This window comes from Pezoporus occidentalis, unplaced genomic scaffold, assembly GCF_034315485.1.
Source record: "Pezoporus occidentalis ecotype Australia unplaced genomic scaffold, CSIRO_AGI_Poc_V1 ctg155, whole genome shotgun sequence".
NCBI classification, from domain to species: Eukaryota; Metazoa; Chordata; class Aves; order Psittaciformes; family Psittacidae; genus Pezoporus; species Pezoporus occidentalis.
Window position 1 is genome coordinate 1,285,720 of NW_026913372.1, and position 253,856 is coordinate 1,539,575.

Sequence of the window (253,856 nt, forward strand, 5' to 3'; positions counted from 1 at the left end):
GTGTCAGTGCATGTGTGCCCTCTGGGCTAACAACAGGCACAAACCTACACATACAGGAGAGGAGGAGTAAATATCAGTCTTGATTCAGAGAAATCATACTCTAAGCAGAGCGGAGAGGGAGAGATGGATGCTCTTGGGGCTGCCAACTTTCCCCCTTTGGCTGCAAAAGGAGCCAAGGGAAACTTGCTCCAATGTAGATGTCTAGGTTTCCAATACCTAACATTAGATGAGAGAAATATATCACTGTGGGGTATAGTCCAATCATCGTAATCGCTGTTATGACCATTGAAACCAAAGTCACCTTCCCCCTGTATTACCATGCCTTGCTAAAAACAAGGCAACATTCTGCTATCCCCAGATGCACTCACCAAAGGCTCAGCCATTCGGTTTGTTACCCTCCACCACTTCCCCTATTAGCAGGGGATTAGCTCAGAAACTGAGTGAACATTTTACCTTAGGTAGGATCCCTTAGCAAATAGCTGTTAACTCTTGGGGCTTGGGGTAGGCGGACACCACCTTATTGATTCTGTCAATTTTGAGGAAAGACAGACAGTACAAGAAAGACAAAGCTGAAAATCACAACCTGATATCTTGGCTCTGTCCCCTCTGCACTCACTCTTTCAGCTGCTCACTTTCTGTTTTATGGTTGATTAATTCATATCTTAAGAAAAAGCTCCAATAATGCTATTGATACAATGGAGGGGTTCAGGCTCTGTTATTGCCATGCAGGTTCCCCAGTGTCCAGTACCAGAGCTCGGCTGATATTGCTGCCTTCCCCTTAGCGCTGGGACCGTCTGCTTTCATAGCGCTGGTGATAACAGTATGTCTAACACTTCTGATCCTCTGCCGAGCCGGTTGCAATTACCCACCTCCTTCCGTCATGACTGGGTCTGACTGGCGAACAGCAGATGGCGTGATTGCCTTAGGATATTAACCCAAACTCCATCCCCAAATGGAAAGACGATGTGTAAGTGAATTTATGGTTTATTATTTGCATTAGCTGTCATTTACAAAAGACAAACTATGTAAGTAAACAGGTATCTTTACAAAAGGGAGAAGAAAGTATGTACATTGTATGCAACAAATGCAGATTGTACTGGAATATGTACGGCACACAAATTAAAATAGAAACCTTACTAAAGCATTGACACAAAGGTGTAAAGCTTCAACATAAGGCACAGGGAATTCATCAGACTCCTCTTGGAAAATGATGGGATGACACTTTAAATATGGTGCCACATTTACCATTGTAACAACCATCCAGTCCAAGACAAGTTCATTACCTCCCACCTGTTTTTCTAATCCCTCCTTCGGTTTTGCAAGAGTCCATTTCCTAAATTAACTTTGTCCTGGAATCTCCCATCTGTATTCTCATAATGATGTAGTAAATAACCTAAGGTATTTAAATAGCAACATACAGCTCGTGCGTAGCAGTTTTCATCATAATGAAAAACATCACTTCTGAATAAGATGAGCAGTATTTCTGTATCTGATAAATGGATACTCATTGATTAAACATACAAACTCTCCATTTTTTACAAGAAGGTGGAGCAAAGCTTTAAGGATGCTATAATTAAGCAGCAGTTTCCTTTTACAAAACTGAACTTGATTTAGTACTGAGCAGTGATTCAGGGAGTTATTTAAATTTCCCCTAGTTCCAAGTACAGATGTGGTTTCATTGCAGCTACTGGATTAGGTAATGGACACAAGAAACAGGTATCCAAGGCACAGCTTTTGTTCTGCATTAAAGTTCATAAGCTATTTTTCATTCATAGAGATGGAAATAATTCAACCGAATCCCTTTCTTTGTACATGTTAAGTGTTTAATCCTTTAATGTCTTCTCAACTGTTATCACATATATCACTTGCTAAAAACTTGATGGTGGAAAAAGATTAGTAGAGAAAAGCAAAGTAATTACAGTATTTTAGTTGTTATGATCAGAAACACTTTATGGAACAGCTGTCTCTGGTTTTCTACAATATTGACAGAAATGGTCAACATGGAATTCAGATTTTCCAGGATTAAAAGACAAAGCAAATCAATGTTATCACATTAGCAAGGAAAAAGTGGAAAAGAAAAAGCAAATGCTCATTTTAGCTGAAGAAACTCCTACTGAGGTTAAAAAGATTATGGGAAAGAACAGCCCTTTCTTCTCTTCATTCTAGCAATTGTTTAGTGTGGAATTTTCTTGAAGGCCAAAAAATTCCAAGTAGCTAAACTCTACCAAAAGAAGTCAAAATAATGTCTTAGAATTAATACAATGACAGGAATAATTACTGGTAACACAAAAAGTATATTACAGCACTTACATTAATGAATGCTAAATAGCATTGGATATTTAATATACAGGCTAAAAAGTTCAATATAAAAAAAGTGTAAAAAGTGTATTCAGATTTAAATGACTCAAACAATCACTGTATGTAAGAGATATGCAGAAACAATGCCCTGACAAGATCTACTCACGACTCATCACTTCACTACAGGTATATTAAATATTGTACATTCTATGCCACCAAAGGGGGAAAAGTAGTAAAATATCTTGTAAAAGTCAAGGAAACCAGATATGTAACAAGAATAAATTGCTTCAGAAATCCTTCTCCTGCAGTGATGAGGCCATTCATGTTTGACTGATGTTGGCTGATGAACAGATCTTTGACAGAAAGTGTCCCTGTATCAGAGAATTTGGTGTCCAAATTCTATAAAGATGAGAAACAGGGGCAGTGCCAATGACTCAAGCATTCCAGGAGTGGGGAAAGTACACAAGGGAAGCAGTTTTCTGTGCTCTGAGGACTCCAAATGCTAACGGGGTGTCTTGGCACCCCACAGCTTTCTTGGTAGGGCTAACTCACAAGCGTGGACAACATTCTGCTCCCACCCACTTGGCAAGACAGGCTTCCACATGGCACAGCATGGTTCAGAGCACGTTGCAGGCTGTAGCCTTGCATGTTGTGTTGGCACCAAGTTCCAAATCAGAGCTGTACCTTCAAAGCAAATCTCTAGATCGTGTCCACATGTTGTGCTTTGGATCACAGCACAAAACAGCCTCTGAATACACCAAATGTATTCCCACTAGACAAAACAGAAGCAGAAGGTGAGCTCCAGTAGCACACATCCTATGTCCCAACCACTAATGGGAGTGATTAGTGGTTCGCTAACCCCTAAGCCAGACTAGGGCAGTCAAAAATTAAGTCTCCTGAAACCAGACAGTTCCTTGGTGGGGACATGTTGTGCTCTTTAGACCTACTATTCTCATACTGCACCAATTAGTAACATAGATATAGCCCGGAGATCTGGCACTGTGAGTTGTACCTTTGAAGAGCCCATGATATCTGCAGGCTTTCCCCATAAATCAAAAACTCCCTCCCATTACTGTGCTGTTCAACATCTGGAGTTGATTTTGCATCATGAAGAACTATGAGACTGTTGTGGAGTCAGGCCATTACGCCCTGCATGAAGGGGATGCTCCCAGTTCTCCTTTTATCAGGGCAGGAGGAAACACGACAAGGACAACATTCTGCCCCAATTTACCCGACATTTAAATTTAAACGGCGAGGGACAAGAAGGAATAGCAGAGTAATCCTGTTTGGTTAAAGTGGAAAGAATGATTTAGTGTTAAGTGCATGCGGCAGCTGAGAAGCATCCTAGATTGGGCCACTGGAGGCCTCTCCTGTGGTGCCTTGCCTGCTGCTTCTGCTCCACCTCCCTTCTTCATGCTCCCTTGCCATTAGTGCAGTCACAGACTGCTGGTCCATGCGCACTTCTGTGGCCACGCTGGCGTAAGCTTTCCTTTTTGCTTTCTCACTTTTGGTGCTCTGTTGTTTTGAGGGGCTGGTTTTTAAGGTAGGTCAGTTCTTGGCAGGGTCATTCGGCGACCACACAGACAGCTCTGCTGGCACAGTGAAGGGAGAGGTAATGGAGGAGGTAACAAGCAAATAGCTATGAGCCAGGCAAGCGAATAGCTAGGAGCCAGGCTCAGAGAAGGATTCTGCTTATGGTGACCTACCCAGTCTTGCTGCCAAATGTCTATTTCTCCTTTTCACTGGCAAAATACCACTGCAGAAACAGCTGTGGAATTTCAGGAGCTAGCACAGTCCCTTGAAAGACTCCCAAAAAGGGTGAAACTGCTTGGTCTGTGGCACTGCTGGTGGTGTGCAACACGAGAGTAAAAGCAAATCTTTGCAGGAGAGTAGAAGGGAAGATTTACTGAAGCAATATTTTGAAACATTGATGTGAAAAAACAATGGAATTATCATAAAATGGAATTTCACACTCCCAGCACACCCCTGCCACAGACAATGGACTGACAAACAGCGTGCAATGGGAAGCAAGAATGCTAGTTCAAACCCATAAGTTTCACAACCAGTCCTCTCATACCTATCCTTAACATGTCTGACCTACTAAACCTTGTGACAGCAGGTCAACAAAGTCATGTTTTGCAGCAAAAAGAAGTGTTAGCAGTTTTTTCTGTAAAAGAAAAAATCTGCAGTATTTTGAGTAATTCTGAGTCTGCTTAAAAAAAAAACAACAAATTTATTAAATAACTTCAACAAGCAAAGTCATAAGAAATCTGCAAAGCTAAACTGGTCTGCCTACCTAGCATTTTAAACAGTAGAACCTTTGCAGTCAACTCCAAAAAACACCTCCAAACATCCACAGGTTTAATGCATGTTTTGCCCTGATGTTTTCATCAGATCAAAATGTTCGACAACGAAGGGGTACACAAGAAAGGAGGAAGTACAGCAGGAAAGGTAGATAATAAAAGCAGGTGGGAAAGTGATCCAAATGTGACCAACAGGTCTTCTGAAAATGCAGGAAAGAAAGTAGCTCTTTTGTCTGGGACAAAGATCTGGAAGCAACAGGGACAAAAGCAGGGAAAATAAACACAACACCCTTAATGTAAAAGCAACCCAAACCCCAAAAAGTGTACAAGGAAACCCTCATCCAGCAAAGCATTTGAATGTAGGCTCAGTGTGAAGCAAAGCCTAAAGGTAATGGGGGTGCATTGCTGGATTTAGAGGAGGGGAAAACAACAGGGGGAAACAACACCATTTTCATAGGTACCTACCAAGAGCTTGCCATTCTCAAGGAAAAATGTTTCCTTTAGTTGCTCTTCCAGAGCTCTGTAGCTAAGCCTGGGAGCTCAGGCTGCAGAATGCTGCTGAAGAGGACACCGCGACTCTTGCCAGACTAACTGCTTCCTGACAGACCACCTAAGATTGGAGGAGACCACTTGCAACGGAGTGGTCCCTCCCATAGCCCTTTTCAGTTCAGTAAATGTAAAAGTGTTTTGGAGACACCATTTTGTCTGGGAGAAGTCGCTGGTACCTGGTCCCTGGGGGCGGCCTGCGTGGATGGATTGTCACCACTGAAAACTGGTTCGCCTCTAGAAAGCACCGTTTTGCTACTGAACTCAGGGAGACAAAACACAGTAGGAATGTCCTTAGGACATTTTGGGTGAGGAATTTTTACACGCTTATTCCAAAAGCCCATTAAAAATATACCTAGAAGAAAACACTGAAGAGCAAACAAATCGCACCCCCCCCCCCAGTCATTAATAAAAAGTAAAAGTCACATTATCAAACTATAGATCTAATTGTTTTCATTAAAAAAAAGAAGGAAAAAGCGCACCTACCGCCTGCAGTTCTGGTCAGGTTCTCCCTCCTCCCCCCACAAAATAAAAGTAAAAATAAAAATACAAGTAAAATAACTTCACCCTTTCCTCAGCCTGGTTCCTAACTGAAACAGTTCCATGCCCCAATACTCTACTTGCTGAATACCTCTGTTAGAAGTCTTAAAGAACTGCAGTTCTTCAGATGAACTGAAAGTAGAACTTCCTTGTAATCCTGGAATTATTTTAACAGTAGACCTTCCCCTCACCAATGAGAAGAGATAGGTGCCAGCTACAGCTGTCCTTATCAGAAGGTCAGGATTATTCCAGCTGAGCTGACAAAGGGTGGCTGAAGGAAGGCTATTGCTTTCTGGACTTGCTCTGATTTAAAAGACATCACTTTTAACTTGAAGTCAGCACTTTCTCTCTGAACTGTAATGTGAATTGCGTATCATTTAGTTCTGCTTAATGATTTAGATAATATCATTCATTAACTCCAATAATAATGGCCCCAGTTCACCAGAATACTTAAATTATGCAGATAGCATCAGTTAGGCCAAAAGGAATCACACGTTCAAAGTTAAATATGTGGTTTAGTGCTTGGGCAACTAGGATTCCCAATGCACTCAGCGAGCAAGACATGCTACGAGTCATGTTCATAAGATATGCACTTAATAATTAATTTTAGCATTTTTTAAGATAAATTGCAAGAGCTGTGGTGGGAAGACCCCATAGCTTACATGTGAACAGTATTTAACCTTCAGCAATGGGAGCCGAATAAGGGATGCCAGATTTGTGCAGCAGTTGGTATGAAGTATCCCGAGTTGTATATTCTGCCCTTCAGGCAGCTGGGAAACGTCCTCTGCACCCCTCAGCACTTTGTCAAATCTTTATTTTTCTTCACTGTATGTATGAAACAGACTTCAACAATCCTCATTTTCCATCTGGAAGTACATCTGCTTAGAAGTACCCACAAAAGGGCCTTAATGGGCCAGCAAAATAACATTTCTGAAGGGCTCCAGACAAAATGCATCCAGTGTGCGTGGTGGAAACCAAAGCAGAAGTACAGGAAGCAAAGGAATTATTCAGTGAAACCAGTTTTTTTTCCACACTCCACATTCTCCTCCTCTGACAAAGTATTTCATGCCTTCAAAATCCAGTGTGCTTTTTTCCCTTTTTGGCAAAAAAACACCCATCACTTTTTTTTATAATTAACAGGAGAAGGAAGTTTGTGATGAAAAGGTTAAAGACGGAATCATCAATGATGTAGGTGAAAGTCTGCGATCAGAACGGTAGCAAAAAGTTTTTCCATGTCCTCTCTGAGCAGCACTCTGAACTAACGTGGGGGTTCACCGACTTTTCTGAAGTTAATTGTTCAAGAAGGATTTCTTTCTTGCATCAAAGGATCCCCCCCTGAAATATTGTCCATGTCTTGCACTCATTTATACAGCAGCTGCTGGAAAATGAGCCCAATTCTTCATCGGAAGAGTCTGACCACAATAATAGAAAGAAGTGAAAATGACCAAAGAAAAGGAATATAAATGGTGTCATTTTCAAACCCTGCCTCTGGCCTCTGGGAGAGTACAGAAAGCAAAACAGAAAGTGTTGGCACCCCAAGCTCCTGCAGCCCCAGCAGGCAGCATCTGGCACAGATTCCTGGTGTGCAGTTGAAGAACTCTTCCCAAGCTCCAGGGAAGGAACTTGCAAAACATCTCCAGCAAATCTTCAGGAAGGTTCTTCTTCTCCTTCCATTGTGCTGTCATTTCCCAAGCTTCTGCACCCTCAGATTTGTCTCACTTTTTGGCTATCAGCCAAGGAGTTTGACCCTTGAAATAGCAGACAAATGGGTTCACATGAAAGCGGCCAGGCAGAATTAACAGCAATAATCATCAGTTACAGCAACCTAGTTACAGGTTTTGGTAGAGATGGATCCTGAAACTGAGCTGTCACATTCAGGGTGGTGCAAGCCCAGCTTTTACCTTTCAGGTTCTTCTTGAAATGCAAATTGCTTATGTTTGGAAAGAGCAGCTGATCAGTGAAATTTCACTGATTCACAACCTCTGGTTCATCACCAGTGGCCAATGAGATTATACTGGTATCAGGGGCTGTAGGAACAGCCATCTGAAATGGTTATCTAATACAGTGAAAAAAAACCATGTTGTGATCTGCAGCAGCCCCAGGGAACGTTTGTCACCATTTTCTGACCCTTATGATAGGTGAGCAGGTATCTTACATACAGTTTTTCCCCAGCAGTAGATCAGTTATCTTTCACCTTCTAAACAAATGCTGCAGATAATCTCAGGTCCTTTCCCTCTCCCTCTGCATATGCTGCCTGAATTGCTGAGTTCTCTTGGTAGTCAGCTGTATGAGACACTCACAACTTGATGCCCAACAGAGGCAAAACTTAGAGAGGCACTGTGGGACTGGTGAAATACCCGTACACACTGGGTAGCACCTATCAGCATTTAGTGTCAGAGGCCGAATTCATAGAAGCATTTTGGTGTACAACTCCCACTTAGATACCTGCTTCCTAAAGAAACCAGTGTGAATCAGCTACCTCAGCGCCCTTGAGAATTAGCTCCAAGAGCCGAGTTTTCTTTACAGCTGGAGCCTAACAATTCCTTTTGCCAAGATGGAAAAGGGGCTGCTGGTTTTCAAAGGAAAGTAAAAATGAAACAGTTTTTCAAGTTGGCAGACTCTCCTCCAAACGATCATATTCAGAAAGGTCTAAAAATGCTTTTTGCTGAATTATGTTCAGCTTTTTCAGGGTGTGCCAAAAGAAGCATTAAACAAGTCTCGGAAGGTCATGGATTCTGCTGCCCACATAAAGCATCTTTAGAGTCCAGCAGCTAATTTGAAACCAACCAATGATATGGACAGAATGATCCAAGATCATGAAGAAGAAAAAAGACATGAGGATAACAGCATGTGTTGACGCTCTGTGCATGTCTGCATTTGCTGACAGAAAGTAGGTAAGTGCTATAGAAGCTGTGGCACCAAAGCCTCTTGTGGCTTGTAAGTCAGGAGCATCTCCACTGGTAACAGAAGAGTTACACTGGGGCAAAGCTGGAAGCACATAAAAATCAAACTTATTTTGCTCAACCTATCCCTCCTTCCCTGCCTCTTTGCTAGCACAGCTCAGCTACTTTCAGGAGTTCTGGCAATTGCATTTCAAGGTCCCCTGTGCCTCAGGTAAAAGCTTTCTCACCAATATATCAGCCAAAAAACAGCCCAAGAAATAAACCAGATACAATATCATCTTAAGACTCCTTTACCTTTCAGTAGCAGTATCAAGACAACATAACAGATGTACAGTCTGTTTGCTTTTAGCTCAGGCAAACCCAAGCAAAGGCAATCCCATGCAATGCAATCACAAGTAAGTTACAAACCAAAAATACACTACCAACATCAAAGGGAACAGGAAATACTGACAGGTTCTGTGAGGGAGCTGTAAGTTTTTGAGGATTAAAGAGAGCCAGCATTTTAAGAAGGAGCTAAAACATCCAAACCACCTACCTTGTGGGCTGAGCACTACAAGACTGGGGTAGAAATTCACTGCTGCTACTACCATAACCTTCCAAAACAAGGCACCACTAGGCTGCCTGTTTGGGTCTTTAGTAACTGTTTTGTAGTTAACAGGTGTGCAATTAAAACACCACACTTGTGTGGCATTCATTTAAAGAAGTGCTGTTCCAATTAGCTTCACAGCTGCAAAGACTTATAACAGGGAGCTGGGTCTTACATTAATGAGATACATTACTGAAAAACCAAACATGAATCTCTCATGGCTCTGCAGTTCTTTCTGTGCCATTTCAGCTTCTCCAATCATCTCATGAGAACATCATGCATGGAAAAGTTTCATCCAAAGGACAATGTTGGCATGAGAAGAAATGGTTGTGAATACCATGAATTAGTTTAGGTTGAAAGTTGCAAGGAGTTTCCAAACTGAGAGCAATCTGAGTCAGGAATAGCCTGTGGGAAGGGGAGGCCAGTGACACAGCATGGTAGAAACCTCGCTGTTGTTTAGATAAAGTCCAATGGATTTCTGAAAGGGCAAAATGACAAATGGATTGGAACAGTCAGGGGCCGGGCTCGTTTCCACGGGCAGTCCCCGCAGGCTGTTGTGCACAAGGGAAGCACATCTCTCCCTCTATCATACTCTGGTGGTGCTAAAAGGTTGCGTGGAATCAGTTGGAAAAAAGTAACAGTTTATAAACAGATGAATAGCAGAGTGCAGGACGTGGTTGTGGTGGTGACCACCTCAGCTGACACAGCTGCAGCCAGGGGAAGCCGTTGTGCGCAGCCTGTGATCCGTATGTACAGCGCTGCAGGAACTCTGGTGGTAAAAGCTATATAGTGGTGCTGTGGGAGAGGGTGCTTAGCTCCTTTTATAGTGGCTGTGTTAAGAGCAGGACCTTAGTGTCTCAGTCTAACTAATGAATTACTGCTTGTGGGTAACTGATCTCTGCAGAGATCTTTAAATACCGACACTTCTCTCTATCACCCAGAAACTTCTGGGTTGCAAACTGTCTTTCCCCCTTACTTGAAGGGTCAAGGAAAGGGGACATGTTTCAGGGAACAGATTTAGCCTTCCACTCCTTTGCCCATTTTCTAAGAAAAGTATATTGTGATGTTCACTTTGGTCTAATAGTATAAATTTTCTTGATGAGTAGTTCAGACTTGAGGCATTAACAAAGGGAGGTCAGGAGGGATAATTAAGATGCACAGATGCAAATCATTACTGACACTGCAAATCTGCATGCGACCTTTGGTCAACATTTCTAAAAAGCCATGTGGACTGATTTCTGCAATAAACACCCATTAGGATATCACTGGGGTATTCTGCCATAGGCTTTAGTGCAGCTACTTGCAAGCCTGCAATTTAGAAAGATTTTAGAATTTCTTGCTGACCAGGGCTCATTGTCCTGAGAGTTATTCCTGCCCATGGGAAGTGCTCCATTTTAGCCAGAGACAAGAGACTAGGAGATTCTCTTTGTACAAGGTAACTCCACAGCTCCTGGAGAAGGTGTTACCATTCCCGCATGCCCAAGGAGCAGCCTCTTGAGGAGCTGGCAGGGGGCTGTGCTTGATGCTCTGAATCTGATCGAGAAACAGTCCTTGTTTGATAGTTATTAATCATGGAATCTCTACATTCCCAGTGTACAGTGGCTACTGGGAGGTTTTCAGCAACGCCTTAATTTAGTCCCAACTAAATTGTTACTTTTTTGCTTTAATAAAAAATACATAAGATTTTGAAATATTCATGAATGATTCCAGCTTGGAAAATGAAAATGACCCTTAAATCTATACAGGGCAGTTCCTTCGGGCACTTTTAATGCAATAATTTATTAAGTTCCTATATTCATCATGTGTGCACAAATATCATGTAAATATTACAGCTGTACTCCATGACAAAACAAGCATAAAGCAGACATAGAATTATACAGAGAACTGACAAATGGGGAAGAAGGGAGATCTAGTATTTTCTGTACAAAAAATACGCGGCTTTTTGATAATTTGTAAAAATGCATAACTTTCGGCATGTCAGAGAAGAACACTGTATAAAAATAAATATTCTATGTACAGTAACACACACAGGCCAGTCCAGGGTTAGAATCATCACTGCAAAAGAAAATGTAAATGAGTGTTAGTGACAATTCACCAACAATTGTTAGTGACAGCTCAGCAGGGGGAAGGACTGCTTCATGGGATGGAAGGACAGTGTTAGGGAAGCTGGCTCTGGGGTTTCCAGGAGGAAAAGAAATGGTGCTGGATCTCAGCAGAGATCCTTTCCACTGCCCTGGGCAGTGGGGATGTGAAGTTCAATTCAGGCTGACTGTCTACCTCCACTTCCTTCCTACCACTGTGGCTTGACTTTGGGCATTAATGCACACAGCAGGTACTGAAGGTGGGCTAGACCCTGAGGAGTGACACCTCAGAAGGAGACTCCTGAGGTAGATGAACCATCAGAAACAAAGGGAGAGTGGAGGGGACAGGTATTACACCCCCTCTCAGTGCTAGCCCAGAATTGAGCTAAGCAGCCCTAAGTCCTGTGCTACCAGGACACCCCTCAGCAGGAGCTCAGGGGAATCTGGTGCTGAAAGCCCCATGGGGGCTCTGCTGAAACAAGTGTGAACGTCTGTCCTGCTCCCATCAGCCTCCCGTGGCACCCAGGTTACCTAGGGTATGCCAGCTCCCAACCTTTAGTAATAAGAGTTGACTAGGTGGAAACCAAATCTTTTTGCAAGTATTGGAGCACTTCAAGGCCAGGCAGCTTAAAGGCTACAAATACAATTCTCTCTTTTTAGTCCATAAAGCTAAACTGCAGTATACAAACAAGGAAAAGTTTTGCTTGTTGCTTTCAGGGGTGTGGTCCTGGAAGTCTCATGCATGCCTCCACACCTCTTTTGATCTTAGCCAGACTCGTTGCAAAACATCAGCAGGACCTGTAGCACTGCCAGGTCAGCCCAGTCACAACACTTCCAGGATTTACCTTATTCCAGCAGCCTTGAACTGGAAGGCCGTCTTCCCCCTGCAAAAAAAGATGGATGAAATAGCAGTTTAGGACACAGAAAATAGCACTAAGATTGAGGAAAGAAGGCATGGGTTAACTATTACAGCTGCAACAAACAGTCTGAAGCAGGGCTGGAGGAATAGCCTGAAAGATATTCCTCACCCTTCTGGAATGACCCAGACTTCTGGCTAACATAACCAGTGTAGCTTGAAGAGAGGGTTGGGGCTGAAGAGGGGGGTTGCCTGCGGGTGATGCAAGGACTTATGTTCATAGGGTCTGTAGGCTCATTCTCATTCTTCACTGAGGAAGGTATTTTTCTAGGCTCCCCTGAAGGTAGGGGGGAACACAGGAGGTCCCATTCAGCTAGAAAAGTACTACAGGAAGTTGGCAGTGGAAAGCGCGAGATGGCTGATCTGTGTCATCGGGCTTGACTCTGTAATGCTGAGGTTATAGCAAACAGGCAGCACTGACCTTGGGTCCCAAGGGGAGTCTGGAGAAAAATTCCATTTCTTTTCTGCCCTGTTAAAAGGTTTGCTTTATCATGTGAGAGACTGCCCAGCTGCCCCCTCTTGCTTCTGAGAAGATCTTGCTCCAGTGAAATTAGGAAGGCAAGCAGCAGGGCAGACCGGGTGCTGGCTGAAGAGGTCTCAGCTGACTCCCTGAGAGGGGCTTTTGCCTCAGTCAGGTCAGTGAGATTTCTGCAAAACTCCACTGGCACTTCTGCAACCCTGAAGTCTTGGACTACACATCCCAAAGTGGGGATGTGACTGTTTCGTTTTAATGCTGAAGAGGGTTGAATACTTTAAAGGCTGTGGCTTCTAAAAGACTGAGACTGTTTTGCTGGGAAATGCTTTTGTGAATTACTGCCATTAATTTCATCTCAGCGAAGCCTAAATTGATGTGAGAAAAGGAGGAATTATGTCAGTGACGCTTAATCTCCTGCTTTTGAGCAGGAGGGAGAGTCAGATGTAAGGAGATACACCTCTGACATGAGAAGCCCAAAAATTCTGTTCTGTGTGTTGGATTCGTGGGCTGTTTCTATTCCCCAAGAAAACTCAGGAGCAGGGAGTGAACTTGTACAGCGCACAATGCAGGCACATTTCTTTATTGAAATGACTTAGTTGTCACTTCTTCAAGTACTGTGTGAGAGATCTGAAGTGCGTATCATGCCATTTGTGAAGGTGAGAGGGGAAAAAACACCAAACAGAAAAGCAAATGCATGGTACTGTATCAAGAAAACTTGATAAACTATTTAAAGGAGATGCACTTTCAAGGGACTGATGAACTGACCGTTGCCATGATGCTACAATCATACTGCTTTTCAAATGCATTTTCTGGACTGTGCCCTCCTTGTGCTACTTCCTCCCCCACCCTCCCACACTGTGGAAATACTGAATTACAGGTAAATTGTGGTGTTCCCATTGGTACTTTGGTGGTGGTGAGAATGACTGTGTAGTGCATTGCAGGAGGAGATGGGAAGTTAGGTGTATGAAGGATGGGAGGCCAGGGCGTTATATCTTAGGGATCAAAGGAAGACCAGGGTCACAAGGAAGTGTTTGTTGTAGGCGATTTTGCCAAGAATGGAAATGCAACATGCTTATTAGTACCAAGTATCTCTTTCCACATATCTCAGATGTGTAAAGCATTAGGTCACGGCCTCCACAAGTTACACACGTGGATGTGTCAGCTGTATGCTAAGCTTTTAACTGGGTTGGATCTAAACCCATGCTTATTCACATTCCCAAGCTAACTTGCATGCCAGAACACTATCTATATATATAAAACAATGGCATCTCTATTTCACCAAATTTTTTTGTTGAGTCTCCACTAATAAAAAGAGGTATGAAAAGAAGTATACATTCTAATATAGCCATGTGGGGTGAATCCTAACTGAGAGCAGAGACATTAAAGAGAAAGGTAGTCTACCAAAGAGACAACAGCACTCTCAAAAAGGATGGAATGCTGGAAGGAAGACTAATGCTAGATCTTCACAAAGGTCAAACAACAAAGACTTTTAATTTCAGGGGTAGTTTCCTCAGGAAACCAAGAAAACCTTCCCACCTGAATGGGGCTTTTTTCATCTGGGACATATTTTTCCAGCTAGTTGAACTAACTGCTATCCCATCCCTTGCAAATGGCATCAAACCCTTTTAAGTGAGCATAAAGCTTGGAACAGCCACCCTCAAGCAAACATAGTCATGCCAAACAAGGTCCTGAAGGGCATGAGAGTACAAGTTCCAATGTATTACGGGAACAGGCAATTCCAAATTCAAGTTTCTTGGATGATATGGGACCATTTGGACTTCTGGGGAGAGTCACAAATAGGAATTATCTAGCAGAAATCAAGGGAGATATGTGTCCAGTTAGTATGTTTAAGAGGATAACTTTTTTTTCAGTCATATTAACGCATAGGCTGATTAATACTGAGCAGTGTCAGGCTGTGCTAGCCATGTACAAGCATTCAAAAATAGAGTTACTGAAGGACATCAGCATGGCAGCTCCTTGCTAGAAAGCCAAGCCAGTGCAGAGGCAGTTCTTTGTATGTTAGTCTACTGAAAGATGCTGAAGCAAAGACAAAGAAAGAATTGAGGCAGTTGTAAATAAGTTCACATTTCTGTTATGTTTTTCCTCATGCCACAAGGTAATGCTGACAGCAGCTGTGAATCATAGCACGAAGGGAAGGGGCTGTTTTTGACAACAGCAGTGTGATGCAGCTTGGGTGGGGATAGGTAAAGAAGGAATTGCCAGATGTTTCTATGGCATGCACCTGTTCAGAGGTATTAGAAAGTGACAACCAAGATACAAAAAGCAAACAGGCATGTAGGAAAGGGAAGGTACACCATACCAATGGGCATGGGGCATCCAGGCCGTCCAGCCCAGGTAACCCCGGCTCACCCTTCTCGCCTTTAAAACCTCGGAGACCCTGTTTATGAAATCAACCACTATCGTTATTTCAGTTAATGCCAGTCACCTCCATGTCATGGGAGGAGAGGCCAGGTCCCCCACTGGGACTGTCACAGGGCACTCTGCTGCATACCCGTAACACAGATGGCCCATGTTTGCAGTTTTAGTTGTGTTTGTGTAGCCAGTAGTAGTGGCTTCCTTATTGTTTTTTTCTGTAATCTACAAGTCAGGAGATACTTCTCCGAGTTAAATCTGAGAGGATGGGAATGGTTTTTCACCTATTCTGAAATGATCCATTCTCCCTATCCTCACCAGGAAACCCAGCAGCTGGATTTCTAGATGCATGATTCACAAGTACTTCTAGGATTTTTGGCAGTGTTTGCTGCAGCATTTGAGTTTAGATGGAAATGTATACATATTCTTATATTTATTAATTTGCCTAGATTTATAGACAATCTATTTTGACAGAAACATATCCCATTAAAAATAACTGATATTTATTTTCCCTCTGGGTAATGCAGCTCAAGTGCCCTGTATCACTCCCAGGCAACCACATCAGCTGGCCATTATTCCAAGGCAAGAAAAACAGCATTCAGGTTTTGCCATTACATAGACACGATGACATTAAACATCTCCAGAGAAGAGCCAGCAAAGGAGACACAGGGCTCTATCCACAAAGGAGAAAGCCCTGGGCTCCCAGCACACACATGGGACACCCCCATGTATTCCAAACCTTTGTGAGCTCTGGAAGAGGAAGGAATATAACTATGGTCACTCAACAGCCTGGTTGCCCAGAGGATCAGTGGTTTCCCACTGAAGAAAGCAGCTTTGTCACAGATTACAGTGGGAACCAGGCTGGGCCTTATCTGAGTGTTGTACTTTTGCAAGACCATTATTTGTGTTATGATTTCCTTCTTTCTTCCCCATCAACAAATCTTAAAACAATACATTTGATGAAACAGAACATACCAACGGACAGGGTGCATCTAATCCAGGCGCTCCTTGGTCTCCCTTATCCCCTTTAGACCCTCTAGAGCCTTTCTTGCCCCTCTCCCCCTGTAAATAATAGTTTGGTCCAAGAAAAAAAGAATACACAAAAGCTTTAGGATCATCCATTTCAAACAAATGTCAGTGATAGTTTAAAAAAAAGATAAACATGTAGGAAGCATTTTAAAGGAAGAGAAATCTCCCTTTGAGATGTTAAGTGAAAAACAACGTATGGATCTACTAATTGTTACTTAGCTGCATAAACACATTGGTCATTGCTAAAAGCCCACACTGATAGACCATAAGGGCTCTGCATCAAAGGGATTAAAAGTGTGTCTGAACTTTAAGGCAGGCCTATAGTCAGCCAGGGGAGCACAACTCCTCCTCCACCAGTACCGTCATTATGAGACTGCTTCTCTAGGCTGCCTATATGTTCAGCACAGTATACATTCAGAGAGAGGTACCTTCTGGGAACTGGCTGACCCTAGGCACACAGCCTGAGAAAAAGACTCCTGGCCACCAGTGTGCCACCTCATCTCAGTCTCCATCTAGGTGGGAGGGTTCCTCCAATGCCACAGGGGCAATGCCTAGTGCCTCAGACAACAAGGCCTGCAGCAGACCCCAAGCAGGCTCTCCTACTGCAGTAAGAAGGCTCTGCTGCCATAGATGCCCTGTGTTGACTGTACTTTTCTTACTGCTCTGAATTGTCATTCGTAATGTAAACGAGTGTTTAGCAGCTTTCCCTTAAACTGTTTAATTAAACTCTTTGCCAGCAGGGGTTGCTAGCTCTTCCCTAAAAGCTGACATGGTTTGTTTTCTGTTTTGGGGGTGGGTTCTACGGGGGAGGGAAGGTTGGGAGTTTTAGTTTTAATTTTTTTTAAGATTTAAAATTACTTCTATATCCCAGAGCAGCAAAGCTTTAACTTGAATGGGTGTGCTTGCCCGAGTCTTACAGTGGTTTGTGCGCTGGGGTGCATCAGCATTGCTAAATAAAAAAAAAAGCCTGAGAATGCAGGAAGGAAGTACTCAGCCCTCCCAGTCTGCATCTGCACAGCCTGGTTGTCCTTTGGGATGCTCTGAGTAGTTGCTCCCAAAAAAAACCTGCTAGACAAAGGGCTGGTCCTCAGCAGTACAACCACATGGTAGCAACTGGTCCCTGGCCCTCTTGTTTGGCAGCACTGACATACCACCAGGAAGGTGCTATTCTTACAATGGTCTGATATCACAATTTCTCTGCAGGCTCCAAGTTGAGTTACACCAGAGCCAGGACAGGGAGGAAACAATTAATCACAGCCAAAGAGGAGATTTGCTCTCTTGTGGAGGGGCAGCATTAAGGCAATGAAAGCCAGCCACAAAAGGGGCTGAGGGAATGCCCAGATGCCCTGTTGCCCCTCCTCACCAAAGGAGGATACATCCCACCCGCAGCAGGTCAGCCAAGGCAGGGTGTTGTGCAGGTATTTGTCAGTTATACCTATACCAAATCTTTATGTGTAACAGAAGAAATTCTTAAAGCTGCTGAGCATAAAATGGGAAGGAGCTGCAGCACAGGGAACTGAATTTAGGATCCTTGTGGGCAGGGTTAAAGGAATTAAGGGATAAAATCAGACAGCACAGGTTGCTTTTTCTTCTTCAAAAAAAAATAAAAGTGTTAAACCCAAAGCTGGCAAGAGAAATGGATGGGAGAGGAGAGGAAATGAGGAGAAGTCACCCAGAACCAAGCACTGGAACACAGAGGATAATCCAGGAAAATGTGGCATGGGTTGCTCTGCAGGAAGGAGGAAGGAACCGGAAGAATGGCAGAAGAGGAGGAAGGGATAAAGGGGACAAAGGTGGACCTGTAGGAGCGAGGAAGACGCACATACACACAAGAAAAAACACGGGCATTAAAATAACAGTGAAGATACCAGCTTGGTAGCACAAGTTCAGGGTTTACACTTTTTCAGCTGGGTTACTTGAAAGGCTATCTGCTCCCATTGCTACCTAGTGCCACGATACTGCCTCTGCGTGTCCTCAGGCACAGCTATGCTCATCTCTCACTGAACAAAGGGCAGCAGGAGCATTTCTGGGACTTAGAAAGAGCTGCTCTGCCTAAAGTAACAGAGAATTTTGGCAAACTATTTGGGAGCTTAACAAAGTGGATCCTCATTTTTAATGTCCTCAACACTGAAAATCTTTAAAGTGCTACGCATACTGCTGCTGTCAAAAACAAAGGGAGGCATTTCAGATGAACACATCTCCCATTTCCAAAGAGGCCAGTGTTATACCCTAGCCCCCTATGGAACAAGTCAGTAGTGGCTGAACTGCCACCAGTTTTACCAGTATCTGGGAGAGACTGCTCCATGCTCTTGAGGAGGTTCTGATGCAGAAGCCATGTGTCCCACTGTAGGGGAGACCTGGAGCTCAGCTGGGGATACCAGACTGCAGAGCCAATCCTAGGGAACTGGCACTGTGTCCAGTTCTGCTAAATGGTACTTGTCAGATGTCTCTAATGACTTCAAAGGGATAGTGGTATGCTGACAAAACAGCTGTATAAAGGGGACTCAGCAAAACTGCTGTTTAACTCCTGTGACAAGCAGTGGCCTGTTCACAACTTTTGAAGAGGGGCAGGAGTGAGGGGAAGCTCCTGTACAAAGACTAAGTGGGAAAAGTGGTATTTTCTAGGCTCAACTGGCATAGATATTGCACTTGCCCATTTACAGTCTCAAGTTTCTCATATTTTTTTGTTTCAAAATATTTGTTGCAGTGAGGCGAAGTGCATGTGTGCTTCAAGGGGCCAGCAAAGCTTCCCACTCATGCTTTCCAAATCACCCTCTATAAGGAGATGCAGTTTCTCCAGTTTTTATCTGAGAGCTCAAATAAATCCTATCTACAGCTAATAAACAAGATACCCAGTTTAAAAACCAACTGAAAAAGTCTAGGAGTTCTGTTAAAGTTACGTTTTGTTTAGAAGCCACATGAACAAAACAAAATGCATCTTAGTGAAGAGGAAGTTAAGAAGCAAAGCCAGAAATACAATGATTAAAATAGGGGAGAACTTCTGAGCTCCCATGAAACTTGTATCTTTCTCCCCTAGTTTAAGATGCCAATTGGCTACTGCTTTCCAAAATTGCCCATTCTGTGCAGAGTCAGGTCATAAATATATTGCAGATAAAGGACAGAGAACACCCATGATGTATCAAAAGCAAATTCATATAATGAAATCACCACACGGGCACATGCACTGTGAAACTTTACATTTTCAGATAGACTTAGGTGATACCAGATTCTTATGAAGAGAAGGTGCATTTATATGTATGACTATATGCATAAAGACATATACATGTGTGCTACATTGAACTGCTTGACATATTTATAAAATTGTAATCTTACAAAGACTCTAATCCAGAAGTCATTTATATTTCTAAATATAAATCATATTCAACTATAGCTTTAAATGTTTTTTATCAAAAAGATTCTGAGCCTTAACAGCTAAAAAGTTCCTTGGGAAAACCTGATGAAAAAGCTATGAGTTTCTCAATATGCACTTTTTAGAAGTGTGTATTTTTCTACAACACAGGTGGTATGACAGAAAAGCAACCATTCATGTTATTGGTTTTGACCCAACTCTTCACAGGACAATGCCTGAGGAGACTTCATGTCTGATTCTTTAATGTAGACAAATTTAATGCATGCTTTCCAAATTTCCATCTTCCAAATTCTCTGGAGGATCATTTGCTAGAGAGCAACCTTCTTTTTCATGCTTCAGGAGGAATTTAAAAGTAACACAGTAAGATTTAATGGCTTTACCTCAATTCTCATGGGAATCCCTACACACATCAGTAAATAGATAAGCAGCATTTCCCAAAGTAAGCCATGTTGCCCTAGCTCTACTACACATGAAGTCCCATGCTTCAGTGAGAATAGAGCTATGACAACAATGAGCATGTTAGAAAACCCCTACCCTATAGCTTTCAGACAGATGTACTGCAATCTTCCAGGTGATTATATGAGCTATAGGTATCACCTTCTAAAAACAAGTTTGTAAAGTTACTTATATGAAGGCTTAGCAGACAGAATTGCATGCTGGCTACCTGAGGCCGCTCAGGTGTTAACCAGTCTATTATTGCGTGAAGATGTTAGTAACTACATACAAAAAATTTGGCTGGTAACTTACCCGGATTCCTTTGTCCCCAGGTAGACCTTGTAAACCCTGAAATGCGTTAACACAAAAAAAAAATATTTACATTAACACAAAAAGAAGGATGTGTGACCAGGAGTTTGTTTTTTCCATTTGTACCAATTGCTCTATGGTAAAAAAAAAACAAACAACACTTTTCCAGCAGACAATCTCCTCTTCTCCCCCATTAGACCATCCAGCTTGTAATACCATTACTACTACTACTACTGTATGGGTTCTTCAGATAAAACCCAAGTAGTTTAGATAATGCAGTTCTATAAACTTTTTTTAAGTTTCTCTTGAAAGTTTTCACACGCAGCACTTTTAAAGCTGCATTAAGTGCTGTGTGTAAAAAGTTTCTCTTAAACTTTTTTCACTCCCTGAAAAAAACAGCAAACTTCCTTTTTTGTGTTAATCAATGAAGTAGCTCCAATTACACAAAACTAGAGCTCCGGCACTAGCCCCATTTTGCAAAAAGTAATTCCAGAGAGTGTAATTAATCTCATTGAAGGCAACTTTTGTCACTGCAATGACAAGACATTGCCCTCTGAGACAGGTAGAAGGCAGGCACCCAAGCTGTGCAAAGATAAACGGGGCAGATATGTTCAAAAGCAGCATACATATCCTGGAAGTCCCATGCAGCTTCTTTTGGTAGTTCAAGAACCAAAGTGAATTAACAGTTTCTTCTGTTCGGCTTGATCTGCCTCATTCTGAATCATTGCTCAGAAGCTACTGGGCAATTTCTGTTGCTCCCATAGGGTACCCAGGCTTGTAGCTTTAGTTCTTTAACAACTAACCTAGCTGAAATTGCAAATTCTGTATTGTATCTTAAGCTATCAACCACAGCAAGGAAATGGGCACTTTAGATAACAAATCCCTGGTACTCTATTACTCACGGGAAGCCCTGCTGGCCCCATTGGTCCTACAACTCCAGGATCTCCTTTACTACCCTGAAATGAAGACAAAAGAGTAGAAATTATTACATTCCTATTCAGTACAAACAGGCAGCATAGCAGTGGCTACAGCAGCAGAAGAAATGCATTTCAAAGCACCTAAACACCCCACAAGAATGAGATACTCAAAAATCGAGGAGGCCCAGATGATGGTCTAATACGCACAAGGAATGAGCATTTCCAGCTCTAGAAAAACCTAGAGGTTCTCTATCCCAGAGACATGTGGTATCTTCAAAGAAATTACAGAGCCTATGCTCTGTAACTATCATAGAATAGTTAGGGTTGGAAAGGACCTTAAGATCATCTAGTTCCAACCCCCCTGCCATGGGCAGGGACACCTCACACTAAACCATGTCACCCAAGGCTTCGTCCAGCCTGGCCTTGAACACTGACAGGGGTGGAGCATTCACAAGCTCCCTAGGCAACCCATTCCAGTGCCTCACCACCCTTACAGGAAAGAATTTCCTCCTTATATCCAATCTAAACTTCCCCTGTTTAAGTTTTAACTCGTTACCCCTTGTCCTATCGCTACAGTCTCTAATGAAGAGTCCCTCCCCAGCATCCCTATAGGCCCCCTTCAGATACTGGAAGGCTGCTATGAGGTCTCCACACAGCCTTCTCTTCTCCAAGCTGACCAGCCCCAACTTTCCCAGCCTATCTTCATATGGGAGGTGCTCCAGTCCCCTGATCGTCCTCATGGCCCTCCTCTGGACCTGTTCCAACAGTTCCATGTCCTTTTTATGTTGAGGACACATTTCTGATGCAAACTCACCCTTTCTCCTTTTGGTCCTGCTGGTCCTGAAACCCCAATTGGTCCTGGAGTACCCTGTAGTTGTAGGAAGGAAAACATATAAGGACATTTTTATTTCAGGGCCTCATTAAAGCCAGGAGACACTGCTGCTCTTTTAGGAAAAAGCACATCTGGGAAGCAGTCTGGTGACAGAAGACATCTAGCACCACTACAGCTTTCAGTATTGGTGGTGATGGGTTTGAAGCAGTTGTAACAGCCAATTTGAAGAACATGAGAACTGCTATGTTAAGATCACACCAGCACCATTTTACAGAGCTTTATTTTTAATTTTGAAGCTATCTCTTGACAACTGTTACAGCAGGCATTTCTACCAGTTCTACAGGAGGGATTTTTTTCTCTCTAGTTTGTATCAGACAAGGTTGAAAGCTGTAGCAGAATAAAGAGCATTTAGACACATAATAAGCAATTTTCTTTTTCTTTATTTCCTTACCTTCTTTCCCCCCCTAGAGACAGTTGAGTTGAACAAAAGCGAAAGAATTTAGTTACTTGGTGGCAGGCAGCCAGTCAGTTATGCAAGTTGAAAGACACCATGCTGCAGAGCTGAATGCAGGTGCATATATATGCAGATGCATTGTATGAGGAGTATCATTCAGTCCCAGTCCCTCTGTTCCCTTTTTGCCGTTTATGTCGCTCCACCAGGCTCTCAATTGTGCTAATGGGAAAAGCTAGTCTTTTTGCTAACCCTTTGACACAGGGGCCACCTCCCACAAGCATACCAAACTTACTTCCTAGTGCTGCTGAGAATTGCTTTGGCTTTGGGAAATCAGCCCAGTCAAAGCTTATCTTTAATATGGGTGATATAGCAGTTAGGCTATAGTCCTGGATAAGAAAAAGATTCAGGCACTTTCAACTCTCTATAGACTCCTTAAACTTGTTGTGAAATACTCCCCATTGGAGGGTCTCTTACAACTCTCCCAGACTACATTCTGCAATCTAGATAAAGTATAGCTTTTAAACTTGCAGTGTGCAGTGCACCCACCTAGCTACATAGTATAGGTGTTTGCCTTCCTTACCCTACATCACATATTTTTAAACTGGCAAGAACTTTGTTAAACATTTCAGTATTGGTCTACAATTCCTTCAGAGACCCTTGGTAACGGGATATTTCTGGGGCCAATTACCTGCCATCTAGGAAGAGCAAAGGAGGAAGCTTCTGGAACAGGGAAGTCTTACAGCTTTAAAAGAGAAAGGTCTTGCATGTTTTAATGTAAGCTTGGAATCCTTAGTCACCAAAGTAACCCCTCCAATGAGAGCAAGATGACTCATGGATCAGGAGAGCTTTTCAGAAAAGTTAAGATCTGCAGAATAGAAGTAGCTCATGCAACCACACAACTTCAACATAGTGAAGGAAGAGAAAAAAATCAGACCCTCCTTAGGTTCATGCACATCATTGAAATCTTAATTGCCTGCACATACCCATCATTTTAAGATCATTTAGTGCCATGAAATACATCAAGATCTCGCCTGCAAAAAAATTTGCAATTTCCCAAAACAAGTTGGTGTATAAACTGCCATTCAGATTCAGAAGTTAGAGCAGCTGAATTGTTTCCAGTTACGCTGAGGAGGAGAAATTGCTTTTTCTTTTTAAATAGCAAAATGGATTGTACATAGGTGATGCGTGACTTCCCAAGAGGGATTAAAAATATTTGGCTCCTTTTAACAGGTGTTATCCAAGAATATCAGAATGGTTTGCAGAACCAGGTTGGCATTACTTGTCTCAGAATGAGTTTGACAGACTGAGAAGCTTAGGCACAAGGAGTTTATTTCCTTCACATCTCACAGTCAGTTAGTAACAAGAGGTGGGAATCCTGCATCTTCCTGCTCCACTGTTAGGTGTCACTACCCCTCAGATGTCTGTACTAGATCAGAACACACTCCACCATGCACTCCCAGGTATGCGGGACTAAAGAAAGTATGGGCAGAGTCGCTGAAGTTGCACGGCATTCTGCTGCCAAGAGGTGAAGGGCTAGTCCTGCTTGCAGAAGGTCTTTTGGATGCAAATTCTCCTCGTGGCAAGATGCTTACCAGGTTATGGATAGATACCTGTAAGCATACATGCAACTCAGGGCAATGCAGCCTGAAGTGCTATGTGTGAAAACAACGCACAAAGCTTTTTGCTGACAGGACAAAAACACAACAGTATTATTATACCTTAGACAAAACTGAAGAGCTACTGCATGAAAAGGTGGCAAGCAAGATTACTGTGGAGAAAGACAGAACGGAAACCCCCAACAATAAAGAGGACAGGAGAACAGAGCATCATGGAACCATGCAGATGTTTCATTCATCTTGTTATTGAGATAAAGTGGAACAAGTAGACTGATCCCAGAATCAAGGCAGACTCATAGCATCAAAAAAGACAAGTATATGACATCAGTTCTCAGTCTAAGTTTAGCCCCACCTCCCAAGCCTGCTTTGGAGAAAAGAAGGTTATTCCTGGTGTAAACAAGACTCTGGTGGAAGAGACGAGACAAATCATGATACTGGGGAGGAGGAACATAGGGTAATGGAGAAATGGAACTCACCGGTGGTCCAGGCCTGCCGTCTAAACCTGAAGCACCCTGAACAGATGGGGGAGGGTTAACAAAAACAAGGCAGGAGGAGAGGGGAGGAGGGTGAAGGGGAAATGAGAGGGGAGAGGTGAGTGAAGCAGTGACTTGAGACAAACATATGCTTGCAATAAACAAAAATTAAGATCTCAAGGACAGGTGATGGTACTTAACAAGCAAACCAACAAAAACATAAAAACACTGAATACATATAATGTTGACCTGGAGCTTGCAACCTGTAACCTACTACCTTCAGATCCCCTTAAGAATGTATTTCTAAGAGGACACTTCTGAGCCAGTCTTGGCCCCTCCACAGCTCAGGAAAAGTTATGTAAAAAGCCAAGGGACCCTGGTTTCTCATGGGGCTCACTGCTGTAAGAGAACCAGGTAGTACATTCCCTGCCACACTGATAAACTTGTCAGGATAATTTCTGGGGCATCTTCTGTTCAGCATGTCAAAAGGAGCTCCTTCCTATATCCTGATACCACACAGGCTTGAGGGAATAACTGTTTACACAGAAAGTCTCCATTTGCATTTCTCAGGGAAAAATGGGAAATATGTTTTTACTTCTCACTCTTTCACAGAGGCACAATCCTTTGCATTCGAGCCTTCCAAAAGCACCCCTTTCTCCCCACTGGCTCTGCATGGAGCCACACTGAATACACTTGTGATAACCTCAGCTGAGTGCCTAGAGGTAGATGAGATGCATCCAGGCCCTAGAAGGTAACTGCTAAATAGCACAACTGAAAGAGGAAAACATTTTACAAACAAAGATATGCACAATTCAGCCAATGTCAGGGAAAAGGGATCTGGGTGATTGAACACAGGCTGACAAAGTCGCACAGTACACAAGATGCGCTTTGTGGTGCTTATTTCCAGGCAGCACATTCAGGAAAGGGAGATGGTGTGCTCTGCCAGCAGTGTTTTTTACGAGGAGAGAACTTGGGTGCTGGCAGAGCAACTGGGTGGGACTGAGTTACCACTAATTCATTATCAGCTGTTGGCTCAGACAGTGGGTGAAGAGGTTTTTAGCAGATGTGAGCTAAGAGCTTCAGAAAGTCTTCCAGTTTGTATCTAAAGCTGCTGTTCCTTGCTAAGCTAATCAGCGCACCAACACTAGTCTCATGTGACTGAGTTCACATAGAACAGGGAACACAGCTTCCTTCTACTCTGTTGAAGAAAACATCAATTTAATTGCAGAAGTAATGGGAAAGTACTGGCTAGTGAAGAAGCTGGATGCATTCAGAGCCTCCAAGCTTCTGTACAAAGCTAAGCCCAGGTGGCAAATGGCAGGGAAGGTGTTTAATTTTCCATGTCTTTTTGACTTCTCTTTCTGGTCTTGCCCCATTGGCTTGAAGTGCAAAGAACCCACAGCAAATCTACTGCTTGTTTTTCCAGTTCCTGCCAGAAGCAGGAAGAATTAAAGTGATCACTGATCTATTTAACAGATTAAAAGATGAAGGTTCTGTGAAGAAATGGAGGCTTTAAATTTAAAAAGCAAAGGCACAGTTATTTATAGCTCAACTTTTTCTTTGACTTTACATATCAAATCGCTGTGTGCATCTCCTATTGAGGGATCTTTTTTCAGCTGATATGAGTTTGGCTTATAAGGTACTGCTTGCTTCCTGGATACTTACGGGTAATCCCAGTGGCCCTCTGTCTCCTTTTTCACCCTGGGCACCCTTCTCTCCTTTCATTCCATCAATCCCTGCTTCCCCCTAAAGGAAGGATGGAGCAGAAAATAAACCCACCGTAACACCACTTATATAACAAACATTCTTCCCTTCAGGGAGTGCTGAAGCAACAGACAGAATACAAGAGGCAGCAGGGCAATGCTTTAGCCTGATTCTCTGCCCAATCCGAAGAAAGCCAGTATCAGTCAAATGACCTCTGTGTAAGCATGTGTTTTAGGTCCATGTCAGTAGAAGGAGATTCAAGCCCAGTGGGTAAAGATGCTCAAAAGGCAACTGAGCCCACTTCTGTGTTGCTCTCTCTGCTGCTGCAGGGAGTGTCAGATAAAAATAAGTAACCAGAAGTTATCTGATAGGGTGGGTTTACATTTTAAGATGTGGGTTCATTGGAAATGAATGACAGGGGTCTATAAACTTTGAAGAAAAATCATACTGAAATAATTTTTGGAAAGACTTTTGTAAATGCAAAGACATCAGTTTCAACATTTGGGGAAAAATAATTTCATCATTCCTTTTCCAACTCTGTTTGTAAAATTCTGTATAATAAATTACAAAGCAGGTTTTGTTTTATATATTACCATCTATATAATACATAAAGTATTAAACAAAATACTCCTTTTTTCATAAATTCAAAATGCAACCCAAAGCTTTTTCCCCCCATTCCTGTTCATAAAACATTTTAAAACATTCTCTTGGTTGTCTTTTGAAACAGCAGTGTTAGAAGAACCAAGTTTGCACAGAAACAGTAAGCCTGCTTGTTGTACTCTTCTACAGTTCTAAGATACCACATTGCTGGCTCACTCTACCAGGACTCCATGTTTCCATTCAGCCATGCGTCACTGCCCTGGAGCATTGTTTGGCTTGATCACATACCTGGAAGAGTTGCTTGTTTCTGACATGTCTGCAAAGGGTATAAAATGCTCCTCCTCCCCACTACTGAAAGACTCACTACAAAAAGACTTATTACAGATCACAGAGATGAGACAAAAACTTCCACACACAGGACTCTCCTTGCACCTGTTAATCAAGCCTACATGGATCCTCTGTTCAAGGAGAAACTGGTGCAGTACTTCCTCTGCCTATAATCCAGCTCGTGCTGTGCCAGACTTTCACCTGTATTTCTTTGGCCCATACCCCAAAGACGACTGCATCCTACGGAAGCTTCCCAGACACTTGATAGCAGTAGCTAGTGAGTTACAGATAAGCAGGACAGATAACTCTATCTGTAACCAACACTTGGAGAAAAGATGCATCAGGCTAAATATACCACCCCTTAGCACCCAGATAGCACTGGTAGCCAAATACTAAGCATAACAAGAGGAACTAAGACACTTTCCACATTTTCTAATCTTTTTCAAGAGTGTCAGGGGAAAACCGTAGCTCTCCTTGAGCATTTCCACCCAAATATTTTTTCATCTAGGTATCATTTTACAGCAGGCAAACCAATGGTGCAGGCTCAGCGTGAACATACCTAGATGGAGATGAAAAAGCTTCTCATCAATGAGAACAGTGGAGTTCTTGGGTGGTTTAACAGCAGAATTTACAGGGTGTAGAACTTGGCTAATTTTAAGTTAGAGCTCAGTTACTTAGGATTATATGACAGGCTGTTCATCCCGCTGTACAGTCCTTCACTCTTCAGCAACAATTTCAACTATGTTCTCATGGGAAGATTTCCAAGGGCCAGTGACTTCCCAGTTCTCTGGGTGAAAACTACAAATGACCAGTTTTCTGGGTCCTAAAGTGAGAGCTGCTAATCCATTTCCTTCAAGAAAGTATCCAAAAGGACTTGTCCTCTTACCAAGGTGAAAGAAAAGTAACATTTGAAAGCTGGGAAGTGATTACTGAAGGGAATTCTTGCAGCTGGGACAATTCTAGTAAAATTTCAGAATATAATGTTTTGCAGCCTTACCTTCGGTCCTGGGAGACCCTGAAGACCCTGTATTTGGGATGAGAGACAAGATATGAGTAATGTCCAATAAAATCCAGGTATCACAGTTCAGTCTGCAACATAGAGCTTTTGCTTTCTGTCACAGTGAGGGCACAAATGGTTAGCCTGAAGGCCTCTTGATTTGTGTAAAGGGCACTTCATGTACTGTTCTCTGGTAATGAGGAAGCTCTCGCCAAGAACAACTTGACATTGGGCCAGGCTTGCTCTTAAAACCATTTCTATAGTTGATCCCTTTAATCCCATCCATCCCGTCTTGCTACTGTCTTCCCTTTCATCTCAGATTAACATAACCTTCTCTCTTAACCTACCCAGCTCATCATAACTCTGACCTACCCCGGGGGGGTGGTTTTGGAAGTGATACTAAGCACGTTCCTGTTTCAAGGCTGCAGTGCTCCTGGCTGTTTTCTCCACTCAGAATCCTCCCCAGAGAGTTCCTGCTTTATCCTCATTCCCCCAGTGCCTTGCACCTCAGGTGAATCACTCAGAACTTACAGGAGGTCCTGGCGGGCCTTGGGGTCCAGGGGGTCCAGATATCTAGAAAGCAATGCAAGAGAAGTCACTGTCATAATCTGCTGCCCTCAGAGGTGAAAGGGAACTGCTCAAAGGGGTAGCTGGGCACAGGGTGGCCTGTGAAGCAGAGCTCTACCAGGCTTGAAAACCTGGACTCTCTCTAAGTACTGCATTAGGAAGTGGCAGCAACCCAGGACAGAATGGCTGAGAAGCAGCAGCAGGACGCTGGGGAGGGTTATGCAGCAGTTGCAGATATTTAGGAGGAGGGAAAGCAGTGATTTTTTTTCCAGATAAAGGTCCACTTCCACTACTCTACCAGTGTTCCTGCAAGGAAGCACAAGGTCAACAGCTAGCAGCTGTTTCAAAACAGAGGAAAGAAGGTGGCTGGTTCCACACATGTGGAAGAGTGTATTGATATCCTGTGGGATTCCTTGCTGCAGGATGCTCCAAAAGCTAGGGGTGAGCTTTGAGAGGAGGACAGACAAGTTCAAGAGCCCAAAATACATATATATGCAGACACACGTAAGTGTTGTTCAGGAAATCCCTTAACTGCAAATGCTGAGGAAAGTGTTTGCTATGCTTTCCATGATCCTCTGTTCTTCCCTAGGCATTCATTATTGATTGCTTGTCATGAGCAAGACTGTTCTTGTGTAAGGGAAAATTAGGGCATCAGGAGCTAGTTGTAGCTGGCAATTCAGACCCACAAGATGAAGCTTGCCGTCCTCAGCGAAGGGTGTACCATAAGAGGGTGGGATGTGCTGGTTTTCAGTAGCACTGCTGCCAAATCAGCGCTCCCCTACTGCTGAGATTGCAGAAGGAAAAATGAGAAAGATGACCTACCGATTCTCCTGGATTTCCTTTGTCTCCACGCTGCCCAGGCTCACCCTTCTCTCCCTGCACACAACAACAGATCCTGTCACCACCAGCTGCCCTCTGGAGTCTCACTCCATCGGAAGCCATCTGTGAACCACCCATGTGCTAGCAAAGGAGGAGTAGGAACATACCACGCATTTCATAAACAGCCTCCCTGCAACTCTCCTGCACCTCTGCTTCCAGAGCAGACACCCTACAAAAAGGGAGGGCTCTAGGAATGGTACCTTGTGGCTGTGCAAGGAGAGTGCTACAGGACTTTGCTTGCCTTTCAGCAACAGTGCCTTGACGCTTCTCTGCTGGACTACCACCTCCAAGGAAGGGACGGCATGGCAAGCAGGTCAGCAACAGTGTCATGCTGCCAGCAAACTAGGTGTCTCAGCTGACTTAGCCACAGAGGCTCTGGTAGCTGTCAGAGCCAACACCTCTAAACAGCAATGGGGGCAGATGCCCACCTAGCCCTCTGCCTGCTGCTGGAGACTGCAGACATTCAATGACACCTAAGCACCTAACCAAGGGGTAGTAGTCTGAGGCTCCTGAGATACTCAGCACTTTGGGAAATGAACCCTTCTGTATTGCTCTATGTTGTTTTCTGCTTGTCAAGCAGGAAAGAGTAGCCTGTCTTTTTCGCTCTTACTGTCAATCCTGGAAGTCCAGTGGGACCTGGCAATCCTGATGGTCCTGGCATCCCTTGATAACCCCGCTCGCCTTTCTCCCCAGTGGAGCCATCAAGACCCTACAGATCAAGAAAGATATGTGGATTTTTTGCAAGACTAAGTCAGAGAGACATAAGAGACATCACTTCAAGAGCCCAGGCTGGCTCTGGTCATCCCAAGAACATGCCAAAACCCCAGGGAAGTGCAGGACTTCACTAGTATTGAAATTGGATGTCCAAATGATTGAACACCCTCCTGTCATTGTGGAAGTGCCAGTTCCCACTGTGGGGATGAGGTACTGCTTTCCTGCCTCCATGTTCTGCTCACAGTTATGCAGTTTGCTGGAGTCCATGCTTGAAGTGAGTCTCCAATAGCCAGCTGTTGTGACAGCAAGAGTTTTACCTTAGTTATCTTTTAGAGAGGCAGAAACTCGTTGCATAAAACCCTCATGACTAGTGTTGAAGACACAGAAACTGGGACAGACTGAAGCTGTAAGACTGGGCACTCTCCCCCAGTTAGTGGCAGGGAGGTAAGGAGTTAATCCATGCAGTTGCCTTTCTAGGAGGCTGTGTGTACTGGCACCTCAGCTGTCTTGCTGACAGTCAGGCCTTCTTGCTTATAGTCACATTTCAGTTTAGGTAATACACCAGGCGGCAAGCTAGGGAAGTGACAACAGTGCCCAAAGAGCAGGGTAGGCAGCTGGGGACAGCCACTCCAGTAAGATGCACAACACATCTGCCAGGGAGCTATGACCTCCCTTCTGTATTGGCACACTTCATACAGTAACAATAAGGTGCCTCTAGCACCCACCTCAGAGGGGCTCTGAGGTATCTGAGAAGTTCCAGGGCCTGCCCCATAACCTTGGATAGCCAACAATACTTCAAGAAGCTTCAATTTACTCACTGGTGAGCCAGCTTGTCCTGGCTCTCCTTTGTCGCCCTTTTCTCCCATGACCCCAGTATGGCCTGGCTCTCCCTTTATTCCAGGGGGTCCATCCTTTCCTGGCAGTCCATGAGGGCCAGGGGGGCCCATTTCTCCAGGCTTGCCCCGTGGTCCCTAAAAGAAATCCACACAACACAAAGTGAAACATTTACAGATAAAGGTTACTCCTGCAGAGTGATTCCTCTTTCACTGCTCATCCTCTCACTCACAGTAATGTCCTTTGAGGAGCCATGGGCAGCACAAAGTAGACTTGCCATGCTATCACAGCCACTCCTTATAAGTTAGGACTTTGATAAATAAGTGCTCATTTTTGTCAATCAAACTAATTTGTTCCCCTGCCTGTGGGAAAAACAACTGTGCAATATCAGTGACAGAGACAGAACGTACTCACTCCAGGTAAGACCACTGAAGAAAAGCAGTCCACAGAGGCATCACGCCTTACCTTTTCTCCGTCATGGCCTGGGGGACCTGGCAAGCCGATTTCACCCTGAAACACAGAATAGTTACTTTTGCAGTTTGAAAGCAGCTATTCTTACTCCTTCTGCACAGCACTATGATGATGAAGGGTGGCCATTACAGAAATGATCTGCAGGAACTCTGGTAACTAATATTCATAGGGAGAAAAAACAACACAGAAACCCCTGTTGAAACAACACATTGTGTGACTGCCTACAAATTATACCAGCCTTGTTTTTCTTGACAGTTCACAGCACCAGTGCTATAACATAGTCCCCAGCCAACACAACCCCTGCACAGAGATCAGTTACCACAGTTTCTTCCTAAATGGAAGGGCAAGTAGAAACGATCTTTCATCTTCCACATCTTTCACATCATTACTATTATGAGAAAAAGAGATCTTCAGGATACTGTGCATGAGGGGGAGTGGAGAGGCCAGCAGGACAGTCTGATAGTGCTGGACAGGGGAAACAGGAATACTGGGGGGGGCTGGGATGGGGGATTGTGCCTGGACCAGTCCCGTGTTTCCCTTAGCTCTAAGAGTACTGAACTGAGCAAATACCTTCTGTCCTGGAGGCCCTGGAGGCCCAGCCACACCTGGAAGTCCTGGGGGTCCCTAGATAAAGAAAAACTCATTTTCAGATTATCAGCAGGGCTTTCATTTTCATGTTTTGAAACCAAACAGCTCTTCTGAGTTTAAGGGGAAACTTCAGGGGAATTTTCCAAGGGACTCCTAAAACAGTATTTGCTTGGGAAGCCAAGCAATGGAGAGTCCTGAGTGAGCAGCAGGCCAGTCCAAAGTGAGTTGTTGATATGTATGTATTTCTTTACATGTCCATTGAAAAAAATGAAAACGACCACAGCTGTCTGCTCCTGAAACCAAGATGAACTGAACAAGGTTTTTCCCTTCCTATCTATAAAGGTATATTTTTTAAAAAAATATCATAGGAAACACTACTACTTAGATGTCAAGCACAGTTTAAGCAGAGCTAGATGGCCTAGTATTTTGAACAGATTTCCTGATCCTTCTTGGCAGTTACCACTTTCAGGAGACCTAGGGAACAGTTTGGCCTAGAAAGTGATGCTACTTACATCTGTATTACCTTGTCATACTGCCTTTTAGAAATACATCTTTTTTTCCTAACCAGCTTTCTTGTCCTGAGAAGCAAAACACAGGGACACTTTTTATCTTATTTCGGCCCAAATAACTACTTTGTCTCTCTTTGTCTTCAAACGGCTTGTAGTCACTGCTGTTTTAAATTATCACTTTTGTACAGGACTGTTACGTCAAATTATTCTTATCAACTGAAAACATGTCCTCCCATCCCACCACAGAAAATGTCCACTACAGATTGCTCATATAAGCTTTCTTTCAAGGTACCCAAAGCCTCTTTTTAATCTGTTTAAGTCAGCCCCACTTTGCTTTTCCCTTCTCCTTCTGGGCACTCCCTGTTCTGAGCACCATGTATTGCCTCATAAAGCAGACAAATTAAGGGCCTGATTAGAACTCAAGTGCCAAGACCAGAAGGCAAGATGAGCTCTTCCTTCAGCTGTCACCTGCCCCAACTTTAGCTCCCAAAAGCAAGAGCCAAATGTTTTAGCTGCACCTAAATTGTCAGGCCATCTGCTTAGGATGGACATATGGCTACTTGTTTAAAACCACACAGCAAAGCTCAGAACTCACCATCAAGGCCAAAGTTCGTATTTCCTAAGGGAAGAAAAAGAAAATCAGAATGGAAAACAGCCATTGGAAAGCTAAGCTTTTTCACAGATGCAGTTTGTTCTCCACTAACGTAACCCTGGCCCAAATGAGCAAGGAGCCTACAGAGTGAACAAAAGCAAAACCACAAGCTCTGAGCCCCATGGAGCTGCTATACTATGAGTTCACCTTTTTCCAAGTAGAAGTCAGGCTAATCCAGAACTGGGCACAGGCTCGCTCGCCACACATCATCAGTGCACATTTCTGAGGAAGCTTTGCAGTCCTTTTATTCACCATCTACCTCATGTCATGGGCCCACTCTTGAGGGGATTCACATGACCTCTGCATCCACCAGTGTTAATGTATCAGCCAAGTAAGGTGAACAAGTATTTACCAGAACACTATATGCAGTGAGCTGTGGGATAAAGAGGACTATGGAACAGCCAAGTACTTCCCTTTGCTGCTACTGCCAAGGAAGCAAATCCACATTGTTCCTAGTTGTCTGCATCCCCTGGGAAACAGTAAAGCACCCAGCAGACACCTAATGGCACAGAAGGGCAGTTGCTCACCTGGAGAGCTTCACTGATGTTACCATCATAGTCCATCATTTCATCCTTCCCAGGCTCTCCTTTGGGGCCCTGCAAAATACCAGCTCTTTAGTCAAGGCCTGGGGATTGCCCTTCCCATGGGGTACTCAGAGCTGGTTCACTCTGAAAAAGGGGTTCTTACAAAGGCCTGTTTCATGAGCCTTCAGTTTTTAATTCATTAAACAAAGCTCTTAAAATCACATTTCATAGGGGAAATACTACGGAAGTGTGGCTACATAAGCCTAGATCACCACCATGCCATGATCACCAAATCTGGTAGAGGCCAGAATCCAGGAACTGGATTGTCAGACGTGGGCATGCACCAAACACCCTCCTGCTGCCCTTTCCTGGTATGCCAAGGGCCTGAGTTCATACTGGGATGTCCAAATCCATACCCTTCTACAAATCAGCAGAGCAGTCACCTTGAAGTGGCTCAGAAGACTTTTATCTGCTAAGGTGGGGGTGTCTTCTGATGAGGGCATGTAGTGGAGAAATGTCCTGTCTCAAACTTAGACAATGCCCAGCTACAAGAACATTTAGTGACACTGGGAACACCTGTGAAGGAGGCAGAAGCTCAGTCTAGACTGTCAGTGTGGCTTCACTGTCCTTAGACCCCTTTGAAGGGCCAAAACTCTTGAAGAGTATTCTTGCAGGGACACCTACCCTTGGGCCCATGGGTCCCTGATCTCCCGGTGAACCAGGTTCCCCCTGTAACAAGAAAAACATGCTGTTAGCAAAGCCTATCCCTTCACTTGCTTGAACTCCAGGAATGGTTGTTCTCTGCCAGTTCTCTGAAGCACTCTGGGACTAGACAGATAAATTTTTAAATGTCCCTTTTCAGCTAAGTTTTGTACACATAGGAACAAATTTGTAGATCCTGAACCTGGAGCTGTTTTGTGCAGAAGCACTCTGTACCTTTTGCCCCTGTGACCCTGCAGTACCGGGCCGGCCAATGTCACCAGCTTCTCCCTGAGAGAAAGAGAAAAGGAAAGGGATGGAATTGTATTGTGTAGACAGGGTGTGATTCCACTGCTGGCTTTGCATTTCCAGGAGGAAGAACTGCCTCAGCTAAGTCTCCCTGCTGTGTGTCCCTTTCTCCTCGGTAATCCAAATCTCCTGCCATGACTTCACACTAGGTGCCATTCTCTTCTACCCAGTACAGAAGGAGTATCCAGCGTAAAGGAAAGCACCCAATTCAGAACCACATAAGTGGACAGGAGAGCTGTTCCAAGTACATCTGAGACTGGAAGTTCTGGGCATCCTTTGCCAAGGAGCAGGATTTAACTGCTGCTGCTCCTTGAGGAGATAGAAGAGGAAGGGGAGAGGAGACTTGGAGGGCCTCTGTCCTGCCTCCCTGTGTCCATCCTGCCTCAAGTGACACAGGGACTAGAGCCTGTCATTGATTCTGAGCAACTGGTTTCTCACAGAGCCTAGAGGGGAGTTATTTGAGTACAAGGAGAGTATTTTCCGCACAGAAAGAGAGTTCACAAATTCTCTCACCTTCAGCATTTAGAACAACAGAACCAAAACACTGCAGAACCTGATATCCCTTCAGAAGGTAATCAGAGGTAATCACAGATTAATGCAACCTTTGCCCCTTCCTATACGCCTTGTGTTCAGCACAGTCCCTCACAACACACAACTCACTGGAAGAAAAAAAAAACCACTCACCTTTGGTCCAGGAGGCCCAGGCAGACCTGGAGGGCCAGGTTCTCCTTTACCTCCCACCAAGGCATTCTCAGCATTTCCTTTCTCTCCCTGTTTCCAAGGAAGACCAAGCCATGTGTCACTTCTGCCTCTCCATCTCCATAATTTCACTTGCCAAACTGTTGGCTTACACAGACAGGGCCCAAGACAAGGTCCATCAGACCAGAAACATCACTTGCCCCAGAGCCACCAGCTCTCCAGGAACCAGGGCAATACTGTTCTGCCTGGGGCCTCCACCTAAGAGCCCTGCCAGCAGCCACAGCTATCATCATCCCTTTGGCTGCAGTGCTGTTTATTGGTCCTTATTCCCTAGGGCCATATAAAGCTGCCTATGGATAGACCTCATCCCCGAGCCTCCAGTCTGAACACAACTTTTTTCTTCTCCTGTTGAAATTGAGCTGATAAAACCACCTGATAATGGGGTTTTTGGCACATCTCCCTCTGAAGTCCCTCAACCCCCATCCCTCCTGAAATAAATAATCAGAGAAGATACAAACCTTGGTGCCAGGGAGTCCCGGCAGCCCAGGGTCACCGGCTCGTCCTTTCTCACCCTGTTGGCAAAACAGACGTTGTTGGGTCTGACTGCAAGGCTCTCCATCCTGGAGGAGCAGCCAAAGGCTGAGCTGCTTCTGCTTTCAAACCCTCTTTCTCTTCCCCAGGGGATTTTATTTTAGGCATAGATAAGGCATCCTGCAGCAATACCTGCTTAGCATGGGGAATGTTTTCTCCTGCCTTTTTGACTATCTCTGCACATCATTGCCATTTTTCTCCAAAGGAAAGTGAGTGGAAAAGGGGTCCAGGATCCCTCACTGTGCATCTTCCTTATCACTCTGGTTTGCTAAATCCTTTTCCCTGTCAGTCCTTCAGCACAGGCTCTCCCCATTCCATATAACCAGACATATTGTTGCCCAGGGTGAATTCTAGTTGGAGGGTAGGACTTTTTCCATGCCCTGAGTTCAGCTCTTTAAACAGGAACTGTTCACTGCTTGAGACCATCCGTTTTCACCCCTCCTTATACCCCTGTGAATTACACTGCTTTGGTTTGGCTAAGATCTCACAATCAACATTTCCACACCTCTTCCAAGGGGCATTTCCCGCTCCTGTTCCCTAACTCCAAATCCCAGTCTCATCATACTCTTAAGAAAAAGCAGCCAAACTCAGTGACACATACCAGTTGTGAAAAGCAGTGAAAACTGGAGTGGCAAAAATGGCAAAGACAGGAGATGACAGTGTAAAACAATGCCTGGAGAGCAAGGCCTGCAGGCTGAGCTGCATGAGGCACTATGGAGTATGGAGGATGCCATTGGGCAGGAGCAATGGAGGCCATCTAGCATTCACTTGGTGAAGTGACTTTGCATAGTTTGCCATAACATCTGGGTCATCTTTTGAACATTTGAGCTTAATTGGGCTGAAGTTAAATTCTATCCATCCCATTACATCAAGCTGCTAAACCCATGGTTTTCAGCTACAGTGTCCTGTTTGGGAGCCTGCATTTTGCCAGGACAGAGTGCTATCAGAGGTTTCTGCTACCATGAACAGCAAATGGATAATTGGAAACAGGTGTGCTCTTACCTGCAATCCTCACACCTCTAAGACTTAAAAACTTGTACAGATTACATAGAACAATTCAAACCTCTTTCCCTCAGAAGGTGCCTAGCTGTCTCTACAACAGCAGCACAATGGATCAGCAGGTTAGCAAAGAGTTCCTCCCATTGTCTGCAGAGGCTGGTGCTGCACACCAGTCTCATCAGAACTCAAGGGCACACATCTGACATGCAGGGGACTTGCATCAATGATCCACAAATAGATACGCACTGGTGGCTGCATGGAAAATAATTAACTAGCAGCAATCTTATTTTTTCAGGCAATTCTAGAGTGCAGTGACCCATTTCTTTAAGGTAATTTGGCCTCCAGCCACCTGTAAGACCCCTACTCAGCTTTCCTCCCCTACCACAGCATGCACACTGCTACCATAAATTAATGCTTTTCTCCTTGGAAAGAAGGAAACCATTTGCAGGACCTCATACCCAAAGAAAAGGGTTTGCCTTTGGTGTTTTTGTAAGGATATAGTCTCTAATCCTGTCTTGGGCCTCTGTGGGTCCTTGATCCTGCCTTACTCTGCTTTTGATATCCTACTTTTCATTCAAGGACTAGTTTTCCATACACATGTCCATACTGGTTACTGAAAATAGTGTAAAGAAGCTGATTTCTTGAAGAGGGAGGCCAGATTACTGAATCCCTGTTTAGGCTGTTATTTCTGGAGTTAAAAGATGCAGCACTGTCCTTAATCATTCCCAGAGCAAGACTACATCCCAGGCATCTCATGCTGCCCTGCCTGCCACCAGCACCCCTACCTCCTGCAAGCAGGAACACGCAAACACACTTCACCAAGGGGGCAAGATCCATAAAAGGACACATAATCCCCTTCAAGCACAACAATGCCACACAAAGCAGGCTCCCGCCAGCTCCTGCTCACAGGGAACACAGCACAGCACTGCCAGGACATCAAGCCCAAACACACAATGTCCTACCCGCTGCCCCTTCTTCCCTGGCAAACCTGGGGGGCCCATCCTCCCTGGGACTCCAGGATCTCCCTTTGTGGGGAAGAAAAGAGACAGAAAATGTGTCTGTTATATGGCTGTCGCATGCTGTAACATAACCCAGTGAGCCTCAAACAAGAGGTACCAGCTGTTCAGAAGCCAAGCTGGCTGCTTAGTGATGGAGAGTGATGGGGTATTTTTGTACCATGCCCACCACAGGAACTCAAACCAGGTCACGCTAAACTGAGACGGGGGGCTGTGCAGGGCAGTTCATATGGTATATTGACAGATAAACAGCCCCCCTGTTTGGGAAGACTCCTGGTGGACACAGAAGTACTGGGAGGCAGAAGGGGACAAAGGAAGGAGGAACATACTTACTAAGCAAAGTGTGCTGTGCATATTTTGTGGAGTAGCGAGGAAAGGAAGAAATCAGCTGGAGAGTATTCCCATAAAGACAGACAGGGGCAGGAGGAAGGTAATCTGTTTGCAGTATTGCCCCCCTCTCACTTGACATCACTGTATGCTACTGCCATTTTCCCTACACTGGCAGGTATCATTACGACCTGGATTTGGGCACTGGGAAGTACAGAGCCATTGCTCAGCTACCTCAGCTGCTCTGGGAGGGTAAAAAAAAAAACACAAACCAAGCAGAAGTGCAGGCTCAAAGCAAAACCTTCTCTGAGTACCTTTTCTCCTGGAGTCCCGGGCTCACCCTGGTGAGGAAGAAACAGGAAAATAAAGTGAAAAAAATGGAGGAGAGGGTAAAAATCCTGCTAGAACTATCAGAGTGGAGGAAAGAACATTCATCTATGGAGGCCTTGGGTTTTAAATAAAAGCATGAGGATACTCTAAATGCATACTAGTATTTATACCTGGAGCTTAGTTTATCTTCATTAGCCAGCTGTAAGAAACTGCTGTAAGAAACCAGCAAGGCTCAGACAAGTGGCTTTTATAAAACCAAGTAACCATCTTGCAGTATTTTCAGAGAAGGTTTACCAGGTACAAGAGAGCATAGTAAGACAAGACCCACCTCCAGCATTAAGGAATTTGCCTACTCGTAGCTCTGTGTGCACAGGAGCAGAGCAAAGCTGTGGTTGCAGCTGGGGTTAGGGGGAGACTGTGTTGATACGGGATCAATGTGGCATGAAGGAGGAAAACCCTCCCCACCAGCCCTGGAAATAACTTCTTTGTTTCTGTCTTTTTTTTCCCCAGCAGCTGGAAGAAATCTGGACACCAGGTCGTTGTCTTGTTGCACATCTTGGATCCCCAGACAACTCCTAGCCCCACGAGTCTGCACCTGGCCCTTTGCTCTGTTGCCATCCTGACACTGCTGCGGAGTACCTACCACGAGCTCACCAGTCTCTCTGCTTAGAGAGTTACGGGGTATCTGAGGTGCTGCGGGAGACCGGTCTAGGATCTCCGCCAAACACAACAGCAGTTCTGATACTCCCCTTTAGTGGGAGCTGTCCGATCATTTTCCTGTGCCTTACGATCCCCTAATTCCAACCCTTGCTTTTAAGCGTGCCCTACTTAAGCCATTGCAGAGGAGTGTAAAACTCACCTTCATCCCTGCGGTGGCCACCCCAGGAGCACCCTGGCAGAGAGAGAAAAGACAGGAACACCTTGTTTGAAATTAATCGGACACAAGCTTTTAAAAACAAAACAGTATCAGCCAAGTGGAAGTAAAAAGGAGAAACCCACATCTTTTCCTTTCCAAAACTCAGCAGTAACGCTGTAACACCACACAGCACGCATCCTCCTTCCCTGTGTAAGTCGTTCACCTATGATATTGGCTCTGCTTTCAAAAGTGCTCTTCCAAATGCAGACATCATGAGCATAACCCAGTTAAGACAACCAGATTTCCACCACCGCCACCACCACCACCCCCCCCCCCCCCATTTTAGTCCTGCAAGTGAAGCAAAGGCCAACTAGCAGAACAGTGTCAAATAATTGAAGAATGCAAAGACAGAGGCCCAGACAACTAGTTCAGCACTTGATCCCAGACACATCTGTTCAAGCACCCTGAGAAAGGCTAGTTTGTACCCCAGAGCATTGCTCTTGCTATTTCCCCTCATTCTGTTTTAAACAAACCCTGCAGTAAAATATTTTCAGCAAAGCTCTGAAGGGGAAAAAAAAAAGACTTCCAATCACTGCAATTGAGGTGTCATTCTGCAGTGCAGAGCAAGCCACCACCACGAAACCAGAGTCCAGCAATCTGAGAACCCTTAGGAGGCAGCTGCTCCCACAGGGACAGTCACATTTCCCTCGACAGCATTGATGCAAAAAACAGGTCTTCCCTATCAGCCCTTTGCTCTGAAATCTCTGTATGCCCTGTGTTAGTATTAGTTAGATCCTGGTGAAAGGTCCAGTTATAAAAGCAAATATGAGGGATAACAAAAGTCTAAGAAGAGGAGAGGAGGTGAAATAGTGTTAGAAGTTGGGAAATGAGAGCGCTTGGGATGTAGCACATGAGGCAGAGGGGAGGACTGGAAGCCAAGTTCATAGTGAAAAGAGCTTGGAAAAGTTCAAACAAGGAGGAGTGGGGAGCCAGAGAGCAGCAGGATCATACCTCTCAGCTTTCTGAAACAGAAATCAGGGACAAAGCTAAAAAACACAAGGACAGAAGATGGAAATCAGGGATTCTATGCAATAAACAGGGGGAAAAAAGCATTCCAGATTCTCTCAGGGGTCAGTAGGTTTTTAGTGAATACAGGCTAGTGTCATGAAAGGAATTACGTGCAGCATTTGGCTTAGGTTAAGCTTTCACAGTGCATTTGGGATGCCTGTTCCTCACTCTTTGGCCTTTAAATGGCAGTGAATGTGGATGATGTTATTCTCTAGTATTTATCTTGAAACTGCAGTGCACACACATGCAGGCTTGCCCACACACTGACCCTGATTCATTGCTGCATTAGTCCAGGTTCACACTTGTATAACCCTACCGATGGCAGTGAGCTAACACAAGCTGCTGAAGGCTGTAGCAGTTGCTTGGGACCCTCAATTTACAAAACACCAATCCCCTAGAAACATCAGCAATTGGCTGCTCTCACTAGCATAAAGCATTAAGAGCCTGATGTTGCAAGACATCATCAGACTGGGCATGCCATTTGCTTTGTAAAACAGTTCCCCCAACATCTCCTTTGTAAATTAGCCCCCCTATTTTGCAATTTTGAAGCAGAAAGATTTCAGCTGAGGATAGTAATTGACTAACAGACACACACACAAATCCAGATGATGCTTGTGCATCAGGGACAGTCAATTGGTATAGGTGAGAACAGGCAGACAAGCATCACTCCACTGTTTACAAGGTACCTTAGTGCCATGTCTTCCTGGCAGCCCTGGCATGCCTCTCTCCCCCTGGAAGCAGAGCAAGAAACACATAGAAAGAGAGAAAGAGAAAGGAGATGAGTCCCCCCATGGCTCTGTGAGGAGTGCCCAGGGCATAGGTGATGAGAAAGCCTCCTGGGTGAGATAAGGCACAGCCCGTTTCCCCACCTGACTCTCAGCAAGCTGACTGCTCTGGCCAACACCATTTCCTATCACTGGTACCTCTCAAACCTGTTGTATACAGCAGGACTGACCCTGCTGGAGTGCCACAGCAACAGTGCTGGGTACAAACTGCCTCTGTATCCTCCTACCACATACCATGCCATGGTATTCTACAGAGGATGGAGTCACTCAGTCTGCAGTGACTATAGGACAAACAAACTCATCTGGAGAAAGGGTTGCCTTGTATTGTTAGCCTGAATTTTATCTGGTGATAACTGAAAATTAAATATCTTCAGACAATCTGCATACTGCTGTTACTTTGCTCTTGGTGTTTAGTCCTTGCTTGGAAGGGCTGTTCAGCAGGAACATATGTACATGCTTTTTAAAAAGCACGTTTTTTTTTTGCAATTGTGTCACACTGCAAACTGCATTTTGTAAAATACTGTCTAACACCACAATATACACGACTTAGGCAGTGTGGGCACCTCCTACCCTATGCAGCATACTTAACTATGGTATGCTTATCTGTGAGAAAAATAAAACTATGATTATGAATGCTTTGTACCAGAGAAGTGGGAACCCTCCCTCCTTCCCAATTGTGTTCCCTGATTTGTTTTGGTGTTTTTTGGTTTTGTTTTTGTTTTTTTCTGTTGTTATTTTACTTTTCTCTCAAGTGAGACCAAGCAAGGAAAATCAGTGCTTTCTGCTGGGAGGCACCCCCACTGCTTGCAGAGGCTGGCCCCATAGAGCAGCCCCGCATGTGAAAGTAATTCCCCATCCCAGAAACTTGCCTGGAAGAAATTGCCTGCCTGAAGAGCTGTTTAATTATTTAGCCCTGCAAAAGCAAAGCCACCTCAGAGAGAGGTAGCCCCTTACAAGGAGCAAGTTACAGAGCAACCACCCTACTCTGCATTTTCTGATGATGGCTTCAGCTCGCTTGCACAGCCCCCACTGGCACGGCAGGATCACACAGAGCTAATTAGAGAGCAGGACCAACAAACATGACACTGTACCATTAAAGAGCAGAAAGAAAACCTCAGAGGCAAACCCAGAGATTAAGCAGGAAAAACAACTCTCCAGAACCATTTTAAACCCTTGCACATTTGAAAACTGTTGTAATAGAGTAAGTAGCTACTGGTCTGATCCTTCTGGGGTCCCCCATTGCCCTTTGGGCTGCACAGAGTGCCACAGACATGCAGCAGCAGCTCACCAAAACCAACACTGGAGTGGTGTAACCAAGCCAGAATCTGGGAAACACCACCAAAGGTAGATATGAAAGGCAAAACTCCCAGCACAGGTCCCCACTGGGCTCCAGGAAGGCATTCAGCAGCACTGCCCTGCCCTCCTGAGCTTTAGGCTGATTTAGGAAATACAACTCAGTCTATCCGCGAGAGTTAGGCTGAACCCTTCCCATCCAACACAGAAAGCCCTCATACTTTCTTCCTTTACACCTGATGTGTGCAGCTTTATATCCACTGGGTGCCAATCATAACAGAGCATGCCCCATGCTGATCAGTTCACTAGCAACGCTGGCTATGGGTTGCCAGTTATAACAGACCCTTTCGGTTTTGCTCCTTGCTGTAAAAGGCATATTATAATGGGGCATATTATAATGGGCAGTTTCTTTACTGTTCTTTTCTCAGAGCATGAGAAAAAGCCTCATCCTAAGGACCTCTAAAAAAAAAAAAAAAAAAAAATGGAAAGAAAAGAAAACATCAGCAAAGCTGAATGTGATGTCTGGGCTGGGTGGCAGCGAGTCAAACACTTCTTCCAATTACCCAAGTGATCACATACACTGGTTGTCTTATGGGACACAGACATAGATCTCAATACGACCAAAGTACAGAATAAAATAGCTAAGAGAGAAACTATGTTGTGTTGCATCTGACACTAGGTGGGGAGACGCTATTAAAGAACAAAGGGTCTGTGTGAAACTAGCAAGCTTCTTCAGGCTTGAAATGTTCTTCACTGCCAGCAAAAGCAGTGATACACTACGCAAAATTGGTCACTACAGCTAAATTACGAATCATAGTATTTGGGGCTCCTCAGAGAAGGCAGAATCTAGCCCAGGTAATTGGATCCAAAGGTGGAAGCATTAAGAGCCTTCCAGAATCCCAAGCAATCCTCCTAGGTGGCAGGATAACAGAAAGCAATTTCCAAAGACAACAAATCCATGCATTGTCAGATGCCCAGGAGCAGCTACTGGGTGATGTCTGGCTTCTGATTTAAGGGTACCTCTGCACTTCCCTTTCAATTCCTCTGAGTGGAGAAAGGAAGTCGAGAAAAGTGATACTGACAATAACAAATGAAAGTGTGTGAAAGAACAGGCTACTTTGGCACTGGGGAGGTGCCACTTTGGAGCTGATTCAGTATCACAAAAGGCATGGCAGGTTTCATCTCCACTATTTGTGAAGTAGGATAGTAAGGGCCCAAGCAGCGAGAGCATGTGCCCAGGGTCACCTTAAGTTGTTACTCTCTACATAGAACAGGGAAGGCTCTCACCTGTGGATGACCCTGAGACCTCACTGGAAGACTTGGGAAACTTCCCCTTTGCCCAAATGAAGTGTTGATTATCCCTTGTGTATGCTAGCAGTGGAAAAAGATAGTACAAGCAAGCAGGGTGGAATACAGCTTCTCCTTCCAGCCTTTTCTCCCTCCCAAGCCATGCTCTAAATTCAGTCTTCTATCCAGTTCAGCTTAATGTGAGAGCACTTGGCTGCTGAGGCAGCAGCAAATTCTGTCTCAAAACACATGCGTTCTGGGTGCAATTCTGCTTTCGCTTACACTGGCACAAACTGGAAGCAACACCTTTGTGCTCAATGGAATTACACTGATATGAAGATGGACGTGTGGAAACCTTCAGACCTTACATGCACCAGAGTATTTCTGAGGAGATATTGTTTTCTTGTTGGAAGACAATCGCTGCTGTTCTATTCAACCCAGAGCCTGCATTTCAAAACATTTCTTTAAACTTGATGTAACACATCCATGTTAAGTTCGGAAGAGACCTTTTCTGCCTTCAAATAGTCCACCCAGATGGAAAAAATATAGAAACTGTATATGCTGCATGATAAATGAGGTGTATGCCACGTACTAAATGCTTGAAATGTATGTGTCAGTGTTAATGCCTTTCAAAATATTACAGGACCAGTCTTTCTTCTTTAAAATGTATGGCATGACACAGTATGCTCTGACTGTCATGAACACTTGCCAGTGTTGTAATGTTTTAAGTACAGACTACATTGAGTAATATACTTTAAATATACGGGTACAGTAAATTTCAGTCAAATAGATAACATCTGGGCATAGTCCATATGAGACTGTAAAAAGTGTCCAGAAACAGATAGAAAAGCCTGGTGCCAAGCCTCAGCTTGAGTTGCAGAGTTTGAGTGGATTTGATGCGTCAGCTAACCAGATTTTATGAGGAAACCCCAACCTAGCCCATCAAATGGAGAGATGTAACAAATCATTAGCAAGCTTCATAGTCAGAGAAATGCCTTTGGTAAGAATCAAATTCCACCAAATGGATAAAGGCTGCCTTTATTGCCTGAGCTTGGAGTGTCTGTCTGTGGTTAATCAGAGCACAGATGTGTACTCCATTAAATACCCCACAGGGCTGCCTTAGATCCAACTTCCTCTTACAATTCATCAGCCCAAGGAGCAGTATCTCCCAGATGATCTACCATGTTAGAAAACTGTATTTCTCATGCCTACCTTTATGCCAGTGTCCCCCTTTTCACCCTGCCCCGCAAAGGAGAGAGAGAGAAGAAACAAGAGAGAAGGATGGTGAGCATAAAGAGAAATTGAGCAAGCTGTACAATTGTTACAAAAGCAGAAGAGAAAGTAGCTGAAAGCTGAAGTGTGCGACAAACACAACCCAGGCCTCCAGAGAGAACTGGCTCCTGATAATAACATGGTACCAGCCTGAACACTAGCTGCAGCCCACCCCTCCCTGGGAATGCAAGGCAATTTACATTGTTGGATGCTAGAGGTCACCCATACTAATGCTTTCCTACATGTTTTGTGTTGTAGACAAACTGTCAAACCATTTCATGGACCAGAGTATCTTCATTCTCCCAGCCTTAATGCAAAGCCCCTAAAGGCTGGGTTAGTCTTATCCTTTAATGGGGGCCTGTGCAGGGCTGAACCTGACCCTGGTTCCGGACAGCAGGCAATCACTCTGGCCAAAATTGCCCACGCTTTTTACATAAGAGTGAGTTTTTCTCTTTATGTGGCTCATACCAGGCTCTAGAGAACTGCCTCCAGCCCCTGAACTTCTTTATTCCCTTCGCATGTCTCTAAGCTTGTGTGCCACTTATGTGTTCTTGGGAGATGGCCCAAATGACTCTGAGTTTAAGGGTTACCTTGGGGCCAGTAGCTCCAGGGAGGCCATGTGCACCAGGCAGGCCTGACTCACCCACCTCACCCTGAGGAAGAGAAGAAAGAAAAGGAGGAAGAAGCAAATGCAGTGAGCAGCAAGAAGACCATGGGTTGCCTGAAAGGTCAGAAAAGATGTCCCGCGCAGGGGCACCCACCACACACCAACCTACCATGTGGGTCTCTCTGGGAGAGGAGCACCATTCTGCATCAAGATATTTAGGGTGAGAAATGAATAGATTGAAGGGAGTGGTCCCACAATCCTGTATATCACCTTTGCTCAACTTTACCCTCTTTTCCCTTTCCCCTGACCTACTCGCCAGGGAAGATCTTCTCCGCTATTTTCATCCATTCCTTCCACCTTTCCCAGAGAAAGGTCACAACCTCAGGCTCATTCCTCTGGGATCAGTGCAGGCTCTTTACTTGGTAAGTAAATTAGCCAGACAAGTTGTTTCATGTAAGAGGAGCTAATATGAGAGGCCCTCACTGCGAGGTCATCACAGGGATCCCCTCACTGCTCCTGTGTGCTGAGAGCTGCCCCCCCAGCACACACACAGGACAGGATGGGCTCTTAATGGGAAAACCAACGGTTCACTGGAAGAAGAGGCAATAAATCGTGTCTGTCTGCAGGAGTGGGCTGTGGTCTGTGAGGGCTGTAATTTCCACTTCCTGACATAACAAAAACTTCTCAGTTTATACAGAACTAATTAAAAAGCTCTCAGGTCTTGCCTTTTGCTCACAGAGCGCCCGTAAAGCAATGTGGAGGTAACACGGGACATAGGACTCCTGCCTGCCGGGAGCATTCACCTTTCCCTTCTCCAGCTGACATCTCTTTAGTAGTATCTCTCCATTCTCTCTCTCCCCTTTGATCTTTCTTTGTGTCCTTTTGCTGTCTCTCTTTCTATCTTTTCATTCCACCCTCTGGACTTGACAACCCTGCTGTTAGTTAGCTGCTGCTGAAGATATTTGGGCACTGCCAGCTTCTGCCTTTTAACCTAGAGCAGGATTGACTCTTTTCTTATTTATTCCAGAGAGCAGCACATAGCCAGGGATTTGGCCCTTTCCAGTCTCTTGTTCAGGTCTGGATTCACAAGAGCCTTCAGCCTGGAAGTGGGTTTAAAGAGCACACAGATGGGGAGATGCCTGTCCCATAGCTACTAGGAAGCTAAAGGTATCACTGGGTCCAGCCTCTCCTAATGTGGGCAACAGCAGGGGATCTCTTTACCAGTTACAGCCCTATGTCCAGCAGAAAGAGAGCTCAGAAGAATGCTCCAGAGGAGTCCACAGATTTGCATTTGTGACCCCACAAGGCATCAGTGCAGCTTAAATCATTAGACAATATTGCAGCTCCCCTCTTACCTTTCGGCCAGGGTATCCCTGAATCCCAGGGTCCCCCTACAAAAGGCAAAAAGACAAAATAAAGTGAGGCTTAGCCTGAGATGGACAAATCCCTGCCCTTTTCCCTGGGTGATGCTGGAATGGAAGGGGATTCCATGGGGAAAATTCACCTTTTGCTCAGAGTGACTCCACGATGTTCCTGACCCTTCAGACCTGTGGGTCACTGTTACCTGCACTGGACTGAGCCCTAGCAGGAAAGGCACAACAAGCACTGGCAGCTGAACAACAGTGCCAGCTCTGTGCCTCAGCTGTGTGTTTCCCATCTCCTCACCCTGGCTACATACCTCAAATAAAAACAAATGGGGGTGGGTGGCGGCAGCTGAAAAACAACAACAACCACCCCCTCTTTCGCATTTTGGCAAGTGAATAAATGGGAAACTGTGGTGGAGTTAACAATAGCATTGCAAAATCAGTTCCTGAAGCGCTGGTAAACGCTTTGAGAATGGAAGAAGCCAATAAAGCTGTGTGTGGCAAACAATTTTGCAAGAGGGGCTGATGAGGCGTGCCTTGCTCAGTCAAGATGCGACTCAGACGTGTCGCCTGGATAAAACCCATGAGTCAGCAACGGGCCAGGCCCCAAAGGCAATACTGAGATGGGTTAGAAATCTTTCTCAGCTATTTGATGTAACCTCCTTCCCCCTCCTCCTCCCAACAAAATGTACGCATATCATGTTGCCAGGAGCGTCCACCTCTGTTTAGTATTTTTCTACCTCCAAGTGAGGCGCGATGTCTCACCTTTGGTCCAGGAGGCCCAGGTAAGCCCTGCAGATAAAATCGCAACAAACACTGGAGTTGGAAAATGTAGACAACATTATATGGGCTGCAGGGTGGTGGGAGATGATGACTGCTTTGGTTTGAAATGCCTCTTTCTAGAGATGATTTGCACTGGTGAGCACAAACATCCCCCATCTGTTCTTCATGAATACTGTCTTAACCCATATATACAAGTAAGTTCATGCCCATAGTGCTCCATCCACCCAGGCCTGGTCTTGATGAATCCAAAGACCAAAAAGCTGCTTTGCCTTATTCATTGTACTCTAGAATCTTTTCTATTTCTTTGCATTTACTTGGGAAACTTGTTCCAAGCCCACTGTGCAGCTCTGGAGTAGCAAAGGTGTTTGCAGCTTTCTCTGACAAGCTAAATGAAGAGAACATATTAACAAACCACTTGTGTCTTTAAATCAGAAATAACTGAACAATTTACCTGATATGTACCACAAAGCATACCAGATACATGTGTATGTAAATGTAAATAAACACAATATCCATCCAGGAGCTGCCTTCTTGATGTGAACAGATAGGAGAAAACCACTCTATACCACCCTTGATGTCATCTGCTTATAGTAATTAAAATGTTTAGTAATCACATCTTTGACTCCTCAGAGCTCAAAGAGAGTTGAAGGTGCTTACAGAATACCTGACCCCTATATTCTGTGTGGAGAGGTGCTTTTGGGGACAAGACTTGCTTGTCCCGCTAGCAGGCCTCGAAAACTCTGAGATGGAAAATTCTTTCATGTTGCAGCAACTGTGGGGCCAGCATGTCATGTTTCTCCCTGCAGCTCCCAGGAACGGTTTCTGGTACCCACCTTTCCATCTCTGCCAGGCTTCCCAGGTTCTCCAGCTATGCCCTGTCGGAAGAGAGAGGTACCTTAGCAAGATTTTCTGCTGTACCCTGCCATTCAGCAATGGTATTGTCTTAAACAGTACTTCTGGTCTTGCCCTCCTTGGCTGCTTGTTACCAGCCTGAGAACAGGACAGAGGCAGAGCTTCAAAGGAGTCACAGGGATGCTTATCAGCCAGGTTTCTGCTGTGAGCAGGACAATTACATCCTTCATGCTACTTCCTCCCTGTGTCCCTTTGCAGAGCCTGAGGAGGAGGAAATGAGCCTTGGTGTCACCCACTCACACATGTGTGTCCAGATAGCAACAATGCTGGCTGCACACCTCCGCTCTCCCTCACACTCCCTGTCCTTCCTGAGAACTTCGTCCTCCACACACATTCACATCCCCTACAAATCTCCTGTCTGAGGCTATCTTGGCTTCAGAAGAGGCAACAAAGGGCAGAGAAAATCGTGCCCTAGGGAAAGAGGAAGCAGAAGGCTTTTTTGTAATTGTACTTACAGGTGGTCCAATTGGCCCTGGCTGCCCTGGGATTCCTTCAGGTCCAGCCGGTCCAGCCGGCCCTGGTGGACCAGGGGGGCCCGGGGGACCTTGGATTCCTGCTTGTCCTTGTTCACCCTGTGGTTTGTTAAAACAACGGGTTATGAGCAGGCAGAGCAAACCTTTCACACCAGCACCCCAGAGGCCCAAAGCAGATCAGCCTGGCTGAAGCAGAAGAGGTAGAACAAGTCCCAGGTTAGTGCTAGAAGAGGTTTCCAAGAGTGAGGGAGAGACCTTCTGAGGATGGCCAGGCTGCCTGGGCAGCAGGAGCCACCACCCTACAGTTTGCAAAGACATCTGAGGCCACCTTGTTAGACCTCTCTTTAAAAGGGATCTACAGATGACTGAGCAGTTCGAAGAGATCTTTTTCTCCATTCAGTCAAGTACAATTTATAAGTCATGGACCAACATCTCTTGAGCTTCTCAGGAGGCTTTCCAAAGCACTTGACAGTCATATGTGAAGCAAAGCCTCCCGTGACCACCCTGGCACTTCCAGGCAGAACCACAGTGTCTTACCTCAGCCTATTTTTTTCCCTATGCTATATTTGTTGGACAAATATATCCCTCTGTTTTGCCAAGGACCAAAAGTAGAAATGCCACAAAACCAAAAGAAAATAACACGATCATCACGGCATTTCTGGAGCCTGCCCAGAACATGCCTATGTGCACCAGGAAGAGCCTGGTTTTGTAAGATTTAACAAGCTAGTGCCTGCAGAGCCACCTGCCATTTTAAGCTCCCTGAAATAAAGCTGTTTCAGCCGGTTCCTCCCCAGACCCTTCAGTAGCCATTTGGTGGCTGTGGCTCATGCCTCAGCAATGTCATCTGGCCCAAAGGACCTCGACTTGGGATCAAGCGGTGCTGAAGGAGACAGTGGGTTGGAAGTGCCACGTTTGAATACCAGACTGCTGATCACAGTATCACAGTATGCTAGAGATTGGAAGGGACCTCAAAAGATCATCTAGTCCAAACCCCCTGCTGGAGCAGGAACACCTAGATAACGTTACACAGGAATGTGTCCAGGCGGGTTTTGAATGTCTCCATTGTGGAGACTCCACAACCTCCCTGGGCAGTCTGTTCCAGTGTTCTGTCACCCTCACTGAGAAGAAGTTTCTTCTCAAGTTTAAGTGGAACCTCTTGTGTTCCAGTTTGTACCCATTACCCCTTGTCCTATCATTGTTTGCCACTGAGTAGAGCCTGGCTCCATCTTCGTATATTTATATACACTAATAAGGTCACCCCTCAGTCTCCTCTTCTCTAAACTATAGAGACCCAGCTCCCTCAGTCTTTCCTCATAAGTGAGATGCTCCACTCCCTTCGTTGCCCTGCGCTGGACTCTCTCCAGCAGGTCCCTGTCCTTCTTGAACTGAGGGGCCCAGAACTGGACACAATATTCCAGATGGGGTCTCACCAGGGCAGAGTAGAGGGGAAGGAGGACCTCTCTCGACCTACTAACCACCCCCCTTCTAATACACCCCAGGATGCCATTGGCCTTCTTAGCCACAAGGGCACAGTGTTGGCTCATGGTCATCCTGTCGTCCACTAGGACCCCCAGGTCCCTCTCCCCTACACTGCTCTCTAACAGGTCGTTTCCCAACCTATACTGGAACCTGGGGTTGTTCCTGCCCAGATGCAGGACTCTACACTTTCCCTTGTTTTACTTCATCAAGTTATTCCCTGCCCAACTCTCCAGCCTGTCCAGGTCTCGCTGGATGGCAGCACAGCCTTCTAGAGTGTCAGCCACTCCTCCCAGCTTAGTGTCATCAGCAAACTTGCTGATAGTACACTCAATTCCCTCATCTAAATCATTGATGAATATATTAAATAATACTGGTCCCAGTACTGACCCTTGAGGCACTCCACTAGATACAGGCCTCCAACTAGACTCAGCCCCATAGACTACAACTCTCTGGCTTCTCTCCTTCAGCCAGTTCACAGTCCACCTCACTACCTGATCATCCAGACCACACTTCCTCAGTTTAGCTGTGAGGATGCTGTGGGAGACTGTGTCAAATGCTTTGCTGAAGTCAAGGTAGACCACATCCACCGCTCTGCCATCATCCATCCACCGTGTAATTTCCTCATAAAAGGCTAAGAGATTGGTCAAGCATGATTTCCCCTTGGTGAAGCCATGTTGACTGCCCCTCATAACCCTCTTATCCTTGATATGCCTTAAGATGGCACCAAGGATAAGGCGTTCCATCACTTACCCAGGGATGGAGGTGAAGCTGACCGGTCTATAGTTACCCGGGTCCTCCTTCTTGCCCTTTTTGAAGACCGGGGTGACATTTGCTTTCCTCCAGTCCTCAGGCACCTCTCCCGTTTCCCAAGACTTGGTAAAGATGATGGAGAGCGGTCTAGCAATGACTTCCGCCAGTTCCCTCAGCACCCGCGGGTGCATCCCATCTGGACCCATGGATTTATGGATGTCCAGATTGCTCAACTGGTCTCTAACCCGTTCCTCATCGACTAAGGCAAACCGCTCCGTCGACCTGACTTCATCTAAGGTCTCAGGGATAAAGGACTCTTCAGGACTGCCTGCAGCAGAGTAGACAGAGACAAAGAAGGCATTCGGTAACTCTGCCATCTCTGTATCTTCTGTCACCAGGGCACCCATCCCGTTCATCAGTGGGCCTACATTCCTCTGGTGTTAGTTTTATCTGCCATCTGATCTATAATTGATGAATCCAGCACAATCCTAAGGCACTGTGGCATCCACACTAAGCTGTTAGTCTTGTGGTCTCCACTCCCATTCCCCCTCCCTAGATAAAATACCATGACACCCTACTGGTGGAGACCCAATTTAAATTTGAAAACCTCTCCTTGGTGGATCCACGGGAAGCTGGAAGTCAAACATGGTTGTTTCTCAATTATAAATCAGTGGGTGTGCAGTTGGGTCTCTGCTGCATTTATCCTCTCTACAGCCTTATACACTACTACTGGGTAAAACTAAGTCTGCTCTCATGCATTTGTGTGTGCAGGAGAATGCATGAAATCTGTCCCGTGTGTGTTCCTACCAAGTATGCTCTTTATCCTGGCTGCTTTTGGTAAAACACACAGATACAGGGATGTTTGCCCTATTTATAATGATAAATGAAAGTAATAAGCTGCAAATTTCATCCCTTCTGCCATGAGTTCTATTTAAAATTTCCAAAACACAGGCTAGGCTCACAGGAAGTTCAGTCATGTGGAGCAACAGCCCTTCTCCGTGGGAGAGACACTGCCTTGCCGACAACTCACAGCCTGTGCTGGGAAGCCTGCTGGGCCAGGCAGGAAAGGTGCCCTCTGTTTTCCCTGTTTTGTAAGTGGATCCTGGCTCACCCTGTGGCACATGCAAGGGGACACAGGATCCTTCCTGAGCTTCCCTATCCTCCATGCTCTGTGCTATTTAACTGTCCTGTAAATGGTCTCACTGCTTTTAAATTTGTGAGGGAATTTGCATCCAATGAAGACAAGACGTTTGGAGGGCACTGGAGTATTTTTCTAGATTTCTTCTTGCCCTGACCTTGCAGCCCAGCTTCAGAGATTTCACTCCCATTGCATCTTACATCACTCCCACCATGGGTGCACTAAAGAGTACATGCATATTACAGCACCCCTACCATGGGAAGACAAAGGATCTTTTCCTGTCTCCCATTGATTCTCCCTCCTCTATTCCCATCTCAGCTACTCTCTGTCAGCCCAGTCCATGCTTCAGATTTAGGACATTATAACGCAGCACGGGGCTGTGAGGGGGTGCTGGCACCCTGGCAGGGTACAGGGAGATGTGGAGAGCAGGAGCCCTGCCCCAGCACAGGGAGCAGCTGGAAGGAGCTCACCCAAACTCCCATTTGCATTGCCTTCACTTTGCTGCCTTGAACAGAGTGTGCTTTGTCTAAGTGAGCGCCTGTCCATGCAGATCCCTAAACATGCAAAATATTATTATCACATCATTATACTCTTATTAATGTATTCAGCACAAAAGGACCACCACAGGTCTAACCGGATGGTAAATGGATACAGTAAATTGGAGATCAGGTGTCATTCTCATCAGGTGTCTCCAGGCTGAGAGAGCTGAGCTTGTTCAGCCTGAAGACAAAAAGGCTCTGGGGAGACCTTAGAGCAGATTCTGGTGCCTAAGGAGACCTACACGAAATCTGGAGAAGGACTTTTTATAAGGACATGTAGTGACAGGACAAGGAGGAATGACTTTAAACTGAGAGGGTAGGTTTAGATTAGATATCAGGAAAAAAATATTCACTATGGGGGTGCTGAGGCACTGGAACAGGTTGCCAAGAGAAGCTGTGACTGCCCCATCCCTGGAAATGTTTGCGGACAGGCTGGATTGGGCTTTGAACAACCTGCTCTAGCGTAAGTGACCAGTGACCATGGCAGGAAGGCTGGAACTAGATGATCTTTAAGGTCCCTTCCAACCCAAACCATTCTATGACTCTATGATTCTATACGATTAGCTATTAACTGGAGCTATTTTTCAGTTCTTTTAAACACCATTTAGCAACCCTGCTTCGGGCCCAGCAATCCAATGCTTGTTCAGCCTCCTAACACAGGTCTACACTCAGCCCATGTCTCTGCTAAGCCTAAGCCTTTGGGCAAAGCCCTCTTGCTGATGTGCTCAGAGGCAGCAGCAGGATTTTCCCCTCTCAGGCACGGTGCTAATGTTTATTTTTCAGCCTCACATATTTTCTTAGTATTCATATGTTAAGCTCCTGGAATTGCCAGGTGCTGGCAGATCTGTAGGAGTGGATTACACTTTGTTACACTTAGAGAATGAATACAGTAACAGCAAAACCAATCATGGCAAAATTCTTCAGTGAAGTTACCCTCTGGGGACAGAGGGAATTTGCAGCCCTGGCTGACAACAGGACTCAGGGCAGCTATTCAAGTTTCCCACTTCATCCTGGATACGAACATCAGCTTTCAAAGCCTTCCCAAGAGGTCAGTCCTTGGCCTGGCTCTCCAGACTGTCACTTTGAAGGCTGACCAGAGCAATCCATGGGGCTTTGTGTGTTGCAAACACTGAATCGATAGAAACTGAATTGAGACCGGAGGCTCAAGTGATAACGTCAGGACTTTGCCAGCACTGGGCAAGGACTAGGCACCTCGTGGTAAGGGCCTGTAGTGCAGACAGCGGTTCCCTGCTAGCATCTGACAGTCTAGACAGGCAGCAGGGTGACAAAACCAAGCCACTTAATAGAGGGTGCCCAGCACACTTCAGCGGGGTAATTACAGCGGTTTGTCCACACGGGAAAGTTAATCCCAATTGATGAACAAGGGAGCTCAAAGTGGGCTCATTAAAAGCCACATGAACTCTGACTATGGACACTCTTATTCACTCTTCATATGTCTGTAATTCATCTTATGAATTCATTCCCAAAATAAACTAAACTAAACATGAATTATGGCCCTGGAAACCAAAATAAATGTGTTTACACAAAGATTTAATGCAACTTAATGAAACCATTATAACAGCTTATTTAAACACATTTTCCCAAGTGTCTCAGACTAGACTAGCCCATAGAAGAAGCATTTGCCTATTCATTCATCTCAGTTAAGTTTCACAGACATTAGCTGCATTTCAGCAAGAGGTTTCTGACCTCTTCTGAAGATTGAATATGCAGGAACTGACTCCATAATGTAGGAGGCTGCTTGTTGACAGTCCTGAGAACAGTTTCATGGCCCGCTTCTTTTAGTTTAGAAAACTGGCTTCACTGGATTTCTTTTTATCCACATTATCACATCAAAGATTTTCCCTGCTTCAAAGAAAGCCCCTCAGCTCTGCCTGAACCTCTTGGAAAGCCCATGTAGGGTAAGAAAGACAGGTAACAAGCTAATTAATTTAAAGCATTGGGGTAAGCTTAGAAACAGGCAACAAGGAGAAGTCTACCTGGAAAGTGCGTCTCTTTATGACCGGAGGCGGAGCCAGCCGCACTGAATTGAGGAGAGGCAACAGCTGAAGAAGATCAAACCAGAAGATCGCAGTGCAAAGGAGGCCGTTAGGGCACCAAGAGTCAGAGAGCAGCCAGGGGAGAGAACAGAGAAGAGGGGAACAGAGAGATTGCTGTAAAAATACCCACCCACAAGAGCCGTGCACAGAGGGTGCACAGCACAGGTACCTGCCGGCAGACCTCTGAGCTCCTCCGTGCCATGCATCGCTCACAGGGGGACCTGTCACATGCCAGCACTGGCAAGTGATGCTGCGCTTGCCAACCTGATGCTCCCAGCACACAGAGCTTTTACTGCTTTCTCTGGAAATTAAAATTGCCTGGGGTTGAGGGTTGACTCATCTCTACTGATCTCCTCAGGCAGTATTTACCACATGACATCCCCCCACAGGCTCTGCTAAGCTCGCTAGTGACAGGACTGTTCCTTTTAATTTCTCAACATCAGATTTGAGGCAACTATCAAAATGAAAATTTTCTTCAAATTTTCCAAGTGTGATTTCCTAGTTCTATCCATCTTTCATTACAAAAAACACATTGTATCTCCAGGCATCACCCTTCTTCCAGGGGTAGGAGTAGAGAAAGGGTAGAAGAGGTCAACAGAAGGCACCAGGGCCAGAAAACAGGTCTTACTGTGGTTCATTTAGCTGGGTTCATTTTATCATGGCCAAAGGAAAAGACTAGGCCTTGGTGTCTGAGTCCTAAGCAGGGTATTGCTTTTGAAGCCTATGCTTTGCTTTTCCTTGTGTAACTGTAATATCATCCTCTGACTGCTTATAGATAGGAATGCTGCCTTAGGGCACAAAGCTGACCTGGACACACAGAAATCAAATGCACCAAAGCTCAGAAGCATCTGTTCATCCTTCTGCTGTATCTAGTTTCCACTTACATGCATGCAGCAGTCACCCTGGCACCCACCATGCCGGCTCCAAGCCCAGGAATGCTCCTCTGGCCAGATCCACTTTCCTGTTCCTATCAGTTTTCCATTGAAGCTGCTCTTGATTTACACAGGGAAAAGATGCTTTCTATGCTCAGACACAAAAAATGTGCCCCTGCATGCAAAGTTTTCCCCATGTGAGTTGTGCACTCAGATCTGAGAGGTGTGCCCACAGGTTTCCCACCACAACAACCATATGCACCGAGGAAGTGCACTTTAATCACTTTAAACACTGTTCTTCACGTTTGCAGTGAAAGTAAGGACCCAGTCCTATTGCAAAGTGAAGCGGCAATCCAATATTGCAGCATTGCTGCCCTGTGATCAGGCAGTTGTGTTCAAATGATGAACCAGACAGCCACAAGCTATCACAACAAAAGCTGCTGGTAATTCAGCTACACTGATTTCATCTGAAAGAAATCCTTCTCTTTCTAAAAGACAGTGCAGGAGGCCCCATAGCCCAGGAGAGGATGTGGGACTGTGTTAATCTTCTCAAGGGAGATGCTGCTGTAAATCCCCACACCTCTGTGCTAAGTGTACTTAGCACATCTGTACCAGCAACCCAGACCCAGCCGAGCTGGCTTTACCTGGCTCCTCAAGTGCTGAAATACTATGCAGCTTACAGGGAAGCAGGGAGGATGCTGGAAAAGATAAGGAGGAAAATGGAGAAAAGCCGTCCTGAAAACAGAGGTGAGACAAGACCCAGCAATGGATTCAGGCGCAAGTGGGAGATTTTAGAGATGAAACTTGAAGCCTCTTCCACACAGCTCCTGCCCTGCCCCTTCTATGTCTCAATGGCAAGCTTTCGTCAGAAGACAGCATGTAATATTGGATCCGCATCTTCGAGCCTTTGCATCAGAACTGGGTCCCATCAGATTGTTACACACAAACCTTCAGAGTAAGGATCTGGTTAGAGCGCAGGGCTGCAAGGGTGGTACTTAGGTATTCCTAGGGGACAGCGAAGACACATGACACAAATGGGGTCAGTTAGACACACAGCACTTCTGAGAGCAGATGGAGCATGTCTGGTCCCCCATTTCCCTGAGTTGAGTGCCCTTCATCAGGGCAGCACTTCGGAGCACCTCACGCAGCCACACAGAATGTGTAGCCGTGCTACCAGGTTCATCCCTCACAGCAGTGCAGGCTGTACAGGCTCACTCAATAAAAATAGGAAATCACAACAAGAGCCAACCCATACGTCCTAACCTTATATTTCCTTCCTAAGAAAACAAAGGCAAAACAAAACCAAAACAACATCCTTGGATTTTCAGGATGCCGGATTTCTTTTCCTCACTCAGAATACCTGACAAAGGACTTTGTCAACCAGTAAAGCAAGTGAAAATTGAAATTCAGTCAAATGTGTAGCATTTTTACAACAAAGCTCATCCTAATTTTCATTCTGGGGGGAAGAGAGAGAACTGCACCTCTGGTGGCTCATTTGTGCCTCAGCCTCCATGAACTTGCAGGCTGTGACCAGACCCTTCAGAACTGCCCACCCTTGAGCAGATCTGAGGATAGCCACCCTTCCTGTGAGCATGTTTCTGCCTTGCAACTACTCATGGGCTTTTTAAAATGTTGAGCTTGCTGCTTCATGAGACCATAAGTATCTCCAAGGAAACATCGCTAGGATTTGCTGGGACGTGGGGCTTTGCACTCACCCTTTCCTCACTGCCACAGCCCTGCAGTATGTCACCCTGCATGCCTACAACCCCAAACCCAAACCAGCGTGCCTTTGCTCCCAGGCATGAGCCTGGCTACTCCCAGTGATGTACGAGCTGCATCTCCATTTCCCAGTGTTGCTGCAGGTCCTGAGGCTGCTTTTCACCTTGAGCACTGAGGACAGCCCAGGCCAAGGGCTGTAACGGGAAGCCAGGACACCACTCCAGTGAGCATTGTTAGCTTCTTTTTAACATAACAATCTAGTGAGCCCACTAGCCTAAATAAACACAGCTGACCAGCTATTATTGTACTGGGACTGGCACAGACCAATGGCTCCCTTCTGTCTTGCTGCCAGCTGAGCTCTCTCTCCTGTCTTTGCTGCTTGGAGCATCCAGGGCCCTGCTCCCTCAGGGCCAGGGACCAGAGCCCACCTAGTTGTTCAGAGGCCCATCAAAATAAACAGAAAGCCCCCTTAAGCCTATCTCTCTGTACACCCAGATTACAAATTCCAGCTGCTTCATATGATGTTGTTCCAATGGATTTTCAGCGCCCTGGTTGTTTTTAGAGCTGGTTAAATTTTACCACTGTAATCCCCTCAAACCCCATGATGTCCTTTCTCCTCTCTTGGCTGTGGCACATGCCAGCCAGTCCAGGACAAAGAGACAAGTGGGACAACATCCTGGCTTTTGTTAAACTGTTGCTAGAATCAACCCTCCTTCTCTGTCTCTTTGCAAGCAGAAAGCCCACCAGGCTGGGGGACTGGGCATGGGCACCAGCTCATCAGGAACCGGCCAGAGCACTGGGGTCAGGGGTGATCAGGGTTACTTTTGGAAAGGAAGCACGACCCTCCCTGTTGTCTCTGTGGAGGGCTGCAACCAGCACGAGAGAGAAGAAAAAGGAAGTAATGATCATAGATTTTCCCCAAGATCTGCAAACGACATACTGCTCCTGACCACACACCTGCAGTGGAGGCTGAGGAAGCAGGACAGAGGTGGTGTAGCAGCAGCACAAGGTGTGAGTGTTCTCACTCTTCTAGAAATCCCAGGTTTTGTTGGGTTTTGGGGTGAGGATACAGACCTTCCCTGTCCGGCACAGAACCATGAGAGGGTCACAAGGAAGCAGCAACTGCATCATTTAGCTGGGGGTGAGCCCAGTGGGCAGGAACAGACTGGAGAACCAATACCCCTCCTGGAAAACCTTATCTGCTGCTTTTCTGTGAAACACATCTATCAGCCGAGCACTGCCCTCAGGGCCCAGGTGACTCCTCTTGTTAATGAAACGATCTATATTTCCAACAAAAAGGCCATCCAAACAAAGGAGGATTAACATGCAGGAAGGCACGGGGCAGATGATAATAACGCTAATGACTTACCCTGTGCGGGTACTCTGCACACTGACCCTGTGAAAGAATGGGATTAAAAGGAACGAGTTTAAACCATGAACAGAGAGCACCAAAATAGACACACAGGATAAGACCCAGATGGTGTAAATCATTGTGACTCTATTGAACTCAGTGTGGCTATGCCAATTTGTACCCTGCAAACATTCTGCCTCCCGTCCCTTTAGCCCCAGAGCCCTATGTTCTTGCTGCATTTCTTAGCCACTCAGTCAGGCTGATCAGCACCAACTCCGTCCTTTCCTTCCTCATATTTTACATTTAATTTTCAACATATCTCTCATTAAAGTTACCTTTTCTCCTTTTTGTCCTGGGGGTCCCTATAAAAGAAAAGTGATAAAAAAGTCCTCAGTAAATTAGGAAGTTCAATTTATGCAAGATGAAAGGGATTAGGAGGAGGTGTGATTACAAGAGATGGGATACTTACGGGTTGTCCCCTGGGACCTGCAGCACCCTTTAAAGAAACACAGTTGTGAATGCGAGATGGATTCCCATTTACAGTGACAAGAAGACAAAAACTCTCAGTGTATGGAGTAGGTGGAAACTCAGCTTTTAAAAACAATTGTGGATAAAGTTCCCAGGAGATCTGGGTTCTCTTTGTTACTCTGGAGGAGTGAAAATGCACACATGTTCTGGCTGCACCACAGGGGGGAATTATTAAAAGGAGAGGAGAAAAATAACCAGGAAAACACACCCTTATTTTTCCCAGGACCTCAGTTGACTGCGCATCTTGGTCAACGCACTGGGATTGAAACAGAAGCAGTCAGGACTGAAGCCTGAGCTGCAACTGCCTGAGCTAGGACTGCATAACAGGGGGATGTCAGCTCACCCCTTCACTGGAGGAGGGAATCTTCAACGTGCATTTGCCAGAGGGTTATACTGACACTCAAGTTCAAAAAACAGAATTAGCAGAAGAAAAAGTTCAGCATTTCAGTGAGCAAAGGTAACTACAGAGCTACTAGCTTGGCATACTCATGTTTGGGGATTTCATCAGCAGAGACGTTGAGAGGAGCAAGACCTCATTTAGGTTTCCATTGAGTGCAGCCTAAGTTTATCATTTTCAACCAAAAGCGTTTTAGTATGATGCACACATGAAACAGAGCTTCAAGAGGGAAAAAAAATATTTAATACAAAAAATATGGTGGTTTTCTGTTGTTGTTAGATAAGTTGAAAACTGCCAGATGGGTTTTCAGAAATCTTTCCATCGACTTTTACTTCTGCTATGAGGCCAACCACGAAAAATGTCAGCTCCCAGAGTATATTTAAAGAACGTAATTGCTAACTGCAAGGAAAACATATCCCATGCGTAACTGGAGAGTAGCTGTTGTGACATGATGAACCTGATAGCCATAATGTAAAAATTACGGATGTGCATCCAAGCACTGCTATTATGAAGTTACAGAATTAGGGACACAGCTAGTGCATTAGCTGAACTAAGATCTCTACTCTGCCTATGAGCTTGTTTCCTGCTGAGAGGCAACATCATGTCAAACCAGGAGATAAAAATATATTTTTTTTTACCATCTCCCCCTTCTGTCCAGGGTAACCCTGCAAAAGACAGAAAACATGCATCAGCTTCAACCACTGCAGTCTCTAGAAGATATTGACCCACTTAACCCTTTGCCTCAGGAGGTGCCTGCAGTTACTATACCTTGTCAAGGGAGGTACAACATTGTGCACGTGGAGCTTTGCTTCCACACTTAAGAGAAAACCACTTCCTGCTACCCACAATGCTGAGGACAAAGCTCTAGAGAATGAATATGGGGTGCAAAGGCTCCTTGGGGCATGGCTAGGACATTGTTAAGCCCCTCCTTGGGCTGGCAGAGCTACTTCAGCTGAGTGCAGGGTACTGCACCTTACTGGGACTCAAGTGTGTATTTTCAGGGCAGTAGAAGAGAGAAGCTGGTGGGTCTCTTTTGAGAGTGATGCTCCTCATGGCAAAAACAGAGTCCTGCTATAGGAAATGAGACGTGAGCAATATGGGCTACCAGCTCTTTCTCCATTACAGCATGGCTAGAGGAAGTGTGGTGGGCAACTTGTCTAAGTGGCTCTCTGGAGCTATGGGTTTCATGTGAGTTTGGTTCATAGGGAAGTAGCTACAGTTGTGCTTAGCTCTCTAAGGATGGGAAGAACTTAGGTCTCTCTCTACTACAAAGCTGATTATAAGGAGGCCCAAAGGACAGCATGGAGGTCTTCAGAGTCCTTTCCTCTTCTACTGCAACTCTTTGCAGCACAACAGGAAAGAGAAAGAAGCTGTAGGGTCAACATCAGATGAAGCTGTAGGCTATCTTAGGCAGAAGGATGGTGCCTTGGGGGCCTGCTCTGTCTCTCTGATTGAGGGTGGGAGTGCCTGGTAAGATTTTCCCTGCTGCAGCCAGGCTGTTGCACTTGTGAAGCGCTATTTTATAGATTTGCCTAGAATGAAAGCAGCCACACTCTGACTTCACTGATCTCCTGACTTCTGCATCTCCCCCAAGGCATCTGTGGTATCCTTCTGCCTGCCAACCTTCTAATTTTCTTCTAATCCATGCATGTGCATGACATTGCAAAATAATCCTCTTAAAAACATCCTCTGTAACACACGGGCTGGCAGGACAGAGGGACCTAACAGACGGCAGGGCAGAAAGCCTTGAGAGAAGCTGTTTGCTTACCGGTTTGCCGTCCAAGCCGATAGGGCCCTGAAAGAAAAAAGAACATTATGAGAGATGCTTTCACTGGGTTTTCTGTCCATCTGCCCTGGAAACCATTATGTGTTGCAAGATTGCATGTACTGGAGTAAGGACATAGAGGAGAGGTGACCCTTTCTGCCCTCCCACCAAGTCCTGGCAGGTCCTTGGCCCACTGAGTACCTGCCCAGCTTCACAACTGCTTCTGCAGACACCTGGTCACTGTCACCCCATTTCAACAGCAACACCGGACACAAGAAGGGAGGGGAAGGAGGAGGAATTCATGGAAGTTTGCAAAAAACCCTCAGCATTTCACGTTTTGCCACGTCCTGTAAACTCATTGAAAATCAACAGTTTTCTTGAGACTTTGATTTAAAAAGGCACCCACCTTTGGGAGAACGGGGGGAAATGAATTTTTGAAACTGACAGAATAATAAAAGTGTCCCAGGGAAGAGGTGACACACAGCTCAGCAGCATGTTGAAGGTAGTATTTGATGAGAAATAGGCTCCACAGAACACTGTCCCAGCCAGCACTTTCTCATGAGCTGGGCTGATATTTTTTCTGTTCCTCCAAAAGCCAAAGACCACAAAGGCCTAGAGAAATCTGCTTCTCCTCAGCCCAGGGGCAGCTCACAGCTCCCTTTTTTGTAAAGGGCAGAGCCATGGAGCCCAGTCAGACAGTTCAGATGCTGCCAATTCCTCCCATTTTCCAGGCGTGAGAGTCTCCCCTGCAGACCAGCTCTGGCACATCGTGTGTCCTGGAGCAGCAGCTGAGCTGCCTGGCAGAAGCAGGGAAGTGGGGGGTGTTTGTGTTTGCTTTAGGCTTCCTAGTTGTCCAGGATAAATGCATAAGAATAAATAGCAACCATTTGAGTTCTCCAGCAGCCTCAACGCTTCAGAGAGTGTTGCCAGCAACTCTAGGACTGAAATGAGATTTGCTTTGTCCTCTCCTGGGCTTGTTTTCTGTTCCCTTGCCCCTCTGTAACAGTGTTGGAGAAGAATTCCCTATCGTTTTTTGTTCTTTCCCTTTGGTATGACTGGGGTGTTCTGCCTAGCAATGTCCACAGCTGACCTGCATCATGCAGGACCCCATTTGGGTCACAGGCACTTAGTAATACTGCAATATCACCTAAAGGCTCAATTAAGGTTGGAATTTCACTTACCTAAGGGTTATTTTCTTTGTTTGGAGATATTTCTTAGGATGGTTTTCTTTTACTGAACAGATCTGGCTTCAACTATGTTATTTTAACACTTGGGGGTTTGGGTTTTTTTAAATTAATTTCCTTTTGGAGTTGCATGGTTTGTTTGGTTTGGGGCTTTGGTTTTTTTCCCTAAGTATCATTTAAAAGAAAAAACAAAGGAAGAAAAACAAATGAAGAAAAAATTACTTCTTCCAGTGATACCAGATCAGGTACTTGATTTTAGACAAAAATTATGAGATACAGCAAGCACTAATGAGGTTTCCTACTGCTATTGCACACCCATACCTCATAAACTAGCAGTTACACTTACCGGGAATCCAGGAAAACCTCTTGTTCCAGGCTGTCCCTGGAAAGGATGAAGCAGAGAAAGCAGTTCAGAAGAACTGAAGTAGGTTTTGATGGACTATAAATCTTCCCTATGGAGCCTTCCCTCCAGCCTCTGCCCATTAATCCGGCAACTCTCTGAAGAGCTACACAAGGCTCAATTCCCCTTCAATGGGAAAGCATCTTGGGAAGGAGGGGAAATTTCTCATCCACACTCCAATTTGTACAGGGCCAAGTATATGCTGGAGCAGGTCCAGTTTAGACTGCAAGCAGTTTCCTTGAAGTTTCTACATTAATTAAATGGGTGTCCCTAGCCCACATGCTATGCTTTTGGAGTATATTCCAGAGGCTGAGCTCATTTTATGGCAATTCTTGCTGCCATAACCTGGAGGTGTTTAATGCAGGGTGCTGCTCTGTGCAAGACAAACCTTGCAGGTCACTGGTGTCTAAATACAGCCTTCCTTCTCGTCCTCCTCCCCTAATCTCATGTCCCGGTGCATTCACTTTCCTCACAAATAATTCTGGAGGAGAGATGATTTTTTTTCTTCTTTTCTGTTTTGCTTGTTTGTTTATTTGTTTTCTTCTGAGAGTTAAGAGAAAAAGGAGAGTTAGGTAGTGTAATGAGAGTAACGTGAGAGCCAAGACTTTCCCCTGCCTCTTTCTGACTAGCCAGTTTTGGCTACCAGTTTGGGATCAGGTACAGCAAACATTGTCTTGAGATGTGTTTGGCAGCTTCTTCATCACCAGTTCAAAACACTGAAAAAAGAAAATATCTTGGCTGTTAATTTTTCGTAATTCTTCAGTTTCTGGGACCTGTGACATCCCAGGCCACTGTTACCTAGGTTTGTGGATATCCAGTAAAGATACAGCTTTATTTAAGGATTTTTTAATCTCAATCTCCCCCAAAAAATGTGTGAGCCAAGTCAGGAAGCAATATGGACCTGAATTCAGCAGATCTGGAAGCACACCCATATAGATGGAAACAGCAGGAGGAGGTAAATCCTGTATGATGCTCATTGAGTGACCACTGTGGCATCTTGCCTTCCCCAAAAGCCATGTTACAACGCCAAAAAGTCCAGGTTTCTTATGTGTTCTCATGCTTTGTTTGGGGGAATAAAATGCTTTCTTAGGCAATATGAGATACCATGACTGGTATCTCATATTGCCTCACAAGGGTTTCCTAGGACAGACCTGGGTATAAGAAGGGTTCACTTCTGAAAAGAAATGCACTTGGGTGTATCTCTGCCTTAACCAGAGTGATTCCATGTGGGGGAAGGGAAGGGGAAGGAGGGGACAGACCTGCTAGGTTACAAGGCTGAGGTTTGCCACAGTGAAGCAACGAAAATCCCTTGGGAGAGAGCTCAGAGCCACATTGGCAGGGAAAACCTTCACCTTCAGGTTATGTCTCCTCCATCTGCAGACCCAAAGAATGTTTACCTTTCAAAGGATAGGGCCAAATAACCTCTTTGCAGAGTCTGAGAGATGCCCCTACCACAAAACGCCTCACGTTGCACTTAACAGTTCTGTTTTTATACAAAATGATACAGCACCTAATCGCATTTGCACTGTTTCTTTAGTTCTGCAAAGTTGAAATTGGTCAGCTTTGCTTTGCAAGATACATATAAAACCACCTGGTCCTGTTGGCCTGTCACCAGGAGGGAAGATAGGCTATAAATTAAAGGATCTGTCCACTGCTGGTTCCCGAAAAGGCAAGAACCAGGAGCAGACTAGCTACAATTCATTAATTTTGGTTCCTTTTTGGACACCTCCCTGGATAAGAAGTGCTAAAAAAAGAATTAGGGAGAAAACCTGGAAATGGTACAATTTGGCTTCCTCTGTAGACTGCAGACTCCTTCTCCTTGGGGGACGGCAGAGTGATTTGCACGGTATCAGGCCAAAACAACAGTTCAGCAGTGAGTGATTCCAAGAGACTGTTTTTGTTGGGTGGCTGTTTTCCCTTGTCTTCTTTTTAAAATGTTGATCATATGAAGTATGTAATCCCGGAAGCTGCCAAATCATGGAGACCGTCTGTTTCTGTCACTATCGGCATACTGTCCCTCTCTGGCCAGAAGTTAAGCAGCTCTGAGCTCGAGTGAAAGCTTTAACCTCCAGACAAAAATCTGGAAACTATTTGTCATCCCACATCTTTCCGAGTGGCCCCTTGGCCAGGGTTTCCTTGTTTGTCTTCAGTGCTCAGCCATCCTTTTGACCTATCAGCAGCTCTCTGGGAAACTGGATCATCTTCACAGTAGACTTTGGGGTGGAAGTGTGGAGTTGTGCCAGTGCTGGCACCTCAGGGCTTTGACTGGTGTAGGCAAAAGCCCACTTTAAATAAATTTGCCATCTAAGTTTTCCGCTGCTTTGGAGATGCAATGTGTTGTGCACTTTCCCAAAGAGCAGAGAAGGCAATGAGGCAAAGCAGCAGCCCCAAAAGAGACATTAAAAATTGCCCTGCAGAACAGGCATGTGTCCTTCCAGAAAATATTGATGCCTGTCTGTTTGCAGGACCTACAGTGACAGGGACTGATGGCTTTTCTCTCCAGTTACTATAACCACACTATTGAGAAGGCAAAAACTTTTACCTTCCAAAACCTACTGTTTGTGGAGCACGGTGGTCTTCCTCATGAGCGAGTTTGGCACTGAGAGACCTGGCAGCTCTTCCTCCTCAATTGGCCACATGATCAGAGCCTCTCTGCTGGATGTAAAACACTTGAAGATATCTGTTTGTGTCCTGGGCTTTGTTTCTGTCACTTCTCAAACTCCAGAGTGCCAGGCAGGTGGGCCTGGGAACTGGCAAACCTGCTTGTTATTAGAAACATTTATCATGGGGCTTTTGGAGAGTTAATTGGAAAGCCAGATGTAGACAAGTGTTTGCACTGCCCAGGGCTCTCTCACTTGACCTTTGATGTGAAACAAGAGTTGCTGTTGGCCCATCCTCTCTGCAGGTCAAGGATGGTGCTTGGTTAATCAAAATCGGAAGTGCCCACTGAGAGGGAGAGAATTGAGTCTCTAGGTCTTTTTTCATGGAAATCTCCAGGAGAGACTGTTCAGGGATGGAGTGGTGAGGACTGGCTGCACCCACTCAAAAGCAGAGGCTTCATGCACATAAATGCTTCAACCCTTCATGTTGGTCTTTCTTTATAACCCTGTCCTTGCTTTGTCTGGTTGATTCCTTACACCTTGCAGGGGCACTTTTGCTGGAAGAGGGTGCAAAATCTTGCCTACTCTTTCCTCAGGTCCCTAGCCAGCTAAGGGGCTTTCCAGATAGGGGTAACTGTGGTGTTAAAGAGTCCCCAAGATTTTGGGTACTTGACAAGGATTTCTGAAGAACCCTGAACTACCCAGCTTTGTGAATTCTCAAGTCACTAGCTTAGCTCTGATCCTGCTCTTCTGCAAAATCAGTGGCTTTGTCCTCTGCCAATGAAACCAAAGGCTGAGATCAGCCAGGCAAAGGGTGTACTTTCTCCAAAAGTGGTAGCAGCCCTGTTGTTAGAAGGAAATATGTTCCTTCCTTTTAAATACAAGAATATTGTTTCCTTCAAGGGAAGACTTCCTCATTTGCTATAGAGCATGAGCTGTAATTTCATTATATATAGTACATAATAGGAGTATAAAACCAAACCTGGCTCAGCATGGGAACCACATGACACAGAATTTTTGCTTTCCAGCTGATGCTGTCTTACTGCCCCTCCTAAGTATTTCCTTGTAACTTGCCCACATCTGTCAAAAATAGAAATCCACTTACGGGTGGACCACGGGGCCCGATGATAGACATGCCTGCTTCTCCTGGAGCACCCTGCAGATATACAATGGAGAGGAAAAGGTGTCAAAAACTGAAGGGAGGAAAATACAAAGACAATTATATACCCATCAAGACTGGGGTTAAACAAGGGTGCTTAAGGTGTGAGACCTTCAGAGCTTATAGGGCAGCTGCTGTTCCAGCCTCCCCCAGCTCTTGCCCACACTTTGGAAGAAAAGATGTCATTTGGAGCTACTCAGATGTGCCAGAAAATGGAAGCTGCACAGCAAGGAAAACTATAAACACTTAAAACACTTTCTAGCAAAATTCAGATTCAGCTCCATTGCAAGTGTGAAAGACGGCCTGAAACCCTTGCTGTTTATTTCCTGCCAGTCCAGAAGGACTGTGTCCTGCAGAAGAAAGAAAAGAAGGGATGTGTTGGGCTCCACGGAAATGGGAGCTGCAAGGACTTCACTGGCTGCCTCCAGAAATGCCTCACTTGTGTGCTTCTCAAACTCAGTTGCGATGTGGATGAAAACAGCAAAGTCCTTGCTGGAAAAAAAAATAACTGCCTCTCCAGCTCCTAGCCACCCACGACGTGCACTGTGCAGGACATGTCCTTGTCTTTGGAAAACATGGCATATTCCTGAGAGGCAGTTCCAGAAGCGCCCAGGCCTGGGGAGCTTTGGGATGGAGCATCCCATAAACCAAGTGGCCTGCAAGCAAGCAGAGCTCTCTTCAAAACACAGCTGGTACCTAGGACTCTCACAGAGGGCTTTGGGAAAGCATGGGCTTTAAGAGTAGTTTTTCCCTTGTTTGTTTGTATCTATCTGCTATCTTTTCTTGCTGAAAACTGGCCAGAGAGAAATGCAAGGACACACAGAGAAAAAGCAGGATGGCTTCAGGCAGTGAAATTTTGGTCTGTTAGGTAATGTTGGTTGGCTTCAATGAGCAAGCAGTAGCTTGAAGGCAAGGAAGGATAATCTCTCCTACCTTGCTCCCTCCTTGTTGTGTTTTATTGTCTATCTTCTAAGAAGAGGAGCAAATGAACCTGATATGGCAGCATGCAGATGATCCCCTTATGAGGTGAATATATATCCCTTTCCTAGTTTCTTCATGTTCTTATTCACACACGCCAAACACTTTTATTTTGCTGCTCTCATAGGTGGGGAATACTCACAGCTCTGGGGAAAACAGACTATGCTGAAATATCAAACGCATCAAAACATGGGGGTAAGCAGTAGGATGCTTTACAAACTACCACTTCTTTGCAGGTATAAAACACCACCAGTTCAGTGGACAGCAAACAGCTTGTGAGATGGCATTTCACAGACTTAAATTACACCGTCAGTTTTACTTGGTAAGAAGACATCTCACTTTATTAGAAATAGGAGAGTGCTGTGCCATTTTCTTCCTTGTTACAGCTTGCACCAGGGATTGGGCTAACCTGGGAGGTGGAAGGGAGCTGCAGGTTGATTAGGGCAAGTGGAGCTGCCAGCAAGGAAGAAACTTGAGGGTTAAAACCCAGGAAGCCTTGGAGGGAGCTCTGCGTGTGCCCGCTGGCTCTTATGTTGTTAGTAAACTGTCATAAACAAGAAACACAGCATCTTTGGAGGCTGAGTGGCCTGGAAGGAATTTGGGAGATAAACTCACACCACCGGGGAAGAAGGGGCAGGCTGGGGGGGTGAAAGACCAAAGCTGGCTGCAGCAGCCATGACTATGACTGAGGGGCTCTGGCTGGCGCTAGATCAGGACAGTCGGGGATGCTAAGGGCTGTGAGGAGCTGACTCACCTTCTCTCCGGGTTGCCCTTTTAATCCCTGGGTCAGTGGCACCCATCACAGCCACATGCAAGAGGGTGCAGAGGGGAGAGAGAGAGAGAGAGAGAGAGAAACAGACACACAAACACAGGCGTCAGCGGCAAGGGTACACTACCCCACACCAAAACCCTGGCTACGGAGCTGGAATAAGTAAAGTGGCCTCAGCTCCTGCCCCAGCCCTCTTCCCCATCCTCACCCTGGGATGTCTGAGCAAAGAGCAATTCCAAAATACAGTGCTCGGACAGGCAGGGGATACCCCCTTTTGTTCAGGGCAGAGCTGTTTGGAAAGGGCAGCTGCCTGTGGCAGCAGGGGTGTATGTTAGCAAGCCCATGGTTAGCAAGCCCAGCCAACACATGAGGTGGCAGCAAGAGGCACCCAATTGGTGGAATGGGAGGATGGTGTTTGCTGAACCAGAAAAGGGTCTGAGCAATATGGCAGAGCAGATGGAAACACCCCCCATACTGCATGTATGCAGTTTGCAGGGCTGGCCACCCTGCTGTGACAAGGAGAGCCCTCAGGTGTGGGGGTCAGGGAAAATGGCTTTGCTCACACTGACACCCACCAAGGATCACCTTGAAAGTCCTGCCCTAAATCTTGGAAGTTGAAGAGGATGGGGAGAACATGGCACATACAAGAAGTTTCCACTTACCGGTCGTCCAGGGATCCCCATCGCACCTTTGTCTCCCTGGCAATTAAGGCAAAATCAGAGGCAATTGGAAACTGACCAAAAGCAAGGTTATAAAACAGCACAAATGAATTATGCCACAGATGTGGCTTCACATTGCATTGCAAGTGTCCAGGGATTTTGAGAGAGTGAGACAGCAAGCGAGAGAAAGTGTGTTTGTGTGTAGCTGAACCTGTCTTTAAGAACATGCATAAGCAGCAAGTTGGTATGTGCATATGACAGACCAGCACATCTCACAACAGAAATTACACCTGGTGATTTAGGCAGCAAAAGAGCAAGAGTTTTCAGCCTAACAAAGTATAATCTCAGTTTTCAGTACTTCATAAAATCCAGATCTTGGGAACGGGCTTCCTGCAGTAGCAAACTGTCATGTTTTACTCTCTCTTTACCAAAGTCATCTGGGTGTTAGCTATTTATTTATAGAGTTATCACTTTAAAACAGGATTCTCTTAGACTTGAAAATAGAGCCCTGTCCAGAAGCAAAAGAAAAATGTGGGAAAACAAGCTGACACAGGAAAAAGCATGTCTGGAAGAAGACATATGAGCGGCTGTTTCAGTGTCCTCTACCCCTTTGAGATACTTCTCAGTGCATTGTCATGGTGTGAACAATCCAAAGAGTGTTTTGGGGAATGACTTTGGGTCAGGTGACACTGAGCAGAGCCTCATAAACACATGAACATAAGATTGGTGGCAATTTTCTTTGGGCACTTACCTACAAGGCAGTTTCCTACATTTAACTACGCAATTTGCCAAAATAAAAATTTTAAAAAAATAAATTAAGTCAATTCCCTTTGCATTCCTGATCACCAAAACCGAAGGCTGTGCAGATTCGGAAGATAGCAGCTGCCTGCTAAAGGATCTTGACAAATATGGCTTCAGCACTTATGTAGCTTTTGGTCTATATTTTGCAAAATTGATGTGATAATTATCTCTCAGTTCTGTTTCCACCGATGTTTGGGGTTTCCTTATATAAAACAGAGTGTCCCTGCCAATGGCTGCCTGCACCCCTGTACCTGTAAACCTGGTTTTCTGGTTTCTGCAGCTGGAGACACCAGCTCCATTGATGCCATTTCTTTGTACCTTCCCCCTGTTCAATCCCAACATGTGAATGTAGTGTGAAATCTCTGGATGGGGAATGCACGTAACTCTGTTTTGCTGGGTGTATGAACAGAGGCTCCTTTGGCCATGCATCCCAATCTCAGACATTATTGCCTAGGATAAACCGTTACTTGGTGAAACTTTAGCCACTTCCTTCTGTGTAGCTGGGGGGCTGTTGAGTATTGGCAGCATTCCTTTCCATGCAGTGCATGTTTTCATAAATTGAAAAGCAACATATGCTTTGCAAAAGCATCCCTTGCAGATGGATGAACAGCTAAGCAGCTGCTTGACTGTAAATTTTGTAGATGAAATATTATAGGAAGCTACTTATTCTAGGGTTTTAGGTCAGTTCTCAATCCCACTAATATTTGCCTATGTCTGTGTGCTGGCAGCAAGCGAAACTCCTGGTGTCAGCATCTTGCCATGGGGTTAATCTGAGGCTGCTGGAGGATGTAATACTGAGTTTTCCTGTGCTTTATTTCCCTTAAATGCTGCTTTCCTCCATAGCTGAGCTCAGGCTGATCTCCCTCTTAGTTTGAGGTAAAAAAGCTGATTTCATTTCTCTTGGCTTTGCAGTGGCTGGTGCCCAGGCAGGAAGAGCTTAAGCTGAGGGCAGAGCTGTGTCAGGTCTCCAGCGAGTACCTGGTATTGGAGCGGTACATGACAGCACTGTGTCTGGTATGTGACTGCGCAGCGTTACAGCCCTCCAAGCAATAATAGCAAAGGGAGAGCTCCCAGTAGGACAGCAAATAAATGCCAGATGTTTATAATGAAAGGTTGTCTGTGACAGGGAGCCAGGAAAGAGCACTCCAAGGTGGATGATACCATGTAAGTTGGTTACGAAGTCATGCAGAGCTGCCTGCAGCTCCCACATTGGAACTAGAGGAGCACAAAAGGCAGCAAGCAGCCTCTCTCCTGAGTCAGGGGGAGCCAGCAGTACAGTTTACATTTCGCTCATTAGGAAACTGCCTGTTATGGCTGCTGCATTCTTCAGGTGAGCTGCAGCCCAGGGAGCAGGAAGCCATAGCCAAGAAAGCACACAGCTGTAATGCCAAACCCTATGCTCCTTCTTCACTCATGGCTATCTCTCTCAGATGCAGACACTGTTATCACAGACTTTTACATTTGTCCCAGAATGATGTAGGCCTTTTAAATCCTACTGCAATTAGCAAGCACCATCAGCAAGAATACTACACACTGTGCCTCTTCAACCAGACCCTCAAGCTGACAAAGGCATCTTCAAACATAATACATTTCCTACATGCAGGAGGATTCATAGGGATTATGTTACCCTTAAGTTTGCTCCTACAAAGCTCCTGTGGTCCCTACTCTGTTACAAGACATGTCTCATGTGCTGTTTGGATTTGGTATTCCACGTTGGGATTGTTATGCAAGATTACTACCTTCTCCCAGTTTATAAACCCTGGAGGCCTACCAATGAAAGTACTGCCAGATACAGAACATGAGGGAGCGAAAAAGGAAAGAATGACGTATTTACCGGGAGCCCTGGTCTTCCTGTAAGGCCCTGAAACAAAGTACATAGAAATGACGAAAGTTAGCTTCAAACTCCGAAGAAAGGGCATGATAAAGAGATGAAATCACATGAAAGGGTTTAGGAAACGGAATGGTTAAAAAACTCTCCACAGCTCCTTGACCATGAGCTCTGATTGCTTTGGTTTCCTAATCTCCTGTTTGTGAAGTTTTCTCTCCTTTCAGCATGGCTCTACCCACAGCTCTCCGCTCAGGCTCTGAAGGTATCTGAAGTCCATGGAGAGCAAGCTAATTACAGGGCCCTGACTTTTTTCCTGATTTTCCATCTGCTAAATATTATTTTTTCATGTATGGAATTGTTGCAATTGCCACAGAAATGTTGCATGTTCAGAAATGGGAGAGAAAATGTCCGTGAGAGGATCTTTTCCTTCGGATGTGGTCCAGACGGCAATTGAGTCTGGGAACCTCTGGACTATTGCATCATTTCATCATTTCCTTCCTTCCTTTGCCCCTTTTAGTCCCAATCTCACCAAATTTCTTAAGTGACTATGGGTTGCCCCTGTCTTCACCAAAGCATCAACTGATTTCAAGAACAACGGTGGGAGCATCTGTTGGGCAAGAGGAGAGTATGAAGGCCCCTTTGACCGCTGGGGTGTTGCTCAGCCATTTCCCTGTATTTTCTCCTGGTCATCCTACACTACAAACAGGGCTCAGTGCACTTCTAATGAGTATTTCTGCCCATCCCCAAACTCAAGCTGACACTGGGTTCTAAACCCTACTGCCCAATATGCTGTGTTTTGCAAGGCGGGATAAAACACCAGGAGAGAGTAGTCATCAGTGTGTCATCAGTGCTTTGGGGTTACTATCCAGCATGATGTATATGACAACCATCCAGGCAGAAGCCCATGTCTGTTGCTCATAAACTTGAGTTTCCATGCAGTTTTAATCACAAAAAATATAGGGGGAGGGGGGGCAGGGAGAGGAAAGAAATATTTCCTATGGTGGCATGGAGCACTTTGCTTTACTCTTCGGCAGTGAACTGAGCTGATCAGAAACCCAGAGGTCCTTAAAGAGGCAAGGGTGCTGTTAGCCCAAGACATTCCACTTTGGCTAATGATGCTTGGTCTGCCTGACTTCCTCTTGTTATTTCCATTGGCTGAAGCATTCCTCGCAGCCTGTCCTGAAAGTCTGCATGCGGAGACAGGTTCAGAGGTTGCAATAAGCCAGGATACGGTAGCACATATTGTCAGCACTTCTCTGGTGGTCCCATGTGTTTCTGCCAGGCTTCAATCTTTCATTACGATATTAAGTTTCTAGCCCTTATTGCTGCAGAGGAAGCCTGGAGTGCGTGTCTTCCTCACCCTGCAAAGGCGCAGACTGCTCTCCAGGAGACGTCTGTGTTGACCTTGTGCTTTCTCTCTAATTTCTCTTAGCAATAATAGAAATGCTTCACCAGCACCGATTTTGTGCCTGGCCCATCGCTTTAGCACTGACCTATGCTTGCCCAGGGTAGAATGGTAGGGACAGATCTAGCTGGACTCCACTTGCAGCTCCTCTGGAGCAGCGCTTTCTTCCCAATAACCCAAAGCTAACACTGAAATACATTCACTTCAGCAGCCAGTCCTGAAAGCCCCTAGGATCAACTATTGCTGAAGGTTTGCATGGATCAGGGATTCCAGCTGTAAAATGCTTTCAGACCTTTTGGCCTGGAAGGTGCAATTTTTTGTAAGATTGTTGTCATTAAATAGGGATGTGCTCATATATCTGGGAGTTCAGTCTATAGCATTTTGACTTGATGAAAGGGGAAAATAGGTTGTGCATCAAGTACTTCTCCTCAGAACATCATCTGCAAACTGTTTAAGACATTTTTGCATGAACAGACAAAAGATGACTACCGTATGTTTAACTTCTCATGTTCCTCCGCAGAAACCCAGCATAGTTACTGTATTGTACATGAATATAAACCATTTCCTCTGGAAGGATCGTGCTAGAGACAATATAGCATTTCTCTATAATCCTGAGAGATGTCAATACATGGCCTCATTCGTTGCATTGCTTTTTCTGGTTCACCGTGGGTCTCTTAGTAGCTGCAAGAAAATTCTGCAATAACCTAGTTGTTTTCCTGAAGCCTAAATCATCTGCACTGAGGTTTTGCATTAGCTAACATTTAAAAAGGAAGCTGTCAACACAATTTTTTCCTCTGAAATTGATAATTGTGAAGCTATACTTCAAGGCTCATCAGTTCAGCAAGCCCACGAGAGTAGCAGGGAACAAGTCCCTACAGCTCCTGCCATGTGTTTGTGATCTATCTTTCCCTTTGTTGCAAACACGTCTCATTCAGCATGTGGCATCCAATGGATTGAAGCACATACAGCTGATTCCCCCAGGGTATGTGGGGCCAACTAGTAATAAATACATGTGCCCCTCGTGTTTGTCATGTCCCTGTCCCTGTGCTCCCTCTGTCTCATCACCCTCAAAAGCTGCAATGCAGCCGAGAGCAACCCCACAATAATATGGGTCTTGAACACCCACAGTACTTGCTGTTTGATAGGTCCCAGGTTGCCAGGACTGTGAAGGCAGCTACCACACCAGACACCACAGACAGAAGACTTTGCTAGTTCGTGGCCTGCAAACTCTGTGTCAACAGCTTCTAAAACCATAGAGGCTTGGTACTTACAGGTGGACCTGAAAGACAGAAGAAGAAAAAAAAACCAATAAATATTTTTTTAATTCAATAAATCCTAACAAGAAGGACTAAATAAACACACTGTACCACCTTTTGGGGTTGATCCTGATGCTGCTCACATTTGCTGATGCACATACACAAACTCCCTATTCATTACTTAAGTATCCCCAAAATTAGCAGCACTGCTTTACAGTCACCAGGAGTGCAGGGCAGCCTCTGAAAGTCCTGTGTTGGAAAGGCCATGCAAGTCAAACTCTTGACACTGTTAAACTCATTTTTGGTCCTTTGGCAGACAGGGGTCCCCTCCATGAGTGTGACACCACTGAGCAGAGGAGACTTGTTAGTTGTGTGACTCCCCCTCACATCCTGCCCACCCCTTGGGGTTGAGAAGTTGAAAGTGGAGAGGAAAAGAGCCCCTTTCCTGATAAAATGCCTATGCATTTCCCATCAGTATCGGTGATCTTGTAAAGGCATGAAAAGGTTAATGAGAAAACTACAGCTATTAAGCACATCAGGTACCTTTTCTCTTTAGTGCAAGCTTATTTCCCCCTTTGCTTCTGCTCTGTTCCCATAGGAGCCATTCTGACCCTCTTGGAAGGAATTTCCTCAAATCCTTTGGGTTTCTTTTATTTTGGAAAGATTTTTGGAATCTGGCAACGTGGAGCACTGCATCTCCCTCATACAGAACTGTTGTACAGTATATACCAAGGCTTAAACAGCACATTTCTTTCATCAGTTCCCAGAAAATTCCTCAAAATCCTGACAGATACTGTGTGTGTGTGGAAAGAAACCCCTGGCCTGACTATTTTGTGGTTTCCTCTCTGTGAGAGAAGCAAGATGCACCATACAACTGTCAGGGGGTTCTACATTTTCCATAATTTATAGACACTCTGTTTTCTTTTTTCTTTTTTTTCCCCTCTCTTTATGTGAAGTGCCAGGAAGTAAGACTAAACAGCGTAACAGGAGAGCTGACAGATAACAGGCAGCAACCTCTTCTTTGCATGGGAGGTGGATGTCACGGTGAGCACCTGCAGAATACGCTGTCATTCTGAAAATACCCCTGGCTGAAAGTCCACCAAAGAAACTGGAGACTTTGGCTGAACAAACATTTTCCACATTGGAAATCTCCCACTTAGCATGACTCCTTCATACCAAGGACTTCAGCAAATGGCTTGGCTATCAAGCTTTGGTACCCTAAAATCGCACTGTGAATGGCACTCTAAAGAGCTTTGCTCAGCTTTCATTATTGTTGATCAAAAAAGGTTACCTCCAAAGGTTACCTTTTGGTTAAAAAAAAAAAAGAAAAAAAGAATGTTTAGCACATTCATGGTGACGGACGGATAGATAGTGCTAAAAAGCCAACATTCACAGCCAGAAATCTCAACGGCTCAAAACATCTCCATCCAAATTTAGGGCAGGGGCTCAGGGGGACCCAAATTTGCTGGGTCTGGCGATTACCTATCACCGGTGTTGGTGCTGAGGTCACTATCCTGCTTGGTATGCCAAATCTAAACAACAAAAGTGTTTCTCATCAGAAAGTTCATTTTGGAGGGCAAGGTCAGACTCGGATACAGGAATCCTAATTTATGCCAGACTGGGAGAAAAAAAAAGTAATTTTTCCAAGTCTGGCCTGCATGACAATAAAGTTCTGTGAGGACAGTTTTGGAGAGATTTTGTTTCAGAGTAAGCACCCTGTCACAAAGTCAATGCTTATAACTTGCCAATATACGGACTTTATTTCCATTAGCAACACTATAGACCCATAATAACCCGCCTACCTGTCTGCACAGGGACAGACTGGGGCACTTGCAGGTTGCATGAACCAAACCATTTAGCTAATACTGAAAGAAAAATTTAAAGGCAAACAAACCCTGAGCCACCGTACCCTTCCAGACCAAATGTGACCAGACAGCAGCACAGCGTGTAATGGTATTGCAATACCGCTGAGAGAAAAAACACGCTTTTGCTTGCTCCAGAAGCTACATCCGCAGAGCAGAGTAAATCAGCAATGCCATCAGTTCTGGTCCCACCAAGCCACACACCCCACACAGATCAAAGGCAGGAGGCATATTGGAGGCCCATCTTTGTTATATGCCCTCTATAAAATTAATGGTTATGTGGAGGGGCCTGCACAGTCTTGTATAAACACAGCTCAGTGAGCTGCAGGCACACAATCTTGGCTACAATAAGTCAATCAGTAGAGACCATCCAGGGACTAGGCTTCAAATGCTGGGACCATCCATGTGACCCAGGAGACAGAGCCCTTGGATATAGTCACTTGTAAAAGCAACATCATCATGCATGGGCTGAAGGAGGAGGAGGGAAGATGTGCCAAGGATAGTGGGGAGGGAGGAGGTGCTGCTGGATAAGCTATTGCAAAGCACTGGGGATTTTACAAAGTGAAATAATGCTTCAGCAAAGTGGATTTGTCATGTTCTGTCAGAGTGATTAATGAGAAGGCCAAGCAGAGCTTCTAAAGAGGCTCAGTCTCCAACATAACAAGGAGTAACGCACATTAGAGGAAAGAGCAGGCAAATGAGAGAGGGGATCCTCCTGTCTCCGCTTTCAACCTCTCTAACCAAAGATGGCCAGTCTGAGACAGCCTCTTGCGGGCAGCACCAGCTGTGCTCATGCAATGCACCAGGGTTGCCCCTGGCCAGGGGACTGGCAGAGACACCTTGGCCTGGTCAGAGATGCTGGCAATCCTGTGTAAGCCAAGGGAGCAAACATACAAGTCAACCAGACTGCACAGAACCCTTCATGAAAGGAACATGAACTGTAACAGAATCACTGCAACACCACTGGATGTTGCTCCCCATGCTCCCTGTCCCCTGCAGTCCCAGGCAGACTGGAGCAGCTGCGTAGAAAGAGGCCTTATTGCCCTCTTTGGTGGGCCAGGCCTTGATGGTGGTAAACTCCAAAATGCTCCACAAATGACGAAGAGCAAACAACCTCAAGAGCTACAAGTGCTAATCTCATCTATAGGGGTTCCTACTCTTCTGTGTTTACAGCAGACTCTTTTTGGGTGAGATAGAGGTGCTGCTGCTTAGGAGATGAGCTAACTCCCCTTTCTCTAAATAGTAAGCAGAGAAGGGACAAGAAGTCAAAAGAGCAGGAATCAAAGCTACCATGAAGATTTCTAAGCCCATTTCATAGCTAACCTCATCCTACAGACAGACCCAGAGCTCCCAGATTACCAAATTCCTCTGCCTTGCACAGAACAGGGAGCCCACATTTGTAATTAGCACCTCCAGATCCTGTGTATTTTGAACCTGATCTTGATGGGACCAGAGTGCTGCTGGTGCTGGCATGTAGGCTACAGCACTACCGTCCACCCACGATGAGCAGTTTGGGAAGCTTCTCTCCGTGCTGGTGCCTCACTGAAAGGCACTGAAGGGCTGTAAGCAACTGAAATTGCTGTTTATCCAGCTGCGGGGCTTATCGAGCAGCAGGGGATGGAGGAGGGGATGGAGCAAACATGTCAGGAGTGGACAAGTGGGAGGAAGCAGCAGCCTCCTGCAAAGAGAAGACCTCCAGAGCACCTTTGAAAATGAACATTGAGAAAACAAAGAATTGTTGTGGGGGTACCCAGCGTCCCTCCAAACATATGGCCTCTGGAAATTAGCACCATCTGCACTGTCCCTTCTCAGCTGCTCTGGCTTTTATGCAGATAGAAACTTTTCTTAAAGAAGCTCTGCCTTTCCTGTAGCCCAAGTAAGCAAATGAGCAGCCATGGTCTGCAGACTGGATGAGTCTGCCTTACTGCACATATAGAGGGGGCATATTTGTGATGGACAGCAGGGTCATGTCACAGAGCCCTCTGCTCACTTGCTCTCCACCATGGCCCATTCAACCAGTGACTAACTAAAACAGAACTGCAATGACCCTTTTTCCTTCACCCCCACAAAGAGATAAAAAGCCACCCTCTATGCTGTAGCCTCTTGAGGCTCAGAAGAAAGGATGCTTCTTTTGTAACTGGGTCATATTTATTCTAATCTGGAAAGTCCCATATCCCAGAATATCAGATCTTAAAAGCTGGACAGTATTAGAGGGGGTCTGTGTGGAGTGAGACCTTCTGACGGTAGAGATACCCTCAGCTTCTGAGACTGCAATGCTCTCTGGACTGATAGGATCACTGAAATGATCCCATCCATTTAAGGGCATTTCCTGACATCTGGAAAAGTGTCTGCTCTTAAAAAGATCTCAAATGCTGTTGCTTAATTTCTTTTCTCTAACTTCTTGGATTCAGGCAGTCCAGTGTCCGTAATGTGGTTGTCTTCCACCCTGCTCCAAAATCTCACATACGAGGAATTTTTTTTCTGCTCTGTAGAATACACAAGACAAGATGGACAGAGAGGGAACATAAAGATGTCATTGTTGCTCACTTGGGTCATCCTCACTACACACTCCAGCAGAAGGGGAGACATAGACATGTAATCCATCCCTGTGAGGAAATCCAGCCATTTCACAGACCCAGAAGGCAGCCTTAAAGAGTTAAAGAGATACAGTTACTTCCTGATATTCAGGACTATGTTAATTGATAATAACATAGCTGTGGCCAGGCAATTAGTTTTGAAATGCTGCTTAAAATGTCAGCAGCCCAAGCACGATCTTACCCCGGGTGGCAGAGATCCCTTTGCTCATGGCTTCATAGATGTTCAGCACACCATGACCCTATTTTGGAGCCAGCAGACCCCACTTGGGTGCGTAGAGCTCAGATGGTAGGTTTCACCTTTTTTAAAGGCTGGCTGTGCTGCAGTTTTCACACAAGAAATCCAGGGTACTCACAGTCTTCTAGAGACCTCTTCCCTACTTCCATCAGGGGACAAATGATACAAGGGGAGGTGGAGGGATCATTAACTTGGAGAACTGCAAATGAAAGGCAAAATTGCTGTGTGCCTTGCCATAATTCATTATTATTAGTTGTAGGAAAATTAAAGACAACAGAAATTTTCAAAATGATAAGAGAAATCTTAAATGACGATTACCCAAAACATACACTCCAGAAATTCTGCTTCGGGTGTTGTCAGCAGACAATCTGAGTGTGTAACTCTCTCTGTAGAGCATGAGCCCCTCGCAAAGACCAGGACACTCTGTCCCCAGAACATCCTCTCTCAGCCTTTCAGCTACACCCTGCAGAGCAGCAAGAGGTTCTTCAAAGGGTCATAGAAATGCCGGACAGGGAAAAAGATATTTCGATTTCCCTGTGACCAAAGCTCAGCTGAGGCACCAGGTTATGCCAGTCACTCAAGCTTGCCTCTGAAATCAAACCCATGACATCACCGAGATTCAGCAGTTAATATCAGCAGCTGTTGAGGATAAAAGTCACTGCTCAGGTACTCTGAGCATCCCAGTGCACCGCCACCAGCAGCAGCTTCTGCCAAGGAGAAGACCTCAAGCACAGCACCGAGAGGAGAAGTCCATGGGAAGCTGTGCCCAAAGCAAACAATGAGATGGAGCCTCACAGAAAAATTAACTTGAGTAAGCAGTACTCTCAAAAAATAAAAGAGGTTCTGATACTGGAGTTAAGCCACAGACTCTAACTGCATCTCCAAGCATCCACTTGTTTCAAGAAGCATCTGTAAGGACAACAGAAGCCAGTCGGCCTACAGAGCCAGAAGAATTTGGTAAGAAAAACCTGTACCGTTGGCATAACCATAGCAAGCCCAATAGGCAGATTTAAGTGTCAAAGCAAAAGGTTCAACAATAGACAAACAGAAATATTCTGATAAATACAAAAAACAAAGGGCAAGAAAGGGCCAAGGGCCAATGGCCTGCATGGTGCTGGCTGTACCCAGGACAAACACAGCACCCCTGGCTCCACCGGGGAAGAGACAGTGGGATGCACGACACCAGGCAGAACAATGCTTATTTTTGGCAGGCATCCATGGGTCAGCAAGCTCCTTCCAGGCAGCAAACAGTCGCATTTGTCCCTGTCATGCTGAAGCACTTAGCACCACAGAAAGCAGAGAAAACAGGGCTGGGAAGAGCACATGGGGTCAGCTCTCCCAGTCGGATTTTGTGCTTCAGATCTGGAGGCCCCCATGGGGTTTTCCAGTAGCAGTGCAGAGCCCTGGATGGTAAATTGAAAATGGATGGTCACAAGCTCACTCCATTCCACCACCTTCTGCCAAAGAGCCAGTGAGCCCCCAGGCTTGTGCAAACCACCAGCCATAAACTGCTGCTCTTGACTATCCCCCTTTCTCTTCCCCTTCTGCTTCCCCTGAGCAAACCAAACAGAGATTAAAGGATTCCTGGGGAATGAGAAAGACATGAAATTGAGGAGGGAACATCTTCAAAGCAACCAAAAGAAAAATGTCTCTACCTAGCCCATTTGGGCAAATATTTCCCTAACCTGTTGCTGCCTTCTGGGGATGGAGACACTGCACTCTTCCCTAGTGATCTGACCCAGGCGATACCCATGCCCTGACTCATAAGGTCATATTTATTATTTTTCTTAGAGATTACCCAGAATTTCCAGTGTTGTTGTTGAAGACAGTCAATGACCTTTGATGTACAACAAACTCAAAGAACAGCTTTTTTTATTTCTCTCCTTTTTGCGGTTACCTTTTATACATTTGAAGTCTGCTGTCCCATTCCCTAGTCTTCTGTTGTCTTTAGACTAAACAAAACATAATTCTCCCATCTCTCCACAGAAGCCAAGTTTTCTGGACCTCCGGTCATTTTCACTGGTCCCCCTCAGGGGCCCATTTGCCTCCTAAAGTGTAGTTCTCAAATAGAAACCTGCTCCCCAGCTCACTGCACAAGTTAACAGTAGACAACTTGGTAAAGGCAGAAGACATGGTGTCTATTTAGCTTATCACAGAGGGATACCAAGTCCTTCCCCATCACCACCTCTGCCTTGCCCTTACCTTCTGAAATATTACGTCCTCTACCAGCCCTCAAAGGCTAAGAGATTTCTTGCAGTGCAAGCACAGAACTTGGTGTCCTTCCTGTCTGGTGTGACCAGCTCTTATGGTCCAGTGAGGAGAAAAGTCTCCTTCTCATCCACAATGAACTTCTTCAGCTTTTCTTGGTGTCCTTCATAGTCCCATCTCCAGCTCCTTCTGTGTTTTTGAAGTACACCTCAAATACTTGGACACTTCCAGAAGACCTGGCAACTCTTAGTCTGAAGACACACATGTCAATGCAACAAGCTATCAGTCCAGTAAAACTTCACTCTTGGCAGAGTAGACGCTTGATAATTTCTCTGCAGCTCCCACCGTACATCCTCTAACACATACTATTCCATGCCAAGAATATGAAAGGTGGTGTCTGAAAGCTCTGGAGATCCAAAGCAGTTTGAATACAGGTCATTAAGAGGTCTGATATTTCTCCATCAAGGAGCTGACTGCTTCTTCAACACTCAGTCAGGCTCCATACAAGTCTTACTCCTCAGAGAGCTGCAGAATTAGGAAGGAACCACTTACTGGCCAAAGTAAATCATGGCTGGGTAAAGAAAAAAAAACCAAACTAAAAAATCCACAGCACTTTTACTTCCTGCTGAAAATTACAGTCTCTCATAATGTGGTTGTTGGGGAAAAGTAGAAAGTTGGAGCATACTATAGTTAATATTTAAATAAATTCTCTGATCATGCATTTAAAATATAAATGATACATTTTACTTTTCAGACTGCATAGATTCATTTTCTTCCTCTATCATTTTTGCAATTAGCAGCTGATTTTAATATCTAGTGCATTGCTGCAGCCCGCATCCCTCCCCAATTCTTGTTATTCTTCCCTCTTTTCCGTCTGCTAACTCTTCTGTTCTTCCTTCCTCCTTCCAAAATACTTTGCAACTTTTATAACAGCAAATTCTGTCACCTACCCGGGGAAGAACAAAAGACCATTGTGTTCAATTTATCTTTTAATAGAGTCCTTCCTCAAATACCTCACGGACTGCCAGTACTGTCTTCCAGACCCTGTCTCACACCCTTTTGAGTTATTAAATGTTTGGGAGGGTCTTTCCTTTAACCAAGACATTTTTCCACCCGAGGCGATTGATAGCTCCCAGTTACCACTAATTACCCTATCAGCCTAGCCACAGCACTCTTCCTCCAGAGGCCAGCAATGCATCCCTGTCACTCTTTATCCTCTTCTTCAAGGATGGAACAAACTGACTAATTAGAGACACCATAAACTCCTCCTTCAGGCTCTTTCCTGATGTGTTCCCTTGTTTCCAAACAGAGCATGTGGAGGAGAGCAGGGCTGATGCTAGTCCCCTCAAAAGGAACAATGCAATGGGGTTTCTGAGCCCAAGCGGGTTTGCTCAGCATGCTTTATTGTGCAGGAAGAGAAGAATTTTCATTCATTCATCCAAACCTAGCAGATGATTTCTTAGCACATCTTGAACTCTGAGAGGTTTGTCTAGTTTGCCTACCCCCACACAGGGCTCTGCCTAGTAGGAGCCAGGCTGGGGTAGCATGCACATGTGTTAAAGGAGGCAACTTACGTTGGCTAACAGGGACAAAAGGATTCATGGCTTTCCTTATATAGAATGAAATAAAGCATCTGGTGCCAAACTCAGATGCTTTGCACAGCACACACTACAGAGAAAGCCATCAGACAAAAATAATGCCCAAACAACTGCTGCCTCCCTACAGCGTGTGGTGCGGAAAGCACCTGTATTCTCTCATCTCCTCACTGTGGCAAATTTGACACAATTAATAAGTTTGCTAAACTCTGTAAGGACCTCCATCTTGTTCGAGACTCAAAGATTTTTCTTATTTAGGCATACAGGTGCTTATTTTTTTAAGGTAGGGAGAGAACCCATTATAATCTCAAGAAGAAAAGAGATCACAATGAAAGTGGAAGAGGTATCTTTCCCTGCCTCTGGAGAGAGAAGTAACCTGGAGGAAAACCAATCAAGTTTAGAAACTAGTTACTCTGAAGCTCTTCCTCCCAGATAAAAGGAAAAAGGCACAAGGGGAAAAAGGCATTGTATTTACAGAGAAACTTCTCCTGAATACATGGAGGGGGTGTTGAATATGCGCTGCAGGGACATAAGTCTGGCAAAAAATTGGTGGGGCTTTAGACACTGCTAAAGAGCCCCATCTCCTACCAAAACAGCAAGCCCTCTCTATTCCAGGAAAAATGAGCAAAGAGGAGGAATGAGGGCTGAGGTCTGCAGCGGTTTGCTGCATGAGAGAAGCACATGGAAAAACCCACATGGAGGAGGCAGCAATGACTGAATGCATGCCAAACCACGTGGGACCAGGGACAGTGCATGCCCTGCACCAGTCCTCAATCCAAGAGTCACACATTTGTAGCTTCCTTTCCTAAAGGACCTGAGAGCCACTTCCCATCACTATCCCAAGAAACTCCAGGACGTCTGCCCATTAAGAGTTGGGTTAATGCAATAGTAGAGCACAGGGATCTATCCAGAATGGCTTTGAAATTCAGGGAGAGAAATATTTGCAACCACACCTGATAGCCCCCATCCTCTCCTGGTTTTCCAGAAAAAAAATGAAAACAAAACAAAAAAAGAAACCACACAAAAAACAAACAAAAAAATTTGCTATAAGCACACAGTTCATCCATAAGCAAAATATCACCACACACATGAATTGGAGGTAAACTGAGAAACACGATATTGCATCTTTCAGAAAAACCCATTTCTTTCCCCCTCTCCTTTCCTTCTGTTTTTAAGCCCATGTTAAATCACATTGCACAGGGGATACCAACAGCTTCACAATTCCACAGTTTCTCCCTGGATTTTGGACAGGTCAGGGCTGGGTGTATAGCTGCCTGGTGCACAGAGGGCTAAAACATGGCTCCTTGGCTGTGGCCAGGGCAGTGCCACAGAACTATAAGCTCTATGGGGTGCTTTTGGGGTTTCAACCCCTCTTTCATCTGTGTTGCACTTGTATATGGTAGGGTTTAAGGGAGAGTTAATCTGTAGGCAATGACTGCTGTTTTGGGAAATAACTACTCCCTCTGCCAAAATCCCTCTAACAAGGTGCTAGTATTAAAAACCAAATTTAAAAAAAAAAAAAAAAAAGGCAAAAAAATAATCCCAGCCCATTGCGCTTGAGCTACTTTAGGGACAAGACAAACACACAACTCCTAGCAGCTGCCATCGCCTCCAGCAACATCTCCTCCCTTGGACAGCATCCTCTATGACGATAGAGGAGGAAAAGCAAAGAGCAGCCACTGGGATCCGGCCACATCCACCCACCCAGTACTGGGTTCAGCCTCAGAAAGACCTCTTCCCAAAGGCAAAGCACAGCCCATGGCCCTCTACCTGTTGCTGGTTGAGCCACATATCAAGGGAAGCCTGGTGTGGATGGGATCTCTGGGTGGTCCCCAGCATAGCACACATGCTGCGCTGAGCAATACAGAACCATAATAAACAAGTCCCTCGCACAAAGCTCTGTCAGTTCAGATTCCAGTTCAGTTGATATAATCTTCATCTTCTCTTTGAAAGAAAGGAAAAAAGGAAAAGCAAAAATTAAAAACCAGGCATCCTAAGGGAAAGGAGTGAGGCAAGAGATGGATTGATACAGCCTGTGTGTGTCTCAGCCCCCCGGCATGGGGAAAATGTGCTGTTAATCAGCCACCCCCTGGGAGTATGCTGATCTAATTACCTCCTGCTTGCACAGTCCGGCTGCAATGCTGCACACCCAAGATATTGCATGAGGAAGAAACAGACACCGAGCCTCCGCAGCCAAGTTGGAATAGGATGGGCGAAGGAGAGCAGGAAGGCTTTCAGAGCAGGGGATGAATTGGTCTGGGGAGGCTGTGAGGGTGGTACAAACCCATATGTGTAAGAGGCAGATAGCATCGAAGAACACATCACCACCCCACCAGAGCCACCAGCACAGCAGCGGGGATGGATGTATCAAGGAGTAACCTTTCTCTTGTCTGAAACACAACCTTATTTTGGTGAAAACACAGCAAAGATATGCAATGGGCAACAAGTGGATTTCCAAGTAGAAAAACAGAGAAATAGCCAGACAAAATGAAGGGGAGATGTTCATTTAAGCAGGCATCATGCACAGCCAGCTCTCCCTCAGTGTTTGCGTGGCACAGACTCCACATGTGAGAATGCCTCTCCAACCCTTCGATTGTCATGCCACCAGCATTTTGCAACGTCAGTCTGGGACACATCGGAACATCACTCCAATGCAGGCAAATTTTTTCCAGGGCTTATGTTTCACAGTGCTTATGAATGTCAAAGAGGCAGTACACAGAGGAGCAGAAACCTGGTCCCGCTCCTGGAAGAGGAAAACTGCGTCAAGTGCATCTACCCTCAAAGTAACTCACTGGACAGTCACGTTAAAGTAGTTTGAGCACGAGACGTGGGTTTCTCCTCTTCCACCTGGGGGACAGCTGGATGTTTAATAATTAATGGCTGTATGCTTCCTTGCAAAGGCTGACGCTTAAAGCGTCGCTGCATCTTTAACGGCTGCCGGCGATGGGAAACTCATTGGAGTGTGTGTTCGAAGGGGAAGAAGGTTAAGATGATTAACTGGTGCTAACAAGTTTAGGATGTGGAAGTAGTATTTTCTTGGACGTCCATCAAAGAGAGGATTGAATGTTCCCTGGCGGGGGAGGGCATGGGGGCTGGTATGTGTTTAACAGATGAGGTTTCTGCCTCCCAAAGCCCACCCAGCCCCGCATGATGCAACCTCTCTCTTTTAAACTCTGCCTCTCCCCCTGTACCATCAGCTGTACCTGTGTTCCCAGCCTGGCACAGGGGCTGAAAGGAGATCGGGGGGAGGAAAGCCTCCCCTCCACTCTTCCTGTGCCCTGGGACACCCTTTGGGCACCAGTAGATCTCCCTGGCCCTTGGCCCCCATGGAGAGAAGGCGTGGGCAGATGCCCGGAAGAGCCAAGAGGGAATCGAGTGTCACCACACCGAAATCCAATGCCCCAGAGAGAAGAGCTCCTCCTGGGCCTCTGCATCCTGCTGCACAACCCTACTCTCTGCCCTGCCGCAGAAATGCCAGACAGAACCATCCCTGCCACAGGCCAGGCCAGCAGCCTGCTTTCTGCCTCACCATTGCCCTCGATCGCAGGCTAACATTAGCGCTGAAGTCTCCTTGCAAACAGCTTTGAAGCAAGCCACTTGGCACCCACAACATCCCCCTTGTCCTGTCCCTGGTATTTTCGGTGCTCTCCGCCGGCTGGCGGGCGCCCATGCTTTGCGCAAGGGGCTTGGACGCCACCAGGCACCGTGCCCCGCTGTCGAGCCTGGCGACTGGTGCGACTCTCCTTCATTCCTCTGGCCGCCACAAAGCTGCCAGGATGGGCAGCACACGCGAGATCCACGTCGCAGGGCCCGGACATGCGTCAGCAGCTGACGCAAACCAGCCCGGCCATGTGCACACAGCTCAGGCCTGGGAAAAATCCTCCACCCCGGTAGCGCGCTCGCACTGAATCAAAGCCGTTGCCGTACAGTAGCAGTGCAATGTGCTCTTTGGGTTTCCCCAGCCAGCTGGGATGGTTTTGCCTTGCTTTGTCAAGGCGCTGATTTATGCCCATATGTACCATATACATTGTAAGCACAGGCACGCAATGGTGTAAACACTTCTACAAAACATCTGTACACAAACCCGTGAAATATGCAGAAGCTCCCTGCTGCAGCCCTCAACATGCATCCCAGGCACCCCACAGGCAACCTGTCAGGCCCCAGTCTGTGTGCAGGGTGCCATTCACCACTGGACCAGTTATTCAGATGTGTCCTAGCAGGGGCGGTAAAGGTCACAGAGGTACTCCTATCTGATATAAATCAGCACAGCCACAACAGTTTTCTCTTGCATCAGTGTTTCAAGCTGTAGCCCACCACAGCAGGTATCTGCTCTTGTGCAGTGCTGAGCATCTATTCCTCCCTCCAAAATCTCCATCTTTTCCACACCTTTAATACTTGATGTCTTTCTCTGCATCATGAGTAAGAGGCCTGCTTATCCCTGGTTCTGGATGGAGGATGGCCTTACCAAACAGCCAAGGCTTATCCGTGACTGGGATATAACATTTGGGATATAACATACAAGCACCATTAAAGTTAACGCTTGTACCACCAGGACTCATGTATACCTGGACACAAATGCTCACTGTTCACACCTCTGGGGAGAGCTCAGCCTCCAAAGGAAAAGACCCACAGCAATTCTGTGAGTTTGGAGATTTTCCTTCCACCTTCCAGACAGTTTAAAATAAAAAAGTAAAAAAAAAAAACAAAAAACCTTAAAATAAGAAGTTTGAAATAAGGAAGCACATAAAAGGGCAAAGAGAGGAGCCCTGGGGCATGCAGGAGACAGGCCTGAACATGGTAAGATGAAATAATACAAACAAGCAGATGGGTGTAAATAAACAGGCCACCCTCTTGCAGAGCACTTGTGCCCATCATTGCGCCTCAGCGCCTTCCCTTTTTAATGCATTGATGTTTCCAACCATATTTTGGATAAAGAAGGAAAGGCAGAGTTTTTTGCCTTGCTAACTCTATTGGAATGGTAGCACTATTCCAATGGCCTCCAGCCATTTTGCAGCCTGGGCAGTGCTCACAGCTCTATTAATGGCTTACATGAGCCCTCCTAGTATGCACTGCAGCAACAACAGCAGGCTCATTAAAATCAATTAAATACTCCTTAACAAAGTGATCCTTGGGATCACTTTAGATCCCAAATACAGACTAAGTTGGATGAGTTGATGCTTAGACATGTAAGGAGCATCCTTGCTCCTTCTTACCATTCCTCAGTCACCTTCAGGTGACAAAAGCCAAGTGGGGGTGCCTCCTCAGGCAGCTCCAGGCAGTTGTGTAAGAGCACAGCTGCCTACGTGTTCAGAGAAAGAGAGTTAAGCGACCAAACAAGCTCTTTGTTTGTTTTTTTCCTGAATTGTTCATCCCCATCTATTCAAAACTGCTCACAGAATCTGTGGAATGTGTTGTGTGGTTTGCATCTTCAAAACAAATGAAACAACAGTATGCCTAAACCAAACAAACCCTAACCCAAAATACAGCCAGCAGGCCAGGGCGCATGAGCAACCTTCGAGGATGAAGTCTGTGTATACACTCTGGAGGGCCCAAAAAATGTGAATGGGGGAATATATTTAAATTTCAGGGAATTATGGAATTCCCAGGGAGATTTCTTACAAAGGAGAGAAAACAAGAGAAGTATTTAAGCAATGATTATGCTGCAATTTTTCTTCCAGATGTGCCATGTCATGGGGATGTCATACCAGCAAATCACATTTTCTGACATGGCAACATGCTGCTCTGGCTGTGGTGGTATCAGATGCCCATCCATAGCCACCCAGGCACTGCTATCTCCACTGCTCGGCTCTCTCCGGCCAGCCGGATGGCTCTGCCAGTGCATTCAAAGGAAAAGGGCAATTCAGAAAGCTCAAAGCTTTTGGCAAGGAGTGGCTGCTTAAGACAAATGTCCTTTTTTCCAATTTATTGGTTAGACATTGTCAAATACTGCCTTCAGACACTTAAAACGGAGAACACCTTTTGCATAGTCAGCATAGAAAACCATGCTGACTAATCATCCTGAAAAGGGGTCAAAAAAAAACCCACAGCCCTTCAATTAGTTCAGTGCACCTCCTGACAGGAGGGCCACGGGAACGGGTGTTTTATTGCACACTCCCACCTCACATTCCTCATGGCTTTGAGCCAGGACCACTGACACAGCTCATGGCTGCCAGCGTTTAAATAGCTGGGGTGACCTTCTCATACCCTTGCCCCAGACCAGGGACTACAAATATCTTCTTCACCTCTCAGGGCTTACCAGTGTGTTCAGGCTTTTAACCTCACAGGAACCCTCAGATCTGTCAGAGCAAGCTGAAAAAGGATTGTGTTAAGAATGACAGCAAGAAAACAGGAAAGCCAGGAAAACAACCTGGCAAGGGGCAGAGCACCCAGCCAAGGTGTGGAAGTGGGGAGCAGGCAGGAATCCAGAGCTGCCCATGTTTTTGGGTCACCTCCCCAGAGGTGTCTGGAAAGGAGATAAGAATTCCAAGGGAGAAATAGATGCATCCACTTGGATCCAATCTCCTGCCCGGGTGATGCAGGGCCAGGGCTCAGCCCGCACTGCCTAGAGGTCTCTCCTGCTACAGCCATCCCCACCAACCCCTTGTTCGCTAGCCTGTGTCTTGCCCTTCCCAATGTTTCCTGCTTGCTGGCTGCCTGTAGGGCCAGGCAGGGGTCAGGATGTCGGAAATCCTGCCACCTCCTGCCAGATGGACCTGCCAGCTCTGGGTGACACCTCCTGGGTGGGAGCCAAAGCCCCACTGCAGCCCTGTACTGTTTTTTTGCTGGCCTCCTTCAGCAGCTGCAGCTGTGCCAAGAGGTCCAGCCAGCATGGGATGGGTGTACCCAAAGGGGCAAGCAGAGGATGAGCAGGACGCTTGGACTGAGTGTGCACACCATGTGGCCCACAGCTGCAGGGTGCAACTGGGGCCACTGTTGCATCTTTGCTTTGGCTAGCCACCCTGCAAGAAGGGAAACAGCATTTGTGAGATGTGGCAGCTCCTGAGAGTATTTCTGTAAGGTCAGTCAGAACTGAAGGAAATGGCCAAGTAGCTTTCCCTGACTCCTGGGCTGGGGCAGATAAGGAACATGGATGAGGTTTGTAGAAGAATGTCCAGGGCACACTCTCTTGCAAATTCCCTTTGCAATTCCCTTGCAAACAATGCCAAGAAGACCCCAGCTCCTGACCAATACCAAAATCCTAGCAGTTGCCCCATACCACCCTCTAAGCCCCTGTAACAGCAGAAGGCACATTGGTTTGTGGCGGGGTTGTGCAACCTCCATCTGACCACCAATCCCACTCCCGAGGAGCCCATAGGGCCGGAGCTTCCTCCTCCCGCAGCCCAGGTCCCTCCTCTGCCCCTAAGTGCTGCCACGGGGTGGGATGGAAAAGCCATTCGGCATTCCTCCGAGCTGCTTCCTTGCTTGCATGGCTGACCGCCTCCAGCACTGCAGGCTCCCAACCTGCCGGAGGAGAAACTGGACCAAAACAAGCATTGCGGGGGCAGGGGGAAAGAAGCCAACTTTTTTTGCCTTTTTTTTTTTTTTTGTAAGGGATATTGAAGACTGGAGCAGAGAGCCAGCAGAGTGAAAAATGGCCACGTGGGGACTGTGAAAATAGGAGCTGAAGAGAGGAAGATGGGAAAGGTCTAATAAAGAGAGTAACAGTATATAAAATACACAAGCACCCACCTCCGCCAAGAAGGCTGTGGGAGAGGGATTTGGTGGTAATCGCTGCTTGTTTGAGACTATCCAGGCTGACAGTGTCTGGATCTGCATATAGGTCTGGATCAGACCAGGAAAGGTTAGATTCTCACTCTGTCAACCTGAAACATGAGGCTTTTCCCTTGCAGCATTTTGTTATTATGTAGCAGAAATCAAAGGAGGGCAGTTAGCTGTGAGAGGATCCTTCAGCCCCCGGTAGTTCTCAGCCACATCCAGATTCCATGTAGAGAAGAAATACTCCCCTCATCTGAGCAAAAGTCACAAGGGGAGGCTCGTTTCTAGAAATCAGACCCATGGTCTCACCAGCGTCTGCTCACACCCAGAAAAACTCCCCAAGTCTCATCCCAGCTCACAATGACCTTGGATCAAAACCTGTGCTAAGTTCCCCCTCCACACTTGACCTGAGCGTGGTGCATGGCCTGGGGTGGTGAAGACCTGGGTACAGTCATTGGTGCTGTTGAGGCCTTGGGGCCATTTCCCAATCTGTATGAAGCTGTTGCAGATCAGTCTGGCAGACAGTGGGGACAGAAGGAATCACACTGGTTAACTATCAGACGAAGGGAACTGCATCATTAATTACCCAGGAAGGTTATGCTAACCTTGGGGGTTGTGTCCTCTCTGCTGAGAGACCAGTGGAGAAGCCCGTTGCGACCTCTGAGCTCAAAACGCAATGCTGAGGAGTGACATCTCACTCACAGGTAGTCACACCCAGCCCCAGCCCAAGTGATCTGAAGCAGCAACTTCCCGGCTGAAGGAAACTTACATTTCCTTATCATCTGCTATAAATACAGCTGCACTGTTTTCCTGACTGTTATTCATACAGTCCTTATCACGCGCATTCAGATAGCCAAAACACAGTCACACACTTGACAGTCTTTTTGCTCCTCTATTCTGACCTTTTCCAAACCATTTATATTCACAGCCCCATGTCTCCTGAAACTCTTGTACGGCAATGGGTGACACTGCCCAGGACCTCCACATCCGAACAGGACAGTAAATGAACTTGTCTTCCTTTTCCCCTACTTTGCCGTGCAGAGACCTAGCTCACAGTTAGGGAAGACCTCAAATGTCACTTCTGATAAACATTTATTTTTGGTGAGGAACATAATGTGTTTAGAAGCAATGGGCATGTGCCAAATCTTGCAACATCTTGACTCTTCTCAGTGCTTCTGAATACCTTGGTCTTCTGCTAGTGTCACATTGCCTGGTCCCTAGGGCCTTTTAAAACCAAAATACACTGAAGAAAAGGATTCCCAAGGTCTTGGGCTGGAAGAGAGGCCACATCGAAACAACAGAACAGTGTTTTCAGGTAGCCTGCATTCATCAGCCTGGAGACCAAGAGGAAACACCCCATAGCAAAGGGTCTGAGATGAGACAATGGCTGACTGGGGGTGCCTTCATTTCTGCATTGCCCAAAGCCAATCAAGACTTCACCTGCCACAACATCACCTTTGGAACATAGCTTCATCTCCCTTGACTGATTAGCTGGCAGGGTGGGGGGAAGTTTTACAAGTAGCTTCTGTGTCCATAGCATACTCGATAAAGACAAGCAAGTGTGACAGGTAAAAAGGAAGCCTGAACATGAGGCATTTTGTTATTGTTCTCTTGAATCAAAGCTGTCTTTCAGAAATACTATGAGCTTAATGGAATGAGCATTATAACTTAAGTGTTATGAGAAATACAGCACCAACTACTGCTGAGGCTTCACAAGGGATGTGAGTATCTGTAACCAAGTATTAAGTTCTTTATCCTGAAATACTTGGGTAATTCACCCATCACACACATGGTGTAGGGGGTCACATTCAGACGGCATCAAAAATCAGTGAATCTTTTTTTCCCTGCTCTGCATTCAAGGTCTAAGTTTCATTCTCCAAGCTGGCTCAGAAACACCAGGAAGATATTAATTCCTGTGGTTTTATGGCATTTATATGTCAAGTCTGGGCAGAACTTGAAAATGGAGTAGTGCTATGATTTGTATTCCCATTGAAGGAAAAAGATTGAAATTTAAAAACAGTTGAAGTCAGTTTTGATCTGATCATTGGAGAAAAGATACTAGGAAGACATTTCATTTGTACTGTCTTCTAAATTTAAACCAAAATAGTTCCTGGTTTTTTTTTTCTTTCTGGTACTAAAAAGAAAGCCCAACAGTCCTGATATGGACTAGTCAAATCAGGCACTTCTCAATGATCTACAAGTCTGGATCCTGGATTTTAGCTCCTTTCCATCACAAACCTGCACAGCTTTACCTCTTTCTTTTAAGAGCTACTACCTTACAAATCCATTTTAGTCTGACAAGGGACTGTACCTCCTATGCCTGTACACAGGTCTAAATATATTGATTTCCAGACAACACTACCTACATCAAAGACAGCCCCCTTCATCATTCCATCCACCATTATCCCACTGTTGATCATACTTAAACACACTTTGATATGTGTACCACCAGACACTGCCAAGCACCTCACATAGGGGCACCAAAGAGAACCAAAGGAGAAACCACAGAAAATGGAAATGACACTTTCAGATGCTCATCCAGACACAACTTTTCCTGCTTCTTTCTTTTGAAGATGAGCTTCAGCTACTCGGTTTGGACATACACATTCAAACACTCCCAAAACTTTGACTTTGGATGTGAGTGGTAGTTGGTACTTCTCTGGTTTTGCTACACAGTCAAATGCATCAAAAGACAATGAAGAAGGCTGAATGATTCATGGTAATGGAATGAAATGCCATTCACAAATGTTTTGTCACTTATTGTATTGAAACCACTTCTGAAGATGTCTCAAAAAGCCTTTTGATATTAGCATGATTAAGAACATAATGCAATTAAGCAATCCCATAATATTTCTGTATGTTATGTGAGCGGGACCTTGAGTGACCACTTCATCCAACCCCCTGATAAATGGCTGCTTCTAACAGAAGGCTGTTATTCTGCAAGATGCCTCAGATAGTTGTACAACACCAAGGAATTCAAATCTTCTTGTCCCAGAGGCATTTTGGCTCACCAAACTTTAGCTGTTCAGCTTTAGTGTTGGGTCTAGCCTATGTGTTTCAAACCTTCTCAAGTCAACCAAGAAAGATGCACCTCCCAAGAGCCATTCTGCCCATTTTAAAATTGATGTCTGAAATTAATGGGAACATTTGCCTTCTAAATGTATATTTCTTTCTTTACTGACTACCTAAACATCTGCCTGGATGTCCTATCACTTTTCCTGCTGTGTCTGTCATATGAGAAAGTAGCATTTACGTATGTACCCAACTTGTTACACACATCTCCACATTGATTTCCTATACCTCAAGCACACTATTATGCAAGCATGCATAATTTTATGTTTGTATACCCCACAGCACAATAAAAGCTTTCAACAAGATGTAGATAAAAAAGGCCCTTCCAAAGTGCAAGCCATCCCAGATCCCTACCTGCCGGGCAGTTGCATCGCTGGTGTGTATCTCGAACTTCTCGATACTTTGGCAAATGGAACTTTAATTTCTGTCAAAGGAGAAAAAGGAGCAAAAGGATTCATCAATATCATTGAAACCAGAGCCTCACATTCTTAGAAAAGCGGGACTGGGGGATGCTGCCTGAGCAGAGATGGGAGAGACAGAGCAGAACAGTTTGGGAACATAGAAAGGCATTCATAGCCTTGAACAAGAAATGTGGGGTTTGATTGGAAGCAGGCTGGGGGAGTTTTGTAATGGCCTCCAAATGTGGTCCTCGTGACAGGCATTACAAAATCAAGAGCCAGCAGAGGAAATAAAGAGGTGACTGTGTCCTCATGAGAAAGCCACACTTCTCAGAGAAGACCCATGCAACAAATGGAAAATGGAGCTCTGAGGCAGGTACTCTTCCCCCACCACCACCCCAAAGCAGACTCCTTATGCTCATGGAGACATCTGGACAGACAGAAGGGTCCCACTGAAAAATTATGGCTGAAGGTGGCCTGAAAACAGCAGTGACATTTCCTGAAACCTTCAGAGCTGTAAAGCTTTATTTTTCTCCAAGTGCAGAACAAGAAAAAAATCCATCAAGAATTTCCACAAGGTGGAATGATGTCAAAATACTAATTTTCAGTGTGTTTGGATTTCTAATGGTGCTGGTGTGTCAGTCATCTGCTTTCTGGCCCTATCTGAGTATCTCCTTAAGGGGAGATAAGCATCTATCCGAGGCCACCCCATCTTCCCTCATTGGAAATGTCATTAAAATTGACTTTTGTCCTTAGCAAAATGCATTTTAGGGACAGCATCCACACCAACAGTTATAGACTTTATTAAAATAACTGCAATTAAGTGAAGAAAATGCGAATCAATTCAAATAAGTTATTCATTAATGCTTGTGAACTGCACTTGGTTAATGATTTTAGATGATTTGAGAAGACTGAGCTGCCGGGGTGCCTGTGCTAAAGAGTCACTCATTCTTCCCTTCTAACTCTCAAGCCCAACTGTTTATCCCAGTTGCACCCTTTTACTGTCTGACCTACTTCACAGCCAGGGCCAACAGTGTCAATGAGACAGGCTTATGTTGGGCTCAACAGAAGCCGCTGCTCAGGATCATATAGAAATGACTTGATTTTCACAAGTAAGTGGGCACCTTCCAGCAAGAAGGCATCCATTTTGGGGAAATCTATTTTAGTAAGGAAAAAAATAAAGCAACACATTTTTGTCTAGGATGAGAGAAGGCAGAACTAGCTGGAGCAGTTCCATTTTTTCACTTTGAAAGGACTGGCTTCCTTATTGCAAGTCAAAATCAGTAAGGGTTGTTGTGACTGACTAGAAATTGAATATTTTCAAAGGTTTGTTTTTTATTTTGCATGGTAGACTGAAATGTTTTGATAGTGAGTTGATTTGATATCAAGGCAAGGAGAGGGTTTCAGGCAAGGAGAATTGCCAGTTCCCATACAGCATTTTATCTCTGTTTACCTTCACAGTTTAAAAGCACAGATATGCGAATCTCTGCATTTGGGCATGTTCCCATGTAGCTGCTACCCCCAGATGGCATGGCTGTGCTTTGCAGCACTGCCCAGCTTCAAATACTTTGTGCTAATGGTCAAACATGGGCACAAATAGGACAGCAGAGCCTTTATTTAGGCACTTTCACTGGTACATAGATATATGTGTTCCTGTTTCCATCTACACATGTGCCAACCAAAACGTCTGAACACAAGCCTGTCATGTTTGGGTGGGGTTCCTATGACTGGGAATCAGGCTTAACACAGGGGAGGGGTGATGGTTCATTTTCTAACCAGTGAAGGTCCAAACACCTTTGGCTGGAGCAGGGCCCTTTATAGGATAGAAATCTGCAAGGAAACATGCAACAGATCCCTGCCCCATTAAGTGCAGAGGCACCCCAGGGGAAACGGCAAGGGGAGGAAGCCAGAGTTATGGCATGCTGCAAGAAGCCTTGTTTGGGTTGCTCTACTGGTGCATAAGGAAAAGAGCAACATAATTGAACTTACTAGGGAAGTGATGACCCAGCAGGACTTGAGCGTGACCAGGAGAGAAATGGGAGCAATAGCATTTCCCCACAACTTTATCTGTCGGGTGAGGGTAGTGGAAACACCTGGGACAACTGAAATAGCTTTCTCAAGGATGGGAGCCCCCTGGGAGGAAGGTGTGGGTACTGCTGAGCAGGGCTAGGGGCACAGCCCCAAGCACTGGTACTGGGCGGGAATCGGGCATTTTCCCCATCCCTGGCTGTCATGCTGCCTCCCTAGATCCCAGGAGCTCTGCACATCCCTGGGAAATGCAAGGGCAATGATGCTGTGGAACTGCTCACCTTCAGTGGGAGGCAAAAACCTACCAGGAATTCAGGAGCACTGGTGTTCACTTTCCTGCACAGTTTATTAAACAAACATTGGCTGCAAGAGAAAAACTCCTTGGCTTCTGGAGACCTCAGTTCAAATTTGGGTTGAGATGGTGAAACAAAACGTATTCCTGACATTTTTTGCTTCCCTCATTTTCAGTGTGCAAAATACCACCTGGCCCAATATGAGAAGATGGCTTTGCTCAGGAGAGCAAAGAGAAAGGTCTTTCCCCTGAAATTGGCCTTTCCAAGAGCAAACTTTCATTCCCAGGCATACCAAAACCATTCAATTCTAGGGCAAGGATGAATTCTGTAAGCAAAAATAAAACAATGTGGTCTCTGAGAATCCAGTGTTCACAATCTCCTTTCTTGGATCTGGAGTTTGCTTTTTCACCTGGGGAACACCTAGATCATGAAACATCAGAGCAGCAGCTGGCAACCTCTTGCCCTGGCAGAAATGCTGAAAACATTTCTTACAGAGAGGTCTGTCAGCATAGCCTTCTTGCTCTTGCCTGTCATGTTTTTCAGTGACACAGCTGCTGCACTTTCCCCTGCACACATGAAAGTGATCAAAAAAGCTTTTGCCAGCAGTGGGCCCAGAGCTGATCAGTTCTGACATGGAGACTGTGCACCTCTGTGCATAGCTGAGTGCAGAGAAGGGAAAAAAACTCTCTGTCTGCAAGAGGGAAAGGACAGAAGGGTTGGGCTGAAACACTGCTGGAAAAAGGCAATGATGCCAGCGCAGGCTTTTCACATGAGTTTTGTTAACTCACCCCTAGCATCACAGGACAGGGATGGCTTTGGTGGACACAGAAGTGAAAAAGAGACCTTTCTTGACACTAAAGGGCCATGGCTGTGGCATCCTAAACCTTGCAAGTGCCTGTCTACTTCGGATGGGCACTTGAGATGAGGTGAAAGAGAAGGCACTTCTTCAAAGGAGGCAGATTAATAGCACTTTAGCAAAGGTAGTTGTTTGCAGTCACCCGGGAGGTGAAATCATTTCCCACCACTATCTCCAACAGCTAAAAGAAACATGTCTCAAATAGATAATCTATTACAACCATCAGGAGGATTTCAAGGGCTGGTGGTTTTGTTAACTCTTATTGTTTTATCTCCAATTTTGCTGTTTTTTCTTAAAGGCCCAGCTCCTGGAATCACAGAACCAAGTGGCACAGAGCAAAAAGCAAGCAGGGAGCCTTCTCAGATGGAGCAAAAAGCTTGGAAGTTACACCATCTAGGTTCAAGGATTGCAAGCAGCTGAAAGGAAATGGGGCTTAGCTACCAGAGATATTGGGGAAAAAAAAAAATTCTCATAATTTGTGGATGGAAAACACTAAACTAAAATTCAAGGCGAGGGTATGCTCAGAGCAATCTTGCTGACTCTGTGAAGCAGAATTGAGCAGTGTGCTTTAAGACATTGAAAGAGGAGGAAAAAGGAGTTTTAAGTCAGGAGGGAAAGGGAGTTTTCAGGTGTGCCTCCTTTGCTTGCATAAATAAGGACAGAGTCTCAGGAAAATGAGCCTGTGAAAGCAGTGAGGAAGCAGACAGAAAATAATGAGGATCAGTGCTCCCTCTCCATGAAGCACTCCCTGAATTCCTTCAGCATCACTAAAGACACAACAAATACCTTCAACACAAGCCCCTGAAAGTCTGAGCACACTCGGCACAATACAGAGGAGCAGCTGATCTTACCCCAGGTTTACAGGATAACTGCTGTTGTGTTACACACATACACTTCTATACACACAAGCACACAAATTCTGTTGTTGTTCTTTTTCTTCCTAGCAGCAGCACTGAATCCATCCTGCTCTCCACTCTGACAAGCTTTTGACAAATGAAATACCACCAAATGTTAGCCAGTAGGGGAAAAGACCTTGTTTTCTTCTTTGGAAAGCTTTGCCTCTCCTGCAAATGCCAGTAGTAAGTTTATTTGTGCTTTCTGTATGATTTTATGACATCCCATAAATGCAGACAAATTCCAACATGCAGCTAAAGCTCTCCCTGAACTACCTGTTCCTGGTTCATTCCTGACAGATGTTTTTGTGGGAAAACTTAGTCAATTTGCGTCTGGTAGAAAATTCCCCTCTGGTATTCACTGACATCATCCAGAGGTTTACACGGTAGTGAGTGAAGCAGTACTGGTCAGGCTGCTTCTGGGAAAGCATCTGCTGCCCTCTCCTTGCTCATCCTGAATTGAGATGGAAACACTGCCCCAGCCAGCTGTGGGTGATCCAAAACTGGGCTCCAAGACCAGGAAAACATCCCCACCAGCTGGCTTAAAATTAAAATTTTAAGCAAACCAACCCAGCTCCTCTCCCTGCTAGTCTGAATTATTTTTGCCTGTCTGGAAGAAGGGCACCTAACAGGACTTTGGCATTTTGCACTTCTCAGTGCAATCTGTACAGAATCCCCATGGCTGCTTGCAGATCCTTGGAAACCTTTGGCCCACACCTGAACAAAAAATGTGGCACAGCCTGGAGGGCATCACATGCTCCAGCTCAGAGCACAAAGCAGTATGGGTTCTGAACATAACCATAGTGCTCTTCTACCAGCCCTTGCAGACTTTGCTTCTTCAGGTCTCTCCAGCTGATCTTCACAGCCACCAAAACTCGAAATGTGCTCCTGTGCCTGTGGGCTGCCCTAACCTCCCACCTCCCTGCCAAGATCAGACCAGCTTTTCCCAAAGCCAGGGTTTCTTTAAAGTTTGCTACTTTATTTTGTGATGCATAACACGGAGCTGGCAGCTGTGAAACCCATTAAGGCTGAAACACCAGGAAACTGTGAGGATGTGACAGGGAGACACAGCGAGGGTCTAAGCAGGGGGGGAAATGAATATCCCACTTTCATGTCCATTTATGGCAAACCCGGCTGCAGCCCCTCTCCCCCCAGTCATGATCAGCACTGTCATTTCTTTCCTCATCTTTGTTCTATCCTTTCCCTGCTCTCTTTTATCTTTCCTGGTTTTATCCATCCTTCCTCACAAGCCAGTCTGGGAGACCCATCCAACTTAGACCCACTTTAGACCTAATGAAAAGGAGGACCAGAGGGATTTGATTTTCTTTCCTAAGGAAAAGCCCCATATGCCACCCCACTGCCTGTGCCAGCATCCCCCCGCCCTGCACCTTGAGCCACTTGACCCACACCAGTGCCTCTGGTTGAGCTGTGGAGGTCTGAAGCAGCTGGTTTAGCAGCTCAGCTGAAGCAGGCAGTGGAGTCAGAGAGTGTCCCCTCCCCGCGGGGTACAGCCCTCCTTCCCTCCCGAGTAGCAGACCTTCCCAGGTGTAAAGAGACAGGAGACCTGGGCAAGGCATCCCTACTCCTTCACAGGCTCCAGCACCTTTCTCTAAGAAATTTTTGAAGCTACGTCATAGTGGGGAGATGGTAACCCTGGTGGCAGCCAGAAGCAAGTGCTGGTTCCTCAAGCAGTAGTTTCTGTCCCATGGCTGCTCCTTTCACTGGCTGTGAAGGGGGCTGGGGCCACCCCCGGGGGCTCAGGAGGGGGCTGCTAAGAAAACAGGGCATGTGGGCATCATGAGAGCCCCATTTCCTTGCTAAGCCAGGCTATAAAAAGGCGGAAAGGTGCCACAGCCAGCAGGACACAGGGGGCCATCCGGCCCTGGGCATCAGTCCCAGAAGGCATCCTGTGGCACGTCTCAAATCACTTAGTAGAGATAAACTGTGACTTCCCAGGAGACTTGTGCCAGCAGCAACAAGGGGACCACTGCACATTACTCCCTGTCCATGGCAGGGAAGGAGTCCTGTGCAAGGGTGCAACCAGAGGACACAGGTCCAGCCACTTGCAACACTTCTGTCTCCCTAAAAACCTTTTTTCTGTGGATTACTGCCACATGGGCCCTGTTGTCCCTTATCCGTCATCCAAAGAGGGCACTCAAAACTACATCCTTCACCTCCTATGGTGTTTGCTAACTTGAGGTTCAAAACTTTCGGCTGCAAACCCCAGCTGATCCAGGAGCTGCTCCCATGCCACGTGCAAACAGTAGCTAAGCCTGTCAGCTGTAGGTTTAAATTCCTTGCCACAGATCTTCACTGCTCCTAAAAAGCAGGGTTTGGGGCCTAGGGGGTGTTCCTGGTCCCCCTGGGTGCCAAACAGTACTGCCTCAAGGCAGGTCCCAATAGCTTCTACTCTGATCATTCCATTCCTCTCTTCATTTGCCAATGGGAGCACACGAGATTTTTTTCAAACAATTTTGGGGATAGCTGAGGAATATCTCCAGCCAGTCTCAAGCCAAGGCTAGAATAAATGGAGAAAAGCAGAGGTGGGTAGAAGTGGGCCCCAGCCATGAATCTCATCCCCAAGCCTCCCCTAGAGCTGTGGGAACAGGTCAATGTGGACATGCCTGGAGAGTTCAGAGATGTAAGCCACCGTCTGCTCCCTAGCACATCAAGACCACTTCAAAGCCCCAATACGGCAAGGAATACTACCGGATACTCATACTGTCCAGGGCAGAGGAACCTGGGCAGCCTGCAGCAGCATCCAACATAGCAAAGTAGAAGGTGTAGGCAACAAAAAAACTGCTTCTGGACCCTCTTTATTGACCTGCTGAAACTCTTCAACAGCAGCTGTCATACATCCTCAGAGGAAGAGCTCACTGGCTTCAGTGGACTTTGGATGGGGCTCATGCAGGCATAGCACAGCCATATGCTCTACACTGATGCTTTGGCAGTGCCAGTGTGTCTCATTTTCTTGAGCCAGGAACTGTGGAAAAGGTCAGGGCTGGCATGGCAGCAAAGCAAGCCCATCATGACATTAGTGTGCGTGTAGTTACCTCCTTTTGTAGCCACACTGGTTGTATCATGCCTTGCCTGTCCCTCTTCCAGGGACTCAAACCCACACTGAATTCCCAGGTTTAACCCCTAGCTCTCTTTTGTCAGGGAATGTCACCAGTCGCCAGAGAAGGCTGGAGGCTCTTGACGCCCTACCAGTAGCAGGAATGGGGCTTTCCCCTTTGCAAAGTGCTGGGACTCAGCCACAGCACGAGCTGGGGCAGAGGGAAGCAAACACCAGGCAGGTCTGAGAGGTGGGAGGGACCTGAAAGCACGTGAAATTCAACATAGCAGCATCGCTTGTGCAGAAGTATATCTTGGGGGGGGGACGGGGGGGGACGGGGACAAAAACAACCCAAAACCAGATAATGTAACTCAGCAAGCATGCACGTGCCTAAAATCTGCAGTACGTGCAAAATGAAAGGACACCAACCTCATCAAGCAGTTGGTCAACTCTTCCCAAAATAGCGGTCTCCATTTGGTCTGCTGAGAGCCAGGCAGGGATCTGTGTGGGTCTGTCCGCTTCCAAGTGGGACACCCGGGACTGCAGATCAGAGGTCCGAAAGTACAGCAGGAGGCTCAGCACCAGAGAAAGCAGGGAGATACCGGGCAGCCCCGAGCCCAGCAGGAGAGGGAGGCGGCAGCATCTCTCCCTGTCGCTGGTCCTGGGGGTAGCCACGCACGTCCTGTCAAAAGCTGCTTCGCTGACGCCTTTCCAGCTCTTCTCCTCCAACATTCCCTCCCTGTCCTGAGAAACAATAAATAAATAAATAGAATAAATAAAGCCTCACTCCTACTCCAAGAAGCACAATCCAGAAGGCATAGAAAAAGAGCGTCCAAGGGGAGATCCCAGTGCCAGCAAATGACAACAGCAATAATGACAAAAGTGGATGGGAGAGATCTTTAAAAAATAAAAACAAACCACACACACATAAAAGTGATGCAGAAGAAAAAAAAATATCCAACTGCAGCTAAGAGTGGGAGAGGGGAAAAATCTGATCAGGATTTTTTTTCTTTCCCCCCTTCTGTGTTTCAGTCTTTTGGTTCGCTGCTTGGATTTTGTTTCCTTCTAAGCTGCCAGTTTCAGTTCCTTCGCAGACTGGCCAGGAGCTCGCACATGAAAGTCCCCATTAGAAAGAGGTAATTCTCAGCTGCTCCCGCGACGTTGTGCTCTGGGTGATCGCGGCTCCCCTGTAACATGACACACTCCCTTCGAACTACGGAGCTGGGATGAGCGAGCTGTGCGGCTTCCCAAAGTAACCTCCTCTGCTCGCCCTCTCTCTCCACCTCTCCCTAGCTGCATGATTTATTTATTTATGCAAAGCGCCGGGGTGGGATCGGGCAGCGGACGCCCCTGTCCCGCTCGGTCCCCAAAGCACCTCTCCGCCGCCAGCCCTTCCCTTTGAAGTGACTCTCGCCTATGTTATTTATAGCAGCAGGAAAGAGATTGTGAAGCAGAGGCTGGGCTCACACCAGCCTGCGTCTCCTTCCTCCCACAGCAGAAAGGCTCTTTACGGGATGGTACAAACGGGCTGTCACATCCCCTGGGCAGTCCGGGGCACCAGCAGTGGCGTATTTTTACCGAGATATTTTGAGGAGAGCAGCCAGGCAGAGTGAGAACCAGAGGGAAACATTTGGAAACAAGAGCTGGTATCTGAGGGCTCTGCAAAAAAACAAGCAAAGGGCAGCAAGGAGCAACATCCCAGGCATTCAAGCTGCAGTGTGAGGAGGGAATCTTTTGGGCTTGATTTGCGTGTATAACCTGCCGAGGCTGGGGGGCACCGAGGATGCTAGAGGAGCTAATCTGCTGAGGCCCTCTAGTGAAGCAGAGCTTCTCACCTCCTCCATGTTCCTCCAGGCATGGTACACCAGGCAGAAACTCCCTTTGGCAAGGAGCAGTCTCCCCAGTACGTGCCTTCAGACAAAGCCTCTTTCTGTTCTTCCGGAGCAAGGGAGGTCCACCTCTCTCAATTTTTCCAAGCTTGACATACAATATTTTATCCTCCAGGGTGACATGCAGGCTCTGCTGAGCCCCTTCCTGTCTGTCCATCCTTTGATCCCCTTCTTGAGAGCACACAGCAGCAAAGGAGCACAGGGCCCACTGTGGTGCGCAGTCATTAAAACCTGGGCAGTAAACTGGTCTCCTAAAATCTGGGTCCCTTGTGGCTCTTTTGCTGTCATTTATGCATTCTAAATGAAGATTTTGCGTGCAGCCTGCGCTGGAAGTTACTGGCAGAGAAAACTCATATCCACCTCTCACCCGGTCTCTGGTTCAGAGAGCTGGAAGAAACAGACCTTCTGGGAGCAGGTTAAAGCAAGCACACACTGTTTCTTCTCCACCTGACAAATCCTTGGAGGGCCCAGTAGCACACAGCCCCAATGCTTTGAATGGCCTCATGTCTTTCATAGCCACTCGCTTCCTGAAACAGAGTTTTAGCATCTGCAAGGCAGGAAATCCTTTCTTTATTTCTCTTAGCAGGTTTCTTGTCATCTCACTGCTCAAATTCACATTGCTGCTCTGGCACGCATGGAAAACATCCCTCTGATGGCTACAGCCTTTCAACAGTTTCTCATATGAGTGGGGCAGAGCAGTGTAACCCACAGACCCAGTGTATGTAGAGTGTCTATTCATTTGGGAGGCACAGCCAACCCTAATCTCCTACACCCTCTTCGGTCTCTTCACAGGTATGCCCATGTTAGCAACCTATTTCTTTGTGAAAGGAAAAAGAGTATTTGAGGCTGTGGCTCTGCCAGAGAGAAACTATGGTCCATGAAGTTACCTAAGATGCTATCTGCCATCACAGCAAATAAACAGGCAGTGAAAAATGAAGGGGAGGCACTTAGAGGCTGATGCAGCATTTGGGAAGCAGAAATCTACACAGATAAGTAACAGTTGGCAGCTGGGATATCGGGCATCCTAGAGAGCTCTGAAGTAAGCCACTTAAAGACTGGGGTTGTACTACTGATAACTACAGCTACCTGCCTGTGTTATACATAGTTCCACCAGACTCTCTTTCTCTCTCCTTTATACCAGCCCAAGTACTAAAATCACAAAAATGCACCCTCTAATCTGAAAACAGAAATTTGCTGGGTGTCTACATTTCATTTTCCCACACTGGCTGGGGAGGGCTCTCTGCTCATTTGCTCTGATTTGTGACAGAGATCCTGCTGTCCATACACAAGCATCACCTGAATGACTCTATAAGTGCTTTTTCCTTCCACTCTGCCAGCTCCTCTCCAGCTGATCAGTTCATTTAGGAGGTATATCATAGCTGCTGCAGGCTGGGGAGCTGCACTCAGCTGGGTTTCATGCAGAAGCTTTAGTTGCAGATGTGTGTGAGGGTAATTTTTCTATCCATGAGGCATTAAGGAGCCCTGTCATCCCATGCCAATACAAATCGACTAATTTAGTTAAGAACCTGAGCCAGCTGTATGTGTCAAATCTGCAGCTCTGCTCACCAAACAAGCTGCCTCCAGAGATGGGCCCCAGCACGTGGAGCCATCATGTCACTCCTTGAGTTGAGCACAGCCCAACCTTCAGCTTTCTCAGCAGTCTAAGAAGTGGTGGTTGCCAGCCTGAAAACAGTCCTCCTGTGAGTTTGTGATTCTTGAGGCAGGTTGAGTAGAAGCAGATGCTCAGCTGCAGTCTAAGAGAGTAAGTTCACTGAGTGGTGACTCTTAAAGCAGGCTAGACTGCCCTTGATACACCAAGCTCGAGGCTATACCACTCTCTCCTCCAGGCTGATGCAATTCATCACAAGGACTGTAATCGCACACTTCCACCACTTCCAACAGGCCCTCCAGGGCAGTTATGGACCTCAGTACAAGTATGTAATGATCTCTGAAGCAAATATAAAGAAATATGTAGTTCCCACAGTAGCTGAACCCCTTCTGTACAATGAAAGAAAGCATTTAACATCTAGCACATGGTACTGGGTCAATTGACAGACTGGACATGGTTACATGCAGGTATGCGATTTTCCAGGTTTGTTAGTCTGTAGCTGGTACTAGCACTTTGTCCTTTCAGGGCCATGTGTACATAGGCAAAATGCCTTACAGAAAGGTTGCCCAGTGCTCCTTTGCAACAGACTCACACTGCTCACAAAGGCGCATGATGTGTGGGGGTTCCTCATGTGTGGTCTCACTGCAAGAGACCATAAACCCTCTTTGACTCCAGGTAGGTAGTGTGGGCATGAACCACTCTTCATCACAGGCCAGGAATGGAAGAGATGGGCACAGACAAAGTTCTCACTTCTACACACATGGTTCAATCCAGCAAGGTATCTACAGCAGGTATTGCCATACCTTGGCCTGGAAAGGGGGGGAGGGCGACACACAACAATAGCAGGTCTTCCTCACTTTTCTTCACTTAAAGTGGAGCCTTTAATTAAAAAAAAAAAAAAAAAAAGAAAAGAGAGAGAGAGAAAAAGTGTCCTTCCTGTCACTAACTGCAAACTGAAGCCAACTGCATGGAGATGGCTTTGTGCTCAATACGACCAGTAATCTTCAAAACTGCCTGAGGAGAACTTCCCCTTTTCAGGCCATTTACTAGGGAGGAAAAAAAACAAAAAACATCCCATTTCCCTTTTTCCTTCTGCTCTTTTTCGTTGTTTTTTTTTTCTCTCTCAGGAAACACAGGGGTCTTGGTGTGCTTGAATGAGCCATTAACTAGCAGCTAACATCTCCAGCTATTATAAATATATTAACTCAAGGCCTTTCGATGCATTTATTAGACTCAAGAACAGCATCTGGAAACAGATGTTTTCTAAGTGCAAAGGAGAGGAGAGGGGAAAAAATAAACTCTTGCAAGTGGAAGTATATCAGAGTCCGCAGACCATCCCTTTACTAAATGCTGCTCAGATGAGCATTGAAGGGGGCCGAGGCCCATGCAGTCACCTTCCTCCTAGGCAAGGCAGTGAGAGTATGCCATCTCAGGGGAGTCTGAGAGAAACAGCAACAGGGGAATAGAAAACACTCAGCTTTCAGGGCCCCGGTGGGGAATGGTCATAGCACCCATAAAAAGGGGATAGTTGGAGGGAGAGAATTGGATTTGGGTTTGGTTGAGGTTTTTTACCTCTTTCCTAGTAAGGTCATGGACCTTTCCTAGTCCTCAGATTTTCTGCGTCCCAGTGAATGCCAGGCTCATGGTGGGGTAACATCAACCCCCCTGCAGCTTGTCAGTGTCTGCTACAGGGACCCACAGAGTGGGAAATGTCTAGGATCCTTGTGGGACACAGTAGCCCATCTGCTCCAAGCAGCCCTTCCTCAAAGGGCAAGCAGAGCGGAAATCTTGCATCCTGAGGACTGTAAAGGTCCAAGGGGTCCTGCTCTGACTTGGAGTCTCAATACCACAGCTTATGTTTAGATACTATTTAGAGAACTACACAGTGTTACTAGAAGCAAGAAACAAGCAGGCACATGAGTACTTAAAAATTTATCCCATGACATTATAGGTGAAACTATTCTCAACTAAATACACATAAGCTGAAGCATAGAGATACCTAAAGGTACAACAGAGGTCTGAGCTCAAACCTTCCCTGCATTTCTTTTGAGGGAAATGCAGTGGCACCCATACACATACACTTGCTTTTTATACGGAAAACAACAGCAATAACAACAAAATCACACTCAAAACCCCAACACAACCAGTATTTTGTCATCTTTAACCCCAAGTTCACCTCTGACATCTCCAGCCCTGTCTCTCCCCTGATAAGCAGCTAGAAATAATTTGCTGGTCAGGTCAGTAATACTGAGTATTACCTATCTAATTTGGCAGTTGTTTATAGGAAATATTAAGTAGCCCACGGAGCAGAACAATTCCTGCCTGAGGAGCTGCTCTAATCCATTGTGGAGTTATAGAATAAAGACACATTTGATCCTTTGGGAAAAGGGTTATGAAGATGCATGGAAAAAATGTACTGTCTGCACATAGTAATATCATGGCTGTTTTCAATCATTTGGTCTCCTACAAAACAAAAGGGCTTGCTTCTCAATATGAACTGCTAGCCTTGAGACCAGCAGGAGCAGACAGGAAGAAGTTAAGCTAGTAGTATCTGATTGGGGCTTTATATTTTCATAACCCTAAGATGCCTGAGCTCATTATTGCCTCCCTCCCATCAAAGCCAAATCAGCTTCATGCAGCCACAGTGGTGGGAACCTGTCCCCGGAGCTATGGGAGAACAGCTAGCAGAGCTGGGCTGCACCAGGGGAGGGAGTGGGAGCCCAGCCACCAGCAGCTCCTGCAGAGTTTGGGTCAGAGCCTGCAAGGGAGGATGAAGCAAACCCAGGTTTTTTACAGTCTGGAGCCAACCCTTCCTAAAAGCTGACCATCCCTTCTCCCTCACCCCCTGCAGAGGGAAGGCTTTGCAGGAGGAGAACACTATGCAGTAAGTAGTGGATGCACAGTTAATCTGCCCATGTTCTTCCTTATGTTTTCAACTAACCTCTCACCTTTTGTTCAGAAGATGAGGGGAATGGCTTTGAGCAAACCAGCCTCTGCACCCTTCTTTGTGGAGGAAAGAGTATTTTTCCTCTCCCCAGAAGCATTTCATGGCCAAGCTCAGGGTGGGGAGAAGCTTTACTCTTTTCAGCAGGAGTTTGGGGCTTTCTTTTTTCCTCCTGGTGCCATTGGAGTCTGTAGAGATGATCATCTCTGCTAGCCTGATTTTTGTTATTATCTTGGCTCTTGCAAAGCCTGGATGGGAAAGAGAAGCTGATTAACAACAACATCACTACAAATAAGACAAGAAAAAGCCTCCATCCCTGCAGCACTATTTCCCCGTATCTTACTAGCCTAAAAATTTATAAAGCAGACTGTGGGAGACAAAGTTTGCTCAGGTCTGAGATATACCTACATCAGGAAAGGTGCTTTGGAGCCACTTGTCATTTTGATAAACCTGGGAAATCACTGGTGCAGACTACCACTACAAGCTCTCAGCACAGCTAGAGTAGTGCAAAGTGTTAACAATAGCAAAGAGGCACTCAGACAGAATGCTAAAATTCTGCTCATACAGGTGGAAAATAAGGGTGAGATTTTCAGGCAAACCAGCAGAGACAGCTCTAAGTGTGAGGACCAGCTATCCCAGGAGCAAAACGTTCTCCAGCACGAGGCTGGGGCTCTGAGGAAGATCTGCTCAGTTCCCAGCGGCAACTCCCCTCTGGCTCTTACTGAGCAGAAAACCTCCTGTAATTAAAGCCAGACTCAGGCATTGTCTGCTAAGTTAGTTACTCATGCACTGAAGTGCTCACCATGGTGCATTGGCACGCATAGGATTGATAAATCAGAGCACTAATTTGCATTTGGCTTTACAACCAAATTTCATGAGAAGCTACTGAATACTTTCAGCCTCACTGCCCAGCTGAACTATTGCATCCACCCTAAATCACACCCTCTTGCTGCCTCCCCCTCACCTCTGCCATGCACAGGGTTCCCGTTCATCCTCTCGCACACCTGTGTCTTGTCACATAGATGTGGTGGGAAGGCATAGGATGAGCTGGAAACCCCAAAATCCTGGGGCCAAATAGACCTGCCCAGGAGATGCCACATGCCTACCCAGAGGCAGGAAGAGCTGTGTCACAGCTCTGTCTAGGAAACCAAAACCTAAAGTGCTGGGGCAGGCCTGTATCCCTGCACACGCGGCCAGGGAACCCACAGCAGCTTTATACTGACTTTGAAGTTAATGAATCAGAGCTGGGAGGATTAGGAAACCCAGACTAAGTGTCAACTGCACTGGGGAAGGAAAAATAATGAAGCGAAGCCCCCCCAGAAGACTGATTGGTTAGGAGTCCAGAAGCGAAGCCCCCCCAGAAGACTGATTGGTTAGGAGTTCAGAAGCGAAGGGGAATGGATACACCAAACTCAGGAAATTGAAAACAACTTTTGGTACATACTTCCTCTCAGTCCAACACTTGGTCTTTTATCAAAGCTCATTCAGACCCTGACACCAGCATGCAAAGCAGCTCTGCTTTGTGGTAATGCAAAAGACAGACCTGCAGCAGGGAGTTTAGTAGCTAATGGAGCCGAGTCAGAGTCAATTTCTCTGGAAATTGCTCACAGACGAAAGGCAGAAGACAAGGAGTACTGCTAGTGTACTTCTACAACACCACTGCTTCTCCTGCACAGGAGAAAGACCTCCCTTGTGCCCTCTGCCTCCCACGCTGCAGTTCTCCACACCTTGTCCCTGTACTCCAGGGAGAAAGCAAAGCTGAAGAAAAGCAGGAAGGATGTGAGCCCCCATCCCTGGGAGCAAGTTGATGGTGTCAGAGAGCAGCATGGCTCTCTGCATCAAGGTTTTCCCTCCCATCACTGTTGCTTTCACAACTTCTGATATAAAACACCCCGGGAGGGTGGTTAACCTGCTTTATTAAAGGTGGCTCTATCAGTAAATCCTCAGACATCTATCAAGACTTTACCAGCTTTTAGGTATTTAGCTGCCACGGGGGGCTTGTGTCCTTTTAGCAGCAAGGGGATAGGGGAAAGATACTTTGCACCCCACACCCCTGGAAGGCCAGTTCACATGTGAGATGAACAGGGCACACCCAGGACTGCAGTATTCCATTAAGGCACTGTATTCCCATCAGACTAATCACCCAAGGGGCATGTCCAAAGAAGAGTGCTAAGAAAAGAGCTTGTTTTAAGAGAAAGGGACCAATTTCTCTCTCGGGACTCATTAAAGTCAATGGAAAATAGTCCTTTTTGGCTTCCCTAGACATTGCCACTTGTATCTCACGCCAGCTTGACGTCAACATTATCATTCCAGATTTATGCTGGTTCAGAAAAAGATAATTCATTAGTCCCAATGAGGAGAGAGCTGAGTGCTCTGGCCACAAAGCTCAATATCCATGTGGAGAAGCCAAGCCTCCCATTTTTACCACAGGCATTTGAAACTGCCACTGGATGCATTATAACATTCTCTTCAATAAATCAGTTCTATCCACTTCGTATGCATACGAATAAAAATAGTTGGAAGTTACACTGGAGTACTGGTACCTGCTTCAAATTTGAGGAGCCTGTTGCTGATTACAAACAACAGGGAGTAAAGCATATATACTTACTAGATCAATATTAAGAAATAGTAAACACACCCTTACAATTTCCCTTTAAGGACATTCGTTTAAAATGGTGGTTCACATCTTTCAGGCTCAAAATAAGTTTTTTTCTTCGGCCATATGCCGCTACCAATGCAGTAAATAAAAAACACTCCTCTGCTTTAAGAGGGCTCAGCAGGGAGAAGGTGTAAGAGCCCCTCTTCTCAGGTGCTGCTACCCACACCCCACCTTTGCAAATGCCCATCATGCCTGTGTCAGCGGATGTTTCGATGGACCAGGGCAAAACTGCCATAACCCATGTAATCCATTGACAGAAGCTGCCTTCCAAGGGCTCCACTTCATGTCAGCAAGGGGAGAACTGCCTCCCACCAGTGCCCTGGCCTTGGCAGCAGGGAACAGTGCTTGGTGGCGCACACAACTGTCCCTGCATATTTGGAGCATGGGGTTTAGCACAGAGGCTGAAATATCATGCCTATCGGTAGGGCCCTGTGAACAGAAAATAGCAAAGGATCTGGTGGCAGTCTCCTTTCAAGACGTACAGGAATAGCAGCACACATCTCTGCCGGATCATATGGACTGAATTCCACAGCCTGAATCCTTCAGCTTTGAATTCTTCTACAAACCATTTTCTCCCCCTTGGCTTGTTTGTTGTTCCAGGACCACTAAATTAACAAAAATGGTTTATATTATATAACCACCCTGTCCTTACTGTGTTTCAGGGAGGAGACTCTGACAAACAGCCAGATCTAATTTGTACTTTAAATTGTCTTCTGGGCCAGACAGTCATGACTTCCAGATGGAAAACCCAGTTGCACTCACCAGCAGATATCTCGGTGTGTTCAGCCCCTAATCAGCTTTGTCCACTGCATGCTCTGGCATGCAATTTGCTTTTTTACAGCCTTCAAGAAGCTGGTGATCACCACAGTCCCTGGTGAGGTAGCATCGCTTTCCATCACCTGTACCAGTTCAGCTGTCAGCCCTGCCTCACTGTCCTGTTGTTTTTCCTAGAAGCCTATCCGACAGCTGTAGCAGCTTTATAACTGCCAGATTCAGGATTTGTCTCCCTGGGAAAGTCTTTTCAGGTTGCCTTTTCCAAGGGTGACTCTCTGCTATGCTTGCTCAACCCATTTAACACTACCCCAAATCAAAAATAATTTAAGAAAGCAAATGCCGTGCTGCTTTTCACACATGCAAAGATTTGGATGGTGAAAGATCCATCCTCTCATTTTCTACCAGGGCAGAATCAAGGATACATTCAACCCTGGTTTAGATTACATTCAGGGGCTGGCCAGTAGCATGTTACCCATGGGACATTAATATTTTTCACAGCCACAGGGTCTTAAAATGCTGTCATTTGCTTTGATGGGGGCTGGCGAGGCAAGGGGGCAATTGCTTTGAGGCAGCCCCCAAATGTGGCTGGGAGCAGGTCTCTGAGCCACGCTGTTCCACATGTCCAATTTGGGGACCTGATGGGAACAGCAGCCCAGGCCAAGATGCACAAACTATTATCTCACAGGTAGGTGCAATGCCTGGGGTTGGCCCCTTGCTTATATCCAGAGGGAAACGGTATTGGAAGGTGCCCACACATCTGCAGTGGAGGCAGGCATAAGCCTGCATATAGGGTGGCCTCAGTAAGAGGTCTGTGGCTTCCTCACAGTCCCTTTGACTTCTTTTTTTTGTCCTTTCAGCCTTTCTGTTGTAAGCCACATATGGTTGTAGGGCTATATGGCCTGATGGATAGATAACCTGGGCTTTTTGCCTCCTTTGCCACTCTTCTGCTTGGTGGCCTTCAGCACGGTCATTCTTTCATCCCTTTCCCCCTCACTGAAACAAGGCTACTCTGTAAGTTGCTTTAAGATAAACTGCTGATCAGGATTATCGTTCAAGGAAAAAAGATGAATAAACAGACAGCTGCAAAGTGTTTCAAGCTGGAGTTATCAAACCCCTACCTTGCAAGTACTGAATCTCATACTGCCCATGAACACATCCCTCTCATAGTCTGGAAAGACTTCTGTCACCAGGGAATCATTTAAAAGTCAGCTCGTGTTCGCCTCACACCTCAGAGAGACATGTGCTATGTATCATCAAGGGAAAGGCAATGAGCAGTTCTGAGACCTGAGAAGCCCTTAGGGACAGCACTGAGTGAGGCTCCCTCACTCTTAATGCTTTGGTCATTGCTGATGAACCTCTGTGTTTTTCTGGTACTGGGGGCTTCATTTGCCTAGCAGCATGCATGGGACTCAAATGAGATTTTGGGGGAAAGTTTAAGAACAAGTTTCCTTGGGGCCATTGTCTGTGGACATCCAGAGCTTGCAAAGAAGGTCAGAAGACTGTCATCCATGCTGACAAGATGAGCAAGATCACTCCTGAAAGGCTTAACAAGATGAAGCACTTAAAAGCCAATGCTACATCTGGGAGCATTTGGGTAGATTTAGCCCTGATGGGCCTTGCAATGAGCACTGCATTACAGAAGAACAGGACCACAGTGGCTGGCCCGAATTGAGAGGCTCAGCCAGGCACGTTTCTTATGTAGGAGAGCTGAGGTGCTGAGCAGCACACAGAGTTGGGCAGATTTGCTGCCAGGTCTACACTACATAGCCTAGCAATACTCAGTACCTCTTGCAGGGACACACATTTAGCAAAGAAGTGTAAACCATTATCAAATCTGAGTGGTTGCACTTTACAGCCACTTCAGCTCAGGCCCAAACAATTACACAGAGTCCAACCATGGGGAAGACCAGAGTTGCTTTAAAAGAGCAGTTTGTTTTGGTTTCACTCTCCTGCCCACATCTTTCAGAAATCGCCCTGTTTGTTTGGGATATTTGCAGGCATGCAATGTTTTCCTGGCCAACTCTGCAAGTGACGCAGCAGTCCCAACAGGCTCTGCCTTTGACTCCTGTGCTGCTGTGGCCAAGTCTTTGGACTCCTCTGCAGACTAAATCAAATGATGTGCAAAAGCAGATGAAAAAATAACACATGCAGGACTGACATGTTAAACTATGAGCAAGAGCTGCAGGTGTGCTAGACAGCTCCAAAACTGATACTTATTGCTCCACTAGATGGTAAAAAAAATAAAAAAATAAAAAAAGAAGTCTGAAGAACCGGGATCCAAGTCAAACTTCTACAACTCTGTTCTCCTTGAAACTGGTTTTCTGAAAAGTGGGGAAACCATGGCACAGTGAACCCAAAACTGCTCCCAAACACTTTCAGGTTGTAAACGACTCCCCTCAGCTCCTGATCCCATTTGATGCTCTCCTCACACAGGATCGGGAGGCCCAGCAGCAGGGACTAGCGAGAACTGGTTTCTGAAAAGATGGGAAACAAGTTTTCTGAAAGAAAAGAAAAATCAGGCTTGTTTCACTTTGAAGACTTCTTTGTTCGGCACCTTTGGAAAAAGGAAACAAACCAGTGATGTTTTTGATTAAAAAAAAAAATTTTGGCCAGTCACACTGCTATGTCTAAGTCAAATATGGCTCAGCATTGCTCAGCAGAAATGAGGATCCTCACAGACCACTGCTGGCAACAGCCACAGCAAAATCCTGTAAAATGTGGATGATTTTAGAGCTCACACACACTATTTATATTAATTCTCTGCCATTTTTCTGAATGGTATGATCTCAGCAGCATGCATTTTTATTTACTGTTAATGCCATGCTATTGCCTGCCACACACCAAGATCACTGGTCTCTTCTTGCTCTGCTTCCATAGGGCTAAAGCCAGGTTTGCAGTAGCAGCCCAATACATTTTTCCACTCTCCACCTACTATGCCAAGAAGCATCCATTGTGGACCAAAGTGTCCTTCCCTCAGAGAATTTATTTCATAAATGCCTTCATCTGGCCAATTTCTTGGGGTTGCCCTTCCAAAGAGCCATGCAAGGGCTGTTGTGAGTTGTGTTTGGAAGAGCAGACAGTAAGCCATTAAATATTGTTCCTGGTAAAAAAAGGATCGGGCTGCTTTACTGTTAATATAGCCCTACAAACTGCCTCATGCTCCCAGCCTCACTAGGACAAAATAACAATGAATGATTCAAAGAATTAATCTTCAATACCCCCTTTTAACCCCAAACCAGCTAATCTGAACAGTCATAAGCTATATGTGATCCTACACTAAACCAGAGGAAGGGATTCCTTTCGTGGCGTAGCTATGTCTCAACTCACATCACAATAGAAATAAAATTATGTTATCTTCAGTTAACTTTCCACATGACTATCAAATGTCCTGTAGTCAAAACCGATTGTCTCACAAAATACATTATCAGTTACAAATATCAAAGCAACTTCTTCCTCCTCTTGTAGACAAAACATGTTCTTGCCCCAGAAAATTAACACATTGCAGGGTTTTTCATATGATTAGAGAAACCTAGGAGCTTCAGCACCAAACCTGTGTATTTGTCATCAAAGTGTTCTGAAACTGAAAACCCAGCCAAACACTTTCCTTAACTCACTTTCAATGACTAAACTAAACCAAAATCCTTGTGTGGACCCAGCACCTTGAACTAATATCCACAGGGCTTGAGTTTACACCTCAAAGTCTGGCACCTAAGTCCACAGCCCCATAAGATGAAACCCACATTTCTGGTGGGCATTGCTTGTTTTCCTCATAGAAACGATGTGGCCCAAGAGCAGGCTATGGCAGGTCAATGGTGGCCAGCTGCCTGTTGCCCACCCAGCTTCTCTCACTCCTCTCCTCAGCCAGACAAGGGGAGGAGGGGAAGTAGAAACCCATAGATGGAGACAAGGATGAGAGGTCCCTCACCAGCCATGAGGAAAATTAATTTCCACTTAGGGAAAATTAATTTCATTCATTGCCGATTAAAATAGGTTTGGATGATAACAGGCAAAATTAATACTCTTTCCCCTGCGTGCACACCAGTGTCCCACCATGGTATCCCTACAGGCAGCAGGGTAACCCCCACCTCATCCCCTGGTGCTCACCAGGTGGGGTTCCTCACTTTTTTCCCCCTTGTTCCTCTGCTTTTCCCAGCACTTTTCCCCTTCCTCACCTCCATTTCCCTGAGGTGTCACAGACCAGCAGGGCTGTGGGGCTGCACCATGGGCATCTGCCTGAACCTGCCAGAACCGGCTGGAACCAGCAGCATCCAGCACAGCTCCCACCCCTCCTCACAGAGACCCCTCAGTCCCACTGCTGCCCCTGGCATAGGCACCCGTCCCTGGGCAGAGAGGACCTGTCCAACCTTGCTGGTCTGGAGACCTGGCATGAGCCAGTGCCCGCACTCAAGGAGCAGCCTCCATTGCCTCACAGTGAACACCCAAGGGCTGCGGTGCTTTGCCTCAGGCCAAAGCCACTGTCTGAGGGTCTCCTGGCCCTGTACACACATGCTGCCGTGTGCTGCCGAACCAGGAGCTGTAATCTTTGCAAACACCATGCTGGCCTCAATGCAACACCCCGGCCTGGGAAAGCACAGAGACACCACATGCATCCCCACTGCTGTGCACTCACATGCAGGCTGCAGGGCCAAGGCTTAACTTCAACAGCCAAAACTGGGAGCAGGAGACAGGAATCACAGGCTGCAGGTCAGAGCTGAGGGAAAAAAATAGAAGAAAATAAAAACCAGATACCACAGGAAAGTGGAGATGAGGATCCAAACCTGCTGCATGCTGGAGAGCACTTGGAGCTGGGTTCAGAAACAGTCCTGGCCAAAAACTCCAAACTCTACACCTCCTCTTCACTGGCAAGGGCTCACACCACTACATTTGTGGGCAGAGGTGGCCTACACCAGTGGAACAATGTAAAACAATGTGGTCACCTGTAAGCAGCTCTTGCTAATTTCACTTCATCCCCGTTCTCTGCACAAACACATAAAACTTACTTTCCTCTCTTTCCATCTGCAGGACATGAGGTTTTCTCTTCAATATTATAACCCCTCCAGCAGATCTACTTGTACTTTTTCCATATCCTTGCTAGGACATACCAAAAAGAAAAAAAAAGGGGGGGGGGGGACAAAAACAGTGCAAAGCTCTTTTCCATGGCCTATCCTCTGGGCTGCCCTGCTCCTTTCTACAGTGCCAGCTTTTCTCCTAGATCCACCTTGTACCAAAAACATGTATGTACACTTGAAACACACTCCTGCTGTCTCTCAGCCCTTAATGTACACCAGCATTGTGAAAAGTGCCTGTCACTTCCAGAGGGAAAGCTCAATAATTAATGACTATCAGAGCCCCAGCTAGTCATTCTGCAGGAGTTGACTTTGCACAGAAGCCGACAAATAAAATCACCAGGACCAGTGTGAATTGCTGCATTGCCCAAAATTCAATCACCTGCTAATACGGTATTTCTGTAAAACTACATCCCCTCTCCTTACAGACCACTCCACCCCAACATTTATTTTGCTGCAACATGGGCTTAAAGGGTAAATGTCCTCACACAGGTTTTGTCATGTTACAGAAAACAACATATCATCTCAACTGGGCACCTGGTTTTATTCTTCACCTCCACCTGCAGAAAACCCAAAACAATGCTAAAATGTGCATCATAGTTAAAAAAAGAGGCAGATACAGCCACATTCAATACTCGGAGCTGTGCCTTACATGGAAATATCCAGAAAGTCCTAATTTTGCAGTATCCTTACCTTTCAGGTGACTCTAGGTCCCCAGTCCTGTAATGGGAGAAGCTGAGCTCCTTTTTACACAAGCTGGCCTCCTTAACTCTTACAACCACACATAATCAGGAAGGTCACTCTTGCTGCCATGCTTCCAGGTGGTCCCAATTAATCCCACAGAGTTAGAACACAGCACATAATCAGGAGCTCGCCTGCACAGTCAGCAACTGGGAACCCCAGACGTGCTGTATTTATCTGTAAATCAAAGTGAAGCTAAGCAGCTCCCCAGCCCTGACAGCATTGGTGTGTCTCCCAGAACATATTACAACTTATTTTTATGACATGCTATGTGTCTTTCCACATTGGACAACATGTTTACTCAAGAGTTTCTTCTGAAAAAAAAATGCCAGGGGCTGCCCATTGAGACCAGAATAAGTTCAAGAGGATATGCCATCCTGTTTTATTTTTTATTCATCAATAGCCATTGTACTGTTTAAAGAACTCAGAAGACTTTCGTTACTGGAAAGCTTTCCACACTTTGATTTCTTCCCAGTCTGCCTCTCTGCAAAATGTCAGTTCTGACCAAAGGCTTCTGGCCAAATTTTACCCTCAGATATGTGCATTCAACTGCCAGTGAAATTAGTGGCTTGTTTGCATGCAAGTTGGAAGAAAGAATCTGGCTCCCTTGGCACCATTTTCTGAGCGGCCACAGAGTGCATGCACACCAATTGTTTGGACCCACACTTGAGACACCACGGCCAAGGGGCAGTCAAATTCCCAGACCCTCTCAAGTCACATACCAAAATCTTCACACTGACAAGCTGCACAGGAAGCATACTTCAGCCCTCAGCACTGGAGGGGGTGTAATGGGTCCATATGGCATGCCAGCACAGTAGCCAGGTGCTGGCTTTGCTCTCCAGGACCTTGCCACCTTCTTGGCCACAACACTGCTCAGCTACAGGTAGTCAGCATGGAATAAAGTTGGTGTCCTGCATTAAAAAAAAATGCATTATCCACACATTGAGGATTTCCCTGGGGTCTGTGGACCACTGAGTGGTTTATCTTATATAGGAGCTCACTTGCTCTCCACTGAATACGGATGGACATAAGTGTCTCCATGCGCTGCCTGGAGTTATGTCACCAGAAACCACAGGTTCAAGTGTCACATCCTATCTGCCACTCCACACAAAAGCAGACTGCTCCCTGCCAGCAGGTACAACTGTAACTCAGTCGTGAGATTTAACACCTATGGGACATCCAGAGGGACATTCAGGAGAGGCTGGATCTTGTGTAGCACTTGCAGGGAAATCAGCTGCTTCCTGGTGGAAGAAAGCTTGCTTTCATCCTTTCTGGCTCCTGTTCAGGCTGGTACCTCCTATATGTGGTGACAACAGAGGAGCCTGAATAGTGCCTCTTCCAACTCTTCTAGTTGACCCAGGCAGAAAGAACAGCAGGTCATGAAGAGGCTGTTTTCAGGACTGTAGCAGACTCTGATAACTCAACTGACATGTGCCCAAAAGTCAGACAAGACCAAGCTCAGACCGTTCCCCACAGCTGTATGTTTGTCCACATTTACATGCATAGAGGCAAACACAAAATTAACATCCCTCAGCCTTTCTTGATTCTGGTAAAAAGGAATTATGGTAGATGCTAGATTTACATTTTGGAATCCTGGCTGGCCAACCTGTCTTAGAAGAAAACATGCTTTGGGGAAATCTGGCTGTTTCTTTCCTTTGCCCATTTGTGTATGCATTCTATGTGTGTGGTGGTCACCATAGACAAATCTGTCACTATGGGGAAATTGAGACAGAGGAAGCAGCACTGTACATGGCCAGTCCCAATGTTGTTTGAGTTAGTGGCAGGGCAGTAAAGAATTCCAAGACAAGTGGAAGAATGAATGAGCCCAACATTAACCTCTTTTGTTCATTCAGCTAGCAGCATCATCTCTAAACATCCACAGACGGTTCTTCAGAAAAAGATAAAGAGCAAACTAAGCAACATGCCCACCACACTTCCAGCCCGAAGGCCTTTCTGGTATGTGTCTATCTCTGTTCCAGTGTTAACCCCCACTTCATGCCAAGACACGTAAGGAGAAAAGAGTACCCCTAACACAGGACCCAGTCAACATCCTTTTTCCCCTCTCTTGGGAGTATACCCCAAAACAGGCTGCTCATAGAAACTCCCAGCTTAGCTGTTGAACTGAAGACAAAATAAATCATTTCCAGTCTACAGAGGTTACCTTTTTGTCAACTGGACTGCTTAACAGCCTTGGACCAGCACTTCCTGTCAGAAATACTTAACGGTCTCCTGACAGTTAAAGGCTGCAAAATCTTTCAGTCATTCAGTTGACTTTCTTGGCCCTTATCCTATGGTTCATGTTCTGCAACAGTCCAACTGACATCCATAAAGCTGATCATTGAACAGAAACTCCTTGCCATCAACAAGAGCACTGGGAGGTGACTGTAGGAACAGCATGGCTTACAGGCCTATTCACATAGTGCAAGAGTTTCAGACCTTCTGCCCAGACAGCACCTGCCAAGTGATGGACTTCCATCAGCTTTGCTTTTTTACCTGGAAAGGCTTCTAAACTTCAGAAGTCTGTACCTCAGCATATGTGAGACTTCTTTGGACTGAACCTGTTCTCTGGCATGCGAGTAGTCCCAGTGCAGCTGAACCAAAAAAAGCCCAATAAACTGCTTGACTACAAGAACAAAAATAATTGCCCCAAAGGAAGAACCTCTCTGGTATCTTGGTTACACAACACAGTGATAAAACTGAGTACAACTGGTCTTGGTCTCTGCTGACTCCAGAGACCTGGATGGATTTTGTTACCATCACTTTGAACTAAAGGACACAAAAGACCTCATTTATTCTTCCTTCTTCATTCCCTGCTATAAAAGCCAGGAAATGCAGTAATATGGCATTTCCAGTGCCATTTCATTCACTTTGTGCCTGAATTATTTTTATTTCCCAAGGCAAATAGAGAAGCGTGAGACAAGCGTCCGTCCTTAATTCCGAATTTCCTGCCATTGGCCAATTTAAACCATAGATCTAATGTTGTTAGGACAATATTTTCTTCTATATGTGTCTTGCTATTGATGTTAGCCACTTAACTGTTTATTTCCTACAGCAGCTGGGAACATGGAAACATGTACTGAGAGGGCTGAGTCACCTCCCTGTTGTCTAATGTTAGCCTCAAAGCATGAGTACAATTTGGTAAGAACAGTCTTGCCTCCAAAACCAGAAGCCCCCCATCAGGGTGGAGCACGAACCTTCAAAGAAGAGAAACAAGTAGCAAGGAGGACTGCCAAGTTGGGGAAGGCCAGACAAATGGTGAGTTGGGACAAACAGTCAGACCTTAATCCTGCTAAATGGAAAGTGGGTATTCCTGAAAGGAGGGGAGTTCCTGCTACTCTGCTTGTCAGAACTGCCAGGATTTCAGCTCTTGCGAACTACCAGAGATGGCAAGGATGGGGGAGAGCCACTGCCTTTATCTCCTTCCCAATTTACGCTTCCTGCTGGAAGCAAGCCCCCAGCAGCAGCCCCTGGCACTAGCCTGGGGACCCCCCATGGACTCAGCTAGGTTAATAACATCTGTCTTCCCTGGGAGCCAAGGATTTTTTGTGGAAGCACTGCCAGATGAGCCTAACTTTGGCTTCTCTTCCCAAACATTTGTTGAAAGGCTGCAAAGCATCTGTTAGGACCCCAAGCTGAAGAGAAGCCAAAGGCAAACAGGGAGAGATGTCCCATCATGGCTATGGTACCCACCAGTGATATAGTGCAGCATCAGACCCTGGGTCTCCTGTGCAGGGATTGGTAGAGGGTCTTTTCTTCCCTTCCCTTCACCTTTTCAAAAATCTTCCTCCAGACAAAAGGGGAAGGGCTAGATCCAAGAGGCCTATAGACACCAGGGGTAAGAGCTCTAGGGTACCTTGCAGCCCATTCCACCTTTACACCTCTCCATTGATAAGGAGGGTGCCAGCTGGGGAGATACGCAGGAGTGGAAAAAAAAATAAAAAAATTACCTTCCTATTTTTTTAGGGAAATAAATCAAAGATGGAGAATATGTGACTGGAGGAAGAAAACAGGTCTTAGCAAAGTGAGGTGTAATGAACAGAAAACACCAGTCCACAGGGCTCTCCACAGGGGATGGTCACAACCATAATGAAACCATCAAAAAAATATTGTTTTCCTTACAGTAACACCTCAAGCCCAATTTACTACAAAGAGGACATAGGTGTAAAAGAGTGGGAAGTCTCTTCATCCACTGCTGCTTCCCAGGGACTGCATGAGGCCAGTTCAATTTGCACCTTTTATCACCCCATCTGCATTTCACTTGTTTGCAGGAACCCTCTCCCCAAGGCAATAAAACCAAAATTACTGCAGAAAGCAGGCCATGGAAACAGCTCACATGGAATTCCAAGGGGCTTTGCTGGGCAAGAGCTGCCAAGAAACACCACTGAACCCCTCTGCCCTGGCTATCCAGGAGCCTCTGGTCCCACTAGCACCTTTCACATAGCACCACGTGGCCAGTCACTGCACTGAAGTGGTACAAGCTGAGCTCGCCCATTTCTACTGGTGCCTTCACCCCCATACATTTCCTTTTACCTCCACTATGAAGCCCTATTTTGATAGGGGCCTGGAGGCTGAGCCCACAGAGGAAGACCAGCTCTGCCCGATTTTTCAGGTTGCAAGCTTTTCCCCAGCTTGGCTGCTTGCCCGCTTGCCCTTGTCATGGAAATAAAGACCAACTCTCCAAATTACAACCCATTTTAGGGCCTAACTATGAGAACAGCAAGCCCATCTCTTCATATTTTCCCATTTTTTTTTTTCCCCTCTGTTTCTGGGAAATGAGGGTCCAACACTGCTCCCTGCCTCTCTGTCACTGCAGCACTGCTGAGGATGAGAATTACCTCAAGGAGCACAAAACCAAAAGACGGTGGTGCAGGCATCAGCTAAGATACACAGCACTTGTGTGGAATGGCAGCAACAGGGGAAATAAAGATTTTCCTAGGGGGAGGGAGTGATGTGTGAGGATATTTAGGCACCTAACTATATTCAGACCCAAAAGCAAGCAGGATCCTTACTGCTGCTGACCCCCAGTTCACTCCAACCTGCCAAGGGCATCTTTGCTCATCATCTACATAGCTCTTTATAGGCAAGAAATTGGAAATGCATGCAGTCCTGCTTTTGTGGGTTGATAATTTCTGTGAGCTGATAAACTGTAGCTCTTTGGGCTGTTGTGACCTGCTGAGCACCCCCTCCCTGACCCAGCACTCCTCTTCCACTGAGCTTTGCTTTCAGGAAAAATTAGGCTGCGTTTCAAGCAAACCTGGGCTGAGCTTCAAGTGAGCCTGAGCCAACTCCTAATTTATGCCATCAGTGTATTGTTTGGGGTCAAAACCATAAGACACATGGAAGCTTTGCCTCATTTTTGCTCCAACCTGAAACACATCTGAGACATCCTGGCTACAGCTTGCTGCCAGCAGTCTTCTGGATCACAGCACAAGACTTGTTGGGAGCAAAAGGAGGCCAGGCTGGAGCAAAGGGTTAATGTGCAGAGTCTCAAGTCCAGCACAGACAGTTATTTCAGGGTTATGCTCCTGAATGATAAATTATCAAAATTCAAACCTCAAACTTCACAGAGGAAGATGCTGTTACTCTGAATTAGGTAGAGCTGCATCTTAACAAGTAACTCTTTGGCTGCAGGGGTGCTACACATAAGGTGACGTGGGAAATAGGTTTCTGAAAGCTGCTAGAAGCAACATGGCTAGATTTCACACCTGGTTAGCGGGGTACAGGGCAGGGCATGAAGGGTCGGGCTCAATTAGGAAAATGCTTGTTCAGTAAGATACAGTTATTCTCTGGAGTGCCCTTAACAGATGCTGGAACAACATGGGGTCATCATACATGCCTGTCACTCTGCAGGCATAAGGCACTGATGATATTTGGCTTTGCCCCTTCCTCTCTCCTCCCAGACCCTCTTGAAACATCATGCCTATCTGGATCACTTTTTCGAGTTGCACTGGGCATGAGGGCCAGAAAAGCCACTGACGTATTTCCATAGCAAGGCAGGCATCACAGGCCAGAGGTACACATCCAGAGCCACCCTGCTCCCTACACGTTGACTGAGACTACTTGCATAACATCACCACTGGTTGCCAGAAAGATTCACAATGCAGAAAAAGATCTCTCACCTCATAACAGATCTGCCAGGCTAAGAGCAGGAAGGCAGATTTTCTCCTTTGGAGATCTCTAATCCAGTCCTATAAAACTCACAGAGAATCATTTCAGCAGGTTAGTGCTTTGCAACACAAAAAAAAAAACAACAAATCAACAACAACAAAAAAAAAATCCCACCTTAAATTAGCAAGGTGAGTGGTAAATCAAAGCAACACTGAGGTACCTAGATGGGAAGCCCACCCCCATTCCCATGAGTTTTAGCAGCAGCATGGGTGGAAAAGTTGACCAACTTTCATCAAGAACATCTACCCAATGCAAAAATTCCCATATATAAGCCACCTTCTGACAGCACCAACACAAGAGGCAAACCGTGGTCTGTGGTGGAAAGTGGAGAATTTGTATTTGCTTCGGTGGTAAACATTGGCCTCAAAGCAGCCATATAGATGATGGCATGGAGGCCATCAACTCAGTCGAAGAGTACAGAGGAGCACAGCTCTTCTCTGCGAATTTTGCTTTTCTCTGAGAAAGTTTAGTCTTGCTGGGAGGCTGCATTTATATTGTGGCTGAAGGAATCACTCCAAACTGGAGACCAGTAAGTTAAACAACCTCTCCAGCTTGTCTTTGTGCTACAAACATGTTCCACAGCGCTTCAACAGTTTGGGCAATAGTGGAGCTGTGTGTTATGTATTATTTCTGGCCATCTGGAACAAACATTAACCACAAATAAGCAAATTTGCTTTTTCTTTACTGCAAAGAAAGAGCCTTGCCAGAGCAATGCTCATTTCCACTGATGACAGATGTTTCGGGCATGCTTGGGTACACCCTCCTCCATCCTGAGGAACAGCCAAGTCTTACAAGCTGAGATCCTGAAAAATTAGAAAGAGAGAAGAAAAAAAGTAATAATAATAAAGAAAAAAGCCCAACCTTGTAAGTTGACTCAAGTTTACATTTTCCCCGGGTTTTTGACCCAGTATCCCTGTGGGATGAAACTCCTTTCTGCCCTGACAATTTTTGCAACCCTGGGCAGCTTGCAGGCAAAGCAAAGCAAGCTGCCCAGGATGGCTGCATGGTTGAGAATGGAGGAGCCCCTAGAGGCAGGGCCCCCATGGACTGTCTGAACTGGTGCTTGGAAAAGCCCTCAAAGCTGGGGATTACAAACTTCCTAAAGCGCCAGACTCGTGTTCTCCATATCCATGCACACACTTTCTTCCCCTCCCTCTTATACACATACACTCACAGGCGGCTGCTGTCTTACTTTCAACCTCCCACACGAGCCAGAGGGACAAAATGAAATCAATAAATAACGACTGTTAGCTCCTGCATTTTCAAAGTAGTGCAGAGGGATTTGAGTACATGTAACTTCCATTAACCTCACTTAGAGTCAAAAACGTAACACTTTGGCCACCGCTCTGAGAGACCTGAGACTTTGCAGCAAGCCACTGGTTCTGGCAAACCCTCACTGTTTCTTTGCCCAGACCAAGGCTGGGGTTTTGGGGCCTTTTTTTTTTTTTCTTTCCAAAGAAGCTGCTGTCATCCTGAAGTTCTCATTTCCTCGTTATTGTTTTCAAATGCTGGGGTTATTCAGAGGGGGTCACCATCACACGCCCATGTGTCAGGACTTCAAGCAGCATGCTGCCAAAGCCCTCTGTACTTCACTGCTGACCTATGTGCTCTTGAAAGGTGCATCCAAGTGATGGCCTTGCAGAAGCTGCCCTGAGAAAGCAGGTGCCCAGAGCTCCTGACTCAGTGCAGGAGAGGTTTTAGGTGCAGACTGCTTTCTCTTTCCAGGCTTGTTCATATGCATGTTTACTCCTTGATGACTGCAGAAACAAGCAAAAAAATAAAACCAACAGGAGGTTGAGGCCACTCCACTGGTGCTCAGGAGCCTCTGGGACACTGCACCATTGGCACTGCTCTCCCACCAAACCAGGAGGCAGGTAAACATACAGGCACATGAGCCTTACAGCACAGCTTCTGGAGAGCACATCCTCTCCATTATTCCACAAATCCAAAGAATTTCTGTGAAGAGCTATAAGACAGCAGAATGCTGACAGCAAGCATTGCCACCCAGAGCAGGTGAGCAGAGAGCTGTATCCCACAAAGCTTTGGCAATCAAGATAACACTGCTTCATCCCAGCATTACAGGCATTCATCATTTCTTTGATAAACAGCCCTTTATACCAGGTAAAATCCAAGAGCTCACTTCCTGCAGGAATTGCTACAGCCTGAGACCAATGGATTTCTTATTTTTGTATTTTTCCAGCCTGGGCAACATGTAATTAGCAAATTATAGCAATTGCAGACTTCTTTGCCTTTGCTCTGAGTGGCACCAAACAGCTCTCCAAACTACAGTGCAATAGCACATTGCTGTACACTTACACCCAGATCAGCCTAGACATTTGACTGTGTATTTAGAGAAGCTTTAGAAGACAGGGCAATTGTCTTCCTTTAGGAAATCCTTTTCAGGAATACTAATTTGTAATTGTGGTTGGGCACAGCAGAAAGCATCCATCTGTAGGAAAGGGTCTTCAAAACGCTCAGCAACAATTTTAGGAGGCAAGTGAATTGTTGCAGGGTTTTCCTTTACAGTCATTTGTCGTACTATCAACTGGAAAGAGGACAAAAAAAAAAGAGAGATGGATTTATTTTTTTCTTAATAAAAAAGGACCTTGCACATTTATGTAACCAAAAGCCTCACTTCAGGTAAAGACACTTCCATAAGCTTTCGCTTCCTATGGAAAAAAAAAAACCACATGTGTAACACTTTACCAAAACAATTTTAAACAAATGCTTTTTGTTTAAAGAAATTCAGCTGCATCTAGAGCAGTTTAGCACATGTAAAGAAAGCGTGCATGCTGCTGGCAGAAAGGCTTTTCCATCAGTGCATTTGCAAAGCCTTCATATTAAAAAGTACAGCTATGGGCTTTTTTCCTCTTCCTCAGCATCAGCAGTGTGGATAATGAATCTGTGAACTAAGTGGAGAAAACATCATTATGTTGTACATTAGCTTAAAAAAAAGAATAAGCAAAGATCAGTTTTGTTCAGTGAATGACTTCGGCTACATTTAAGCAAAGCTTTCAGGTCACACCTGGAGACCAGTGAACCAACCCCAAAAAGCTGTATTTGTATACATGGATACACTTCCACACACCTGCTCATAAAAGAACAAGTCCATCTACGCAGAACAGAGCCACTGGCGCAGGAAGATACATGCTGTCGCACACAGCTGTGGAGCAGTGGAATTCATGAAAACCCGTTTACTACATCCTCAAACACCTGGCTTGGACTCTCTGATGTCTGATACAAGCTGTGCTCACACACAACCTTTCCCTCAAGCAGAACACAGAAAGATCTCTTCTATCCTTTTTGCAAGAACCCCTACTTTCCCAAACCCTAAGAAAATTGAAGACCCCTGGGGATTTCTCCCTCCCTGCCCTCAGCTCAGGCTGAAGCTGGCCAGTGGGGAGGACACATCAGAGGCCTGTGCACAGAAACACTGCTCTCGTATCCAGCTTCATTACTTCAAACTGGCTGAACTCATCAGCAGCCACAACTGTGCATAAATACCAAGTCTCTGCTCAATTACACACCTATATCCAGGAATGGAGTGATATAAATGGCTGTAGAAAGCTACCTGTGCTGCAGGAGCACAGGTGAGGTCTGCCTAGAGGCACAAGTGTCCCCTATACACCTCTCTCACCATCAGCCTTCCCCTAACATAGCTTGCTCTCTGCCACCCTAAAAATAGGCAGCCAGCCGACAGCTGATCATCACACAAAAGACCCTCCGTATCCCTGGAATTTCACATGGCCAACAGGGGAGCAGCCCTGCTTTGTGCTCCCAGCCCTAAATACTCCTGACAGCCTATCTGTCCTTCACTATCACTGCAGCACCCTCATAGCTGAGCTCACTGCAAGCCCCAGCAGCCCCACACATGCCCCACAGATGCCTCTCCCCATAGCTTGCCTCTGAGAAAGCTGGTGTGGATTTACACTGGCATATACAAACATGGGCTTTTGTTGTTCTTACAGGCTGGGCTGATTTTCAATCATTCTGATTTTGTGATGGGTCTTTCTACTCATTATCTTTGCTCAGGATAAATCTGTTAATTTCACCCCATTTTCACCAAGTCTTTATTGTGGTGCTTTACAATATCCATGCAAGCTTCTCGGGGCAGGACATGCACATCATGAGAGCCAAAGCCTGCCAACCCCAGCAGCTAATTGTGAAATGAAGACAGACCCCAAAATGCACAAAGCTGCCTGAAAGGCACCAGAAAAGTGCTGTCACAATTAATGCTGTGAGAATTATGATGGTTTTGAAAATAGCCAGCAAGCTTGGAGAGGACATTCTGCCTACTGATGCATCACCCTTGATATCTTACAAAACAGTACCCATGTACCCTTGGTGCTGCTATGGCAAACATTTTTGCAACAACCCATCATGTGTGTACCATCATTAGGCTGGTGGGTTTGTTCCCACACTGAGAGAAGATGGGAAATAGAAGAAAATGGAGCATCTGAGGACAACAGCTCCTCAGGAGACAGCACAGGCCAGAGAGGGGAGAAATAGGACACAAAAAGCCCAAGCAAGACTGCCCAGCATGACCAATACGCAGGAGGATAAGTGAGGCACTCTCTTCCCCAAAGCCCAGGCATCCTGCAGGAGCAACAGTTAGGCCTGGATAAGCCCAGACCTGAGGCAGCACATGGCAGGTGTCATCATAAATTACCAGGGACAAAGCCAGGACAAGCAGGGCACCTTTTTAGGACAGCAACAGCCTTTTGTAGAAGTCTGGTCAGTCAAGGCAGGAGCCAATGTCTCCAGGCGGGTGTTAGCAGATCTTGGGTCCATCCAAATGCCACCTGCTATGGCCAGTCAGCAGCACAGAGTAAGCCCACTGCAGAGGGACAGAGATCCATAACAGACTGATAAATGCCTTATCTTGTCATTACATTACCCATATGCGCTTAAATCCTGGAGGAGAATTTGCTGGCTGGGTGCAGCTCCCCAGCTGCATTTCCCTGCTCACGCCTGCCAGGCTGGGCAGCAAGAAGGTGTGAGCACTGCTCTGACGCCAGATCTCTTTGTTGTCTATTTATACCCTGCCCTCTGGAAGCAGCTCACTAGCGGCTGTCACTTGGCATCTTATCTCTCCTCATTTTGCAAACTGTCTCCTGGCAGCCCCATTGCACCCCTGCCACCACTTGGGAGGCTGCCCCCTTCCCACTCACTTTTCTTTTAAAAAAAGAAGCATCATAAGCACCCAGCTTGCACTGTTTGGTTAAAAAGCAGGGCTTTACTCTTCTTTCAGAGGAATAAGGACCTGCCTGTAATCCCAAGATCCTAACCATTACCTTAATTTTGCTCCTGGCATGCAGAAATTGATGCCTCCTGCTACACAACTGGCTACCTGATGCAGGGGCTGAATAAGATTCATCACAAAGAACTGTAACAGTCCCTGCTTATGTAGCCCTAGATCTCAAAGCCCTTTAAAAGAATTTCCATATCATTATCCTCATTTTACAAGAGGGAAAACAGGCACAGAAGAATTAAAAACTGCACATGTAAACCCAAAAGCTGTGATCCTAAGGACTTTGAGCTTGTAAGATGTCAGAGCATCAGGACAAGAGTGACTGACCCATGAATGCATGTAGTACCTACTTCCCTTCATGTCCCTCTCAGTCACTCTTTGAGGATATTCTGTTCACTTCAGCAGGGACTTACAAAAAATAAATCATATTCACCAACCATGAGATTAGTATTTGGACCAGTCCAGAGAAAATTTCCCATTAAACTATATTCCCACAGGGCCTTCTCCTCCCACACATGTAGGGCAGAGGGAATGGAAGAACCACCTCTCCCTGGGTCTTTCCAAAAGACTACCATAGGTAGCACTGCAAGCTCTGATGCAAATGCAGATCCAGGTAACTCTTGCCGCTTTATCTGAGTGTGTGCCTGAAGCCAGGACACACACTAGTCTAGACACACACAGGCCAGGTCTAGTGGTTAAGATTTGGTGCTCTCACCACAGCAGCCCAGGTTTGATTCCCAGTCAGGGAAGATGCTTTTTTCCAGTACATAAACTGATGGCAGTTACCTGGAAGGGTTAGATCACTGCTCAGGTCGGGCTGGGTATCAGTTGGTGGGTGGCGAATGGTTGTATTCTCTCCCCTTGTTATTCCCCTTATCATTATTATATTGTTGGTGGTAGCAGTAGTGGTTTGTGTTATACCTTAGTTACTGGACTGTTCTTATCTCAACCTGTGGGAGTTACATTCTTTTGATTCTCCTTCCCATCCCTTGGGGGGGGGGGGTGCAGTGCAGGAGTGAGCGGTTACACGGTTTCTGGGTTGCTGGCTGGGCTTAAACCATGACATGGACTCAGGGCCACACCTCCTCCAGGACCACCTCTGGGGTGTGACAGAAGCTGTAAAAGCTAAGGCCAGAAAAGGTGCAAGAGGATACTCATCCCTGAGCAGTGGCTGGTGAGACCTTCAAATAGGGTACAAGAGCCCAGTCCCACATGGAGACATGGCCAAGGGAAGGACCATGGTGTACCCAGCAAGGATGCTCTGGGCACCCTGCTGAGAACCAACCCTCTGTTAATTCCCATTTTGCCCCAGCAGACAGACAGACAGACAACAGGACTGATGGGGTTTTTGGAGCAGTGCATGTCTCTGCAGCCAAGGGAGCTTCCAGCTGTCTCTGGAGCTGCTTGCAAAATCACACCACCACAGAGTGTCAGCTGGGGCTGGGGGAGCCCTCCCTTCCTTGTGCTTAGAGCACAGTCAACTGCTAGGGACAAAGGAGGAAGAGAAGGGAAGCAATGAGAAGCAACAGTGCTGTTTGCACCTGCTTGTCACAGAAAAGCAAAAGCAAAAAAAGCAAGACAGCCAAAGCAGGGGCTGGACAGGAGCAAAGCAAAGCTGGGCTCTCCAGCCCAGGTGAAGGGAAGGCAGTAGGGTGCCAGAGATGCATGACCCCATCACAGCAGCAGGGACGGGTGCAGAAAGATAGGCCTGCTGAGGACAGGCTTGCCACCAGTGCAAGTGCCCACTGTCACAACACCCACTGCTCTGTGGCTTCCCAAGCACCCTCTCCACCCTGGCGGGTCTTCTGCCCTCACTTTATCTCCTGCCTCCCAGCTGCCAGGCCTCAGAAACAGGCTGGAAACACAGTCCCAGCGCCGAAAAGCTGCTGCCATCTCCTGGAAAGAGGGTCCTTCCCTGGAGAGTGGCAAGAGCACACAGGAGCCGCCAGGACACATGCCAGAAGGGACCTGCGGCCACCAACACCTGCTGCTCTGGGATGGCCTAATCTTTCCCCATGATATCATACCTGTCACACTAATGACTGAGAGTGATGTCAGGAAATAGGATTACAGACTTGTGCTGCAGAGAGCAGATGAGGTCCATGGGGATAAACGGCAAGGCTGCCCTTTATTTCAGTGGAAGCTTCCCATGGGCAGGAATATGCTCCTTGCTGGTAACTTCTAACCAGCACAGGCAACCCTCAAGCACCAGGGCTGCTTTATTCCTCTCATGACTGCAAAGATCAGAGCATTCAATGGAAGGAAATGGTGCAGGGTGGCTCCCACACACTGGGCACCGGGACCCCATCACTGTCAGGAGGCTGAGGGGAAAATCATTGCAAATCCCTAGGTCCCCTTTCATCTGTAGCACCCCATGGCTACTGCACAGCTGCCCAGAATATTATAACCTGCCACCTCCACAGGTCCACACAAAGATAACTTGCAGTCCCAGAAGCCTCTCTGTGGCACAGACGCACATTTTCATGAACACATCTACCAAACAGGGTGGATTCCCTACTCCCCTCCCCCCAGAAAAAATAAAAATAAGAGTCTTAGCCATCTCTCACTGATGCCACAAGACCAAGGGGTTCAAATTGCTTTCCCCAAACAGTGGCGCCTGCCAAGGCACAGCTGATGGCCCTGCAGCAGGCTGCACACCGCCTGTGAGCTGGCCCCTGTGAGCGTCACTGCTGTATTTATATCCTTTTATTATGCTTTAAACCACCGGGGAGAAACAGGTGCAGAGCTGTCTGCGCAATACTGGCCAGCAATGTCCCCTCAAGCCTCAAGCTGTTGTATACACCAGCATGGACACACACATGCAGGAGGACAGAGACCAGCCTTCCAAATCCCCACAGAGTGCTGAATTCATGGATAAAAATCAGTCCTGGAGGAGGATGCACACCCGTGCCCGGACACCCTGCTTCAGCCCATGCAGCCATTCAGAGGAGGCAGAGCTGGCTGGGGACACCCCCATGTACTCCAAGGATCCCTTTCTGGCTACTTCAGCAAATAATCACCACTGCCCTTCAGCTGTCAGCCCAAGAATGCAACCTTAGTGGAAGCTGCTCTCCCAAAGGTGCCCAGAGTAGGATGTGCAGCTGAGGGGCTGCCATCTGTAGCATATATTGGGCTTGGACTGTGCCTCTTACCTTGTTTCTCAGCCTGCGTTGGCAGGAGGAATTTGCTGGGGTGCATCTGTGGGTCTTCTGCAGTAAAGTGGGGATTTTTCCTTCAGAGAAAAGCAACTCTTCTGGGTACAGACCAGGCTCTTCCCAGTTGAGATCCTCTGAAAACTCCCCATCTTCTTCCTTAGAAATAGGTTTGTTGGCACCTTTCCTTAGGGGATCCTCAAAGAAATCTCCTTTAAACATGGAATAGAGCCACAGCAAACTGGAAAAGCAGCAAGGCCTGAGCCCAGGCCAGGGTGTCACCACTTAATCAGAGATAAACCTGACCCAGACTTTCCCAAGGCAAAATTAAGGGGCAGCAGGAGGACACTGGTAACTTTAAAGCCTCAAGTCAGCTGGAGTAAGAGTGAAGTGTTTTCACCAAGCATGTCAGAACTGCCACTACTCTGACTGTTTCAGGACACCCCCCGGCCTTGTCCAGCCACATAACACATTGTGGGCAGCACCATGCAACGGCTTCAGGTTCACAGTTGCCTGTACACCTCTTACCTTTCCTGGTGGAGGTTGATACTAGGATTAGCAGCTTAATAGCCCAGTGCCTTGAGCCTGCCTGGCCTGGGGCAGCAGGAGCTGAGAAGCAGATTTCAGTTGTATCTTGCCTTCGAATGTGCCTGGTGTCCATGGGAAGAAGACAGGATAACTTGAGTCAATTGGTCCAGCATTAACACTTCACTGCTAGAAATCAAAGCTGAGTTTAGCTTTGAAACCCATTGTTTGTGGGTAAAAGCATTACCCTACCCATAAAAATACTGCACCATACTGTATTACCCCAGACCAGGAAAAAGCCAGGTGCCACTGTGACAACTGCTATTCAGCCTTTACTGGAAATGAGCCCTTTTCCTTCTCTTTCTTCCCAAGCAGGGAAGGAGGTGAGGGGATCAGTGTCAGTGTCCCCTGCAGTCAAGCACCTCATAAATCTCCCCTTTGGAAAGGCAGACAGCCCCACTCCGCTTCTGGGGAAGAAAGCATGTATTGTTCAGCCTTGGGCTCAGGTACACCACAGGGAATGTCTGTGCTGAAACCCAAAAGCGTGTGCAGTGGGATGGGCTGCTGTGACAGCCAGAACAGCCCAGGCTGATAAAAGACCACAGGTTTCCTCCCCACCAGGCTCTAGAGAATAGCACTACCAATTTTTAAATCACTTTGAAGAATAACAATGTAGTTTATAATGTATGAAATTGAAATACCAAGACCAGGTTCACCTCCACCACTACTCCTGCACACACACCAGGGGTGCATGTTGATGGACAAAGCTGGGGGGTTTCTGTTTCCCCCAGTAGTGTCCCAGCAGGGCAGAGCAAAGCTTTTGTAGCTCACCTGCCAGCATCCTTCTGCTTGACTTCAAAGCAAAGCTTTGGGCATCTTTCCCCATTGACATCCCAGGTTTGCAGATCTATGTAACATCTGGCTCAGAATGGGGAGACCCCCATCTTCCACATTATTGCCATGGGGGAAACACTTCCCGTCTCTCCACACGCCTCCCTGGGGAAACCAAGGTTGGGGAGCCAAAGGGAAATTTATGGGCTTCCTCTCCTAAAGACTTCTCCAGATGGGTCTCTAACACTGGATTATTTTTTTTTTCCAGGTTAAGGGAAAGAGGAGGGGGGAAACAGAGAAGGGGAGCTAGGTAAGGACAAGACTACAGGTCACATTTTTCTCCTCATAGCATAGCCCCTGGTAGAAGGGCCAGCAGGTGGCCAGGATGCTTCTCCTGCTTAGGCTGCAACAGCATCAGAAGATGTCAGCCTCAACAGGGGGCACAGACAGCTTAGGCTCCAATTTCCCAGCTTGTATGAGATGAGCAGCAAAATTCCCCATCATAGACTCCAGCAGCTAGCATTGCCACCTGGAAAAGCCTCCTGTGCAAGCCAGCAATATTTTGGTGAATTGCTGCAATAGCCCACTCTGGGAATAAGCAGTATTTTTAGGGGAAGAGGCATGGCAGGTACTGTGCAACACCCTGCCATCCCATTTTGGCCAGACCTGCAAACACACACTTCATAAAACCCCAGTGCCTCTTTGGGCAGCAGGACCAGAGGGTGACATTATTTCAGTGCCCCTGAACTGCCCCCTTCATACTAGTCACCTGAGGGTGGCCGGCACAGCAGGACTACAGACATCATCCAGACTCCCCGGATCGCCTATCAGGAAGAGGAAATGCCACGCATTTTCTGACTGCTTGTACCTGCGCCAAGTATAAATGCCACCCCTAAAAATACTAGCAGGAAGGAAAGGCATGCTACCAGTCACTCACCCCCCCAGCCAGGCCACCACACCACCCAGTTGCTTTCGAGACAGCAACTTGAAGCAGCTGAGTGAGACCTAGCCTGGTCTTTCACACCTTCCCACATGGGTCAGAGGGTGACAGCCCAGTGTCACTCATAGCAAGGCAGCAGCAGAGCAACAATAACACACTCCAACTGGCTGTGGGCAGGGGTCAACATCCCAGGAGCTGCTTTTGGCATCCACAGGACACGAGTGACTTCTAATGAAGGCTCCTAATGAAATTAAGCTCCTGGGATGCTTCTGTCTGATCAGCAGACAGCCCTGCATTGCTTTAGTCTGAGCAACTTTGATCCCTCTGGAAAATGACCCCAGGCACCTCACTGGCTGCCCCAAAAGCTGCAGCCTCTGCGCCTCAGTAGAGAGAGGGGACAGCAGCACCTGTCATGGGAGCACTGCTCCCACACAGAGCAAAGCTGCCCATGGCCCCCTGCCAGTTTGCATCAATGTCCAGTCCTAAAAAGCATCCCTCAGCCCCAGACAAGTGCATCCAGCAAATCACAGGGCCCCAGTCACAAGTCCAGCTAGAACAGCTCTCCTGATGCTTTTATTTTTTTATTTTAATTGGACAGTGCCTTATTTCAAGTTCTGACTTATTCTGGGTAAATCAGGATGAAACCATCCAGACTCTGAAAATTACCTTCAGGTTTCCAGCTGCTTTCCAGCCCCTAACAGGCAGGAGGTGGCTGGGACAGTTCAGGGAGGCATTAGACACCCCAATGCCCCACAGCCCTCAGGGACACATGTGAGGGCAGAGCTGGGTGTGATCTCCCTTCAGCCCAAACCATTCTTCCACAGGATTTGCACCTCCCAAAAAACTGGCATGGTTCAAGGGCTATCACATTGCTGCCACTGGGCAGGGAGATTTGACAGTTTGTCACCTCCCCTCCAAAATATGCTCCTGCAGCCATTGGTACCCAATGCAATCCACACCAACATCCCTCAGAAACCAGGGGTTACTGTTTGCTGTTAAAGAGCCGATACCTCCCACCCCAGCCCCGCATGTCAGAGCATGATGTTTCAACAGCACCCACACACAGAGTGACAGGCAAAACACCCTGGGAGTCTTCTCCAAGAGCAGGAAGTGCAGCAGCATGGCCTCTGCAGTCCCTTTGAAGGCTTCAATCTGCAAAGGAGCAAAGCCCACCCCTGCCTGTACCCAAGCTATAGAATAGGAGCAACTTTCCTGCAAAATTTATATAGAGAATTTGCTCAAATATCAGGATGGCAAAGCAGGACTTTGTGGTGCTTAGAGTGAGATAATGCAATTTTTTTTTCTGTGCAATGCATTCTGATCACCACTTTGAAGGCACCCCAAGCCCAGCCTGGATATCTGAACCAAGCAGACCCACCTGATGTTTGTGAGCATCCCAGGACAAAAGGCTTCTGTGAAGATGAGGCGGGTGTCCAGCGTGGGAGCACAGAGGCCACTAGTGGCACATGTGTAGCTGCCCCAGATCCAAAGGGATGCACCAGCATGGCAGGGAAAATTGATGATGATGAGGGAAGTCCATCAGGCTGCACGCTGGCCCCACAGATTGATAGCCTCCGCAACGAGCTGCACATAATGGCCAAGTTCAGGCTGCAGCGGCTGGGAGCTGAAAGGCAATGGCCATAAATAAGCTGGGAAAAAGAAGGAAGACAGAAGGCTGGCAGGGATAAATAAATACGCTGTAGCAGGGCTGGGGGTGGAGCACAGGGAAAGGGGCTGCAGCACCGGAATGGGATGCATCCGACATTGAGATGGAGATGCTACCACAGAGATGGCTGCTTTGGAGTGAGAGCTCTGCATTCAATAACAAGTGAGCTGTTCCTCCCCTCAGTCAATCTTCTTACCCAAAACTACAACCAGTTGCTAAAGGGGCCATGTCACACATCCACCCCCAAAATATGGTGGGGATATTCGGGTTATAATCCCATCATTACCAAAGCTCCAGCCGAGTGTGACACTTCTTTCCCAAGTATATATCTCAGCAAGCTCCCCCATGACTGACCTGGATGGCTGGGCTTCCCTTGTCACCTTCCTCAGCCAAAAGTATCAACCTTGGGCTTATTTCCTTTTCAGTTATTGCCCACTAATGAATAGGGGAGACAGGGGGAGCAGAGGGCAAAGAGCTGGATGTTTCCCTCATTGTCCCCCATCTGCTTTATTCAGGCTGGTTACTCTTCTCTGGCTTAAATCAGCCCTTTGCATTTTGCTGTGGTCTTTTTTCGCCTCCGCTGTTTTGTCAAGAAAAACCTTGCCCAAAGAGCTACTGTGATTTACTGCAGCATTAACAAATGTCAGAGCTTGGGAGCCTTGTAGGAACCGCTTGCTGGCAGCCTGCCTGGACAAACATACTAAAAGTCAGCCCTGGCGTGGATACTTGAGGAATTAGTGGCCGCACAAAGATGCATTAAATACAGGGAGAAAGATGGGGAACTTTTACAACGGAGGCTTGAAAGCTTTCTCGAGGCTGTTTAACATATGGTGATGCTTCTCTGCACCTGCCACACAGCCCCTCACAAGAGCAGTTCACAGATTCTTGTCCTTGTCACCAGACCCAAATGCCATTCAAGTTATAGTTCCCGATGTGTCCTACGTATTCGGCAGGGGCTGAGCCAACCTGTAAGGTAGATTTTTGTACATGTGTGTTTTAATAGATCATTTTCTCCCCAGCCCTCTCCGTTATGATGGGTTTTGCTGCTAGAGGGCACACCACAGAGCAAGCCCTGCTCAGCCAGGCAGGGTTCCCCACTAGCTACCAGAAATGTATTTTTAAATGCAGTAAGTAAGAGGGAAAACCCCATAAACCCAACTTTTTTCTCATGAAATCCTTATATCCAGCTCAGCCATAACGGAGCCAGGGTACCTAGGCAGGGAGAACCACAAGGAAACGAGAGACTCATTGGCCAATACAATGGTTTTAAAAAAAAAATCTCTTGGCATTTCCTTGGTGGCTGCCAACAGCTCCCCAGCCCTGCCTGCTCTGGCTGAACCACTGCTGCAGGCAGGCGGGGCCAGCCATGCATCCCACGCAGCCCCGCTGCTCTGCTATTGCCATTTGCCCAGATCCCATGTGCTGCATTAGAGAGGAATATTTTGCATGGACATTGTATGTGTTTTAAAGGTTAATTCCTCCCCAGCACCTTCTGCTTGACAGATTTGTCCAGCATCCTCCACACAGTAGAAAGCAGCCCTGTGCCAGGAGAGACATGCTCAACCTTACAAAACACGGCCAGGCGATGTTCCTTGGCTGATGCCAAATTTCCAGAAACCAAAAGCAGAATATAGAAAAATATCATGTCCTAAAATTAAAAAACATAAAATAAATACCCCCTGGGGCTCTTGATAGAACAAAACATTTTTCCCAAGCAAATCCATTCCCATATATGCACCGCTTGGCTCGGAGGATGGGTGAATGGGGAAGGCTCTGGAAAGGCAGTTATGTGAACTGATGCACTGTAAATCTCCTGTGTTAGGTGGGATATCATAACCCATAGTAATTTAGCAACTTAAGCATCATCATGTAGACTCAGCTGACATGATGTTACCTTAGTTTACCTCTATGTTCTGCCTCCAAAGCACAGCTCCTCATCCTTCAGATGAGGCCCACAGGGGCACACTGGGGATAAGCTGCTGGAAACATCTCCTGGGTATTTATGCAGATGACAGGAAACAAAAGGAAACCTGGTGGTCACCAGACAAGCAGTTCCTGGGCAATACTGCTTCTCAGGTGAACACCTGGGATCCCTACACACCCTCCACAAGAGTTCTCATCTCCACTGGTCATGTTGGAAATGCAGCAGCACAGCAAATCAGACTGGAGAAGGGCTGCCCCACCTGGCCACCCAGCTCTTCACCCCACAGAAGGCTCCCCAGGGACTTTCATTCATTTAGGGCTGCAAACTGCCACAGTCAAACACACAACTTAACACACATTCCACTGAGTGCAAGAGGCAGGCAGGCCCTTTGCCAAGCAGAGAGGAAGAATCAAATCAGGAATGGGAAAGGAATGGAAAAATGCACCTGGTTAGGGCAATCCCAAGCTGAGCAGAGACTGGATGGATAGCAGCCCTGAGAAGGACTTGGGGGTGTTGTTTGATAAGAAGCTCAACATGACCCAGGACTGTGCACTCACAGGCCAGAAGGCCAACCACATGCTGGGCTGCATCAAAAAGACTGTGACCAGCAGGTCAAGGAGGTAATTCTGCCCCTCTACTCCACTCTTGTGAGACCCCACCTGCAATACCGCATCTCGCTTTAGGGCCCCCAACATAAGAAGGATGTGGACCTGTTGGAGCAAGTCCAGGTAAGTGCCACAAAGATACTGAGGGGGCTGGAGTACCTTCAGCTATGAGGACAGGCTGGGAGAGTTGGGCTTGTTCAGCCTGGAGAAGAGAAAGCTCTGGGAAGATCTTGAACAGCTTCCAATAACTTAAGGGAGGCTTCCAAAAAAACTAGGGAGGAGGTTTTTACAAAGGCCTGTAGGGATAGGATAAGGGAGAATGGCTTTAAACTGAGAGAGGAGAGATTGGATTAGGCTTTAAGGAAAAAGTCTCCCTTGTGAGGGTGGTGAGGCACTGGAATAGATTGCCCAGAGAAGCTGTAGCTAACCCATTCCTAGCAGCATTCAAGGTCAGGCTGGAAGAGGCTTTGAGCAGCCTGGTCTGGTGGAAGGTGTCCTTAAGTTAAAACTAGATGATCTTTAAGGTCTCTCCCAACACAAACCATTCTATGGTTCTGTGAAAAAGAATTTCACATACACACACTACATCCTCACTGAGGAGAGCCAGCAGAGGCAAAGGCATCCTGCTTGAAGCCTGGACCCACATCCTCATACAGGAGGTTAGCCTGCACAACCAAACATAAGTGGAAAGAGGACAATCCAGCTGGAGGGTCCCACCTGCCTGCTCCCCCACACCAGGCACAGGTTGCCATTCCCAAAACTGCATTTGCTGGAAGAAACCCTCTCCTTCCCTGTCCCATGATGGATTTCCCCATACAGCTTCTTCCTACCAAAAAGCTGCTCCTCCATCAAGTGGCTGCTAAGGACCCAGGAAGGGGCTTTAATCTTCAAAACCGCTGGGCTGTAGGAAGCAGCGGGACCTTGTGGAACAGTACTCCAGCATGCCAGCTGACCTACCTCCATGAAGCAGGAGTGAAGGATTGCCCAGCTCTCTCTACCCAAACTTGCACCCCTCCACACCAAGCTGAAGGCAGAGAAGAAGCAATAATCCCCAGGCTGGGCTTAAATAGAGACAGCCCATGGGTGTGGGGAGGCCCTAGGTGAGGCTGTTCAGGGCTGTTAAGGCCAATTAGTGCCCTCAAAGCTCGACACAGGGAGAAGCAACTAATGACTAATCCAAGGGTCCTGTCCCTGCTGGGGCTGGTCCTTCAGGGGCTCACAGTGCTATGGGCCCTTGTGTTATGCATACTCGTTGTACTGCATTTCACTGTGCCTTATAGTTAATCCTGCAGCCAGCCTTTCTGGGCAGTGAAATCCAGCGCAGGATTAGTGTACACAACCTTTCTTTACCCATCTCCAACGCATAGGCCAAAACACATCCTTGCACCACAGAGTACGCACTGGCAGGCTGAGCCTGCTGCAGTAACTGCAGGGCAGGGACTAAGGGCAAAAAGCCTTTTAATTTGCCCTGACAGGCAAATAAAGCCCAGCTCCGGCACGAGTCAAGTCCTGAAGCACAGGGAAAGCAGCTGCTCTGGCCGTGCTTCCTGTGGCAGGAAGCCCTGGCACTGCTGAGGGGCCACCAACTTTTCCCTCAGCCACTGCTAATTCAGGGTGTCCAAAGCTCAATCCCAGTCAGGTCCAGCACATCCCAGCATCACCAGACCCACCCCTCCAGTCAGCCTCGGCTGCAGCACCTCTGACAAAGCCTGGCCTGTTCCTCGTCTTTCAACTGGTGCCGCATATATCACCAGGCTCCCCTCTCGTCTTTTCCATAGGAGATGGCCCCACAATGAACAGATCCCTCTTTCACCCTCATTGTGGTGAGGGTTTCAGCCTCCACAGCACTTCGTAACTTGGAATTTTATTAGCCCCCAGTCATTCTGATTCCAAGAAGCTCTAAAAAGAGACTTTGATTTCCAGGGTCTGTTATTTTCTTTGGGAATTAAAATACCTTTCATCATTGCAAACAGCACAGCAGAGTTACAGAAAAAGGGTTGAGAGGGAAATTAAACTAATTAGGGAGAATTACTGGAATGCATGAGGCCTCTTCAGGCGCATCCTCCTCAAAGGGAAGGAGCTTCCATCCCATCTCAGTGGGGCAGGAAAAGTCTCTGGCTAGCCAATAAGCATTTCTCAGCCTTTCATGGACATGGCAAAGCCCCTCCAGACAGACCCAAGGCAAAGGCGCAGTGGGAAGCCCTTGGCAGAGGCTTGGTGCAGCCTACCATGGGCTGCTCAGACCTAAAACCTGGACTGCCAGCCTTTACAATCCCCCAGACTGCCACAGAGCAGGAGTGGAGCCATTTAGGCCAGGTGAAAACATTTTTCTGCTGATAAATAACTTTTAAAAGCTACTCAGGAATGCTTCAGTAACTGAAGTTACTAAGTCAAGAAAGCCATACAAAGAGTATTAAGTGTTGAGAAAGGGTTCTTCGACTTCCATTTTAATACAAATACTAGATTAAAAGTGTGTTGCTGTGCATTATTGGCAGAAGTACACTCAGTCTTCCTGATTTCTTCTTTCTAAACCTTGAATGCTTCAAAACCCTGCCCAGCAGGCTGCACTCTAGGCTGGCCTGGGGAGCTCTACTGTGGTGGAAACCCATCCCAGGTTTCTGTGGCAGAGGCCACATGGTTTGGCCCTGGAGAGCTGGGCCCCATGGCCAAGAGGTTTTTTGTATATTTTAATTTTTACATACATAAATATATTTGGGAAAACAATTTGGCTTCTAGGTATATGAAAATGCCAGGCCAGTCCCTATCCAGCCAGTGCCCCTCCTACACAGCAGTGTTACGCTGGGGTATCTCAGAGGAGCACAGGGGTCTGAGGGTAGAAACAACGCTTTACTCTAAAATGTTCTATAGCAAAATCCTCTATAGACGCTGCTCTCTGACCCTGCTTCTGGCCTTGCTAAACCCTGTTTCCACCAGTGAGATTTTCCTACAAGGGGTTACACCAACAGTAATCAAGAAGCTGCAGGGATCCCCCATCTGTGTTTTATGGGGCTGACCTGGCCAGGGTGAAAAGTACAGCAGTGGGGAAGGCAGTGCAGCCCCTTCCCCTCCCACCTGCTTGTGTTTGTAATTTGCTTTCTGCAAATCCCTGCTTCTGCAGCAAAGCCCAGTCTTACCAGGGCCAGCAGTTTGGGTGCAGTAACAAGAGATGAGAGTTGGTAGAGACCAGGATAGTGCCTGCAGCAGAGGGACCAGCCACACTGCCTTCCCATGGGACATCCCACACCAAAGCCAGGAGGGGTAGAAAGAGAGGTGACAGCATTGTCAGGGGACAAGCTCAGGCAAGTGGCCACAGGAGGTAAATTTGACAAGTGCTACAAGAAATGCATATTTTTCCTCCCTCAGATGCCTCTTCCAGGTTTTCACCTCCCATTAACAGCAGGAGCTAACAGCTCCCATTTCTGACTGGGCCAGGCTGCTTGGGAAGAGTGCAAATGCAAAAAAAAAAATAATAGCAACTTGACAAAATAATAAATAATTGGCAAATAAGTAGCTTAAGAAGTGTACAGTGACCTGCAAATGGCGTCACTTGGCCAGTCGTCCAGTGATTGGTACGGCGAGGACAGCTATGGCTATAATATGGCACAGACCTTCAGTCCAGGAAATGGTCTAAATCAGTCTTCTCCCCTGCAGTATCCCGAGCTGCTTCCTGAGATATTATTGTTTTCCTTTGCCCTCTTGATGTATTGTCCAGTAACATATTTGGGGTTTCCCAAAGTGTGCCAAGAAACGGCTGGCCATGACACACCAGCTTGTTTTTAGGCTGCCAGCAGCAGCTTCTTCCTGCCAGAGCGGGGGGGAAGCATGGTCCCCCGCCAGGCTCCCCAGGGTTCCCCCACCTTCTGGTCCTGGGGAACCAGGTGCATTCATTTTTAACACTGTCAGGGGATGTGACGACTAACAATCTGGGGGAAAGAGGATGGTAAGCAGCATTCCTGTGAATTGCACAGAGCTGTCTGCAGAGCAGAGCCCATTGCACTGCTCCAAAACGTAAGCCATCCCCTGCGTTTTCCTGGATTGGGCCAAATAAAGGCTAGGAAAAAAAAAATAATTAAAAAAAATGCCCAGGACACAACTTTCCTCAGCCTGGTTCCCATCTCAGGCAATAAAAATGCCTTGGAGTAGGAGTCCCAGCTTCACAGCTCGACCACTGACAGAATCAGGTTGTGGGCCAAAGCAACGGGGAGTTCACTTCATTGCTTGGCTTTGCTTTCCTATAGGGTGGATTTTGAGGACCTCAGTTCACAGGCAGCATTGGCAAAAGCCATTTGAGTAAGGAAATTAATGTCCTTCCCTTCCCGATGCTCCCATAGACCCCCTCTTCCTCATCCTCCCTGCCCATCACTTGCTTATGGCACCAGCTGACCCCTGCAAACTCCAAAAGCTCGTCTGGGGACCCTATGCCCAGAGCCACGTTTTTCCAAGTGTCTCTCTAAATATATATGTCAGCAGCAAAGAGGGGAGGAGAGCAAGAAAAAAAACATTTTGCAAGTATCCATCTGTTTTCAGATCATTAATTGTCCGTGGGGAGCCCCAGATCTCTTTCATCTGATTTTTGCTAAGTTTACGTTAGTGAGGTTTTCAGATGCAAGCACAGTCAGGGAAAGGCAAAGCCGCCTTGGGCTTTAGCAGATCACTGAGGAGGAATTTGGGCAGGCAACAGGAAAGCTCTTTCCCCGGCTGGGAGGCATCCAGTCAGGACAGAAACAATCCTGGCTGCTGAACGCTTTGTAAAAGTAAGAATAGATGTTTACTCGCAGGAAAGCGAAGAACGGAAAAAGTTATCAACGCCATTGTTTGCCACAAATAATTTCACCTTCTCTAGTCATATGATGCATTAAAAAAACACTGCTCTTTCTCAGCTAACATCACATACTGGCAGCTACGTAGTGCTTACATAGCTGGGCTAGCCCCTGGCTGGCCCCGAGGACTTGGCTCAGGCCCACTCCACAGCAGAACCTTTTTCCCATCACCTCTCCATTGCTTTCTCGCTCCCTGTGCCTTGTGGCCAAGAAGATCTGACCTGAGCCCCACTTTTACAGCTAAACTGCCCCTCTGCGGCTGCATTTATGAGGCTGACAGCTCTTTAATTGCCGTTTATGAAACACCTTGCCACAGCCCAGAGTGCAAAAGCTCAGCTAAGAAACCATCTCTAACCTGTGCTGGCTGCAGCATGGTTTGCCCAGGGGTCCCCAGTGGGGTTTGGAAGTTCAAGGGCAGGTTTAGGTAATGTCAGAGTAGTAAGGGATCAAAAACCTCCCCAAAACATTGCTTTTTAGGACCAAGTTGTGGTCTGTCCTTTTCCATGGCTTCTCCAGTCTGCTGCTCCTGGGAAAGAATCCTTCCCGGTCTGGTCCATGGCTCCCTGGTTTTCCCCCCGGACCTTGCAGAAGGCTCCTGTCTTGCCAGACATGACCCACCATCGCCTCCTCTCTCTCCCCTCACAGCTTCCCACAGCCGATGGCTCCCTACAAAACGCAGCGCGCCCGAAGCGCGGCATCCTGGCCCGTGTCCGGCCAAGGCCAAGGGCATAGGATCCCAGCACCACCTCCTGGCAACGCACCGCCATGCACGGCAGCATACCGCCGGCGGCAGAAAGTCCCCCAGCAAGCTACGGGGACCACCCGGAGAGAGAAACCGGGGTCTGTACGGACCCCAGTCTTTACCGTGCCTGTCCGAGCCTGGGTATTTTCCCCTTTGGCGGCATCACGGCCGGCCCCGGCGTGGCTGCGGGCGCAGGACCCCCAGTCGCATCCCCCGGCGAGCGGCAGCTGCCGGCTGCGAGGTGAATAGCGGCGCGCCGCGCCCGAGAGGCGACCGAATTTAATTCGAGATGAATGGGCACCTCCCTGCCGCCCATGACATTTTCATTGCAGGCTAATAAGGGGAGAAAAATCCAATTAGGGGACAAAAGGGGTCCCTAATCGGCCGTGCAGCCCGGCGCGGGGCAGCTAGGACGGCCCAGCATCCTGCGGGAGAGCAGGGGAAGACCATAGGAAAATAAGAAAACCCTCGGAAAAAAAAGTCCTCTTGTGATATCGCAAAGCCCAAACTGCAGGATGGCAAGGCTGCTGAACTGCACCCAGAATATGTGATTATAAATACATAGTTTTATAGCTATGTTTTTCTATTTGTGGTTTGCAGTTTGTAGTTTGCAATTTATAGTTTGTAAAGTGATGCTTACACCCCCATGGTCCTTAAGTCTCCCAAGTCACTGATATAAAGCTAGTGACCCAAAGCGAGCCAGGTAGGGCAGGGGCATATCCCAGCTACAGAGGCTGAGGACAGTGGGGGTAAATAACCTGCAGCCAGGAGCATGCTGCTCTTCAAACTAAATACTAATAAAATTTGGCAGGTTCCTTACAGGGCATCCACCTGCTACGAAGTGTTCAACAAAACCCAGATCCAGGAGCAGGCGAAGATGAACCACGTCAGGGCTTATTACTAAAAGAGTTTTTTCAAACATCAAAAAAATTCAGCTAACCCTGGGTTTCAGGTTTTCCAGCAACAGGTGCCATTTCAGAGTTTTAACACATTCAGCTAGTAGTACCATTTATCTCCAGGCTCTGCTGCCTAAAGCGGGGGGGGACTGATGGTGGAACCTCTGCATGTGCAAAACCCTCTCCTGCCCAAATGCGGGAACGTTGAGGCATCGCAGGATGCAGCAAGGGCATAGCAGCGCTGTCCTGGGAAAGGCGAGGTGGGGGTTGCACATAAATAACAGCTGGGATTTAAAGGAAGGGTGATAAATGGGAATGCCGTACTCCCTCGGGAATTATTAACGGTGGGGGAGGCTGAAACCTTGGCTTTGCCCCAGAAGCCAGGCTGCACGGTGAAAGCTGATGGGCAGGAGCAAGCAGGGGGAGCAGATGGCCAGGGGAGGCGGGGGGTCCAGTTAGGAGCAAGGGGTCCCTGCCAGCACAGCTTAGGGGGCTGTGATGAGGTACGGTAGCTGTTGCCTCCCATGGCACACAGATGGGCCACACGGGGGGAAGGACCCACTGTGTCCTCTCCTCCCTGGAGCCCCTCAGGTGGCTCCAGCTGCAGCTCCAGGTGGCCACCGCTGAGTATTGACCCAGTGCTATCTCAGCTCCCAGCTTATCAGGGCAAGGGCCAGCTCTGGGCACCAGCACCTGCCCTATTAATCTTCCCCCTGTCCCACATGCACCAAGGTCTTGGTGGTTGAAACAACCTGCCTGGCGAGGGAATGAGAGGGCTTGGGCCACTGGTGCCTGAGGTCTGGGGATGATCAATTGGGACCGGGGAGGTGACAGGGAGAGAGTTTTGCTTTTTCTCTTTAGCTCCTGCCATTGCCTCTGCCCTTGGGAGGGGACTGTAGGCAGGCAGGTGCCTTTATACCTGGGCATATTAGTGGCAGTGTTTTCCGCTGAAATTTGGGTACTGGAGACTTGGTAATGTGGTGCCCTGAGGAAGAAAGGAAACAAGTTCCACTTGCCTACACAGGGTGGGAAAGGAAGGGGGAGATAATTTCCCTGCAATTGCTACCTGAAATAATGAGCTGAGCAAGGAGCCCACGTTTCACACCGTCTTCACCACATCTCTCTTCAGGAGATGCAATTCCTTATGCCAGCACCTGCTCCAGGCAAAAATCGAATCTGAGGCTCCAGAAAAACAAGATAAATACTTGTAGCTTTGGCTAAAATAAAAAAAAAAAAGAAAGAAAGAAAAGAAAAGGCAGCGATTCTTCGTGGCTACAGCTTTGAAACTCCTGGCTGCAAAGTTTAAATGCAATGAAAAATGCCCATGGGGACCATTAAACACAAAATCCGTGTGAGTCCCTTCAGGGTGGGAAGCCCCATGCTTTGACCAGAGCAGGAGCCCCAGTGATGATCAGCAGGCTGAGGTCATCCCAATTGCCTCATGCCCAGCAACATGATCTTGCCCATGTCCTAGCAAATACTGCTATGAGTGTACATCGAGCTGCAGAGGTGCCAGCAAGTGCCTTATGGACAAACTCATTCCTCCTGCTTCCCTGGCATGGGTTTTCTAGGGGCATCCCTGCTCAGAGAATAACCAGGGAGGCACGATGGCACAAGCAAAGCCAACACCAAGCTTTTGTTGTAAATCCCACCTGAAGACACAGTGTGTCCAGGAATGAAGAAGTAAGTGGTGCTACTGCACTCCTCCTCCTCCTCCAGGGAGGGAGAGCATAGTCTAAGCTGGAGAGTCTAACTTGACAGCCAGGGACTTGGATCCACAAGCAAATAGGACTTGCTCAGAGGTTAGCTAGCACAGTCTAGCCCGGTTCCAAATAGAAATACACATTGATTTGTCCTTTTCTTCTGCACTATGAATCCCATAACTCCAAAGGGGCAATCTGCACTGGGTCAGCCTTGTCAGAAAGCAGGGCTGACACACAGGTCATATGCTGCAAAGCCTCTGAGTGGAGAAGGGGATGCTGCAGAGAGAGGAGCCACTGCTCCTTGAAGAGCTTACTGCTTGGATGATGCTTTTGCCCTCTCCTTAAAAAACCCTTAAACCTTTAGGTTACATTTCCTTTGATGCAGAAAGGCCCAACTCTTTTGGTGAGTGCGCAATATGAACCCCAAGCAGGGCTTGAAGGCAGCCTGGGGGCACTGGCATTCAGCACCCTCCCCCCTCCTACCCTCCCCGTCTGTGCTGTGCAGACGGGATGGAGTTTCCCCTTCTTTACACAAACTTGGGATCTTCTTTCAGCTATTGCTTTTATTTTTTTGTATTGATTTTTAAAAGGGGGCACTGCAGCTTTAAAGAGCTTCCCAGACTTGCCTTTGTGACCGGAGGAGAGGGTGGGGTGGTGGCGGAGGTGGGGACCCAGAAGAATGAAATAAAGAGAAGTACAACAAAAAGAAGTTAAAAGTGTGAGTGACAAGTTTTCGGCAACAGGCTTCGGCCCCTGTGGGGTCGTTTGGGCGAAGAATGGCAACAAATGAACAAATGAGCTGGATTTTCATGCTTGGTGGACAGTGAATGAATAAGCATCTTTTAAAACCCTATCAGGAACTCTTTGGATTGTCATTATAGTTGGGAGGAGGGGGGAAAGGCAGACTTTTGAGGGCTGACCATGTGAAAGAATCCCAATTCTTTGCCTTTTCTCTGTCAGTGAGTGTGGCTACACCAAAATATGCTGGCAGTGCAGGAGGACAGGCATGCAGCCACAGCTGAGCATCCTGCCATGTCCTGGCACAGGAGCATTTCTGGGGGACCCCAGGGCACCCTGATGTAAGTTGGAGGAGGCAAGAGGGTCCGCTTTGATTGCAGGATGCCCCAATGATTCCCAGTGGCATGGAGGGGACAGGCAGTGGCTAGCAGCCCTGGCTGCCTCGTCTGCCAGAAAACTTGATTGCAATGTCAGAGGCAGACAATGTGAGAGGGCAGGAGGCAAGTCACTTAAAGCCATATTTAGAGTGCAGGGTGGAGGTCTGAGGTCAAAGGAATTGCCCTGGGATTATGGGAATCACCTTCATTTTCTCCATAGTCTTCAGACATGAGGGAGCCGGCCAAGAGCAAGGAGGAGGGGGATGAGTTTGTCATTGAGGAAAGGACCCTGATGTTCCCTCTTCCCTGGACCTGGCAATGAGCATGGCCTGTCTGTGCCATGCAAATCATTTACAGGCTCTGTTTTCAACTGTTTATTATCCTCAATCCCCTTTAACCTTGTTCAGAACAGAGCGTTGGTGAGGCAGTTGCAGGAGGCTCTGCTTCGGAGGCATGGCCGGAGTTCACTGAATATCCCTACAGGTAGGGTTCAGCAGTAAGATGCAGATACGGAGAAGAAAACCTAAAACTGAATGTCGGGGGCATGGAAACATCAGCTTGTAGTGAGGGAGTCTCCCCTGGCTGTGAAAATAAAAGTTGAGTCCACCTTGCATGGGATTTCAGCAACCAAATGTGGCAGCACCCAGGCTAAGTTTGTTTTCAACCTGTTACTTGCATGTATGCAAGGGCACAAGCCTCTGTCTCTGAAACGCTCATGGTCCCAGCAGCCACCTGTTTCTTCCACATCAAAAAGTCCCTAGGCCATTACAGCAGCCATGGTTATAAAGGCCAGGCACTGGCTCTGGGACAGCCCCGTCAAGAGAAATGAGACCATCATGCACTAAACATAGAGAAAAGATAAATGGAAAAGGAGTCTTTCAGTCTTCATTATCAAGTTTCCATGGGTTTGCCAAAACCATAGCAACCAGTTCAAGCAATGATTAACCTAATAATGTGGAGGCAAAGAAAAAAAGGAAAAAAAAAAAAAAAAAGCATTCAAGCTCCTAAAGAAGTCACTAGTTCTCCAGAGGTAGTAAATCCGCCTGCCCGTTCCACCACCCCCCCCACCCCCCCCCCCACCCCCAGCATTTAGCCTCATGGCTGGAAGACCAGAAGCACCCTAAGCCTCCAGAGAAAAGAATCTGCAATGCAGTAAACCCCACTAAAGTGACCACTTTCCAAAAATACAGCTGTGCAGACATCCTTTTGGACTTTTGTAATACCTGCTCTTATTGGGGCTCTCAGGCTCTTCTTGCCTCTTTTCTTGCCTATAGAGACACTGAGCTCCCTTTCACAATTTTGTTTTTTGTTTGTTGTTTTTTTTTTTCTTCAAAAATACTACTTTTGTAGACTGAGTGTGTTTGCTACCCTCCTCAGTCCGGCAGCACACACAGATAGTTAGGGCAAGGTGATACCTCCCATAGGGAGATACCAGAGTGGAGCTGGACTAGCAGGGAAAACATTAAATGATTTTATCACCCAAGTAATCACAGTGTTTCTCCTGTGGCCACACACAGAGGCCTTGAAGCACTCTGCAGACTGTTAGAGTATGAAAACAATACGCAATTCAGCCAGAAAAGGGGGGAAGGGGGAGGGATACTATTAGGTCTTTCATTCTGCCTATCTGATCTACGACACAGATAGATCACGTTCAGGACTATAACAGTACTATGAGATAGGCACACACAGCCTTTTCCTAGTCCTCAGCCTTGCCCCATGGCCTGTGTTTCACCAGAAATGTAGGTATTTCTCCTCGAAGCAATGAATAGGCAAAGTAGTGGTGCTCTCCATGGATGAATGGGTCCCAAGACAAAGCAGAAGGAGCAGATCTCCCAAAAAGGTCACGAAGGAATTGACACCTGCTTGCCTTGCTTGTCGGCACTGGCACCACGGTGCCCTTACTTCCTTCTCCCAGGTGCATGGGGCACCTGCAGCTCCTCTCTGTGGGACAGTCCATTGACTGAGGCTGGATCAACTGTACAAGAAGAGATCACTGCTTCTCCAAAATCCACCAAGCTCATGTGTTTTCTGAGCTGCAAAGTGTCTTGTTAGCACCAAGGCCAAGCTGACCTCTCCCTTCACCACAGAACTGGGCAATGTTGCTCACAGCCCACCTGCATGCACAGCACTCCTCAGCTAGCCTGCTCCAGGGCTGAGTCCAGCAAGCCCGAGCAGAGATGCATAGGGCTGGGATTCGCACCGTCGGGAGTCCGCACCTGGGGAGATTCCTTATGACCCCGCGCCCCGCCGGGGCAGACTCCGAAGGATGAACCCCAACTGGGGCAAACTGGGAGAGGCAGCGGAGCGCAGAGGCTCGGGGAGGGGGAAGCCCAGGCCCTGCCCGGCCGCCGCCTTTCAGCACCATGGCCAGAGGCCGCGGCGCACGTGCGGGACTGAGCGCTGCGGCAGCTCAGAGCACTGCTCCGCGCATCGCGCACCGCTCCGCGCACCCACCATCACTCAAGCGCTCCTCACTCCAGTGGTTCACCTCCACCCGAGCTCACCCCAGGGCTCCGTGGAAGCGGGATCTGCACGAAGGGGGGTGGGGGGGAGTGAAGGGGGTGCCGAGCGGTCCACCCCAGTTCGGCGGGACGGGGGATGGACGGCAGGATAAGGCCCCGGGATCCTTCACCCGGTCAGGTTTCACTCTCGCCTCTTTTGTTGTGGTGCCGGAGAGGGGTCTTAGGGGTGTTTCTGCGTGGGTCTTTTTTTCCAGTAACCAAATTTCTTTTGTTCTACAAATTGCCTCAATAGCTTCTCTTTGCCGTGGGCAAACGGGCTCAGCTGAGAACAATTAGCATCACAATGGGCTTTTGGCCTCGCGGGCCGCTTTGTCTAGCGACTGCTGCCCCGCTGGGGCAGCGCGGAGAGGGGAGGCAGTCTGGTCATAAATCTACCAGCTACAAATTGAGTCCCTAGGAGGAGAAGACCAGGAAGGGCTGGCGGGATTTATGCGGCTTCTCTTCCCTTCTTTCCGTGGCGTGGGAGGTATTGCGCTTCCCACAACCCGCGCCTGCTCTGGCTAAACCCTCCCCCGGCGAGGATGGGGTCGGCCTGGGGCAAGGCTGCCCGGAAGCGCTGTGTCCTGGGGACAGGGCCCCAGGGCCGAGCCTGGCACTGGAAATCCGTCTGCGTGGGGTGGCTAAACCGTCTGCAGGTTCACCTTGCCGGGACGCGGCTGGCAGAACAGGGCGGATGCACGGCGGGAGGCGGCATCACACGGGCCGGCTGCAGCCTTGCGGGACACAGCGGCTGCAAAAAGAGGCCGGTTTAAATGCACGCGTGGACCCCGACGGGCACATACCGGCGTGCGCACAAGTTCAGGACTCGCTGCGCAGCTCTCCATCGCCGCTCCTCCGCGCGCAGGGCACATGGCCCAGGCACCGGGCACCCCGCCCGGGTCCCCCACGCAAGGCTCCGCAGGGCAGGCGCTGCCTGCCCCGGCACCGGCTGCGTGGTATTTAGACACCCCCTCCGAGAGCCCTTGGTGGAAAAAATACGGTGTTGCACGGGTCTGACCGCGACACACTTTATTCTCCTTCAAAATTCAAGCCAAAACCAACAAACTCAAAACAGCCGCTGCTGTCCTCCCAGATACAAACAGCTGGACCACCTCTGCCAAAAATACTCTTATGTACAAAATACATATTTGTTACTAAATATAATCAATAAATACCGATAGTGACAAATTAATATAATTTACCGATTCCGTGTATAAAACCGCGATTTGTTTTTGTCCGCCCGCTCCCGCTGCGCTCCAGCCAAGCGGGACGGTGCAGGGGGCACAGGAGCGGCCGCCGCCCCCCGGCGCGCAGCGCGGGGAGCCCACCCTCCTCTCCGCCGGTGATTTGAAGGCCAAAAGCGGGGGGAAAGCAGCCGGGCGGCGGGCTCAGAGGAAGGCGGGGAAGGCGGCGGGGCCGCGGCGCAGGGTGGTGGGCGGCGGAGCGGCGGGGCAGGACGAGTCCCAGGGCCCTGGGGAGGCAGCGGCGGCGGGGGGCGGTGGCGGGGGAGGTTCGGGCAGGCCCTGCTCGGCCAGGAGGAGGCTCTGGGTCAGCGCCCAGATGTAATTGTGGGCGAAGCGGAGCGTCTCTATCTTGGTGAGTTTGGCGTCGTCGGGGAAGGTGGGAAGGACGCTGCGGAGCGCGTCCAGGGCGGAGTTGAGGTGATGCATGCGGTTCCTCTCCCGGTCGTTGGCCTTCATGCGCCGGCTCCTCTTCTGCTTGATGAGCAGCACTTCGCTCCGTACCTTCCCGCGGCCCCGTCGCGCCTTCCCCTTCCTGCGGACCGCCGTCTCCCGCGGGGTCAGGGCGCTGCGGGCCGGCGAGGCACCCCTGCTGCTCGCTGAGCTGCCGCCGGGCGCGGAGGGAGCGTCCTCAGCGGCACCGAAATAGGGCTGCACTTCAGCCGGCGAGCGGTCACTCTGCGGAGCCATCCTGCGAAGCCAAACCTGCTTTGGCCGGCGGGGAGAAAGCCCTCTGCCCTGCGGGTGTACCTGTTGAGCCCGGGCGAGTCTCCGGGGCAGGAGAGCGGCTTTTGCTCCGCACACCCCACTCCTCCCTCCCCGCTTTCCCTCGAGAGCGGGCAGGAAAGGTTGCGCGGCCGGCACACGACTGCCGTTAAGCCCCTATATATATAGGGCAGGCAGACAATGCGGATTTCCCGGCCGGGCGGCGTGTGCACCCCCCCACCAGCACCCACCCCTTGGCACGCTTTTATCTTATCAGCCCACGGAAGCGTGCCGAGCCCGGCACCTCCCGCCCCCGGCCCTGCCAGACCCCACCGGCTCCCACGCCGCCCCTTCCCCCGGGCCAGCCCCTGCCCGCCCTCCCCAGGGCCCGGGCAGAGCGCAGACCCCTAGCTGCGCCCCCACGGATACTCCGCGGTGGCCGTGGAGGGCGTCGGGGCGGGCGGCCCTGGCCCAAGGCTCTAGCGATGACAGGGGTCTCCCGAGGATTCGGCTGCGCGAAGTGGGTCAGACCCGGGTCCCGCGCCTCGAAATGCTGGGGCCATACAGCCGGAACAGTCGGGGTTTCCCTCTGTGTCAGCCGTGGGGGGTACCGTCGGCCCCATTCCGGCTCCTCTCGGCTCGGCGGCACAGCAACAAAGCGCCTCTCGCTGCTCCTGCGCTACGGGACGCTCCCGAGACCCTCCTCCGACCCCGGAGGGGAGCGAAAGGACCCCGCCGCCTCCCACGACCTCTCCCTACGGCCCCGCAGGGCCATGGACAGCCCAGCGCCCCGGGTACCGACCGCGAGCTGCCTTGCTAGAGGCGATCGCCAGCACGGGGGGTGGCGAGCGGGACGCCGTTCTCCAGCCCCCCCCCACCTCTGTGTCTTTGCTCCTTACAGGGAATCGGGGCCTCGGTCCCGCAGAGGAAGAGCCCGGCAGCAGCCCCCAGCTACCCCCGCCCTACTAACCCGGCGCCGGGCCCGGGGAGGGCAGCCCTGCCGCCGGGGCTCGGTGCGCAAAACGTGCCAGGGACTTTTGCGCACTGACTGCGACGGGCTGTGGGGACATGGCCCGGCCCGGGGCACCGCTCCCCGGCGGAGGGCAGGGAGCCAGGAGCTGCGGGGCCGACCCTTCTCTGTACGGCCCGGCACACCCGGGGGTGCGGGCAGGGTCACTAGGTAGGCGCAGCCCCGGCGGGGCCGGAGCCCCCCCGCTACTTCACCAAAGTGTCGCGGCGGATCCCGGCGGGGGACACCGGTTCTAGGAGTGGCCGGAGCGGTCCGCTCGGGCCGCAGCAAGACGGGGGCAGCTACACCGACCGGACCCGGCCTCCCGTCCCTCGGGGCGGCCGCGGCCGGCGCGGTGTGGTGCGAGGCAGTGCGGGGCGGTGCGATGCGCGCTGCCTCTCCATAGGCGCATCGCGGCTGGCGGCCGGCTCCGCTTCTCTGCGGCGGCGGCGCTGAGAGGGCGGGGGAGTGGGGCCGAGGGGGGGCGGCCCCCGCGGAGACTCGGGCGCCCCTTCTTGAGGGGCGGCTCGCAGGGCAGGGGAGGATGAATAGGAAGGGCCCGGCAGGGTTTTTTTTGTGCCTGTGCAATTGGATGACAAAAAAATCTGGCGAGCGAGTTTCCAAGCCTCAGACTGCCCACTTCAAACGTCCTTCAAACAAAAGCTGAAGAGGAAAAGAAAGCCCCACCTGGTACCGCTGTTTGCTAAAATAATAATAAATAGATTTCGTTTAATAAATAATTACAAGAGACTGTAAAGTGGAGTGCTTTGGGAAGCATTAATCATGGGACTGGGGGCAGACATCACCTGCTGGCAAACAAGACAACTTTATTGTTAAATCACCTTCCCACTGCCACTTTCCGATAACTCCCTCCCGTAGCCACAAAGCCCGGCCGGGTATGTTTACTCATGGTTAGCATAACAAGCACCATATTACCACAAACGTGATAAAAATCTCCGGGGGTACTGCAGCGGGCTCCCGCTCACACCTGGCCAGGGCGCCCCGACGCGTAGCTGGCACACAACGGCCGTTCCAGGAGGGGCCCTTCTGCCGTTTACATTGGCCTAGTTTGTGCTGATTTATAACAGGTTTACTGCAATCCCTATCTCCCGGTCCTATTTGTCTTATTTTATTGAAAACATATGGTAACCAGTCCAGCTCTGGCGCATCTCTCGCCTGCCAGGCGCCGGGGACGTTTTGCGAGCAGGGTCCCGGCCGCAGCCCGCCTGTCCGCCAGGGGCTGTTTGCTCAGGAGAGGGGCTGGCAGATAAGACCGGGCCAGCTCTCTATCACTCTGCACCAGGACTGAGGGTCCACGGGCCACTCTGCGCCCCTCGTCTGCCCTGGGTCCCCTGGTGCGCTCCCGCGCCTCTTCCCCGCTGGGTCGCTGCGGCAGCGGGGAGCGCACGGCGGAGGTACCCGCGGTGGGGCCGGCCTTTCCTTCGTTTCCCCGCTGCTCCGCGGCCGGGGCTGCTCAGGAGGTACCGTGATTTGCGGTGCCATATGTCGAGCGGCTCGGCGGAGCGCAGCCCTTCAGAGCCGGAGCAGCTGCTTCCTCGGCCCTACCTACCCGGCGCATAATACCTGGGAGCCGCAGCCCCGCGTCCCCCTTTGAGAGGGCAGCGCGGCTGGGCCGGCTCCTCGCCTCTGTTTTGTGACTTTATTGTGGCGCCCAACAGATGCACGCCTGCCCCTCCTGCCCCTCGCCCCGGTGCGAGAGCGGTGCTCGGGACACAAGTAGCACAGATGCCAGGCGCAAGGTGCACCAGATGCCCCCCTTTGTGAATTCAAACAATATTTCTCCCTTCCTCCCCCCTCGCTCCTCTTCCTATGAGAGGGAAAGGAGAAGGGGCTCTAAAAGAAAACAGATCTAAAAAAAAGAAAATAGGACAAGAAAGGCAAGTCCTGGGAAGCGGCGCTGGGAGCGCGTCCCCTGGAGCAGCCCGAAGGTGCGCACAGCCAGGCGCAGCGCCGCGGCCCCCGGAGGGAGCTGGCCCCGGGCTGGGAGAGCTCAGCGCCGCGGGGACACCCCGTCGCGACCCCGGGGAGAGCGGGAGGGGACCGGCGGTGCCCGCCAGGGAGAAAGGATCACCCCCGGGAAGTCATTAATTACCCGTCGAGCGCTGAGCAAGCGGCTTCCTAGGGCCGAGAACGGGCAGAGCAGCAAAGGCTGCTTGGGAAAAGGATGGCAAAGTCCATTTCACCATGCTAAATCTTCCCATCTTTTGTGGCCAGGGTCCGATACAAGAGAAAGCAGCTAGTACATGCATTGAGGGCTTGGCTAGCAAAAGCTCTCCTCGTATGGGCCAGGGCTACCAGGAATGATGTCCTCCAGTGTCTCGCCATGGAGGCAAAGCGAGCTCTGCTCAAGGCAGGCGGGGCTGTGCAAGGAGAAACCTCTCCCCAGGGTTAGAGCCCCTTCCATGTGCCACGGACAGGACTAGCACAAATCCCACCAGCTGCAAATACCACCCCGCTCCATAACCAACCAGCAGCCCTCGCTGTCTCTGTGCTGCAGATATCTGTCTCAAAAGCCTGATCCATGCCAGGGCTGATGGATTTTTCTTTAGCTCCACTGGAAGCTGGGCTCTGCACCTCACATGCTCTGACTTACAAGAGCTGAGGGCTAAGGCTACTCAGGGGCAGGAAAAGGCCAACAGAGGCCTGGGGTGAAGGATGCTATCACTGGACCAGAAGAGGAGAAGCCCTGATATAGTACACAGGGGAAAGAAAGACCAACAGTTTCCAGTGTGCAAACCCACTCTACAATAAACCTCCCTCCATGCTTACGTGCCCTTAAAACACAGCCTGACAGGAAATGGCTTTATAAGGCTGCAAAAGCAGACAGCAATTCTAACACGGAAACATATTTTGGGTCAGAATTCAAGTCATGAGCATAGCAAAAACCTGGATTATCTCTGGACAGGACAAGGGAAAGGAAAAATACCATGGAAAGGAAAGACAGGGAACGAATAGCTAGTACAAAAGTCAGATACTGGGGTGTGATGGCTATAGGTGGGTGCTGTGAAATCTGTTTCAGCCATTCAAGTATCGTCCCAGGTAGGGAAGGATGGTCTTCACCTCTCCGGGAACTGGCCACCTCCAGTCATTCCCACCTCTGTGAGTCTTGATCTCCTCTTGGCTTATGACATGTGGTTCCTTGCCTCAGCCTGTTTCACCTGCCAGAAAAGAGGGTTTCTCCTCTACTGTGATGACAGCATGGGCAGACAGGATAGGTTACACATCCAGCACACTCTCTCATTGTTTTTCTGAGTGCTTTAAAGCTTTACAGCAACTTTCTGGCAAGATCTTGCAGAAGCCACCACCCCTACAACGTGGTTGAATGAAACACAACAGGGACTTAGCAGGTGTTCAAGCACACATCCATCTTTAACTCTGCAGCATCACTGGTCCAGGGTATGCCACTTCTTGTGTATCTGCCTGCCTGGAAATCTCAGTAATTGTAATTAGAAATCTACTGTCTCCACAGCTACAATTCAACAGCTTTCATTGCAGGATATCTCCAGCACATGGACTGGCTGGCAATGGTCATCTTCAGTTACCAGATGGGAAACACGGAAACACAGACTTGAGGCTTCAGTATTCATTTACACCAACCCTCCTTTGGCCATTCATAAGTAGTCATGGACCATGGGTACGCTGATCTCAGACTGCCATCCTCTTTCCATGGTGCTGGACCACTGCTCAAGCCAAACCACTGGTGGCAGAAGGCATGCAACTCAAAGGTATGTCAGGAATACTTCGTCTGCTGCAGAGTATCCTGCCTCACCCACTTTCCTCTGTCCCAGCCTCACGGTTCCCTGGCTCCCATCCCTGTGTTTTCATGCCCCTCTCCTGGCACACCTTGCACTAATGTCCCAGCCAAGCAGTGTTGGTACCCCATCCCAGTTTTCCCCTGCTGCCCCTGCCTATCTACTCACACTCCACCCCAGCTCCCCATACCGGTACCCCTTTCCTGACCCTTCATCTAGCCACACAGTTTATCTGCCAAGCCCTTTGAATTGAAGCCATCTGGGTGCCCTGCACCACTGCAGTGCTGAGAAGACAGTTTTATATTCAGAAGGGACCATTTTCTTCCTCAAGCCTCTTCCCATAATGAGGAGCCTGTAAGCAGCACAGCCCCTCCTGCCAGCAGATGCCAGGCCCTCTGGGAAGGTGAGCAGACAGCCTTCTGTATCTCAATGCAAAATGATGTATTAGCAACAAAAGGGGTGGGGTGGGGGGGGGGAATCTGGATATTTATACACAAAACACTGTGCAGTTTTAACCCATAATTTTAGCTGCTGCCCAGCTTTGCAAGACAAGTTACCAGCAGCCTTGGCAATGCGACTTTGGTGAGGCATGATCTAACATGCCAAAAGCTTGTGACAGTGGTAAAAAGGAAGCGATTTCGTGACAGGTAATAGCAGGGAAACCTCAAAGTACTCTCACCTGTGTGCATCCAGAGTATTTTAGCTATTTGTGTGGCTACACCAGCCTCCAGCTGCAAGGAGGGGAGTACCAGCCCTGCCCTCACAGCCGGCTTGAGCATGAGCCAGGGCAGATATTCCAGCCCATAGCACAACAGACAGACAGCAGGGACGGGGTTCTCACCCACAAACCCCCTCGGGGATGGAGACCATCCCCAGCCACCCCATGAGGCACTGCCAAGCCTTTGAAGCCATGCGAGGGTCTGAGCTGGGTCCCGACCTTGCAGCAGGTTGGTCGGTAGCACATCACTGGCACCAGAGACCTGGGGGGGCCCAGTGCTGCCTCCCCCATGTGCACACGCATGTCCCAGCAGCTTCCTGGGGTTTATCATCACCCTTATTAGTTTCTTTTATTACTACATTTCTTCAAACCTACTATGGCTCCTTCAGGTGCCCTGCCCCAGCACTCCCAGCAGCTCCTGTGCACTTTTCAGGCACCTATGGCTCCAGCAAAGCCCCCATGCTCAAAGATACATCATCCAACGTCCTCTCACCATCCAACATCCCATTGCCCTGGGGAGTACACTTCCCTCCCCAACCTCTTCACCACAGTCCCCACCGTTTTCCACCACCATTTAAGTTTCTGAAGTAATTTCTTTTTTCTTTTTTGTGCCTTTTTTTTTTTTAAAGCAAACCATCTACCATATGTTCTGCCCTGAAAGGGGTAATTGTTAACAGATCATTAAAACACCGTGGTGAGTGCCCTGAGATTCCTTCCCTCCATCTTATGCATTATCCTGTCTCTGTCACCCTTTCAATGCGGCTTTGAGGGCTCTGCTTTTCTAACTTCCTCCTCAGGGAGGAAAAAAAGAAAAAGAGAGAAAGAGGCACTGAAGTGACCCTCTTCACAGCTCTTCTCCTTGCTTTTCAATGTCTTTTCGACACCCAGCAATAATTGGGGTGAGGGGCTGGCATGCCGCTGCTGCTGCTGCCAGGCTGGGGGCAGCAGGGCTGCATCTTGCCCCGCTCACATGGCACCAGGGTTGGGAACGTAGGACAAGGTGAAGCAGGAATACTGCAGCCACCCCTAGGCACTGATAGCCTCTCTATGCACTGCTGGGCAATGGGGCCCCTTTCTATGGGATGCTCAAAAGGTGCATCTCATTTGTCCCCATTCCTAGGACAGGGGCTGCAGGATGACCTCATGACTTACACACATCCCAGGCTAAGACAGTATTTCTTACAAAGCTCATTTTCTTAGGTGGACTGAACACATTCAGTGGCACAAAAACATTTTATAAGGAAATAATCTAACAGCTGGTTGGGAACTGAACTAAGCCCAGAGACTGGATATTTCACCTCCTTTTCCTAGAGAATGAACACTGATTTAGTAAATACCAAATGCCAGGAAACTGGGGACCATCACGGCATGGACCATTTTTACCTAAGCCAGTGTTAGCTGGGGTGAGCACAGACACAGCACCAGCATCTGTCCCCTTTGATGGGACAGGCATCTTCCCAGAGCTGTGCTCACCCTGTCTCCCAAGCATAGCACAGGGAGAGGGACACCTGGGAGGGCTGCTAGCACCATTAGCAGCTGTAGTCCTGTTCACTGCCATGCTTAGCAATGCCATTTTACAAGGAAAGCAAGTCAGTAAAGCTACATCAACCCTGGATATGGCTGATGCTGTGGCCAGCCAGGGGACTGAAAATCATCATCCCCACTGGGGAGGATGGGGAGGAGGCAGCTGTCCCAGTCAGCAAAACCCAGTTACATTTAAAAAAACACAGAAACTCCAAAGCCCTGCACCCAAACTTCCCCAAAAGCCCCTGTCCTCCAGCAGCTCAACAGCCTTGTCAGTGCCTGCACATAGCTCCAGGGACCTCACAGATTGCTCCTTTCTCGGTCAGGCGTTTGCCAGCCTGACACCCCAGTCCATTTTCCCTGCTGGCTCTTCCTCTTCAGCCAGCAGCTTTATCACTGCACCTTCCAAGCACTCCCTCCCCTCACCCCTCCATATCCTCAAAACCTGCTGCAGGCATGAAGACCTCCACCTGTGGCACTGACCCACGAGAAAGCCCTAGGAGGCCTGAGGACTGAGACAGGGATGTGATCTGCAAACTGGTACTCAATGCCAGGAAGCACAAGGATGCTTTGCCCCATTGTGCACATCCCAGGCAGATCAGCTTTTCTCCTTCCCTTTCCAGGACCACAGCTTTCACCTGCCTCTACCTCTTCATCAAGGAAAAAAAGCTACCCATGAAAGAAAAAGTACCTCCTTCAAAGGAGTGTGCTGGAAATGGGCAGGACACCCACTTTCCCAAAAGGATTTAACAGCTGCTTGCCGAGGGCTCATCACTGCTGTGAGGCAAAATTTTAGCCTTTATAGCTGCAGAGACAGATTTCAGGCCAGGCGCTGAACCCAAATGAAAGCAGTACTCCCATCCCCAGTGCAATAACACACTCTGGCTCTGACAGTTCTAAGAAACACAATGAACTGAACATAATTTTGACAAGTTGAACAGGAGAGTTTCTCTCACCACCACAGATGAAGATGCCACCCTCTCTCTGCCCCACACAGAAAGACACAGACATCAAATGAAGATGCAGACCCAAAGCAACTTTATGTGCTACCAGTGTGCTCAGGGATGAGCTGGCCCCCCTGGGCCAGTGGAGTCCAGAGGATCCTGAGGAGCGGGAGCACCTGCACTCTGCAGCTGAATACCCACAAGATTATTTCTTACCAAAACCAATTCCTCAACCCACACAAGCACCTTTTAACAATCAGCTTGTACAGAAAAGTCACAAGCACTGGGAAGTCCTAATGAAGAAAAGGGCTTTAGGAATACGAATCTGCAAAACAACTTTAAGCTAAAAGTTTTTTAGATCTTTAACACCAACTTTTTTCCCCTTCAGGAGGAAATTAGCTCATCCCGCCTCCAAAGCTGGTTTTCCAGGCTAGGTTGTAAGGAGCAGCCATATCCTGAGCACCCCTCTCTGTCTCATGAACAGATACTAACTGCTGTGGAGGTCTGGGGCGACTGAGGGATTTCCATCTTTAAGGAAGACAAAGCTAGTGGAAGCTGTGTCTTGAAGCAAGGCAGGGGATAGAGCCACTGGAGAAACCCCAGTGCCGTGTGGACGTGCTGAGTGGAGATTTTATCCACGGTGAGCAAAGATTTAACCAGTGCCTTGTGATACGGCGTCCCCACACCACCAGAGGGAGAGCTGCTCGCCATGCCTCCTCCAGAGAGGTTTTTATCGTGTAACATCACCGTACAGCATACACCGTGCATGATATTCCAGCCAGGCCCTCAGCTCACCAGCGTGAGTTACCCAAGTGCTGTGCCCAGAGTGTGCCTGGATGGCCTGTAATTATCTGAAATACAGAGGTAAATCTCTATTTCTAGCTGAATGGTGAGCGATTGGGTCTCAGTGCAAACCCCCTCCACATTTCTGAAGCTATGCAGTGACACCCTGCTACCTGAACTCACAGGGCAGGGAGAGCATTTAAAGTGGGTGTCACTGCCCAGTGGCTCGGCAGGCAGCCCACACGGAGGAGTTCTTGCAACCATTCTGCTTCCCAATCGTTTTAACAGGCAGCTGCTTCACACAGCCATCCCATGACAGGCAGGAAAGCTCCAGGATACAGGGAGGAGAGAGGCAATGCAGGGGTCAGGCAGCAAGGACTCGTGGGGGTGATTTTTGCAGGCAGGGAGCACAAACAGATACCCAACATCCATGGAGGGCAGGGCACAGGGAAAGCAGGAGCATGCAGAGGATGAGCCATGGGAAGCTCACAGTTGTCAGAGCACTTTAAAACTACACACGCACCAAAGAAAATGCGTAACAGCTCTGGGATTTTGCAGTTGCCTCAGTCTTTTAAACAGCAGGCAAGGAGCATTTTTTGAAGCAGGTTAAGGATGCATGTGTGAGGAGCTGCCCAGCTGTGGCTGCTTCTGCCAGGAAGACGGGGATTGAATTAGATCAGCATTCTTCACCCATTTTAAAATCAACTTTCACATCAGCTGGATGGAAAAGCCCAGATGACCTTCACTAGATTGGCTGCAGAGGTTTTCACTTACAGCCAAACGCAAGTATCAGACCAGGACAACATTTTGAGGGTAGCTCTTCACATGCTTCCAGTTGATTTGTTCACAGACATGGGGACATGCATATTTAAATAGAAGATGCTGGCAGCTGCGTCAGTGATGTGTGTGGAGGTGGAGCACCAGCCGGAGATGAGCCACAGGTTCACTAACACCACACCACATCCCCTCCAGGCCTCACTCTTGCAGATGAACCAGGCAGGACTGAGTGCACCCCTGCAGGGTCAGCAGCTCAGGATAAAAACAGCCACTTTAAAGTACACAAAATACCTCATGCGTACCACAAACCCATTCAAAAAAAATCGATCTACTAACAGGGCAGAGCACGGCACACTGAAAAGAGCCAAGCCTCATGCTGAAGAGCAAATTCACCCTTCCATCACAGGCTCCCCATCATCTCTAATAGCTCAGGTAACCTGGAGGCAGCTGAGCAGAGACCCACTGTGCTCCTCTTCCCCAGCTGCCCCCTGATCAGCATCATCCTTCCCTCAAGCCACCATGACCTGTGAAGCCAAGAGTTAATTTCCTCGTATCTGAGAGAATCTGATGGTCAATAGTATTTAAATCAATCATTTATTAATCAGTGTCACACTCTTAGTTCATGATTGTCAGGTAAGCCCACCCCCAAACACTGTGCATGACAGGAAGTGCCAAGAATGGCTGAAAATTCAGTACAGCCTGCGGATTTCCTTGCTAAAGAATGGGTCCCCGATATCCCCCAAGTACTCTCCCTGTTCCATTTAAACCACCCAAATTTTAACCATGCTTCCATCACCTCCTGCTTTCCTTTCAAGCCACCACAACTTTTACAAGGCACTATTAGTAAAGAAAAATAAAATTACCTTTGATATCAAAGAAAAATCACCTGGGTCATCCCCTCCTTCACAATTCAATACAGCCTTCTTGCCATCTTAAATTCGAGCTATAGCCCCCTCTTGCTAAAGGGCAGGGCACAGCTCTGCCTCTGGTGATACTTTAAGCTCCTGATGCTTTCGGGTCCCATCTTCCCAGCCCACTCTCCTCAATAAACCAGTTTTGGCTTCGATCTTCTTACCCTTCACCAGCAGTCAGCTCGGTCCTCCAAAGCTGCTCCCTCCTTTTCTCTTTCTTCTCTTTGCACACAAATCCACTCTCAAGCACACCTTGCTTCTTAATTTACCCAAATACATTATTCAGGACAGAGACAAGGAATATTTAGGCAAGATCTGAAAGAATGGAATATGTAACCATGTGCAGGATCCAACGCTAGAGTGCGCTGTGTATGAAATAACCTCACACTCTGGATGGTGGGCTTGATAATGCTGCAGGATCTCTCTAGAAACTGTCAGAAACATTGAAGAAGTGGGTAAGTCAATCTTTGGCTTCCGGAAACGCATGAAGCTTCCTCAGAAATCCTTGGTGAAGTCAGAGACCTAAGCAGCAAACACTGAGTTCTGAAGAAAGCAGGAAACAGGACAAGGAAATTTAATAAAGAAATTAATTAATAAATCATAAAAAAGAGAGGCACAGAAGAAAAGCAGCAATTAGAGAACAATATCAAATATTGCTTTGTGTAGCTTAGTGGAGTGCCAGAAGAGATTAAAAAAGACAGGATATTACCCAAGGCATTTCTACCTTTTGATTCAGTGTTTGAGGGACAGGCTTAACTTAGATAAGAAAATTAAAAGTATTTTAAGAAAAATCTTTGTGCTTTTTAAAAAAAATATTATTTTTATTTTGACAAGAATAAAATTTAGAAACATCTCAACATACAGAAGTCCAACAAAAAAAGAAAATCATAAATCACTTAGTTAATTTACTAAAGGGAAAAATACAGTACATACAAGACTCAAACATCCTGTAAGTTTATACAAAACACAGACAGTAATAAATTGCATTAAAAATACATCAAGCATTACCTGGCTGATTCGACACTGGCATTCGCCCCATTATTAAAAGGCACAAAAGACTGAGCAATGACAGCATTCAGCACCACATCCATTATTGTCAGTAAATTCATCAAAATTAGCATAAAATATTATTAAACACATGTTTAATATTCACCATGTAGATCAGTAAGAAATCCTTTTTGGAAAGAGTAAGAAAATAAAGTTGGAAAGGGCAAACATTTAAATATGACATCCCAAGACACAAAGGCTCTTCCTAGAAATCTACCTTCAAATCTTCCCAGAACAGTTTTCCCGGCTGCATATCACTCAGCAATCATTCAAAAGAGATTTAACGATCCACAAGCCCACCTTCCAGCAGTGTCACGATACCGCAGCAGCATCGTCGGCAGCACGGAGCCCTTCTGGTGTGTCCAGACACACTGAGAGGGACGAGGCTACGGAGGTACCGGCACGCTGCCGACCCACCATGGGTCTGCTGGCTGATTCATTACACCCACAGTCTGTAACAGTCAGCACAAACCACAACAGGCGGATTTGCCCTTTTTTTCAGCTACACTGGAGCTGAATACACCTGAAGTCACCCTGGGTAACACATGCAGCAGCCGGCTCCAGCAAATTCCGGGGCAGAGCTCTGCTGCGCTTCTTCAAACAGTCTTTCACTCAGCTTGTGCTCGGTGATGATATCTTCCACCCGAGTTATGTAAAGCAAGGATAACAACACTCCCAGGAACTGCGGAAAGAAGTGGCATCTCTAGTCAGAGATCAAATACTGCTTATCTAATGCTTCTCACAGCAGCTTTTACAAATTATGTATACACGCATCTGTGGGGGCAGGTATGTAGTATATATACAGACAGAAACTAAGTGACTGTTGTGTTGTTCTTCTTTGCATATAGGGGTACAAATGGATCACTTTTGTGAAGAGCTAATACAGCAGAAGAATTACCACTCCTGTGCCTCAGAGCATTAGAAAGTCTCAGTGGCAGCAGCTAGGCAGAGAAGACTTAAAACAACCCAAGCAAAACCAAATTAACCCACCAAATCTTGCAATATATTGCAGTAGTGCTACTAAGTTACTGGAACGCCACCTCAGCTTGTAAGCTATGTTAAATAAAAAAATCATAATTAAATATAGTCAAATGGGATTTTGCATACTTAGCAACAAATCAGATACTCCCTTTAACGGTTAACACACTGACCCCTTCTTACCTGGGGTAGCAATATGCCAAGCAGCACACCAGCCATAATGCTGTAGTTGTCCAGAAACCAAATAAGCACTGCATTTGTGCATCCTCGGACATATATAACATGCTGAACACTCAAGCGCTGCAAGATAACAGAGCAAAGGTTCAAACAGGCAGTTGCACTGGTGTATGATAAAGTAGCACAGGGTAACTCAGAGTTCAGGGAGGCAAACTTGGTCCTCCTTTCCATCTCTTCAAACCCACTGAATTCCACAAAGACCTCATCGCTAATTGTTCTGAGTTTAAGTTGTTCCACACCTGAGCAAGTTTGTTTGTTTGTTTAAGAAAAGAGACCAACCTTTTTTTGCAAATACTTTTCTAAAAGAAATACATCCAATCCTCATTTTGGACCACCTGGAAAGCAGAGAAGTCTTTCTCTAGCTTTTATCTCTGCTTCCAAGTCGAAAGCACAGCAGTGTGAAAATACGAACCAAGTGCTTTGCAACAGACTCTAAAAAAGGCAGGAACAAGAGGATTTCAGATTCAGCCCTGCAAGCTGTGCTGCACCGTGACCCCCACCCATAATACAGAAAACACTTGAGGCTACAAAGAGTGCTAAGCAGATGAATGGGGTTAAGTTAAGAATATGCTTAAGTGCTTTGGGCGTTAGAGCCAGGCTGGAGCATTTAGGTGATTAAGCTATAAATCAATGAATCTAAATGAAGACAGGTCACACGTAAAGGTAACCGGTAATCCCAAAGACCAACAACTGAAGCTGGCATTGTGCACCAAGTGCCTCAAATAAGCTGGGGAGGGGGGGCTTTTTCAGACCTACCCCCTGCACCAGCACTCCAAAGCTAAGAGTGGAGAACTTGTGGCAGATCCAATTACCAATTTCCCTTCTTAATCACCCTGCAATTAGTGCCTTGAAGGGGCAGTCTCTACTATGGAGTCACTGGGGCTGCTCCCAAGAGGGAAGATTGGAGGGAGGAGAGGGCTGCCAACACTACCTGGAAGTCCCACTCCTCTTCCAGGAATAACTATTACAGGCTTAAATATAAAACACCCGCTACTGGGATGTAAAACCAGCTAAGTTAGCTTCACTGAAGCCAATTTTACTCAGTGAGAAACTTTCACTTTTAATTATTAAAAGCTTTCCTCAACTGAAGTCACTACTTGAAAGCATGAAAGCAGCTTTCTTTGCATTAATTGTGCAATTAGCGTAAGGGGATGAGCTTTGGGAAGACGTGCTCCATGGACACCAAACAAGGAGTTGCGGAAGATTCAGAGAAGGGAAGGTAACACAATCAATCAAGATTATTTTTTTTTAATATATGAAAGTTATCCCAGATAAAATAATTCTAATTGCTGATTTAACTGTCTGGTAGATTAAAGCATGCAGAAGACACATAACTGATTTAAACCATACAGAGAAGCACCACCCTTTCCCTCAATAGGATGAACACTGGTTACATTACCTCTTTGTCAATGGTTTTGTATCCACACATAGTGTTGATAATGCCAGTCTGAAAACAAAACAACCAAATATAAACTGTAGCAGAAAACCAAAATTACAGAAACATTATTTTTACTCTCCTTGTGTTCACTCAGTTCATATAAAACACCACCATGGTTAATTTCCAGTCCAACACCAGTCTATTTTTAAGCTCCAGGGTCAGATTTAAATAGACCTATACATTATTTTAGAGAAACCAGTACTGTCAGTCTGTCATGACACAGATGTTTGAACCATCTCTAGCCAGCAAAACCAGCATGGTATAAGAAACCAAAGCTAGCTATGACAAGAGCTGTATGTAACAGCTGTTTCCACAGAACAGCTGCTTTTAATTTTAAGGTCTTAATAAACTAACACATCTTCTTAAGAAAACTGGGGGTTAACATAGCCATCATACCACCACAATGACAAATTTAAGCTCAGAACTATTTAAACCCCAAATAACATCCAATACTATGAATGCGAGGGACTCTTCATTAGGGACTGTAGTGATAGGACAAGGGGTAATGGGTTAAAACTTAAACAGGGGAAGTTTAGGTTGGATATAAGAAGGAAATTCTTTCCTGTTAGGGTGGTGAGGCACTGGAATGGGTTGCCCAGGGAGGTTGTGAATGCTCCATCCCTGGCAGTGTTCAAGACCAGGTTGGCCTTGGGTGACATGGTTTAGTGTGAGATGTCCCTGCCCATGGCACCGGGTTGGAACTAGATGATCTTAAGGTCCTTTCCAACCCTAACTATTCTCTGATTCTCTGATTCTATAATATATTTTTATATATCTCTATACATACTAATACAAAATTCATTAATTAAAAAAAAAAAAAGAAGACAGAGCATTTGCATTCATCACAGACTCCTAATGCCTTTTGTGTATCCATTTAATGTTTCACATGGATCCCATGTGAAACAAGCATTACCTAGTCTGGCAAAGCTAACCTGAAAATACCATCCTTCACTTGCAAATCGGTCAGTGCAAAGCCCACCAGCATCAGAGGAAGCAATGAACAAAGCCAAAGACATGAGAGAAAACAAGAACATGCAAATGAGGAAAACAAGGCAGAGTGAACTCTGCTGCATTGATACAACCTCCCTCAAAATTAAAACAAGATGTAGAAATGAGACTTCTAAATGCTGCCGGCCTCTGAGCCTGGGGTGCCCAGTCCACCTCCGCAGGAAGGAAGAGGGATGTTTGCAAAGATGGAAGGAAGACGTATCTTACAGAATGGCAGAGACTCCACCCAGAAGCCAGGCTCTCAGTTTGAAAACACAACTGGCTGGCAAAAAGGGTCAGTGTATTCCTAAAGAGATCCTCTGACTATTTCACAGGACCTTTGGGGAAATGTGAGCGGTACCCATCTGTCAACCACAGGTAATAAATACCCTTGGAAGTCAAAGGTTGCGATACTAGGCATCAGCGTGTTGCTGTGTCTGCTGTGATTTCATGTTTACAAAACACTTGAGCCTAACGGACAAATGCACAGCCATCCTCACCATCCCCAAAATGTGTGACCACAGGAATACAGTCACAAAATTTAATTTTAACCACAGTATTTGCTAACAGGGCACAAAAAATAATGCAATGGAGATAAATACATTAGAAACAGATATTCATAGGCATTTGGGGACTCATTTTTATCTGCTATACTAGTGTAAGTCTTTAATAAACACTTTGACTTAAAAAATAGTCCCTTCAGACCTCCCTAGCATGAGCCTGGCCCATGTTAGCGTTTCAGAGGCTCAGAATCCAACCTCCAATATTAGCAGGAGTTTTCCATGACTACAAAGCAAATGAGTAATCACAGACCGTATCTGCAGTTTTCCAGGAGAGAAACCAGCCTGTATTTGGAAGCATTTGTCAAACATACAAGATTTATGTATCTTCTGGTTGGGTTGTTTTCACAAGGCAGCTAGCCATACAGCTACAGTGTTAGTATCATCCTGCTGAGCACACGACCGCGCCACTTGGACTTCACAAGGCACATCAATGGCATCCCAGTGAGGCAAAGCCATAAGCCCTAACATACTGCAGCACTGCAGCGTCTTGCTGAACAGCCTGCTCTTAAATAAGAAGTTTACTTGTTATTCTGGGGCTTCTCCCCACCTTTTGATTAACTTTCTTGAGCACAGCACTTTGCAGGCTACCTTAGGCAGCAAGTAGTCTCACCCCCTGCTCCCCTGTCGCCAATGAAGCATATAGAGAATATCCTGTTTTCCTTGGAGAAGTTTTTGTTTTAGCACTTTCCTGCCAGACAGGTTGCCTGTGAAATCCTCAACATGTTTGATTATTTGTGCCACTGCTGGAAAGGCACCTGGTATTGTTAGACACTGGTTATTGCAGTGCTCCACTTTCACAGTACTGTTGCATTTCCACACATGAACTAACCTGTTAAAATAAGACTTCAAGAGAGAAATGAGAGCTACAGAAAAACAAGCAGTATTTTGAATGACCACTAAAAAGCCAGATTGCTCTTTACTAGCCAGCTCTATCTTCCTTTACCATCAACTGCGGGCAAAATCCTGAGCTCTTCCACTCAGCTGTGGTTCAGCAAATACTATTTTCATATACACGACTTTCTTATTCTCAAACACTTAAGACTTAAAGCATAACTGTTTACTTTTGGTTTCTGAGAACAAATCAAAGCTCATCAGAGATTTAAACAGACTTTTTTTCATATACAAAAAATGTGTAAGCATACCTAATAAACATCTTCATATTATACACATTTCTCAGCAACGCCTAGCAGGATTACATACATAATTACTGCATTTATTTTCCCTTTTTTAATGAAAGAGCCATGCTCAAGACAGATGTTGAAAGGGCAGCGCGTAACAGGCACCAGTAGGCTATCCATCATGAGCTCTACTGAATCTGCTCTTACACATACTCAATTTTCTGTCTCACGTTCAGATCAAAGACCAAAACCCAGTGAGGCAGGGATTGCCCATACTGGTTTTAAGTGGAGGAATAGTTCTTTATCAAATTCAGGATTACATCCATCCCTCAAATGAAGAACAATGAAATCAAAGTGTGAACATTTTTATAACACACCTTTACATGGAACTTCACGCCTGCTCAAGTGCTGCCAGCACCAGGTAATACCAGTTTATCGTAGACTGAGAAACTGGTCCAGATTCCAGCTGACAAGGTGTCCTTCCAGGGAGGACTTACAGGGTGGCAGATGAGCAGTTTTCAAGGTTGGGTTAGGGCAGAGACAGAGCAGCAGCTCGAGTCCAGATGTGCACCCACAAGGACGCACTGACCCTGAGGTAATTTGCCCACATTTCTGGATTTTACTGGAAGATGTGGTCATTGTTTGGTTTTTATTTCATACAGCAGCTGGTGCACATCACTCCAACCCCCACCCATGGAAGCAATAGGGGCCCAGGCTTCCTGGCAAAGCTGGGGCCACAAACCCTTGGGGAAACACCAGCAAAACTTCATTTTAAGCAGCCCTGGTCCAGGCACCCATGAGGTTAGAGGAGCTCCCAGATACCTTCTGCATTTCTAGGACTGCGCTGCACAGCGGCACAGGAAGATGGACCAGAGCTGACACATCTAATTCTTTATTTTTTAATTTTCAGGCTGTCAAGACCAACGGATCCATAGCTCCTGTTTTGAGGAGGGATCCTCTTCCTCCACTTCTTCTCTCAGACTTTCTAAACTAAGGTACTTTTTTTAAGCAAACAGTGGTGACCCAGCAGATAGCCACGATGTTGACATACTGGGACTCACTTTATTTGTGACACAGCAAGTGTAGGGCACCCCGCAGGCCAGCGGTCCTGGTGCTGCACAGTTGTGGTACACATTTTGTGACCAATCTTTATAATCTTCTCCACCACAGCACTTAAACTGGAAAAAAAAGACACAAAAGGCAAAGGTAAAAATAAATAAATAAATAGATAGATAAAACCTCTTCTAAGAAGTAAAAAACAAAGTAAGAATAAAATAATCTTAAGACTACTGAGGTACCCAGCAATTCTGTCATTTTATCAGCAGGGTACATACAAATGTATATGACAGATGTAACTGAAAAGAACTAAAAGACACAGGTAGCATTCCTCTGTCACTCATCGAGCTATTACCCATGGTGCCAGAGCAAAGTGCTCGGTGCTACATTCCACCTCTCATCTTTTCCAGGCTGAAAAATTATCCTTTCAGTTCTAGACATCATTAAGCAATGTTTTTGTGTTTGTTCCATCTCGAGCTGTAATACACCTCTTCAATTCTGTTCTAGGATTGTGACTACATTTCTGAATGAGTCTAAAAGACAGGTGTTGCTATAAGGCACAAAAATAATTTCACCAAAACATTTTGGGTGTAATTTAGTAAAACTGAAAGCTGCAAACAAATACATTGAGTTTACACTGACAATATTACAAATATTCACTTTATATTCTAAATGAAGGGGAAAGAAGCAGTATATTTAATCAGTGAAATGTATATTAGCTGTACATACACATAATGTTGGGCAGTGCATGGAAACTTTAAAGCATTATGAAATCTAATGACAACATTTCCTCAGGATTGGTTGCCTTTGACAGACTTTCCGTGCTGATTTTGTTTTTCAAAGCAGGCTGCCATCTCCATAACGATGTCATAAAATGCACGTATCACTTCCTAAGTTAACTTCTTTTCTTTTTAATCATTACTTGGCATGGTCACTGACATCACATGAGCCCTGACATCACATTTCTGAACATTTTCTGCTGCTTCTATAGCCTCTGAGCTGCGTGGCAGAACTCTTCAATAATCCAATAAACATTTCAACAGACCAGCCTTAGTAGAAAAAAAAGGCTGTGAGTCAACTACACGTGCCATTAAGTAATGCTCAGCTGGGCCTAACACAGTTTCTGAATTTTAATTACAGGTATATATACTTCCACAGACATTGCCTTTAAATAACCACCTCATTAAAGAGCTTGCTATGTGCCCTCAAGTGAAAATACAACATCCCAGGTTCAAACAGCCTAACTGCCACCTAATTTCTCATTACCCAGAGCCTCCTGCTCATGAGATGCTTTTGAATGCCTTGGACTGGCAGGCAGAAACACTGAGCACAAGAGCTTGGGTGGAATTTAGGCTGAATTTGTCATAATCCAGCTGTGAGGCCCCTATAAGCCTACCTGTTTGCAGGATCTGGCCTTGAGCATCCGAATCACACCTACCAAGCCAAAGCTGCATTTTGCACCCTTCTTCTTGAAGTGATTTTGAGTGCTTCAAATGACAGCTGGGATGCTGGATGAGCCCTGACCACAGCGATACCATAACAGATGACATCTGAGATCTCATCCCGCTCATCAACAAAAACTTGATTATCTCAGGGCTCGAAAAGCTCAAAGCTGTCACCAACAACCTACAGCATCTCCACACTGAATTAATCACAAAAAAGAAAAGAAAACAAAACAAACCTGCTTTTGAACAGAATCCATTATGTTTTTGAAGTCTAAGTCATCATAATAATTCTCAATTCCTCTTCTAATATTATCATTCAAAAAGTTGATTGTCTGGAAGGCAAAACAAGGTTCACAGGTTATATACACCAAAACAAAACTACAAAAGCAGGTTAAAGTGACAAGTGCAATTGATAAGCACAAAAAGAAAGGAACCCTTTTTTTTTTTTTAAAGGAAAAAAGAAATACCAGTTTAAAATAAATCATAAATCAGTCCTGAAGGGCCTGACCATCCATTCTCTTTTAAGGAGGCAGCCTCACTGCTGGAGAGGCACTAACAGTATAGCACTTCCTCAGCAAGGTGCTGCTTCTCTGAGACTCTCCAAGCATCTCCCAGTGATGGTCCTGTTATGCCCAGGAAGGATCCCTCCCACTAGACACTGGGGATCCCCATCATCTTTTGGTGACAGAAAGGTGGTTTTGGGTCTTTGCACCAGGAGTGTTCTTCACCATGCCCTGGGCAACAAGAGCTGATTGTGTCCCTGCTCCCATATTGCATGAATTTTCCTTTCCATTAGTTTTCTTTTCACCATTTAATTTTCCAAGGACCCCATAACTGCCACATAAAGAGCTTTATTCCACCTTAAGCAGAAAAAAAAGTAGTAGCTGTGCATTTTACAGTGACTGTTTTGAGAACTATGGCAGAGGAGCAGTGGCTGACATAAAATGATGTATCAGTGGCTGATATAAAATGTGTCTCTTCAGCTTGGCAGACTAGAAATCAACAAAATGTTTTTAAGTTCAGCAGATGAGGAAAAAAAAAAAGAAATACTCCAGAAAAAGAGTATTTAGTTTTCAGCATCCAGCACAATCACAGCATGGCAAAAACTGGGATGAATCATAACCAGAATGTAACAACTCTCCTTTTAATCCAGTGGCTAAAACGATCCAAGTTAAATCCTTACAGGTCAGAAAGAAACCTGAAATACACCTGCTCATTTTCTCAGTATTACAAACTGCAACACTGAGAAACAAAGCAGAACAAAATCAATTATCACATTGTTGTTTAGGATTAACATGGGATTTTTCAGGACTAGCCTAACTGGCAAAGAAGAAACAGCAGCAAATACTGACAACTCTCACACTACCTCTATCACCTCATTTAGACTATACAGATTTGAAAATGAAATAGAGAAAGAAATTAGGAAAATTAGAGACATGCAAAACAATCAGCATTTAAAGCTTTTGTTCAATACTTCCTTCTCCTCCTCATACTAGCCCGAACTTCCCCCTTGTAAAACAAGTAGAGACCTAAACATAGATGTCCTCCACAGACAGCCAATACATGAGTCAGGAAAATGCTTACTGCACAAAACCCCCAACAATACATTTTCTTTGTCCAAAAGTCAACAGCAACTCTTCCTCACCCTCTCAGCAAATACCGTCTTTGGCATTTACTTCATTTTCTGTCAACCAAGTTCTCTGTATCCCATGAGGCCCACGCTCCTACACCGGGCAGGCTGATCTGTTCCCTTCAGACAAGGCTGGGGCTCCCACCACAATTCAGAATAAATCTGTGCAGGGCTAAGGTGACACCTATGGCAATGGCTAATGATGGCTTCTAGAAACAAAGATACCTCATCCTCTGCTCTCACCAGCCAAGTTCACAACTCCAGTTCAGCATGGAGTGAGAAGAAAACGCTAGGGAGAACATTATACCATTTCAAAATAACCATCAGTTGTTATTTAAAAAAAGAAAGCTTTATTTTATTTTTTTTTAATAACGTGTAACATAGTCTGTGTGACTTCTTTTTGTGGAAATGAGATCAGTAGGTTGGGGTGCAGAGGGAAGAGATCTTATTATTCATCATCTCCTTTTAATGCTCATATCTTGCAAGATGAGAAAAAAAAATCAAAGCATGGAAATTCAGTACTTGCCATAGTTAACATATTTATGTTTCAAAGCATTTCTAACAGCGGAAAAAAAAAAGTCTGCTTCTTTCTGTTTAGAAAAAACTAAGAGGTTTATACAGTTAGAGCATGCTTATAAATGATGAGGTCACCCACAGAAATTAGTTATGTTGCTTATGGATGAGGCAGGGAAGAGCTGTCCTACAGGTAACATAAAACATTTTGGCCACTACAAAATAACAGCTTCCAAATCCAGCTGGAAACTTCCCATATTGGCAGTTTCAGGCCCATATGGCAAATCAGAAAAAAGCACTTGGCAACACTTGAAGAGCTGGAAACTCATTTTGCCTGAATTGTACATTCAGAGTTACCAGATTTTCTTCATATTATTTAATCTGGAATTCATCTCCGGAATGGGTGGCAAATGCCTTCAGGCCTCCATCCATTAGTGCTCAGGTGACAATTTTAACACCTTTTATTTGCTCAGCAGCACAGGTGTAACATCATGGATTGCGAGTTATGTTCTTGGTGATCAAAACCTAAACACAAGCAGCTCACCTGATTTCTGAAGATCAGGGCCACCACTCCACCGGTCAGCTCAATCAGCAAGCAGATACCAAGAATGTACATGAACTGCAGAAAACCAATAGCAAATGAGTCTTTCCACAGAACAAACCCGTTATTTTTTCAGTTAGTGTCCTTATGTGTGTAACATTCAATTGCCAACATACTCGGCTTTCTGCATATGAGATGTCGTTTCAAAAAAGATATAAAACTACGGCTTTATAAAACTGTTCATGTCACAAGGAAGCCTTTTTTCCACACTTGAGTCATTCTGGGTTTTGCCAAATTGGCAAACACATTATTTTTCTGCTTTGAGTAGACTCAAAACCAACAGATGCATTTATAATGCCAAGATACTTCTCTCCATAACAGCATCCCAGAGAAGCATACTAATGGGATGGACAAACCACACCAAACTTGACGTTTTTATGCTTCCTACAAAACCAGTACTTACCTGTTAGCTTTCATTTCTTGGGTAAAGCAATGCTTCAGGATAATCTAAACCAGCTTCTACTATATTGCTGGTGTCAAATCAAAGCAAATTTCTGGGCTTAGTACCTTTTGGTGTGTTGCTTCATAAGAGTGAACTGCACTACCAAGCCAGCTGAGCAGAGAGGCTGCACGACTGACACTAGCAGGGTTACAGTGCTCAGCGGTAAGAAAAACTGCATCTGCTAGCTCTTATTTATTTGTGTGTGTGTATATACACAAGCTCACAAATGCACTCATACACGACCACACCATATGCATCTGTGACTACTCATCAAAATGCATGCAAAATATAAATAATATGAGGAAATCCATAGCAACACCATGAGATGGCTGTGACGTGTCAGTACTTGAAATGTTTTTCCAACCAAAAGGATTCTTTAGGCATAAAATATGGCTGTTATGTGAATTTAGGTCTGCTTCTTATCAATGAACTTCAGCAGCAGCAAAGTTTTACGATCTCTCATCTGAAAATAATCTCTAATGGTCTGCCCCCAAAGATGGTTTAATTTCTGTGCTCTCAATACCCAGTATCAGTGTCATGAATTCACCAGACATATCTTTGCTCCTGCTAAATCCGGAATCAGACCAAGACCAGATACGAGGGACTTTCTTCATTTAAACAGCCCACCAAGTTTGCTGCCACAATGGGGACAGAAAACAGCCTTGGCATCAGATGAAGACACACCACCACACTCAGAGTGAAAGAAGCCACCAGTGCCTAGGGACCAGTGCAACTCAGTAAAATTCCAGCATAATTTCAAAATCCACAGTTACCTCTTGCTTTTTCAGACATAACATGCCATGCACTTGGCATTCCTTTAGACTGAACTGCCATCAAGGTGAAAATCATGTTTTCATGCTTTATTTTTAATTAGTCATATGCGCAACTTCCATCTGCAACCACAATGTTACATAGGAATTTCCCTAAAATTTACCCTTTCAGAGGAACTGGAGAGAAAAAAATGTCCCTTTCATTTCTCCCTTAGGCCCTTTCTCTCCAAGCTCTATGGTGCTACATAGCTAACGCTGTAACATGCATTTCTACATCTCCTCCCTGTATTTCACTTCCCAGACAAAGGCAGACAGACCCCAGCCACCGCCAGCCTGACAGATGTCAGCTTGAGCTCAGGTTTCTTTCCCTAGTAGCCTCCTCTGGGTTGAAACAAGTAGTGTTTGGAGAAACATCAGAGACCACAACTCATCTCTGCACTTACTGTCCCAGCAAGCAGGTCCCAGCTTTAGGAAATGCCCCCCTACTGGTGGGGAGAAGCCGCAGCCAGACTTCGCTTCTTCCTCCAGCCAAGGGGCAGCAAGATTTCCTCTTCCCTAACACAGCTCCCCTAAGCAGGGCATGTACCTACAGTATGGCCAGACCAGAGAAAGAGCAGGCACTGTGGTGCCAGGCTAGCATTAAATGGTATGTCAACAGCTGAGTTTGCACAATATCCACACTGGCTGATAATTCACATTCCTGGTTGTTTTCCATAAAGTCCTTAACTATTAGAAAATAGTTTGCTCAGCACTAGGCTCTGACCCTCGTCTGTCCTATCGCTGGCAAGATCAAATACTGCTTCTCCCTGCTGGAAGGACACCCACATATCACAGTTTTAGGGGACCACTGCCATAAACCAGTTTTATGTTTAATAAAAATCAAAAAAGCAATGTTATTAAATCTTTTTTTTCCAATGCACAGTTATTAGTTTGGATTTAGGTGGCACTGAAAAGCAAAAGCAATGAGCCTTAAAAATTAAGATTAAAAAACCCAACACTTACTGCTTGAAGAAGGCATAAATTGTCTCTTAAAGAAGCCAGCACACCCACAAAAGACACCAGGAACATTATAACGCCCAAAAGTATTAAAATAATTGCTGGGGCTAGAAAGGCACTTTCTAGAGTTTTGTACTTTTGTCTTTCAACTTCTGCATAAATCCCAACCGCAAGGACAAGGGCTCCGATCACCTGGAACAGAAAAAGAGAAGAGCACAGATGTTACTCCTTCTCCCAGTAAACACAGAGATGACATTTTGTGAGTATACATGTACCTGTGACTACTCACTTCAGAATTCATTATAAACAATGAAAACCTCAAACCACAAGTTTGGATGAAGAAAATTAAAAAAAAAACCAAACCAAACAAAAATACTAAAGTAGAGAAAAGCTAAGTTAGAAAAAACCTGAGATTTGTTCATTTCAAAATATATGTAATACAGTTTTAACACAGGGGAAGTTAAACAAACTGAAGCACACACCACTGTTTGAAATGTAATTTATTACCCATCTGAGATCACATACATTACATATACTAGCAAATACCACAGCTCTGACGTTCCTTCTTTGCACGTCTGTGTGTGTGAACATGCATATATGCCTCAAACATAACACAATTTCTAAGTCAGTCTGCAACGAACAGCTTAAACATCCCTTCAGATCACCTCCTGTTTTATTTAGGCTCAGCAAATACAGGCAGGTGGATCCTATGCCTCCACTCCTGTCACCAGGGGAAATGCACTGATATTCTTTAAAAAGAACAAGTTTGAAATTACATCATTTTCTTGAGTAACCACCAGCTGAAGCTGTCAAGCAAAACAATGCATTGCATTTAACAAGGTAAAGATATTTCGATCAAAATAATCAATGCTCAGTCAAAATCATTTGGCATTAAATCTATGGCATGCTGAAAAAGTCGCTTTGAATCATGCTAAATTACAATAAAAAGCAAATCCCACAATACTTAATCATGAAAATTGCAATGGAAAGACTTTACTGACAACTCCAGCTGCCAGGCACCTCCCCAGGGAAGAGACCAGATTCAAATCAATCGCTTTGGCAACATTTCCACAGGAACCCCAAGTCTGCTCCCCACACATCAACGGCAAGGAAAGCACACTTCTTAATCATACGAGGCTTTTGGTTACCACATGCTGTATCACAGACAAAGGTCTACACAAACACAAGACATACTCAACTTGCAAGACTGTGAGCCAAAGACTTAGTTTTTTTTTTTAACTATGGGACATCTTATAACAAATAATAACTTACTGGAAATCTGTGATTTTCTACAGAAACTTATAGTAAGCCCAAAGGACAATACATGGGAAATGCCACCAAGTTATTGTTTAAAAATCTCAGAAGGATTCACCCACAACAATAAACACACCACAGCTATTTAAAAAGCAACTTCAAATTTTACACAACCAAATTCAGAGTAATTTCTCTGAAAAATTCAGAAACTGTGCTGTAAGGTTACAGAAAAGAAAACACAGCGGACAATCAACAGGTACCCAAATTTACCACTTGTACACTTCTGCTGTAAAACTGTAATTACAGTTTTTTATTACCAAATGGTTGATTTGTTAGTTAGCTTTAGTCCTTAAAAAAAAAATCAGTTATTTGGGTAACAAATTATAAACGTCTTTTCAAGCAGGGGACAACAAACAACTCAGTTAGAAATAGTTTAAGTATGCTACAGCAATGGAGGAAAGAAATCTCAGAACCATACAAAACAATTACAGTTTATAAAACTAGTGATCACACACGTACACGTGATTCAGGAGTTCTACTTTGATGATGAAGATAATTGCAATAATATAAAAATAAAATAGAAACTTGATACCTGCGTGTCCCAACTGCATTTACCCTGCTTGGAAAGCAGCAGATAATACAACTTAAAGACAGGCTCTCATGCATTTAACAACATGCTAAGGGAGCATTTAACAACGTCAACATTTGTTTGGCAGTTTCCTTGCTTAGAAAATAAATTAAAAAAAAATTAAAATAACCCCCCAAAATAATAAAGAAAAAAAAAAACAAACAAAAACACAAACCACCATCTGGACATAAACCAAAGGAATTCAGACTTGACAGGGATTATCTGAATTTCAGAAATGTGTGGTTTCAAGACTAGAACATTTTACTGACATCTTTTTCTTAGCCCTAGTTTTCTCATCAAAACATTCAATGTAAGATTTTTTTTCTGCTTTAAAGATTCAAAGATGCCTGTGTGTAGAAATACAAGACACATTCCCACTTTAAGAGCTTCAGATATATAGACACATACAGTGATCCTCATATACATATGCATCTTCACCCCTTTCTATTGGGATTTTTGCTCACACATCATCCAAGGCCACTTCTAGTATTCTAAACGTACAAGAAACTTCATGCTGTTTTCTGACACCAGCTTGGTCCCCAAAAAAGCCCCAATTCCCCTCATCAAATTCCCCTCCACTACAGCTTTTACTGTCCCAAGGACCACGGTGGTTAATGTCACATCCCAGACAAATGACAGGATTAAAGCTATCTTGTGACCCATGGGGGATTTCTCACCATCCCTCTGATCTCTTCTAGAGGTGCACCAAGCCACTTGTTCTGGAAGGTTTCACACATGACAACTGAGTTTACTCCCGAGGAAGAGGACTACAACAAATGCCCATATAATAAAACTCCCTCAAGCAATCCCAAATTAACAGTTCTGCAAACCGGCATGCAGAGGGCACATGCCACAGAAACGCTTCACGCTGCATTCAGCAGCTCAGTTGCTATGCCAGGGAAAAAGCATCAGCTAATGAATAAAAATCTCTGATCAACCGATCATCTAGTAGACACACGGGAATTCCAAGTTTTACACCATTTTGAAACATAAAATCTACTACAGGGGGGGAAAAGCCCAGCTAAGTACACCATTAAAACCCTCACTCTTTACAATCAAGATTCATGCTTTTATTATCCTCTCTTTATAAGCATTTCATAAAGATATTTTAAACCTTTAGTATGCTCAAATCAACAGCAGCAATTAGTTACACCAAGCAGATGTGCTGACTTGGGAACCATGCCACCCGAGTCTCTTCTCTGGGACTGTACTCTCCTTTCCTGTGACTAGGGGAGGAAACACAACTCTTACGTAGGCAGCCCACCAATATACATGCTGTTTACATCCTGCATCCCTCACAACAGCTCCCAGTTTGGCAATTCACACAGGAAAAATTAACTGGCCTTGACTCACATTAAATGAGTATCCACCAGCAAATACCAGGGACTTTCTCTGGGGCTTTTCCATGCACAGAAATTGCTTTCCCAAGAGAAAGGAAATCCATTTCTTTATAAGCAGTGGCCGTAACCCTGTACTTACAATACTTAAATACAGTTCCTGCTCAACAACAGCACCTTCTGTTTAAAACGCTGGATGTTGTTTCAGCCAGGCAAGAAAAACCACATTACAGCCCCATTCACCAGCAAAACAGCTGCCTGGAGAAGTTTTCTAAAAAGCCCCAGGTGACATGGGAAGACACAGCAAGGACTGGGCCTGCAGCAAACACCCCCTCCGGCACTCCCAGCGACGCTTTCATTTCCTTTCTGCTTTTGGGTAAGGCTGATACTTGGTTCCTGGTGATTTTAAGCAATCCTGGGTAATTGAATCCGAGTGTTCATCATCACAGATGTACCAGAGGAACAACACATCAGGGAGGAAACGAATGACTGCAGCATCCTGTACATCAAAACCCAAAAAAGCAGCAAAGGAACACAAATCACCCAAAATTTAAGCGGGCCAACACTCCACGGCCAAACTTTACTTCTATTTACAGTATTTTTTAATTATTTTAAGTAAAAAGCACAGCTGGCAAACCACCACACCACTGACATTCATGGCTGATGAGATCTGCTTTGCTAAGCCAGAATAAAAGAAAATTCCGAGAGAGAAACCCACTCGCCGCTCCCCACACAATACAGCATGTGTTCAGCCGGAACACCAGGAGCACACTGCCCAGTGCCAGCCTTCCCGAGAGCAAACGCCATCAGCTCCCATCCTTCCCCCTCCCATAGCCTCCGTCCTGCCTACCGCCCTCTCTCCCTCCCTGAGCAAACCATTTCCCCAGCAGAGCTGACAAACAGAAGCCCTTGGCTATAAACAAGGGCAGAGCATTGAAAATCCAGAGCGAGCAACTACAAAGAGTAAATAAAATCCTCAGGCTGCTTGAAAAGGGGCTTTGTCCTCCACGGACACTCAGAGAAACGTATCAGAAGGGCTCTTTTTCTCGTACCAGATTAATGATTGCATCCCACCCGCAAGGGCCCTTGCCAACGGAAAATGCGGGGTAGGCAATATGCACAGCCCTTCACAACGATATGCTGCAAGAAAAGGGTTTGAAAGATAATGCAACAAATTTCCCTTTTCCAAAAATCGCACCTGTGGAATAGCTGCTATGGAGTAACAGAGGAAACTTCAGGAACCTAAACCAATTGATTTGTCTGCTAAAAAAAAATATAAGATTCCCAGGATCCAAAAAAGTCTGAATTACACCCAAGCACTTTGCTTTTCAATTTTTCTTCATCCTTAAATCATAGCTTTAATCAGACACCTACCATCAAACCTGGTGGATCTAAACCTCCTCTGCCACATAAACATGCCAAAAGCTTTATGTTCCTACCTTGTAAACACGGTGTCTACCAAGGCAGAAACACAGCCCAGCAAAACGAGCTTAAGAGCATCTCATACATCGGTACAGCCTGGAGCCAACATAGCCAGACAGCATCACTACTATCCTGGAGCCTGAAAAACCACGTTTTAGAATCACAGTCCTTACAAAGAGCCCCAGGAGCTCCTTCCAGCACAGGGGGTGCCTGGTTAGGGTGAATCTGCCGTTATTTGAGGAGTCAGTAGTGACAGCACGGACCCATCCTCCGAGACTCTCCTACTTTTAGGAGACAGCACATGGCTTTTAGCACACCTGGCTAAGGACAACAAGTGTGCCACACCTTTAAGTTTTAAAGCATTATAGTATCTCGGAAAAGGAATTACTCTGTACACTGATCACCGGCTGTGTAGGGCAAAGGCTTTATTTGCCCAGCTCCCCTGGAGCGAAAAGCAGTATTTAATACACGCATAAACAATTTTTATCAGCCAAACTTTCAACCCTTACAGGTCCCCATGCGCCAAAACTAGTTTGCCGGTGCCTCGGGAAGGCCGAGGAGCTGCACCCACATACACAGGTGTGCCACCCGCGGCTCCGCGACGGAACCATTAATTATTGCAAAACCCCGGTGCCTTGCGCAGGAGGAACCCCGAAGGACTCCGCGCTCCCGCGAAAGCCGAGCACGGGACCTACGGCTGCTGCCCACGGCCGCCCCGGGACCACCGCAAGCTTGCACAACCCCAAACCGGGGTCGGCAGCCGCTCTCCGCCCGCCGCACACACAGACGCAACCCCCGCCTCGGCAGCCGCCGCTCTCACCCAGAAGGTGGTGGAGTAGGTGATGAGGGTGAGCTTGAGGCAGAGGTAGGACAGCCTCCCGCAGTACCGCACTTGCTCCGCGTCGCCCGCCGCCATCCTCCCGCCCCGCCGCACCTGCCGCCGCCCGTCCCCTCCCCTTCCCGGCGGCCCGCGCCCGGCGGAAGGGAGCGGCCGCCCCGTCGGGCGGGTCCGGGGGCGCCGCTGCTTCCGGGAGCGGGACCGGCTCGGGGGCTGTGGGGATGAGTGCGTGGGGATGCGGAGGGTGGTGTCACAGCGCACGGCCGAGAAACACAAAGAACACGGGGCGGGGGGGAGAGGGAGGATGTCGGAAGCTGAATGAAAAGCTCCGGAGCGCTCCCGGCTGCGGCTTTTTATTTTTTCTTTTCTTTGTTTAGCCGTTCCCTTGGCAAACGCCGCTCTGCCGAGGGGCTGCGGCTTCGGGACTAACCCCACAGCCGGAGCCGTCATAAAAAATTGTATCGCTACGCAAACAGCCCCCTCACAGTGCTGCCGGAGCGGCTCACGCATCCACAGACCTCGGCAATTGCCAGGGAAAACCGCGTGGACAGAAATACAGAGGCTGGGTTTTTGGTTAAGCGTACATAAACAGTGCAAAGCAGAATCCCTACACTTTACAGGGGCACGATTAAGCAGTACCAGAGCATTTACCTTTAATTACAACACCCAGGCAATTGCGTGTGCAATGAGGGTCCCATCCTGCAAGTAACACAGCAGAAGTGCAACAGTTAATGGGCATATCGGGCTGGCCCCATTTTCTGCCTATGCCGGCGTTTATCCACATGCCTCTGCCGTGACAGTGGGCCAGTGTTGGGTCTTACACAGCGATCATGAACTGCAAACACCATTCATGCCTACGAGATGAAATAACCCCTTTCAAGCTGGCAGTGCTGCACTCCTGCCCCACAAAGGGCTATTTTCCTCAGGGAAAAAAAAGTCTCATTCAAAGTGGCAGACAACTGTCACAGAGTTGGTTGTTGCATCCTGGCCCAGAGCAGACAGACAGCATTGAAAATCAGTGTCTGGTATCTGAGAAGATGAAGTGCAGCGGCATTTATTCTTAAATTACTCGGCAAAGAGATTGTGGAAAACCTCAGAGCTGTATATGTAAAAGTGGTCAGTCACACAACATTTCATTAGGTACGTATCATATAATAGCAGTTGGTCCCAAAACCTCTCTGATAAAGCCTAAAGTATATTCCTAGATAATTTTGTTACAAAAAGTGCCATTGCTTTTGCATGTGGTGCTAAATTCTGCTTCTGGGAAAAAAAGAATCCTGCCCAGGGCCCTGCCCGCAACAGAACAGCTCCTCACCTCTTAGGTTTCTGGCAATAACGCATGATACAATGTCCTAGGGCATTAATCTTCTAAAATATCAACAACTTAAATTTTGAGACAAATTTGCAAATATCTACCAGTAGCATGCAGGCTGGAAATCACATCACTTAAGTGCAGGGAATTAGTGTCCGCTGCGCATTCTTTATGTCTCTTGGGCATTGTTCACATCCAAATGTGTTCCTGTCATTTATGCATTTTCCTTGTTTATGCATTTAACTAAGTTAATAGTTTTGGTTTGATTTCCCTAATGTTTCACCTTGTCATTTGTGCTGTGATTTCTGCAAATAAAATTTCAGGGTAAAACCAGCTGGATGCAGAAGTCGATTAAAAGGAGTGTCCATTTTCCTGATATTGTCACTCTGAACTGAGGCAATACATAAAAACAGGTTCCTGTTACAAAGCCATATGAATATAATTGAACAATCCTTTGCCTGAATCCCAGATTTTGTCTAGACAGTGAAATGGCAAGATTTCTGGACACAATTAGTATAGTTTAGCGGCAAAGAGTTGTTTAAAGTGAGATGCTATGAATTGCCTGCAGTGCTGATGGTCCTCTCCACCTCAGCCCCAAGCAGCACAGACCTGCAGTTTTCCAACCAAGAGTATGGCATCTCTACACCAGCATCCAGACAGACCATGTATTACATGATCCCAAGACCATCCAATGGCTCAAATTCCATGGCTTGGAATTCCATTGCTTGGTTGTTGCAAGTGTGTACAAGGCTTGGTAGATCCCATGAACAAAAGCAGAGTCTGCAGAGCACTTGTCCCAGGTCTTTAGGAAATCCACAGAAAAGTGAACCTGCAGCTAGCCCTGCACCAAAGAGTATCAGGATGACCCTGTGCATTTTAGAGCAGCCAGCAGCATTTTTGCTGCTTTCTTCCATCCCAAGCCTGGCTGATCAAGCTGCAGTCTGGCTGCGCATTGCCCCACCCAAGGTGAACTCTGATGGTCCTCACATCCCTTTCTCAGATCTGTTCCTTAGACAAAGATCCTTCCTCCCAAAGCAGAGCCCAGCATGCAATACTGTTAAAGCCTCTACTGCCCGAGTTACCTTGTATTGTTTTTCCAAAACACAAAATGCACTTTATTCACCCTCCTGACCTTCCAGACCTGCATCTTTTGTTTGCATCTCTCACCCTGTGCCCGGTACTGGGATCAGTGACTCAGCATGGCCTCAAACAATCCTGCCAGTAACAAGAACAGTGAAACCAGCCAAACCCAACCACTGCTCTCAGATAGTCCCTTTCCCTGGTATAACTCCAAAACCATTGGAGAGGCAGGTTTTGCAATAGTCCCAGGAAAGTGTGGCTTTTCTGAGGTATTTGTAGCCTGCTTTTGTGAAAAATCATTTCATTTTGCAAGTGAAAAGGCCAGTAGCACACGCTAAACTGCTGGCCTGGCTCCAGGATGATAACCTTGCTAATGCACAACCAGCAAATGAATAAAAGGTGTGGGTGTGTATAAACAAAAGCAAGTCTCTGCTGACTTATATGAGGAAATGTTGACCAAAGGGTGCCTGCTCTCCGACTAACACCCAAGTAACAGATCATTGACCAGGGCAGACAGTTGGGTTGAAGGTTCCTAGGAAACAGGGGCACCCTGATCATCTTCAGAATCAGCTGAGAGAGGCTGTGTTTCACCACTGAAACATCAAAAAGTACAGCTATTTTTCTAAGCACTTGCTAATGTCCCACTTTCTATAAGGAAGACTGATAAAGCACTTTAGCTGCATTCGCAGCTAAACAGCTGGATGCTTTTGCTCATATTCTCCTTGGAACTTGAAGAGATTTGAGAAAGATAAAAAAAAAAATAATAATCTGAAGAACACTATTAGATGTTGAATTTGTATTGCAAATCATGAACAGCTCTCCTGGACTGTATACAGAAAATGGAAGGTTCATAAGCTGTTTAATGAGGTGTCAGTGGAAGACTTTCAAAAAGAGCCTGAAACTCTTTGCAGTGCATATGAGAAGACACGTAGAAGGGTATTTTTGCAGTTTCTGGGTAGGGAAGTGGGTTGGGATTACCTGCAAGGAAGTCCATTGTGATGAGAAGGAGATACTGTGTGTAGTACTACAGGTATTAATTTCTAAAAACCAAAGCTGGGGTAATACAGTATCAGAGAAGATCTGCTTTAAAGAGTTGCAGAGTTAGGTGGTGGGTTAACTGAAGACTGCCTCCAGAAATTAACGAAGCAAGGAAAGAGTCCAGGCTGAGCTGGTGGAAAAGATCCTGAACTGATAAATACTGCCCTGCTGCAGGGGTGCCTGGCACAGCTGCAGCGCCAGCAACTGCCAGAGCTGGAAAACTACTGCCATCCAAGGGCCGTGCACACAGGGGGAGTTTTTCATTTATGTTACTTTCTGAATCCTGAAAACAGGTTTTAATATCTGAAACATTTTCAGCTTCCAGCAGAGCAGGCACAAGCTGGTGCCAAGTACTCTTTGAAATCTCAGCCTTGACGTGTTGCTTATATTTATGTTCTTTACTGCAAAGCTGACAGCAAGCAAGAGCACTGTGCTCTGAGCAGAGAAGGGAGCCAGGGGTTCCACTTTCCCATGAGGATCAGATACTCCTTCTTGCATGCATGAGGTCAGTAAGTTTCTACAGCACAGTCCTGGAAAGGGGATGGAGTGGTACGAAGGGGCAATGCCCCTTATTAAGCCCCTCAGCAACACAGGGCATGGAGTCTGGGAGCTGAGGCTTCTCTGGATGTTTCTATGCTGGACAGCAGCTGGAGAAGGATTTCTGGAGCTTTTGGTGAAATCCTGGGTGCCAGATTCCCACTGAAGCCTTACTAGAAGTCCCAGCTCACAAATGCCTCTATCTTGGCATTATTCACCAGTGACCCTTCAAGCACTAATAGGACATGTTGCTGTAATTTAAATAAGTTAAATCATACCAAATCTACTAAATATGGCTGGTCGAGACCTAAGGCAGTCGCCATTAAGCAAAATCTATTAAAAATGTGAATAAGCCTCCAACTCATTGCAGACAGCAAGACCATCTTGCTAAAACTGTGCTGAATGTATTTTGTTTCATTCTTAGGTGTGCAGAGAGCTTGCAGGAAGCCAGGGTCATGGAAATACAAGGATTGCAGGACTGATAAACCTGGCAAAGTACCTACCCTTGCATTTAAGTCTGTAAAATCCTGGTAGAGCAGCACATCCATTTCAGAGGTTATTTCAAAACAAGCTGGGGGGGGGGGGGGGGGGGGGAGGAGAGGGAAGCTTTAAGTACCATTTTGCCATGTTTCATTTGATGTCAAATCAGTTGTTTAGTTTTAGCCTGCAAGAGACTCCACCTCCTTTCAAAAGTCCCCTTAAACCCTGCAGAGAATTTATCCCAGCACAGCTCCTGCCTCACCCGTAACAGATCAGCAAAGAAAACCAAATGTCCTCCGTCCCGCTGAAGAGGATCAAATACCTGGTGCCTTGGAAAACCACTGCTCTCAAAAAGAAGGATTTCCACTTGGATTGAAGTTTTTTCTGGCTTGATACTTCCTTTTACATTTTCTTGGCCCTACAAATAATCTAAAGGAAAAGAGCTGTTCTTTAGTTTTTGCTCTTCAAGCATAGGTTAAAATGCCAGGCAAGGAAGAGTCCCTCGGTACCACTCATCTCCTGAAACTACATTGCATCATTTGGAAAACAGGACGAGAGGACATGAGACATCTCATCCCAATGTCTTTTTAACGGCACTTAGGTCATATGCATGGGGGTTCATAATACCAGCGTCTACTGCAAGAAAATGAGCAGATGCCGGAAGATTTCATTTTATGCTTAGCTGAAGAAAAAAAAAAACATGAGCACATTTTCCATTTTAAATGCTAGCAACATGTCACAAGCTGACTCCCTTGAGGACAGCAGCAATTGGACAGCAGTAACCCAGTTTACCCAGCCAGGCTGGCGAATTGCTTTGTGGGCTATCACCTATTCCTTCATTGTCATCACATCCATCGTTGGCAACATCACCATCATCTGGATTATTCTTGCACACAGGAGAATGAGGACCGCTACCAATTACTTTATCGTTAATTTGGCTCTTTCGGATTTGCTGATGTCCACTTTCAATACCATCTTCAACTTTATTTATGCCAGTCACAACGTCTGGTATTTTGGTGAGGAATTCTGCAGGTTTCAGAACTGGTTTCCCATCACCGCAATGTTTGTGAGCATTTATTCCATGACAGCCGTGGCTGCAGAGAGGTAAGAGGCGAATGGAGAAGATAAGATTCAAAAAATCCACTGTAAGCTGTAAAAAATTCTCGCAATACTTTGTGCAATTGTCCTACTCTCTCAGGTGCCTTATCAACAAGGTGGGAGGAGGGCCAAGCAAACAGACTGGGGGGTTAGATCCTAGTTATGGTGTGAAAGGAAGGCTCTTCTGGTTTGTCCCTGGTCTGAATCACACCCAAATGTGTAACAAGTGGAAGTGGATGGTGTTTTGTTGTTCCCACATTATGATCACAAATTGTTTCCCAGTCATCCTGCAAACCATTTTATTTATTTTTTTTTAAACCATGAGAAGGACCCATCATTTGGACGGAGCTGGAGTGATAGGAATATATTAGAGTGCTGAATGTATCAGCATCCAAGATTCTGCTTGTGAGTCCAGCAAACCACCAGAAATAATGGGAATTGGATCTGAAATGTCAGTCTGCTCCAAGAGTTCACAAGAATGACTTATTCCAAGAGGGAGGAAAGTAATTACAATGATTTTGTTTGACTTCTGAAGTAATTTGGCATTTTCATCATGCTCTTTTACATCTGCCAAGTCTGTTTTACTCAAGCTTAAATTTGTGGTCTGAATGTGTTTACAGTCCATTGTTAAGCAGCCTGATGCTGTTTTTCTTTTTACTAGAAAGAGGCCAAAAGTCCATGGGAATTTCCTCTTTTAAAGGCAATGGCATGTGAAAGAAGTTGAGGAGGTTAAGCTCCCTTCTAGGCTCTCTGCCCTCCTTCCCCTTATCCTTCCTGTCTGTCCATTACTTCCACTCTCTGCCTGATGCTGGAAACATCTGTATCTTTCCCATCCTATGTCTCTGCTTAACCTGACAGCAAAGGTCTTCCCTGGGGCAGCCTAATACTGAATCTAGAAAACTTGTCAGTCCTTTATCAAGCCCTCCTGTTGACTTTGCAGTTTTCTTCAGGTTTCCCCCATTCCTTATCAAGGATGTGAACCACAGAAGGCCCTCCAGGCTCCCTTAGGAGCAGAGCCAGCATCCCTCTGGAGCTATGCAAAAAGCGTTGCTCCGTGAGTCATTGGGGTCACGTTCGTACCTTCTGTCCTGCTCACAGCTTCGCTCACCCCGGCACGCCCAGCTGCAGGAAGCAATCGATAGACAAATCAAACCAGATAAACAAACTAGCAGGAGAAAGGTGGCTTTGCCCTGTGTGCCTGTGACACCTACTGCGACCCACACTGGAGCTGGGGATATGGCACAGCACAGAGTAGTGGCTTCTGTGGTTACTGGAAGGATTGCTAATAAGAACAGGGATGAGCGATACGTTTATCAGCCTGCAGTTGTTCAGATGAAAGCAAATCCCCATTTAGAAGTAATGACAGCTCAGTTTCAGACTCAACTACTCTTTTGCTGTTCCTTTTAGTAATGAGTTCCTGGTAACTGCTATTTTATACATGTGGCCTGCCAAAAAATATTATTTAAAAAACAAAACAAAATCCGTTTCAGCCTGTCCTCATGTCTCCCTACTCTCATTCCTTGTGGACTTTTGGTGAAAGTACCTTTACAGTCACATGGCACGGATCAGAACGAAAACTTGGCATCTCGCTGCAAACCATATTTAGCTATTCTTTGCTTAGCCTTAAAATAGATCCTGACACTGTCTCCTGGAAACTCACGGCTTCCATTTATTGTTATGAGAACTTGCGTCCACTTGGGCTCCGTTGTTTAACTTTGCTAAAACAATGTCTTTTGAAGCGGTTTCTTGTAAGGAAGAAGGCTAAGAAGTGACAGCTCTGTAAGTCATCCTTGTCTGCTGTGGGAAAGGCCCTAGCTATATTGCTCACTGTTGGGTTTACAGAAGACGGAATGGCTGGGTTCAGAAAGGACTTCTGGAGATGATCCAAGCCCCCTGCTAAAGCAGGCTCACCTAGAGAAGGTTGCACAGGATCACAACCAGATGGGCTTTGAATCTCTCCAGAGGAGTCTCCACAACCTCTCTGTGCAGCCTGTTCCACTACTCTGCTACCCTCAGTGTAAATAAGTTTTCTCTCATATTTAGATGGCACTTCCTGTGTCTCAGTTTGTGCCCATTGCCCCTCACCCTGTCACTGGACACCACTGAAAAGAGTCTGGCCCCATCCCGACCAGGATCTGACACCCACCACTGAGCATATCTGTATGCACTGATATGATCCCCTCTCAGTTGTTTCTTCTCCAGGCTAAACAGACCCAACTCTCTCAGCCTTTCCTTGTAAGAGGGATGCTCCAGACCCCCGTTTATCTCTGTAGCCCTCTGCTGTACCCTCTCCAGTACCTCCTTATCTTTCTTGTACTGAGGAGCCCAGCACTGGACACAGTCCTCCAGGTGTGGCCTCACCAGGGCAGAGCAGATGATCACCTCCCTCGACCTGCTAGCCACATTCTTCCTAATGCATCCCAGGATACTATTGGCCTTCCTGGGAGCAGGGCTTGGAGAGAGGGTAGAGGGAGCATGAGCAGTAGGGGGCAAAGGCAGCCCTGCCACACAAGAGTGGCCAGAAGACCTCAGCAGATTCAGTAAATCCAACTCCAGCGGGCAGGAGCTCTCCTTGGGATGCACCCCTGGCTGAATAGGAAAGCTTCCATCCAGCAGCCCAGGTAACACCTTCAGAACCTGCAACTCAGGCTGCTTCAGAAGCACAGTGGGTGGCATCGTTTATACCCAGGATTTGTTTCACTGAGAGCCACAAATCAATTCTAGAGAATATTCACCACTTGATTCATCCCTGACCAGATTTGAGCACTGTATAATACTGCCTACGATGAGCTAAAGAAAAGCAAGGCAACATGAAAATTTTATAGCTAAAAAAGGCTCTGCTGCCAGGCAGCTCTGGCTTACTTACTGTGCCGCCTGTCCATGCAGCCGCCCTCTATCCTGCACCAGCAGCCAGGCAGAGCTCCCTCCCAGTGACCTGGCCAAGAGACAGCACAGAATTTGTCAGATTTTTGCTATGAAAACAAGAAGGCAATTGGCATTTTCCACTTTGTTTTGCCTTTGTAACAACCATGTCAAAGCGTACAGAGAGCATGACAAGAAATGCGTACTTGATTATGTAGTCATTACGATACCATGCATTTCTACACAGGGAACTTAAAACCAGAGAGCACTGCAGGCTTGCATGTAATCCAATAGTCAGATGTGCCATGAGGGCTCTGAGCAGGTGTGGGATAAAAGGGTCAGCCTTTCCTTTCCTCTGCGAGCACAAGCACTTGAGCATTTGCAGGCAGAGGTGGGTGGCACAAGAGTTTTGCACGGCTAAGAATCAGTGGGGAATAATTCAGGGTAAAGGATACTCAAGACCCGTCTGCTGTTGTGATAACATGGGGCATCACAGGAGGTCGACGTAATTTTGGGGAAAAAAAGAGCACTTGGGCCTTTTTTTTTTGGTAGAGGAGGGAGACATGGCACAGTTTTAAACACTACATATCACTAAACTAATATTAACAGTTCACAGCATGAAATTCCAGACCAAGCACATAAAACATTTGAAAAATTAATTAAAAAAAAATTTAAAAACTCCAAGAAAGGAGAATACTTACGAAGACCATATCCAGAAGGCATAGATGGCTGCTTCCTCCTCATACCTTAAACCATTCCCCAAGACTTGCAGCTGCTCTCTTCAGAAGATATTTAGGCCCTTCAAATTATTTATAGCATGGAACCTATCAAAATCTCTCTATAAATAAAGCCCACTACACCATTCTGGTGAGTTTTTACACTTGCTTACACTGTATTTGTTGTATAGATTACCAATGCAACTGTAAAAGCATTACCTGTTTTTCTTGCAGGTACGTGGCAATAATTCATCCCTTCAAGCCCAGGCTCTCTGCAGGAAGCACCAGAGTCATCATAGGGATAATCTGGCTGGTGGCATTTGGGCTTGCCTTCCCACAGTGCTTCTACGCTGAGATCATGATGGACAATGGAACGATAAAATGCATCGTTGTCTGGCCTGATGATGTCGGCTCAAAACACCAGCTCACGTAAGAGAAATGAGAAAACTCCTAATTCATGCGAATGTTAAGTAGGAAATTCATTTCTTCTCCAAACCATTGGCTACAGGGAGAGCGGGCAGGGTGGAACCACACAGCAGGGGAATGTGGGTGTGAGGCAGGCAATCTAAGCTCAGTTAAAGCCAGCTGTGGAAAAAGCTGCCAGGTGATCACAGCTCAGGGCAGGGAAGGGTGATCTATCCTCCCCTGCTCTGAAAACTGGTTATAAGATCTAGAAACCCCAGATACAGGGCTCGGTGGATTTAAGAGAAACCAGCACAGCCTGGTTCCAAGGATTTTGGATTTGCTCCCTCCATCAGGCAGGAAGAAACTGGGTATCTTTAATGCTGAAAAGCTACACAAATGTGTAGCTTAAAAATCAGGCTGCTCTTTGGGTTAGGGGAGGGGTGGGAAAGAGGAGCATGTTTCAAACATCCTAAGGTTTTATAGATTGACTTATCTGGGCACACATCTGTGCTCCCAAAAGCTCCTGACCCTCACAGCAATTTCCTCCTGCTTTAAAACATGATTGTTCAGACACATGGAACAAGCCATACCTTGCATTTTAGGGGATGTGCTGTGATTAATCATTATTCAAAGCACATGATACACAGAGTAGTTTGAGAAATTTATCAAGCAAAACATATTTATACTAAGAAGTAATGGAAGAACTGCAGAAAAGAAACAAATCCATTAACAAAATGGAAACAATTTTTCAAACCAAAACAAAGTTCTAAACCCCCCGTGCCTGTTCTTCACTGTGAACTGCTTTTGCCCAGCTGCATGTACCAGGGACATTTTTCCCGTCTCAGTCTTCATTTCTGGTAGACAGCTGGATGCCTCCTATGGTTAGTTATTACCAAATCAACTGTTTTTCACACTAACATGTGCCAAGTTTCAGGAGCTCTATGTAAGTTTGGGTAACTTGCAGCAAATTCAGCCACTGGTGCCCAGTTGTCCCCAGTCGCCAGAGTCACAGAAGAATAAAGAGTAAAATCAGGCTCATGTCATGTTGGGTGATGCTCCTCTCAGGGGTCCTTGGCTGGTAGCCCATGGCACATGCTGGGGAACACAGTGTGCAAGCTCCTGTCGATTAAGAAGGAGGGGTAATAGCTGATTGCTTTTATGTAAGTCACTGATGACTCTTTCATTTAGATGAAACTTAGTGTGGGGTTTATTTCTCCCACAGCCATGGTTTGAAACAAGAATTTCCCAGTATAGTGACAAAACCTCTGCAAATTGGAAAGGCTGGTCCTGAATGTGAATAATGGGGCAGGTTCTTTCTGGGATCCCCAGCTTAGGAGCAACAGTTCCTGAACGCAGAACATGACTTCATTCACCAGCTTACTCTCCCTGAACAGCCTCAGATTTGCAGGTTGCAGTAGTTCTCCTAAAGAGGAAGTTGGAAGCAGTGCTCCCCAGAAATCATCTTGGGTGATGGAGCTGTTGGGACAGATGCCTGCAATACAGACCACTGAGAAAAAAAGCCATATGCCATTCATGTGCTAGTCCAAATACAGAGGGAAAGAAATATTAAGAAACCCAAAGAAAAAAAAAAAACAGAAGTGGAGAACTGGGTTCCTCTGTTGACTGTGGGTTCTCAAAATCCTTCATAGTTGAGTAAAAGCAGCCTTCAAGATTTCTAGACTTCCGAACAAAGGAAAATCCTTTTCTGCAGGAAAAATGTGTATAAGTATGATAGAAACAGGTAAAAAAAGACCCAAACAATACTGCTGTGACTGCCAGTGCCTGAGAAATACTGGATGCAAAGGGACTGAATCTGTAGAACTTTAACCAAAATAAAGAACTTTAACCACAAGAGGATTATTTTATTTTTAACTCGTGACAGGTTAACTTTGCAGCAAAGCAGCACAATTACAACACTAAAAGTTCTTTGTGTCATGTGCCACTTAGGCTCCTATCCCATCCTGCTCCTCACAGGATGGGAACTCTAACAGGGCTTTGCTGATTAGACCTTCAAAAGAGGTACTGCTCTGAGGACAGTTGGGAGAGGTGGAAAACAGGCAGGGACTTGCCGTGTTTCACAGATACAATATTTTTCTATATGCAGCCATCACTTTGATACCTGCAAACATTCCAAGCAGCAAACACCTCCGTGCACCCCAACACCCATTTTGACAGCCCTCTGCAAAGCAGTGGACCCCGCTCGCTAAGGCAGCAAGTAACTCCAGGGTGTTGTCATGCTGAGAAAGACCATTTGCACCCAGCCTTTTGTGGCCATTGCCAGCAGCCTGTGCCAGAGCCCTCCTGCCTAATCCCAGTTTTTACACTGTTTATGTTAATTTGACAGCTGCTGTAACTGAGTGAGCAGGTTGTTCCCTCCCTATAAATGGTGGTTGCTTAAAATAATTGACCCCCAGCATGAAGGAATCAGCAGAAGCTTGCAGGGTAACGTGGAAGGCTAAGAAGGGCTGAGCTAAAACACAGCCAAAGGAGGTGCCAGCACTTTTGGCTGGAGCAGTAACCGAGTAAGTAGCCTGTTGGTGATACGTAATTTTGTGCACACACACAAACAAAACCAGCCAGCAACACAAATACAGCAATAACTGCCATTCACTTTCTGCATGCTGTAAGCAGGCAATATTCCTTCCTTGCTATCTCAGAGTCTCACCTGATGGCTTTGTGCACGCTGTTAGCAGCCAGCTACGTCTTGCAGTCCCCGATCCAGGTATTTTCACTGTTGCCAAATTGAGCTGTTGACACCATTGCATTTGTCAAGTTACTCTGTGGTTTTCAGAATATCCCTTTTCAGTATCTGCCATTTAAAGGTTCGTATCTTTACAGCACAAGTCTCAGATGTGTCTCTTTCTCAACTGCTATCTTGAGGGATAGCAAAGTTCAGTGCTCTCTGGTAAAAAACAAACCATATTACTTCATCGTGAAAGAACAATGAATCCAGTCCAAGCACTAATCGTTACAACACAAGAGAGATGAGCTTCTGCTCTTTACAGAAGTCCCTGTAACAATGTTTGTAGACAAAATTTCTGCTTCTTTATGCTTTGAGGTTGAAGTTAATGGGAGCCAGGCTTACATGTCCAAATGGCAATTTCTGAGAGCCCTTCAAGAGACGTACTGACTATGAAAACGTGCTTGTTCTTCTTTTTCAGGTATCACATTGCAGTGATTGTGCTGATTTATTTACTGCCTTTACTGGTGATGTTTGTTGCGTACAGCATTATAGGAATTACTCTGTGGAGCAGTGCAGTTCCAGGCAACCACCTTAACAGAGCCCGCTACGAACACCAAGTTAATGCCAAAAAAAAGGTCAGAAGTGAAACTTAAAAATAATTACCCTCAACACACCAGTGCTGCTGGCTCCAAATCCAAAATGAAGCTTGCGTTTGATACAAACTCTTGTGGGACTGGGCATGAAAGGTTGACAAAATGTTTTGGGCTGGGGGTAAAGGGCATCACCCAGCAAGGATGAAAAGAAATTGCGATCTACATGTGCCAGCCATCATCCAAGGAAGAAAGGCTCACATCAGTAGGCAGCAGGCCAGTTCCCAGCAGTCCTTAGAGAGTGAAGCCACACAGTGCAGGATAAACCAGGGCAAAACTCTGGACAGGGTGGGAGAGGTTTCAATTCGACAGCAGTTATTTCCCTACTACAGCTCTCTGATGTAGCTGCAAGCAGTTCCTCTGCAGAAAGTCCACTCGGTGCACCAGGAATCATTTGCTCTAACTCTCAGGCTGTTCCTAGTTTCCACCATCAGTGCTGGGGGTTTTTGCCCTATCAGCTCAGGTCTACATACCATATGCAGCACTTCAGGAGTAGAAAACAGACCCAACCCAAATGCAGCATTTCCCATTTCCCCAGAAGGCTCATATGATCACCCAGAGGCCCAGGAATAACACAGTGGTTTTGTTTTTCTAGTTTGTGAAGACCATGGTGGTAGTTGTGATCATTTTTGCTGTCTGCTGGCTGCCCTATCACATATACTTCATCCTGGGAAGCTTCAAGGAAGACATCTACCAGCAGAAATACATTCAACAGGTTTATCTTGCAGTCTTTCTCCTTGCCATGAGTTCAACAATGTACAACCCCATCATATACTGCTGTCTTAACCAAAGGTGAGTAGTGTGCATGTGAGTGAGCAGAGAAAACAAAAATCTCAATCTGAAAAAGCAAAAATCTCTGGAGGTGAGAACAACTGTGATTTTCAACTGCAGTACACAGGCTAAACAGACAATTTATACTCTGCTAATAATGTGAGATGAGCCACACCATGAGATTTTAACTCAACCCTTAAGATTTTCAGCCTCTGAACAAAGCACAGGTAGCAGGCATATGATCAGCACAGCCACTGTTGTACACATTTCCACACACAGACTCCCTTATTTCCAAGGAAGGAGCGAGGAATCTGTAACCCCTGCCACGCATCTGCTGACCTAACGCTGGGCTGGGTTGGCCAACCATTCCTCCCAGACCACCGCCCTCCCAGCACAGCCCTGTGCCCCTCACACAGGGCCTGGGCTCACTCCTGTGGGCAAAGGAGCAGCCCACGGGTGACCTGCCTGGAGTCCCGTCCCGGCATGCTGCCGCGAGCGAGGGGCTGGGAGAGCACAACCCCGTTGTGCCAAGAGATGTCCCTCTTGCTCCGTGCTAAGGACGGGCTGCTCCCGGGGCGCTGGCGCGGCAGGAAGCCGAGTGTGGGGAGCTGCTCTGGCTGCCCTGCGGATCTCCATGCGAGATCCTGCCTGCGCATCCTACTGACAGACCTCTCCCTAATCTGCATCTCTCTTCAGCTTAGCTGCGTGGGCAGTGAGCAGTGAGCTTTAAGGGTATTTATTATACACCTTATCCAGCACCTCCAGTGCAGTTTCACCGCGTTTTCACCGGAAAAACGCCTAACTGCAGGGTGATGCAAGGAAGCTCAGTCCTTAGGAGCATTTCTAACAGCATCCTGCCCATAAACTCACAAAAGGGGGAAGCTTTGCAGCCCATTCAGCCAATCCGCACTTAAGGCCAAACATCCAAACACATCCTTCTCCTCTCAGAAAGCAGAGAGCTTCCTCATTTAATTATTCATGATTTTTAAAAAAGCTTCCAGTGGGAAAGCACACGTATCTTCCTCTGTGCAATTAAAAAGATGAATTCACCATTTCATTTCTTTTCTTGCATGTACAGATTTCGTTCTGGCTTCAAATTAGCCTTCCGGTGGTGTCCATGCATAAAAGCAACTGAGAAAGACAAACTCAAACTCACGTCCCCATCTCTTTACCAGACAACCCACAGGAAGTCAAGAACAACAAGTTTTGATACAGAAACTCAATTGAATGAGAAGGAGAAGACATCATTTACCCCCACCCAGCTAACACTCTGATTTTCTCCTCCTGTTTCTGGCTCTATCCTAATTCAGAATTCCAAGGCAGCAGATTTGTAGAAGCCTGAGACTGGTCTTTTTTCTGGAGCAAGTGTTTCTGTCAGGATGTTTTTATATGCCATCAGCATTGAAAGCACCCTACTGATAATGCTTATATCCACGTGGGCCCAAGTATCACCCAGCTATGGATACAGGTTCAGCTCTCTCCTACACCAACAACTGCAATACAGAACACAGAGAGCTTGCCCGTGAGGTCAAAAGAAGCAGCAAAGCAGACCTGAGGCACTGCCAATCACTAGAATGATCAATTATTCTCTTCCAGATGGCGACCTCCTTTCTGTTCCACCAAGACACTTAAATCTGGAAAAGGGGTGATGAAGCAGAAAGGCTGGAGCACGTTTAGTCCAGTCTGGATGAACCCTTGGGGCTACGTGTGCAGCTAAGTCCCATGGCCCAGCAGCCCCATGGTGGACATGACTGTAGAGCAAAGGCAAACGCTAACACATCCGGACTGAAAAGCCTGCCCTGAAAATTTTCAATTCTGAGTCTCATGCCTGCAATTTCATCAGCACTGTCCCACATCAGTTCCAAGTGACAAACAGTTACTGAAGATGTCTTCGTTGGATGCATTTCTATTACCTTGTACCAAAATGTCATTTTCCTATTAAACTGTGCCCAAGTGATTTCTCCAACTTCACATTGTTAATTGTTGTGCCTAATTTGGAAAGTGAGAGTCTCTGAAGGGTCAGTAGCCTGGTGTGTGATGCTCACTGGCTTGGTCAGGGCTTGTGGTTACAATCTGAATCCGCCTCCTTTATCTCCTCTTAGTCCTAACAACAGTCTCCCCATCGCTGTCTCTTCCCAGATAGTCCCCTTCTCTTCACTTTCCAGACTTACCCCATATTTATTGTCACTATTCTTCTCTTTTCAGATATGAAAATAAAGGCTGAAATACCATCTTCAAAGCCTGAGTTATTATGTGCAGGCATGCAAATCAAGAGAAGCTGCAATATAAACATATATAAAATACAGCATTTAATACTGGTGCGATACTTAGCACCTCAGAATCACCTTCACCTTTCATGACAAGTTTGTATATACTATCACAGAGACATACATTAGCATACAAAAAACTCCTACAATGTCAGTAAGATCCAGTTATTTAAAATATTTCACCTTGCTCTGTGAAAGCAAAACTACAAAGGATTAAATTCTGCAGTAAATTCAGAAAAAAGATTGTGGCTTGAACTGCAAGAGTACTCGGGGACATGACTTCCCCACTTAACCTGCCTCACATCCCTGGCTGCTGTGGAGAACAATTATGTCACAAACTTGTCTCACTAATGGGACAACAGAGCATAGGGTTGTATGCCCTTCTTAGAGAGCTCATTATTTTAAACCATTCCAGCAGGTAGTGTCTAATCTAGAAGTTATCTGTCCAGCCCTCTTAATTGGCCAGCTTGCTCTTCCCAAGACTGTACCACTGGTGCACACAAGGGAGAGGAAGAGCAGAAAGAGGCATTTAGAGCCAGCCATCCCTGAGCCTTTTTTGAAGGAATTCAAAGCAATTAGGGAGGGATGCTCTGCAAGGCACAGATCTCTGGGATCAGACTAGAGGTTGCAAAGACTCTTGCTCCAAGGAACTGAATGGCACATACATGCAGAGTTCACTATTTCATATATATAAGCTGTACTTCGCCCATGCTCAGCCAATGTAATTGTAAGGCCTTTAAACCCTTTAAATCCTGCAGCTTTCTAACGCAAATCTTCTTAGACCAAACAGGCCTATCTTCAGCATCACAGCTTCCATCATACCTTAACACAGCCAGCAAGAACCTATTTCAGATGCCCAAATGTCACAAGTGTGCTGGCAGTCCCTCCCCTGTACAGTCCCTGATAGTCACCAATGTTTTCTGACAGCTCAAGGCATCTTTCTCCCTTGTTGAGATGCAGGAAGCAGAGGATTGATGATTTCTTCAGGTCACAAGTGAAAGTCCCTGTGCCCTGAAGGACTCACACTGCAGATCCTGAAAAGTTACTCCGGTAAAACCAGCAAGAGTTAAGAAAGCAGAGATGCTCTGAGCCCTTGTTAGATAGCACAAGGCATGCCAAGGCAGACTACAGTACTTCCGTGATATATGGGGTAAGGGGAACACCATGCTCCATAGTAAATACATGCAATTCTTCATATAAATGTGACTAAATAATATGCAGCAGCAAAACACCTCCGGGTCAGCAATAAATCCCTCCTCTGCACAGTCACTTGTACTCTAAGCAGCAATGGAGTTCCTGCAGCCAGCAAAGAATAATATTTGGAAAAACTAATTTTTATGGCAAAGGAATGAACAAAAAGCACAAAACGGGGTTCAGAAGTTCAGAAACACTTTATTTTGCCTTCTGCTATTTTCTTAAGAAAACAAAACTAAACAAAGTCTGCTTGTTTTAAAACCCATTCAAAAGGCTTCTGAGAGAATCCCCAGAGGAGTAAGGAGCAGATAACATTACAACAGTGGTATGCAAATGGTCTTTTCCCCAGGAAATATAAGATTCTGTGTCCATATTGCAGTAATTACATGTTAACAATTAAGAGGACTAGGATTTTCTTCACCAAGCCTAAAAGCTTTAAGTAAGACATCTCAGTCATTGCTTGGATAACACTGGAGACACTTCTTCAGACATTATAGCTTGTGATTCACTTGGAACAGCTTCCTAGAGGTAAGAAGTAGTCTAGAAATGGAAAGCCCACCAGATCTCCCTTTGAAAAAGAACTGCCGTGTCTTATCAACTACATCATCTATGGTCCACAATAGGAAGAATTGTGCTGTTAGAAACACAAACTCACACCCTAGTTGTTATGGGCTGGAGCCAATAAACAAAACAACCTATGCCAGCATCTTCAAAATTCAGTCATCCCAAGACCAAGCTTAACTTTCACTTCTCATTCATCCTCTATCCTGCACTGACCCAAGCCCTCAGATGCTGAAGAGCTCCAAACCCAGGTCCTTTGGGACAGCTCACACTACCCCTGTAGCACTGCTGATGGCAGGCATAAGATTTGCAAATATTCAAGCAGTTAAAATGCAACATGTCTCCTGCACCCAAAAAGTTTCTCACCTTCTTCTGTCTCCTATTTGGGGTCATAGCTGCACATGAAGGGTGTCAGCAACTATTTAAGCTGTAACATAAAATGGGTTATTGGAGAAGCACAGCTTTAGTGTGTGTGCAAAAGGGTCTTTCAAAAGCAACTCCATCACAGGATGCGCAAAACAGCAGTGTATGAGAACCTAACACTGTGATCCTGCAAACATTAAGCCTATGCACACAGGGAGTGTAACAGACTCTGATATGCATCAGACTTCTCTGGGGACACAGCGACTGTAACATATCCATCACTGTGTATCTACCTAATAACATTGGTTTTGGTGCAGTGCACTGAAGTTTTCCTGCACTGCAGATCCTCCTGCATGAGGTGCACCCAGACAAACTACATGTCCCTAAGACTTGGGCATTGTCAGCTCTGTGCCTCTGCTGAACTACATTAGGAAACACGAGGCATAGGGACCTGGGCAAAATCCACCCTATTTGAACCTGACCCCGAATACCCGGGAATAAAAACACACACACAAAACACAGGCACCACTGGGATTAGTTTGCAGCTCTCCCTACACAATAGCTTTTCCCAAAGCACTAAGCCACCAGCCAACAGCACCTCTTCCAGAAAGAACCACTAAACACCAGTTAACGCACATCAAAAAAAGTTTAATATTTTCACAAATATCACGTAACACTAGTACCAGAGCTACTAGTGTGCAAAGTAAAAAGACTCTCTACCTTTCCAAAACCACTTAGGCATGCGATTTTTCAGGTAGACACACACTTAAAGCTGCAATGACTGTGACTTACGTGTTACTTTACAACATTCACTCACAGTGCACCATAATGCGTATTGAAATGATACTGATAGGGCAATCCAAATCTTAGGGGAGTGGAACAAGGACTAAGAGGAATAGCCTGCAAATTTCCATCTACTTTCTGCAGGAAAAGGCAGCAGGGAAAACCATGCAGACATCTCAAATTCATTTTTGGTAGAAGAGCAGGAATTAAGAACTACTGTGTGGTCTCCCTCGTTGCAGAAAGTGGCGTGACTTGCAAATGTTTTCAACTGCAATGTTTTTTAACTGTGTCTCAATTTAAGTAATGTGACTGGTATGCAAATATAATAATGGCACTGACTCGACAGAGGACAGTATACACCAAGTGTATATGATCTTTGTTGTTGCTTTAAACCTTGGGATAAGCTGGGTCTGATTTTGGCTTTCTGGTTTGTTTAGTTTGCTCACCCAGGTCATCAAAGGCAAGATCAAAATCAAACCCTCATATTCCTTTCTGATCACTAACTCTAGCTGCATGTTTGTGTTTTGAGTGGCAGCTTAATTAACACTATTAAAGATTAAAGCTTTGTGTGGAAGCAAATACCCATTTAAGGCGAGACGGAAGTATACACATCCAAGTGACACTGACTAGGCTGCAGATTCAGAAGAAGGGCAGCTGTGGTGCCCCGATCTAGACTGACAAGAAGAGATAGAAAATAGTTTTTATAAGAACTCTTAAACAGAAAAATACAGCACAACCCTCATAGAGACCATAAACCTACCAGTTTCCCAGCTCTGGAGATTTGGATTACCCCAACCACCAACCACTTTGTTTTAACTCTTTAGGGATTTCTTGCTGAGATGTGACAGATTTCACCCAGTAACACAACACTATTCACAGAAGCAATGGGAAATACCAGTGGAATCAGATCTGTGGGACAAGGGCATTTACTTTTACCATGACAAAACAGGCATCAAGGAAGCAAGTAAGTTGCACTGTCAAGTCCCACTATAGTTACGTGCGTGCACAGTGCTGACACACCATAATGTTTTCACAATCGCTTTAGACGAAACAACAGCAGGTAGATATGCAGGAGGGAACTGTTGCTTCCCCTTCACTGAAAGCATCAACAACCAGGTCTGGTGGGCAGTGTGCTGGCAGTGCGCTTATCAGGGATGCTGCAAAGAACACATTTGGTACAATGCAACGGTAGCTCTCAACTTGGGGGTAATTTTGTCTTAGACAACAACTGATTTTTGACAGCTGCAGAAATTACAGACTGATTTTTCCATGACCTACAGATGGGGAAGGTACCAACAAGGTGAATAAGAAACATGCAGACTGGGGTCCAGAAACAGGAGATATTATTAACAGCACACATTCTATCTTGTATCCTACTTTTTATGTCATTAGCTGTATTTTCTTTTTCCCCGATAAAGCAGTGAGTTCTGGGTTTTTACCAGTTCTGACTATGCAGTCGCTGCTTTATGAGAAAGTGCTCACAAGACAGAATCGGGGCCACGATTGTAGAGTTCAGTTCTGCTCGGCATCGCGAAGCCTGCATCCCACTGCTGTGATGAGTGCTGCCCCTTTCCCGCTACCATCTTCTGATAGCAGGAAGGTCACATCGCAGTTGGGTGCCAGGTCTTTGACTGTTTGGTGCATGATCCTTGAAAAGCTGTAAAAAGAAACAGTGGCAATGGGTGAGGGAGGTCCTACACCTACAAGAGTGTAGCACTGCCACAGGCCTTTACAATGCCCCTCCCTTAACTGGGGAAAGAATTAGGACTGTCATGGCTTAACCTCAGCCAGCATCTAAGCAGCACACAGCCACTCACTCATCTCCTCCCCCCAGTGGGATGGGGGAGAGCATCGGAAATGTAAAAAGCAAGAAAACTTGTGAGTGGTTCAGATAAAGACAGTTTAATGGGACAGACACGAGTGTGGATTTGAAGACTGGGAGCAGTGGGAGTTAAAGGAAAAATGCACTTGCATCCCACCCTTGCCTGTCTGTCTTTGTGGGGTTAACCCAGATTGCTAGTATCACAGCAAAGGGGAGAGAAGATATCACACACAGTTGTCTCATTCCTACACATCTCTCTCCATGCACACCAGACAGGGGCACTAGTCCTCTCCTCCTCCTGTTGCAGGCTCTTTTAGACTCCTGCCCTGACCTGCCATTGCTTTGCAGCCACCCATTTCCTCTGCACACTCAACAGAAACATCTTGCAAAGAGGCACCAGTCATTTCAGCACTGCTCTCTCATTGCCTTTGCATAGCAAAGAGATCCTTCCCTTGCTATGCAGTTTCCAACACGTTCAGCAAGCTCTGTCCCCTTCAGCTTGTCACTGCCCCAAGGATCCTTTCCAATTCCTTCTTGTCCCTCTTGTTGCCCTTTAGAAAGCCCTGGCCCCCCATATTTAAAACTTTTAAACAAGCTCTTATCCTAGCAAATAAAAGAGACCAGTTTGGTGCATCAAGAAAAAGGATGTACAAGCAACAAGCTACAGATCACAAGCAAATACATGCAGAGAAAGTGAATACTTACTGTGGATGTAGTTTGTACAGAGTCCCATCCACACCAACCGTTATCTCCAGGTGCTCTAATCCTCTGTTCTCCCTAATTTTATCTACCATTGCAGCCATTCCAGCACCGCATAACTGAGCTGCTCGCCTTGACACCGCTCCGCACACTGTCTTCACAATGATACTGTCATCACAGGTGCTGTTGAGCCCCAGCTGCTGGAGGATGGCTCGCACCTGCAGCAAGGCTAACCTGTCACTGCAGATGCAGAAGAGCACAGTGTTAAAGATTTCCCTCAGTCAAGCCACTGCCACAAATCCACTGTATTGATGGCTGCATCCATGCATCCACACCAGGCAGAAGCCTTTCCTACCGGTGCAAGAGACCTCAGGGAGTGCAAATTCATTCACAACAGCACCATTCTGCAGTGTAAGAGAGGGGTACAAGACAGCAAAGGAGGTTCCAAGTCCAGCTCTGCAATGCCTCCCTTTCTCTTTTCTTACCAAAGGGCATTTCAGGAAGATACTTTTCATGCCCACCTCAGGGTTCTCCCCCCCTTAAAGACTGAACAGGCTTTGAGATTGCTTTGAAATACAGTGTCCAATCAAGACACAAAAATATCCAGTAAAGAAATCCTCATTCAGTACAACAGCTATAGCTACACACACACAAGGGGCACAGGAGAATGGCTTGATTTCCAAGCAAGCAAATAAAATAATACAGTAAGGGAACCCCTGACAGCTCTTCCCATGATTTAGCAGTAAGCATGACTAGGAATTCAGATGATGTTGCAAGCAGTCCTCCTACAAATGCGCAGCCTCTTACTGAAGCCAAAATTATCTCTGGAGAACCAAGCAATACTCTCCCGCTGTCCCTCCCCTCTAGCACTGTCATCTCATGACACATGACCACATAATGTTAATTCACTCTAAAACAGCCTCCTGTGCAGTGTTCTTACCTCTCAATCTGAGAAAGGAACTTGGTTTCAAAGATGTGTCTGGTCTTCAGTGTCTCTGAAATCTGGCCTCTGAACAGGAATCCCCGTTTAGTGAAGTCAATCAAAATATTGCGGACTATTTCCCCCAGGTACATCCCACTGATCATTTTCTCATACCTGTAATGAAAGACAGCAGCACAGCTCAGAGGGACACTGCTCACATTTGCAAAGGCAGCAGCATTGCAGCTGTATTATCAAACAGGCGTTCTGCCCATGCACATGCCTGCGTATAGACTGTGTATTTCATGTCCCAACAAAAAATGGCCATTTACTAGAAAAACTGGGAAAGAAAAAGTATGAAGAGTCAGTGGGAAGCCTTGTGAGCCCATGTACATACACTTCATCTGTTCCTCACTACCACGTTCCCCCAGCCAGGCTGTTGTTAACGATGGCTGGTATTTCTACCAGATGGAAGAAATGAAAAACTGCCACCAGAGAGCAGAACCATGCTCAGATGAAAGCCAGATTTGCCATGTGTTCTCCAGTGACAGCTCTGAGTAGACCCCAGGGAAAACATATCTCCACTGCACATCTGGGAGCCCTCTTGAAGCATGGCTGAGACCTTCAACAAAAGAAATGCTCAGTGGCTCTGTGCAGCAAAATTACAGGAAAATCACAATGTAGTTGCTGCAAGTGCAGCGTTTTTATGGGAATCCTGTGCTACAAAACCCTGGGAAATGTAAAAGATGTGAAAATGTACATCCAGCATGTTCACCGAATCACTGCCTTTTAAACTAGCAAGCTGGGTGTCCATGGTTGGTTTAAGCTTTTCAGTTATTTCCAGCACTCGTTTCTAGTATGGAACCAGTAGTCCAAAAACCACAGGAAGAAACCAAGCTGTCCTGACTTTGTACACAAGACCTGAATTTCCCATGCAGGTCTGCCCCCAGGATAGAGAGGGAGAATATTCTCCATCTGCAGATCTCTTCCAAGCACACGACAAGGAGTGGCCCATGACTGATGCCTGGCAAAGGTACATGGCAGCCCTGTGCTGAGGAGGGCAGAAGTCTGCTTTGCACTCCTTCCCCTCCAGCATCATTCTGGTTGGAAGGGAACATCTGGGGGTCTGTTAGTTGTGCCATTACCAATGAGCAGTGAACACTTCCACTTCTTGAAAAGTGCATTCATTAAAGCATCCTTTATTTCACTTCCTGAAGCTCTAAAGCAGGGTTTCTGCCCTGAATTGAGTGGAGCCCAGCATGCCAGCCCACTGGAAGCAGGCCACGCAATCCATTTAATACTATGAGCTCTCTCAGGCTTGTACCCAGCAAGTGTCCTCCCTGTTGAGTGCCTAACTCTCTCTGGAATAAATTAATCCCCCCTGGAAGTCTCTGCTAATGCCTTTGGGTTCTTACTCCATGCCAACTCTGCTGCTGCATCAGGCTTGCTCAGTGTCAGCTTGAGCCCTAACTTCTAAAGAGCTTCCCAAGGGACCTTCCAAGTTGTCTGCATCCCCCAGGTTTTCAGGCAGATTTACTCTGAAAGCTCCTGGCATCAAAGCATTGCTGCAGAGAAATTATGAAGAATTGTAGTCTGGGCACGCACCAGTCACAATCCAGTTTTATCAGTGCTGGGTACACCTCCCTGTCAGCCTTTTCTTGAAGGGGACAGGGAAGAACTTGCCCAGACAAAAGCTAGACCCCCAAAAAGCAAACTCCAGGGCCAGTAATTAAGGCAGGTCCTCTAACATGATGTCCAGAAAACTGCTTGAAATAAGAGCTAGCTACAACTGCTAGAAAGCTCCTGAATGTTTTACAGTGAGCAGCTCCAAGCTCCAACCATGCTGGCTGGTCTAAGCTGAAGACTTCTAGAGGCAGAGCCCCCTACAAAGAGTTCACCTAAAAGAGATTAAACTGAGACCAAGAACAAAAGAATGACAAGCCATTTTAACTCCCTCAGTACAACACAGGATGTAAAAAAGGGTCTCTTAGTAATTTCAAAGCTCTTGAAGTTCTCACCAAAAACCCTGCTGAAGTCCCATGGAAGCAAATAAGCTTCATAAAAGCACAGAAGAGGGAGATACCATGGGACCGCAGGGCTACAGTAATTTTCCATTCTTAACCTCTGCCTTCTCCGACTAGGAGAAATCAAATTCTCTCTTAAAAGCATTTCAGGCAGCCTGGCTTATACTTAACACACCATTTATCCTGCAGTACCTTTGCTTTCCAGCATTTAGTGAATAGTCATCAACTGCTTTGTCATATATTGTCCTGATATCATCCAGGCATCCATTATCCCCAAATGCTCCCCACTCTGTGTTCACGCACATCCGTCCTTGCTCACCATCCACCATCTCTATGTTTCTCATCTCTTCCATGTAACAGGCATTGCTGCCAGTTCCTGAAAAAAGGAAATACTGAAATTACTCTTTAGACCAAAACAAGCCAGAACAAGCACTACAGCCCTGACAACCCTTCTGGGGGATGTTGAATGTGCTTTTTCTGAATGAAGAAGTCAAATTATCACTTGAAATGTCACCAAAAAGTCACACTCTTCAAAAATCCTAAATTGAAGGAGAATATTATGGCTATGGTGCGCTGCTTAAGATGGCTCACAGAGGAGTCCTGCCCAGGCCAGCTGGGCTGAGGGTCCCATGCTACAGGGAGGAGCAGGGAAGTGCCAAGGAACAGGGAGTGCCATTTTTTGGCACACCAACCTTCATGCACTACTGAACCCAAAACCGTAGCCAGCAGCCAGCTGGATTTTGAAGTTAGGAGCCACCTTCCACAAAGCCCAAGGCTCCACAAAATTCAGGGGAAAATTTGCCGAACTGAAAACCTCAGCAAGTTCTGCGGCACAAGGCAAAAGAAAACCCCAGGGGTTTTACCAGCTAACTGCAGGGTAAGCTCAGATTTTGCTTGGGGTTGTTTTTTTTCGTTTTTTTTATCAAATTGCTTAAATAGCTTCTCCAGCAGTTACTTCCATCTTGAAATGATGCCATATCAGATTCTGCTTGAAGGAGATCCTAAGGAGTGTGGCAATTACAAAGTGCTCTATGTACCCAGAGGCCTTAGGGAGCAAAGACTTACTAGCAAAGAGAGGCAGCTTTTACTGCTACCTGGAACAAAGGTTTTCTTGAAGTTGCCTACCAAACTCTTATGTAACCCTGCATCACACATTCTGCACCAATTATAAAAGCAAGTCTGTTTTCCTTTGCAATTTTTCTAGGGTACTGTATCAATAAAGTCTGAGCAAAACTAGATCCTCCCACACTACTCCCCTGCTGCAGGAATGCTGAGCCACAGCACAGGGTCTGGCAGGGAGGGGAGAAGTCTGGGCTTGCAGACCAAGACCCAGGTTTGCAGGACCAAACCCAGTTGTAGACCATCAGCACTGGCCAGCCTCCCAACTCCAAATCTCACTGTTCAGAATGAGGTAAGTAAGGGCTGCCTGAATATGTGAATACCTATGCAATACAGACTGTTCAACTGAGAAGCTTCTAGATGATCTCCTGTTGCCAGAAGATGAAAAGCAGAGACCTGGACTCATCAGTGGCAGCTTCCAAAGTACTCAGCAATGGAGACTAAGGCATTGGCTCTCCTGGGCAGGAGAGGCAGCACTGGGCAGAGACAGGGCACCAGCATGATGTGAACACGCCCTTGCAAGAATATTTTTCCCTGACAAGCAACAGCAGGAAAGTTCACGCACCTCCCTGCACTGAGGACAGCAGGACAACTAGCAGGCTCATGCAGCTCCTCAGCAAGCACCATCAGTCTAGCCAAGGCAACTCAAGCAGGGCAGAGGAAGCTGTTGGAGCCCTGGGGATTTCACGCTCATTATCCCAGATGTACCCAGGCCACCTCCAGTGCCCTGCTTTGCACACAGGTACGCTGGCTGGAGAGCATATCTGGCAAGGCTGCAGCAGACAGTCCTCAGAGAACGTTCTCAGCTCCCCAAGGACACGCTGTCCTTCCTGCAGGGAACTCTGTCCCTGAAAACACACCGCTGACAGAGCTGCGCAGACACGACTTCCTACCCACACTGCACTGTGCTGATTCATCCTGGACATTTTCCAGCTGTCTGGAGGAGAAATTGGTGGCATTTGATTTTCCTCCAAAGCCACCTCACAACTGAAAGCATTCTTAAAGCTTGCAGGTGCCTCATCCCCTTCTCTCACATTGAAAACTGTGGGCTACCTGACCACACTGGCAGGGAAACTCTGACAGGCTAAACTAACAAAAGGAGCTGGTGAGGCGGAGTCCACATTTGCTCACTTAACAAGCAGCAAAGTGATTTTCCCAGATAAAACAGGCAGGATCTGATCAGCACTACAGGCTGTGCTTGTATCTCAGTTGATCATGGACAGACCTAAGCTGGCTGTTGAATTTCATTCCTAACTCCTTCTTGCAGCTTACTTCTGAAGGGGTAGCTGTTAATCTCAAAATCTTTCACTCCTGGACACCCCAGATATATTTTCAGTTAACCTCAGGGATGTGTCCATAAGAATACAGACAGACAAGTTGACATGCTGTTTAATAAGAAAGTGCTAAATAAAAAGCAGCTCTAACACATACCCACAATGAGTCCAATTTCACAGTTTGGGTCTTCATAAGCACAAGTCATCATTGTGCCCACTGTATCATTCACCACAGCCACCACATCCAAGTCAAACTCCTTTGGAAGACAGAAATACAACAGTGAGAACTTTAGAGCAACTCCTCACACCAAAGGGGACACAAAAGGAGCACACCAAAGGGGGAGCCATGAAAACACACTGGAAACAACTGCAAATACCAGCATGATTTTACACATGCAAAAATAGGAACTTAATCTTCCAGCAGGTACTAAGGCTCTTCGCGCACTCTACATGAGATAGACTATGTCTTCAGAAGAAAGTATATTCCTGTATATATGTTCTCTTTAGTTCAGGTAAATTTAAGTACAGATCTTGCATATAGACACATGATAGAGGGCTATTGCCATTCTGTATTACAGCGGTGCAGTAGCAAATCCAGTAGTAAAAGTTTTAAATCTCTTTTTCACTTCCTGATAGAAATTCTGCAAAATTAGTGATCTCCTCAGGCTACTTTTCTTCCCTTCTTAGAAAGTTTCAGCTAAGCTGCTTGAGGATTTTTCAAGATCAAGAGCTGGGGGGGGGGGGGGGTAGGGAACGGGAACTGTCATTTAGGGTACACTGACATGCATTCGCACAGTCGCTATATTGAAAACTCCTCCTTTCTCCATGCTCTGATGCAGTGAAAATTGCCATAGGGTTTGAAAGAAGTCTTGAAAGTTCTGCCAAATTTGGAAAGTTAGAATGATGAGGGAAAAAAACCAAACCCCAAGCAATAAAAGCAAATCCCCAGCGTAGCTCATTTTGAGAAGCAATTTCAGTTTGGTGGCTGAACTCTCCCATTTCCACTGTGTACTCTCTAGACTGTCCTATGTCAGTCAGGCTACATGTCAGCACCAGAGCCAGCACAGCCACATGGCATTGGCAGAGCTATACCTGGACCTGCTGCAAGGCAAACACCTTCTGTCATGTACAGGAGGCACAGCCCATGTCCTCAAAGCACACAAACCCTATGAGAGGAAGCCAGCCTGACCCATGAGATCTGTCAAGTATGGAGGCAAGGGAGAAGTAGGAGGTGAAAAACAAAACCAGACAAAAACATTACCTCTCTCCTTTTAATTCCTTCTCTAAGCAAATACACCACATCCTCTCCCTCACAGTCTGTAGCTTTGAAACCTTTTGTCCAGTTGAGAAGGATACCCTAAAAAAAGAAAGAAAATAAGTTATCAAATTTCCTGCTGCATTACAAATTGCTCCCAGAACCCTACAGTCCTCTAAGGGATGATAACTGAGCATTTCTATCTGATAACTCCCCTGTATTTGCCCGCCTCACCAAACCATAAAAGCACAAAATCACAACGCCTCACACAGGTGACCAGGGGAAATCACACAATTCTGACCCCACATCCCAGGCAATGGGCATGAATATTTGTGGCCAGTTGGTACGTGGACTCATAGGGACCCTCAGGTCATAGGAGGTTCTCCAGGATTCACCAACATGGGTGCTATGTTTTGTAGAACAACTTGTCTTCTCTCTCCATCACACTCCAAAGTCTCCCTGGCTTGACCCAGCCTCCTGTCATCAGCAGGGTGGCAGTATTTTAGAGCTGGAAATTTGAATGCTGCTCTGAACATCACTGCCTATTTCCCCCTTCCTTATATATGAATAGTCAATTTATTTTCACTAAGACTAGAATGTTACTCTGTACACTTCAAACGCTTTAGTATTAGGTTATACTGAAAAGCCTCTATGAAAAGGAGTATCTTACTATATGTGAAATTTGCATCTAAAATTACTAATCATGCTAGGTCTCCAAATTTCCAGAGCAATCGAAAAAACTATAAAAAAGTGTGTCACAAGGTATGTCTTTTCCTAAAAAAAAGCACTAAGTACACAGGAAACTATTTACAGCTGCACAGGTGGAGTTGGTGGAAGTAAGTGGCAGTGAAGAAGTTAAACATGAAAGTGAAAAGAATGTCCCACTTGACAGGGACATGCTGTAGGCTACACTGTCACCCTTAGGGTGACATAGCCAAGCAAGCCCTGGTCCATCTGGTCCATACAGTGAGACGAGATCAGCTGGGAACAGGCACTGGCAGCACGGATGGACTTTTGCTTACTGCTTGCAAAACTAGGGAAGTATCACAGTCCAGCGAGTTTATATGATTGGAAAAAAACATGATACCTTAAAAAATGGATATCACCACCATGAAAAATTTAAATGCTCTTATCCATCACAGCATTGGGCTGAGAAGCATTTGCTTTGTTACCTTGAAAGGAACTATTTATAGGAACAGCTGTACTGGTCAGGGTCAGATCATGAACCCTCCCCTCGTACAACCTTCCTGTAAGTGTCACACAGATAATATGAAGGCAGATAAATTAGGCCTAGCATAAGCACAAAAGCAGATTCAAAAGATACTAAGAAGGAACTTACAGCATCCAGACTGGTCTGCTTGCAAGGGAAGGAAAACGTGAAGCCTAGAGGAAGTCGTGCACCTTTTATCCCCATATAATCCAGGAAGTCAGAAATGCAGGTAACAATGTGATCAAACAGCTTTAAAGAGAAAAGTCATACATTTGAAGTTGTACATGTTACATGCTCTTAACAAATTTGAAAAGCAGCAGTGCTGCTAAGGAGACAAACAAATACTCACCTCTTCTCCTGTTCCCTGCATCACCTCTATAGGAATGGCATAGATTTTGTTGTGCATCTCAACTGTTCTTCTTTTACCACTGCGGATTTTCACCAGCAAAACTCTAAAGTTTGTCCCTCCAAGGTCAAGTGCCAGAAAGTCTCCATTCTCTGTAAAAGAACATGTGTGTATATTTAAAGAACCATAAACAAAACCTAAAAAAGTGCTTTCCCTAGAAGGCACTTTGATAGAAAACCTCTTAGAAACTCAGTTGGGAAGATCTTCATCAAAGGAGTATTTAGACGCTGCTCTGATTAATCCAGCCGTTTGTGTGTGTGTGGTTTTTGGTTTCATTTTGTATTAAAACAACAGGGAAAGGGACCAAAACAACTGTTCCCTGAGGAAAAGCAGAAATTTGGCCAGCCACCCTGAAATACAAAGATCTGCCCAGGTGGTGCAAACAGTGTTTGGGTTATGAGTTCAGCTATGGTTTTCTCTCCCCCAGGGCATGGCTATCTTGGACCCTGGGGAAGGACATGGGGCCAGGCTGCCAGCAACCAGCATACGGGCAGCGCAGGCTGCCCTGCCCATGACTGAGATTTCCTCCCTTGCCTAGCTCAAAAGGCTCCTCTTTCATTGTTCCATATCTGTTCACCCTCCACCAAACCCAAACCCCTTCACTGAGAGCCCAGTTTGGTCGCCTCACGGATGAGCCAGTGCCCTCACTCCAGCAAGTGCATGCTTTTACCTGTCCCATCCGGCGTGCTGCGGACAAATGTGGGCAGCATTTTCACTTTGGCAGTCTCATGAGTCTTCTTCTTCAACCCTGCTTCCATCTCCGCCCTCATCCTCTTCTTCACCTGCAGCAGCTGCTCATGGGTGAGCTTGAACTCAGCCAGCGTCTCGTCGATGAGACGGTGCTGTTCTGACAGCCGGTATGCCACCGCTGTCACCATCGCTGCTCCCTTCCCGCTGCCACTCTCCGAGAGCAGGAACCGCACCTCCGAGTCCGGCACCAAACGCCGGGTGGTTTTGTGCAAGCGCCGGGCATACCTGTGGGGAGGGGAGGCTGCAAGTCTCTGTCTGTGTTGCCTCCCCAGCGGTCCCCAGAATTTCTGCTGCCAACGCAGACCAACTGCAAAGGGAGCAAGGAGCCTCACCATGCCCAAACCAGCTACAGACTCTCCAGTAGGAAAACTGCCAGGTTTTCCCCATGGCCTCTTTCCTTATGAGTTTCTAAGAAAGGCCAGCAAAAACCAAGGGAGAGCATCAGAGTCTCATCCCCTGAACCTGACCCTAGATGGGAGAAACCCCCTGGCCCAGTGCTGCTCCAATCCCCTCTCCTGGGATTATCAAGCTGTCTAAACCTACTGGTTTAGATGGTGTGGGGAAACAGTTCAGGAATAAAAATTGCCATGTATGTTATCTTAACACACCCCTGACCTACCATCTGGAAAAGCTAGCCAAAACAGCATTATTGGAAATATTTTTGTTTGACAAAATTTTATGTTTTTCTTTAAGGATTTTTTTTTCCCCCAACAAAAAGATGAGAAACTAAAAGTAAACGTTAAACATATTTCTCCTTTCAAAAGTTTCCTCATAAATGAGACTCAGCCCACCTAGCCAGCTCCAATACCAAGGTATGTCCTGTATGATGTGCACCTGCTTACCCACAGCTAAATCCTCCAGCGAAGACTGGAAACTGACTTGTTCTCACCAGTTCTTATTTACTAAATAGAAACCATTTACTATGTGTGCATAAACTACACTTGCACACTGCATATGTCTTCCATTTCTTTATTCTGAACTTGGAAATCCTTATGTAGGTGCAGCAGCTCCCAAACATCTGCAGCATTAGGGCTTGGGCACTGGGGTTATGACCCTAATGCACTTAAACCCTGTTATGAGCACCAGGTACACCCCACAGCAGAAGAGCTCAAATTCCTTTCTGATTTCTACATAAATCTAAACAGCTGTTTGATTAAAAATGTAACTTTCAAGATGGGGAAAACCAAGTCAAAACCAGTTTTTTTAAAATGCCATGGAAATGTAAGCACCATGTTTTTTTTCCCTTGGAAACCCCAAGTATCTTCAGGGAAGACTGAAAACAAAACAGGGTTCGGCACAGTTATTTTCTAAACAACTGAGTTTAAATTGAAAACAGAGATCAAGGTGCATTAATGCAGGTCTCCTTAAAGCACAGAGTAATACTTTGTACAAAGAAAAGTCTCCTACTAAGAGGTCTTTTGAGATCCCTTAAGATATGTACTAAAACCACCACAGTTTTCATTAATCTTACAGTATCCAGTTACTCAGTTTTGGTTCTTTTTTTTTTATGGTTTTGTTGTTTTTTTTTAAGATGTCACCCTACTTCTTCATTAAAGACATCTCCCCTTTCCACTAAGCTCCCATCTCAGACCAAACCCCCACACCCATGGGTTCCTTATCTCACACCCAAACCACATGCCTGGGTGACATCTCGGGGTTACTTGCCCAACCCTTTGCAAGCCAGAGACTGCGACAGGTGAAGAGTGTTAATGGCAGGAGCAGAGGAACTCACTGTGGATGCATCTTGTAGAGGGAGCCATCAACCCCCACAGTGGTCCGGAGACGGCCAACCCCTTTGTTATCTCGCAGCTGGTTGAGGATGGCACCCAGTGTAGAGGCTACCAGGTTGGCTGAGCGGAAGGACACGATGGTGCAGACGTGCTGGACGGCAATGCAGTCCTCATGGGATGGCTCCACCCCCAGGCGGGTTAAAATTTCTTTGGCTTTGTTCAAACCTTCTTTGCTTCTACAGAGAGGAATAAAGGATACCTTCTTAGTGGGAGAGCTATAAAATGCAGGACTGAAGCACATCTGACCATGAGTGTCCCTGCTTGGGGTTTGAGAAAGCGGTCATACAGAAAACTTCTTGGAGATCTGGACTCCTCGAGGCTTGAAATAAAATGCTCTAAATATGCATTCACTCACAGACAGAAACAGCTTTCCATTAAAGCCTGGTGCAAACATGCCACCTACAAACCATGTAATTCCAGGCACTATAGCAGCCACCTATGGGCAGGATTACTCCCATATGTACCCAAGAGCCTGCCCTCCTTCATATTCATTTCCCATGAGGCAGACATATATTATGCCACTGGCAACCTGTCCAATTCTAATCATGTGCAGGTCTCTTTCCAACACAGAGTAAGTTTCTGTTGTGCCACATGATCAGAACAAATCTTCTACCAAGCAAGCTTCTTGTACTCCAAAAGTGAATGCACAAAGCATGGGACCAGGACCAGCCATATCCTGCAGAGATGGGGCATCCCCTACAAGCACAGCATGTGTGGTAGCTCAGGCTACAGTTGGTCTGACAGCACCAGACCCAAAGCAGGGCAGCAACCACATGACAGCTCCTTCAGTGCACTCCCAAGAAAACTAGCAGCTTCTAAAGCACTTTTACAGACCTGGAGGAATTACATCCATCTTGATCACACTGATGCTTTAAACTTCAGCTTCTCTCTGCAGCCAGAAGCACCAGCCCCACAAAAGCATACACCTAAATCCCACGCTCGCTTGCTTGTATGTCTAATAAACTAAAAGCGTGAAAAACAAAACCCTAAGTCATTTCATCCTAATGGGTCTCTTCTCAGGCTTTTATGACCTCCCTGAATTTCTGTCTCTTGAACTGTGTTTTCCCTCATCAGCACCCAGCCTGAGAGCAAAGTTTCTGGCAAAACTTATCTATGTCCAGCTCAGTCATTTCCCAGACAAAAACCACAAAGAGTATATCTTGTCATTACTAACTGCACTCCATATATCTTTCTAAGGACTGTTGCACCTTGTCAGCATCAGCAAGAAATTTAAAACTTCACAGGGATGGGCCCCCTACTTAGAACCAAAGTGCTCTTCAGGAAGTGAGGTGCGATTTTAGAGCTAATTTTGCCCTTAACTGAATTTCTCAATACCTGCATTTTTCTCATTGCTGTTCAACTTTACATTGGTCCATTACACAGACCTCTGTGCTTAAGATGAATGAACACACACACTTAACAGAAATCTGTGTGAGAAAAACCATCTGCAGGGACAGGGGTGAAACGGGGCAGGGGGCAGACACTGTAGAAGTTACTGGCTATTCCCTTCGCACTGCATTCATAATCAATAGCACCTTTATATGTGTGCAACAAAATCAGCAGCATTTCAAAAAGAAATGCAATGACTACAGTACAAACCATCCCAGTGATGCAGATTTTAAAAATGCAGGGGGGAGACACAGTAAGTACTCACCAAAGGGGTGATGACAACATAAGAAACCAACTGGTGCATAGCTCAGAGGTCGCCATGTAGCACTCGGCACTGCCTATGAGACTGAATGCTCTGCCTTGTCACACTTGTTTTCTTTCTGCCCAGCGACTGCGTGGATACAGCAAGGAGCAGCACAAGTATTCGCTCAGAGGCACTAAGCCAATTCACCCCTGTGTTTAGCTGCAGGGTACAAACTTCTGAGTTTTTGTGAGCGGGTGAGAGGTAGCACAGAGCATACCCTGTAGCTGCACAGACTGACTGCCTTTCACAGTTCCTCCCAACACAGAAAAAGGGAGAAAAGGGCTTGTATCTTAGGGAGGAGGGCACAGACTGTCTGCTGGGGGTCCCCAAATGCCAGCTCTGCACCTGTCCTGAAGGATGGCAGCCACCCCAGTGCAGCACATCTCCTCACAAAGTAAAAAGAGATACCGCAGAATTAACATTCAGAGTCACTAGGAAACCCAGGGAGTGAAAAGGGTTAGGTACTTACTTTTCTATGGCAGAAACGTGCTTTGTCTCAAACTTCCCTTTGGTGAGAAGCTCAGGGGTGATTCTCCCCTCAAAGAGCAGCCCCTCCTTGGCCATCTTCACCAGGATGAGCCTTACCAGCTCCCCCATGTAGAGCCCACTTACCATCTTCTCAAACCTGTGGGAGAGGATAGCAGCAGTCACCCACCAATCCCCGGGCAACACTGGGAGGCAGAGCCCAGCTGTGCCACCACACTGCCCAGCCCAGCCTGCTGTTTGCTTCACCACAAAAGTTGAACTTTCTTGAACTGCTGAATTCATAACACAAGTGGAAGAGGGACCACAGAGTGGAGAACAAAAGAAACTAAGCTCACAAATTACTGTCTCACTCACAGCTGCTTCCCAGGATTAAGCGATCCACGGTCAATCTCTCGATCAAATTCAGTCCTGATGTCTTCTAGTGAGCCATCATCTCCAAAGGCCCCCCATTCTGTGTTAATGCACATTCTGCCTTCATCTCCCTCCACTAGGTCAATGTGCCTCATTTCCTCCATGTAACAGGCATTGGTCCCAGTGCCTTTAGGGAAAGGACATCAGAAAGTGATAAACAGGCCACACAAAGAGAGAAAAGCCACATGCATGCTGCAGAAGCAAAGTGCATTACCAATGATTAAGCCAACTTCGCAACGCTGGTCATCAAAACCACAAGTCATCATAGTCCCAACAGTGTCATTCACAACAGCCATGATATCTGCATCGTAGTCCTGAGGGAGGAACAAAATGTTACTTGGACCAAATGGCTTCTCTGAAAAACAGTGCTTGGTTTATCACTGGTTTGCTTGTACCAGCTAATTTCACAAGGAACACAAGACAGTCTGTCTGAATACCTCAGCTCATCTTTTTAAATATCATCTGCTCTGTCTGCCAGTTTCCTGTCCCACATACCCAAGAAGACAATGACAGCAGACTAATGCACCAAGCAAACAATAAAAGAGCACCAGCTAATTTTAGAGAGCAAAGACCCTTAGGCAGAAAAGAAATCAGCTATACATGAAGGAGGGAGAAACTCTGCAATTAAACATCATGGAGTAATATGACGCAGTTGCTTGAGGAGTTAATCTAGAAAATATTCTCAAGTTATGTATTTCTCATAGAATTCACTTAAAACATTTAGGAGTTTTATTTCAAGTGAAGATTTTGACACAAAATTACAAGCAAATAATGCAATTAAATAAGTTATCCAAATGACATTCACTCATTCCTTTCCAGCTCTTCAGTGCATTATTCTTCCTGATACCAAGTCTGATGATAGTAACTGACTATAGTAATGCTGCCCAGTGACAGTAAAACTCAGGTTTGCTTAAGAGTCCACAACCACCCAAATAGAGCAAATACTGCCCAGTGCCTGATGAATTTGGATGCTGAATAATCAACTTATCACCTGGCTGCAAGCATTATGCAAACCCAAATTAATTCCATCTCACACTCGGTGCCTTTTTGTTTAAATCAGCAGCTGGGTCACCTTCACCCTCTATAAAATCAGCAGCAAGAAACTGCAGGGAGCAATGCAGCTCACTGAGCCTGAAATTCCCCTTCCCTTCCACTCTGCTCCTCTGCTGCTCCCAACCGAGCTGCTGCGCAACACAACTGAACGCAGACCATGAGATGCAGTTTCTCAGGAATGGGACGTGCCGGTATCACTGAAAAGCTGTGGCACTGACACGCAGACTTTCTCCGTTTTTGGAGAGTGATAAAATTGTGGAAGGTTGTCAGCGACAAACCGCAACATAGTGCCTCAGTTTTGTGCTATAAAATCACAGCTTCCACACAGCAACTCTGACATCATTCTCCCAACAAATGGCAAAACCACGTATCTTCACACAAGAAAGCAGAGCTACTCCATCACTCAGATCACACGCTCAAGTCACTGATGTGAAGGACACAGAAACTTCAGCTTGCTGTGATACAGAGCTAAAAAGCATAAAGTACAATTTACCCCACGTTTCTTGATGGCTCTGTTAAGCAGCCTCACAACATCTGCTCCCTCCACTCCACTTGCTTTGAAGCGCTTTGTCCAGGTTATCAGAATACCCTGATAAAACAAGAGAGCAATAGTCAACAGGATGCCACCATAAGACACAAATTGATATTTTTTCCTTAAAACCAAGATTTTATACTTCAAATACACCTTCAGGTCTCTTTTCTTATATGACCTAGCAACTCAACTTGCGACACTTGGTGGTCTTTGATTCTCTTTACAGTAAACTCAAAGCTAGGAAACTGTTTTCCTCTCCCTTGCTAGAAAATGGTTTGTTTGCATTTTGTATTTTCAGCCCACTCTTATCCTTGTTGTTCCTTGACAGTTTTTCTTGGAAAACCATGTAATCCTTTCAGTCCATGGAAATCAACTGCTTTCAAAAAAGCTGACTGCATGGAACTAACTGAAAGGATGTGATGTTTGTATGTCCAGGACTCGGCTGCAGCGAAGATCAGACTGCTGCAAATTTGCTGCCTGAAGTCCCAGCTGCCCAGGCTTGTTTCACTGTGAGCTCATGTTTACAGGTTAGGGCAAATGGAAATACTGGAAAGGTAGCAATGCATGGCCCTGACTTACAGCATGGATCAAAAAGGGAATCCTGGCACTGAATTCCTTCTCTGCAAACTATCATACAGAGCCTGCATGTGCCTCAAGGTAATGACTGCACCTGAATTTTTTCTTTTTAGATAATGCCTGCCTGATTCAGAGCATTTCGTATATGAGTAAATAATAATAAAAGGAAATAAAAAAGCATTGACAGTAGTTAACAGGAAAGACAATTCAAACCAGCTCAGCTATTCACACCCATCAAAAAAATCACATCTATCACAACAGGAGTCCCAGAAGCTAAGAACCAGAAAAGCTGAAGCTTATAGGCACAAGAAGCCATTGCCCAGGTGCACATTTGCCCACATCTCAGCTTAAAAATCAATCATGCGTCTTGTGCACATTCTCCTTCCCAATAGGGGATAGAAGGGTCAGGGCAGCTCTTTCCAGGCCAGGAGGTATTTGTCCTACCACTAAACCACAAACTCAGTTCATGCAAGTTTTGCCACTGTGCTGCCCTCATTAGCATTATTTAGAAACCCAGCCCCATGATGCTGCACAGGCAAACCATGGGCAAAGCCCAGTCTGCGGGCACAGCTTTAATGACCAAAAGGGCCCCTTGTTCCATGTAAGTTTTATCATTCAGGAAACTGGTCAAACCACAGTGACAAAGAGCAGCTCCTTTTAGCATGACCAGCTGCTCCGCTGGAAGGATCTTTTGCCTCACCAGCAAGACTTTGGCAGCAGGAAGGAGCCCTTGGAGTGAAGCAGGGTTGAACAAAACACAACCACGCAGTGCCATCTTGTCACCCTTGGAGAAAACAGGGACCACCCTGCCTCCTCCTGCTCAACAAGCACAAGAAAACAGCAGCCAGGCAAGCACAGCCTCACAGAAGCAGCAATTCAGGAAAAGATTTGGCCTACAGGGTTCAGGAAAATGCCTTTTCAAATGTCAAAAAAAAAAAAAAAAAAAAAAAAATCACAAAAACTCCCAAAAGCGTTTCCTTGTTTGTTTTTTTTTTTCTTTTTTTTTTTTTTAATTGAGACTCTTACTATCTTACTCTTACTATCTTCCTCCACTCTGCTATGGCTCATCTCCAAGTCTCTACAGGTATCCATCCCCAAGCCATCCCACATGCTATCTACCTGCCCCTGACGCAGACAAGCATTATTTCACCCCAGCTGGCTTGAGCAAACCAGCCCACAAACAGGCAACTTTCACCACGCAGCTAAACAAATTTTCTCAAGGGCAACTCAACTTCACAACCACATCTCCAGCATGACTCTGCTGTGGTCAGTAGCCTGAGCCCTACCATCCACCATGGACAGATTGGAGAGCTGCACCAAAGTCAACTCATCTTTCCTGAACTGATGCACAAAAAGGCAGTGCTCTGTTCTCAACTATGTTCAGACCCTGACTTAGTAAGCACCCTTGGTTTCAGCTCAGCATAGCTCAAGAAAGGAGAAATGTAATAAAACTCGTGCCTCACCTAGCTCTCCTCAGCACCAGCATCTGGGGAGCTGTTGCACCAGGCTAACCTAGAGACCTGCAAGCTAGAAAAGCAGGTCTTGTTTTAACAGTATAACCTCTTCACTTTTTGTGTGGATTTAGCTTTTCTCCATTAATTTGCTACACCGTTGACATAGCAATGCTGTACCAGGAGGCTGCTGAGTCATTTGTGGTACAATAAGCAAAGAAGGAAAATACCATAGCATCCTTGTAACGGGAACCCCATCAGTCACTGAATACAACACTAGTTATTTCCAGTCTTTTTTAAAGCACATTGCTTCCAGGTGGCCTGCCCAGTGCACTTGTGAAGTTCGGCAAACTCTCAGCAAACACTGCTGTGCTGGGTCCTTCCCAGTCACACCCGATGGAGGGGTGAAAAAGGTTGCACAGGAGGCAGGAAAAAACTGTTGTTGTGTTTACATGGTAAACCGTTAATACTGAGGAGCTCACACAGAGGCGATACAAAAAAATCAGATGCCTCTCCATCAGCTGTTAACCAGATCTTTTAGACAGAAACATAAACACAAACATGAAGTCTGACAGTGAAATATAACACTCATTTATTCTGAAAATGAGACCTGTCTGGGATACTGCTTTCATAGCAGTGTTTTAATAACACAGTAGCTCTTCTGCATATTAATAAAATTGTGAAATCTTCTTACCTCATCTAGCTTGGATTGTCGACAGGGGAAAGAAAACGTAAACCCAACTGGTAATTTCTTGTCTTTGATTTGTTGTTTCTCCATGAAGTCACCCAAGCATTCAGCAACATGATCAAAAAGCTGTAAGAAAAGTACAAAACCACCACGATTAGACATACAGTTTCAGGGAAAATATATTTTGAACTGTATATAAAAACTGTACTGGGTGACGGGAAAGGGGAAAATAGCTGCTCCAAATTGCCAAAGATATATAAATGACGTATCTATGAAAATACTCTCAGGCAGTGTATATTAACACCTTAATGATTAATAAATTATGAAATACACTGTCCTTTTATGCACCTAATTCTGTATGGCGTCTTTTATACCTGCATAAAAATGCTTTTCCTGAAACAAGGGGCATGTGGCTCTTGAGCCTGCCATAAACCTTCCATCTAACATTCTATGAGAACAGAACTGTTCTTTTAACCTTTCAATAAGAGGAAGGAACACCTGAAAAGAACATTTGGGATCCAGTCCCACAGGAGGTTGAGCACTTTTACAGAAATGCAGAGAAGACTACATCTGCTTCATTCAAGCAATGCCGAGATCGGAGAACCCAGCACTATGCAGGAGCCACACAAAAGGACATCACCTCTCAAAGCTATTCCTAAAGCACACAACAAAGAAACGAAAAGGAAGCCCAGGGGATTTGTGTTAGTATTCTAGATGTTCTGAGAAACAACCCAAAATGGGAACCATTTTCTGCATTTTTTTAAATGCTAATTACACAGGCAGCCTGCAGCAAGCTCACAGGTGCCAATTCCCACCCAGACGTACCCTGTGACAACAGCACTGTGTGTCCCTGCCAACCAGGCCAGGAGCCAGGCATGACAGGGAGTATGTGGACACGAAGGCAAGGGATGTCTCTCACACCGAGGTCTTTGGAAAGACGCACAGGTAGATCGCAACACTCAAAGCTGCAATCAAGCCTTAGCAACCGAAGCAACAAAAATACACATTTGTATCTACCAGTACAAAAATGCCAGACATGCCTTGAACTGACACATACAACAAATGAATGTCAAACTACTAACAAGTCACTGCTTGCCCCAAAAGATAACTGTGCTGCTCATTTTAACTCCCCGAAAAAGAACCCCCAAAACAACAAACAAAACCAACACAACCTTCTCTGCAGCACTGGTGGGATGAGGCTAGGGAAAATGCCCAGAGGACTGGGGATAACTGGGAGGGAGTACAATACGATATCTATGGATTATAATTAGCCTGCGCAGCTTTATTAGGAACAATTTACAGTCTCAGAGATATGGGAAAGCATTAGACATGCTGCAAAAATTACAAAAAATGAAGAGGAATATTTTGCCATTCAAAGCAGGTCAAGAAGTGATATGTGTAATGTTACAAGTAAAGCCATTCCTAAAATGAGGTCAGATTTGTTTATGCATAAATGGAGTAGTTTCCCCTTGTCCTGGGCAAATCATGGACATTTTTCTGAGCACACACAGCAAAACAGCATGGGAAAATAAAGTGAGACTATTTTTAGCTGTCCAAATCAGGGAGAGAGGTAAAGGAGCTATGAAAAGAACTATAGTTGAGTAATAAAATACAACAACTTCTCCAGGAGGAACACAAAAATAACAGGAGTATATGTTTTTATTATGCTTTCCATCTGAAAGTATCTTGCTAAATACTCAATCCGACTAAACTTTCAGCTCCTCTCAAGACTACAAACAACAACCAGGGGCCAACCTCAAACCCCTCAGGAATTCAGGGAACAAGAAACTGAAGTATTGACAGTGGATGTTAACAAAAATCACTCTTATGCAATGAGCCATGACTGCATACAGAAGAGCTGGGATGTGCTTTTGAAGTCCAACTGCAGAAGATCCCTGGGTATTCCCACAGCAGTCTGGGATGTCCATGCACCTTCTGGTGTTCACAGTCCCAGTGCGACCTGCAGAAGCTCGCCTCCGTGAGTTAGCGTGCATGCTTGCTGCAAGCAATGCACTGTCAGTCACCAGGGCTCTGGGCTGGCAGTGGGGCGTGTGAGCATAACCCATGCCACAGCCTGTACAGGCAGTTAACTATTAGCCACATTCTACAGTAGCAGTGCGTAGTCAGTAATGCATGGTCTGGCTGGGCTACCGTTTTCAGTAAAAGCACAGAGGGAAGACACTGCTCAAAAGAAGAAAATGTACAAAAAAAAAAAAAAAAGAAAAAAAGAGAGGGGCATTTATTAATTTTGCTACCACTGATGGTCGTAAGAGTTTTCATTAGGAGATTCAAGGAAGCATTGCATGTGCCTGTGCCATATTAACATCCAAACCTCACAGATGTCAAACAACTCCAACAGGACACTAGAGGCAAAAAGTTCCTGTGTATTTCATTAAAGTAGGGCAGGCAGATTGATGAAAAATCCAAATTCCCATCCACCCACAGGTGTGTGGAAGGAACAGTGTGAGACCAATATTTTATCAAATGTCAGAGACAGAGCAAACACCAGAGCCAAGAGGAAAGGACCAGTCATATTTTACACCTTTGTAGACCTGAAGCGATACAACCATGAGATGGCTGAGCAATATGATATCAAGCTTCATTAACTTCCTCTGGTCACAAAGCTACCTGGCTCAGGCTGGGCTCCAAGAAGTCTCCACGAGGATGCATTTGGCTGGCAGCCATCAGACTTTGGCAAGCAACTGAAGATCTGAGCTCAAGCCCCTGAAAGGGGAAGATTTAAGGAGCAACAAAAACACATCTTTGGATCAGGGGAACAGCCACAAATCCATAACCTACCTCCAGTGGTGGCAGAACACAAAAAGCAACAGCAAAATTAAGCCTCAGGCATGCTCCCATTTGCTGAGTTGACACAGAATACAGGCTTCTTACAAATTTTAGACCTGCTATTGCACTGCTGAAGTCAATGAGAGTTTTGTCCTTGGTTTTGACAGGGAACTGTCTCCAACTGGCAAGGGTGTCAGCCCATTACTGACAGATGGGCAGAAATAGAAGTCTGAATGCAGTGGAGTAGAAAATATCAAAATGAACCATGCTAGTGAGGCATGAAGCCATAAATCACAACCCCTTCAGTAAGCTGATTATGTCTTAGGCTTTAAGACTACTCAGTTACTCACTGAAGTTAATGACACAGCTTGCAGAAAACATATTAGTAACCTACCCAGTGTGGGCAGTTCAGTCCAAGTGTTCCACTTAATCTGGCTCAGGGATTTCACAGAACCTCAACTGTACGCATCAGTCATAAGCATCAAATCATCAACTGCCTGTGTACCTCCTGGGCATCCACCATGCTTCCCTGTAAACTCTCACAGCAAGCATTTTAGTGATGGTTGGATATCGTCATGAGATAACTTCGAACCGGATGGAATTCTGATGATACCTCCAGTTCTCCTTTTCCTGCTACTTAAATACTGGGAGTCACTGTCCCCCCAGGGTCAGTGGATGCCTTGCTTACCTCTCTTTCAGTTTAAAAAGTATAACAAAGCCTATCAGTCTGAGCTACACATTGGTGATTCCACCACACACACACACACCCGCCCCTGACAGCCAAATGGCCTTAGGATATTTAAAAATTACAACATAAACATGAAAAAGCCACAGAAAGAATGAAGACCTGATGTCTCCTTTCCTGGCTTCTCCTTACCATCTTTATCATGTCTTCACCAAGTCTCACCTTAAGTCAACCTGCCTTTCCTCCCTGGACAGCCCCCAGGTATGTGGGTAGCCCTGTTGCTTGCCTCTCTGGCTCCCAAAATCCCTTGATAGATGAGCAACCCCTGCTCCAAACCTGCCTCCTGACTTCTCTGCCTCCACCAGCAACAGGCAGCTCAGCTCCCCTCCAACACCGTTTTGTGGAAAAGCCACTGTGCAACCTTTTGTCCAGAAAGCAAAGTAGTAATGTTACAAGACAGGAATTTATTGCTGTGTTTCAGATATGACAACAATCCTTGTATCGGTGCTACTTACAAGCCGTGACTGCCATCTTATACTCACTGCTGCATAGGAATGCAGCAGCAGTTATTACACATATTAAAGTTACTAAAGTTTCTACAGAAAACATATTAAGGATAGAAATGCTCTTTTGCACAATTTTTCTTTTTTTTTTCCTCTTTCATTTAGCCTTTAGAAACAAGCTATAAATTTCCTGCAGATCTCATACTCCATAATAGCACCCCATTCTAGTAAAAAAGTGTAAAAAACTTAAACCATTTTCAATGCTGAAAACAACCTGTTTTGTTTTACAAAACACAGAGACAAATCTGTCAGTAAAATATTCATCGTAATCCATTTTCTGATCATAAAGAGAAAATAAATTCTTCTAAAGAACCTCCTAAAATTCCAAGTAAACGGACCCAAACATTTTCTACCTTCAAACATGGGAGACTAAAAAAAAACCCTACCATTTATTCAGCAAAAAATAAGTTGAAGTTGTGCCAAAACATTCTATCAGCTTCCTGTAATTTTTCTAATATACCTGTACTTTTCATGAATGCCAAGTTGCTCAGACTGCCAAGACAGATATGTGGCTGTCATTGGTATTTCTATCCCTCACCTAACACTACAGTCGCAGAGTTGGTCATGCTTGTTGCTTACAAAGACTAAGCTGCTTTCCTGCCCTCCTTTCCTACCTGTGGAAATTGATTTTTATAGTAAAGTCAGAGGTTTTATTTCTAGGCCATTTTTTCCCTAACTCAGCCAAAAATCTCCCATATGATGACAGCAGATTTGCACTACCCATACATGCTCTATTACACTAACTACTGCTTATTTATTTTCAGTATCGACAAAGAGCTGTAGTCAAGTCTGTGCATGCTGTAGGTGCAACTGTTAAGATGCTATGGTCATTCTGGTGGTGTTTTTCTAAAATGGCAGTGTGAAAGCAGCTAATCTTTAGAGACATCCTAAGGAAGAGGTGCTTACCCGTGTTCCACTGCCGTGCATGATATCTTCAGGTGTATTATAAATTTCACTTTCCATTTGTACTGTCTGCTTTTTTTCATGTGACACCTTCACCCGCAGAATTCGGAAATAAGAACCACCAAGATCCAGTGCAATGAAATCTCCTTTCTCTACATGGAAAACAAGACACAAGTGATTAAAAACTGCAGGCAACACAAATCTGGGAAACATCAAGCTTGGTTAAATATAACGCACAGGCAAATGTCCAGTGCCCACAAAGAGGAAGTTCTAGCTGCAGGGTATCCACATGATGCATCAATCTGATTCCCTACAATTTAACATGAAGTTGGTACAGACAACTGTAATGAGGGTTTCATAGAATCATAGACTAGTTTGGGTTGTAAGGGACCTTAAAGTTCATTTAGTTTCAACCTCTCCACCATGGGCAGGGACACCTTTCACTAGACCAGGTTGCTCAAAGCCCCATCCAGCCTGGCCTTGAACACAGTCTGGGATGGGGCATCCACAACTTCTCTAGACAACCTGTGTCAGTGTTTCACCGCCCTCTTAGTAAAGAATTTCTTCCTAATCTAAATCTACTCTCTTCCAGTGTAAAACTACCCACCCTTGCCCTGTCACTACATGCCCCTGTAAAAAGACCTTCTCTAGAACGGACTAACAGTGGACTGTCTGTATCCAGATCTCATGATGAAGCTTACCAGGGCAAAGAAAGCCTAAAAGATGTTGAAAATAGAGACAGTAAAATGAAGGGATGCCAGACCACTAATGAGCAGTCTTTTGCTGTAAACAAACGTGTGTCATTTTGGCAAATAACAGTGAATGGTGGCTGGATTGTGCACTGCTGTAAAATCAACAAATTACACACGGATGTAGTTAAAGTAGGAACCACTTAATTCACACCAGGAAGCTGAGATTCACTGCAAACTGCAGTCAAGACATCAGAAGTCAGAGAAACAGTTTGAAAAAGTATAGGGTGTCCCTGTACTGCTGCAGGAGTTGTGATCCCTTGCACAGAGCTGCTAAATACCTCCCCAGAAACCAGGGAAAGTTAGGATACCTTCATCTGTGGTGGAGAGGAATTTGGATTTCAAAGGTCTGAAGCCAAATCCACTACCCTACCACCTCCACAAACCTCAGCCAACACAGACGCATGGCCAGGCTACCTGAGGAATGACACCTTCAGCACGCATTGGAGAGCAAGGCAAACATATTTGACTGAACTGCTTGTGCTATCTCACCTTATCAAAGAGGGAGCAAACACAGCAATCATTAAAGTCTGTGAAAAGATAATATTTGGGGAAGCAGTGTGCACAACTCTTCACACAGGAGTGTGTGTCCAGGTTAATCAACAAGGCTCTTTGCAAGCATTTATGTCTGTACATGGCAACCCCAGGCTCCCCGAGGCTGCTCAAAGGCCAGTGAAGCAGAGGAACATGGTACTTTCTCATCTTGGTTTCCTCATCAATTTGTACTTTTCTGCAGTGTCAGAAGTGCCCCATGTCATGACAGGATCAGCTGCCTCCCCCCTATCCTGCACCCTGATGCATATTGCCAGTCCCATCCTGTGGAGCAATTTGGCCTCTTTTCATTCTACCTTCTGAATTTGAACTAGGACTTTGGGAAGGTCATTCTCAACATCACTGTTTTTCCACTTCTACTTACACTCAATGTGGAAAGGCTACTAGCAGTTGGGAAGACAGTACCTTGTGTTGTGTTACCTCAAACTGCGACTGGTCTCAGAGCCTCCTGACCTGACGCTGTCACTAAAATATCATGTATGCAATTTACCCACAAGGAGTTCCAGACCCAGATTTCCCTCTGAGATTACTCTGCCAAATCTCAGATCAACACTTCTAAAGTCTTATTTAGTGAGCTGCTCCTTCCTCTTCATCACACCATGTACCTCCAGGAGCCCCATCAAGCTCAGCAACATTGATGAGCTGGATGAGACACCCCTCAGGGCAGGAGCTCTATAAGAAACAGCTTAAGAGAGTCAAAGACACAGCAAAAGCCCATATGCTTTTCCAGGGTTGCAGTGTAATATAGAAACAGAACGCTGTCATGCGAGAAACCACAATGACAATAAGCTACATAAAGAAAAACATAGCAAAATGACAGTGGAAGCCCACAACTCCTAATAATCCTCCTGATTTTACTGCATTGCAATGCAACTTTTCCTTCTTGCTGCTTAAAACATGGGCAGACTCAGCTTGCAGAAATACAGATCTTGCAGCACCTCCCTACCTGTTTTTGAACAGCTTGGCTTTAAACATCACTTTGCCCCAGTAAAAATGTCATTTAAAACATTAATATATCCAAACTGTAGGCCCAGTTCCATTTATTGGGTTCAGCATAATAAATTCAATAACTCATAACCCCTTTCACTGCAACAAGACTAGAAGTCAAACATTTACAAGTGTCTCATTAAGCCAAATATCCAAATAAGCTTTATCATATGAGTATCATTTGCTGAATGCAAGCCATTACCTCCAATAAATAATGGAAAAATCAACACTGGACCAGATGGCCCTTACATCTTAGTACATACCTCAAGCAAATACTGCACTTCATATAGAAGTATCTTCCCTGGCAGTAAATTAACAAATTAGCATGTTTGATTTCCAGCACCATCAAGCTTATCACAAGGTAAAATTTATTAAGCATTATTAACCTTTTCAGTTAAAAAGAAAAAAGAACTCTGAACTAGAGTATAACGCAAAGTAGTAGCCTTCTTTCAGTGTACTTCAGGAATTAAACCCATGTAGCAGCATTTAATCTATGCTTTTTAACACCAAGGTGCAATCAAACATGCTGTAAATCTATTTAGGAACATCCTTCAAAAGCATTTTGAATTAGTTTGAAATACTATCCTGAGCCCTCTGGACAAAAAAACCTTGTGGCTTTTGTAAATTAAGCAACTCTGAATGAAGCAAAAAGCCCTGCTAACACCAACATCTCCAGAGTCCCCAAAATTATCACTCAAAAGCTCCTTGTTAATAAAGTACACAAGCACTGATCTGAAAATAAACAACAATATTCTTCTGAATAGTCAGCTCTCATAATAATAATCAGACTCAGAGGAAAGAGCTTACAAGGCAGTAATTAGAGACAGGCCAGAGAAGAGGGCAGGCTTTCAGCCTCTGTCGTTTACAGAGGAACAGCTGAAGGCAGAAACTGCCATCAGCCGGGAGTCAACCCCACACTTAGGGCACAGCAATATGGACATATCCGTGAGGGCCTCCCAGAGACTTTAGAAGGAAGAGGAAACAGGATTTTGCATCTGCCCTGGCTTCATCTATGTGATGGCTGAGCCAGATATGGCAGGCACGTGGAGGTGAGTCACAGAAAGAAATACCATGACACCTACCCACAGCAAATATTGCTCACACCTAGGATCAGAACATGCCCTTTCTGGGAAATAATTCAATGGTTTTGCCTGCATTTCTAACAGCTATCCAAATAGACACTCACAACCTGCGTATACAGATTACTATCATGTTACACAGAAATCGTCTGGGGCAAAGCACTGCCTTGGTCTAATCCATGCTGCGACATTCACTGCCCATAGTCCTGGAGGGGCCATCAGGAGACACATGGGCACAGGATCAAGAACTGAGCACCCTGTACACAATACACGAGGTTGCTTTTTTAAGGAGGTGCGTAATACATGATCTGAAATTAATGCCTTGACATACAGACATGCTTACACTCAACGAGGGCTACCCACTGCTCTGGCTCATGTTCAGTCCCAGCAGCACTAAGCAATCTCTCACACCTCTCCCCTTTTCCCTTTGTGCTATACTGCATCTTGAAGTCTCTCCAGTTTGTGCCATGGAGCAATTTGCAAACGTATTTAGCTCACTGCAAGCAGCCCAGATTTGCTAACCTGCAGTGCCTTGGCAGAAGAGGGTACGGAGACAGGTCTATACTCAGCTCAACTCAAAACACATATGAAGGAAAATATAGGGATTTTGGAGTTGGTAAAAACACTGGGATTCTACAAAAAAAACCTTAAGTCACCTCACACCTGCAAACCCTTAGAGCAAGCCCTGCCTGTGACCCAGCTGTGTGTGGCAGCTTCTGGCTTTCTCAACAGGCTCCAAATTTCAACACATTTCAACATAACAACCAGCAGTGCTAAATTAAGGGAAACACAGGATTCAAGTTTGGTTTTGGTTTTGTTTTTTGGGTTTTTTTTTTTTATAAGAGGGTATAAACATTTCAACTAAAAAGCTTAAGGCGGCAGAAAGCAACAGTGAAGCAGAACTATCAATGATTTCCCCTGCCGGAGAGCACCAAATAATACAAAGCACCAGGCTTCATGTTCTTTCACCCAACAAATTCTTGATTTTAACTCAGAAAAAGCCTCAAAACAGGTAATCGTATTATGCAATTGTGCAATTTCTGCACACAGGGGCTTAATTTGTGCTAGGTACCAAACTAGTTACCAATGCATGCTACACGAGAAAGAAATCTAGTGTTACCACTAAATAATAAACGCTATTATATACTGTTAATAAATATATTTATATACCCTATATATAGTTGTTGGGGGGGGTGTTTGGTTTGTTTGTTTGGGTTTTGTTATAAGCACTAAAATATGTAATGGGGACAATCATGGTCTCAAATACCAACACAGCATCTTTTTGATTTCAGATAGCTCTTTGTGCCACTTTTATCAGGTACAGTGAGCATGAAAAAATAAGTCCTACACCTCAATGGAAAAGCTCAGTACACCAGAGCAGCAGCTTCTGAGCCACACACTGCACCTCCTTGAGTTCTGCAAGTCTTCCCCTTAGACCGTCTGCAAAAGGTAGCTACAAAAAGCAAAACAAATGCCAGAAAACTCAAATTCAGCATACAACAGTATTTTTTCCACTGGGAAAAAAATAAGAAGAGATGTTGAGTCAAAAAACAAATGACTAAAAGCCACTGCATTTGTCAAGACTCTAGGTCACATGAGTATGAACTGCATAAATCAAACATCTTCCTATGTGAAGTATTGATAGATGGCAGACAAATCTCAACATAAATAATACTCAATATAAATAAATATTAGTAGACTGATCAATAGGAAGAGCTCTTCCACTGGCATCAAAATGGGTTTGACACTGGATTCACAAAATCCTCCAGCATCTGTGGGAACTGACCTGCACACAGAAGGGAGGCTGCCTTTGAGGAGGTGCCAAGGCTTGGCAGAAAGTAAACTGCTCTTGTTCTTGGCAGTATTGGTGTATTTCTAACAGGTTTCCCATGAAGCACACCATCTTTAATACACAAAACAAATACTCAGCTCCTTACCTGAACCATCAGGAATGGACCTCACAAATGTAGGAAGCATCTTCACTGCAGCCGTTGGGTTAAAGTCTCTGGAGAGGCCATTCTTCATCTCTCTCCTGAAGCGAGCCATAACATCTATCAGCGTTTCATCAGAGAGTCGCATGGCATAAAGGTATTTGTCAATCTGGGGAAAACAAACAAACAAACAAAACCACCACAGAGTGAAAGACTGCCCTGAAGTGCCCATGGGGGGCTATACCTCTTTAATTGCAAGAATAGCATATAGGCCCAGCTTGGCCATGGAGCTCTGGCCAGGCTGCCAACACAGCCACACACTTCATGCCTTATCTTTTTGACTCAAAATCAGGAAAATGTGCAAGTGCTAGGACACATGTGAGCTGAAGTCCACTCCATCCTACTGTTTTCCCAAGGCAAGACCCAGTCCACGTCACTCTGCGTCCTCCTTTCCACACAAACCCATTCACCCACAGCCTCACACCACAATCTCCAGCCTTCACACCACTTCTCAGCTCTCCTGACTGCCCATGAGCTGAACAGCTGAAGCTAAAAATCCCTCTTTTGGCACCTTGTCCCAGCTGGAGTGATGTGGGTGTCACTGTAGTTCACAGAGGTGCCTTGTATTTAAAGCTTTTCATTGTGAAGGACTTGTCACAGCAGCTTCAGGGCTACATCCTAGGCTGCAAAATTGTTTTCTGTTGTACCAGACCACTTTCCCTATCCCTGATAGGGATATCCACTGATATCCAAAGCTATCACAGCCAGAGAGTCAGAAGAGGCAGAACTTGGCTGTGAGCAGGTAGCGGCTTTCTCCTCAAGACAAAACATCAAATTAAAAGTTGTTGACTTCTCCCTTGTGGCTTCCCAAAACAGGAACTTTCTTCACCTCACTGGAAAAAGGAGGCCGCTCCAGTTTTCCAATAATACTGCCTTCTGTAACATTACACCCATCTTCAGCATCAGGAAGATTGAGAGATGCTTCAAAAATACAACTTGGCCTTGGGGGATTCTTGCTAAATGCACGTCCCACCCCTCTCACCTCAGCTGACAGTCTATTCTTGCCTTGTTTCATTATCTGCCTTGGAAATTTGGTTCTGCAAACACCTCAGATCCAAGCCACACCTTTGGGATCACTTTCATTTGCAGCTTAGCAGGACCAAGAAAATAAAACCCTCCCATGCTTTCTATCCTCAGCAAAACTGGAAAAGCCACCTCATTGTAAACCCCAGGACACCTCTGTGCCAAGGCTGCCTGTGTCTCCTTTGCTGCTCTGGAAGCATTTAGAGCAACTCATCCAATCTCTCCACTGGCATTGTGTCTTGCAGGGCCGATGCCACAATAAAACATGCCATGTGAAACATATACATGCAATACTCCATATACTGAGGACTTTGAGAGAGAAAACAATGAATCATGTCATTTTCAAAGGAAATGCAGACAATCAAAATGTAATTAAACCCTAAACTGACCATAAAACCAGTGCAAATTTAATTGCTCCTGCAGAAAGTACTTCTGCCACATGTACTCAAGGTCTGCACCAAAGATAGTGTACCTCCATGAGCCAGACGCCCTCCTACAGTGACCAAGCATTTACACAGACAAGGGAGAAAGATATGGATGCTGCTGCTGGGCACAGCTACCCAGCCTGATGCTGAACCACAGCAAGCCTGAGCCATGGGGCCAGAGCCAGAGGCTGCACAAGCTCTAATGTGTTCAGTGCCACTGCTTGCAGAGGCAGGGTAAAACAGCCATCAGATAGATGCTACAGGGAAGTTACAGTGCAACAATATGAAATGATACCATACATATGCTCCACAAACTGGTGAAGTGACAGTGCAGGCATACAGCTGAATGGCAGAAGAGCTGAGCCCAGGTTCTCTGCAACAGAGGCCAAATTCAAGACCCTGGAACAGAATCCCCATCTGGGCCCCATGCCACCCCAAGGGCTGACAGCCCCCTCACAGAGACAACCACAGCCAGCCACTGGCATCATTTTGCTCCGAGAACAAAAACTAATGGGACACACTCTTTCTTGCAGCCCCAAATGCTGTCTCAGCATTTGCAGAGGCTGGTCTCAGGCTGAGCAGGAAGGTCTCTCCTCCATGGCAAACCGTACCACAGCTGGATTGCTTTTATTAGCAGAGTGTATTAAACCATGATGTCAGAGCATTAAGTTATTCCCTTTCGGGGGGGGGGGGGGGGGGGGGGAGAAGGAGAAGAGGGAAACCCTCTTATTAAGGCTGAGCTTTCAGCAGCCCACGCTGCTGCTCACAAGCCTGATTCCCCAAATCTCCCAGTGAAAGCTCAGTAACACATCATTCACACAGACTTCACTGTGTAACTAAAATACCCCTCTACACAGCCCCACTGCTGCATCCTCCTCTCAAAAACAGGGCTGAGGGATTTCCCCCCACAAAAAGCCCTGTAGTGAATGCAGGTTTTGGCATTTGCACAGTGAAGATCAGATAAGCCCATTCTTCACAGCTCTGCCCCTCCACTGCTGAGGGAAAAGAGGAGGGAGGGCTCTCTTGTCTTCCAATTTGGGTGAAAAACCAATGAGCACTGTCTGCGCCCTTACATAATTGGGGTGGACCCCCCTGCAGCAGGAAGCATCACCTCGCATTGCATCACGGTGCATCACATTGCGTTGCATCGCATCAAGGCCATCTTTACCGCTGAGACTCACGGGGTGGGGAGGCGGGGAGATGGGAACTAAACCTCGGTTTGAAACAAAATCTCTCCCGTGTGTTGCAGTTTCCAAAACAAACAAACAAAAAAAAAAAAAAAAGCAAAAAAAAAAGCATTATTTTTTTTTCCCCGGGCAGGAAAAGCGTCATTCTGGCAGTGAAGCTGCTAGGGAGAAAGCACTGCTCTCCTGTGCTGGCAGCACAGGCAGACCGCCAAGGGAAAACCCTCAGCAAACAGCCACAAATAACTGGGAGGGGGGTAACTGGAGGCTGGATTATGGGACGGAGGTTTAATAACTCCCTGCTTTGCCTGCAATAAAAGCCGATCAGAAAGCAAATCTCAGATTTATCCGAAGGGAAGCTGTGGGAGGGGTCAGCAGGGAGAGAGATGGGAGCTGCCGGCAGCACCCAGCCAGACATGCAGCATCCCATGGCTGCAGCCCCGTGGGAGATGGGTGCCAGCCCCTCCCTGGGAATGGCAGAGAGCAGGAGTAATTTCAGTCAGGCAGTTGTGTGGGCAAGGAGCAGAAAACACTTCTCTAGTTAGCTGCCATTTCAGAACCACCCCCCAGGAACGGCATCTTCCCAGAGTGCCACTACAGGAGCCCTCCAAAAATTCTACCCCTTTATTTTTTCTCCTTAAAAAAACAGCCAGCCAGAATCTGCGAGCAAATTTTTTTTGTAAATAGGATTTCATAATCCGAACCATATGTGTGTCATTTCTCTTGGTCTCATAGGGAAGATACTTTTTGCACTAGGGGAAAGTAAGTTTCTGAAAATCCAGCCATCGCAGCAGTCTCCACAAAAAGTTGTGAATAATTATAAGCACATAATGAAACAGGCAGCACTGAGGACCATTCCTTAGATGCATGCTTCATCCCCTGGACACTGACAACAGTCAAGAGTATCCAAGAAGAGAGCACTCCCACAACAGTTTCAGAAATCATTAGCACCTAGTTTACTAACACAGCCTTTGCATGAAAAGGCTCTACCATGTAAACATTTTTCTGCAGAGTTAATCACACTCCATGCTCCTTTCAGCATCAGGAAGATTCATCAGGAGCCAAGGCATGTTAAAACAAGTAGTTTAGACATCCTGAAGCAGGGTTACTTATAATTTATCAGGTTGGTTCCTAAAAAGCCTTTATACTGGCAAGTTACCACTATGGAGCTTTTTCTGATGCCAGCTGCTACATTTTACACCCCATTCCATTATGTTCTTTTCACGGTTAAATGATAATTAAATATCATTCTTGAATTGCAAGACTTTTTTCTTCTCTCATCAGGTAATAAAACAAAAAGGTATTGTTCCCCTGACAAACAGAATTGAGGCAACACCTAGAGGATCCCTTTGCTGGGGCCAGCTAGTGCAGGTATAAACCTGTTGGAAAAAGGTACTCTAAAACAGTTTTACAAAGGCTCTCCTGCACACAGACCAGTGGCACAGATACCAGAGATGCTTCATGGATGAGAGTCAACCTTTTAGAGAAAGAGGGCCTCACTTTGGGTTGAGCAAAATCCACTGTCACAGCAAGGCTCCTGCTGATGCCACTGAAGGATCAGAAACGTTCAGGGAAAAGATGTTTTCAAAAACATCTGGATAATTTATCCTGCTTGAGGTAAAACTACACCCGTATTTATACGGTACAGAACATTATGTGTTGGCTTGCTTCTGCACACTAGGGTTATGTGCAAGTGCTCATACACATGATTTCATTGGAAAATGCCCCCTTGCAGGGGCTGCAGGGTCACAGGGCTGCCAGCATGCAATGAACAACCAGCACCTTCGGCACTAAACATCCATCCTGCCTATTCCTCCTGCTGGCCACAACTCACCTTGAAAAATCATAGTACATAGAATGGTTTGGGTTGGAAGGGACCTCAAAGACCATCTAGCTCCAACCCCTGCACCATGGGCAGGGACACTTTCCCCTAGACCAGGCTGCTCAAAGCCCCACCCCTGAACACTTCCGTCAGTTTTCTGAGCAACCTGTTCCAGTGCCTCACTACCCTTCACAGTAAAGAACTCCTCCCTAATATCTACTCTAATCTACCCTCTTTCAGTTTAAAGCCATCCCCCCTTGTCCTGTCACTATATGCCCTTGTTAAAAAGTCCCTCTCTAGATTTCTTGTAGGCCCCTCTAGGTACTGGAAGCTGCTTTAAGCTCCCCAGAACCTTCTTTTCTCCAGGCTGAACAAGCCCAGCTCTCTCAGCCTGTCTCCATAGGAGAGGTGCTCCAGCCAGCTGATCATTTTTATGTTCCAGAAACTGCAAATTTGAAAAAAATTACCTCAAGCTTAAGGGGGGTGTAGAAACCCAGCAAAACCAGTACGGAAGCACTAGTTCTTAGACCCAGGGTGTCCTGACAGCCTGAAATCACCAGACCCATCTGTGCCCCTCTGCAGGGTTCCTACCACAGAAAGGCAGCACCAAGCATAGTGCCATGCAGGAATGGGACACCACCCCCCCCCACCCCCCCACCCCAAGAAAAAAAAAAAAAGGAAACAGGATCCCAGAAGAAGAAGGATGTTCTGCCTTGGTGAAGACCCAGTAACATACAATCCCAAATTCACCTCACTGGTACTTGTAGCCCATTCACACCCCTCCTGTGACCCACAGCAGCATGCTCAAGGTGACCTCCAACCTGTGCCTCCGAATGCTGAGCAGGCAGCTGCCATGGACCAGAGAGGCAGAGGAGTAGCCACTGTGGCCCGGAGCCCCATGGGGCAGAGTGGTGAGGGGGTAACACATTGGTCGGCAGCCCCCAGCCACATACCACCAGAAAGTGCTGCCCTTCCAGAAGCAGAGAGGAGAGGGAGGGACCCAAAATGAAGCCATTTAGGCACATACTCCCGTAAGCAGCATGCTGTGATAGAGCACAAACCTCACAAGCAGCACCCTGAGACAGAGCCCCACAGGGAACCAGGGAGCAGAGCCCAGAGGCTCCCAGCAGCCGCAGGTCAGCAGAATCATGGGGCAGAGCCTCTGACTGCTGCAGAAACCCTCCATACAAGACAGCCAAAACTGAGGGGGCTCAATATCCGTTCCAAAAGGATATAAACAGGAAAAGATGTCTTACATCCTCCCAAACCAATAGCCTGCTTGTTTTTGTTTGGGATTTTTTTTTCAATTGGATTTTTGTTCTATTTTTCAGACAAAACCAGATTGATCCATAAGAACACTTTACAGTTCCCTGGCCAAACAATTCCCATGCTGTCAAACAATAGCAGCCCCATGGTGCCAAACCAGCCTGTAATAAATAACCCCCGGGAACACCACAGTTTTCCCCGTGCCTGCACACTCCCACTGCGCCTTCCCCACACAGCCTTTCTGCAGGTCCTCAGCCAGTACGCACCCTTGTGCTTATCCTGGGTTTCTAAATATAACAGGCACAGCGAGACAGTGAAGGCCTTATCCAGGCATGCACGCCTGGCACCAGCAGCAGCATCTACAAATCCTCCAGGAAAAGGAAAATAAGGGAAAAGGGAGAGCTACGTACATGGGGCCATAAGGTGCAGAAAGCTACAGGCTGCGCAAAGCCTTCAGCTCCTCGCAACAACCGCTGGGCGTAAAAGCAAAAGACCTAAACCACAGAAGATGTGGAAAATATGAGGTGCTGCCCTGGGTTTTATCCAAGAGAGGAGTTGGCATGGATGAGCATGGCTGGAGTGAGGCGGGGGGGGGTCACCCACATACAGCAGCTGGGGTCTCCCTAGGTGCAGCCAGAAGCCCAAAGGAAGGAGATGTTCTCCTCCCACCAGACCAAGCCCTGAGACCACTACAAATCAGCCCTGCTAACGCTGACACTGAGGCATCCCCAAAATATGTTCGGGATGCCTTCAGCAGGTGCTCAGCCATGTGCCTAGGTGGGTCATGCAGCACTGCCGGAGGTGGCAGAGGGGAAGCCTCTGCTCCCTGACGTCAGCCTGGCTCTGAGAACAGAGCTGGGTGATATTTGCAATTATTTTCCCAATTTGTGTCCCTGCATCCCTAGCCCCAGGCTCTCCACTCCCTACAGCACTGCAATGTGCTTAGCCAGGACCTAACTGCCATGTTTTTATTTATCCTGTGCTCTACACCCATTTCCTTGTGGCAGTGCTAAATCACAGGGCTACAACCGTACAGCAGCAATCTCCTAATGCTAAAGGAAAAGAAAAGCAGCCCATAGAAATACTGCTTCTTATTAAGCACAACTGACAACCACTTCCTGAAAATTCAGAACCTGCAGTGACACATAGTTCAAAAACTGCCTGCTCTTTGCCTTCGTCACCCCTGCTCTGGAGTGACAGATGCCCTCAGGCACCCTGGGGAAGAAGGGGAAGTCCCCTCTCCAGGAATGCTGGTGCCTTCTACAAACCCGAAAGGCCATCACCACCACCCTCTTTGCCAAAGCCCCCCAGCTCCTGCCTCGCTTTGCCGAGCTCCGTTTTCGCGGCCTGGCTCGCTGTGCATCACCCGCGCCAGGCAGCCTCCACACTGACCCCCCTGATCCACTCTCCACCGGGGATGCTCTGGGGGGACCGTCTGGCTATGCTTAAAAAAGGGTTTATTCCCCTTTCTCCCACAGCACGGTCGCTACGGGCACAAAGCAACAAAACCAACAGTAAAAAAAAAATAAAAATAAAATAAAAATAAAAATAAAAAAAGGTATCTGTGCGGGGGGCGGCCCTCCCTCGGGGGGGTCAGTCTACCTTTTTGACCTGATCCTCCTTCAGCTCCGTGAAGTAGTAGGCCAGGAGTTGGGCGGCGATCATCCTGCCGGCTGCAGCAGGCGGCTCCGCGCACGCAGCGATGCGGCGCCCAGGGATGGCCGCGCTGCCGGAGCCGCGGCACCTCCCCTTCCTCCTCCTCATCGGGGCCGGCCCCGGCCCCGCCCGCAGCCCCCGCTCCCGCAGCCGGGAGGCGCGAACCCCTCTCCGTGTTATTTGTGGCAGGCAGGGCCCGGAGGGTGTGAGGAGGGCAATGCCCTGCCGTACCCCGAAGGGTCTTTCACAGCAGCCTTGGAGACAGGCTGCTGAAGGCTTCCCGCCACTCCTTGAACTCTGCTGTGGTACGGGAAGAGTAAACTGAAAAGCAAAATACATAAATGAATAAATAAACAAATAAATTTAGGAAAAAAAAAAAAAGACAAAACCCAAGAATATTTCCAGAAGAGCCTCTGCGCTCAGAAACCATTGAGAAAACAGCAAAATGGCAGGAACCTCCACTAATACCAAACATCCCCACCCGGGTGTGATGCCTTCTCCCACAGTGAGCAGGATCCGGCCTGGATCCCCTAGGCTTCAGGCTGAGCTGCTATGAGACTTGCATGGCCAGGGAGGGGATGTTTGGTATGTTTTGGAAGCAGGTAAGTGCTTTGACAGTTGTACTTTTGGGGACCTCGTATTTCCATCAGCAAAATCCCCACATCAAATATACTGACAGACAGAACCTCTCCTCGCTGTGTGTGCTGCCCACATTTTAGCCACATTGAAGTGCATTCCGAAGGAGGCATCCACCACTGTGAAGCCTCTGAGGGCCCCCATGCACACAAGCAAAGCGACACAGTGCCCCTCCAAAAGCTGAAGGCCAAATGCAGATGGCCAAAGTGACACGTGTCAGCAGCTCGAAGGGCTTTTGCCTGAGGCCTCGTCAGTCCCTGTGGAACTTGTCAGTCCCAGGAACACATACCCATGCAAACACTGGTGATACTGGAGGCGTGATTTGCATAGAGATTGTCTACCAAAGTCTAAGTGAATAAAAACCTGTTTCTTGAATTTCCAGCCTCCTTTTCAGTGCCATTTCAAATGATTGCACTGGCCAAAATCAAGAGCTACTTTGGCAGACATATCCTCCTCTAGACTGCTCTAGCTGCTGCAGGCAGGGTGGACAGGATTTCCTACCCCACCTTACTGCATTAGATTTAAGCTCAGAGAGAATTTCATCAAGTGTTTCACTGATGTGCATGTGTTACTCCTGCTCGGTTTATTGGCAAGCTAATGAGCAAACACGCCTGCAGTCTCCGGCCTGCCTCAGTGCAGACTCACCAGCATCGCCCTGCGACCAGGCACGGTTGGAGCTCGCAAGGGGCACAGGAACGTGGGGCCGAGCTCCATCATCCTGACAGCATCCAGCAACGTCACCCAGTCCCTTAGGCTGATCAAGCTCTCACTCAATGGTAATTCACTGTTCAGCCACACTCATCCTCTTCTGCCAGTTAGAAACTAATTTTAATTCCCAGCCCTGGCTCACTCCTGTTTATGCTTTGTCATCTGTTAAACCTTGTCCTTCAGCTGAAATTACTCTCCTCTGTCTCATATTCTATAAATACAGAGGAAAGTAACCATATACATCCTCACCTTTGCTTCACCAGGGAAGACAGACCTGGCTCTTTTTTGGTCTCCTTTCCCTGAGAAGCCAAGGCTGGTTTAGCAGCCTTTTTCCTCACTTGTTCCAGCCTGAACTCATCTCATTGAACAAGCAGCTTAAGTTGGGTAAGTTATTGCAGTGAAGGCAAAACCCATTGTGCTAACATTCATAGTTCTCCTACTGGAAATATGTCACCAATCCCCTTCCCATTAACAAGCACAAACCCTGAGGCTCCCAAGCTTGACTTGATTCCCCCATATCATCAGCCACCACTCCCAGGAGATGGCAGACCTTTCATCCCATGCAAAAAAAAAAATCCTCCTTGTTCCCATTTCCTCAGCATGGTAATGGCATCCTGGCTGCCAGAGATATCCTCATCAAAGAGCTGCTCTGCAGCAGCCCAAATAAAAATTTAGAAGCAAAAAGTCACTTTCGGCACATGTGCATTTATATTTGCCTTTTGTTGCTGTATGACCACCACCTGGCACTGCTCAATTCCCACAGACTATATGTTACCTCCTGTAAACAGGAGGTTTACAAGCCCTACTCTCTATCCCCTCCAGCTCAGATACCTAAATACACGATATCCCCCCCCCAGTTACCTGCAGGAATGCTTACTCATTCAGCTAAAACACTTTGTCACAAGTTTAAGTGTTTTCAACTAATCTTTGACCAAAGAAAGCAATTCAGACCATCTCCTCTGGCTCTCAAGGAATCTGAATTAGCCACCTAAGAGTTTGGGAGGTCCAAAATACACAAAGTGGTTATGAATAAGAATGGTCTTCTCTTTAACATACCTGTCTTAGGAATGTGCAAACAGCTGCTGAACATGGTATTCAGGAAAAACAAACTCTACAACCTAAACACCATTAGAGAAAAAGTAACAGTCCATCCAAGGTAAAACAGCTGCTGTGTTAAAACATCTAATATTTTTAAACTGCTCCTTGCAAGGATAAGTAAGAGTGCATGACCAGCTTTGGTGCTGTAACCAGTGCCAGGATGAATAAGCTTTCCTCCTACCAGAGAGCTGGAAGGGCATCTAAATATCCCTATAGACACACAAACCATTTGCAAGCCCTCTTTGCATTGCCAGGCCAGCAGTGATCACACAGGTGTTATTTTGGGGGGCCTGGGAGGAGCTGTGCACAGGCTGCCTGGAATGACCAACCAGCTCTTCATCTTTGCCTCTGCAACTCTTGCATGCTTCCTTACCATCTAGCCCTGGGTTTTCCCTTCTGCTTTACTGGAAGAGATCAATTCAGCAGCCAATTAATTACCAGCACCTAAGGTACACTGCCAGGCATCCAGCAGGCTGTTTTGAAAGCCACTGTCCTTTAAGACAAATTACTGGAGGCTGAACATGACACCCGATGACTTGCAGCTATTTTGATTGTGCTCTAATCATATTGTCCAGGTTTGACTGTACTGAATTATTTCAAATGACTGAAGTAATTCCATGCATCAGGTCTCCTGGATGCAGGTTTGTGTTTTTTTTTCTGCTTTGCCCAGTTCTTCATTAAATGTTTACTGCTCTATACAAGTCTGCATTCAGATTTGACACCTATACAATAAGAGGATTTTGAGTTTAATCATGCCCATCACAGTTTTGATATACACGGTTGCTATATGCTTTCTATTTTTGTAAGGAAACAATGAAGTTGTAGCTGTGTTTGTTGTTCTTTTTCTAAGTGTGTGGAAAATGATCCGTCCACTTTTCCTCACATTGCATTTTCCTGTCAAAATACTTAAAGCAAAGTGAAAGAAAGCAATATCTCTAAGAAACAAGTTCCCAATTCATGACAGCATCTGACTAAGAAGGAAATTTTTAAGTAGCCTTTGACGCTTCCATTCCAGGGTAGGAAACTATGTGTTTGCACAGAAATAATCATCATTCATTTGTGCTGAACATGGTGCAGAAGCTACTAAGAAAATCTAAAAACAGCAGAGATATTGATTTGATAAGCAATTCAACTGAACAAGGTTAAATGCATTATGCAATTTCACCTTGCCAGGAGGCACAGCAAGCAGACACTACCATACAGCCAGCCATGATGCTTTATCGCATATTTCCCCTATTAAGAAACAAGATGAGCTAGGAAGGCCTTGAGGGGAGCTCATTCCATGCACAGAAAAGGCCATGACACATGCAGATGGAGCTGCACACACATAGAAAGTGGTTTTTATGTTTCTGGTAGAGCACACAAGGCATATGTTTCCAAAAGATGAGCACTTTCCTTGGGAAACATGGAGCAAGGCACTGGATAAACAAAGAGCCAGGACAGGCTCAGCACATCTCACAGAGCTAACTACCACAGGTTTTGCCTCCATTCAAACACTGGCACAGCCTGAAGCCAGAGACTGCATGTGGCTGTCAGGCCCTGCTCCAGTACGCATATTGAGAGAGAGGATGGCCACCACCAGTCCCAGGAAAGCAGGATCTTGCCCTCTGGTGACAAAGCTGAGGACTGCCAGTGCTAATAACTGGCTAACAGCTGTTTAGGTTTTTTTTTTAATTAATAATTTTGGTTTATATTTATATTATACACTTTGTATACAAATAAATCTATTTTTCTGTATTATCAACATTATAATTTATAATTAAAATAATTTCATTAAGAAGGTAACAGCATTTTCCATGCCTGGCAGCATGTTCAGATCATTGTGCAGTGTCACCTCCACACATATGCCACTGTTAGCACGCCACAGCAGCAATACACAAGTCTGTGCCCAGCCCCAATGCTGTCCTCACTGGGTCCCCAAGAGAGGGGACAGAGTGCAGAGCCCATGTGGTATTGGGCAAAACACAAGAAATCATCCCTTATACTTCATCTCCTGCCTCAGTAGAGGGTTGCCACAATACCCAGTGTATTTTAGGCACCAAGACTAACGGGGAATTCTGACCTGTTTTGTTGGAGTTGCTCCAGAGGGAGAACAAGCTACTTTTTAACAAAGTCCCTTTGGAGGGAATTTTAGCACTGTTCACTGAGCTGAGCATTTCAGGCCAAATGACACTACTCAGAGCTATGATTTTTCCAGACTTAAATCCCAGTGACCTCCAAAGACAAGGCAGTATTTCTGTAAGCTGTGTACTACACAACTAAGGATCACAAACAGCCATGTCTAGACTGTGGCCATGGTGAGAGGAGAGTGGAGAAGAAAGCAAATCCAGCAGAAGAGGAGCACTGTCTACTGGTTTGCACAGGAACAGAGACTCCTGGAGCAGATGGATATTCTCTGTTTCTCACCTCCTCACATCTGAACATCAGCAGATGTGGTGAGTTGAGACACTTTTTACTTTTATTTCTTTAAAGTATTTGCTGTTCTTCAGCATCAGACAGATGCAGAGAACATGACCCCCACAAAACCAAGAGACGTAAACCAGGAAGCATATAAACAGAAGCCCAAACCCTATGATTTATAATAAAGTTCCACTATTTGGGAGGCCTGACTGATGATTTCTTTTTAAAACTCTTGGTGATAGCAATCTTCTTTAAACTGGGGGCAAACCAGCTGACTCCGTTGTTAGTTAACTGATACTTCCAAAAGCTATGTGCTACACTGCAAAGGACTTCTCTACCCAAATCCTCCATGGGGAAAAGAGGAAACAGCTCTCTGGAGTCAGTCACACCACCACAAAATTTAACCTCTAGCTCCTGTGTTGCGCAGCAGAGCTACTCTACACAGCTGAGGAAGTTGCTAAAACTTTGTGCTCTTTACTGGTTTCTTGTGCATTGTTTCAAGAGAAAAAAGAAAAAACAACAACCACACTCATCACACACACACACACACATACACACAAAAAAAAAAAAAAAAAAAAAAAGAGGGTGGCTAAAACTAAAACCATAAAACCCCCAATACACATGAGAGGGCATCAAAGGCAGCACAGCTGAAAGGTCACGGTTTAAGTGGAGGATTAACAGCACTGTTTATGTCCAGACCTCCCCTGCTGGCTGGAGGTGAAGTAGAATGAGGAGAGGCATTTCCCTGCTGTAGGGAGAGGAACCTATTATCTGGCATTTTATAACGTTTAAAAAAGCTACTTGAAACCCCAAACACTGTCCCATGATGGATTCCTTCCCTGTAGCAGTGTACGCAACAGCTGCTGGAGGGTCAGCTCTCTCACAGCATGGTCTCCCTTCTGCTTCAGGCATTCCCAAAAAGAAGCACAGAGACCGACTGGAAGAAACAGACCCTTTTGCTGTGGGGCTGATACATAAACCAGTAAACTGTTTCCCATTCTGTTTCATTCCCCAGCAGATAAAGTGAAATCACTGCTGTACTAAAATGCTTTGTGGATGATTACAGGCATCTCAGCATCCCAAAGAAGAATCCCCAGCCATGAAAACATGTCTATCTCAGTGATAGCTCTAGGGAGTGCAGGCATAAGCCTGTGTCCATCCACAGTGCCAACAGCCATGCTGTTGTTACCCATCGATCCCAGCCAAGGAAGTGCATGGCTAAAGCAATGTCAAGATAACAGTAAGCAGCTAACACAGAATACAACACATTCTTGTCCATGCAAGATACTGAGTCTTGTATTAATGCAAGTTACAGTTAATTAAAAGTCAAGAGGTTTTCCAACCCCCTGTGGTTTTTCAACACAGATCCAGCCTGCTCACATTCCTGGGCACTTTGCATGCAAGTCTACTCACTTTGCTTTATCCCCTACGCATAAACGTGAAATACAAGTGTAATCCGTCCAAACTCATTTTTTCCCCCTTCTGTCTGGGTATTCACCACAAGAACTCTCTCCCCAGTGCTACAACTCATTTTACAATAATCCACAAAAGGAAAGTAATAGCCATCCCAGTTTTCTGACTCAAGTTGGGACCCTGCATTAATTTGACATTTTTCCCACTGGGGTGAGAATTGCTGCATCAAGCAACCACTTTTTCTAGTGCACTGGCAGTAAGTTATTATTACGAACCATATACATATAAAACAGACCATACACACATACATATTTATATGCACACAGAAGCATATCAACAAACTCAGTTTATAAGGCAATAGAAAGGCAGTGGTATTATGTTGATGAACCTAATGTTAATGAGCTGCCTTTCATACCAGGAAGTGAAACATTTGTTTTATTTCATAAACATCTCTTGACTCCAGCATGCTGAAATGAGAACAAATGCAGATTTTTGATACTCTACTAAATCCTCATCACTAGTAAAAAAATGTTAAAAGAAATTACACTGGAAAAGGAGCTAATATAGAGTGCAAACTGGTTTGAAATTGGAGAAGGGATGAATTTAAAGTATGACAGTTTGATTCAAATCTTTTATCTTGAGGAGGCAGTTCAACACCAACTAGAGGGTGTCTGCATAACCAGCAATTCACTTAAGTGATGAAACAGTTACAATTACTTAAATAAAGGAAAATATAACCTAATTTATTCTACTATACAGAGACAGCTATCCTGAATCTGCATTCACCTACTCATGGATCATAGAGCTCATTCGTCAAAGTTTATTCCCACACTCATTGTGTGGGAAGAATTACAAAAACAAAGTAAATTCTTCATTCTTGCAAAAAGCAGTTAACCTCCAGCAAACAGCTGGTTTCTGTGCACTGGTATGCACTAGTATGCACTATCCCAAGAAGGTTTGAATGTCAGAATCCAAATTGATGCCTTTTAACTATAGTGCATCCTTGCTGCATGATGAGTGAAACCATAATGAAGAGATAGTACTTTCAGCATAGAAAATGGGACCTGCTCTGCTCTTTTGGCTATCCACTAATTCAGAACAAGGTGATACCTCTCAACCCAGGCAAAGAGGCCAGTTTCCACTTCATATACATCTTTCTGCTTGATCCAGCACTTGATGCCAGTGAAAATCAGTTTGCATTGCAAGTCCCAAACCCACAAGGGTGCAGGCATTAGTTGCAGAGGCCTTAAGTTTGTTCTCCTTTTCCAGCAAGATGCAGTGTAAGAGACGCTCCTCCCAGGCCAGGTTAATATCCTCATGATACAGAGCTCTCCCCAGTACTGACTTAACGATCCCCACCCTTTAGCCCAGAAGGGGTGTGAAGCAGGTACTTACTTTGCACAGTGGGGAGCAGCAGTAGCCAGGCATGTCCAGGGTGTTAGGCTCCTTCCGTGTGGCCATAGCGAGAGCACCTCTTGCCACATCACATTGTCACCAGAGGGGCCTGTCAACAAGAAAGGAGGCAGAACTATAGGTTTCCACATCTCCCTCCCCAACCTCAGGATGCCTTTGAAAGCCACACACTCCACAGACAGGTGCTCTCTTAAAAACACATCCAGCAGCTGGCATACAGCAGATGCAAACCTATGGTTAGCATCACACCAAGAGAGAGGGGAAAGTGGGGTCATATGGGTTATAGGCCACATCTGTGATCCAGAGTAATGGTAGAAATGGGGATTGTGTTGGCAAAGCACCAACCCTTGCATGGCTCTGAGATACAGGGGTGCCGTGGGATTACTGCTGCACACAGGGAAGGAGAGTTTAGCAAGCAAATGCTGAGCGATAAAACACCTGAGTCCTGCTGTTTGTTATCCTAATCAGAAAAACCCACCAAGCCTTGAAAATTCAAAATATTCACATTAAAAATCAGAGCAGGAAAATGGTCACAGATGGTGGACTTGATGCTGAGACTTGTCCAGTAGCAACCACAGATTTTGAGCTGCTCTGTGATAATTTAGCGATACCTTTTTTTAGCTAAAATCCAAATCAGTCTAAACAGAAACTGGAGATTGATGCAAATGGCACCTTCTCTCTCCCCACAGCAACATTTGTTTCCTGAAGCCATTCTGTCTTTCTTGGGTCTTTCTGGATGCGTGTGCCCAAGGGATGGCAGTGGGACTGAGAGGTCTCTGTGAGGAGAGGAGGATACTGGCACACACTAATAACCCTTTCTGCACTGGAGAAGGTGTTGTTTCCATTTTGTCTTTGTTTCTGACCATCAAAATCTGTTTTAATTAATTTCCCCCAAGTGGAGTCACTTTAGCCCATGATGGTAACCAGTGAGCCACCTCCATCCTTGTTTTCACCTGTGAGCTTCTTCCTCTTATTTTCTCCCCCATCCTGCTGAGGAGACTGAGAACAGGCTGGGTGGGTATCAGGCAAACACAGTCAACGTGCCGCACCAGGTCAAATACAAATCTAGGGGGGATTCTGGACCCCTACTTTCATTCTCAGATTTTTACATGCAGAAAAAGTAGAGGGGGGATAAAACATTTGTCAACAATTTCATATATGTGTCAAAAAGCTAGTTCTTATTTTAATTAAATACATTTCTCCAACCCTCTGACCCCTTCCTGGGAGTAAACCTGAGTCTGGCTTCACAGCATAACTACAAGAGATGAATTATCTAAACCAAGAAGTTTTTCTTGCCACCTCAGTGCTTTGAATGGGTGATCCAACTCTATGGGCTTCCTGCTCCACAGCTGTGCCCCTAGATTCCAGCAGCAGTCCCCAGTACTCACTGCAGCAGCATATAACCCCATCCTACTTGTCTTGCCCTTCCTTCCCTGGGGAAGATAAAATTTTTGGCAAAGCAGAAGTATCCCCACAAAAGCCGCAGTTTCTTAGGCCACTACAACTCATCCCCTGCTAGTTCCTTTGACAGCTGTCATGAGTTTACCAGTGCCATCTGGGACCTGACCCAACATCGACAGACCCTTCGGGCACTTCCGTCTCCCAGCAAGGTTACAGATATCTCTGCTCTAACATTTGACACCAATACAAATGTTTTAATCACAGCTTTCATCTATAACCATGTTTTGGACAAATAACAGCAACAACAGGGTTCGACTTGGTCTCCTTAAAACTTTGACCAGAGCTGGGACAATAAGTCCAAACAATTTCCAACTGCAAAACAGGAATTTGCTTAAAATTAAAACTGAATTTTTCACATACCCTTGACTTTTATTTGGAGAGCAGTCTTGACAGTAAGACACAACCACCAGCACAAACAGGATTCCAAATATATTTGAAGAGTAGAAGAGCCTCTCTGCAGTCTGGTGACGATGGTGCTTCATTTGGATCTGCTTTCCAAACACTTACACAGCACCCCCTTCCAATCACAACATGCCACTTTGAAATGCCAGTACCACTTAGCTCCTGAGTCTATTAGACCATGAAGCAATAAACCCAGAGAAACAAAAATAACCCAGATACCTACTTTAGCACCCAGTTGAGTTGACAGGTGTTATCCCGAGGGCTCCATGGCAAAATCATCCTCAGGAACACCATACCTTGACCTCTGCACAACAGGCAGCATGAAGCTGATTTCTAAAAACTGTAGCGTCTTCCCCAAAGGTGCTAATATTAACTATAGCCCTTTGTTTCTTTGCACTCAAGGTTTCTCCCTGTCAGCTTTCTGGCATTTGCCAGTGTGGTGCACGCTTTACTGGGCAGATATTAAGCTGCAAATTCCTTCATATTTCTCTATCCACAGCATTCTGCAGCTAAAGCGCTAGCCAGCCAGCAGATGAAAATGCCACTCACTGCTTACTCCTGCTGGAGTTTGTTGAATTAAAACCTCTTTGTTTGCAAGCTGTAAACAAATTCTTCTTAATCTTTCAATAAAAAATGTCAATTATGCTCTTTAACAATGTAACTTCATTGTAATGAAAGAAGGCATTGCTATTGCTCTAATCGTGATAGCATATCAGCTGCTTTTAGAGTCAATTCCTTTTTGTGCAAAATTTAATGACCATGCAATTATTCAAATTTCAGACTAACAGACTGGGCTTTAGACTTACAGCGCTGCTCCCTTGCTCTGAAAGCACACACTTGAAAGCAACAGAAAAGTCCCTAGAGCAGAATTTCTGAATTCAGAATGCAAAACACCTTCACAATTCATTCAGCGCAGCCGGACTCAGGCCCATGTTAAACACAGCTACTTCATTGGAGAGCCAAGGAAAGAAAGCCAAATTCTCAGCAGGCGCTTCTCAGGCCCATGGCTTTCATTTGGCTTCACTAGGAGCCGTGTTTATGTCCGGCTTTGTCGTCCCTCTCTGGTTTCACTGCATTTCCTGCAGAATCGCTGGCCACAGCAGATGTGCCCTTCAGGCATTTCAACTTTTTTTTTTTTTTTCCCATGCCAGTATTTATCCCGTTTGTTTCCAGAATCAGCTGCAGCTCCCAAATCAGCGCCCGTAACTTTCCGCTTTGAAGTGTTCAGGACGTGCCTGCTGGGAAAGCTTCTTCCTTCTTTACCTGCTCAGACCCTCACAGACTTTCCCTCCATTCCCTTTCGCCATTCATTTTCTTTTCCTGCAGAGAGCTCCCCTCTACCGTGAAGTTGTCCATCACCAGCTAATCTGCTTCACTAACCGCTTGCATTCCAATAGCTGCTCTTGGCACCCCAACTGTGCTTTATTTATGCTTTCATGCAGCTGCAGCCAGAGATGGCTGTTGCCCCAGGATCTCAGCTCACCCTACAAGGTGCCTCCCCCACCGTGGAAATCCCCTTCATGCTAACCTAAGCCCTGCAGGCCTCATCCCCTCCACATCTCCCTGCTCTCCAACTCTGTGGCAGCAGAGTTCAACTTTTTTTTGCTGCAGGAGGGGACGCAGCCTGCACCGATGAGGACAATGGCCTTGCAGGCAGCACTCCCAATCCCACAGCTAAACAGATGGTTCAGCATCACAGCGTGATTTGGCACTGGCCAAGCCAGCCCTATAGGAATGGGGACTTCCTAGGTGCACAGAAACCTTTGGCAAGCTGATCATTCAAATAGCAAGCAGCAAATTAAGAACAACAAAATTAGCCCTCCAGTAAACTAAATTGAATATATAGCAGTAGTGGTTTTGAGAGCTGACCCCTGGTATTGCTGAAATGCCTGAGGCAGGGAGCTTCATCTTGCCTTCAAGTCCAAAGAAAATGGATGCCAGTAAGGCAGCACCCCCATTGCCTCCCTCCCCTTTTATCCTGCCCACAGAACAATAAATTATGAACCAGTTAACTCAATTACATCCTTGAATAGTCCTTGTAATGCACTGCTTTTAATGTATCAGATCTTGCATTGCTGCTATCCCTTTTCCCCACTGTTACGACTTTAAAGTTGTTCTGATATGCAATAACGAATTTATGGGGAAGCTTTGACTGTTGATGTGCCATACTCTGCACATCTCTTCCCTCTTCTCCAAACAGCCTTCTCAACAGAAGGAGAAAATACAGTGGCAATGAAGGCATCTCAAGTCACCCTCAGATTTTTTTTTTTTTAAATCTTCTTTTATTAAAGCTTTGGCTTGTTGTGGTTTTGGTGGTTTTGGGTTTTTTGTTGTTCCTTAGCTTATGTTTTTCTAGATAAAAATAACAATTTAGGGATTTGGTATTTATTGTTTGTTTTGTTTTGTTTTTTTTTTAAATAAGCAGTCAGGAAAGATCAAGGGTGAAAGGATCTTCTTTCACTCCTTCCAGGAAGCTCCTGCTTGCTGAGGTTCTCCAGCATTTGGATCCTCAACTCCTACACTGGAGACCTCCAGTCTGGAACTCTGTCCATTTTCCTGTAGCCAGTTCCTTGTACCAGTGGCAAGGCTTTTCTGGAAGAATGCATTTTTACCAGGTTTCTTACCAAATCTGTTCTCTCTTCACAGCACAAAGCTTTTACTATCACTAGAGGTGCCTGGGCTGTGAGAGACCCTTGAACAGAGTGCAGACTAAGCATAAGGCTGGGTAAGGAAGGGGTTGGCATCTGGAGGAGATTAAGAAATATGCAATGAGATTAAAGTTATTTTGCCATTCCCCTTTCAGATAGACATGATCCATCACGTTTATAGCACCTTCAGTATGCACCTGCAATGTGATAGTATCAATGAGAGGAAAACATTAATTAAACTTTTGGTGGTTTTATATCTTGCTTTACATCACCTTTACAGAGTGCCTGCAGTGTTGGGACAAAGTAGACGTTCAATTTCCCTTGCCGCTCTCTCCCCAGCAGGCCACCCATAGTCATGTACAGGACTAGGTCTTTTATAATTATTTAAAATTAAAAAAAAAAACCAACCCCAAAACAACAACTAACTACATAACTATCACTTGACAAGCTACCCACTTGATAAATCTGAGACATGCTCTGGATAAGCCCTCAATGACAGTCCAAGGCAGTGGAGATTCTTTCTAAAGAAACTCCTAAGTTTACCTATAGGTACACAACATTAATCACATCCCCCCTGCTCCTTGGCTCTCTCTCTCTCTCCACCTCCTGCTAAGGTGACATTTTATCTGGGATCCCCAACCAAAAGCCAGCACATTTCACCAAACACAAGGAAACAAATCATAACAATACTTTCTTTTTGGTATTACCTACATTTCAGCCTCAAACTCCTTCACACTGATCTGCTAATCCTGTATAACACTGACTTCCCAAAGAAGCAAGATTATGCTAATCAGGATTTCTGAAGGATTTACACATGATCCTATATTTACTTTTTAACTTCATCAGGGTGACAAAAGGAATATGTCACCACCAAGCTGGTGCTACATTTTCTCTGGATTACATGTCAAACACCAGAACTGTCTGAACCTATAATCACCAAAATGTCTCTCTAGAAGGCAAACCCAGATAATCTTTTCTTCACAGATGAAAGGGTAACTGCAATCATCTACTGGGAGCTTCTGAAAAGCACAAACTGGAGTACCTCCACCCAGTAATTCTTCTATCACACCCATGGTTTAAAGATCTTTCAATTTTCCAAATCAAATATATGAACAAGGTCTGAGAAAGGATGTTCACATCTTCAAGAAGCCTCTAAATAAAATCACTAAATTCAAGAAGTACTAAATATATTAACTTGAGGGAAGACCCACAAAATACAAAGAAATGAAGCATCTCAAAGCTATCCCAAAAAACAGTAGAAAAGTACATATGTGAAACAGGAAGAATCTAGTTTTATTTTAAATTGACTAACAACTTCATGTGATGAATTGTACTATATTTATTTCAGCATATGATACGCTGTGTTACATTTAATGGAAGGCCTCTATTTTTATTTTAAGTTAGGGCTTTAAACTGAATTACCACATACAATGTGCAGAGAAGGGTTTTGGGTCAGTGGCCTAAAATCTATACAAGGGAGACTGCAAGTTTGCAACAGCCCTTGAGTTTCCATATGTCAACGTAACAGGGAACATGATGCCGCAGCATTACCCAGATGGAGAGTGCTCTGTTTTAGCCAGCTGAAGCGTCAATGTGTTTATGGAATCCCTGGGAAAATACAAGTGAAGTTTGTACCCCTGATAAAATCCCGCAGCAGCCAATCCTCCCCTTCTCCAAGGCTGCCCAGCAAATCTTTGCCCATTCCCTTTCAGAAAGCAGCAGCCTTCCCAGTTTGGATGCCATCTCTCCCTGCCCAGCAGATGTGTATCAGAACCACATGGGAACTGCCTGGCTTCCAAGCAAGGCAGCAGCCTGCAGAAAAGGCAAGAGCATGCGTGTCCTGGACCTTAGGCACCTCAACAAAAGCTGTAGGTCGCCAAGCACTTTGTGAGCAGTTTCAGGTTCATGTGATCAGATTCCACAACACCCACAGACTTGCTGGAAAAAAACTGCAGATGCAAAAAAATATTATTGTGTGGGCCTAATCTACTGGAGAAAAGGAATAACTGCAGCTGATGTGTAAACTGACCCTGTGCAAGTCAGTTAATTTCCAAAAAAGACTAAAAGGAAAAAAAAATATCAAAGGAAAATGGGATTTTTTTCTAAATTTAAATGAAGGATCCATGCAAGGGGTTGTTTTGCTACTGATTTGAATTCCAATTGTGCAGAACAGACTTCAGAATAAAAGTGCAAAAGATACTCTGCACCATACTCACGTGGCCATCCTGGGGCAAGTCCACATCACCTCACTCCAGGGATATACTTCATCCACAGATCGACTTCTGCAGATCAGCACAATCCACTCTCCCAAAAGGACCCAAACTACACAGATAGTACAAGATTTCAGAGAGCCAAGGGGAGAAACAGCCAATACAGAAGACCTGTTCTAGGCTATTTCTATGTCACACAGCCCCAAGACTTGATGTGTTATTCTTCTCTAAATTTAGCCTGTTCATTGCCAGGAAAAAACATCTGCTTCAAAAAACTCCACCTCCACTATATAGAAAGCTTTAGTTTCTGAAATATAAAGAAAAAGTAAAATACTACGTTTCTTGACAAAAGGAGGAAAACATTAAAACATAATACAAGTTTGTTATGGGTCTCTTACCCCTTGTTCAGTCTAGTGAGCTCAGCACCACAAGGAATTCCTTCAGAAGTGGAAATTACTTACAAGTACTATTTTTTACCTATCCAGTGACTCCAACACAGACATAAAGCTGCTGACATGTTTCTTTAAAGAACTACAAAACAGGAAATGTCTATGGCTTCAAATTTTGAATTTGCCATTGCTAAATTTAAACCAAATAGCCTTGTTAAAGATTATTACATAAACCCAACTGCTTATCCCCCTGCACTATAGTTACTTTTGACCTAACTAGGTTTAAAGCACATCTCTTGACCCCACTT

The 253,856-nt window shown here is 46.1% G+C and overlaps 5 protein-coding genes and 1 long non-coding RNA gene across 7 annotated transcripts; 1 reads left to right on the forward strand and 5 right to left on the reverse strand.

Annotated features, from left to right (window-relative positions):
- Nucleotides 1–8,864: 8,864 nt before the first annotated feature.
- On the reverse strand, nt 8,865–139,640 carry COL13A1 (collagen type XIII alpha 1 chain). Of its 2 annotated transcripts, XM_062611643.1 has the most exons (49): nt 139,509–139,640; nt 135,862–136,107; nt 108,381–108,624; nt 102,364–102,678; nt 94,766–94,835; nt 75,142–75,149; nt 72,472–72,498; nt 69,840–69,875; nt 69,163–69,189; nt 67,377–67,427; nt 63,618–63,653; nt 62,091–62,117; nt 60,961–60,987; nt 59,867–59,893; nt 59,733–59,759; nt 59,416–59,442; nt 55,396–55,461; nt 49,475–49,591; nt 48,941–48,982; nt 48,090–48,116; nt 47,316–47,351; nt 45,944–46,006; nt 45,294–45,320; nt 41,403–41,447; nt 39,652–39,684; nt 38,777–38,803; nt 38,082–38,144; nt 36,048–36,101; nt 35,515–35,601; nt 34,759–34,812; nt 34,507–34,551; nt 33,826–33,894; nt 33,242–33,265; nt 32,120–32,173; nt 31,544–31,588; nt 31,063–31,215; nt 30,141–30,239; nt 29,474–29,527; nt 28,616–28,657; nt 28,085–28,111; nt 26,122–26,202; nt 24,460–24,495; nt 21,896–21,949; nt 21,067–21,120; nt 20,168–20,203; nt 15,997–16,083; nt 14,969–15,046; nt 12,103–12,141; nt 8,865–11,231 (listed from the first exon to the last, which is right to left on the reverse strand). In XM_062611643.1, the coding sequence occupies exons 2-49, from the start codon at nt 135,876–135,878 to the stop codon at nt 11,229–11,231; spliced, it is 2,787 nt and encodes a 928-aa protein (XP_062467627.1). In that variant the 5' UTR covers nt 135,879–136,107; nt 139,509–139,640; the 3' UTR covers nt 8,865–11,228. The 2 variants fall into 2 exon arrangements, with proteins under 2 accessions (XP_062467627.1, XP_062467628.1); XM_062611644.1 differs by lacking the exons at nt 8,865–11,231; nt 12,103–12,141; nt 69,163–69,189; ... (4 more) ...; nt 135,862–136,107; nt 139,509–139,640 and having other exon boundaries at nt 12,148–15,046; nt 72,472–73,260.
- An 11,939-nt stretch (nt 139,641–151,579) lies between these two features.
- NEUROG3 (neurogenin 3) lies at nt 151,580–152,629 on the reverse strand. The gene has a single exon (XM_062611662.1). The coding sequence runs from the start codon at nt 152,384–152,386 to the stop codon at nt 151,844–151,846; it is 543 nt and encodes a 180-aa protein (XP_062467646.1). The 5' UTR covers nt 152,387–152,629; the 3' UTR covers nt 151,580–151,843.
- An 11,004-nt stretch (nt 152,630–163,633) lies between these two features.
- On the reverse strand, nt 163,634–182,612 carry TSPAN15 (tetraspanin 15). Its single transcript, XM_062611668.1, has 8 exons — nt 182,123–182,612; nt 176,668–176,853; nt 174,397–174,471; nt 171,946–172,041; nt 170,270–170,386; nt 166,502–166,549; nt 165,049–165,165; nt 163,634–164,569 (listed from the first exon to the last, which is right to left on the reverse strand). The coding sequence occupies exons 1-8, from the start codon at nt 182,588–182,590 to the stop codon at nt 164,417–164,419; spliced, it is 1,260 nt and encodes a 419-aa protein (XP_062467652.1). The 5' UTR covers nt 182,591–182,612; the 3' UTR covers nt 163,634–164,416.
- Nucleotides 182,613–186,692: 4,080 nt separating this feature from the next.
- TACR2 (tachykinin receptor 2) lies at nt 186,693–195,797 on the forward strand. The gene is made up of 4 exons (XM_062611669.1): nt 186,693–187,691; nt 191,498–191,692; nt 194,830–194,986; nt 195,597–195,797. Exons 1-4 carry the CDS (start codon nt 187,288–187,290, stop codon nt 195,795–195,797), a joined length of 957 nt encoding a protein of 318 aa, XP_062467653.1. The 5' UTR covers nt 186,693–187,287.
- Nucleotides 187,540–194,836, reverse strand: LOC134160049 (uncharacterized). Its single transcript, XR_009963414.1, has 5 exons — nt 194,334–194,836; nt 191,483–192,787; nt 191,249–191,346; nt 190,552–190,620; nt 187,540–187,681 (listed from the first exon to the last, which is right to left on the reverse strand). It is a non-coding gene; the product is annotated as an uncharacterized LOC134160049 (long non-coding RNA).
- A 3,614-nt stretch (nt 195,798–199,411) lies between the features above and the next one.
- On the reverse strand, nt 199,412–238,875 carry LOC134160046 (hexokinase-1). The gene is made up of 18 exons (XM_062611666.1): nt 238,717–238,875; nt 231,341–231,503; nt 226,040–226,188; nt 221,105–221,224; nt 218,345–218,440; nt 217,013–217,112; nt 216,742–216,925; nt 216,371–216,526; nt 214,151–214,384; nt 212,339–212,643; nt 211,612–211,760; nt 211,392–211,511; nt 210,059–210,154; nt 208,955–209,054; nt 206,597–206,780; nt 204,402–204,557; nt 203,468–203,701; nt 199,412–202,597 (listed from the first exon to the last, which is right to left on the reverse strand). Exons 1-18 carry the CDS (start codon nt 238,777–238,779, stop codon nt 202,453–202,455), a joined length of 2,754 nt encoding a protein of 917 aa, XP_062467650.1. The 5' UTR covers nt 238,780–238,875; the 3' UTR covers nt 199,412–202,452.
- Between the last annotated feature and the right edge of the window lie 14,981 nt (nt 238,876–253,856).

What these genes read in the sequence shown, in the direction of transcription:
- TACR2 (XM_062611669.1), top strand. Translation starts at nt 187,288, where the DNA reads ATGAGCACATTTTCCATTTTAAATGCTAGCAACATGTCACAAGCTGAC. An exon ending in ACAGCCGTGGCTGCAGAGAG is followed by an intron (nt 187,692 to 191,497) that starts GTAAGAGGCGAA and finishes TTTTTCTTGCAG; the next exon opens with GTACGTGGCAATAATTCATC. An exon ending in GGCTCAAAACACCAGCTCAC is followed by an intron (nt 191,693 to 194,829) that starts GTAAGAGAAATG and finishes CTTCTTTTTCAG; the next exon opens with GTATCACATTGCAGTGATTG.
- COL13A1 (XM_062611643.1), bottom strand. An exon ending in CAGGGCCAATTGGACCACCT is followed by an intron (nt 48,983 to 49,474) that starts GTAAGTACAATT and finishes CTCTTCCGACAG; the next exon opens with GGCATAGCTGGAGAACCTGG. An exon ending in GAGGGCCACTGGGATTACCC is followed by an intron (nt 24,496 to 26,121) that starts GTAAGTATCCAG and finishes CCATCTGTTCAG; the next exon opens with GGTGCTTCAGGTTTAGACGG.
- LOC134160046 (XM_062611666.1), bottom strand. Translation starts at nt 238,779, where the DNA reads ATGATCGCCGCCCAACTCCTGGCCTACTACTTCACGGAGCTGAAGGAG. An exon ending in TGCAGGGAACAGGAGAAGAG is followed by an intron (nt 211,512 to 211,611) that starts GTGAGTATTTGT and finishes TTCTCTTTAAAG; the next exon opens with CTGTTTGATCACATTGTTAC. An exon ending in AAGGAATTAAAAGGAGAGAG is followed by an intron (nt 209,055 to 210,058) that starts GTAATGTTTTTG and finishes TGTCTTCCAAAG; the next exon opens with GAGTTTGACTTGGATGTGGT.
- TSPAN15 (XM_062611668.1), bottom strand. Translation starts at nt 182,590, where the DNA reads ATGACGGCTCCGGCTGTGGGGTTAGTCCCGAAGCCGCAGCCCCTCGGC. An exon ending in TGGATTCTGTTCAAAAGCAG is followed by an intron (nt 170,387 to 171,945) that starts GTTTGTTTTGTT and finishes TTTTTTTTCCAG; the next exon opens with TTTAAGTGCTGTGGTGGAGA. An exon ending in CTTGCTGTGTCACAAATAAA is followed by an intron (nt 166,550 to 170,269) that starts GTGAGTCCCAGT and finishes TTTTGTTTTCAG; the next exon opens with ACTGGCATTATCAACACTAT.
- NEUROG3 (XM_062611662.1), bottom strand. Translation starts at nt 152,386, where the DNA reads ATGGCTCCGCAGAGTGACCGCTCGCCGGCTGAAGTGCAGCCCTATTTC.